The sequence below is a fragment of the Watersipora subatra genome, chromosome 3, assembly GCF_963576615.1.
Source record: "Watersipora subatra chromosome 3, tzWatSuba1.1, whole genome shotgun sequence".
NCBI lineage: Eukaryota > Metazoa > Bryozoa > Gymnolaemata > Cheilostomatida > Watersiporidae > Watersipora > Watersipora subatra.
In genome coordinates this window covers 39,567,954-39,856,311 of record NC_088710.1, presented here as the reverse complement: position 1 = coordinate 39,856,311, position 288,358 = coordinate 39,567,954, and the positions used below count along the sequence as shown (strand labels likewise).

General features: G+C 35.8%; 7 protein-coding genes across 14 annotated transcripts; 4 read left to right on the top strand and 3 right to left on the bottom strand.

Annotated features, from left to right (window-relative positions):
- Positions 1 to 16,302: 16,302 nt before the first annotated feature.
- Positions 16,303 to 85,788, top strand: LOC137390187 (KN motif and ankyrin repeat domain-containing protein 1-like). 4 transcript variants are annotated; one of them, XM_068076472.1, is made up of 31 exons: positions 16,303 to 16,386; positions 16,790 to 17,038; positions 25,285 to 25,481; positions 30,604 to 30,695; positions 31,177 to 31,332; positions 35,828 to 35,976; positions 37,927 to 37,950; positions 40,308 to 40,426; positions 40,913 to 41,047; positions 41,432 to 41,597; positions 41,873 to 42,033; positions 43,541 to 43,645; positions 45,003 to 45,119; positions 45,742 to 45,878; positions 46,529 to 46,685; positions 48,580 to 48,669; positions 50,686 to 50,755; positions 52,821 to 53,335; positions 58,549 to 58,675; positions 59,232 to 59,603; positions 62,972 to 63,106; positions 65,421 to 65,531; positions 66,172 to 66,301; positions 71,021 to 71,194; positions 72,906 to 73,076; positions 73,451 to 73,538; positions 77,475 to 77,624; positions 77,858 to 78,070; positions 82,662 to 82,862; positions 84,193 to 84,362; positions 84,695 to 84,977. In XM_068076472.1, the coding sequence occupies exons 2-31, from the start codon at positions 16,867 to 16,869 to the stop codon at positions 84,759 to 84,761; spliced, it is 4,671 nt and encodes a 1,556-aa protein (XP_067932573.1). In that variant the 5' UTR covers positions 16,303 to 16,386; positions 16,790 to 16,866; the 3' UTR covers positions 84,762 to 84,977. The 4 variants fall into 4 exon arrangements, with proteins under 4 accessions (XP_067932573.1, XP_067932575.1, XP_067932577.1 ...); XM_068076475.1 differs by lacking the exon at positions 84,695 to 84,977 and adding an exon at positions 84,984 to 85,788 and having other exon boundaries at positions 16,306 to 16,386; XM_068076474.1 differs by lacking the exon at positions 37,927 to 37,950.
- Positions 85,789 to 96,239: 10,451 nt separating this feature from the next.
- LOC137390105 (leucine-rich repeat and coiled-coil domain-containing protein 1-like) lies at positions 96,240 to 163,165 on the top strand. Its single transcript, XM_068076357.1, has 22 exons — positions 96,240 to 96,350; positions 104,095 to 104,233; positions 104,990 to 105,145; positions 106,308 to 106,525; positions 109,901 to 109,966; positions 111,173 to 111,399; positions 112,218 to 112,331; positions 112,827 to 112,884; positions 114,440 to 114,591; positions 114,831 to 114,930; positions 116,399 to 116,517; positions 121,906 to 122,040; positions 122,447 to 122,703; positions 124,525 to 124,609; positions 127,465 to 127,578; positions 143,129 to 143,200; positions 143,346 to 143,520; positions 143,657 to 143,880; positions 147,479 to 147,627; positions 157,807 to 157,944; positions 159,270 to 159,405; positions 162,960 to 163,165. Exons 2-22 carry the CDS (start codon positions 104,100 to 104,102, stop codon positions 163,083 to 163,085), a joined length of 2,955 nt encoding a protein of 984 aa, XP_067932458.1. The 5' UTR covers positions 96,240 to 96,350; positions 104,095 to 104,099; the 3' UTR covers positions 163,086 to 163,165.
- Positions 163,132 to 202,879, bottom strand: LOC137390106 (myocyte-specific enhancer factor 2C-like). Of its 3 annotated transcripts, none has more exons than XM_068076358.1 (10): positions 202,755 to 202,879; positions 201,747 to 201,831; positions 200,549 to 200,752; positions 200,098 to 200,265; positions 199,460 to 199,607; positions 192,029 to 192,234; positions 181,717 to 181,822; positions 174,495 to 174,669; positions 174,374 to 174,397; positions 163,132 to 164,133 (listed from the first exon to the last, which is right to left on the bottom strand). In XM_068076358.1, the coding sequence occupies exons 2-10, from the start codon at positions 201,798 to 201,800 to the stop codon at positions 163,890 to 163,892; spliced, it is 1,329 nt and encodes a 442-aa protein (XP_067932459.1). In that variant the 5' UTR covers positions 201,801 to 201,831; positions 202,755 to 202,879; the 3' UTR covers positions 163,132 to 163,889. The 3 variants fall into 3 exon arrangements, with proteins under 3 accessions (XP_067932459.1, XP_067932460.1, XP_067932461.1); XM_068076359.1 differs by lacking the exon at positions 202,755 to 202,879 and adding an exon at positions 202,606 to 202,741; XM_068076360.1 differs by lacking the exon at positions 174,374 to 174,397.
- Positions 202,880 to 203,479: 600 nt separating this feature from the next.
- On the top strand, positions 203,480 to 209,566 carry LOC137391395 (suppressor of cytokine signaling 7-like). Its single transcript, XM_068077855.1, has 5 exons — positions 203,480 to 203,501; positions 204,977 to 205,078; positions 206,533 to 206,570; positions 207,023 to 207,191; positions 209,177 to 209,566. The coding sequence occupies exons 1-5, from the start codon at positions 203,495 to 203,497 to the stop codon at positions 209,563 to 209,565; spliced, it is 705 nt and encodes a 234-aa protein (XP_067933956.1). The 5' UTR covers positions 203,480 to 203,494; the 3' UTR covers position 209,566.
- A 337-nt stretch (positions 209,567 to 209,903) lies between these two features.
- LOC137391396 (NADH-quinone oxidoreductase subunit B-like) lies at positions 209,904 to 220,761 on the bottom strand. Its single transcript, XM_068077857.1, has 5 exons — positions 220,457 to 220,761; positions 220,071 to 220,312; positions 215,277 to 215,456; positions 214,078 to 214,213; positions 209,904 to 210,078 (listed from the first exon to the last, which is right to left on the bottom strand). Exons 1-5 carry the CDS (start codon positions 220,470 to 220,472, stop codon positions 209,981 to 209,983), a joined length of 672 nt encoding a protein of 223 aa, XP_067933958.1. The 5' UTR covers positions 220,473 to 220,761; the 3' UTR covers positions 209,904 to 209,980.
- A 154-nt stretch (positions 220,762 to 220,915) lies between these two features.
- Positions 220,916 to 270,025, top strand: LOC137391393 (E3 SUMO-protein ligase PIAS2-like). 3 transcript variants are annotated; one of them, XM_068077853.1, is made up of 15 exons: positions 220,916 to 220,960; positions 221,596 to 221,753; positions 222,762 to 222,964; positions 229,420 to 229,507; positions 232,922 to 233,069; positions 237,814 to 237,960; positions 243,113 to 243,218; positions 244,093 to 244,163; positions 248,785 to 248,945; positions 252,518 to 252,720; positions 254,311 to 254,604; positions 261,925 to 261,948; positions 265,186 to 265,299; positions 267,839 to 267,894; positions 269,589 to 270,025. In XM_068077853.1, the coding sequence occupies exons 1-15, from the start codon at positions 220,934 to 220,936 to the stop codon at positions 269,742 to 269,744; spliced, it is 1,956 nt and encodes a 651-aa protein (XP_067933954.1). In that variant the 5' UTR covers positions 220,916 to 220,933; the 3' UTR covers positions 269,745 to 270,025. The 3 variants fall into 3 exon arrangements, with proteins under 3 accessions (XP_067933954.1, XP_067933953.1, XP_067933955.1); XM_068077852.1 differs by having other exon boundaries at positions 269,586 to 270,025; XM_068077854.1 differs by lacking the exon at positions 261,925 to 261,948 and having other exon boundaries at positions 269,586 to 270,025.
- Positions 269,944 to 271,841, bottom strand: LOC137391397 (uncharacterized). The gene is made up of 2 exons (XM_068077858.1): positions 271,715 to 271,841; positions 269,944 to 270,862 (listed from the first exon to the last, which is right to left on the bottom strand). Exon 2 carries the CDS (start codon positions 270,860 to 270,862, stop codon positions 270,221 to 270,223), a length of 642 nt encoding a protein of 213 aa, XP_067933959.1. The 5' UTR covers positions 271,715 to 271,841; the 3' UTR covers positions 269,944 to 270,220.
- Positions 271,842 to 288,358: the final 16,517 nt, after the last annotated feature.

Genomic DNA, 288,358 nt, shown 5'->3' with positions numbered 1-288,358 from the left:
ATCACGCCACGCTGTTTTAATCTGTCAAGAAGTTACAGTGCACTTTAAAAACAAGTTTTATACCTGAAAGCAAAACATACATTTTGAACCATTTAATGTGTGTTTGCATAAACGTGTGTGTGCGCGTGTTTTTGTGTGCATGTGTTTATACATGTGTGTATGCATGTGTTTCTATGTGTGTATGTTTCTATGTGTGTGTGTGTGTGTGTGTGTGTGTGTGTGTGTGTGTGTGTGTGCGTGCGTGTGTGCGTGTGTGTGTGTGTCTGTGCATGTGTGTATGCTTGTGTGTATGCATGTGTGTTTGCATGTGTGTATGCACGTGTGTATGCACGTGTGTATGCATGTGTGGCTACGTTTTTGTGTGTGCGCGCGCCTGTACGTGTATGCGTTTTGTTTGTGTGTGTGAACATGTATACATGCGTCTATGCAGGTCTGCGCATCTGTGCTATGTGTATGTGTGTATGTGTGTTCGCAGTTGTTAGCATATTTTTGAATGTGTGTCTGTCTGTGTCTGGGTGACTGTCATCGGAATTATCATCATTTACCTTCAAACTTTGCTCCAAATGTTGCAGGTTTGCCAAGGTTAATTTTGCTCAATCACAACAAGATTTTCAAAGTCTGTCAAGAGGTTACTAAAATCTTCAAGGACGGCTTTTTAACTCGAAATTTGAAGGTACAGTTGGAACTATCAAACTGTCACTATTTGGGACCTCTCTCAAGCTGCTATTGTGAACTCTCAATAGAACATTTGGCGATTGGTAAACAAATCAAATCCGTTGCATTTACTGGTACATACATGTATCCGGTTACATAAGTGTGTTTGTATGTACATGCATGTTGGTGGGAGTTTGGTGTGTGCCAGCGTGTTTGCGCATGACTGCGTGTGCGTTACCGTTTGTGAGTCCGACTATGTGTGTGTGCAATTGTGTGTCTGTTTAATCGCCTAAGTGTGTTTCTGTGTGTGTCTCTGCTTATGAATTTATGTATTTCTGTGCACAGCTGTAACTGTACATCTATGTATGTTTGTGTATTTAAATTTGTGTGTTTGTGCGCGCGTGTGTGTCGCTGTCCGTGTCTGTGTGTATGATTTTACACGTTTATGTCGGTGTCTGTTCTGAGCAAGTATATGAATATATTTGTCCGTCTCTGTGTCTGCGTGACTATTATTAGAGGTACCATCAAAGCTCTGCAAACATTTTTCCAAATGGTGCAATATCGCGAGGTTTAATGTGGGGAACTTTATTCAATCACGCCAAGCTGTTTTAATCTGTCAAGAGGTTACCGTGCACTTTAAAAACAAGTTTTATGCCTGCAAGTAAAAGATACATTTAAAACTATTTAATTTCTGTTTGCATACGCGTTTGTGTGTGTGTGTCTGTGCATGTGTGTATGCACGTGTGTATGTACGTGTGTATGCATGTATGTATACATGTGTGGCTGCGTGTGTGTGTGTGCGCGCCTGTACGTGTATGCGTTTAGTTTGTGTGTGTGAACATGTATACATGCGTCTATGCAGGTCTGCGCATCTGTCCTCGTGATATGTGTATGTGTTTTCGCAGTTGTTAGCATGCTTTTGGATGTGTGTCTGTCCGTGTCTGCGTGACTGTCATCGGAATTATCATCATTTTTCTTCAAACTTTGCTCCAAATGCTGCAGGTATGCCAAGGTGATTTTTGTTCAATAACAACAAGAATTTCAAAGTGTGTCAAGAGGTTACTATAATCTCCAAGGGCGGCTTTTCACTCAAAAGTTGAAGGTACAGTTGGAACTATCAAACTGTCACTATTTGGGACCTCTCTCAAGCTGCTATTGTGAACTCTCAATAGAACATTTGGCGATTGGTAAACGAATCAAATCCGTTGCATTTACTGGTACATACATGTATCCGGTTACATAAGGGTTTTTGTATGTGCATGCATGTTGGTGGTAGTTTTGTGTGCGCAAGCGTGTTTGCACATGACTGCGTGTGCGTTACCGTTTGTGAGTCCGACTATGTGTGTGTGCAAGTGTGTGTCTGTTTAATTGCCTAAGTGTGTTTCTGTGTGTGCCTCTGCTTATGAATTTATGTATTTCTGTGCACAGCTGTATCTGTACATCTATGTATGTTTGTGTATTTAACTTTGTGTGTGCGCGCGTATGTGTGACGCTGTCCGTGTCTGTGTAAATGTCTTTGCGCGATTATGTCTGTGTCTGTTCTGAGCAAGTATATGAATGTATTTGTCCGTCTCAGTGTCTGCGTGACTATTATTAGAATTACCATCAATGTTCTGTAAACATCTTTTCAAATAGGGCAGTATCGCGAGGTTTAATGTGGGGAACTTTATTCAATCACGCCACGCTGTTTTAATCTGCCAAGAAGTTACAGTGCACTTTAAAAACAAGTTTTATACCTGAAAGCAAAACATACATTTAAAACCATTTATTGTGTGTTTGCATAAACGTGTGTGTGCGCGTGTTTGTGTGTGTGCATGTGTTTATACATGTGTGTATGCTTGCGTTTCTATGTGTATGTTTCTATGTGTGTGTGCGTGTGTGTGTGTCTGTGCATGTGTCTATGCTTGTGTGTATGCATGTGTGTTTGCATGTGTGTATGCACGTGTGTATGCACGTGTGTATGCATGTGTGGTTATGTTTTTGTGTGTGTGCGCGCCTGTACGTATATGCGTTTTGTTTGTGTGTGTGTGTGTGAACATGTATACATGTGTCTATGCAGGTCTGTGCATCTGTGCTATGTGTATGTGTGTATGTGTGTTCGCAGTTGTTAGCATATTTTTGAATGTGTGTCTGTCTGTGTCTGGGTGACTGTCATCGGAATTATCATCATTTTTCTTCAAACTTTGCTCCAAATGCTGCAGGTTTGCCGAGGTTAATTTTGTTCATTCACAACAAGATTTTCAAAGACCATCAAGAGGTTACTAAAATCTTCAAGGACGGCTTTTTAACTCGAAATTTGAAGGTACAGTTGGAACTATCAAACTGTCACTATTTAGGACCGCTCTCAAGCTGCTATTGTGAACTCTCAATAGAACATTTGGCGATTGGTAAACGATTCAAATCCGTTGCATTTACTGGTACATACATGTATCTGGTTGCATAAATGCGTGTGTATTTGCATGCATGTTGGTCGGAGTTTGGTGTGTGCAAGTGTGTTTGCGCAAGACTGCGTGTGTGTGACTGTATGTGTGTGCGGCTATGCGTGCGTGCAAGTGTGTCTGTTTGATCGCCTGAGTGTGTTTCTGTGTGGGTCTCTGCGTGTGAGTTTGTGTATTTCTGTGCACAGCTGTGTCTGTACATCTTTGTATGTTTGTGTATCTGAGTTTGGGTGTGTTTGCGCGCGCGTGTGTGTGTGTTGCTGTCCGTGTCTGTGTGTATGCCTTTGCACGTTTATGTCTGTGTCTGTTCTGAGCAAGTATATGAATGTATTTTTCCGTCTCTGTGTCTGCGTGACTATTATTAGAGTTACCATCAAAGCTTTGCAAACATTTTTCCAAATGGTGCAATATCGCGAGATTTAATGTGGGGAACTTTATTCAATCACGCCAAGCTGTTTTAATCCGTCAAGACGTTACCCTGCACTTTAAAAACAAGTTTTATACCTGCAAGTAAAAGATACATTTAAAATTATTTAATGTGTGTTTGAATACCTGTATGTGTGTGTGTGTGCGTGCGTGTATGCATGTGTGTCCACGTGTGTGTGTGTGCGTGCGTGCGTGCGTGCGTGCGTGCGTGCGTGCGTGCGTGTGTGTGTGTGTGTGTGTGTGTGTGTGTGTGTGTGCGTAAGTGCGTGCGTGTATGCATGTGTGTCCATGTGTGTGTTTGCGCGCCTGTATGTGTATGCGTTAATTTGTATGTGTGAACATGCATGTGTGTGTCTATGCAAGTCTGCGCATCTGTCCTCGTGCTATGTGTATGTGTCTTCGCAGTTGTTAGCATGTTTTTGGATGTGTGTCTGTCCGTGTTTGCGTAACTGTCATCGGAATTATCATTATTTTTCTTCAAACTCTGCTTCAAATGTTGCAGGTACGCTAAGGTGAATTTTGTTCATTAACAACAAGAATTTCAAAGTGTGTCAAGAGGTTACTATAATCTTCAAGGACGGCTTCTCACTCGAAAGTTGAAAGTACAGTTGGAACTATCAAACTGTCCCTATTTTGGACCGCTAACAAGCTGCCGCAGTGAACTCTCAAAAGAACATTTGGCGATTGATAAACGAATCAAATCCGTTGCATTTACTGGTACATATTCATGTATCTGGTTACATAAGCGCTTGTGTATGTGCATGCATGTTGGTGGGAGTTTGGTGTGTGCAAGCGTGTTTGCGCATGACTCCGTGTGCGTGACCGTATGTGAGTCCGACTATGTGTGTGTGCAAGTGTGTGTCTGTTTAATCGCCTAAATGTGTTTCTGTGTGTGTCTCTGCGTATGAGTTTATGTCTTTCTGTTCACAGCTGTAACTGTACATCTATGTATGTTTGTGTATTTAAATTTGTGTGTGCGCGCGTGTGTGTGTCGCTGTCCGTGTCTGTGTAAATGTCTTTGCGCGTTTATGTCTGTGTCTGTTTTGAGCAAGTATATGAATGTATTTGTCCGTCTCTGTGTCTGCGTGACTATTATTAGAGTTACCATCAAAGCTCTGCAAACATTTTTCCAAATGGTGCAATATCGCGAGATTTTATGTGGGGAACTTTATTCAATCCCGTGAAGCTGTTTTAATCTGTCAAGAAGTTACAGTGCACTTTAAAAACAAGTTTTATACCTGACAGCAAAACATACATTTAAAACCATTTAATGTGTGTTTGCATACACGTGTGTGTGGGTGTGTGTGTGTGGGTGTGTGCGCGCGTGTGTGTGTGTGAAGGAATGATTTCTCAAGAATTGATTTTAAAGGGTGGAAGTCAGTGTGAATTGTTTAAGCGCTTGACGAAAGTGATCCTTTTCACTACCTACAAGATGTCTCACTCTTTGCGTTACTAATCTGTAACGTGTAACTGCTATACCAGAGCTGTCTGAAGTTTTCTAGCATGCATTGTGCAATTTCAAAAGTATGTTTTATTTTGTTCAGTTACTTTTTCGTTTTATAATTTATAGAACCTTTATTTTACATGAAATTTCTAACGAACAATTTTATAACTGAAAACAGTTTAGTTAGCATTTGCTAGCTTTTGGGTCAATCTTTCTCGTTAGTACTCTTTTCCTTGAGAATTACTGCAACATTTTTATCGACCTTATTTCTCTCTTTACATACAAGATGTCAGATCCTGGCTGTATTTTCACTGCCCTTCTAACTTTTGTTCATCAAATTAGTGTCATGAACAGTGAGTGATGTTATTAAAAGACTTGTTTGTAACTTTATAGTTCACAGTTAGTGTTCTAAGATTAAGGAGTTGTCTTTTCCCTTGACTACTGATGCTCAGTTTTTGACCTCCTTTTGATACAACTGTTTGTTAGTGTCGCTTGTGCTGTTAACCAATCATATTTTAGGGACTCATCACATGTTATAGTGATACTTATTCACTTTGCTTCCTGTTCTCTACCTGGGTGGTGACAATAAAGCTTGCTTAACTACAAATTAGTTCTCAAACTATCAAGTAACTCATTGCGGCTGCTTTTGCTGCCATTGTTATGAAGAACCCTCTAACGAAATCGGAGGAAATGTACCAACTATCAAACTACTAGGATAACATACTTTGCACACACCAAGTATAAATTACTATTGTGTTGTTTTAATTTATACTTGGCGTGTCCAAAGTACGTCATCCTAGTAGTTTGATAGTTGGCACATTTCCTCCCACCTCTTTAGAAGGTCGAGTCTAATCTATTGTGTTGTATATTATTAGTTACAATAGACTATTTTGGATAAAATGGTATTACAACACAATAGATTTTTAGTTACAATCATAGACCTGTTAACTATACTATTAATTAGTACTATGTAATAGTTAATACTATTAACTATACTATTAACTGTATGTTTAGTTAATAGGTCTATGGTCACGATAGACTATTCAAGATGAAATAGTATATTAGCACCAGGTTGTTGAGCAGTCTTTTATGTTCATTCACCAAATTTCAGGTCATTTAAAGCATCTTTTCTCATATTTTATTATGATGGACTAAAAGATACATCCATATTTGGCCATGGCTCAAAAACAGCTTTGGTCGCTACCAATAATTTGATGATTTGGAAAAAGATTATGCATTGTCATACAACTATGTAAAAACTAAGTTATATATAAGAACCAAAATAAACAGAATAATATTAATGCAATAATCTTTTATTTTTCAGAGTTATTTACGGCCATTGCCCTGCGATAAGTGAAAGTTTGCGAAATAAAAACTAACAAACTCGTATCTCATAAAGTCACTTTTTCATTAATTTTACACATTTTCTTGTTTTTCTCATATTTGTTAGACAAATTTGAGCGTCGATGTTGTTTGCACGGCGTGATGTTTGCGCGGCGCGTCACCTCTAATAAAGCGCCACTCTTCGGTAATAAAGAGAAGGGTTGGAAAATAGACCGCCATAGTGTTCAAATAAAGGTTTTACAGTAAAGGACATTCTGGTAGAGCAATAACTGCTTTTTGGTGTCCAAAAAGCAGTTGAGAGGCCAGATTCATTACTTAGCTCCACTAGACAGAACCCATCTTTGGCAACTAATGAAAATGCTTTGGTATACTTTCATATTGGTAGTATGTCTTTCAATATTGGGAAGGTGTAGTGATTCTTCTGAATGGCCTTGTTCAGATCAGTAGCGTCTGAACAAACTTGTACGGAGTCTGAAGGTTTTTCATTGCTAATAGATTGGAGATCCATTGTGTTGGTCTGTTTACTTGAGCACTATTTTTTTCTTTTCTCATAGCAAAAGGAATTCATGTCTGTCCTAAATGGCTGCGACCGATGTTTCAGTTTTTAGTGTGCTATTCATTCGGTAACGTTCCTAGTACAGGAAAATTCGCTTTTGTATTGCTCCAAAGTCCATATGATTGACTCTACTTGCTGTTCTATTTAGTGAACATGTTTGTGGACTGATGTAGGTTTTAGCAACATGCAGGAATGCAATGATCGCAATGACATATTTGTACAATCTCATTCTTTGAATTAAAGAATCACTGGTTCCACATCGCTTCTTACTTAGAGCATACATGCCCAATTACGTTCCCATCACATCATTGTAGTACGTCTTCTGCCTTGGAGAACTTTTTCAGTAGAAGTTTGCCTAATTGTTCGTATACTTTTTAAATAAAAAAATGTTACAGGAGGCGGCAGTATTTAGTTGATTCGTTAGCCACTTTGCCCCGTTTGTCCCATTTTGTGGAATTTTCAATCAGGTGATCAATGTTTTTCTTTCAGACTCTGCATGAATCAACAGTACATCTTCGGTGTCCTTTAACACTCCTTCCCAACACCTGCCTATGACTCTTTTTTGACCTCAAGGTTAGTGAGGTTGACATCAACCTCACTAACCTGATATTACCTTCTCATTTGTTCTTGCATGCCATCGCAAAATAATTCATCAAGCCAGAAGATTAAGAATGTCTGTCATGATGATGTGCGGAGCCTGGAGGTCCACCTTTGAACCAGCAACACCAAAATAGAAGATTTAAAGGCGGGCTGATTTTTGTGTCATTGCAGTATTTTGAGTGTCGTTAGTTTTTTGTCATACTATAAAGTTTAAGATCTGTATGTTGGGGTTTGGCTGGTTTAAGAATGATGGTAGCTGGTTCCAGAGGTACATCTTAACATCTTCATATGTTGCGTGTGGTCTCATACTCATGGAAAAGAGACAGTAGTAGACTTCAAAAACACATGTGAACGTATCCATGTCTCACATAGACTAGTTAAAAATGCTAAGGTTCATTTTTATGAGACAGGGGACAAAACCGTGTTGATACGGTTGATCATTGTCAGTTATTTTTTTAATTTGTTTATATTTGTAAGCCATGGCGCTCAAAGAGTTAGTGTACTCCAAAGCTAATTGTCCTTTTTCGGGTCTTATGTTTCTATTTGCTCATGAAACAATTAGATACCATCGCTGAAACCCTCGGCCTGCAAACTGTGGCAATCCTTTCATGATGTAGAGTTCCACTATAGGAGTAACATGGTCTATATATGTCTTTCTCCTGAATTTGTATTGACTACTAGCATATTAGCAATGTTTTATGTCTGTGGGTTTCAGATTTAAAACCTCAAGTGATAAGTGAAGACCAGCTTTAGCTTTCAAGGTTCTTGTCAGGTTGATCAGAGGATTGTGATATCTCCAAACCTTTGTTCAAAGTTTAGCTGTATATTTTCTAGCTACAGTCAAACCTTTACATACATGTAGGTAGTTAATGCATTATGAAATTTTTTTCACACATAAAATTTATTGTATGTTGAAAAAGATATCTCGATTGTCGTTTGCTAAAATCCATGCGATCGCAGCTCGGAAAACGTAATAGCTTTTCAATAAACTTTGCAGGTCATGTCGTGTAGCATTCATTCAAATAACTACATGTAAATATGTGAAACCACATTATAGCTAAAGACTAAATTACTGAAGCATTATTTACTTGAAAAAAATTTTATTTCTCCCACAATACACATAAATGCTTAAGTTAGCCCAAGTAAGCTCTTTGATCCCGAGATTAAGAGATGTAGGTGGTAATGGAGATGCAGATCATAACTTAATCCAATTTACATATTTGTATTGTATTTGTATTATTTCACAATTTTTGTAAAATGTTTCTGTAAAAATTTACTGCCTTGTCTTGAAACTACTTTGTTTGCGGTGTTGCATATTTGGTCAAATTTTACTTTGTATAGTGAGAAACTCATGAATAAAGATTTTATTGTGTTTGATTCTATTGACGAAATATATTTTTAAGAGAAACCCTCTACATATCGTGTGTCTTGATCATTAAAGTGACACGGTATGTATACAGACATGTAATTTCTACTACCGCTGTCTGACAATGTGAGAAATATCATATTGTTTTCGCAGTAATTAGACAGTCAGCAATGCTTAATTCTATTTACATCTTATTTTCATCAAACTTGTTCAAATATAGCAAAAGCATTACAAGCAAATTCTTAAATTTTCAGCTGCTGTAATAGTTGATTATTTATAGTCGGTAATAAATATGTTGACGATGTTTTAATAACGATACTTGAAAATTCGGCATGTCACAGCCTTTCCTTGAATGAGGCATCTCATTGGACAATTGTTTGTGACATAAATATTATTGACCAAGGTTCTTATGCTAAAATACCATTAAAGATTTTGCCATACATGGTCATTAAAGTTTGCTAGAAATTAGATCTGATGCAATTTAAAAAATCAAGTTTATGGAATACATTATTCGTTGCCGGTGCTAAAGACGACCAGTTTGTGCAAAGAAATAGGTGAAGTGTCACAGGAATAGAAGGAATAGATATGGATGACAATTTGCAGACAATATATGTATATTTTCTCTAATGGAATGTTGGAAACTAAAAATACTGCAACTTTGGTTGTAACGTATTTGTATTTACCGACTAAGAATTTATGCTACTAACTTGTACCCAAATCTGGCATATTTGCTAAGGAGACTACTTCAGCATCCATCAATGCATGGAACGAGGTGTCTTAGGTTGGATTAAAAAAATTCGACCTGTGTCAAGTGTCATAAACCAGTAGGCAAATATTGCAACTTTTTAGCGAGGATCAGGCATTTAGATTGACACAACCATTCGCTCCTGCAGCCTATTGTTTAAGAGCATTGGTGTGCTTAGCCGTAGTAAGTGTTTCCTACTCGTTGGCTATGCATACCATTGCTGTGTGCAGTGACAGCTTTAATAATTCTGATAGGGTTGCTGTTAGCTACGTGTGTCATTTACGAATTACAACTCTGATTTAAAAGGAAGCCGCATAGAGATTTATTAGACTGTAGCAACCAACATGGACGTTCATGTAGCAATACGCTACCATGATAAAAAAAACGTTTAACACACTGCTGTGTGCAAAATAGAAATCTTCTGAAGCGTATCTCGATATTGTAATTATAAGCTCATAGTAAGCATAATATAATCAAATGCTATAGACTGTTGTTTTCTGATTTGTTTAGTCATGCATGCAGTTTAACGATCAAACAATTGTTTGATCTTTAAACCGGAAAAGGTGAAGTAACAATTTATTACAAAGCTAGTATCCCATGCTAGTATCCCATGCCCAACTAATTAGCATCGCTTATGATGACATGTGCTCATTTAGACCAGCGTCAATTATCTAGATTTCCCATAGTGTACAAATCATTCCAGATTCAACTGTAGCGCTGATTTAATTTTTTTGATTATTATTTAATCCCAGGCACTGAGTACACATAAATAATTTCTTGCATAGATTTGCAAGGTTATGCACATGAGAAATCTCAGGTGTTGCTTATATAATATGTATCGATGTTTCTTACAATCCATAGTTGCAAGGCATAAAAACATGGCTATTGAAAATGTATTTAAGAGCTGTTCAAGAGGTCACGCAATACTTTTCATGAGCCAAAAGGCTACTGTGTAAGAGCAAATAACTCCGAAAATACATTTATCACATGAATGTTGTGAACCGCATACATTGTGGAAGAAGTGTGGTAGTCTGGAATGGTTGGGATACTTGGTGGGAGTATGAAAAACCCTAAACATAAAGCTGTTAGGAGTTATGGTTAAGATGGTTGAGATTGGTTGACCATTGCATACATAAAAATGCTCTAAATATGCTTCCACGTATTAATATTGGCATAATTTAACAAAATTGTTTACAATTCAGAATTTCACCATAATACATATGATTATTTATTTTATTGTAACTTTAATGTTAACAATAAAATTAACATTATTGAACAAATTAACTTAACAAAATTCAATTTTTAATTTAGTTTTTAAAAACTATATTTTTCAACAATAAATTGATGTTTAGGAAAATACCTTGCATTATTGTACTGTTTTATGTGTGTCTGGTTTGACGCTTTGTGCGCCTTCTTTAGGAACAGTTACTGGCAGTAGTTTCTCTTGTTTTTTTATAGCTGTAGAAAAATTGTGTTGATCGTCAAAAGTCAACTATGATTCTTGCATAACTGGTCACACAGTTGTGAGGTCACAATGTAAGGAAGTTAGTTGAATTGTCTGTTCTGCCACAAACGATGTGACCAGAATCTTTAAGTTCCGGTTCTGCGTATCTTATTGATTACTAAATAGGTCACTGACAAAACTTTTTACACAAATCTTTTTTAAACCTGTAGCTATTATTTTAGATGTACTGTAAATTGGTTCTATAATTAATTTTAACAGTCATACGAGATACCATAACTTTCTAATGTCATAGACAGCACTGTTATTGTGATTGCGGTCACATGGCATTCAGCGTAAATGATGCAAATGAATGAACCTGGAGAAACTCCAAAATTCACTAATGACATAATAAGGATGCTTCCATTGGTTGGTTTGACTACCATATGATTGACAGGCTTGAGCAAGCTGGCGGCATTGCGACTGACAGACAGCCCTAGGCGGGTCGTTCCCGTGGTTGTATTAACTGCTAGATAGCTATGCGGGCCTTGTGTGGTTAGAAGCGTTTGCATTGTTGGATGGGCCACTTGTAGCTTTTCTTCTTGGTAGGTCTAAATGGAATGTTATTGCTACTTGTTATTATTTGCATAGATCGCTATCACTAGCCAGTCGAGTACTGTTAGCCATTACTGGTGCTCATTTTTTACAGTTTCTTAATTCCTCCTTTTTGCCATCATTTTAAGTTTTACTGCACAGATGATACTCACTGAGTTGGCATTCTGCTAGAGCAATGATGTCCGCATCGCCAAATCTTGTATCGACGCACCATTCAAGTTTCTCTTCGACATCGTCCATTGTACCTAACAGCCAAGCGGCAGCGACTCGACTTGACGATGCCATACATCAGCTTTGTTCACTCAAGGGAGATGAAAGTAAGTATTCATTATGCATTAAAAAACCATCTTAAATAATATATGCAACTACTAGCCGAGCTACTACTATGGCGTTGCACCCTTATTAAAAACAGCTTATAAACAGTGGTAGGTAATGTAGTTGCTATTGGCTAATTTGAGTAAGCTAGTAATGTATTGCCAAACTTATCAATAAGAGCAGTGAGAGCAAGCTCTAGTGACGTTGCGCCTACCGCGGAGTTGCTATGCGTATTTTAACCCAGAAAATGACTCATATACCCAATGAATTGCCTAGTGAACGGGAGGTTTTGAGATCAAACCTTCTACAATACAGAGTTTTCATTGCTAGATTTTAATCGTTTCAGCTGGACAGACACCGAACGACAACAACAGACCATGACAAACTTTGAGAGATATATATATATATATATAGATTAGAAACACTAACTTCTCCACCCAATTGTCTGGAATGTCTAGTTGAATATGTTCCAACATTCATCTGTTTTACACTGCATGAGCTTTTGTTTTTTCTCTCGCTGATAGTAGACTTGTTTGTTTTACTCTGTCCTGGTACATTCCTTTCTTTTTTTGTATGAAGCCCACCCAAAAGTGTATCTCGTTTCTTTTGTTGATCAGTAGTGATGCATGTGCTGATCAAGTCAGCACAGTTTGCATTAATACAAGTGCTGCTTTTTTGTACTATTAATGTTTGATTCTGTTAATTCTTGAGCCGAACTCATTTACCAAATATCCAAGGCAGTTAGAGAAAGCTCTATTACCACATGGCAGTTTAATATAAATACAACTGCATTGGCTCGTCATTGCAGGTAGTACTGGTAATACAAACTAAATATAAAACAGTATTAACTTACTAAAGTTCTCACCAAATGACATGCTATAACATGTCTATTTGAACGCCATGGAGTTCTATTTTTGAAGCCTTTCTCTATAGCAGCGTTTTATTGGAGGTGACGTTCAAATACAGGGTGGCGCTGTATTTTTTGACTAACTCTACAGAAGTTTGAGCAGATAAATTTAACCCCACACGGGCGATGCTCGTGGCAGAGCACTCTCCTTCAGGCAGAGCAACATTAATGCAGTCGGCGTCAGCATTTTAGCTAAACCATTTTATGTACACATCGAAGTATCAGACCGAGTTAAACAAGGAACATACTTTGATTATAAAATGCTAACGAGGTACATCAATTAATTATTTCGATGGTTGGGCTTTCAAAATTTTAAGGAAAAAAACCGCGAAGCTTTGTACTTAGAAATGGACATAACAATTGTAAGTTTTAACCCTCTGAACCCTCGAAAACCCTGCCGGTTTTCCGGCGCTGCTTAGGCTGTGTCAGAATCCCTAATGGCCGGAATTCCGATATTCACATGGCTTTGTTCACAAAAGCTGTTTCTAAGGAACAGCGTAAACTAATCAAATTAATTCTTGCACAGAATGTTAGACCAGAAATTTCACTTCTACTTGTAACAGCTTTCACATATCTTTACATACTTCCTTCGTTTTAATCACAAATTTTATTAGAACGATATCGCAAAAAAAATCGATACGATTCGTTTGTTGATAGGTCATAAATGATTGTGATGCAAATAAAGAATTTTATGATACTAACTATAGTTTTCCAGTATATTTGGAGTCATGAAATGATGATGAACAAGTGTTCAATAGATATGATGCTGCTGTAAATGTTTTTACGAGTTTTTTTTTAAATCGTATGAACTTTTATAATTTTCGCCCAAATAATGGTGAAGTACTGGTTTTCTTAATGACATTTGCTATGGGTTGCCCGACTTTTTTACTAGTGTTCCACAAAATAACATTGTATTATGAGCACGTTTACATATCTTTATTAAAAGTTTTAAAACTTTGGATCGTTGGACAGATTGCCCAGGGTTACTGACACGCATTGACAAAAACGGCCACGATTCAAAGGGTTTAGGACATTTTTTCATGTTTTAAAGTTAAAGTATGCCATAACAATGGCTGCTATTACATCATACAGTGTTCCTGTATTCTGATCGGTCATCCAAATGCTTCAAAGTCTTCATGTAAGATTGTAAACCACATTATGGACTAATCCCAGACAATGGATATGATTTAAACTTTAATGACATCGAATCAGGGTGTGGTTCTGATGATTGTGACGATTGACCTTTTCAGGTACACTGTCACTAAAATCATGTCAACTGCTACAGCAACGATGAAACAAATTATTATTAATAGTATTTTATGGACACTTTTCTACTGATCACTTTCTATTATGGCTTCTTGAGATCGAAGAATGTCAAAGTGGCGGGCAAATAGAGGTGGCATTCAATTAAAGGATGGCATTGTATTTTTCAACAATTCTTCTATAGTGGCGCTCTATTAGAGGTGGCGTTCAAATAGGGGTTGTACAGTAATCACTATTAGTGCTGGTCATCTTCCTACAAATGCTCTATGCTTGTAATAAATGTTATTTACGTTAATCTAAAGCTAGACTAGTTTACCCTCAACTATCCACACCCTCATCACTACTGCCACCTTCTTACTGTTTGTATCATTATGCAGAGGACAGGTAACAACAACAAACCTTTTTCTATTGATTGTCTAACTGCCTGAAGTATTTATTGGCCAGTTTTTGAGCTGTGGAATGAACTAGAATGCGTTACTCCTAAAATTACATCGTTAACTTGATGTTTCAAATATACAAAATAAAAAGTTTTATTTGACAAACAAAGCAGATATTGGATTGAGCTTCTATTTAGTGGTTTGTCCGTATTATTATGAGAAGAGTTAGGAGTTTTTAATTAAGGTAGCCAGGCCTTGAACAGCCTTAAACGGCCTTGAACGTGTTAAATCCGTATACAGAGGTTTGACTGTATCATATCATTGAGATAGAGATAAGATTGACTAAAGTTCTTTCATAGATTTTAACATATTTAACAATTTCTAAAACTTTATTAATGAATCCTGACACTGAATGGCTTGCTCGAAGGCCATTTGTTTCACTTATGCCTCCCTGCACTAGTTCATACAAACATTGCTCTAAAAGGTTCACCTGTCAGTGACTAGAACTATAAGGCACTCCTATCCGCTGTATGTTATCAGCTGGTTTGTGTTTGTTTTTGAAAGGATTTGCAGAATTTTTGATGGTGAATCTCTGGCTGATACTCATTATTTCCATGACACGGTTAATTCTCAAGTTTGCATCGTCCGCAGGATGGAAATGGCACTTGCGAGTGATGCGCAAGAAAATGCTGTACAAGCTATTCCATTTTAAACATTTCCATGCTTTAGTCGTGCTTTAGTCCCGCTATGTCCTCTGGCATAGAGATCCTTCTTTTTTTAACAAAGTGCTAGTGTCCATTGAAGCACTTATCGCGCCGTAATGCAACGAGCGCGCAACTCCAAATCCACTCCCTGGAAACATACTGTATATGTGGCAGACAAGCAGAAATGCAAGTCCATAATCCACACCCTGGAAACATACTGTATATGTGGCAGACAAGCAGAAATGCAAGTCCATAATCCACATCCTGGAAACATACTGTATATGTGGCAGACAAGCAGAAATGCAAGTCCATAATCCACACCCTGGAAACATACTGTATGTGGCAAACAAGCAGAAATGCAAGTCCATAATCCACACCCTGGAAACATACTGTATATGTGGCAGACAAGCAGAAATGCAAGTCCATAATCCACACCCTGGAAACATACTGTATATGTGGCAGACAAGCAGAAATGCAAGTCCATAATCCACACCCTGGAAACATACTGTATATGTGGCAGACAAGCAGAAATGCAAGTCCATAATCCTTTTTGCTTTTAGCTAAAAGCCAATTGCTTATGAGAAAACTGGTCTAGTCTTGAAAGATGTGTCAAAGTGCCAAAGAAATGTTATGAAACAACTTTGTGCAGTTGACGTTTCGACATGCTGTATGTGTGGTCGTTTCCCATATATGAGTCTCTTAATAGGTCTCTTAATTGCCTTACTTGAGATAAAGGTATGAATCGCTAAAAATATAACTCATGAAATATCAAATAGCGAGTGCCTGACTTGGCAGCCGCATGGAGCTTTGTCTGCCTTAATAATTGTGTCAGCAATTGAATTCCATTTGCAATTTCTTTCATTCTTGTAGCACTTGCTTATTCTATAGGCATTCAAGTCAGCGTTGATGTTTACTTGCCCTAACGTAGTCTACTCCCGACTCACCTTTACCTCGCATTGTATGCCTTACGACTAGGCGTCTATTGTATTAAGCGATAGGAGCCAATGTGAATGGAGACGTCCACAATGCTATTATTATGTTCATACAGCGCTGATTGTAAACATTTGATACTATCATTCATCGCAGCATAACAGGCTTGTAGTTGCGTAGGCAGGTGTCGTATAATGTCGCTACAAGTTGACTAGGGGATACGCAACGATCAACTCAGCATCGCTTTTGCTCACCACCCTGGTAAGAGGCATAAGGTCAAACCTTTACTCATGATTGCCTTAGCAAAGCAAATTAATTTAGCGTGCGAAGCCTTGGCTACATCCTAGCAGTAGCTAGTATCAATTCACCTACTCTATACTGCCTACTCCCTGATCTGCCTTTAATGAGCACGTCTTTACTGCTGTATTGAATGAAGGTAAGCTACTAGAGGTTGAGAGGCTGCTCAGTATCGCCATCTCGGAGATAGCATTTGAAGCTCTCTTTCAATTCTCTTCTCTCCGTGTTGATTTTGAAGATCCACCTTTTACCAGTCCACCTTTTACCTCTCAGTTACCTACAAGTGCTTTAATAAGAATTTTTGACAAGACTGTCGTGTGCCAGATGAAGGCTTCTATTAGACATTCAAATGACTCTTCTTTTTTAGACACGAGCGGGTTATACCAGACACACGTGTCTAGCCCGGTCAGGGGGCCTCTACTCTCTCCTCGTAGCTTCACGTCAATGAACTCACAGGTAGTGTACTCGGGGAACCCTCCATTGGATACACACAAAGTAAATAGTATGGACTCTCGGGCTATGTCATATACAAGAAGTATCAGCGCGTCATCAACTCCAAATGGAGAAATGAAAACACCACCTGCGTCCAAGAAGCCTTCCATTCCGGCTCAACTCGGTATTCTTTACAACTTAACCTTGTCATCGCTATACAGTCGTAGCCTATCTTTCTCTCTAAACAATGGGCTATCCTTCTCTTTAAACAGGGGGCTATCTTTCTCTCTAGACAGTGGGCTATCCTTCTCTCTAGACAGCGGGCTATCCTTCTCTCTAGACAGCGACTATCCTTCTCTCTAGACAGCGGGCTATCCTTCTCTCTAGACAGTTGTCTATCCTTCTCTCTAGACAGTTGTCTATCCTTCTCTCTAGACAGCGGGCTATCCTTCTCTCTAGACAGCGACTATCCTTCTCTCTAGACAGCGGGCTATCCTTCTCTCTAGACAGTTGGCTATCCTTCTCTCTAGACAGCGGGCTATCCTTCTCTCTAGACAGCGGGCTATCCTTCTCTCTAGACAGTGGGCTATCCTTCTCTCTAGACAGTGGGCTATCCTTCTCTCTAGACAGTGGGCTATCCTTCTCTCTAGACAGCGGGCTATCCTTCTCTCTAGACAGCGGGCTATCCTTCTCTCTAGACAGCGGGCTATCCTTCTCTCTAGACAATGGGCTATCCTTCTCTTTAGACATCGGGCTATCCTTCTCTCTAGACAGGGGGCTATCCTTCTCTCTAAACAGCAGGCTATCCTTCTCTCTAGACAGCGGGCTATCCTTCTGTCTAGACAGCGGGCTATCCTTCTGTCTAAACAGCGGGCTATCCTTCTCTCTAGACAGGGGGCTATCCTTCTGTCTAAACAGCGGGCTATCCTTTTCTCTAAACGTGGGCTATCCTTCTCTCTAGACAGGAGGCTATCCTTCTCTCTAGACAGCGGGCTATCCTTCTCTCTAGACAGCGGGCTATCCTTCTCTCTCTCTTGAAAGAGAGGAAAGAGAGAAAGAGCAGGCTAGAGCAGCTGCTGGCAGACAGCCAGAGATGAGCCAACTGGTGGTTACTAAAAGGTCACTGTCATATATTTGCTGTCTGTAGCTGAAATTGGGTCAATCCTTTAAAAGATTGATCTCGAATGCCTAACATAGTCAGTCTGTTGGCCTCTGGCGCTGGGCGAAACTGATCCTTTTCATCACCTACATGAATGTCTCACTCTATGCGCTACTAAACTGTGAAGTGTAATGGCTATACTAGAGCTGTCTGAAGTTTCCTAACATTCATTGTGCAATTTCAAAATGTGTCTTTTGATTTTTTTCAGTTACTTTTTCATTTTATAATTTATAGCAACTTTATTTTATTTGAATTTTCTAATGAAAATTTTTATTGCTTAGCAACTCTGTAGTTAGTGTTTAGTAGCTTTTGAGTCAATCTTTCTCTTTAGTACTCTTTTCCTTGAAAAATATTGCAACATTTGTATCGACATAATTTCTATCTATCTTTACATACAAGATGTCAGCTCCTGGATGTATTTTCACTGCCCTTCTAACTTTTGTTCATCATCAGTGTCAAATAAGTGACTCATTGTGGCCACTTTTGCTGCCATTGTTATGAAGAACGCTCTAAAGGGGTGCGAAGAAAATGTATCAATTATCAAATACTAGGTCGGCGTACTTTCTACATGCCAAATATAGGTCATTACAACACAATAGATTATTAGTCACAATAGACTATTTTAGATGAAATGGTATGTTAGCACCAGGTTGTTGAGCAGTCTTTTAAGTTTAATCACCGAATTTCAGGTCACTTAAAGCATCATTTTTTTTATTGTATTATAATTGACTAAATGATACACGCATATTTAGCCATGGCTCAAAAACAGCTTTGGTCTCTACCAATAATTTGATAGTTTGAAAAAAGAATTATGCATTGTCATACAACTATGTAAAAACTAAATTATATAAGAACCAAAATAAACAGGATAAGGATACTACAATCCTTCACTTTTGGCGGTTATTCGGAACCATCGCCTCGCGATAAGTGACACATTTGTGAAATAGAAACTGATAAACTCGTATCTCATAAAGTAACTTCTTCATTAGTCAGAAGCATTTGTCTCTTTTTCTTAGGTTTGTTAGACAAATTTGATCGTCGATGTTGTTTGCGCGGCGGATGAAGTCAGCGTGGTGGCTGCTATCACCATGATATGACACTCAATAGGTCAAAGTATGAGAGATCTTCATGTATCTTATTTGTTTTACTTTGTCATTGCCCTTACTCTTAGTTTCTTATAATTTTTAATGAATATCCTTTACCCGTCGAAGTACTGAACCTTAAAATAATGAGGGATTACAATAATAAAATACAATATTTTATTATTACTGCCTTGTTACTTATAAGTTAGGCCTGGGAGAGTTAGGGTGTAGTCTAGGAGATACAAGGGATGTACGGCAGCTAGGTCAAGGTCATGTTAGACATATGACACTAGTCTGCTTTGGAGTAAGTAAACATAAAAGTAATATAACTTACTTTTTTATATATTTGATACTTTTTTTTATTTTGCCGTTAATATATAGTAATTTATTTGAATTTTACAAAAGCATGGCCCCTTTTCTGTATTCATACTTGCTACCACTTACACTCTCGTCTTTTTAAGATCTATGGTTCTAAGACTGTAAAAGTGAAATAAGAAGCACTGTTCAGTATTATTTGAGCAACGCTGAACTAAATTGAGGACATCTAATGAGAACTGAGTATACTTTCGAGACGCTTAGAACGTTGTATGCTAGAAATTATTTCCTATTTCAGGACCCATTTTTGCTTCAAGTTTCCGTCTCTTGAATGAAAATTTGTGCAGTATATCCTTTTTATTTCAGGGTGCTATGATTTTATTCTTCCCCAAATCGAGTAAAACCACAAATATTAAATACAATTTTGAAGCCTATATATAATATATAGGAAATTGTGCTCTGCTTGTATATTTTATATCTATAAATGTCTGTGTCTGTTGCTCATATGTCCAGTCTAACATTTTAGTAATGAAAGATCCGCTTTCCAGAGGATTTCATCTTGAAACTTCTAGTGCTGAAGGCATTGAGCATATCGATTAGACTAGTGTTCAGCTGAGTATAGTGATCAATAATGATTGAGATATACCTTACATCGGTTACCGATGTTGGTCACGATTACGATTACCAGCTTGCCTCACTAGGTGAATACCTGGTGTTTCAGAGTAATACAAACAGCTTATAAACAGTGGCAGGTTATGTAGTGTAAAGGTAATGTAAAGGGTTATGTAGTTAATGTAATGTTTATAAGCTGTTTTTTATTACCTGTGAAATATAAAGATGCTTCGCAGTAATAATTTAACGGTACTGTGGATGCTTGTTTATTTCACAACGATATATAGTTATGTATAGGTTATACGATATATAGTTATGTATAGGTTATACGATATATAGTTATGTATAGGTTATACGATATATAGTTATGTATAGGTTATACGATATATAGTTATGTATAGGTTATACGATATATAGTTATGTATAGGTTATACGATATATAGTTATGTATAGGTTATACGATATATAGTTATGTATAGGTTATACGATATATAGTTATGTATAGGTTATACGATATATAGTTATGTATAGGTTATACGATATATAGTTATGTATAGGTTATACGATATATAGTTATGTATAGGTTATACGATATATAGTTATGTATAGGTTATACGATATATAGTTATGTATAGGTTATACGATATATAGTTATGTATAGGTTATACGATATATAGTTATGTATAGGTTATACGATATATAGTTATGTATAGGTTATACGATATATAGTTATGTATAGGTTATACGATATATAGTTATGTATAGGTTATACGATATATAGTTATGTATAGGTTATACGATATATAGTTATGTATAGGTTATACGATATATAGTTATGTATAGGTTATACGATATATAGTTATGTATAGGTTATACGATATATAGGCTACTGTATGTATCTGCTTTATTAGAATTATGTAATGTAAATACATTGTAATTTTTTTATTTATGTATTTTAAAAACAAGTAAAATTAGATGACAGTACCTTGTGCTACTGGTGAGGCCTGACTTGGTTATGTTATTCTCTGGTACCTATTTGAGGAATCCGGTTATTGGCAGTGGTTTTCGCTGTATTCTATGGAGTTTTAAGCGTAACTCACAAATATGCTGAGCCACAAATAGCTGAGGTCACACTTCACACTGAATTGATTGTAATTAGAGGTGTGACTGCGAGAATATAGTTTCATTATTTTTTCTATTTTGTTTGACTATTTTGAAATCTAGTCTAAGAACTGCTATTTAGAAACTCAAATAGCCCGCAGTTATTAACAAAGCTGCCTTACAAACTAACAACCAACTTCTAGCAGCACTTTTTCACACGGTCCATGTAACAATAGTACAATAGGGCATTATTGCAGCACTAGTACGGCTGAGCTGACACCTGAGCTCACCGACCGACTTGCTAGCATTCATTTGAAACAAATGACCGGTAGTTAATTTTTGATAGTAATGACATAGTGGCAGGTGTTGGCAGGTGTTGCCATAACGACAAGTGTTGGAAGTTGGATACAATGGCAAGGAGTGATGACCGGACCAATTATCTTTCAGATAACTGCTAATCTAAGCTATGATATTGTTGCCATAGCAGCAACCATTCTTATTCTCTCTATTAGATTGTCATGCATATCGTTGGAACATCGTTGCAAGTACTCCTTTTCAGTAGTATCACCGCTTGTAAGAATTAATGAATATGTTGCGTTAGGCCTGCGAGGCACTTGGTCAACAAATTTCAGGAGCGTACAAACGTGCCATAATAGATATACAAATCAAATACTTTGCATATTCACATGAGCCTAAGGCAGCTAATTGACTAAAGCTAGTCATGACTATTCTCGCTATGCCTTGTCATCTTTCAGCCCTACTTCATATATCGCTCCTTGTAATTGACTGCCTTACTTCATATATGGCTCATTGTTATTGGCTGCCCTACTTCATATATGGCTCATTGTTATTGTCTGACCATCAACCTCACCATCCGAGAGGGTGTTGACTAGCTAACTTATGGGTAATGCGAAAGTTATTGTCAAAAGGGCTGGTCAATCAGTGGTCACAGTTACTACTTTGTCTGGCAGGTTTCGTGTAGATGCTGCCGGCTGCGCTATTCATTGCTGAGTAGATTGCTTCAATCCTATGCTGACTAGATGTAATCTACTAGCTATTGGCCATGACCAAATTTATGTACATATTGTAAACGATCAACCCTGCTAAAATGTAAAATTACCATTTCTGTGATTTGGTTCACAATATTGACTTTTGTTAATGCGCACCATGACTTAACATAACATGACTTAACATAGCTTGACATTGTAGTATCTGGATACGTTTAAGAATCCCCCTTCTTTATAGGAAGTATTGATTCTTTAAAGATTGGGTGATTCTGGCAAATTTCTATCAGATATTCAGCCTATTTCAATTTTACCTATTTTAACATTTCTTACTAACTTCATATCTACTTACAAACATCTATCATTAAGTAATATATTTGCTTCCTCTTACTTCGGTTTTAAAAAAGTGTTCGGTTGCACTGATGTCATTCATAAAATTGTTTGAGAATGACTAAATGGTAAATTGAAAAATAAATTGTTGGCTCTCATATTTTTAAAATTTAGTAAGGCATTTGATGGTGTTAATTTTCATTTACTTATCCAGAAACTTCAAACGATAGATATTGAGCATAATACTTTAAATATTATTTCATTTTCTAGAAAATGGGGCAAAACTGGTAAAAATAAATAACAACATGTTATTAGTGTCTTGAATGAATATTAGTGTACCACAAGGTTCTATAGTCATCAAGTGAAATTCAATTCCTTTAACCAAATACTTTAGTCTGAGGACAGTAGGAAGTAGGTAGCAGGATTGAAATAACTGTGGGATGTTGCTGGCGGTAGACATCTTTAACTGTTGCCATGAACATATTCTGCAATTCATAGAGTTAACTACATTCATATTTCGTACTTGAAAATGACGAGATGCTCGGTTGAACTTGCCCAGCCTTGTAAGCATCAGCCATACGTACTTCAACTCAATATTATGTATGAGTGTGTACTCTCAATGGAAGATACTCTCCTCTATGTAATGAGGCAAGTCTGTTGCATATTTTGCCCATTTAGTCATGCTCATCAAAAGGTATCTCAAATACAGCGTGTTTGGGAAGTTTGCATTGATAAGAGCCTTGGCCATGACATATCCTTTGAGATTAACATCTATCGCTGTACGCTCATGCCTAGGCCTGCCAGCTATGTGATGCCATAATTGCCCTTGCCAAATGGTATTGGTACTGTTACTCAACAGTTACATTCTTTGTATAGCCAATCAAATACGCTAGGCTAGTAAGTTTTGCTCGCAGTCCGAGTCTACTGTACTGTTGTTATACTAAGTAATTACTGACTGGTTACAAGCCTTCACGCTAATCTTCAAGCCAAATCTACTTTATTGTTGCATCTACTAGCAGAGACAACAAACCATCTATCTTCCCTAAGGTTTTGACCAATCAGTTTGAAGTTTTAGATTTATATGTTAGTTTTTTTACTTGTGTCCTGCCTTCCCAGCTGCAAAAAGCTTAGCGAATCACCAGACCAAGTATAAGAAATGTGACTACTAGTAAGCCCGCTTCTATAAGTGTCGAGGTATCATCCGATCATTATATAGTAGTGTCACTCATTACTTACAAAGTAGTTTTACTCATTACTTACAAAGTAGTGCCACTCATTACTTACAAAGTAGTTTTACTCATTACTTACAAAGTAGTGTCACTCATTACTTACAAAGTAATGTCACTCACTACTTACAAAGTAATGTCGCTCACTACTTACAAAGTAGTGTCACTCACTACTTACAAAGTAGTGTCACTCACTACTTACAAAGTGGTGTCACTCACTACTTACAAAGTAATGTCACTCACTACTTACTACAATACAATGTCGGATGGCGGTTGGTTGATGATTGCAAACTGGAAAGATTTGCTTTTCCCTTCATTATCTTTTTATATGATTTACCATATATAAAATATGTCACTTAACCTGTGTTAGTTACAGTCCGTGTCAGTCCTGTGTTAGTTACAGTCCGTGTCCAGAGTTCTGTGTTAGTTACAGTCCGTGTCAGTCCTGTGTTAGTTACAGTCCGTGTCCAGAGTTCTGTGTTAGTTACAGTCCGTGTCAGTCCTGTGTTAGTTACAGTCCGTGTCAGTCCTGTGTTAGTTACAGTCCGTGTCCAGAGTTCTGTTGATAATCTAAGAGGTCGATTAGTGAGTTGTTTATCGAGAACTCACTGAACAATTTTCTTCTATATAATGGTTATTGCCAAACTACTTCTATATAATGGTTATTGCCAAACTACTTCTATATAATGGTTATTGCCAAACTACTTCTATATAATGGTTATTGCCAAACTACTTCTATATAATGGTTATTGCCAAACTACTTCTATATAATGGTTATTGCCAAACTACTTCTATATAATGGTTATTGCCAAACTACTTCTATATAATGGTTATTGCCAAACTACTTCTATATAATGGTTATTGCCAAACTACTTCTATATAATGGTTATTGCCAAACTACTTCTATATAATGGTTATTGCCAAACTACTTCTATATAATGGTTATTGCCAAACTACTTCTATATAATGGTTATTGCCAAACTACTTCTATATAATGGTTATTGCCAAACTACTTCTATATAATGGTTATTGCCAAACTACAATGGCTATGCAAAACTTTTGTCATAATTTCGAAGTTATGTATTTTGGATTTGCTCTTTTAGTTTTTAGCGTAATATAAATTGTAATCTAATATATAAAAACATTTCAGCATGTAAAGTTTCTAATCACAACTTTGATTGCTTTAAATTTGCAAACATCAGATCAATATTTGATGATCAATATATGATGATCAATATATGATGATCAATATATGATGATCAATATATGATGATCAATATATGGTGATCAATATATGATGATCAATGTTTTCTCTACAGAATCAATCCTTGAAATAGTATTAAAACGTTTGCGTTGATCCAATTTTATCAATCTTTGCTGGCACTTTCTTATGTCAGACTATGGATATATCCTCTAAGTTATCCTTTGATCAAATTTGTGTCAGACACATTGACTCTATAATAAACTTGTACATCCTCAAATATTCAGACCAAAGATCATAAGCTCACGGACAAATCACTTTTATCCCACTCAGATTGTTTTGCGTACAGAATGAAAATGTGGAGTGAATCAAGCATGAACTGTCTTATGTACTGTTACAGTACAAAGACGGAACAATTCTTTCTCATCAAGTTCAAGATCTAAACTCTCGCCAACTGGCTCCTCGCATTCCAGTGCTGGTGGTTACCCGGATGCAGGCAGCTGTGCAAAATCTTCAGTCATCTTTGATGCCCAAGGCCATTGTACTTGTTGCCCCTTTGGCTACCATGTCGACATAGATTTTGTCAACTTCTCACAGGTTTGTGAAATCTTTTTTGTTGTCTTCATCTTCTTGTGGTTTTGTATCGCTCTCCGGCCATCCATACAGCAATGATATATTTTAGTGTTTGTGATGGTTTCTTTCTAATTTGTACTGAGCATGGTTCACCAGCAATTGTTCAACGTGAGTCAAGTTTGTGCAACAACTAGTGCATTTGATTCACTAGCAACTAAAGCACTCGATTCACTAGCAACTAGTGCACTCAATTCACTAGCAACTAGTGCACTCAATTCACTAGCAGCTAGTACACTCAATTCACTAGCAACTAGTACACTCAATCCACTAGCAACTAGTGCACTCAATTCACTAGCAACTAGTGCACTCAATTCACTAGCAGCTAGTACACTCAATTCACTAGCAACTAGTGCACTCAATTCACTAGCAACTAGTGCACTCAATTCACTAGCAGCTAGTACACTCAATTCACTAGCAACTAGTACACTCAATTCACTAGCAACTAGTGCACTCAATTCACTAGCAGCTAGTACACTCAATTCACTAGCAACTAGTGCACTCAATTCGCTAGCAACTAGTACACTCAATCCACTAGCAACTAGTACACTCAATCCACTAGCAGCTAGTACACTCAATTCACTAGCAACTAGTACACTCAATCCACTAGCAACTAGTGCACTCAATTCGCTAACTATCTTTATATGCAGTCTAATTCATTGAAAGTGAACGTACAGTCATATATACCTTTAGATATGAGTGCTCCAACTTGAGAAACTCGAGATACGAGCTCACTTTCTAGCAAGTTTCTGTCTTTAGATATGAGTAATCTTTAAGATACGAGCATACGAGCTGGTTCTCGATGGTTACTACACTATATGGCCGAGTATGCGAGAGGCCGCTCCATCAGCATCGCTCCATCTTTCTCTTTAAATCAGTTCTCAAAAATCTTCTAGAAGGTTGGCTAAAAATTACAGCGACTGCGAGGAAAAAAGAGCCTAACCGGGAACGGATACTGAAAAATAGGACTAAAAAATTAAAGTTCAGTAAAAGATTAACACTTTGCTTCAAGTGTGTGTTTATTAAGCTAAATTCATTGAAGGTTTTTATTAGGTCGGGTAACAAAGATTTAGAACGAATGTGTTGCTCTCAAGTCTCTCTTATACAGTTGTGTACATAGTAATGTTGCATTTTATTGCCGATCATAACAATTAAATAGGTATTTGCTACTTTGTTAGCGTAGGTACTGAATTGCAACAATTACAAACCCATTTTTTACCCTGTTTAGGTGGTTTTTCATAATAGGGTAATGGCTCAATTTATACTACTATATAGGAAATAGTGCCTTGAGATACATGTAAATTGACATACCAAGCTCAGTCCCAGAATACATTAAGCTCAATTTGTCAAGGTATGACTGTATGTGGTTAAAATGTTGAGAGTTCATCTTCCAATAGCGCAGACATAACTAACTATTGGTATATTCCCACCTGAATTGCGAAACCTTTAGCAACGCAACAAATAGTCTCCATGGCTCTTTCTGACACACTGCAAAGCTCAGATCAATAGTTTGCTCATTGCTCTCTGAGTAAAGCATTGGTATTTCAGCGATTTAGAGTACATCAGCAAATTGTATGATAATATAATTTGTTATGTACTCTGACTGCTACCCGCTATAGTTGCGGTCTTTTTAAGTTGCCCTGTTGTCGCTGTTCATGCTATAATAGTTCCACCAGGGATCATGCTATAATAGTTTACAAGGAATGCCACTTTTTTGCTGGCATAGAAAATGCGTGGTTAGTGGCTTGAGTCAATACTATTGACCTACATGTAGTTGGGGATATCTTGCGGTAATAATCAGTTTGCGGCTAGTCGCAGCGCTTCATCTCTCCTGATTTCACAGCTGTCACTCATTTCACTCATATTGTCATATGAGAGACACAAAAATGATCAGAATCCTATGTGTAGCGTCAGCTGCTATTATTGTTACCTTATGCATCACTAGTTGAATCAAATTATTTTGCAACTCGATGCTTCAAGTGGACCTTAGAATTTTTAGAATTGAACAAGAGTGATCATACAGTATAGGCTTAGTAATCTAATGTTTTCTTTGCCTTTTCCTGTAGCATCAATCTGCCATAGTGTCAATATATTGATGATGTAAATATACCCATAGTGGGAATATACACTTATTGTTAATATACCTTTCGTGTTAATATAGCCACAGTGTTGATATAACCTCAGTGTTAATATACTCACAGTGTTAATATAGCCCAGTGGCGGATCTAGGAAAAAAGGTTTGTGGTGCAAAATTTGTGTAATATTTCTAGAGTGGGAGTGGGTGCGCAGGCCGATCCCCTCACCTGGCCCCGCGCTAGCGGAACTTTTTGAAATTTAGGCATCTTAGAATGAAGGAGAGGTGTGTTTGAGCCCAAAAAAGTGTAATCATTTATTTGCAGCAAACTACAAGTTTAGAGGTAAAAATTGACATTAAATATGATTAATTAAATTGATGTTTCATAATGTTCCTTATACTATGTATATCATGTCTATGCATAAAAAAAGTTTCGTAGTATTAGCTACATAACGATGCTATTATAAAACAGACATATTAGGGCATACTTTTTTGAATTGTTGTTTTGTCGTCGAAAGAAATGATCCAAAGTTCGTTCTTGACCTTTCTTTGCTTTTAAAATTGCTTGTAGTACTTCTTTCGAAAAAGTTGTGGCTCAATTGGGGATGTTTATTGGGACCTCTCTCATTTGTTTATAAGCTAAAAGAATTCAAGTCAATGTTATTAAAACTGGTTTGTTGCAACGAGCTCTACTAGGCCGTTTTTGTTCATTTCCTCCCAAAGCAAGTTATCAGTGAAATGAATTGTAATTTACTCAATTCTTGATAGATTTCAAATCTTTTTTTTTAATTATTTTGTCATATTTGTGGTGGTGCATTTGCACCATATGCACCACAGTAGATCCGCCCCTGTAGCCATAGTGTCGATATACTCAGTGTTGATATATCCATAGTGTCGATATACCCATAGTACCGATATGCCCATAGTGTAGATGTACCCAATGATGTTTTTCATCGTGTGCCAGTGAGCGATATAAGGTGAAATAAAGCTGTGCGTGAACTAGTGTTGGGCCAGTAAGGAGTTATCCGCTCTTACCGACACCGAGGGATTCTCGGTATCCGGGAAACCAATCATTTTCGGTGACAGTTAGTTATCCGCGGCCGGTTTGATATGATCGGTATTTATCCGTAAAAGCCTATCGGTAAATGGTTATCCGGATAGATTTTTGTATTTGACAGGCTACAGCATTACCAGTGACGCAATGCGCGGGAGAATCTCCGGCACAATGAGCTGATTATGAAAGAGCTCATTTGACGTCTCGCGCACAATCGCCATGTAACCGAATGAGATTACAATCGCGCCGTCAATTGATGTTATGGTTAATTGCAAAAACGCCTCTTTGACAAACACGCTAATCAAAAGGAGTCTCTCCAGCTCACATTGGCTATCACAACTTTTTTCTCAGACATTCTGAAAACACGACACATGCAAATTATATTATAACTCTTTCTTCAACGGACATTTCCATGCTTACCTATAGGTATCTAGTATTATATTACGTCTTACAATGATAGAATGTAAAACATAAATTTACGTTTTTTATTTTATCAAATATAAAACCTATATTACGTTTTATATTTGATAAAACCCTCCATTTGATATTTGATATATTTATACATTTTATATTTGATTTATCCTCACCTGTGTTATATAAAAATAGGCAGTAGGTAAGCTGAAGTTAAACACACACTGAAAACCATATACCGAACTACAATCCCGACAATATCGAACTTTTTTAGTTGGCAAAGGATACCGAGGATACCGACACCGGGAAAGCCGATAAATAAGTGCAAGGATATCCTATTTGGCACTAAATTATATACCGACCCAACACTAGCGTGAACTAGCTGAAAGCTCCGATTGGATGTGAGCTTCTTTGCAAGTCATTTTATAATGGAAGCAATCAATCAGCCAATAATGCGAATGATATGTTTTATTGATGTTATGTTTTTATTTTTTATTATATGATCACTTTCAAAGCATTGATTTAGTTTTATTCAGATGTCAAGGTTGTACAGCTTCATTTAATTGTTTAGCTCTATTCACAACAACACAGTGTTGTTGTGAATAGAGCGATGAGTCACTTTTAGAATGGTGGCTGTCATTAAGAGTTCATTCAGTTTGAGGCACTCTTTTAAATACTTGCTTCAAGTTTTAACCGTATCCATTTATGAGTGATCCATAAATATCCATAAATACTCCGAAGCTGTCCCATGTTAAAGCAGTGAAAAAGTGGCTGATTCTAATGACAGCATCTTAGGCTATGTCTTTCTAAACTTATCATAAATTATAATTATTATTATTAGTAATTCTATTAGGTTTGTATTTTATCCCTCTTTGTGTTCAGTTGAACATAAAAACCAAATGCCTGCCAGTAATGAACAACTGAGTAGAAGAGCAGTAGTTACTGTAATTACATAGCTGAGCTAACCAATCATTTGCAGTTTCATTTCTAATAGTGTTTCGGATATTAATATAACTATTCTCTTAATAAAACAATTTTAATTAAAAAACACTTGTAACTACATTATTTACTGGTGTTTAAAGTTGGAAGAATCGCAATAGTCATATGCACTCACACATATATGGTGAACTTTGCATAAAATTTTAATGATCAAATTACCACAGCTGAATACGTTGGAAGTGGATGTTCTAAAGATCCGATGATCGGAAGTGGATGTTCGAGTCTTTGCTGATTAGTTACCATGAATTTGAGCTACTCGTCGTAGGCTTACCTACCGCCTTCCTTAGCATTTAACCGTTGCTCTTTTGTTAGTAATTTAGTTTTCATGTAACTTGTGATCACTTTTTTTAACCTGAGCAGTTCAAATAAAGACGCAAGTGTGTCTATTTCGAATTTGTCACATTCGACTAGGGCTCATTTTCATTTATTTAAAATGTGTTAGCCCTTCATGTAATCATTGAGCATACTTGTTAAGATCTAGTCACTGGTAATTATGGGTCATGTTCAACTCGCACTCACTGCTCACAGAACAAACCTTGTTTCCCTTGTAGGATGCACAAAGTCCTACTACGAGTATCACTCGTCCGACTTACAAATCGAAAATGAGTTTTGACAGTCAGTCACCTCCTCACACCCATCCTGGGTAAGGATAAAACTTGTCAAACACGGACATGTATATTGTATATAATATAGAGGAGAGAAAGAAATGTATATATAGAGGAGAGATATGTATATATAGTGGAAACAGATATATGTAGGGCTTGTTTTTTAGAGGAGACAGGGATATGTATTTTGAAGAAGTTTTGAGATAGAGGAGTTTTAGAAACGCTTTAGTTTGTGGCTATAGTTCAGCTTGTATACTAGCTATTAATGAAATTTTAATTATAATCATTAACTGATGCTCGACTCTATAGCAACATTGGAATCGGTTAATTTTAATCACATGGTCTAAAACGAGTAAACTTGATGTCAGCGGCATAGAGAAAATAACTCAAAATGATTATACCTGCAATCGACCAGCATTGTGAAAGATTTGGAAATAGGCTTAATTATTGCCTAGAGTAAACTGCGTATGTGTAAGATAGGTAAGGGAGTATAAGACGCAAGATTTTATTGGTTTGTAGCGTGCCTTCTTCATCCAGCCTCTTTCTTGACGACCATGCTACAAGCATTAAGCCTGTAAGTGTTGATGTTACGCAAGCCACCTCTAAGGCAGCATTTGGAAACTATCCAGTTGTAGATTCTCCAATCATGGCTACCAGTGCTGATCTGTATTACGAGTAAGTTGTTTCAGGTTGTAATAGTCTTTTCAGGGTGATACTGCTGACACATTTTACATATTCCGTATTTAACTTAGCAGTTTGTTAATCAGCTGCTAGTCAGCTTGACGTCCATCATCTTTGTTATCTACTATCCATTTTATCATGTGCAGCGAGACGATGCCATACCTAGTAAGCTCTATGTATGCACAGTCTTGGAAAATTAAATCCTGGAGACATTGAATCTTGGAGACATCGACTCTTGGAGACATGTCAAAATTACATCTACACTGTATTTATACCAATATAATCATGATACGGTAGGAGACCATGATACAGTAGGTAAACCGTATCACGGTCTCCTACAACGCAGATAATCCGTTCCAGGAGCTTTTCCGCTATAGGGATTGTACATTATATGAATGATAAAATGCATCTCAACTAATCCCTTTCCAAGATCCATTCTTAATCCATTCCAAAAATTTTCCAAACTCCCCCTTTGGTCAAACAAAAAAAACCAGACTTCACTTTTTAATCTGTGGGCTGTACTATAACTGCAGTATTATTGGTTTGCATTGACAACTCTTGTCCTTTTTCCGATCAACCTCACTAGTTTTATAGACCATGACTGCGGTAATTTTACAATAAGCTGATTGGGCACTCACATCTTCGACGTTCATTTGCAACAATTTTCTTATTTTCTCTAGACAGCAAAGTTTATTCTGCTAAATAAAACCAATAACAAATATTTTATACCTCTACAATAAATCAAAACAAATAATAGTTGTATTATAAAACGACTGGCACTACCTATTCGTCGGCTATTTGTACACTGGCGTCAAGGTTAGCATAAAAGATAACTTTCGACAATACTCTAACTCATGTCATTCAGATTGGTAGACCGATGCTGTAACACCTGCACCAATCGATCGCCTTTAAGTATTTATAAACAATTGCGCAGCTACCTATTCTCTGTTGAGTTGGCGCATCTGACAATCTATCACAATGAACTAGAATGTCATTGAAGTTGTATATATTTATATCTTAATGTTTTTCTGTCTGTCCACCTGTCCAGCTATAGCGATAAAGTTTTAAGAATGGAAAATCCGCTGCGAGCTGGATTTGAACTCACAACCTCTAGGACATCTACATGTATTTATCCAATATACTACACTGTCCTACTTACTATACCATGGAATAAATTGGGCACATACTTGGAATACATGCCAAACTTTTATGGTTAAACACTGTAGCTAGCTTTATGTGCGAAGCCATACCAGAAGAAAAATCTGTTAAGCCTTTACCAAAAGAAAAATGCATGCCCATAAGTGAAGAAAAATGCTTAAACTCATATAGCCAACATGAGTATTGTAATCAGTATAGATCTGTAGTAGGCACTGCAGCCTGTACGGTATGAATTACACAGAAATAAACACAATAAACAGAAATGGCACAGTTTACAGAAATAAACAAACATCTTGATTTAAAAGTTAAAATGGTAAATGTTGATGCACAAAATTAAAAGTAAATTTTCGGTACAAAAACTTTATTTTATTACCCTAGCAATGCTAGGCATCTAGCTAGTAATAGATATAACACTATATGCGTGTCATTTTTTTCTCGCAATTGTGGCTAGATAAGTTACTATTCAAACCAAATTTGAGAACGCCCCTCGATTTGGCACTATACGTTACATGGAATTTTTTACATAACACGAAGCAAAAATTTCACATAAATTCTTTACCTTATCTGGAATTTATGTTATAGGATATATATGTACATTATAGGGGCGTTTACTGTGTTAGATTTTTTAGCAAATATTTCGATATTGGAACAATAAAAAACAGCGTTGGAGGCACAAATGCTCACAATGTACACTGTGACGTAGAGAGGATAGTTTTTTTTGGCAAAATGTTTGTGTGTGATATACGATGCTAGTGTTTACAATTGGCCAATGCGCGAATGTGAGACAAAGGTCCTTCTTTTGGCTACCATTCTCATACATTTTACCCAACAAATTCCACAAGCTCCAAAAAAATCTGTGCCATGTTTATACTTCCGACCTTCTGACATTTTGTGGATTGTGCTAGCAAGAAATTCTTCCTTCACACAAATAGCAAATTAAAAAAATTTGTCCATAAAAATTAGCTTTTCTTCAAATTCATCTGTCAAGCCTATCAACGTTCCGCTTTCGTGAATAAGGATAGTGAAAAGTCAATTTTTAGATAATTTAATTAAATAAATGAGCTATTTTAATGTAATTATGTAGCAACGCAGCTGTCTCTGGTCGATATTTTGCAAAGATCATGAATCTGTCTGTTTTTACGACTTGAAAATCTTCATAAAGCCTGGTATTGTGTCAGAGTTACACAAAAATATAGTTGCATCATCATTCTATAATGTTATCTGTTGCTGTTAATAGACAGCTGAATGCAGTCAAAATTATGTGGTCAGTTAAACCATAACTGTCACGTACAACTTTTATTGTAGTTTCTAGGTAAATCAACCACGCTGATTCCGATTTTGTACTCAAAATAAAGATTGGTCCACTAACCTTCAAAGTCATTTAAGCTTTTTTAAAGCGTTTCAATAACCGTTTCGAAAACAACCTAATCGGTATTACAAGCTCTGCCCATAAATATGTGACGAAACCTAGCTTTTTCAAGAACGGAAGTTAGGAATGTTTAGTCCGATTTAAAAGAATAGAGGATGGGTGTCTTAAAACCCATTATTGTCTAAATCCAGCCTGTAAAATAATCGCAGTCTTTTATGAAAGGTATATAAACTATTTAAAATTGCTCGTAGCTTGTTACATGATGTTTAAATAGGCTGGACGCCGAGAAAAAAGCTAAAAAAGCGCGGTTTTATCACAAGCTGGCGTTGTTATTGCGCTTTTTTAAATATGCAATGTTAAATAGCTAATCTACTTTTCAGAAAAGACTGAGATTATTTTTAAGGCTGAATTTAGATATTAATGGATTTTAAAACACCCATCTCTATTATTCTAAATCGGTCTGAACATCCCTACGTAATTTCTGTTCCTAAAAAGCTAGGTTACATCACGTATTTATGGGCAGAGCTTGTTGTGCCGATCGTGTTGTTTTTGAGGCCAATGTTAAAACGCTGTGAAAAAGCCTTCATTACTCTGAAAGTTAGTGGACTAATCTTTATTTTGAGTACAAAATCGGAATCAGCGTGTCTGACTTACCCAGTAAATACGATAAAAGTTGTACATGACAGTTATGGTTTAACCTTTAATCAGTTCGCCTCGAGGTCACCTAGCTAATTTATAGAGTTGTGCCCACCTAGCTAATTTATAGAGTTGTGCCCACCTAGCTAATTTATAGAGTTGTGCCCACCTAGCTGATTTATAGAGTTGGGCCCACCTAGCTAATTTATAGAGTTGTGCCCACCTAGCTAATTTATAGAGTTGTGCCAATAGTAAAAGAGTTGTACATGAAAATACAGGTAACCATTATCACAGAGAGTTGTATAAATTTATGTGTTCAATAAACAGCTTCAGAAAAGTTCTTCAACCTGTTAGTGTTTGCATGTAAATGTATACCCACGTATGTACATGTATACCTGCGCATGTATATGCATACCTACGTATGTACATGCATACCTACACATGTATATGCCTGTGCATGTACATGTGCAGGTATGCATGTACATGCACAGGTATGCATTTACATGCATACCTGCGTATGTAAAAAGTAGAGTGATATGTTCAATAGATACATAAATAAAATAGTTGTACATTTGTTACAAGTTTTAGAGTTGCAATAGGTACTGGCGCTGTGACAAATACTTTGTTGTTATAGCATGATTTTTATATTAGCAAATACATTCAGATGGTAATCATAGCCCAAAAGGCTGAAGACTGCTCTTAACCACGTTAGTTGATGGAAACTTGGATGTGTCCAAGATATTTCCACCGAGAGAAGTTGAAATCTTATGCTAATGCAAGAAGTCATGACCACCTGTGCCATAAAGAAACATTCGCATAAATTTGTGACCTTATAACTATGCTTTCATAAAGTTATGACCTCACAGCTGTTCTTACATAAAGGTGTGCGCTCATACAGCTATTCTCTTATAACTTTATGCTCTCATAAAGTTGTAATCTCATAGTTGTTCTGTCATAACGTTGCACTCTTATAGAGTTGAGCTCTCATAGAGTTGAGCTCTTATAGAGTTGAGCTCTCATAGAGTTGAGCTCTTATAGAGTTGAGCTCTCATAGAGTTGAGCTCTCATAGAGTTGAGCTTTCATGGAGTTGAGCTCTCATGGAGTTGAGCTCTCATAGAGTGATGCTCTCATAGAGTGATGCTCTCATAGATCTACCCCCTCCTAAAATTTTGCTAATGTAGAGTAGTGCTCTTACGTAGTTGTTCTCCTTTAAGGTAGTCATTCTCTTTGAGTAATAGCTAACTAACTATCTCATGAAGTTGCGCTTTCATGGAGTTTTGGTCTATTAAAAGTTGTGCTCTCATGGACTAGTTTTCACCTGGTAGGAAACAACCAAATGGACAGCCGAGCAGGTTGGAATCAAATGACCCACTCGAATCTATGAGCCTCTACTCTAGCCAGGTGAGGACAACCAGACGATCTGTCACATCTACGCAATTAGCAGAGACAATGGCGACCCACCTTCCGGATCATGGTAAGCACAACATTGTCTCCATCTTTTCACAGTTCAACATTAATTTTCTTTCCAAGATCGATTAAAATTATATGCTGTTTTCCTTGGATAACCATAAACGCCTGCAGCATACATATAGAATGTATTTGAAAGAAGGGTATTTATTAGACCATTCAGCCGCCGAACTTCTCTTCTGTAATTTTAAACTTTTGAGCTAGAGTACTATTATCTTGCGCGTGTTGTAATACAAGATTGGTACACGTCATGAAATATTTTGCAAAGCGCATGAAAAAATTCTGAAATAAATTTAAATAATCATTACAAACTCACAAAAGGAATGCTCTATAAGTAGCGAGTCACATAATAAATCAAGGTTTAACACTCTTTCCGTGTATTTTTAAATAAATAGTACTTTTCATCAACAGTTTTACATTACAAAAATAGAAATAAATAATTTAACACTTTTTTAACACCAACTAAAAACAATTGCAGCCCTTTACATATCATTACCCAGTTGTGTGCTAAAATATCTAGATTTTTCCTATCAAAATCTGTATTTATGAAAACAGCATGCGCTGAACTGTTAGTTTTTAAAATTCCACATTGTGCCGAGGAAGAATTGACTGATAGTGCTGCCCAAAATATAAGATGAACATATGGATTGGTGTGATTATACAGCACGATATATTGGAGGAATAGTGGTAGGCATACACGTGTATGTAGCAGGTGTCTGTATTGTGCCAAAACTGTTTTTCTCACGTCTGGATTGGAAGCTGGCCTTGTGAGTTTTTTGTTTTCAAGTAGGTCTGCTGTCTTGCTGATAGCAAGTTTATTACTTAAAAAAGGTGTGACTGCATTGTAAACAACATTTTCATCCAAAAACATGTGTTAAACACATCAGCGCATAGGCTACATCAAGGCCTGCAATAGCACTAGGCATCAGCCTGTCCAGCTCCGGAAGTGACCTTGTTAAGGAACAGCTGACTTTAGGAGCAGCCTATTTTAGATTCTGCAAGTAGTCACTATGCACCATGACTCGTAGTGGATTTAGGGTGTTGCGATAAAAACCTTGAAACCAGATAAGCGATAATATCGTCATTTCTATAACTTACTTGGTCGAGCTTTCCCTGCACTCAACTTGGGAGTTGTGTTCTTTTCAAACATCCAACCATAAACATAAATGATTCATTGTTACTTGCAGATATCAAGTTGCATTCCACTAGTTACCTGTCATTACAAGGTCATCTTTAGACAACACATTACAAAAATATAATAAATATACAGGTATTGTGGGAAATACTTTTGTTTTAAACTGCTATCCTCGCTGGGGATGCGTTATGGAGTGTTACTTTCACTCATTGAATTCTAACAAAGAAGTTTCACTTGTTAGTCTCACCAGCGTTTTAAGATATGAAATGCATTTTGTTTAGAAATATTCATTAAATATGGGTATGCTATCATCTTTAACCGATGACCATTATTATTCTTTCATTGTGTGGCTGAGCTGTGTCGCTTTTTTATTACCTATACTTTGTCAGTGTTCGTTTAGAAAATGTAGTGATTGTAAAAACTAAATGCGATAATCGACAATAGTTGTACCAAATAGTTTTTTGACTTATCCCTCAGTTCAATCAGTTGTTACTAAAACCTCGTCAGACCCCCTATCTTACCAATTCATTAATCTTACCAGTTCACTACTCATTAATCTTACCAATTCACTACTCATTAATCTTATCAATTCACTACTCATTAATCTTTGTCTAACTCGGTGCTTTGTACCACATTTTTATGGTTAACTCTAACCTTTGCCTAGCGATGGTTTATAGCTACGAGTGAAGCTTGAGTATGGTACAATGATACTCTGCATAGCTCTATGTCATGTCAATCTGTACGGGTCAGTCTGTGACAAACATACATACTCCTACTAACCCTTTAATCGCTTCCTATTTGTGTCCGTATTTGTGTAACCAGCCAAGAGAGTTGCTGCCAGAGCAGGTAAGGGCGGACATGGGACTCTCAAAAAAATTTGGTGTAGTAGCTAGCTGCATCTTCCCCACTCTTAATTCTCTCCGCTCGCATAGGCATGCAGGTCGTTTGCATGTAACTGTTTTTATCACAGTAGGTCTATTTCTATTAGTAACTACAGTCATACTTCAACTTACGAGCTTAATGCGTTCCGAGAATGAGCTCGTATGTCAATTTACTCGCATGTTGGTGCAATTTATTTATATATAAAACAATTAAATATATATTTATTGGTTTCCAAACTCTGAAAAATGCAAATAAAACACTCAAAACAAGATATTGTAACAGAAAGAACATGTTGGTTATTGTCCTAACTTACCACTTGCTTTCAAAAAGCAACAAATAAAAATAATGCAAGGAAATGTGTTAAATTAAAATTTAAAATTAAATACATACAATAGCAGATAACGCTAGCATTTGCCAGAGAGAGATATATAAGTTATCCTTCATTACAACAGTTGACTTTGATAAATTTGGATTTTATCAAAGTCTTAAAAGGCAAACTTGGAAGCAAATCTAAAAGCAAACTTTCATTTTTAACTTGACGTAATTAAAATTTCTTCGGCGTTCATAGTTGAAGTTTCTCGCTAGTTAGCTAATTTTTCCTTTGTTTCGCTTTCACGACTAGCCGACTGTTTTAAGATGAACCTATCTAAGGACGTTTGCCTTTGTCGCCCTTTCCACATGTTGCGATTAGGACGAACCTTTGTGTCGTCACAAAGGTTTAATGCACGATCACTAGCCAACTTGTCCGAATATTTTTATAGTTTTGATAGATAGCAACGGTCTTTTCAAATAGCGTAGTTTCAGTTACGCTGTCACCGGCCAATTGTTTATCTTTTATCCAATGCCTGAGCGGTCTCTCCATCAGCGGTGGTGAAGATCGCTGCGCCGTTTAGAAACTACGGTTAGTCCTTTTGCGAGCTAAATGACCTGAATATAATCCTTCTGTTTGATAATTGTGGATGTATTTCTGTTATATTGCTGAGCTAGCTCAATCATGCATACACATTTCGCATATATCTCAATAATTTTCCGTTTAATATCAATTGTTATAATTTGCCTTTTTTGCATTATTTTTCATTTTACTGGCAAACTTTCGGTCTACGCACAGTACTTTTAATTCACATAATTCTGCACTAAAAAGCGCGCACAAAAACGCGGTACAAAAGTATAACCTGTGCAGTTGAAAAATACAGATTGATGCTGTTGTCATAAAACACCTCCGGCGTACTTGGCAACTGACTCACGTGCTCGTATCTCAAACATGGCTCGTATGTTAGTGCTAAAACTTGCTTAAAAGCTGGCTCATATCTCAAGTTTCTCGTACGTTGGAACACTCGTAAGTTGAAGTATTACTGTATTACTGTATTAGTAATATATACTAGTAAGTCTATCTCTATTAGTAACATATAGTAGTAAGTCTATCTCTATTAGTAACATAGAGTAGTAAGTCTATCTCTATTAGTAACTTATAGTAGTAAGTCTATCTCTATTAGTAACATATAGTAGTAAGTCTATCTCTATTAGTAACATATAGTAGTAAGTCTATCTCTATTAGTAACATAGAGTAGTAAGTCTATCTCTATTAGTAACATAGAGTAGTAAGTCTATCTCTATTAGTAACATATAGTAGTAAGTCTATCTCTATTAGTAACTTAGAGAAGTAAGTCTATCTCTACTAGTAACATCCGGTCTATCACTTCTGGCAGCACCCAATGGAGCATGAGCATGATTCCTCATTCAGAATCACATTGCATTGAAACATCTGCTTGTACAGCCACTACTTCTTCAGTCATTCTAGTGAAGAATTATTTCCAATTATTATGTTGCAGTCTGGAAGTGCTTGTACTCATCTGGCGGTGTCTCTTTAATGTGGCTGGTCATGATTACTAGCTTTAGATCATGGGATTAAAATTGACCATAACTGTTTCGAGGACAGTCTGCTGTGATATAGTCAAGCTTCAACTCTTCGTGTTACTTTATATTTTGTTGAAAAGCGGCGCAGAAGCTGACATATAGTCAAAACTCAAGCTTTGTAGTCGAGCTGAAATGCTGTGATGTTATGATGTTACTATTATTAGCAAAGTTTGTGTCATGTTCAGCATAAAACAATTTATTGGTCAGACATCTGGCCATAGAAACATCAGAACTTAGCATCGAGTATTCAGAGGATGGATAAAGATGTTGGTCGTACACTAGCGTGTTTGCTTTTACTCTCTCATCTCTGCTGCTATTAAATCTGAGCATGAGCTGCTGCATGTTCACACGCAAGTTACCAGGTCGCTATTGCCCGGGATTTATGTCTTTCTTCAATTAACTGGTAGGAGGGGCAGCTCTGACAATCTCGCCAGAGTCTGTTGAGCAAATCAAGAAGCACATGGCTCTCAGTTTACAAAGAATGCAAGAGCTAGAAGAGCAGATTAAAATCATTCCTCTCATGCAGGTGAGCCTCAGCTTCAGATCTGAGCTTCTCGTTCAATGAGATTTCTTGGTAATTTTCTAGTTGTTTTTCTATGAAATGCAATCTGTGTCTTTGTTGCTATTTTAAACAATACTTATGAAGTTGGAGGATGGACTGCAACTTTATGGGTGATATATATAGTAGTTTATGCAGAGGTTCTTCGAATAGAATAGCATGCATTTAGATGAGTACATTGGCTGGGGGTCTTTAGTAAATATGGTCTTGCGCCGCAGTTAAACCGTGATCAGCACGCCAATTTGAGGACAACTTTTTTACTTTCTTATTAGATTGTGTAGCGGTTTAGGAGCAGCGGTTGTAAAAGAGGCTGCGTAGGGATGCGGATGTCTTATGATGCGAGCACTGCTGACTCTAGTTGTGACTCTAGCTGATTGACAACTAGGGGAGTAAAATAAAACAGTTGAGCATTTAGTTAAACACAGAACTGACTAGGTAAAAATTAAACTACAGGAGAGAATCTCCAGGTTAAAGGTAGACAAGAAGGGACTCGCTGATCAGTTGGCCAAGCAGTGTCATGTCAGCAGCATGAGATCAATCGGAGTTGGCAACTATGATGTTGACGAGGAGATGACTAAAATAGAAAAGGTTGGGCATGCAGCGATTATTTTTTATTAACGAATAAAGTCTTTATTTGACTTATCATTGTTTCCACCAGTTGTACTTGCTTTACACTCCTCATCGTTATTATTATTTCTCACTTTTCCATGCTGTCGCTGTAAGTTCAGGTTTATTTTATTGCAGTAGTATTTGCATTAGTCTTGTTTAAATTATGCTTTGCCTCACTCTCAACTCCAATATTAGTCTCTTTCTGATTTTGTTTTCATTAGTCGGTATGGTCAGCCATGCTTTATTTGTATGATGCAAACAATAATAATAAATAAAAGGTTAAGTTTGTATTTTAACTTCAACTTGAAAATCATAATATTATAACAAGTGCTTACAAGTTTCTTACCTTGCCATGTGTTGCAGGTGGTACAAACTGTTGTAAAAGAGGCCCCTCCAAAACCCTCTGCGTCTATAGGGGTAGGAAACTATGATGTAAACATAGAATATCTGACAGAGGATCAAGCGTACTACACTCTCGCTGAAAAATTGCAACGAATCAAGGAGAAGGAGATACAGACATGGATTCAAGGTACCAGGCAGGGTGTAATATAAACTATCTGGCCACTACAACTAAAATACTATTCTAAGCTTTGACCTTCAACATTTCCACGGTATAACATTGTTTCTTACCTCTTTGAATGCCACATTCGTTATGCTCACAATTATAATTTCCTTTCGATGTTTTGCTGACTACTAACTATTTACGTACTACTAAAGCAGATGATGAACTCAAATAAAACTGCCGATGTGAAATGTTTTTGATGCGGCTATGTTTTGAGATTGTTTCACATTTTACAATTACAGAAGCTGAAACTGCCTATGCCGAGAAGAAGGCAGCCATGAGGTCATGCGGTGTTGGTGATGGTGATGTTACGGCTCCTGAAGTTATGAAAGTAAAGGAAACAGAGATTAAAACTGTCTATATTGAGCCTGACAAGCCAGATCAGAGAAATGTCGGACTTCAGGTAGCCAATTAAACGCCGTCCTGCTTGCTAGATTTTACTATTTCATTATTTATCGTAGCCGCTGAATTGGTCAAGGTACTGACCTGTTGACCTGTTGACCTGTTGATTGTGAGTCAGTCTTTGGAAATAACCAGTGTATGTAAGCCCGTTCTCTGCATGGTAGATTTCTTTACTTTCTCTCAATTATCAGGATAACGAGATATCGAAAAATATCTATTCTTAAACGGGGTATGCAGTAAGCGTTCGTTTATTCCTTCGTTGATCCATAAACTTGGAGTTATTCTCTATCTGCCCAAATCAGTGCTACCTGGCTTGGTAATTACTAATTAGTCTATTGATCACTCACAATTCTAATAAAAACATTTGTACTACACACATAATCTATTTGTGAGGCAGTTGCATTTGTACTACACACATAATCTATTTGTTATGAGGCAGTTGTTGTGTTATCACTTACAAAGTGATAACACAACAACTGTTACTTATAACTAGTTACAAAGACTTCTAGCCACAGCTCTCATCCACCGTCAGCAGACCCAACTTGCTACTTCAGCGAAAGCCAATGCTGCCATAATTCTCTTACAATTGAAGCTACATGATTGTAATCTAGACACCTCACATGTACTCACATGTACAAGATCACATATTTGCTGCTAAGGAAACGGTCAGTGCTGGCAACTCTGTTGCATGGTGCTGAGACATGACTGAAAAAATGCAAGTATATGCGATAAAAGAGTTGCGATAGGTCTGGATATCTCACAAATACTGAGTTATTGAAAAGAGGAGGGATGCCATTACTCATAGCCATCCTTAGCCATATAAATGTAAAAGTTGTGAAGATAAAACATGATCAACTTCCCTCAGTACATTTGCTCTACCAGTTGAGGGTGTAATCAAGGGAGGCCTAGATTGAAATTTAAAGATGCCATCAAAAGGAATACGAAGGACGGTGGTGTGGACAGTATAGATTAGTGCTGGGTATGGGTAATAAAACTCAATGAACTCGCGGGTTTATTTTCTCTTGAGTCCTTGGTAATAGAAATTTTGAGTATTTCGATCTTGCGGGTTCGGGTTTTGATACACAAATACGTCGAGTAGAGTAGGCAAAAACTCGGTCTAATGCCCCCCTTCCCCTATGTGCTCTAAGCACTGTTTATCAGCTAGAGATAGTGGATTAGACTGACAGAATTTGATCATATATTTAGGTTTTAAATAATATGTAGTTCTGCTGGATTTTATATAATGCTGTAGTTGTTCTGTTTTTTTTTATAGTTATTTGCCTCAACATATGCCATACGACAGTTTTAAGATACAAAGCAGATTTGATATGACTAATAACAGTATGAAATTTTAAGGACACTTTAATCTTAAAGTTAGGAATACATATGTCAGTCGTTTTGTTTGAAGATTTTTAGTTTATAAAATGATAATCGGTGCCTATTGTTTTGTTTTTCCTGTGCAGTTGGAATCAAACCGACTTTGTGTCTTAAACACTGTGTGATTTTAGGTCAAACCAAGCATGAGAGATGTATGCATTGAGTTTTCTCAATCGGAAGAGAAACCATCTACAAGAACATGTGGATTCAATGTTGATGTAAATGACTTGATGGTGGTAAGGAATAGTCATTGTGGCACATACTGACAAACTAGCCCAGGCTTGGTTACTCGCACAGGAAGACTACCTGACACGCATAATAAGGCTTATGTCCAAACAATTAACTTGGTCTTTATTGGCACGATAGTAGCTCGTCTTTTACTAGCTCGATATACAGAGCCTCAGTTTCCAGCTCAAGCTAATTCCATTTGAATTCGCAGACTCCCCAGTGTTTGTCACTTTTTTCTTTAGATTTTAGTTTGACAGAATAAGGACATCTGCAAATACAACTGTTTAAGGGTGTCACTTTGTTGTAAATGCTCCTGAATGTAAACTGTACTTAATCAGTTACATACAAGCTGCAGCAATAAGATTAATGATGCAAAAAGTGGCTATAGCGTAAGGTTGTAAGGTAATATACACTATTATGCACTGTTGTACATTCTAAATATTTAATCTTGTTACATGCTATTAGCCACAATTATACACATTTCTACGTTGTTGTATACTATTCTACACTGTTATATCCTATTATAGACTGTTATATCCTATCATACACTGTTACATCTTATCATAAACTGTTATATCCTATACTCTATTGCACATTGCTATGCACTGTTATAGAATATTATACACTGTTATAACCTATACTCTATTGCACATTGCTATGCACTGTTATAGAATATTATACACTGTTATATCCTATACTCTATTGCACATTGCTATGCACTGTTATAGAATATTATACACTGTTATATCCTATACTCTATTGCACATTGCTATGCACTGTTATAGAATATCATACACTGTTATATCCTATACTCTATTGCACATTGCTATGCACTGTTATAGAATATCATACACTGTTATATCCTATACTCTATTGCACATTGCTATGCACTGTTATAGAATATCATACACTGTTATATCCTATACTCTATTGCACATTGCTATGCAATGTTATAGAATATCATACACTGTTATATCCTATACTCTATTGCACATTGCTATGCACTGTTATAGAATATTATACACTGTTATATCCTATACTCTATTGCACATTGCTATGCAATGTTATAGAATATCATACACTGTTATATCCTATACTCTATTGCACATTGCTATGCACTGTTATAGAATATTATACACTGTTATATCCTATACTCTATTGCACATTGCTATGCACTGTTATAGAATATTATACACTGTTATATCCTATACTCTATTGCACATTGCTGTGCACTGTTATAGAATATCATACACTGTTATATCCTATACTCTATTGCACATTGCTATGCACTGTTATAGAATATTATACACTGTTATATCCTTTACTCTATTGCACATTGCTCTGCATAATTGGTGCTGTTTTCAGGAAATGCATGCTCAACATGGAGAATTCGAAAGGACCGAATTTGGGGAGCTACAACAAGGAGGCGCTATGAATGCTTGGCAGATGCAGAAACATGTCATACAGAGAAAGTTTATGGATGTATGTGTTGCCATTTAGGGAGGTTTGGGGTAACATTTATGGTGGTTGTGTTCCCCTTGCATGTAGTTTTGTTCCTCTTTATAGTGGTTGTTTTCTTTTTGGTGCTTGTGTCCCTCTTTATGATGGTTGTGTTCCCCTTTATAGTGGTTGCGTACCCCTTTATGGTAGTTGTGTTCCTCTTAATCGTGAGTGTTTTCCTCTTAATGGTGGTTGTGTCCCCCTTTATTGTGGTTGTGTCCTCCTTTTAAGGTGGTTGTGTTCCCCTTTATGGTAGTTGTGTTCTTCTTTATGGCGGTTGTGTTAACCTTTAGAGAGGTATATGTTACCTTTCGTTAGATATTTATAGGTATGTATTGAACCGTTATAGAGATATATGTTTGGCTGTTGCATTTGTTGAGTCACATTTTACTTCATAGTTTATCTGGTTAACGCAAGGAAATTATTACTAATGAAATTAATATCTACGCAAAACGACGTGCCATCATTTGTACATAGCTTGATTGTTTTCCCTTTAAAAGGAATGACATGTTTGTAGAGGATCAGTTTGAAACTTTTGCAATGGTGTTATAGTGTCTCCTATATAATTCTGAACATAAAATCTCACCAATTATCAATTATTCAGGCGATGCACAAGGGCACACAAAAGGACCTCATTCTTTTCATTACCAGCCTTCTCAAGCGCTCTGTTAGAAGTGTTGGCACCACGGTTAAACCTGCTGCTTCAGACTTTGGCATGGCAACTTCATCTCATGGCCTCAGGTTGGCAAATTCTATTTTTTCTTGTCAACTCTAGCTGTATTGAGAATACTAACTACATTGAGAACTCTAGCTACATTGAGTACTTTAGCTACATTGAGAACTATAGCTACATTGAGAGCCACATAGCAAATATATATTTAGCTATGTTGAGTACTCTTGTCTTATTAACTGTTTTAACTAGATTTCTACTTTTTTAGCCAAATCTGGTTAGTCAGCCACTCAGCTGATATAGAGTATGACCGTAAATCAAACAGAAAATTTTCTGTAAGGTCTCTGGCAGAGAGATTGCCTCTAATTAATATAAGATTACTTAGTTAAAAATTAAAATTTTGATATAGAATAGGGGCTTTAATTAGGCATTACTTGGCAATGTATAACCATGTTTCTGGTGCATAACAGCATCACCTTGCTAGCTAGACATACCTTTCTTGCTCTGTAGCATCACCTTGCTAGCTAGCCATACCTCTTTTGCTCTGTAGCATCACCTTGGAGTATATCAACACCTGTTTATGTCATAGCATCAACAAATAAATTTAGAACCTTTCTGGAAATTTTGTTTGCTCGTTGTTAGCAATAGCTTAAGCCAACATGTTAACAGACTTTTCAGTTTATTCATTTGGTATGAATAAGTGATGGGCTGATTATTACAGAGGCACAGATGTTGGAGTTGGAGATGACACTGTTAATGTGACAGTCAAACCTACTGTAAAAACAAGAGAAAGTTTTTGCATGGCAAAACCTGTGACTCACACACAGCCCACCTGGACTGATCTTATCTTGACATGTGACAGTGCCACCAATACACAGGTGCATATTTGATGTATAACCAGCTTGACACCATTTTTGCTGGGTTTTTGCCTGTAGTGTACTATAACTCAGTAATTATTTAATGATGCCATTAGCATGATGCGCAGTACTAGCAGTACTAGTAGTACTAGCAGTACTAGTAGAATGTTGCGTGTGTTTATTTTTATTTTGCTTGTTTTATGCATTCATGTCGCTTTGTCATAAGAGTTTTATGCCTTGGAAACAAGAGTTGTGTAATAGACTGGCACAATGTGGCGGCTATAACCAAAGCATTTATGCTGCTTTGTCATCATGCACAAGCACCAAGCCATTAATTTAATACAGCTTTAAACCCTTCGTTTGCTAGTTGGCATGTAAATCTGTTTTACTATGTTCGTTGCATAGTCGACACTACGCAAAAGATGCATCACTTTTTCTCAAATGGCTTTGCGCTTAAGTTTGTTAGGATGCTTGGCTGCTTCGTAAATTAACATTTTTTCTTATTTTTTCCTACTTTGTAACATAGTATGGCTTTGCTCCTTAACTGTGTAACTGAATACTTCTTTGCTGAGCTAGCTTCACAAAATCATCAAGAAATATTCATTTTTGATCAAATCACAAAGTCTGCAAGGCTTACGATCATGAAGGCTTACGAGGAACTTCAGGGTAAGGAAAATAACAGTTAGGAGAATGTCAGGTTAGAGAAAATATCAGAGTAGGTAGAATATCAGAGTCAGGAGAATATCAGAGTAAGGAGAATATCAGAGTAAGGAGAATATCAGAGTAGGGAGAATATCAGAGTAGGTAGAATATCAGAGTAAGGAGAATATCAGAGTAAGGAGAATATCAGAGTAAGGAGAATGTCAGAGTAGGGAGAATATCAGAGTAGGGAGAATATCAGAGTAGGGAGAATATCAGAGTAAGGAGAGTATCAGAGTAAGGAGAATATCAGAGTAGGGAGAATATCAGAGTAGGGAGAATATCAGAGTAGGTAGAATATCAGAGTAGGTAGAATATCAGAGTAAGGAGAATATCAGAGTAGGTAGAATATCATATATTAAGGAGAATATCAGAGTAGGGAGAATATCAGAGTAAGGAGAATATCAGAGTAAGGAGAATATCAGAGTAAGGAGAATATCAGAGTAGGGAGAATATTAGAGTAAGGAGAATATCAGAGTAGGGAGAATATCAGAGTAGGGAGAATATCAGAGTAGGTAGAATATCAGAGTAGGGAGAATATCAGAGTAAGGAGAATATCAGAGTAGGGAGAATATCAGAGTAAGGAGAATATCAGAGTAAGGAGAATATCAGAGTAGGGAGAATATCAGAGTAGGTAGAATATCAGAGTAGGGAGAATATCAAAGTAAGGAGAATATCAGAGTAGGGAGAATATCAGAGTAGGGAAAGCATTGACAAACACTCGGGTTCGTGAGACCTATCTCAAACTTTAAGGAACAGCCCAAATTATTTAGTCTTTTTGCGGTTTATATGAAAAGAAAATAAAAACTGTTGCCTGACAACCCTTGAACTTGCTGTGTTCATCACGCTGCCTTATAAATTTGGTTTATACTTTGAGGCATCAAATACTGCCTTTTTCAATCAGTGCGCAGCAGTAGTGGGAATATAGATTCTGGTCTGACACGCCAGATGACACTTTGATTTGCCCATTTTTCTGCCATAGTTTTATGTAACATTGTCACTAGCAATAAATGTTTTGGCGTGTGCCCAAAATGATAGGTCTTCTAATAAAATTACTTATTTTCTAAAATCATAAAACCTTTCATAGAATAACTCCGTATTTGACACCCTAGAGCTTTTATAAGAATTAAACTCATTTTTTAAATGTGATCTTAGTGCATCTAATCGATAAGACCAGAGGTTAGGTTGAGAACTGAATATGCTGTTATGTGTTTAGTCGGCAGACACGATAGAAAGGCATTCACCAATGTCATATTTCTCTACCACGCTGGAGCTTAGACCAATCCGGCAATATCTGCTGGTCAAGGTAACTGCATGTGGCCTTTAGTCACTATATTCTTGGCGGGGGCGTATGCTAGCTTTTTAGGAAAGCTCTCTCTCTCATAGTCTTTTACACTCGCTCTAAACATTGCTGATGTTTTCATCACAACTTTTCTAAAATCTTAAATTAGGTATTTAGTTTTTTCTAATAAAATACCTTGAACATGCTTTTAATATGTTGTTTTGTACGCTGAGAGTCAGCTATCTTTCCTGAAAACCATACATGTGGTACAATAATGTATCACATAAACCACGGGAATGACATAATGTTGTCTCATAGAAACAATGGACATGACACAATATTCTCTCCTATATGCCATAAATATGGCACAATATTGTCTCATAAAACCTTGGACATGACACAGTATTATCTCTTATAAACCATGGACATGATGCAATATTGTCTCATATAAACCATGGACTTGATGCGATATTGTCTCATATAAACCATGGACATGATGCAATATTGTCTTATATATACCATGGACATGATGCAATATTGTCTCATATAAACCATGGACTTGATGCAATATTGTCTCATATAAACCATGGACATCATGCAATATTGTCTCATATAAACCATGGACATGATGCAATATTGTCTCATATAAACCATGGACATGATGAAATATTGTCTTATATGTACCATGGACATGATGCAATATTGTCTCATATAAACCATGGGCATATATGACATGTATAGACATAAACACATATATTGTACAAAGACTAATAGCAGCTCATATGTGTAAATGATGAACATAAAATAGCTGCAATCTTGCGGCAATGCACTCAACAGACTGATGAAATTGTCTTTTATGATTCCTAATTTTTTAATTTTCAAAAACATGAGAGGATCACACTAAAGCTAGTGAATTCTACTATGCGCTGCTTTCACATTGGCATGGCAGATTTTAGCTGTATGTATGTATCTTGCCTGAGAGAGACAGCCTTGCTCTAACCCTACTTGTGCACGAATCTATTTTCTGTCTAATCGTAACACCCCTTGGTGGAGGAGGATAATTGGTATTTCTATTCGTGTTGGTTCACAAAACATTCCTTCTTTTACGCTATTAAGTCTAGGTTCTTTCATGAAACATCTTGATGTCTTGCACTCTTTGTCTATGTTGACTAGCTGTTCAGCCTAGGAAGTCCTTCACTTTCCATAATAACTCCGTTTCTTTATTTTACTATTTTAGTTTCTCACATATCATTTAGTTTCTGAAATTTTTGTTTTACATAATTTTATATGTGTATGTTTTAATGTTACATGTATTTAAACAGAATGTAATATATTCCTATATGAATATTTGCCCAAATGTACAAGCGTTGCAACATGTGAAGCAAATACTAGAACAGATCAACTTTGTATTTTGAAATTTTCAGTCCATCAAATTTTGAGTTCATTGATTAGCATAGTAATGATTTAATCATTAAAAAAGTTACACTACTTACTTCTGGGTTGGAAACCAAAGAGGAAGATGTAAGATGGTAGTGTGTGTGTGTGTGTGTGTGTGTGTGTGTGTGTGTGTGTGTGTGTGTGTGTGTGTGTGTGTGTGTGCGTGTGCAAATGCTCAACTCAAATGATGTACCTTTATATTATTGAGACAGCTGATCAATTCGGCAATATCTATCATTTCTCAGCGTAGAAAGCATTGCTAGTTCGTAATTATTTCATATTTGATGACTTTGCATGAAACAGTAACTTAAACAAGCACTTGTAGTGACATGTCGTAGTAGTGTCACTTGTAGTGACAGCATATGATTTGTGTTTAGCACTAACGCAGTACTCAAATGCATACCACACATCTATGTTTGCTCGTAAATGCACTGTTGAGATGAATAAATTACAAATTGTCTCTTACTTTTATTTGCCATCTGATTTTAATCTGCCCACTTCTCCTGTCTGATGATTGTAGTATTTCTTATAGGCTGCTACCAATGGCCTGGATAAATTTTGTAGCTCTTGAACGCAATCCGAACTATAGTTAATCTCTTGTAGGAACTTTACACAGGAAGACAAGATCAACATAATGCCTCTAAAAGCAAGGACTTGAAGTTTTCATCCAGCAGTGAGTTTTCATTCCACTAGATTAAACCCGTCTTGCAAATATGCTACCAGAATTATCCTGATGTGTTTCGCGTGCTGAGGTATTCAACTAACAAAAATTTATCGAATTTTATCAAACATTCATTTTTACCAGTTCGTTTCTTTACCGATTGTTTAAAGATTGTAGGTGTTTTTAGCTAATTGGTTATAGCTGGTAGGATACAGTAACTGAGTGTGACTGTGCAAGGGATGATCACTGATTGTTTACCCACACACAAAGGCCTTCAACGATTTGTAGTGCAAAATAACTCTCTTAATATGGGCATGTGTGAATGCAGCCTTGAATCCTGGCCATAAGCACTTGCTTTGGTTATGATAGCATGGTGGCCTGACATGTTGGGTCGATAACTGCCATAGTTACAGACAAAAAGTATGTAGCCAATACTTATGACAGATACCGTATCACCTCTATTTGAGCGCCACCTCTAATACAACGCCACTATAGGAGAAAATCAATTTAAAAAATAATAGTTTGAAAAATAATAGTTTGAAAAATAATTCAACACCACTTCTATTACTTAGACATTCATTATGCTTGATTTTTACGAACCCATAATAGAAAGTGATCAGTAGAAAATTGTCCACAAAATGGTACTACTAATGACTCGGTTACATCAATAACAATTAATTCATTTACTGGTGCTGTAGTGGTTGCCATGGTTTTAGTAACGGTGTACCTGAGAAGATCAATTGTTACAATCATCAGAACTACACTCTGGTTTGAAGTCACTAAGATCTAAATCATACCCATTGTCTTCAGATTTGTCCATAATGTGGTTTACAACATGAGCTGAAGATTTTAAAACGTTTTGATGAACAATGATAATACTCTTCAGGAACGCCGTATGATGTAACAGCAGCCATTGTTACGGCGTATTGAAGTCCGTTTTGTACTCCAAAAATTTTCTGCTTTTTCCTTAAAACTTTGAAAGCAGCACTTTCAAAATGAACAATAACTGTATGTTGTAATAAAGTAGTTGTAATATGTAATTGTAATGTTCTAATATGTTGTAATCAAAGTAGTTTCTTGCTTAACGAGATCTGATACTTTGACATGTAGGAAAACCATTTAGTAAAAATTTTGAGGTCGACGGCATTCATGTCGCTCTTCCTGAAGGAAAATGCAAATTATAGGCGACATTAGCATCGCTTCACCCTTAAAAGGTTTACATTTTTCTTTCCAAAGTTTTGACCAGCTAGTAAAATAAAATAAAGCGCCATTCTCTATTTGAACGTCACCTCTAATAGAATGACGCTAGGAAGGAAGAGTTAAAAATACAGCACCAGAAATACATACAGTAATACAGACATACATACATACAGCATACAGTAAATAGCGGTAACTACTATGACTACACGCGGCGGCACAGTTCGTCGATGCCTACAGTCACCCATTTATAATATCAGTATCACGACTTTTTACGCAATGAACAGGTTCTAATGTGTCATTGATTCATGCAATCATGGGCCGATAGATCATAGCGTCATCTTATTAAACCTGCGCTGTAGATCATCAGAAATGCATTCAATTGTTGTTAAGTAAGCATGGTTTGGAGTAATCTGCTCACCCCATCATAGTCATCATTTTGAGTTCAGTGCAAGGGCATTATTTGGTGTCGCTTCGTGTGGTGAACAAGTTCATTATTGAGTGTAGTACTAAATCATTAGGAAAACTATAAGTTGACTTTGGTGCAGCCGTATGAATACATCAGTAAAATTGTATGAATACATCAGTACATATGTATGGATACTTCAGTACATATGTATGAATACTTCAGTACATAGGTATGATTACATCAGTACAATTGTATGATTACATCAGTACAATTGTATGAATACTTCAGTACAACTGTATGAATACATCAGTACAACTGTATGAATACATCAGTACAATCGTATGAATACTTCAGTACAACTTCATGAATACATTAGTACAATTGTATTAATACATCAGTACAAAAAAGGAACTGTATATATATTCCTTCAAAATTCTCACGTTTAATTTCAAGATATTTTGCCTTTTCTAGGGACAAGCCCTACCACGTCCTATATTTCTACTACCGAAACAATCATAAGCAAATCAAGTACTGGTGGACCAAGTCAAAGGTCAGTTAGCTCTGGCCTGACTGATGGAGACTCCAACTCTCAATCCGCTCAATACTTTTCAGTCACTGCTCACAACAAAGACCGTTTAACCTTAGGCATGGAAAGTGCTATGCAAGCAAACAGCAATGGGGAAGGACATGTATTCCAAGAACATGTATCTCAAAATGAAATCATGTCTCAAAGAGGCTACTCATCGAGCGATAAAACAGGCACTGATCAGGCAAGAAATGAGAGTCGATCGAGGATGCGAACAGCATATAGCTCTAGAGGCAGTTCGAGCAACTCTCATGAGGCTGGTGGCAGCGCAGTTGAAGACAGCACGGCTGCGGACAGCTCTCAAAGCGGACGCCGTGTTGGCAGCATCAAGCCAGGAGAGATGAGCAAGGAATATGTTCAAGGGTTGCTCTTCCCTTCAGGGTCGACTACAACCACAGTGGTATGCCAGCATAACTTTAAAAAACCCAACTTCATTGGTTCACTCCACTCTCATATCTAAATGATAGTACCTTTTACCTCACATCTCATTATATCATTGAATGAAATTTTGCAGCCACACAATTTTTATTTTAGTGTTTTTTTTTGCAAAATTTAATGGGAAGTAAAACATATTATATATATGTACGTATCATATATAAATATTGGATAGTAAGACATGTACATATCATATATAAATATTGGATAGTAAGACATGTACATATCATATATATATATATATATTGGATAGTAAGACCTGTACATATCATATATAAATATTGGATAGTAAGACATGTACATATCATATATATATATATATATATATATATATATATATATATATATATATATATATATATATATATATATATATATATATATATATATATATATATATATATATATATATATTGGATAGTAAGACCTATACATATCATATATAAATATTGGATAGTAAGACATGTACATATCATATATAAATATTGGATAGTAAGACATGTACATATCATATATAAAAATTGTTTCCTCACCCCGGATACCCCGTATGGGTGGTAAATTCTGCTCTAACTCGGGTCTCCTACCAGAGACCTGGGAGTTTGAGCACTCGTCTCAAGATCTTAGCTGTTCCCAATAGCGCACTTTTCTGCAACTCACCTGAGTTGATTGTTGTTGGTATTTGGGCAAGCCACATTTTATGCGCCGGTGTTATTGCGCCCAGTGCCCCAATCACTACTGGGATTACGGTTGTTCTTACATTCCAGCATTTTTCAATTTCTTCTCCAAGAGGGAGATATTTTTCTACCTTTTCTTTTTCTTTGCTGGCTATATTGTAGTCATTGGGTACTGCTATATCTATTATAGTAGCCCTCTTGTTCTCCTTGTCTACCACCACTATATCTGGTTGGTTTGCTAGGACATGCTTGTCAGTTTGGATGTAGAAGTCCCAGAGGATCTTAGCGCGGTCATTTTCATTGACCTTACCAGGAGCTTCCCACCAGTGTTGTGGTTTATTAAGGCCATACTCATCACATAGACTTCTATACACAATACCTGCGGCATGATTATGCCGCTCAGTGTATGCGTTCCCTGCTAGCTGTCTGCATCCACTGATGATGTGTTGGATGGTCTCAGGTGCATCTTTGCACAGTCTGCATCTAGGATCGTCTCTAGTGTGATAGATTTTCGTTTGGAGTTGCCTTGTTGGGAGCACTTGCTCTTGGGCTGCCATGATTAGCGACTCTGTATTGGCCGTTAGGTTTCCTTTGTTCAGCCACATATATGTCTGTTGAAGATCGCCAACCTTAGATATTTGTTGGTGGTAAGCACCATGAAGAGGTTTCGTATGCCAGTCAATTTCCTCATCATCAGGGCATAGGTCCGTTGTGAGAGCAGCCGATTGAAATTCAGCTAGCAAATTATCTGAGATGGCCATGGAGGCTGCATATGCTTTGATGCTTTGCTCCTCCTCTTTCACTGTCTGCTGTACACTTTTGAGTCCCCTACCGCCATCTTTCCTATCAAGATACAATCTAATAGTATCAGATTTTGGGTGGAGTGCTCCATGCATGGTCAGCAGTTTACGAGTTGCTATATCTGTTTCTTTGATGGCTTCCTCAGTCCACTTTATTATGCCTGATGGATATCTTATTACTGGCAGTGCGTAGGTATTTATTGCCATGATTTGGTTCTTGGCATTGAGCTGGCTCCGTAAGACCTGCCGAAGGCGTTTCTTGTATTCGGAAATGGCTTTGTGACGTACCTCGGCTTCGTGGTTGATGTTGCTTTGCATAATCCCCAAGTACTTGTACCCTTCTTCTATATCTTTGATGGTACCATTCGGTATTCTTAGGCCATCTGTGAGCATAGAATGGCCTTTCTTAAGAATTAGCCTTCCACATTTCTCAATACCGAAGGTCATTCCGATGTCCTTGCTGTATACCTGAGTGAGGTGTATGAGCGAATCAATGTCCCTTTCTTTGTTAGCATACAGCTTGATGTCATCCATGTAGAAGAGGTGGTTTATCTTGGTGCCACTCTTAAACTGGTACCCATATTGAGTCTCCTCCAGCATATTGCTTAGAGGGTTTAGGCATATGCAGAAGAGCAGCGGTGATAAGGAGTCACCTTGATAGATGCCTCGCTTAATTTGTACACTCGCCAGCTTTTTGCCATTAGCCTCCAGTTCCGTCTTCCATTTGGTCATTGACATCTTGATGAATGCCACAAGAGCAGGGTGAACATTGTACATACTGAGGCACTCAAGTATCCAACTATGGGGAATTGAGTCATAGGCCTTTCTGTAGTCAATCCAAGCCATGGCAAGATTGGTTTGCCTTCTCCTGCTGTCTTGACAGACCATCCGATCCACCAGTAACTGATGTTTAGCTCCTCGGGTGTTGCGCCCAATTCCTTTCTGAGCACTGGTCATATAGTGACTCATGTGCTCTTCCAGTTTGTCTGCAACTATTCCTGAGAGCAGTTTCCAAGTGGTGGGCAAGCACGTTATTGGTCGATAGTTTTTGGGAATCGGCCCCTGCTTTGGATCTTTTATCAGAAGCACAGTTCGTCCTTTGGTCAGCCATTCTGGATGGTCACCTTGTTCTATTAGGTATTCTATCTGCTTAGCCATTCTAGTGTGAAGTGATGTCAATTTCTTTAACCAGAAGGCTTGAATCATGTCATGGCCAGGTGCTGCCCAGTTTTTCATACGCTGCACTCTGCACTTAATGTCGTCTTTGCTGATGGTGAGTCCTTGCTGAGCCACAGTGTGTTGTTGGTTCTCTTTAAGCCTCTTCAGCCAATTTGCAGTGGTGTTATGAGTGGTCTCTTTCTCCCAGATGTCCTTCCAGAACTTTGAAGTGCTAGATCGGGGAGGCTCAGACATTGGCCTCTGCAGTTCACCTTTGAACTGGGAATACACTCTAGATGGATTATTGATGAACAGTTTGTTCATTCTCTTGTTATCTCGCTCTTTGGTGTACCGCTTCAGTCGTGCCGAGAGTGCTACTAGCCGCTGTTTGGCAGATTCTAGAGCTTCTATTGTGGCTTCCCTTTTTGGACGCTCCAAACTGTGGTTAGATCTCTCACTGAGCCTACTAACTTTCTTGCGCAAGTCCTTGATCTTATTTTGTAGCCTCAGCTGCCAGGATGGAATGGCTTGAAGCCTTGTTGGCATTGGCTTAATATCCATCTCCTCCAAGATGACGGTTGCTGTACTGTAGATTAAGGCATTAGTCTCACTGATTGATCCAGTTGAGATCGACTCCAGTGCCATGTTAATGTCTTCTAACAGCTTCTTAGGTATGGCCTTGCTAACTCTTCGTAGTGGTACCCTGCTTCCATAATCATTAGCAGCCGACATCTTGTTGATGATATTTTCCGCAAGCTCTTTCACCCTTGGGTCAAGGTCCAAGTGCATGTCCTCTTCAGCCCGTGAGTCAACACATGATCGTGTATCCATGACAGTGTGTGTTGATTTGCACTCCTCGTTGGTTGAGGTTACTTGGGTGAACTTTTCCCTAATTTCATCTACCTCAAGTTGTGATATGACATATATATATATATATATATATATATATATATATATATTGGATAGTAAGACCTGTACATATCATATATAAATATTTGATAGTAAGACATGTACATATCATATATATATATATATTGGATAGTAAGACATGTACATATCATATATATATATATATGTATATATATATATATATATATATATATATATATATATATATATATATATATATATATATTGGATAGTAAGACCTGTACATATCATATATAAATATTGGATAGTAAGACATGTACGTATCATATATAAATATTGGATAGTAAGACGTGTACGTATCATATATGGTATAAATATTGGATAGTAAGACATGTACATATTAGATATAAATATCAGGGTTGGAAAAAACCACGGTTTTTATGAAAAAACCAGGTCTTTTTGGTTTAAATCGGTTTTTATGGTTTAAACCGGTTTTTATGGTTTTTATAATTTTAAGTCGAATTAACATCACTTACTATATCTGCATAATTGAGTATTGAACATACATATGTGGAATCATCTGTTAAAGATGGTACTGTGGGAGTTGTTATGGGAAAAAAAGAGAGAAAACATATGGAAATTTCAGAATGAGTCTTAAATCAAACATGATCGATGAAATACAGAGCAGAAATCTTATCACATAAAGTGAATATTTTACATACAGCTCTATGTATAAGTAGGAACTTTAATCCCAGTGATTAGTCGTGTCGTAGTCTAGAGCAGAGCATAATGCAGATGCATTGCTAGTGTTTGGAGCTGTGGCAGTTGACTCAACTTCTATCGCTTGAATATTAGCATCACTGTCTAAATTGGTGTTTTCAGCTTGACATTTTGCTACGCGAGCTTTAAGCCTATCTGCGTGACCTCACGCTACGACGGCACACCTATTACGTTTTGCCTTAAAACCTTAACCTTTCAAAACTTTTCAAAACACAACAAACTTGATAAACTGAATTGTAACAATCCAACTACTTTGGCTTGTGCGCAATAACTAAAATATTAGTTCGCAAACTTGAAGCTTTTGCCCAAAAGGATTTTATTGTTTTAATTTGAAATTATAAGTAATCCTTTTCACTGGCCAGACTTGAGAAAGTATTCATTCATTATGAGAGACGATGATTGGATTAGTATATTTCACATGGTTTTTATATTTCATCGGTAAAGGGATCATTATATCACTTGATTAAAGCAATTGAAAATAAAATTCACTAATTCATTGTTGTGCTAGGATTTCATGTAGTTTCAACTTGAACATTGCCATCAATTTACTACTGTGTCCTAAATAAATTTCCACAGCTGATAATTACATATAATTGCATTTCTACCGCACATGAACCACTGGGAGCTTAAAATATTATGTTTTTTACAAAAAATAATGAAAAAACCATAAAAACCGGTTTTTTTCGGGCTGGTTTAAACCACTCGGTTTAAACCGAGCCAACCCTGATAAATATTGGATAGTAAGACATGTACATATCATATATAAATAATGGATTGTAAGACGTGTACATATCATATATAAATACTGAATAGTAAGACATGTACATATAATACATAAATATATGTACATGTCATCTGTTAAAGGTATCATCTGTTAGTGGTATCATCTGTTTAAGGTATCAAGCAGCCGTGAGAGAACCAGCTTGCCCGGTGTGGACCTGGAAGGCTTGAGGAAACCTAAACCGGACGTGTCCAAAGATAGTGTTGCCAGAGAAATGGTAGAAAAGGTCTCTCCCATTTCAGGTTGGCTTGTTGGATTCAGTAGTTGTGTGTGTCTTGTCGTTGAGCAGACTGATTGGTGTATTTTATCAATTTTCCTTTGCTATATGTCATATATAACAGTATATGTGTGTATAGTATATATACTCGTATATAATCATATATATACTCAATACACCATAGAAATCTTTGTTTTGTTTTCATATAGGATAATGCTTAGTAGTATGCTGTATTTGACAATGAGTTGAGTTGTTGTCCTCACTTGACAATTGATAGAGGTAAACTTTGAAGTTTTCTATATGAGCATATGTAATGAGGATAGTGTGTTAGGTGTATATCTACGTAATATTGTCAGCAAGAAATCACTCTTCTATCAATACTTCAATAGTCTTTCATTCATCAAAGAATGGTGGCATATCATGCGTTTGTTTGTCAAATAACTCAGAAATATTCCGCTTCACTAACTCAGCCACTTTTAGTTCCCAGGAAGTAACTTTGAGAAACAAGCCTGAAATTAAGCAACTGTCGGGAGCTAAACACGAACATTTTAATTCTTTATCTTTACTAATCTTTTTTACAGTTTCTTCAACCGCGTCTGCTGGCATACATACCACAGCAAACTCTGGAAACAGTTTTGGTGCTGAAGGTGATGCTTTCAGTTCTGGAGGTGGTACGTTCAGTTCTGGAGGTGGTACTTTCAGCTCCGAAGGTGCTACTTTCAGTTCCGGAGGTGGTACTTTCAGTTCTGGAGGCGCTACTTTTAATTCTGAAGGTGATGCTTTCAGTTCCGGAGGCGGTACTTTTAGATCTGGAGATGCTACTTTCAGCTCCGAAGGTGCCACTTTCAGTTCTGGTGGTGGTCCTTTCAGTTCTGGGGGTGGTACTTCCAGTTCTGGGGATGTTACTTCTAGCTCTAGTGGCAGCGCAGTCTATACCGGCGCATCAAGACAAGGTGAGCTGCTAGTGCTATATCTGTTACCCTAGTCATTTGTAGGTAACAGTGTCAAGTAAACCTGCTTGTGTCAGCTTCAATTGGACGTTGCGGTAGAGTGTCTAATACGCTCGGAAATTATTTTTCTCTTCATCTAATTCTCAGTTTACCCAATCTTAAATTCTTTCCAGTTTATATGAATCGCTAGATGAATCCCTGTCATTGCACGAGCAATAAAAACTAGAGTTGCCCCGATTTTAGTATCGGAATCGGTATCGGTGCCGATATGGGTGTCGATATGGGTGTCAAGTATCTAAATCGGTATCGGCCGATCTTTTCTTAAAAAATCTGAAACTTCAGATACTTTTTACTGATCAACTGTTTAGCAGAAAACGGTATTTTAGCCTGCTACACTGATAAAAATCATCAGTTGCAAGTTCCTTATTCTTACCTAATGAATTCCGGGCCTACCACACAATTTATTTCCTGTATATAGCCTGATCAACATAAACACAGCTGAGGAACATTTTTGCTTTAGTCAGGACGTAATCACAAAGTGTGGTATTTCCCAATTAATTCAGCAATAGGATTTGTTGCAGCTAATCACGAACAAGATAACAAAAATGGGAAACAAGAATGCAGTGTAATATTTCTATCTACTAGCATTACGAAAGTAATTTAAGCAGTCGATGCATAAAGTTATCTATCACTCTCTTGATACTGACGATACAATGTATCGTTTGTATCGTACAAAATACGGTAACCTCAATGGCTTATCAGTATTTACCCTGTCCTTCATCATCTGTGGCAAGTGAGTCCCTCTTCAGTACGACTGGCTACATTGATAGGGATAGAAGAAAGAGGCTTCTTACTGAGAGAATTAAATCACTAACGGTAATTAAAAGAAACATTGATTTGCTTTAAACTTGTACAGACGCAGCAGTTTGTTCAGCAATAGAAGAGAAACTTCATTATCACAGAGAGAGCTGTACCACTAACAATAATTACTATTATTAATTACAAATTACAAGATACATGAACTGCTTTGTTACTACATGCAAGGTATGTCAGTATGTGAATAGATATATCTTTTTTTCCATAAATACAAACAAATAAATACATTAATATTTATATTTTCTTTGCATTATATTTATATTTGCATAATAAAATGAACAATTATCTATGCAACAAAAAGATCTGAATCGGATTATTTTTCAATAAGAGTCAGTATATCGGATCGGTATCTGAATCGGCTGGTGAAATAGAATCGGGGCATCTCTAATAAAAACCTTTTTGCACATAAAATCAACACTTATTCATCATTCTAACTTTTAAATGAAGGTGTTTGTTTATTTCTGTGTGTGCTATAAGTTTAATTAAGTTTATGCTGTATCTATACATATATTTATAGCATTTTGGGGAAGTCTAGGCATATACAGTCAAACATGGATAACTCGAACTTCACGGGACCGAGCGAAAGTGTTCGAATTATCAGAGCGTTCAAGTTATCAGAGCACTGTCACAAGTCCATGTATTTACTTATTTATTAGTAGATACATGTACATATACAAACTATAATATAAATCAAAAGCACAAATGGCTTGTTTCAAATTAAATGCTTCTAATGTAAAGTTTAAAACGTTTTTATCAAAAAGTATAGAGATTTTTCTATCACTTGAGATTGGTTTGATGTTTGAGGTGATGTTATTGCCAGGACGTTTTTTAGATTGACATTGGCAAAACTTGATCGTTGTTGAAATGCTCAAAAGAAAAGACATCTTTTTTTTTTAGCGTTTTACCCACGATCAATTTTGCCGATTTTTCTTGAAGATTATGCCAAGATTACCTTACTTTACCTGAGATTCGTTAAGAGCAACACTCCGAGGCAGTTCAATTAAAAGTTTTACGAGGTTTTACGGTACATTGTATATCACTCACGCTTTTTGAATGGATACTTATTGAATGTACACACGTATTCTGTGTTTAGGTCAAACGATGAATAGTTTTTTTAGCTAAGACAACGTATAGGTTTAATTACAACAATTTTTAAGATGTTTTAAACATTCAACATTCCGACGTTGATTCAACACGGAATCAACGTCGGAAAACTATTCATCACGGGCTAGCCAGGTCACGCACTCAAGGATTTTCGCCACGCACATACAAAGCAAAAACAACATGCTGTTTTTGTTTTGTATGTGCGTGGTGAAAATCCTTGCGCGCACTTATAGGCAATTCATCATATAGCAGTATAAATCCAATTTCACCAAACCTTTAGAAAAGTCGTTGACAAAGATATTTTGCCGATGGTGGTAATAACGACGCTTATGAATTACGAAAAGATGAGGTTTACTTCTATGGCTTTGAATAAAGTGATTTTCTAAAGCGATAACAACCGTTTCGGTAGCCGTTGGGCAAAAAAACAGTTCGAATTAACAGTGTTGAGTTCGAGTTATCTATAGCAAATTTATTATTACGTGGGAACGGACCAAAGAAACCGGTCGAATTAACCATGTGTTCGAGCTATCCGTGGGCGAGTTATCCATGTTTGACTGTATTTTTCTTCTAGTAAAATTTTTCTTTTAGTAAATAAGTTGAAGCAAAGGTATTTGAACTAGTAAGCATTAAAGATTGGCATGCGCATAAGTGTGCTCACAATTAGTTCACAATTAATAAATAATAATAGTAAAGCCAGTTGGACACATTGGCTAATGGATAGCATGCTTGTCTGGTGAACTGGAAGTTCCGTGTTCAAATCCAGTGCAAAGCAGATTTTTTTGTTTCTGAAACTTTATTGTCATAACTGGACACACGAACGACAGATCAACAAACACTGAGATTTATATATATATATTCAAGTTATTCACCTTAAACTCAGAATTGACTTCTAAGATGATATACTGTATAATGCTTAGCGAGCAGGTTTCTTTGCACTTAACAATAGTATTGTAATGTTAACATTGCAAAGTAGAGTTGATGTTCGCCAATAATGTTGGTAAATTGCCTTATCGCTTAAAATGATTATTATAATAATAGTAGTAATAATGATGGAGATATATCCTCTTCACCAAGCATGACTGTCTCATCGTGGCTATACAGAGGTGGGCCAAAATAGGACTCCTGATTACGCAAATATTTTACCTGTATACAAAAATCGGTGTGACATGGCATGTAGTGAAGATTCCTATGAAGTATCTCCATCGCTTATGACAGGCCTTGCAGATAAATGGTAATTAGTGGCAGCAAGTTTCTAAAAATGTTCAGTGGCAGCAAGTTTTCAAAGGTGGTTAATGGCAGCAGGTGTAAAGCAGCAGCAGTTCAAATAGGTTTTTGTTGCGTCTATGCATCTGTCAGAAATAGTTTCCACATTTGCTGCTCGACTATTGCAGAGAGAAAAGAACTTGCCAACTCGTCTGTTACGAGTTCGTCTGGGAACTCCACAGTAGGAGTAAGCTCAGTGTCCAGACATGTAACCAGTGGCCATGATGATCATGGTAACTTTATGGAGCTCATTGAGGAGACGGGTAACTATTGTCATCAACCTGATGTTTCTATGGCTCCTTGCAAGCCCGTACATGTCTAAGAAGTCCCTGAATGTAATTGGTAGATAGCACACGATATTAAAAAAACATTTTACAGTAAAGGTTAACTGACAGCAGAAAATTTTATTGCATTACCAGCAACAGATATTATTACAGTTTGGCGTTTTAATAATATTTGTGTGTAATTTTAACCAAACACCAGGTTTTATTAACATTTTCAGGTTGTAAAATGGACAGAAAGATTTGAGACTTTTGCAAAATATTGACCAGAAACATCTGTGACGCTGTATAATTACGTTAAAATCATTCGTTTTTGGAACTACATTTTCTAAAAATTGTTCATTCAGAATTCTTCTTATGCATGAAGGCAGAGCATGGGTCGATGCATGAAGGCAGAGCATGGGTCGATGCATGAAGGCAGAGCATGGGTCGATGCATGAGGGCAGAGCATGGGTCGATGCATGAGGGCAGAGCATGGGTGGATGCATGAAGGCAGAGCATGGGTCGATGCATGAAGGCAGAGCATGGGTCGATGCATGAGGGCAGAGCATGGGTGGATGCATGAAGGCAGAGCATGGGTCGATGCATGAAGGCAGAGCATGGGTCGATAGCTTTTAAATTGATGACTTCAAAGAATAGCTAACTTTCATGGATAATTTTTTTCAATTTCTTATGTATTTGAAAGAAGCATTTCTTGCTAGTGCACTCTACAAGATGCATGCACAAGCCAATTGGTGTATTTTATAACCTCCAATCGAAAGTTAATGTGGGATAGAAAAATAGGCGCAGACTTCTTGGTATTGGTTAAATCTGCTTTGACTTTGCGTTATAATTATTTGCTGTGTTACGTAACCTTAATAATATAGCGTGGCAACTAGATGAGAGAAATGTATTCGAATGAGGGGCAACAGAAGCGCTCATATCTCATATTCACACTAATCCTTGGCATTGTGATTCATAAGTCTGTTTCGCCAAAAAATGACTGTCTTATGTTAGAGTTTGCATCGTGAGTGTTTTTGTTTCCGAACTGGCTTGTTGTTTTTATAACATCAGAATCATTGTTGTCAAATAATGCATCTCAACGTATATACCTTAAGTATGTAGACTTTAACCACTATATTATACTATATTATACTATATTATACATGTATATGCATATTTTTATCTACCACTTTCATAGTAGGGTATAAAATTTTTAACTGAATGATGATAAAGCAATATTCAATGATCATATAATATATTGATTATAGAATATTAGGGTTTTTATTACTGTTATGTTCCATACAACCAAAGCTTTAGTTTTTGCAAGACTTGCTGAAACTCTAGTTCAAAGCAGAAAGCATTCACTCATATTGTTATATCATTAGCGTGCGCAGACTCCGTCTGCATTTAATTTTCTTTGCATTTGTCATCAGTTCCAACTCCAAGCCTGCTATATACACTCACGCCTCGAGCTGGTCCAAACAGTCACAAGCTTTTGTTCTAAAAGATTCACTCAGATTTAAGTTCAAAACATAATGTATTATTGATTTTGTTATAATATTGGCCCTCAAAAATAAACAATCAACTAGTATGTCTAATACTTAAAAGAAAACAAAATATGATATGGCTATTTTAGTATGCATTTATAAACTTTTATTTAATGAATAAAAAAACACTTGAAAACTACTGCACTACATGTATCTAGCTTAGAGATAAGCAAAAGTGTCATGATTATGGAAAATATGTACTGTACTGTTATTAAGATTAAATTTATAAAAAATAATGTAAAATGATATTCGCCAATTACTGTGAATTTTATCATTTTTTCGGGTTTTTACCATTTTTGCTGGCTGGCAAAAATTAATTTTGTCCCGGCTCAAAAACAGCCCTGTTTTCAGATATCCTGAGTCGATAAGAAAGCAGACTTATTGAACCAGCTGGTGTAGTATAGCATCTGGGTTCTCTGTTCAACTAGCTGCTTTTTATGAACGTATAAAACTAGAAAAATGTAACTGCTTAATGACGTGCAAATGAATTAGACTTCCTTCAAAAACTGCCCAATCTTATGGCTACTTAAAATCACTGATGATCTGCGAGAAGGATTTTTAGCCATGAAAAAACAGTCAGTCAGTCCTCTTCAATGATTTCAGTTAAGCTGACCTTATAATCAGATATTTCATCCAATCATATTTAAGTTCAACTTCTAGAGCCAATCATGAGGCGCTTTTAACCTTTTGAATGTTTAAAACAATGTTAATTGTATTAAAATGAAGTCAACTTTCTATCTATTTGAATTTGTGGTATTTCGATGTAGAGTCAGCAGATGGTAGTAATAAAAAGGTTGTAAGGGAAAAGATTTTGACCTCCTTCAGTGGTGATGATGGAAAATCCCAGACTCAATTCCCCAGATTTTCAGACTACTTTGGTAAGTGGATAGCTTCATTGAACTCATTTTAATGCTCATACAAGTACATGTAGTTGTAACTTATACTCATACAAGTACATGTAGTTGTAACTTATACTCATACAAGTACATGTAGTTGTAACTAATACTCATACAAGTAGTTGTAACTTATACTCATACAAGTACATGTAGTTGTAACTAATACTCATACAAGTAGTTGTAACTTATACTCATACAAGTACATGTAGTTATAACTTATACTCATACAAGTACATGTAGTTGTAACTTATGCTTATACAAGTACATGTAGTTATAACTTATACTCATACAAGTACATGTAGTTGTAACTTATGCTTATACAAGTACATGTAGTTGAAACTAATACTCATACAAGTACATGTAGTTATAACTTATACTCATACAAGTACATGTAGTTGTAACTAATACTCATACAAGTACATGTAGTTGTAACTTATACTCATACAAGTACATGTAGTTGTAACTTACACTCATACAAGTAAATGTAGTTGTAACTAATACTCATACAGGTACATGTAGTTGTAACTTATACTCATACAAGTACATGTACTTATAACTTCGGTATTTGATGGTATGCTTTTTGATTTCTTGTTGACCTTCATAAAAATGTTCTGTTTGAAAGCCAAAGGAGAACCACCAAAAGGCCGGAATGCGAGGATGCAAACGTACGAAAACTCGTCCTATCATTCGAGAACTACTGCTGAGGAGGAAAGAAACAAAATTGAGCTTCCAGGAGATCCATTCATTAACAGGTAAGGCTGCCGGTGGTTGTCTGTTCATCATGTTTATTCTACTTGTCTGTTTCTTATACTTCGTGCCTATTATTCTTCTCTAAAATTTGTTTGCCCTTCAAACAGGTTAACTACATTCCTCAGCCAATTTTTGGCTGATAATTTTATGCTCATTTGATACAACATCAATTTTGAGCTAGAAAACTCATGATTTATAGTTTTCATCCGTCGGAAATCGTACATCTGAAGGCATAATTATTTTAGAATGCAAATTATACTCATTGATACTTTGAAGCTCAACCTTGTATACGCAAGCAAATTCGCTGACCCTAGATCGACATAAAACAACTTTTAATCGACTGTGAAAGCATGTAGAATTGCGCAACTTTCTTTTAACTGAATATCATTTGGAAGCACCCAGCTTGTAGAACACAATAAAAAACAACTGAAATATAGTAGTTTTTTCACGCGCTTTCAAAAATGGGATGTTATAGAGGTAATTTCAGAAATATAATGGCTAATGTACAGCGAGCCTGATAGAGTGTGTATATTTGTGATGTACAGCGAGCCTGATAGAGTGTGTATATTTGTTATGTACACTGAGTCTGATAGTGTGTATATTTGTTATGTACACTGAGTCTGATAGAGTGTGTATACTTGTTATGTACACTGAGTCTGATAGAGTGTATATTTGTTATGTACACTGAGCCTGATAGAGTGTGTATATTTGTGATGTACACTGAGTCTGATAGTGTGTATATCTGTTATGTACACTGAGTCTGATAGAGTGTGTATATTTATTATGTACACCGAGTCTGATAGAGTGTATATTTGTTATGTACACTGAGTCTGATAGAGTGTGTATATTTGTTATGTACACTGAGTCTGATAGAGTGTATATTTGTTATGTACACTGAGCCTGATAGAGTGTGTATATTTGTTATTTACACCGAGTCTGATAGTGTGTATATATTTGTTATGTACACTGAGTCTGATAGAGTGTGTATATTTGTTATGTACACTGAGTCTGATAGAGTGTATATTTGTTATGTACACTGAGCCTGATAGAGTGTGTATATTTGTTATGTACACCGAGTCTGATAGAGTGTATACTTGTTATGTACACTGAGTCTGATAGAGTGTGTATATTTGTTATGTACACTGAGTCTGATAGAGTGTATATTTGTTATGTACACTGAGTCTGATAGAGTGTGTATACTTGTTATGTACACTGAGTCTGATACAGTGTGTATATTTGTTATGTACACTGAGTCTGATAGAGTGTGTATTTGTTATGAATCGGAAAACAACTAGTTTTAGTTTAAAGCTCTTGTTGCTGAGAAGAAGAAACTGAACACGTATACCGAACAATGCGACACAACTTTCGTAATCCTATGTAAACCAGAAGTACGGAAAAACAGAGCAAACCACGAAGCTGAGTTTATTATCTTCGAGTTATTTCGGGCCCAGGCTTCATTGTGTTAAAGCTGTCATTGGTTGGGACTAGTCGTCACACTTCTTTGTACAGTATAACAGTTTCAATGTGTTAAAGCTGTCATTGGTTGGGACTAGTCGTCACACTTGTTTGTACAGTATAACAGTTTTAGTGTGTTAAAGCTCTCATTGGTTGGGACTACTCGTCACACTTCTTTGTACAATATAACAGTTTCAATGTGTTAAAGCTGTCATTGGTTGGGACTAGTCGTCACACTTGTTTGTACAGTATAACAGTTTCAATGTGTTAAAGCTCTCATTGGTTGGTACTACTCGTCACACTTATTTGTACAATATAACAGTTTTAGTGTGTTAAAGCTGTCATTGGTTGGTACTAGTCGTCACACTTGTTTGTACAATATAACAGTTTCAATGTGTTAAAGCTCTCATTGGTTGGTACTAGTCGTCACACTTGTTTGTACAATATAACAGTTTCAATGTGTTAAAGCTGTCATTGGTTGGCACTACTCGTCACACTTATTTGTACAATATAACAGTTTTAGTGTGTTAAAGCTGTCATTGGTTGGTACTAGTCGTCACACTTGTTTGTACAATATAACAGTTTCAATGTGTTAAAGCTCTCATTGGTTGGTACTAGTCGTCACACTTGTTTGTACAATATAACAGTTTCAATGTGTTAAAGCTGTCATTGGTTGGCACTAGTCATCACACTTGTTTGTACAGTATAACAGTTTTAGTGTGTTAAAGCTGTCATTGGTTGGTACTAGTCGTCACACTTGTTTGTACAATATAACAGTTTCAATGTGTTAAAGCTGTCATTGGTTGGCACTAGTCATCACACTTGTTTGTACAGTATAACAGTTTTAGTGTGTTAAAGCTGTCATTGGTTGGTACTAGTCGTCACACTTGTTTGTACAATATAACAGTTTCAATGTGTTAAAGCTCTCATTGGTTGGTACTAGTCGTCACACTTGTTTGTACAATATAACAGTTTCAATGTGTTAAAGCTGTCATTGGTTGGCACTAGTCATCACACTTGTTTGTACAGTGTAACAGTTTCAATGTGTTAAAGCTCTCATTGGTTGGTACTAGTCGTCACACTTGTTTGTACAATATAACAGTTTCAATGTGTTAAAGCTCTCATTGGTTGGTACTACTCGTCACACTTATTTGTACAATATAACAGTTTTAGTGTGTTAAAGCTGTCATTGGTTGGTACTAGTCGTCACACTTGTTTGTACAATATAACAGTTTCAATGTGTTAAAGCTCTCATTGGTTGGTACTAGTCGTCACACTTGTTTGTACAATATAACAGTTTCAATGTGTTAAAGCTGTCATTGGTTGGCACTAGTCATCACACTTGTTTGTACAGTATAACAGTTTTAGTGTGTTAAAGCTGTCATTGGTTGGTACTAGTCGTCACACTTGTTTGTACAATATAACAGTTTCAATGTGTTAAAGCTCTCATTGGTTGGTACTAGTCGTCACACTTGTTTGTACAATATAACAGTTTCAATGTGTTAAAGCTGTCATTGGTTGGCACTAGTCATCACACTTGTTTGTACAGTGTAACAGTTTCAATGTGTTAAAGCTCTCATTGGTTGGTACTAGTCGTCACACTTGTTTGTACAATATAACAGTTTCAATGTGTTAAAGCTGTCATTGGTTGGGACTAGTCGTCACACTTGTTTGTACAGTATAACAGTTTCAATGTGTTAAAGCTCTCATTGGTTGGTACTAGTCGTCACACTTGTTTGTACAATATAACAGTTTCAATGTGTTAAAGCTTTCATTGGTTGGTACTAGTCGTCACACTTGTTTGTACAATATAACAGTTTCAATGTGTTAAAGCTCTCATTGGTTGGTACTAGTCGTCACACTTGTTTGTACAATATAACAGTTTCAATGTGTTAAAGCTGTCATTGGTTGGCACTAGTCATCACACTTGTTTGTACAGTATAACAGTTTTAGTGTGTTAAAGCTGTCATTGGTTGGTACTAGTCGTCACACTTGTTTGTACAATATAACAGTTTCAATGTGTTAAAGCTCTCATTGGTTGGTACTAGTCGTCACACTTGTTTGTACAATATAACAGTTTCAATGTGTTAAAGCTGTCATTGGTTGGCACTAGTCATCACACTTGTTTGTACAGTGTAACAGTTTCAATGTGTTAAAGCTCTCATTGGTTGGTACTAGTCGTCACACTTGTTTGTACAATATAACAGTTTCAATGTGTTAAAGCTCTCATTGGTTGGGACTAGTCGTCACACTTGTTTGTACAATATAACAGTTTCAATGTGTTAAAGCTCTCATTGGTTGGTACTAGTCGTCACACTTGTTTGTACAGTATAACAGTTTCAATGTGTTAAAGCTCTCATTGGTTGGTACTAGTCGTCACACTTGTTTGTACAATATAACAGTTTCAATGTGTTAAAGCTCTCATTGGTTGGTACTAGTCGTCACACTTGTTTGTACAGTATAACAGTTTCAATGTGTTAAAGCTCTCATTGGTTGGTACTAGTCGTCACACTTGTTTGTACAGTATAACAGTTTCAATGTGTTAAAGCTCTCATTGGTTGGGACTAGTCGTCACACTTCTTTGTACAGTATAACAGTTTCAATGTGTTAAAGCTCTCATTGGTTGGTACTAGTCGTCACACTTCTTTGTACAGTATAACAGTTTCAATGTGTTAAAGCTCTCATTGGTTGGTACTAGTCGTCACACTTGTTTGTACAATATAACAGTTTTAGTGTGTTAAAGCTCTCATTGGTTGGTACTAGTCGTCACACTTCTTTGTACAGTATAACAGTTTCAATGTGTTAAAGCTCTCATTGGTTGGTACTAGTCGTCACACTTCTTTGTACAGTGTAACAGTTTCAATGTGTTAAAGCTCTCATTGGTTGGTACTAGTCGTCACACTTGTTTGTACAATATAACAGTTTCAATGTGTTAAAGCTGTCATTGGTTGGCACTAGTCATCACACTTGTTTGTACAGTATAACAGTTTTAGTGTGTTAAAGCTGTCATTGGTTGGGACTAATCGTCACACTTGTTTGTACAGTATAACAGTTTCAATTTGTTAAAGCTTTCATTGGTTGGGACTAGTCGTCACACTTATTTGTACAGTATAACAGTTTCAATGTGTTAAAGCTCTCATTGGTTGGTACTACTCGTCACACTTATTTGTACAGTATTACAGTTTCAATGTGTTAAAGCTGTCATTGGTTGGTACTAGTCGTCACACTTGTTTGTACAATATAACAATGTCATCTGACTATTGTAGACACATCGATGGACAAGTTTCACCGCATTTGGTTGTTGAAAGAAGCTCACTGGAATCAGAGGAGGATTTCGGGGCAGGCAGGAGTCCGAGGTCGATTATGAGGAAGGACTCCAGCTCTCAAGGCTACAACCGATCTATTAGCTTTGCTGAAGAAGCTGAAGTGGCTCAAGTTGTGTGAGTCATCCAATTTTATAATGTAAACAATATTATGCACTGTTTCAGTGTTCCACTCATGTTTACTTATCCATTCTGCTTTGGCATTTTCCTTTTTTCCTTCCCAACATCTTTTACCTACGCCAATCTCTCTCACGAATCGATTTATGACAGTTTATTTATGTCAAAGGATATATATATATATATATATATGTATATCCTTTGACAATCTCTCTCATAAATAATCATCCTTTGACAATCCTTTTGACATGCTTTGTCATGATTATCACACGATTGTCACCTTCCTTTGACAATCTCTCGTATATTATTTTCCTTTGACAATCTGTCTCTTGAACAATCTTCTTTATGTAAGCTGTCTCAAAAACCCATTTTGATGTTCATTTTTTTTGCATTTTACATACTTCTATTTTTTTAGTGCATTGCAAAACATCACAGGAGAAACTTAGAGCACATCATTTTTTATCCTCTAAATTCAACTTAGTTGGCAGCAAAACCTATTATCAAATATTGTCTGCACAGCTTAACTTTCGTCCATTTTTATTGTTTCCGTTAAAGGTTGTTTTGCAACACAATTCATATTACAGTTATTTGGTATCAAAAGGTTCACCATGTTTTACTCTGCTGTGTTGAAGGTGCAAAATATGTGGAAGTGTGATTACAAGCTCTTAAAAGCTAAAAAAGCGAACAGTTAATCGCAGCCATCAGGAAAACGCCGTAGTTTGGAATGTCTTTATTTCGATGACGTACTCAAACATTGTGGTTATTGTTTTGACACGTGTTGTTATCATGGGAACTTAAAGGCCAATAAAAGGCTCAATATAAAACGTCTCAAAGCACTAGTTGATGACAAACACTTCAGATTCTACCAGAAAGCCCTTCTCAAATGTAGATGCTCGCTACTTTACAGTTTTGTTTTAGCTTGGTCTAATTGTCTAGTCGTAATCTGATCATGTAACCCATACTTTCTGCCAAATGGCACGAACCATTTCTGCAGCATTTTTTGACTATCACAGGTGACCAACAGGCTCCTCATGTTTATCAGAGGATGATAAGCAGTCCTTCGAGCTAAGGTTAAATAATTAAACCATTTTTACGATAGGTTTTGAGATATCAGTTCTCAAAGTGACAGCATTACAATGATGATGAAATAGACAAATAAGAACAATAGACATGGCTTTATTGAATGCGTGAAGTATATTTGCACAGATATTTCGACGAATGAGGTTGCATGAAAGTGTAAACAGAAGCCATCGTGTTCAACTACGTCCCATTTGAGCCGTTTTGGAAGAGGATTCCAATCCATGGCGTTGTCATGATGATGATGATTAGCTGTTCGTTTTTGAGCTTTTAAGAGCTTGTAATCACATTTCCACATATTTTGCACCTACAACACAGCAGAGTAAAACATGGTGAACCTTTTGATACCAAATAACTGTAATGTGAATTTTGTTGCAAGTCAACCTTTAACTGTCTGCTTTTTCATCAGTTTCTTCATCTTTCATTTTACATTTTATTTCTGCTTTTTCAATGCTTGTCCCTGTTTTCTTCTGACAAAGTGAAGTTTGAAATAGTTTTACTCATTCCGTCATCCACTCACTTACTTCCGAAATTTTGTACCCATCTTTAGTTGAAACCTGTTCCTCCTACTTGTGATCAGCTCTCTGCACATTTTATCTTCTGGTTACCTTTTATGCGTGTTCACCTCTTATAGCGAAGAAGCTGTAGAGGTTGAGTCACCTCAAAGAAGAGAGATAGAAACACTGAGTGATGAAGAAGAGTCAGAAGTTAGTTTTGATGAAGGAACGTATGACGGGAGGCACGGGGACGTATCGTATCATTGCAAGCCTGAAAAAGTTATTTCTAAGGCCAGGAGTCATGAAGAGTGAGTCACTACATGAGCCTGTTTTTATGTTTTCCCGACAAGGCATAGTTTTTAACCCTTAAAATTGAAAACAGGACATTATTTTGAAAACATGCATAATTTTGAAAACATGCAAACATAATTTCTTCCACTAAAGCCATAAATTAAGTTGTGTGTGTTTTAGTGTGTGTTAATTAAGTAATGTTGTGCGCGCATCACTTTGCTAGTTACATTGGATAGTTAGAGTTGTTAGTCACAGTTAGTAGTTAGAGTTGTTAGTCACAGTTAGTAGTTAAAGTTGCTAGTCACAGTTGTTATAGTTGTTAATTACAGTGTGTAAACAGGTTTTACAGTATATGACAACATTTATTAACATTTTTTTGCCTAAATTTTAGGATAGATATAGATGTAGAACTGCAAGCTGCCTGCTCTATTGTTCAACAACATATAGAGAGTGGTGACTCAGCTCCTAACTCGAAGATGGTAAGTCCGTACCACCTTTAAACCGCTTGTCACTCTATTCGGTGCTAGTCAGTCACCTTTCAGTTCTTGTTCACATCTCACCATCTCATAAAATACTTTTCAGTTCTTGTTCATGTCTCACCATCTCACACAATATTTTTCAGTTCTTGTTCATGTCTCACCATCTCATATAATACCTTTTAGTTCTTGTTCATGTCTCACCATCTCACACAATACCTTTCAGTTCTTGTCCATGTCTCACCGTCTCACACAATACCTTTCAGTTCTTGTTCATGTCTCACCATCTCACACAATACCTTTCAGTTCTTGTTCATGTCTCACCATCTCACACAATACCTTTCAGTTCATGTTCATGTCTCACCATCTCATATAATCTCTCTCTCTCTATGCAATCCCTCTCTTTAGAGTAAGATGTCTGCTTGCTTTATTGATGTGTTTGGTGTGTTTTAAGATGGCTCCGTAGTCCGATCATTGCTCTGCATTGACGATTGCAATGTGGACATTGGTAATCATCATTCATCAAAGTATCAGATGAGCTAAGCCACACTTTTCGTGCTGCCCTGAGCTCTTCTCTGTGACGCATTTTTTCATTTTCAAGTATCTTCACCCCTTTATGAGTTAGAGTTCTCCATCCAGTTCTTCTCGTTGCATTCCATTCCCAGGTTTCACATCTGATGTGACGACGCTTCAAGCTATCTTTGAGACAGTTTTTATAGCGCTTTCTTTGTCCCCCTGTGACCTCTTCCCATTTTCTAGTTCTGCATACAGAATCTGTTTTGGTAGTCTGCAGTCTGGCATTCTAACCAAGTGTCCAGCCCAACGAAGTCTGTTCTTAACGATCATACTTTCGAGGCTGGACATCTTAGCTTGTTGATACACACTATTGTTAGTGCGTTTGTCAGACCATTTGATCATTAGTAGTTCTCTTATTTTCCTCATGTGATAGTTCTCCAGAACCTTGACGTCAGTGCTGTAAGTAGCCCACGTTTCTGAGGCATACAGTAGTGTGGGGACAATTACTGCCTTGTACACTTTTAGCTTGGTGTCGACTTGCAAGACTGGATTTTCAAACACTCTTTGTCTCAGTTTGCTGTATGCTATGCTAGCTCCTTGCAGTCTTCTCTCTATCTCCTTCCCTAGGTCGGCCTTGGAGGAGAGATTACTACCCAGGTATACAAAGTCATCTACAGGGTAAAGTGGTTCGCCTCCGGCAACAATGCGTGGAGTGACTGTTTTTTCCAGGTTTCGGCTGGTACAATACTTGAGTTTTCTTTGCATTCAGCTTGAGTCCAAGAGCCCTGTAAGCATTTTCAAAAGCTGCCATGACTTCTTGAAGATGTTCTTCTGTATGAGCCACGAGAGCATTGTCATCAGCATATTGGAGCTCAAGAACACTTTGTTTCGAAGTTAGAGTTTTAGCCCGAAGTCTCTGCAGGTTGAACAGATCGCCTATTTGATAGTTCAATGTGATACCTTCAGAGAGTTCTTGTTTCACAAGGTGCAGTACAGCACACAAGTAGATAGAAAACAGCGTTGGCGCAATCACGCAGCCTTGTTTCACCCCAGTTTTTACTCCAAAAGGATCCGTTTGTTGGCCATCCACCAAAACTGATGTGTTCATCTCATCATGCAGAAGCTGCTCAATAGCCACAAATTTGGGAGGGCAGCCGATTTTCTCAAGTACTTTGTATAGAGATTGTCTGTCAACAGTGTCGAAAGCCTTGGTAAGGTCTATGAAGGCCATGTAAAGGTCTTTGTTCTGTTCTCGGCATTTTTCCTGGATCTGTCTAGCAGCAAATATCATACCTACTGTACCCCTGCCAGGCCTAAAACCACACTGCGTCTCTGGAAGAATTTTTTCCGCAACATTGGAGAGTCTATAGGACAGAATTCTAGCTAGAATCTTCCCCGTTATTGACAAGAGGGATATCCCCCTGTAGTTCCCACACATCGTCCTATCTCCTTTTTTGAAGATGGTAACAATAAGTGCATCACGTAATTCATCAGGTATTTTCTCAGTTGTCCATACAAGTGTAAAAAGGCAGTGCAGTTTCTTGGTAAGTTTAGTTCCACCATGCTTGAAAACTTCTGCAGGTATTCCATCAGCGCCAGCAGCCTTCCCACTCTTCATTGCTCGAATGGCGGATTTCGTCTCGACTAGTGTTGGCTCTTCTCCTAGCTGCAGATGGGTTGGCAGCTGTGGGACTTTCTGCAGGACTGGATCAGCTACAGTGGATGTTTGGTTCAAAAGATTTGAAAAGTGTTCTTTCCAGCAATCTCTGATGGCATCTTTGTCTTTATGGAGCACACCATTCTTGTCTCGAACAGGTACAGAGCCATGTGACAGAGGACCATACAGTTTTCGTGTTTCTGCAAAGAAATTCCTTGTCTTATTCTGATCCGCCAAGCTCTGAAGCTCCTCTGGTTTTTGTGTCTACCATTCATTCTGCATCCTTTGAACTCGTCGCTGCACATCTGTTCGTATGCTGTGGTATGCCTTCTGTTTCTCCTTGTTTCTAAGATCGTTTTGCCAGGCTGCAAATTTAGATCGTTTTTTATTTATAAGTTGTTCTATTTCTAGGTCATTCTCATCAAACCAGTCTTGGTGGTGCCTTTTCTCTTTGCCTAATACCTCCTCGCATATCTCAGTGATACAGCTCTTTAGATTTGTCCAAGTCGAGTTGACATTTTGGTCATAGATTTCAGCTGATAGTCTCTCATTGATTTTTGTTTGAAAGTCTTTTTTCACATCCGGTTTATTGAATAGATTCACGTTGTACTTTGGCCTTGCTGTCCGTTTAGCTCTTCTCTGTTTGGGCTGTAGAGTGAAACTCAGCAGAGTTTTCACCAATCTGTGATCCGTCCAGCAGCTATCTGTTGAGTTGATCGCTTTGGTTACTCTTACATCTGCCAAGTCCCGCTGTTTGGTAATTATATAGTCTATCAAGTGCCATATAATACCTTTCAGTTCTTGTTCATGTCTCAACATCTCACACAAAACCTTTCAGTTCTTGTTCATGTCTCACCATCTCACGCAATATCTTTCAGTTCTTGTTCATGTCTCACCATCTCACACAATACATTTCAGTTCTTGTTCATGTCTCACCATCTCACACAATACCTTTCAGTTCTTGTTCATGTCTCACCATCTCACACAATACCTTTCAGTTCTTGTTCATGTCTCACCATCTCACACAATACCTTTCAGTTCATGTTCATGTCTCACCATCTCACACAATACCTTTCAGTTCTTTTTCATGTCTCACCACTTCATATAATACCTTTCAGTTCTTGTTCATGTCTCACCACCTCATATAATACCTTTCAGTTCTTGTTCTTGTCTCACCATTTCACACAATACCTTTCAGTTCTTGTTCATGTCTCACCATCTCACACAATATCTTTCAGTTCTTGTTCATGCCTCACCATCTCATACAATACCTTTCAGTTCTTGTTCATGCCTCACCATCTCATACAGTACCTTTCAGTTCTTGTTCATGTTTCACCATCTCACACAATACCTTTCAGTTCATGTTCATGTCTCACCATCTCACACAATACCTTTCAGTTCTTGTTTATGTCTCACCATTTCACACAATACTTTTCAGTTCTTGTTCATGTCTCACCATCTCACACAATACCTTTCAGTTCTTGTTCATGTCTCACCATCTCACACAATACCTTTCAGTTCTTGTTCATGTCTCACCGTCTCAGACAATACTTTTCAGTTCTTGTTCATGTCTCACCATCTCACACAATACCTTTCAGTTCTTGTTCATGTCTCACCATCTCATACACTACCTTTCAGCCCTTGTTCATTTCTCAATATCTCATACAATGCACTTCATCGTTCTCATGTACTTTGTTAGTATTTAAAAAACTGTATGAATATCATGTTCCTGTACAGTGTCTAAGAGATGCCTGCGCTTTTTGCAGACATCTGCCCTAAGTGTGATACAACAAGACTGGTTTAAAGTGGCTTCAGGACAGCAGGCTAGTGTGAGAGAGGTTGATGGATACATGGCATGTTTCGAGGATTTCTCTACCGAACTCTTGGAACATATCATCAACATGGCTGATGGAAATGTAGGTTTGAAAATTAGTCAAGTTTCTACTATACGTCATATGCTATCATTAACTTGTTGACTTATTATGTTGGTTAGCTGCTACTACTATGAACTATCTGCTACTAACTGCTACTATAATCTTGTGTCATATGCAGTGCAACCTGCCCTCCCTTCGCGCACCCTTCAGTTGTGTGATAAACAAGACTACCAGTTTATTGCTCAATATCACTCTGTATAATTATGTCATTGTAGGGTAACACAGTGCTTCACTACGCAGTTTCCCATTGCAACTTCCCTATTGTGAGTCTGATAGTTGAGACTGGAGTAGCAGATGTAAACTTGCAGAACAAGGCAGGATATACACCCATAATGCTCGCTGCACTTTCGGAAGTCAATACCGACAGCGATCGTGCTGTCATTCAGCAGTTACTGAGCAAGGGAAATGTTAACCTCACAGCCTCCCAGGTTTCTATGATAAACTTTTTAGCGTGCTTAATTTTTAGTTGTTGCTGTCGGGCTTTGCATTCAGCTCTCTTCACTGAATGTTGATATGGTAGGCGCTCCTACAACATAAATAATCCACTCCAGGAAAGTTTACGTTAGAGGGAATTTACGTTATGCGAATGTTAAAATACATATTAATTGCCTAATCCACTCCAAGATATTTTCAAACTCACTTCTTTGGCCATACAAAAAGAAAAAACTTGATTTAACTATTTCAATTCGTGGGCTGTACCATAACTGCAGTACTATTGGTTTGCATCGACAACTTTTCTCTTCTTTACGATCGATCTCACTGGTCATCGCAACACCGCAATCACTGGTGACCATGATTGCGATGATTTTACAATAAGTTGATGGCGACTGCACATTTTTGACGTACATCTACAGCGATTGGCTTGTTTTTTTAAACCCTAATGTTTATTCTGCTAAGTAAACTAATAACAAGTATTTTATACACCTTGAATAAAGCAAAACAGCAAAATCTTTTTACAATGAAAAGTGGTTCTACCTGTTCGTCGTTGATCTGTATCCAGGGGTCAAGGTTAGGATAAAAAAGAACTTTCGATGATACTCCAACTCGTGACATTCAGATTTGTAGACCGGCGCTGTAACATCTGCACCACTCGATCGCTTTTGTATTTATAAACAATTGCACAGCTATCCTATTCTCAGTTTTGTCAACACATTTGACTATCTGTTACGACGAACTAGAATTGTATCGCAAAAATTGTATATGAAATTGGTATAACGCTATACGCGCGTCATTTTTGCTTCCGCGTTTTCGACGAGATAGACTAACATTAAAATCGAATTAGAGAACTTGCCTGACTTGACACTTTTTTACGTAGTAGAAAGCAAAATTTCACATAAATTTTTTACGTTATCTAGAATTTATCTTATAGGAGGTATACGTTATAAGAGCGTTTACTGTATACTTATTTTGAAATACAGTAAATTTCAGTAAATTATTTTTGGTCAGTTTCAATAAGTAGTTTTTAAAAAATTTTAATGTTCACAGAGAGAAAAGATTTTTAAAAGATTTTTGTGTGCAAATAAATTGTTAGTTTTTGTTTACTTCTAAGACTAAAAATAGTTGACAAAACTTCTTGTTCAACCTTTACATGGCCGCTGACCATGTTAAGGTCAGTTTAAAACATGATGAATGTAAATTCAAATTTTTCAACTAATTATCTTTTTTGTAGCGTTTTTCTATATTTCATGCAGTTCTTTTGGAAAGATAGTTGGTTATTATTAGAATTAACAGATTCTCCACAACTTTCAGTTGCACAACTTTTCAATTACTTAATCATTCTGAGCTGGCTAGCGCTTCTTGAAACTTAAAATTAGCACTTAACTGTCTTAGCAACAAGTTTTTCATTCTATTTCAACAACTCTCAGATACTTAGATACTTGGAACGCCGAAAGAAGTTTGTTCATTAAGACCACCTAGCGTGATGAAACTAAACTGGTGCCTTGGAGCTTACCTTTGTGAAAAAAAAAAAAAAATGAAAGAACAAATGATATATCTAAAGCTTATCGATTTTATTTTGAGCTAAATTGATTGCTTGCTTTCCATGAGAATAGTCGGCTAAAATCTAAATTGCTAATCTTATTGTCTACAAATAGACCTCTTAAAACATTCTCAAGCTAAAACTTTCGTCTTTTTAAGAAAAAATCCTATTAAGATTTGAATAGATGCCGATCTTCTGCGGAAATAATCCACCAAAATGTTAAATTGTAGTTTAATTTAGAAAATGGTTTACGCCGCAGGATGTTGCTGGGTTTGTATGACATCGATTTACCCAATGGAACTCTCCTATATAACACAGTTTTCTTAGCTCTTTTTAATTTGATAATTATTTACTTGAATGTTTAATTGCTTCTGCAATTGCTACACAATCTCACATCAATGTCGGTAGTCATCAATTTCGATTGTTCTATTCATTACAATTAGACTTATCAATGAGCAAACAGCTCGATGTAATTTGGTCAGTTTGTGGACAGTTACAAATCAAACATTGTTACTATTACAAGCAGGAGGAAAAGTACTAAAATTCAGGAGTTTGTTAAAAATAAAGAATGCGAGAGCTCGATATTAGATTGATTCTGTTTATATATTAATAATTTAATACCAATATTATATATCCATATTATCTGCTTCAGAATGCAGCTGTCTTACCTTTCTTCTGTTCACTCGGCATCTCATGCTTGTCATACATTTCTAGTAGTAATTCTCTAGTAGTAATTCTCACTCAATCAGTTGTTCTGCAATTGAAAGTATTAAAGCTTGCTTATAACAAGAATAGAATTTCAAACCACGAATTTAACCACCTAAACTTTCAGCAAGGTTTCATTAATTTTAGCTCCATGTATTTGGTGGAATAGCGATTTCAGTTGTAATGAACTCTTGTTCAGGTGTTATATAATGAATTACATCCTTGCCATTGCCATATATTCCACTACAGTATTTATCTTACATGTTATATCGTATGTTTCCAGTCTGCTTCCACATCAGTACAGGTCAGTTTTTGAAGTGTCGGTTTGTCTGATGAACATCATTGAGCTATTATCCTCGCTATGCGCTATGGACCTGAGTCTAATATGCGCTATGGACCTGAGTCCAATAATATGACTTACACAACATGTTTGTCTTGCTGTGATAAACATTAAACAAAACTTTCTTATTTTTGAAACTGATAAGATTATTGGATTAATTTTTAAGAAAATCTATTTGCTGTCTATATTGTTGCTTTGATTGAGTTTTCTGTCTTCAACTCTCAGTGTCCAACACTAGTTTTAGGTTTCCGTTGAACTATTAAAGGTTGAGCGCTGTGTGTGTAGTGTTGGAGGGAAGCGCTGGTGGGCAAGCTGATGCGTGAGCTTGTCTATTGTATCGGTTCACCCTTGAGCAGAAGAGGCTAGTACCTGAAGTTACTGTGTGAGAGGAAGAGGCTAGTACCTGAAGTTACTGTGTGAGAGGAAGAGCTAGTACCTCAAGCTAATTCGTAAGAGGGAGGGGCAAGTACCTCAGACTAATGCGTAAGAGGGAGGGGCAAGTACCTCAGACTAATGTGTGAGAGGGAGAGCTAGTACCTCAGACTAATGTGTGAGAGGGGCAAGTACCTCAAGTTAATGTGTGAGAGGGAGAGCTAGTACCTCAAGCTAATGCGTAAGAGGGAGGGGCAAGTACCTCAGACTAATGCGTAAGAGGGAGGGGCAAGTACCTCAGACTAATGCGTAAGAGGGAGGGGCAAGTACCTCAGACTAATGTGTGAGAGGGAGAGCTAGTACCTCAGACTAATGTGTGAGAGGGGCAAGTACCTCAAGCTAATGCGTAAGAGGGAGGGGCAAGTACCTCAGACTAATGCGTAAGAGGGAGGGGCAAGTACCTCAGACTAATGCGTAAGAGGGAGGGGCAAGTACCTCAGACTAATGCGTAAGAGGGAGGGGCAAGTACCTCAAGCTAATGCGTAAGAGGGAGAGCTAGTACCTCAGACTAATGTGTGAGAGGGAGAGCTAGTACCTCAGACTAATGTGTGAGAGGGGCAAGTACCTCAAGCTAATGCGTAAGAGGGAGGGGCAAGTACCTCAAGCTAATGCGTAAGAGGGAGAGCTAGTACCTCAGACTAATGTGTGAGAGGGAGGGGCAAGTACCTCAAGTTAATGCGTAAGAGGGAGAGCTAGTACCTCAGACTAATGTGTGAGAGGGAGGGGCAAGTACCTCAAGCTAATTCGTAAGAGGGAGGGGCAAGTACCTCAAGCTAATTCGTAAGAGGGAGGGGCAAGTACCTCAGACTAATGCGTAAGAGGGAGGGGCAAGTACCTCAGACTAATGTGTGAGAGGGAGAGCTAGTACCTCAGACTAATGTGTGAGAGGGGCAAGTACCTCAAGTTAATGTGTGAGAGGGAGAGCTAGTACCTCAAGCTAATGCGTAAGAGGGAGAGCTAGTACCTCAGACTAATGTGTGAGAGGGAGGGGCAAGTACCTCAAGTTAATGTGTGAGAGGGGCAAGTACCTCAAGCTAATGCGTAAGAGGGAGGGGCAAGTACCTCAGACTAATGTGTGAGAGGGAGAGCTAGTACCTCAGACTAATGTGTGAGAGGGGCAAGTACCTCAAGCTAATGCGTAAGAGGGAGGGGCAAGTACCTCAGACTAATGCGTAAGAGGGAGGGGCAAGTACCTCAGACTAATGCGTAAGAGGGAGGGGCAAGTACCTCAGACTAATGCGTAAGAGGGAGGGGCAAGTACCTCAAGCTAATGCGTAAGAGGGAGGGGCAAGTACCTCAAGCTAATGCGTAAGAGGGAGAGCTAGTACCTCAGACTAATGTGTGAGAGGGAGGGGCAAGTACCTCAAGTTAATGCGTAAGAGGGAGAGCTAGTACCTCAGACTAATGCGTAAGAGGGAGGGGCAAGTACCTCAAGTTAATGTGTGAGAGGGAGTGAGAGGCTAGTGGCTGAAGACAACGTGTGAAAGAAATGGCAAGCTTTTGAAGCTATTATGAGATATAGGTAAATGGAACAAGCTCTAGCTGTCGTGGTGCGATATTTTAGGCTGGCCAGACTGCCCTCATGCTCGCTGTCTCACACGCCAGGCTTGAGATGGTCCAGCTGCTGCTCGAGTCTGGTGCTGACATCAACTTGCAAGATGAGGATGGCTCAACCGCACTTATGTGTGCCACCGAGCATGGTCACGTCGACATTGTAAAAACTCTTCTGACACATCCTGACATCGATCTTGATTTTAAAGACAGCGTGAGTTGATTGGCTTGCCACTAATGTTCTGTACTATCTGACAACTATTCTTCGCTCTTGTTCAGTCAGCTCACCGTTATAGAATTCCTCATCATTGCTTTTGCCTCTTGTATAACATTGAAACTACATCTCTATCAGCCGAGTTCCTTCTGCCAGCCTTAAATAATCAATGTCCAACATCTTCATAGTTGGTTGAATCTATATAAATCTCAGAGTTTGTAGTCTGTCTGTTCAGTTATAGAAATAATTATAGCTATTACAATCTTGTAATGAAAAGCTCACTTCTTGCTGGATTTGAACACTCAAAGATTGCAACCATAAATTTGTAAACCAATCATTTAACCACAAGTCTACGAAGTTCTTACGATTCTATTGCTCTTACTATATACTCTTTTCCCGATTTCACACACGAAATAACGTAGTAATTGATACATTGCGCCCATGAGTTACGATGCCCCTGTTATAAAATATTTTTCGCCGAACTCTATGAAACACAATGCTTCTTCGCAAACAGATAAATGATAAAATTTTAGTCTAAAGTTTTGTAAAATACATACTAAAACTGCTCTCAAGTATGTGTTTAGTAAGTTAAATTCATTTAAGTTAAGTCCAGTGTTTATGTTACGCGTCTGTCTCGAAGGTAAGAACTTCCCACCGTAAGTACCGCACATAGTACATTGTAATGTTACAATTTCTTGCAGATCATAACTACTAAATACACTAAAGTTATTGTAGGTAACTATAGCAACTATGGTTAACACATCATTTTGTTACTCAATATTGATGATGATGATTTTTACCTGGAGGTGTTTGCATTAGATAATTAATACGGGTTTCTATACCACTCTATACGATACTTTGGCCGTGTGATGCCAACACTGAAATGAATTAAAATCATATCATCGCATACCAAATAATTTTTCACCATAGTCGTAACAAACCAGACTATATTTAGCCATTACTTGCTAATAATTTCACATTTACATTTAAATACCTTTACAGTTTTATTTCTTTTTACTAATTTATATCAACAAAACACTTCCTTCGTGGTATGAAATTTAAAAGTTGGTTGTTTGAAAAGTTTGAAAACTTTTACAGCTGCTTTATTTTTTCTCTTAATTCATTTGAACTGCACACAAAAAAACACTTTTCTCATGATATGAGGTTTAAAAGATAGAATGGTCAATGTTGTATTTGTTAAATAAAACTAAAATTTTTGTCCAAAGACTGTTTTATTACCCAACCAACACTAGGCATTCATCTAGTTAATTCATAAAGATTTGGACAGCTTTTACCACCGTATATGCATAACTGGAGTAACTTTCTGTAGGATGGTAGCACAGCACTAGAGATTGCACTCGAGAATTCACAGAAGGAGATTGGGATGCTCCTCTATGCTAAAGACCAGACTAACAAGGCGAACTCAATGGCTGTTATTAAAAAACGAACTACTAGAATTCCTGGCTCTTCGAGTAGAGGAGGCCAGAAATCATCTTCTAGGTTTGTTAATCCAAATCTGCATTTTGTCAGTCTCTATACATGCATTCTGATAGTGAATGTATAATTCTGCAATTAATATTGAAGTCAACCCACTGCCAGTCATTCAAGCCACTGCTGATAATTTTTGGCAACATCAGGAATGCTGTCATAAACAGTGTGTGTTCTTTATAAATTATTTTATAGACTGGCATGACATGGCTCCTTTAATGTGAAACATTCACTTCAGTTGGCACTACATTTTGTTTTTAGCAGCGCTTTTGGTGTGAGAACACGTGTTATCGATATTTTTGGATATTTCAGTGTTTGGAGTCACGTGTCACTTTTTATTTTAGCGAGGAACTTGTCAATATGACCGAAGACAAAACAGAGATTTGGAGAAAGTTAGGACTTGTGGGATGAATAGCCTAGCATTTTTATAAATTCAATTTACCTTCTTATTTACTTAACTCTTTGTGATGTAGTAAAATGACCCCAACCATTTTTAACCTATTATTATCAACTGCACACATGAATAACACAGGGTGCTTCACTACTATCTCTGAAGCGCACCTCATTTAACATACTTCGTAGATGTTAAGCTATATTCTTTGGTTTGAGCACCCACCTTTTTTATGATTTTAGAGAGGTCACGGTGACAAGGAGACGGTATTAGTTCAGACACACATTATTTTCGCTGGTTCTTCAGACTGAGAGAAGTCAACTAATCACTTATTTATCTTCAAATATTCGTTCGCTTTCTTTGTTGACAGTAACATATTTTAGTTGCACACTGCCAGAGATGTGAGCTAGTGCACTGGACAGCATTAATTAATTCTAAGTTATTTGATAATGATGGCCACCATTTTCTCCACTAGTAAAGGTGGTAAGTTAAAAAGATGACTGGTATATTCTCATCATGTATTGTAGTTTGCGGCTTGCCAGTTTGAGCAAGGTGTTAGTGAGCAAGCTTTTTTAGCCTCCATGTTAAACAGTAGTTAAGGAGTCATACTCTTCGCTAGTTTTAATATTAGAACTTCAGTCCCTCACTACTGTTATACCAGCTCCTTATTCACTACAGCGCACTTATTTTTATAACACTAATATTTTGTACTTTACTAAATGCTGGCTTATTATTCCTACAACGCTTTATGGTGTAGCTAAAAGGTAAGAGGTTGTATCTCTACATATAATATTTTATGAGTATTGTTGTTGATATTGTTATCTACACACTCCATATTCCATGTCACAGTTCTTGTAATGTTCTTATTTTGTATTCATCAAATAAAGCATTAACTAAAAAGAGACAATATAATAGTATTCTTAAACTAATTTCTATGTACTACGCACTAGCATTGTCTTCTAGTGTGGCTCTTTTGTATGGTGTTTTGGTTTTTTATATATTAATCACAATTACAACTTTATATTTGAATAAATTTGGAAATTTGTATTTGCTAGTTATTCATCAGCCTGTCTTGAAGTAAAAATTGTTTTTAATCTCGCTTAATTCATCACCACATCATTGCTATACTAATTATAGCCATTTTAGTGTAACACACTTAATTCATCACCACATCATTGCTATACTAATTATAGCCATTTTAGTGTAACACACTTAATTCATCACCACATCATTGCTATACTAATTATAGCCATTTTAGTGCGACACACTTAATTCATCACCACATCATTGCTATACTAATTATAGCCATTTTAGTGCGACACACTTAATTCATCACCACATCATTGCTATACTAATTATAGCCATTTTAGTGTAACACACTTAATTCATCACCACATCATTGCTATACTAATTATAGCCATTTTAGTGCGACACACTTAATTCATCACCACATCATTGCTAGGTCAGGTATAATTGCAGTGGCTCACAACCTGGTCAGTTTCTGGGTCGTTTTGTGGAGGTGGAGTTTAATCCGGAAATGCAAATGTTTTGTCGGCACTAAGCGACGAGGTTTTAAGCAAGTGCCAATGTTTAGTCGGTTAGAAATTTAGTCTGTAATCTTTTTATTTTTTGTAACAAAATAAAGCATAAACATCGTTTTAGGCAAATCTTTAATCAAAACTGTGGTGCCAGAGATCGGGTTGATTACGGGCACAAAACTCTACGTTTTGTCGCGTTAAGACGAAATAGTAACATGCTCACGAAACGGAAAAAAATCTCAAAAATACATCATTAATTATTCTGTATTCGTTTATACAGTGCGTATGAAAAATATCTTACATACGTTGTAATATGATTGCACTTGCATGTATGTAACGCGGTATTACATAAGTTATTGAATATTTGTGATTATGTTCTAACCAAATAAAATGCACATTGAAACAATTGTCTACTTTGCTACCATTCTGAGAGCTAAAGAAGATTCTATTTCATTTCAGTGTAACTATTTATGTTAGCGTATCGTAAGACAAAGATTGTAAAAAGGCAACAGAAGACATTAGTCTATCGTATCTTTACTGCAAACACCGACTTCTCCAACAACTAACTTTATTTAGATTTTGAACATGACCGCACTTTGTAGGTATTCCTTTGTCAATTTGCTTATATATTTATTATTTATGTACAGCATTGTGTAACCAAAAAAATTTTCTTGATTTGTTGGGCAAAAAATATTTTCTTACTGTTGGCAAGATGATGTATTTTCTTGCTCCAATATAAATAATGCATGTGGCAATTGTTGTGCATCATTGTTAGCAGCTTTCCCGTTACCTCCACAAGCACAATGTAGCCAATTCTGGAAAATCAGAGGGCAGCACACAAAACCTTTAGCATGATGTATATCTATTGGCATTGCTGTCGTTATACAGCATACATTGTTTGAAAAGTCGATGCGCAATGACAAAATGTCTGATGATGGACCACTGGAACAATCATAGGAAGTAGGTTGTTTCAGTTATCGGACAAATCTATCATGATAAATTGTTAAGTTTAATAATTTTACTTTATTTGATTTAAAAAGAAAATGTTGCACATAACTTAATAACTACCACATCAGCACCAAAGCCATAAAAGGCCTTCAACAAGCACAAATGAGAACAGAATAGCACAGTAGAAAAGGGCCACATATACTACATGTAGATATGTGAAAATAAGTGAATATAAGTCTGGGTTATTTAAAAAAAAATCAGTGATGAAAGTCTTGAATGTTGTATGTATGCAGGTATGTTTTAATTTGATCAATATATTCACTCAAAATTGAGCACCGTTTTTGCAAAGTTTTTGCATATAAAAGTATTCCTATCTAGAACAAGTTTGTTTTCTATGGCTGCAGATGAACTGGCAATGAGGTGGAGGGCACGCCAGATGCCCTCTGGCGTGCCCTCCCTTCATTGCCAGTTCACCCACAGCTATAGGGAACAAACTTGTTCTATGCCTATCTAGATATGGCATGTACATGTATTATAAAGCCTCAGGACTCAGGAAGCATTTTTGCTCTGTCATTTCTTACTCCCTGCAAACTCCTCTTGGAGATCCTTGATCTAAAATAAAAACAATCATAGCATGTGTATTTACATCCCCTTGAACTTGTAAAGTACTGTGAATGCAGTATTTAAGTGGCATTGTTTTGAGGCGATTTTTGACTTTGACAGGAATATTATTTGTTAATTTAATGAAGTAGATTGGAAATTTACATTGGACATTGTGATTAGCTGGAAGGTAATTTGGCGATCTCAAAGAACCGGGCAAATCTGCTTTTGCTAGTTCCTGACTTTATTACTGTTTATACAATAGTTTTATTTCACAATTATTTCCTTGTTTCATATATCTTCTCCGATCCTACACTGCTCAACCGACTTAGCCCATAGAGTTGACTTGTAGAAGACAACAACGACATTAGTTCAAGTACTCAGTCAACGAATCGGATGGTGTTGTGGCACCTTGTTATCAACTTCTCAAAGAGTTGATAACAACTCCAGAAATGCTCCCAAATCCCGATTAGAGATTTGCAAATCACATCAAATCACCAATCATGAGATTGGCATCAAAGCACCATAAAAATGGATTACCCAGCTTGTAAATTAAATCAAATTAAAACCATCAATTACATAGTGGATGATGGTTTTAATTTCATTTTTTTTCAAAGCTGAGTCGTCACCCTTCTAAGTGATTTGATTTGGAGCAAAACGCATGCAAGCGATTTGATATGCTTTAAAAATCTGGAATCAGAGATTTGGGAGCATCGCTGCACAACTCTCTCCAATTCAGACACTGAGCACTTACACTAAAATGACACGAAAGCATCATGCAACAGGGTTCTAATTTTAAAACTGAGATACTGAATATTACTCACCGGACTGTTAGGTATGAAAGTAACATCAGGTGTCTCAGTTACATCTATAATGTTGTCGCTTGTGGCGTTTTATAGATGCTCCCAACATCTATGGAAGCTCGCATAGCCTCTGCTCTTACTCCTACTCGTCCTGAGCAAGCACTGCGTTTCCTCCTTATCTTGAGCTATAATCAGAATGCTTGAGGCATTGAACGTTTGACTGGGTGTGAACAGGCAACTTAACAAATATCGCAGTTGGCAGCAAATAATTTGTTTCTAAAACCTAATCCTGCCTACACAAGGAGTTCTTCTGCATTATCCTACTATAACTTCATGTTTTTTTAGCTACTAATCTAGGGTTATAAAGGGCTTGAAGATCCGCCTACCAATGAAATTCCACATTTAACCATAATTAATATTGCACAATTTGCCTAAAATTTTATTGCTGGTTATGTGAGTGAGTACCTTCGTGTTACTATCAGACGTATGTATTGTCTTGAGGATGCGGTCTCTTTGTTGGATTCTGTGACTGAAAATATAAACAATACGTAAATTAGGTATATCGACACCATGTGACAACATATATGAATTTATGAACATGTATAGCATATTTATATGGCGCCTTACAGTGCCTCGTGTTGCGTGTTCGCAACTCGAGTTGTACAACTCGAGTTGTACAACTCGAGTTGCCGTGTTGTACAACTCAGCCTGGGTTTTTGATGAACTTGAGTTGTGTTACACAAGACTAACACAGGTTCGTAAAAAAACAAAGTTAGTAATTGGGGTGTCTCACTTACAGAAATTTAATAATAATAATTTAAATATGTATACACATTTAAATTATATATATAGGCGATATTTGCGCATATTTGTTTTTATAAATATAACGAGACAAAAACAATTGTGGAATGTAAGAAGCAAACTAAAACACAATCTATGTGGGAGCTGGGCCACTTCTTTTTCAAATGAAAAAAGAGTTATCTCTCTTGAACTTGACAAAAAACTGAATGAACACCGAAAATAAACAAACATAGAAATTATGTCAACGACGTTTACTGGTGCACCAAAAAAATTCCATATAAAAATATACCGTAGCTAGAGAAAATGAAATGGTGAGATGTTCTCAAGCCGAGTTGCTGTTGAAAGAACTCGGCTTGGGTTTTGATGAACTCGAGTTGTACAACTCGAGTTGTGAACGCGCAACGCGAGGCACTGTGAGGCGCCATAATATTTATATTTGTGGGCACAATCTAACTAAATTCAAATTGGCAAAAGAGTCCAAACAAAGGCTTTGTTGCCAGGGCTCTAAAATAAGCATTCATTTCATCTTGCTTTTAATGATTGCTTTTGCAAATTTTAGGTGTGAAATATTAAATGTAAAATAAAATATTACGGCCAAGTTTAACCAAAGGTGTGAACTGCGATATAATACTATCTGGCGCATGTGTGAGGCCTCGGGATGAGAAATTCTCAAGAAAAATGAGACAGATTGCCGTAAACTTCACTGGCTATTGGGTCAAGGATATGGTATCTGAGCATTCCAATCAAGTCTGTGTTTCTTTGCAATTCTACCAAATTTCTATGAGAGTGTAGATGAATTAAAATAAGAAAAAGTGTTTTTGAACTTTGATATACCGTGAGACCGAAAGCAAAGTATCGAATACTGCTTAGACATGTCCAACCCTCACAGTAGTGTAGACTTAGATTTACTGCATTCTCTGATTTCAGGCTTACAATAACATAAATGTGCACGCATGCTTTTGTTACAAGATAGCTATTTCAGAAATAAGACAAATTAAAATCCATATAAGTAATAAATATTATTTATTATCTCTATGTGAAATCCATACTATACTATCTGTGCATTTGCAAAGACATGAAATGATAGCCTTGTCTAAATATGTTGGACATACAATGACCAAGTTTTGCTGTCCAAAATATCTCTTATAATAGCCTGAGTAAAATATTCTTGGTGTGCCGGTAACTTACCCTCCGCTGTTCTTTGTACTTTTCCTTCTGGGTTTGATGTCATTCAAGGCCGTACATGCAGCCATACTCTTTTTCTTCGCCATACATACATAAATAGCCTTGACTGTCATGAATGACCTTCTTTCCTCTCCAAATACCTTCACCTTGCTAAATTAGAGCAGATAAAATTTTAAAATTAAGAAACTTGGTATAGAATTTTTAGATTCATTGGCTGAAGACGTTATAGGTTTTTAACCTTACTTGATTTCTAACACTCAATTGAGAACTAACTGCTGCATGTATATGATGCTTTATACATTCATTGCTTGCTTGATTGTAGTTATCAATATACAATGATTTTTAATGTCATTTCAATTGCATGCCAATGCTTGTACATTGAAGCCCATGTATATCTTCGAATCAAGGCTGCACTATAAGCTTGATTGTAATCCACTGCATGTCTGTATATACATGAATATCCACTTCGTTAAATTAAGCTTAAGAGTTGAGTGTCCATAGCGAGTAATCCTTTATTGCTGAGAGGTAGATGGTGTGTATCCAGTGTGAGTTGCTAGTGAACTGATGAAAATTGTATCAACTCTGCTTCAAGTAGGGCCTGTGACGTCATAGATCACATGGTACAAAAACAAACCAAAAAGGGCCTCATAAAACTGCAGCATAAAAACATATAAGCTACTATTGACATGTACTTCTATTGCACAACAACCTCAAGGTTACACTAAAATGTTCATTTTCAACACAAGATCACAAATTAGGCAGTGGAGAAAAAGTGCTTTAAGGATATGAGATTTCCTTCAAAAAGTCTTTCATGCTTGTTTAATATGCCGCCCTCATGGTATGTGTAAAACTTGTTGCCATATTCGATTTCATGGGCTTTGATGGCTTGCTCAGCCTCTTCTGACAATGAGACAAGAACGAGTGGCATAATGCGTAAATGCACTGCAAAAAATATACTTGGTAGGCCCTCAGGCTCCTCGTAGAAGTTGACTGTCATCAGCAATCATGTCATTCAACTATCGAGCCTTCAATAACCTACCGACACGATTGCCGACTACAGGCACGGGAGGCCTGTAGGTAGGCCTATATAAAAGATAAAATGACAAATACAAAAAGTCAGTTATGAATACATGATGACCCACTGAGGTCTTCTTTTAAGGTTGAAGCAATATGAATGCACACCAAAAAGGGGCGCGGCCTAAACGCTCCTTGTTGGCGACAGAAACGCTCGTGTTGTTATTACTCTAGGGAAAGATAACTCTATAGGTCTTACTCACTGAACGAGCTAACGACACGATAACAGCGAGTCGTGTTTTCCAAAACCTAACAAGGCACCGCGACTCCCCCCCCCCGCGAGAACTGTGTTAGTCCCGAAACCCAGGCTAGCGCAATCCCAACAGAAATTCACTACATTTTGAAATGTAGTGCATTTCAATTAATTTTTTAAGACAAATTGCAAGCAGTAACCGACTCTGATTACTGAGGACTACTGATCACAGGCAGGCTCTCAAGTCCGAAAATATAACTGCCCTGCATTGCAGGAGACTACAAAAATTTGCTTTACCTTGCCTCCTCTCCTACACTTCTTGTGAACCAAACAGATGAGATACAGCCTAGGCCTGGCAGTGCTACTGACAACGCACCATTGTAGTAACAAGTTCAAATAAAATTTGAAATACACAATTAAATGGTTGTTCCTTAGGTAGCTACATACTGTCGTTGTTTCAAAAGGTGCTACAGTTGAAACTTAGTAGTAATACAAAGTTAGTTGTTAAAAAAGTGTGTGCTTGCAGCGGGAAACAGTCCCAACATCGACAAGTCCGAACCTAGACAAGTCCCAATCTCGACAGAGGTTGGTCCGAACATCGACAAAGGCTGATGCAGTTTTACAATAATTTAATCTTCAACAAATAATAAATGTCTTTTTGCAGTTCTATCCTCACTTCAGAAAATAAAAACCAAAGCTACTCACTGAAGTTTAGTCTTCAAATAAAACATTTTGCTAGCATAACAGTCAACCATATTTATGATTGTTACTTGTTTTAGCATTCGTTCTATATTTAGGTTGGGCAAAATATTGTTAGGCCTACATAAGCTGGGGAGTGCTGCATCAAATGGATAACAATATATTTTTGCGCAAATAAATCTTTTACATATAAATCGCTCATTTACTATAAAAATTGTAGACGGTAAAATAGTAAAACTGCTGTCGAGATTAGACCAACCGTTGTCGATATACAAACTCGTCGAGTTTCAAACCAGTCGAGGTTCAGACTATAAACCCTTGCAGCAAATACAGTAAAGATAAGAAACTGATGTCTTCTGTTGTCTTCATTTCTACAATCAATGCCTAACAAGATGCTAATATTAATATTTACAGTGAAATTAAATAGAATCATTTTAGGCTCTCAGAATGGTAACAAAGTGGACAACCGTTTTAATGTGCATTTTATTTGTTCAGAACATGTTGTATTATGGGATTTGTTAGGCTCAGGCTATATTGGTGTCTGAGCTCAAGGCAGTACAGGTGATCTTGGCAATTACGGTGAGTGCATAAAGCAGGATAGAGCTAGTGGGTAAAGCTAGTAGATAAGCTAGTGTAAGGCAGTATAGGGGAGGATATAAGGCAGTGTAACGAAAGACAGAGGCTCTTCTTCATCTTCACATCAGTACATGTGAGTACATTGATTTATACAACTTGGTGCAGTTGACAAAATTCTGATTTTTTTTTGTGTTAGCGAACATTTTTCTGGTTACGAGGTTAATCTTAAACAGTTGATTAGACCCTTTCACGGGCGTGCAGGTGAGGTAACGTGAGGTAGGGTGGTGTTGTGAGGTGTTGTAGCGGTGAAGTAGCGGTGTTGGTGAGTGTATTGGAAGTAATTAATGGGTACAGTTTGAGTTGGCCAAACATAAGAAAACATAGTTAGTATACACGTAGGTAGCGTAGTGTGTATCATATATGTGTCATCGCTACTAATGCATTTTTTGTGTGACCACAAACAGCCAGTTTTTATTATGCCAAGTGGTTGTTTGTTTCTTCCTCAGTTTTTCAGCTGTAACTGAACCAATAAGTCAGCCATTTTTCTAATACCTATCTTAACTTGGATTGCAAAGAATCATAGACAATTATGTAGCATCAAAAGCTGTAAGTACTGAAATAATGTCAAATTCTATCAGTAATTTGTCTTTTTCTTGATAAATGCTTTAGTATACTGTGTAATTGCTCTTTGTATACAATTCTGATAAGATTGCTGTGAAATGTTAGCTCAACTTTCATTACTTTTAATACTTTTATTTTAGAACCTCTTTATTCCAACTGTGTCAGTGGGCACTTGTTTTGTGTAAACACTCCAAAAGACCAGTAATTTTTTGTAAGTAAGATTAATGTTTTAATTTGTGAACTTTTAACTTGAGTCATAAAGTAAAACCATAATTCATTTATTTGCTGCAATCCATAATGTAAAAAGTTTGTTTCCGTTTGTATAACAATTCAATACTGCTTTCTTACAGCACGGTTCTCTTAATAATAAAAGAGGTAGCACACTTTATGAGAGGACCAGTTGATCTATTACTATATGGTTTTCTGGATGTACCAGTACAGTGAGATGTAAATATTTATTACGTGTTTGGAGGTGACAATTACATTAAACTTATTTGATTGGGGTAGAGTAGATTTGTGGCAAGAGATATATTGTGTTGAGTAGGGATGGAGAGTGGTTTTCCGAAGCTGGTGTTCAGTGAGCACGGTGATGGGTCGTCATTTCCATAATTCATTTCCATATTATTTCTATTTCCATAACATTTCCATAATTCATTTCCATTTTATTTCCATTTCCATAACATTTCCCTACTTCATTTCCATATTATTTCCATTTCCATAGCATTTCCATAATTTATATTCATATTATTTCCATTTCCATACCATTTCCATATTTCTAAAATAAAATTTCCATATCCATTTCCCTAAAATTATGGAAATATTTATGTTTATGGAAATGGATATGGAAAAGTAAACATTCCCATAATATGTTTAGCGATCCCTGGTAGGTATTGAATTGCTTTAAATAATAAGCATATATTAGAGTAATAAACTATAATCATCATTTTGTTAATATGAACATTAATTACTATCTTAACTGGAAATGCATGATCCTTGTTTAACCCTTTTCATGGCTGATGTTATTGATCTAGTCAAAACTACGACTGACTAGCACAAAAAAGGGACGTGGCCTAAACGCTCCTTGCTGGCACCGGAAACCCTCGTGTGGTTATGACTCTAGGGGGAGATAACTCTATGGTTGGATCAATGATATAAAACCCTAAAAGGGTAGGCCATGGCTATCATATGGGCGGGGCTTAATGATCGAGCTCTGTTGGGATTGTGCTAGCCTGGATTTCGGGGCTAATGCAATTTCCGCGGGGTGGTCGCGTTGTTTTATTAGGTTTTTTAGTCTAGACTTTTATCACGTATGTGCATCAATCGCTGGATAGTACCTGATTTCCGGTTAGTAGTACAAAACAACAAACCTGTAACTAGCAAACACGTAATTCTCTCTCTCCCTCTTCAATTTCAGCGATATACTAAGATCCATGGAATATAAAACATTTCAACTTCCCTATTTTTACCAATTTTAAGAGTAGTAGGGGTCTTAGTATATGCTTAAAGTTAAATATAATTTCCCCAAAATCACCTGAACAACGGCCTTTTGTTCTTAGTTTTCAATTAATATTTTGCCACCTCTAATACAAAATGACAAAGTCTTTTGTTGTTGTCACATTGTTTGACTTGGCCAATAAGATGGGACAGCAGGCAAAGCTGCACGTTGTAGTTTTTACACTCAAAATCTTACTCTAAAACCAAATTTGGGTCATTTCACAATGGCGACTATTAATATCAAAAAATTGAAAAACAAGAAGTACAATCCATCCCACTAACCAACTGACTACTGAAAATTAAAAGTCAAAGAAATTTAGTATAGCATTGCTTTATATGAGTAAATGAATAGAAACATGTCAAATCTACTGACTCTTATATTATTCTAATTTATGATGTACACCAATTTACAATACATTGTTATAAACACCATATATTATGATGTTTATAAAGGGGTCCATGACTTTTAGATAAGGAGTTCAGGGGGTCCATGGCTCCATGGTAGTTGGGAACCACTGGTTTAATGATCGAACTCTGTTGGGATTGCGCTAGCCTGGGTTTCGGGACTAACACAGTTCTCGCGGGGGGAGAGTCGCGGTGCCTTGTTAGGTTTTGGAAAACACGACTCGCTGTTATCGTGTCGTTAGCTCGTTCAGTGAGTAAGACCTATAGAGTTATCTTTCCCTAGAGTAATAACAACACGAGCGTTTCTGTCGCCAACAAGGAGCGTTTAGGCCGCGCCCCTTTTTGGTGCCACTCAATCGTAGTCCTTGACTAGAGATCCATAACATCAGCCATGAGAATGGTTAAACCCCGCCCTTATAATAGCCGTCGCCTAATCTAGTGGTGATGGTGGGGGAGGGAAAAGGGCGTATAATGTATATCATTTGTATAACTCAGTCGTGAAGCTATTATTGCATAGGCTCATGTAGATTTACTATTATCAGGCCACGCAGTTCAAACTAATGTTGTTAAGCGTCTAGCGTGAACAATTTTAGTGACAAGACTTTTGAACCTACATATCTTTGCCATTTAACCAGAATTGTAATCTTTTCGAAAGGTTGTAATTGTGCATTGGTGAGTAATCACCGATGCCCGAATGTAAAATACATTGCGGTTCTACTAGATATTTGTACTAGATATTTGTCTTGAGCAGTAACTGCTCAAGCTAAGTGGTTGCATTAGCGATGCAACAGCAAACATGTCACAGTGTTATGTGTGGTTGTGGAGAAATTATGTTATGCATAACTAATCCGAATTCACACACAACATGTGTTGAATTTTCTTGTCATATTATTCTATTTTGACTCTGTTTAGTTTGTATACTTTTGCTTAGCTTGTGGGAACTAATTTGATTATTACTGGTTCAGGTACAAGGGAAAATCTTAAGCTATTGTTAGCAATGCTGATATTTACCAGTACAAGTTATTTCTTTATTCTATAAGTCAAACAATTAAAATACACGGCTAACAATAATAATAACACGACTAAAACAATAATATTAATGACAAAACAATTAGAATAGCTAATGAAAGTTACATCCTTATTCGAACGGTCGTCTATGCTTGTTGATCAGTCCTGTACAGCTGTTAGTTTCAACAGTCAAACGAGAGTCGTGAGAGGCCATAGGTAAAGAGTGTCAGCAGTTGAGATAGTGGTGTAGAAGAGGCTCAGCTGATGAAGGAGAAGGAAGCTCCATCGGTAGAGAAGAGAGAGAGGCTTCTCAGCAGGCAGATGGGAAAGCGTCCAAGAAGGCTCTCAGGAAGAGAGAAAGATAGAGCCAGAGCTCAAGCTAGAGTCGGAGATAGAGATGGGATAGAGATGCTGAGCCATTGGAGCTGTTCTCCTTTATAGATGTCTGGCATGTGGGATGGTTAGCCTGTGGGTGTAGGTTGAGTGTTAAGGTTCAATGCTTTCTGTCAGGCGTGTGAAGATATCTTGTTTGCGTAAGTCTTCAGCTGGTGCACGTGATGTTGACATGTAGGGTGGAGCTCGTGACTTACTCCTGGTATCTAGTTCATGTTTGACAGGAGTGGCAGATCTATATGTGACTCATTTGACTCATCTCTAATGTTTCTCTGGTGGCTTTTTGATGATGGTGGTTTGTAGTTTTAATTGCTTCCACTTCCCTTTGGCATATTCTCCATCTGGTGTTGACGCAATTTCTATGATTGATTTCTTCCAAATTTGGAGTTTCTAATTTGCTTTTGACATTTTGTAATTATTGAATCTTTTAATGTCTTTGGGCCTCTTGCTGTACGTATTATATGCTTATCCTGTGGTCTGGCTACATTCCCTGTTGGTATCTTGTTTTCGCAGTATCTCCATACAACAACAGTCCTGCAGTATAATTACATCATTTACTTTTAACCATGCGCAGTGCGCTGTATTCATGCACTAAAACTATTTTCTATACGCAGTAAGCAGTGTTGGTATCATGGTGGTATTGCCTACTGCACCATGTGCAGGGCTGTAAATGCAGTAGGAACTTTTGCATTGGCCTACACTGTAAACACATGCACAGTACGTTTTCATGAAAACTCCATCTCCGAATCAAGTATTAAGTTGACTTGGTTGTCCCCCAACACAAATGCGAGATTAGAATGTTGCTCAAGCTCGCCTATAAGTGGGTAGACAAACTGATCACAACTAGCGTGTTCTATGTGGTTGAAACGAAAAGCTACTTTGGTTTTAATATACAGTATATTGACCATAATACAATACAAAGACCTTAATTTCATTGATCTGAATGGTGATAATGTCGGACTCCCTATATTAAAATGATATGAGAGTTGGAGCAGAAGTTCATGAGCTTGCTGAACATGGTGCCTGACAATTTTGTACAATGTAGTACAAATGTCCAGAAAGTCAGCATAGTCAGTTGATTTATAGTATCAACTTCATACTAATGTGCAGTTGCAGTACACATGCAGTATGCATGTGTACGTGCAGTACACGCTGTGTACATGTTTACATGCAGTATGTGTACATGCAGTATGCATGTGTACTGCGCATTAACTTCCATGACGCGTGTACCTGAAACCCAGAATTGCTATGTTTCAGGTTACGCGTCATGAAAGTAAATGTGCAGTAAATTGCCATGGGCACTTTGCAGTGGGGTTCCAGTAGCAGTAACTGTCTACTGCGCATTAAAAAGTTGTAATGAACCAAAAAATTGCTGCATACTGCACTGCGATGACTCAGTGCAGTTCTAAAGCATCACAACTCTGGCTTCAACTTACGCTTATCCAACAGCTGTGTCTCGGGAATCACTAATTTGAAACATGCATCATTTCTTTGTGTAAAGTTCAGCTAGAATTCTGTGGAAGCTGCGTAGACAAATGTGATGTATTATGGATAATATTGATACTCAAATGGATAATATTGATACTCATATGGATAATATTGATACTCAAATAGATAATATTGATACTCATATAGATAATATTGATACTCAAATGGATAATATTGATACTCAAATGGATAATATTGATACTCATATAGATAATATTGATACTCAAATGGATAATATTGATACTCAAATGGATAATATTGATACTCAAATGGATAATATTGATACTCATATGGATAATATTGATACTCAAATGGATAATATTGATACTCAAATAGATAATATTGATACTCAAATGGATAATATTGATACTCAAATGGATAATATTGATACTCAAATGGATAATATTGATACTCATATGGATAATATTGATACTCATATGGATAATATTGATACTCATATGGATAATATTGATACTCAAATAGATAATATTGATACTCATATAGATAATATTGATACTCAAATGGATAATATTGATACTCAAATGGATAATATTGATACTCATATGGATAATATTGATACTCAAATGGATAATATTGATACTCATATGGATAATATTGATACTCAAATAGATAATATTGATACTCAAATAGATAATATTGATACTCATATGGATAATATTGATACTCATATGGATAATATTGATACTCAAATGGATAATATTGATACTCATATGGATAATATTGATACTCAAATAGATAATATTGATACTCAAATAGATAATATTGATACTCAAATAGATAATATTGATACTCAAATAGATAATATTGATACTCAAATGGATAATATTGATACTCATATGGATAATATTGATACTCAAATAGATAATATTGATACTCAAATAGATAATATTGATACTCAAATGGATAATATTGATACTCATATGGATAATATTGATACTAATATAGATAATATTGATACTCAAATAGATAATATTGATACTCAAATAGATAATATTGATACTCAAATGGATAATATTGATACTCATATGGATAATATTGATACTCAAATAGATAATATTGATACTCAAATAGATAATATTGATACTCAAATAGATAATATTGATACTCAAATGGATAATATTGATACTCATATGGATAATATTGATACTCAAATGGATAATATTGATACTCATATGGATAATATTGATACTCAAATAGATAATATTGATACTCAAATAGAAAATATTGATACTCAAATAGATAATATTGATACTCAAATAGATAATATTGATACTCAAATAGATAATATTGATACTCAAATAGATAATATTGATACTCAAATAGATAATATTGATACTCAAATAGATAATATTGATACTCAAATGGATAATATTGATACTCATATGGATAATATTGATACTCAAATAGATAATATTGATACTCAAATGGATAATATTGATACTCAAATAGATAATATTGATACTCATATGGATAATATTGATACTCATATGGATAATATTGATACTCATATGGATAATATTGATACCTAAATAGATAATATTGATACTCAAATAGATAATATTGATACTCATATGGATAATATTGATACTCAAATAGATAATATTGATACTCATATAGATAATATTGATACTCGTATGGATAATATTGATACTCATATGGATAATATTGATACTCATATGGATAATATTGATACTCATATGGATAATATTGATACTCAAATAGATAATATTGATACTCAAATAGATAATATTGATACTCAAATGGATAATATTGATACTCAAATGGATAATATTGATACTCAAATGGATAATATTGATACTCAAATGGATAATATTGATACTCAAATAGATAATATTGATACTCATATAGATAATATTGATACTCATATGGATAATATTGATACTCATATGGATAATATTGATACTCATATGGATAATATTGATACTCAAATAGATAATATTGATACTCATATGGATAATATTGATACTCAAATAGATAATATTGATACTCAAATAGATAATATTGATACTCAAATGGATAATATTGATACTCATATGGATAATATTGATACTCAAATAGATAATATTGATACTCAAATAGATAATATTGATACTCAAATGGATAATATTGATACTCATATGGATAATATTGATACTCAAATAGATAATATTGATACTCATATGGATAATATTGATACTCATATGGATAATATTGATACTCATATGGATAATATTGATACTCAAATAGATAATATTGATACTCATATGGATAATATTGATACTCAAATAGATAATATTGATACTCAAATAGATAATATTGATACTCATATGGATAATATTGATACTCATATGGATAATATTGATACTCATATAGATAATATTGATACTCATATGGATAATATTGATACTCATATGGATAATATTGATACTCAAATAGATAATATTGATACTCAAATAGATAATATTGATACTCAAATGGATAATATTGATACTCAAATAGATAATATTGATACTCATATGGATAATATTGATACTCATATGGATAATATTGATACTCATATGGATAATATTGATACTCAAATAGATAATATTGATACTCAAATAGATAATATTGATACTCAAATGGATAATATTGATACTCATATGGATAATATTGATACTCAAATAGATAATATTGATACTCATATGGACAATATTGATACTCATATGGATAATATTGATACTCAAATAGATAATATTGATACTCAAATAGATAATATTGATACTCAAATAGATAATATTGATACTCAAATGGATAATATTGATACTCATATGGATAATATTGATACTCATATGGATAATATTGATACTCAAATAGATAATATTGATACTCATATAGACAATATTGATACTCATATGGATAATATTGATACTCAAATAGATAATATTGATACTCAAATAGATAATATTGATACTCAAATAGATAATATTGATACTCAAATGGATAATATTGATACTCATATGGATAATATTGATACTCATATGGATAATATTGATACTCAAATAGATAATATTGATACTCAAATGGATAATATTGATACTCATATGGATAATATTGATACTCATATGGATAATATTGATACTCATATAGATAATATTGATACTCAAATAGATAATATTGATACTCAAATAGATAATATTGATACTCAAATAGATAATATTGATACTCAAATGGATAATATTGATACTCATATGGATAATATTGATACTCATATGGATAATATTGATACTCAAATAGATAATATTGATACTCAAATAGATAATATTGATACTCAAATGGATAATATTGATACTCATATGGATAATATTGATACTCAAATAGATAATATTGATACTCATATGGATAATATTGATACTCAAATAGATAATATTGATACTCAAATGGATAATATTGATACTCATATGGATAATATTGATACTCAAATAGATAATATTGATACTCAAATAGATAATATTGATACTCATATGGATAATATTGATACTCAAATAGATAATATTGATACTCAAATAGATAATATTGATACTCAAATAGATAATATTGATACTCAAATAGATAATATTGATACTCAAATAGATAATATTGATACTCAAATAGATAATATTGATACTCAAATGGATAATATTGATACTCAAATAGATAATATTGATACTCAAATGGATAATATTGATACTCAAATGGATAATATTGATACTCAAATAGATAATATTGATACTCAAATAGATAATATTGATACTCAAATAGATAATATTGATACTCAAATAGATAATATTGATACTCAAATAGATAATATTGATACTCAAATAGATAATATTGATACTCAAATGGATAATATTGATACTCAAATAGATAATATTGATACTCAAATGGATAATATTGATACTCAAATGGATAATATTGATACTCAAATAGATAATATTGATACTCAAATAGATAATATTGATACTCAAATGGATAATATTGATACTCAAATAGATAATATTGATACTCAAATAGATAATATTGATACTCAAATGGATAATATTGATACTCAAATGGATAATATTGATACTCAAATGGATAATATTGATACTCAAATAGATAATATTGATACTCATATAGATAATATTGATACTCATATGGATAATATTGATACTCATATGGATAATATTGATACTCATATGGATAATATTGATACTCATATGGATAATATTGATACTCATATGAACAATATTGATACTCATATGGATAATATTGATACTCAAATAGATAATATTGATACTCAAATAGATAATATTGATACTCAAATAGATAATATTGATACTCAAATAGATAATATTGATACTCAAATGGATAATATTGATACTCATATGGATAATATTGATACTCAAATAGATAATATTGATACTCAAATAGATAATATTGATACTCAAATAGATAATATTGATACTCAAATGGATAATATTGATACTCATATGGATAATATTGATACTCAAATAGATAATATTGATACTCATATGGATAATATTGATACTCAAATAGATAATATTGATACTCAAATGGATAATATTGATACTCAAATAGATAATATTGATACTCAAATGGATAATATTGATACTCAAATAGATAATATTGATACTCATATGGATAATATTGATACTCAAATAGATAATATTGATACTCATATGGATAATATTGATACTCATATGGATAATATTGATACTCAAATAGATAATATTGATACTCAAATAGATAATATTGATACTCAAATAGATAATATTGATACTCATATGGATAATATTGATACTCATATGGATAATATTGATACTCAAATAGATAATATTGATACTCAAATAGAAAATATTGATACTCAAATGGATAATATTGATACTCAAATAGATAATATTGATACTCATATGGATAATATTGATACTCAAATAGATAATATTGATACTCATATGGATAATATTGATACTCATATGGATAATATTGATACTCAAATAGATAATATTGATACTCAAATAGATAATATTGATACTCAAATAGATAATATTGATACTCAAATAGATAATATTGATACTCAAATGGATAATATTGATACTCATATGGATAATATTGATACTCAAATAGAAAATATTGATACTCATATGGATAATATTGATACTCATATGGATAATATTGATACTCAAATGGATAATATTGATACTCATATGGAAAATATTGATACTCATATGGATAATATTGATACTCATATGGATAATATTGATACTCATATGGACAATATTTTTATACATGTGTAATTAATTAATTATTGTCCGCACTGTATCTAGTTTACGAGAAGTTCTATGTTGTGTGTTTTAAAACGGTCATATAGTGAGGACAGCTTTTTCATTATTTGCGAGTTTTAATAACAGCAATGATAATGAACTATTGGTGAAAAGACAATATGTACTCGAATGCATGGTTTTAATTGCAAGTCTCATGTATCTAGTTGTAATGGAGGATAAGCGACTTACAAACGAAGACAATGAATTATTCTTAGTGGACTCAGGAGTGGACTCTCTGTCAAATGTTTATCTTAATCTTCCAAATCTGCGACATCTGAATCTTCATTCCAATTACATTACAAGGTACTGTATTATTATTATTATTATTGTTATTATTATGGTATTATTATTGCTGTTAGTTTAAGGTTTAATAAATTTGTAGACCAAGTGCCTTTTTAATCGATAAACTGCTTTGGCCGATGCTAGTTTGATTGCATTTAGTTATCAACATCATGGTTTTTCATATAAGGACATTTGGTGTGTGCATACATTTAGCAGAATAGAGTCCTGAAATGTAATGTATTGGCTGTGTTTGTTTGTGATAATGTATATACAGATAAATCTCATGGTAAGGAGCTCGTCTGCTGCAATATTTGCTTTGCATATTGAAACGAATATTTGTATACGAGTTTATTGTATTTTTTTAATTTGATCCTCTGCACAACTTGATGAGTAGTTTTTCAAAGTAATTACAGATTACATAAAAAATTGCATTTTATAAAGTTCGTGAAAACGCAAAGTGAATTAACTTAATTGTATGTAAGAAACTAAATAAATAGCTTAATACTTTATAAAATTATTATTTCATTGTCACGTATTCATGCTAAAGTTAGGCAACTTGATGTGCAGCTCTAGGTATTAGACTAAGTATATCCACGTTCATTTACATCAGGTCCACCTTTCTTTGCATCTTTTTTCCTCTCCATTTTAGCCAGCATTGGTAGCTTACTCAGCTACGGTTACTAATTCTCCTGAGATCCATGATTTTAAATATTACTATAGATTGTTACTATAGATTACTGTCTATTTGCTATCAAATGTATTTGCTATATATTTTAGGATAGAAAATTTAACAAGCCTTCCATCCCTTACATTCCTTGATCTCTCATCTAATCAGATTACAAGAATAGAAGGGTTGAAATACCTTCCCAGTCTGAAGCACCTGAACCTTTCTTGCAATATCATCACTATAGTAGAAGGGCTAACAACGCTTAGGTTCGCTAAAATGGTGTAACACGTTGCTAGTTTTTGGGATGTAGCATGTTAACAGTTGTTAAGAGTGATCAACGTCACAGTAGTTTAGCATGTTAACAGTTATCAATGTCAGAATGATGTAGAATGTTAGCAGTAATTGAGATCAATGTGATGTAACATGTTAAAAATTGTTAAAAACAGAGTGAAGTTGCATGTTAATAGTTGGTAAGATTACAGTAATATTGCATGTTAACAGTTGTTCAGATCAGAGTGATATTGCATGTTAACAATTGTTAAGATCAAAGTGATATTGCATGTTAACAATGGTTAAGATCAGAGTGATATTGCATGTTAACAGTTGTTAAGATCAGAGTGATATTGCATGTTAACAGTTGTTAAGATCAGTGATATTGCATGTTAACAGTTGTTAAGATCAGAGTGATATTGCATGTTAACAGTTGTTAAGATCAGAGTGATATTGCATATTAACAGTTGTTAAGATCAGAGTGATATTGCATGTTAACAATTGTTAAGATCAAAGTGATATTGCATGTTAACAATGGTTAAGATCAGAGGGATATTGCATGTTAACAGTTGTTAAGATCAGAGTGATATTGCATGTTAACAGTTGTTAAGATCAGAGTGATATTGCATGTTAACAGTTGTTAAGATCAGAGTGATATTGCATATTAACAGTTGTTAAGATCAGAGTGATATTGCATGTTAACAATTGTTAAGATCAAAGTGATATTGCATGTTAACAATGGTTAAGATCAGAGTGATATTGCATGTTAACAGTTGTTAAGATCAGAGTGATATTGCATGTTAACAGTTGTTAAGATCAGAGTGATATTGCATGTTAACAGTTGTTAAGATCAGAGTGATATTGCATATTAACAGTTGTTAAGATCAGAGTGATATTGCATATTAACAGTTGTTAAGATCAGAGTGATATTGCATGTTAATAGTTGTTGAGATCAAAGTGATATTGCAGGTTAATAGTTGTTGAGATTAGAGTGATGTAGCATGCTGTGTATTTGGTTCATGAAAAAAGGGTGCTTTGTAGAAAGTTCATGACTTGAAGCAATTCGTGGCATCAAGAGCACCAGTTACCTGCATAGCTAGTATCTTGGGCTAGTATCTTGTGCTAACTTAGTAATTTGCTAACTTTTTTTATTTGTAGCTCACTCGTTAGTCTAAATCTTTCATACAACCAAATAGGAAATTTAAGCGGCTTACGGCGCCTGCCCGTTACAAACAGCCTAGCTATCATCCAGTTGCAAGGGAATTATCTGACAGACATAAATCATGTGATAATCTGCACGAGGGGCTGTCAGCATCTCTCCTGTCTTGTGCTTCATGACGGACCATCAGCTACAAACCCTCTCTGCTCCCAACGAGGTATTCATGTAAAGAAAAGGAGGGATAGTTGGCGCGATCGTACTTGTTAGCCCGCTTATGTTCAAGTTTATTTAATGACTAAGGCTAAAAACTATAAATCTCAAAACTGTATGTGACCTGCCCCAAATAGTAGTTTAGTAATCAGTTACTAGATAGGAGGAACTACTAGCTTTATTAACAGCAATTTTTTTAGATTGGCAATTTAATTTTTATTCATTTAGTTAAAACATGGTGATTACGACATACTAGAAACCAAATTCTATCAATAGTGAAACAAAAAGTTGTAAGATTCAACCAAAAGGTTCTTACAATAACTGAGAAGACATCGGAGTGTTTTATGAACTGAGAGTATAAAAACACAGAGGAAAATAGAAGATTACTGGAGTTGAAAACTGCCATCGAGTCGGCGAGATGTATATTTTACTATTCTCTCATTGCATGAGGATCGTTAGAGGGCAAGCAACTTAAATCAATGGCAGTTTTCCATAATATAATTTATAATAAAATGGATTGCTTGCGCACCGGCAGTGACATTGGTCAAGGACAAACTCAACTAACTCAAAGACTTACGTATGCTCTAGTTTGTTGTTTTTCGCTGCTTGAGGTGTTTGGAAATTTTGCTTAAGATAGCGTAATATTCATCAGGAAAACAAACCTTATGAGTAATATAAATATTTTTGCGTTGTTGTTCCACCTAATGCTGCGAATATGCTTGCTAAAGCCGAGCTCGCATCGGTTGTTAAAGCTTGCAGATAATGATAGCGGACATTTCGGGATGAATCTTTTAAAGAAATTTGAGAGCCATCTTGCAGTTCTTGTTAGGAAGACCATGAAAATGACAAGAAACAAAAAAAAGTTGGACATGATAACTATAGATTGTATCAGAAAATATTAAATGTAAAAACATAAATCTGAATAAGCAAATTTAATTTCAATTTCACACAAGCTAAGTTAGTTTAGCTTTGTATCTCTATCACTGCCTCTGCCTACACATCATCTGTATCTCTATCACCACCTCTACCTACACATCATCTGTATCTCTATCACTGCCTCTGCCTACACATCATCTGTATCTCTATCACCACCTCTACCTAAACATCATCTGTATCTCTATCACCACCTCTACCTACACATCATCTGTATCTCTATCATCACCTCTGCCTACACATCATTTGTATCTCTATCACCACCTCTACCTACCTATCATCTGTATCTCTATCACCACCTCTACCTACACATCATCTGTATTTCTATCACCACCTCTACCTACACATCATCTGTATCTCTATCACCACCTCTACCTACACATCATCTGTATCTCTATCACCACCTCTGCCTACACATCATTTGTATCTCTATCACCACCTCTACCTACATATCATCTGTATCTCTATCACCACCTCTACCTACACATCATCTGTATTTCTATCACCACCTCTACCTACACATCATCTGTATCTCTATCATCACCTCTACCTACACATCATCTGTATCTCTATCACCACCTCTGCCTACACATCATCTGTATCTCTATCACCACCTCTACCTACACATCATCTGTATCTCTATCACCACCTCTACCTAGACATCATCTGTATCTCTATCACCACCTCTACCTACACATCATCTGTATCTCTATCACCACCTCTACCTACACATCATCTGTATCTCTATCACCACCTCTACCTACACATCATCTGTATTTCTATCACCACCTCTACCTACACATCATCTGTATCTCTATCACCACCTCTACCTACACATCATCTGTATCTCTATCACCACCTCTGCCTACACATCATCTGTATCTCTATCACCACCTTTACCTAGACATCATCTGTATTTCTATCCCCACCTCTACCTAGACATCATCTGTATCTCTATCACCACCTCTACCTACACATCATCTGTATCTCTATCACCACCTCTACCTATACATCATCTGTATCTCTATCACCACCTCTACCTAGACATCATTTGTATCTCTATCACCATCTCTACCTAGACATCATCTGTATCTCTATCACCACCTCTACCTACACATCATCTGTATCTCTATCACCACCTCTACCTATACATCATCTGTATCTCTATCACCACCTCTACCTAGACATCATTTGTATCTCTATCACCACCTCTACCTATACATCATCTGTATCTCTATCACCACCTCTACCTAGACATCATTTGTATCTCTATCACCACCTCTACCTAGACATCATCTGTATCTCTATCACCACCTCTAGCTAGACATCATCTGTATCTCTATCACCATCTCTACCTAGACATCATCTGTATCTCTATCACCACCTCTACCTACACATCATCTGTATCTCTATCACCACCTCTACCTACACATCATCTGTATCTCTATCACCACCTCTACCTAGACATCATCTGTATCTCTATCACCACCTCTACCTACACATCATCTGTATCTCTATCACCACCTCTACCTACACATCATCTGTATCTCTATCACCACCTCTACCTACACATCATCTGTATCTCTATCACCACCTCTGCCTACACATCATCTGTATCTCTATCACCATCTCTACCTAGACATCATCTGTATCTCTATCACCACCTCTACCTACACATCATCTGTATCTCTATTACCACCTCTACCTACACATCATATGTATCTTTATCACCACCTCTACCTACACATCATTTGTCTCCTGTATTACTAAGGCTACATCCCAGTTTTTTTGTTTTTAACATGAAAACGAAGTGATAATAAAACCTCCTTTCACTGATTATTACTTTATTAATGAATTTCAGAAGTAATTCAATTTTTACACAGTTTCATAGAAGTACCTGAAATATTTGCTGTATCTTTAAATATTTGGGCTGTGGAAGGAGTTGAGCAAAATGCCATGTATTCTTATGCGACTCTTTGCTCCAACATACAGCAGTTTTAACATACAAATAAAATCATAGAACGGATAACTTAAAATGTTGGGATTTCACTGTTTTTTAACTTTCTTTCCTCGCTTTTAGTTATTTTCCACTGTACGCTAAGAGATTCTACTAGGCGAATCCTAAAATAAAAATGGCTGCATCTGGGCATTCGGGGATAATTATGAAACTCTCAATTGACTACATGTACTTACTTTTAGACTAGCGCCTATCTAGTAAAACATCCCGCTTGCTCTAATTTACTCCTATATTTTCTTACATAGCAAGTATTTTTCTTGTTGCGTAAATTAACAACAGTAGTAGCAAAATCTTTCTTTTAATTTATTTTGGTTTTGAGTTTAGTTTAATATTGAATATCAGCCTTTGGCCTTGAAAAACATTGTTTTTATTTTCTATTGGTCTATTTTTAGTAAAATTCAGGTGCAACTTTTTGGTTGTTCTCTTTTTTAGATTATGCGGTTATACTGAGGCAGCAAGTGACACAGTTACAGGCTACAGATAAACCTCCTCCAGATTGTAAGTACCTGCTAGAGTCTCGTTATACCTATGATAGATTGTAAGTACCTGTTAGAGTATGTTAATACCTATGAGAGATTGTAAGTACCTGCTAGAGTCTGGTTATACCTATGATAGATTGTAAGTACCTGTTAGAGTATGTTAATACCTATGAGAGATTGTAAGTACCTGTTAGAGTATGTTAATACCTATGAGAGATTCTAAGTACCTGTTAGAGTCTGGTTATACCTATGATAGATTCTAAGTACCTGTTAGAGTATGTTAATACCTATGAGAGATTGTAAGTATCTGTTAGAGTATGTTAATACCTATGATAGATTGTAAGTACCTGTTAGAGTCTGTTAATACCTATGATAGATTGTAAGTACCTGTTAGAGTCTGTTAATACCTATGAGAGATTGTAAGTACCTGTTAGAGTCTGTTAATACCTATGATAGATTGTAAGTACCTGTTAGAGTCTGTTAATACCTATGATAGATTGTAAGTACCTGTTAGAGTCTGTTAATACCTATGATAGATTGTAAGTACCTGTTAGAGTCTGTTAATACCTATGAGAGATTGTAAGTACCTGTTAGAGTATGTTAATACCTATGAGAGATTGTAAGTACCTGTTAGAGTATGTTAATACCTATGAGAGATTGTAAGTACCTGTTAGAGTATGTTAATACCTATGAGAGATTGTAAGTACCTGTTAGAGTATGTTAATACCTATGAGAGATTTCAAGTACCTGCTAGACTCTGTAATTGCTTGTTCTGTTTATTATTTGGGAAATGATTACTGGCAGTGAGGCATAAACAGCTCCTGTAGATGGCTATCCCATTAAAAAGACAATGCTCATAGTCAAAATGGAGATGGAGCTATTTATAAATTGGTGCTGTATTAGTCACCATTTCCGAGCGTGCATATAAAAAGAAAAATATGGTTTCCGAAAATCTCCAACAGACAGAAAAACATGTCTTTATACTCTCAAACAATTATACTCAAAAGTCACTGTTTGTTTTGTTTAATTACATTTCTTGTCAAGTGTGGGTCAAATATTATTAGCTTCAAGAAGGGTAGCTTATAGAGACAAGCTATCTGTTTATCTGTTTATCATGTAATCCCTGGCTATTTCCACAATTTATAAATGCCCTAATAGAAAGAATGGTTAGATCGCTAATAAATTGTTTTGCTATAGTCTGGAGCAATTGTCTGTTATCTCACAGCTGAGAACAGCTGGTGTCAAGAAGGCAAAGGTGTTAGCATTGGGGCTGACTCAGTTACCTCTGTTCTAAGCACACCTCGAATAGATGCAGTGTTAGACAGTTTCCACAAGGCTCTGGCCAATCATCCCTCATCACCGCTGCCAACTTCTGACAGTACTTCTCTGGATTGTGAGTCAGAAAACTTTATTAGCACTGCTCAAGGATCTGTCGATCATCAGCATGATGAGGTTAGCATAATAGATGTGTTTATACAAAAACATCAACTGTAATATCAACTGTATATTGATATCAATGGTGTATTGATATCAATGGTGTATTGATATCAATGGTGTATTGATATCAATGGTGTATTGATATCAATGGTGTATTGTTATATATGGTGTATCACTATTTTTGGTATGTCAATACCATGAACGTGTACCACGAACGTGTACCACGAACGTGTACCACGAACGTGTACCACGAACGTGTACCACGAACGTGTACCACGAACGTGTACCACGAACGTGTACCACGAACGTGTACCACGAACGTGTACCACGAACGTGTACCACGAACGTGTACCACGAACGTGTACCACGAACGTGTATCACGAACGTGTACCACGAACGTGTACCACGAACGTATGCCACGAACGTATGCCACGAACGTGTACCACGAACGTGTATCACGAACGTGTACCACGAACGTGTATCACGAACGTGTATCACGAACGTGTATCACGAACGTGTATCACGAACGTGTATCACGAACGTGTATCACGAACGTGTATCACGAACGTGTATCACGAACGTGTATCACGAACGTGTATCACGAACGTGTATCACGAACGTGTATCACGAACGTGTATCATGAACATGAAATATGTTTGGTTCAGCAATGCAACAGTTTGTAGTGACTCAGTGTACTCAGTGTTATCTTTTAATAAAATACGGAGACACTCTTCTGATTACAATTAAGTTTTGTAGCTTTCGTAATTTGACATCATAGACCTATCATTTGACCTATCATGTAATGTTTTATAGATTAACTTGTTTTTTTTCAGGAGCACAAGTGTTTGGAAATGCAGCTGGAGCAACTCCGAAAAGAATTATTGAAAAAAAAAATTGAAGCTACAGAGCTGCAACTTGAGGACTTGAAAAAAGCATCTCTTAAGAAGGTCTGCCCACCCTTCCCAATCATACACATGATGATTTACGGGTTATGTTACACACTAGGGTTACATGTCATGTTGTATCCATTGGTATGTTACACACTAAGGTTACATGTCATGTTGTATCCATTGGTATGTTATACACTAGAGTTACATGTCATGTTGTATATATGGTACGTTATTCACTAATGTTATGTCATGTTGTATCCAGTAGTATGTTATACACTAGAGTTACATGTCATGCTTTATTCTTGGTAGGTTATTCACTAGAGTTACATGTCACATTCTATTCTTTGGTATGTTACACACTAGGGTTATATGTCATATTGCATTCCTTAACATGTTACCAACTTGGGTCACATGACATGTTGTATTTCATGCTATGTTACACCCTAGGCTTCAGGTCATGTTGTATTCCTTGGCAAAATGTACATTAGCGTTACACGTCTATTGCTAAATGTGTATGCTCATACATAAATGACTAGTGGTACATTTTGTTAGATATCTGAACCAGAAAAGCTTTCAGCGAATGAAACAGATTTTGCTCATCAAGGTTCAGGTATGTTCTCTGTCATCTTTAGCTGATTACATTCAGCTATGCATGTAATTTCAAGTGAAAACCAATATGCAAACATTTTTTCAATTACAGTCTTTGCAAAAGTAGTTTTGCCTCTTTGTTTTGTGGTAATGGCTGTACTTCCTAGCGTTCAGCGGTAACTACTCACCTTATAGGCTTTCTTTTACTCAACGAATCATTAGGTTTGGTAACAGTGAAATTTATGAAGTTGTTTTTACATTCATGCATTTTGAGTTCATGCAAATTCACTACATACTTTTACACATGACTGTATGATAGATGTTACATACAACATCTCACAAAGTTATCCGTGAGCATAGAAGAGAAGTTGATTACTATATATATATAGTTATATATAGAGATATATATATATATATATATATATAGTAATCAACTTCTCTGCTATGCTCACGGATAACTTTGTGAGATGTTGTATGTAACATCTATCATACAGTCATGTGCAAAACTATGTAGTGAATTTGCATGAACTCAAAATGCGTGAATGTAAAAACAACTGTAATTCCAGTAATCATTGGGGCACTGGGTGCAATAACACTCGCTTGTAAAATGTGGCTCGCCCAGATACCGGCAGCAATCTACTCAAGTGAGTTGCAGAAAAGTGCGCTATTAGAACAGCTAAGATCTTGAGGCTAGTTAGAGTTAGAGCAAGAATTACCACCCATATGGGTTAACCGAGGTGAAGAAACATGTTTTTTTATATGTTAATATAAAAAAAGTTATATATTTACTGTAGAAAGTCTAGCAGTGAACTAATCAGAGACTGGCAAGACGCAAGCATATTAAAGTGCATCCATCTACCGTTAGAAGGCGCCTGATTGCGCCGTTGTTTCTCTGTCACCAGTAGCTTCTTTCTAGCTTTGCAGCTCTTCAACCTGACAGCAATTAGGTGTCACATATATATATATATATATTATGTATATGTATATACGCGTGATGTCATATATATATATATATGATGTCATATATATATATATATATTATATGTCACACCTATCATATGTCAAGTCCATCATGTTTCACATCTTATCATATGTCATATACATTATGCTGTATATCATATGTCATTTCATATGTCGCATCTATCATGTGTCGCATCTATCATATGTCGCATCTATCGTATTCTTATCTATCATATGTCACATGTTGAGCCAATTGCTTTCATAAGCGCGCAACATTTTGTGTAAGACGTTCTCAAGTCCAGCAAGCTATAATACCAGTTGAAATAAATACTGAAGGTAACTACGCACAACTTTACAACAATTCCATTATTTTCATTATATAAATTACTGCTCACAATAGTCTTCTTCAAGTTCACAATTTAGAAACTACAACAGGAAAGTATAAGTCGCAGTTTAATATTATTCAAAACTTTGAAGCCGAACTATTAAAGGTGAATTAGGTAGAAACTGTATGTTGTGTAAACTGTATGCTGCACATTACGTCAAGTGCAGTACGTCAGCTGTTGATATTATCATAAGTCGACGATTGCCTATATCTTGTTGTAAACACACGACAGGCAAACCTATCACTCATAGAAGAGTAAATGTAAACAACAATGCAAGACCTTACAAGGAAAAATCTAGCAGAAACAGTGCATCCGGATCATCAAACCGCTCTCCTAAATATACAGATGCTATGTGCAGAGAGGCTGTCAGCTCTACATATCAGGTGAATAGTAGTAGTCAAGCATGTAGTAGTGAATCTAATGACTACCTGTTAACTGTCTAGTCGTTTCACTTCTCAATTCTCATCATATATATTTTGGATGAGCAAGGTGATAATGTAAGAATATGTATTCACACCTACTGGACACTACTTGTCGTCACAGATACTACAAGTCCTAAGAAGTTTCCAGTTGTTCACTGAATGACTTTAGAGAGATAATGTAACATTTACGTTAATTACAGCAACTGATGAAAGATCTGGATATGGAGAGGATGAGAAGATGCAAAGCTGAGGAGGCAGCAAGACATCTCGCACAGAAGGTAAAGGCCACCGAAACACAGTGTATGTATCTCAGGGCTGGTGCCATAGGTGCCAGGTTTGCTTATAGTGTACTAGGCATTTTATTGAGCATCCGCAAGAAACCATATATCCAGTGTACTCACTTAATGTTGCATTTCTTACCAACTTTTTCTAGTACAGTTGACCCTCGCCATACGATTTTAATTTGTTCCAGTGTTGGCATCGTAAGGCGAAAATGTTGTATAGAGGGGTATAGAAACCCATAGAAATTATCTAATGCAAACAACCCCTATTAAAAATCATCAAAATTTTATATACGTACTGTACATATTAAAAGTTAGTAACAAAATACCGTGTTAACCTTAGTAACTATAGTTACCTACAGTAACTTTAGTGTATTTAGTGGGTATGATCTGCAATAAAATGTAGCATTAGAATGTACTATGTGCAGTACATACCGTAGGGAGTTCTTACCTTTGACACAGACGTATAATATAAATGTTGAATTAACTTTAAGGAATTAAGCTTACTAAACTATAATTGAATCTAAGTTTTAGTATGTATTTTACTAAACTAAACTAAATCGGCTAAAATTTTATCACCGATTTGTTACTGGTTTCGTTTTCACTAGAACTTATAACGAATTCTAAAATGAGAGAGAGTGAGCATCGTATCTTTTCCAAATGTTGTGAGAGAGATTTTGGCGACTAGCATATTGGCATGTTCATTATTTCGATGTTTTCAGCACACTGAACGCCAAATTTTAATTTTGAGAGAAATTTTTATTGATTTCATATGGTGAAAAAAATGTTGTATGGTGGTGACGGAAAAACATCGTGTACGATATCGTAAGGCGAACAAATTGTACAACGGGGACATCATAACCCGAGGGCACATTGTAGTTGCATTTGGTTGTGATTTTTCATTTATTTTATGTAACCTCACATTACTAGGCATTAAACAAGGCTCTTATTTTTTCTGTCACCTGCATTTATTTGATCATTTGCACTCCACTACTAAAACAAAACCTTGTTGAATATTATATATGTTCTACAAGTGAATGGTTCAAAATCCATATACGTGTACATCGGCTTGAATAAGTCATTTGTAGAAAAATAATTTGGAACTCTTGCCTCATACAGAAATGAAATAGGGAATTTTTCTGTTGAAAAATAATGTAGTTTAGTGTAGTATGGTATATTGTGGTTTAGTATGGTATAGTATGGTATATTGTGGTTTAGTATGGTATAGTATGGTATAGTATATTGTGGTTTAGTATGGTATAGTATGGTATATTGTGGTTTAGTATGGTATAGTATATTGTGGTTTAGTATGGTATAGTATGGTATATTGTGGTATGGTATATTGTGGTTTAGTATGGTGTAGTATGGTATATTGTGGTCTAGTATGGTATAGCGTGGTCTAGTATGGTATAGAGTAGTATAGTATGTTACAGTGTTGCATTGTGCCGGTGTGCATATGCGCTCATTAACTAAAGACTGTATTTCAGCGACTGACCATCAGTTAGTACAGAGAAATTGTGATGACGCCATAACAAAGCTGAGAAAGGAACTAATCGATTGTCAGGAGAATCATAGAAAAAAAATGGAGTTGACAGAAAATATGGAGGTGAGCACAATCTCTTTAGGCAGTCTTCGAGTGGCTACCTCAAAAGCTTAAAGTATTTCTGATAGTTGCATTCTAAGGACAAACATTAAGTAATCGCTAAGTGGTACTACAGTAGACACTCCTACAACGGAAACCTTTATGTAAATAATGTAAATTCCACATAGCATAAATAAATTATGTGAAGGTTTGACTTTGTATTATGTAAGAAATTGTGACATGAAGTGTCAAGCATGTGCGAAAACTCAAACTCGATTTGAATAATGGGAGTCCTGTAGTTAGCCTTAAAATAAAAGTGTTTTCTTATGTCACACGTAGGAGAAGAAACAACATATAGGGATATCTCTATTATATATACTAGTACTCTCGCAGCCTCATGTGCCATGAGAGATTGTCAGGTGTTTTGATAAAGCAAAGAGAATAAGCTGTTCAATTATTCTGAAGGACCCAGAGGTGGTCGATCGGTGCAGGTGTTAGAGTGTTGTTTACCAAGCTGAATGTCATGAGTTGGAGTCTTCAAATCAATCTTTTTACCTGACCTCTAAACCCGGGCCTCCAAAAAAATGGACATACAGACAGACACAACCTTATGCTAGTAAATGGACATACAGACATACACCTTCTTATGCTAGTAAGTGGACATACAGACAGACACCTTCTTATGGTAGTAAATGGACATACAGACAGACACCTTCTTATGGTAGTAAATGGACATACAGACAGACACCTTCTTAGGCTAGTAAATGGACATGCAGACAGACACCTTATGGTAGTAAATGGACATGCATACGGACACCTTCTTATGCTAGTAAATGGACATACAGACAGACACATTCTAATGGTAGTAGATTGACATACAGACATCTTCCTATGGTAGTAAATGGACATACAGACAGACACCTTCTTATGGTAGTAAATGGACATGCAGACAGACACCTTCTTATGGTAGTAAATGGACATACAGACAGACACCTTATGGTAGTAAATGAACATGCAGACAGACACCTTCTAATGGTAGTAAATGGACATACAGACAGACACCTTCCTATGGTAGTAAATGGACAGAAAGACATATTCTTCTGGTAGTAAATGGACATACAGACAGACACCTTCTAATGGTAGTAAATGGACATACAGACAGACACCATCTAATGGTAGTAAATGGACATACAGACAGACACCTTCTTATGGTAGTAAATAGACATGCAGACAGACACCTTATGGTAGTAAATGTGTATTTTTGTTTTACCTTATTTTAGACGTACAATATTTCTCTCTTTTTTTTCTGCTGTAGTCCTTGCTGTCTAGAAAAAAGTAAAAACAATCGATTTAAATAGACATTGAAGGTGCGCGCTTCCTTTACCGCAAAATTATCATCATGAGCCCTAAACCAAGTGAAAGTGATAATAAAACAGAGAAAAGTTGTCAATACAAATCAATAATACTACAGTTACTATACGGTCATTAAATTTGAAAGTTAAGTTTAGTTTTTTCTATTTTAAGGGCTAAAGGGGTGAGTTTGGGAAGATCTTGGAATGAATTAGGCAATTTACATGTATTTCAAATATTCTTGGAGTGTCTACTGTATTATGATATACAGTGAAACTCGGATAAATCGTCCTTGGATATAGCGAACACATGGTTAACTCGAATGGATTTGCTTGGTCCGTTCCCACGCAATGATAAATGGCTTTAGTTAACTCGACCGAAACTCCGTTAACTCGAACAGTTTTTTCCAAACGGCTACCGAGACGGTTGTTACTATCGCTTTAGAATATCACTTTATTCTAAGCCATAGAGATAAACATCGACTTTTAGTAGTTCTTAGGCCTCGTTATTACCAACATCGGCAAATATTTTCATTAACGACTTTTCTAAAGGTTTGCAAAAATTAAATTTTACTAAACATCTGCTTAGCGATAAGTCCTCCGAAAGCAAGAAAAGCGAGGTAAAATTTGGATAACTTTAAAGTAATATCGGCAAAATTGATAATGGGTTTTTAATAGTAAAGCAGTTTTGTAATAACTGACTTACTGCGAAATTGATCTTGGTTAAAACACTCGGTAGAAAAATACGTATGTATTTTTTCTGAGCGTTTTAACCGCGATCAAGTTTTGCCAATTTTAATCTGAAAACGTCCTGGCAGTCACATCACCTAAAGCAACAAACAAATCTCAAGTGATAGAAAAATATCTATACTTTCTGATTAAGAATATTTAAAACTTCACACGAGAGACCCTTTAACTTGCAACAAGCAATCTATGCTTTTGATTTATATATAGTTTGTATATGTACATGTATCTACTGATAAATACATGCATTTATGACTGTCCTGATAACTTGAACGCTCTAATAACTCGAACACTTTTGCTCGGTCCCTTGAAGTTTGAGTTATCCGTGTTTCACTGTATTTACACCAGAGTTGTGACCATTACGAATAAATAATGACATTGCGCATTGATAAGTACTCAGTAGTGTCCAGATGTAAAATGCATTAGTTTTGATAAATTTTTCATTGGATATTTATGTAGTTTACATTAGCAGTACAATAGCACTAGTAACCCTGTCACAGCCATGCTGTATTATTGCATTGCATACTTACTGCATATGTAGTTTACATTAGCAGTACAATAGCACTAGTAACCCGGTCACAGCCATGCTGTGTTATTGCATTGCATACTTACTGCATATGTAGTTTACATTAGCAGTACAATAGCACTAGTAACCTTGTCACAGCCATGCTGTATTATTGCATTGCATACTTACTGCATATGTAGTTTACATTAGCAGTACAATAACACTAGTAACCCTGTCACAGCCATGCTGTATAATTGCATTGCATACTTACTGCATATGTAGTTTACATTAGCAGTACAATAGCACTAGTAACCCTGTCACAGCCATGCTGTGTTATTGCATTGCATACTTACTGCATATGTAGTTTACATTAGCAGTACAATAACACTAGTAACCCTGTCACAGCCATGCTGTGTTATTGCATTGCATACTTAACTGCATATGTAGTTTACATTAGCAGTACAATAACACTAGTAACCCTGTCACAGCCATGCTGTATTATTGCATTGCATACTTACTGCATATGTAGTTTACATTAGCAGTACAATAACACTAGTAACCCTGTCACAGCCATGCTGTATAATTGCATTGCATACTTACTGCGTATGTAGTTTACATTAGCAGTACAATAACACTAGTAACCCTGTCACAGCCATGCTGTATAATTGCATTGCATACTTACTGCATATGTAGTTTACATTAGCAGTACAATAGCACTAGTAACCCTGTCACAGCCATGCTGTATAATTGCATTGCATACTTACTGCATATGTAGTTTACATTAGCAGTACAATAACACTAGTAACCCTGTCACAGCCATGCTGTATAATTGCATTGCATACTTACTGCGTATGTAGTTTACATTAGCAGTACAATAACACTAGTAACCCTGTCACAGCCATGCTGTATAATTGCATTGCATACTTACTGCGTATGTAGTTTACATTAGCAGTACAATAACACTAGTAACCCTGTCACAGCCATGCTGTATAATTGCATTGCATACTTACTGCGTATGTAGTTTACATTAGCAGTACAATAACACTAGTAACCTTGTCACAGCCATGCTGTGTTATTGCATTGCATACTTACTGCATATGTAGTTTACATTAGCAGTACAATAACACTAGTAACCTTGTCACAGCCATGCTGTGTTATTGCATTGCATACTTACTGCATATGTAGTTTACATTAGCAGTACAATAACACTAGTAACCCGATCACAGCCATGCTGTGTTATTGCATTGCATACTTACTGCATATGTAGTTTACATTAGCAGTACAATAGCACTAGTAACCCTGTCACAGCCATGCTGTGTTATTGCATTGCATACTTACTGCATATGTAGTTTACATTAGCAGTACAATAGCACTAGTAACCCTGTCACAGCCATGCTGTATAATTGCATTGCATACTTTTACTAATTTATTATTTTTGTCTAAGTATATGCGCCGTACAACTATTTTCTAAAGAACACAGTAAGCTATATTGGTGAAGTGGCGGTGTTATCTACTGCACGGGGTGCAGCAGAAGTGTTGCTAGTGCGCAGTTTGCAATGCTATATGCAGTAGGAACTTTTGCATTACTCTGTACATTCGCAGCACATTTTCATAGAAACTTATCACAGAATCAAATATTGAGTTGGCTTTGATGCAAGCACAATGCAATTGCAAGATGTGACCGCTGCACAAGGTTGAGTACAAGTGGACCAAATAATTGATCACATTAAGCGTATGTGGTTGAAAAGAGAATTTATTATGGTTTTAAGATACAATTTCATCGGAGTGGTGATAACATCTGAAATTCTATTCTAAAATGATATGGAGGTTAGAGCCCAAATTCATGAGCTTGCTGAACATCTGACAGCTTTTTACAATGCAGTACAGACGCTTGAAAAGCTAGCAGTGTCAGTTGATTCACAGTATGTAGTTGTACTTGCAGTACTCGTGCGATTTCAAGTTTTGACGACCGCACTTTCGCAGTGTGGATGAATAGCTGGGTTTCAGGTTATGTGCCCAGGAAGTAAATGCGCAGTGGATCACAATGGGCAATTTGAAGTACAAGCGCAGTTGCAGTAGCAAATGTGTACCGCGGATTAGAAAGTATAATGCATTGCAAAATTACTGCATACTTCACCGCGATGACCCAGTTCAGTTGTAATACTTTGCAACCCTGATTTACGTAGTGGCTTCCTGAATTTCATTTGTACTGTTGTGTACACCATGGCACAGTATTGTACAATAACTGACAGCAGTGTATGATACTACAGGACATAAAACAATGATTATGCGATAATGAGAGCCGTGTCCGTCTGACTGAAGCCATGGGTATAACATTAGGAAGACAGTGCTTTACATGAGAGTCGCTTTACATGAGAGTCGCTTTACGCGAGAGTCGCTTTGCGCGAGAGTCGCTTTACGTGAGAGTTGAACTCAATTATTCAACTTCGTGGACCAACACACGCACTAACTACTGCGCCACTCGGCCACCTTGTCACATTTAGGAATAATTGTACACATCCTTATTACAAATGATTATATCTCAGCGCACACGCAGCTGTCAGCGTACCAGTAAATATAATATCCAGACCAGTGCAAAGCCTGCTTTGTGTAGTTAGTTGTGTATTAGAGGTTGAGTATATCGACAGTTGACAGTTGTGTTGATCACTCGGTGTTGTTACTAATTTCACCTTCACATTTCAACGTTCAGTATTTACTGAAGTTATGAATGGCTCAAATTTGTAGCGTAAATTACAAACTATTGTTATCGAGTGAGATTTTCAGATTAGGCTGAACGGTGAAGCATTTGTTCAGACAGAGTACAAGGAGCTGGAATCAGAGCTGAGGAGATGCAGGAAGACTTGCAGGTCACAAGAGCAAAGTATAAAAAAGTTGGAGGACGTTAATGCAAGACTCGAGCAGTTGAGACTAGAGACAGACAAAAAACAGGTTCTTTCTGTTATGCGGGTATTGGCTGGCTATTTTGATCATGCCCTATTCATTATACCTGCTCTGATAAGCTGTCTGGTTATGAATTTCTGCATTATCTGCTGTCAATCATTCTCAACAACTCCAATTTCTCAGATAAAGTTACATTTGCTGCTACAAATTTTGCAAGCTTTTTGAAGCACGTGGCTTTTAAATGGAATTCATCTGGAGTACTCTTGAGTTAAACTCAACTATGCCCATGTGGTTCTCTGAATCATTCTTTTCGATTTGTGCTTCAATTGCACAAACCTCAATATTACATGTAATGCATTGTGATATTTAATATTACATGTAAGTCATTGTGATATTTAATATTATATATGAATTGTTTGTTGATGAACTTGTCTAACTTTTTCTCTGTACTCAGCGTGAAAGAAGGGAAAAGGATGAGAGGGAGCTGAGTAATAAGATTGAATTATTACGAGCAGCTCAGCTTTCTGTAGCCAGCCAGAAAACTGAACTGGAAGACCTGAAGTCACTTCTTGCTGCCAGGGAGTTTGAGCACAAGCGTGAGATGGAACAACGGTACGCGCTTGACTCTCCCAAACTTGAGCAGCTATTCGAGAGTAAAATAACGAGCCTAGTGAGGGAGCAGACGGCAGAGCGTAATGAGCTTGAACAAAGGTGTGTAGTAATTCGTAGCATCTGTAAAAGTTGACTTGCAACAAAATTCACATTACAGTTATTTGGTATCAAAAGATTCACCATGTCTTACTCTTCTGTATTGTAGGTGCAAAATATGTGGACATTGGATTGTAAGCTTGTAAAAGCTAAAAATCGAACAGTTGATCGCAGCCATCACGAAACCGCCGGAGATTAGAATCTCTTTTCAAAATGGCTCAAATGGGGCGTAGTTGTACAGGATAGTTTTTGTTTACACTTTCATGCAACCTCATGAAAGTGTAAACAAGTGTAAACTTCTTGAAAGTCGAAATATTTTCACAAATATACTTCACAAATATACTTCAAATAAAACTATGTCTATTGTCCTTACGCGTCTATTTCATCATCATTGTAATGCTGTCACTTTGAGCACTGATATCTTATAACCTACCATAAAAATTTGTTTCATTTTTTAACCTCAACTCGAAGGAGTGCATATCATTCTCTGATAAACATGACATCACAAAAACGCTGTAGTGTGGAATCTCTTTATTTTGATGACGCTCTCAACCATTTTGGTTATTGTTTTGACATGTAATCACGTAAATTGAAAGGCCAATAAAAGGCTCAATATAACGCCTGGTAGCACTAGTTTATGACACACTTTGGGTTTTACTGAAAAGCCTGTATGAAATATAAATACTTGCTACTTTACAGTTTCGTTTCGGCTTGGTCTAATCGTTTAGTCGTAATCTGATCATGTGACCATACCTCCTGCCAAACAGCGCAAATAAATTCTGCAGCATTTTCCGATTATCACAGGTGACCAACAGGCTCGTCATGATTATCAGACAATGATATGTACGCTTTCGAGCTAAGGTTAAGAAATTAAACGAATTTTTATGGTAGGTTATAAGATATCAGTGCTAAAGGTGACAGCATTACAATGACAATAAATAGACGAGTAAGCACAATAAACATGGTTTTATTGAATGTGTGAAGTATATTTGCAAAAATATTTCGACAAATGAAATTGTGTGAAAGTGTAAACAGAAGCCATCTCCTACAACTACGTCACATTTGAGCGTTTTGGAAAGAGACTCTAATCTATAGCGGTCTCGTGTGGCTGCGATTAACTGTTCGTTTTTGAGCTTTTAAGAGCTTGTAATCACACACAAACAATTAATTAATGTAATTAAACACACAAACAATTAATTAATGTAATTAAACACACAAACAATTAATTAATGTAATTAAACACACAAACAAACTGCATAGCTCTTTAATCCCCCTACTAATGGATTTTGATTGTTAACCAGATTTTACATGCACTTTAAAAAATATTATATATGATATTATATATACCCATTTATATCATATGTTATTATACAAATTATCTCACGATCTCATAGAGTCGTCTCACAATCTCATAGTCGCCTCACAATCTCATAGAGTCGTCTCACAATCTCATAGAGTCGTCTCACAATCTCATAGAGTCGTCTCACAATCTCATAGAGTCGTCTCACAATCTCATAGAGTCGTCTCACAATCTCATAGTCGCCTCACAATCTCATAGAGTCGTTTTACAACGAACATTGAATACAGTTTCAAAGCGATGAATGGGAAAAGCTTTTTTTTCTGAATCATATGCCATATAGGTATAGAGGTGTAGGTGTTAACATCTGATACAACTGTGTATTTTATCTTCTTTTGTACCTTATAAGTATAAAGAAATAGATAATAACATCTGTTATAACTGTGCATGCAATCTTCCTTTGTACCATATAGGTATAGAGGAATAAATGTTACCATCTGATACAACTGTGTATGTATTCTGTGCAGGCTTGACCAGTGCAGAAACGAATATGCAGAGTTGGAGGACGAGTTTAGAGTTGCTCTTCAGATTGAAGCTGATAGATTTCAATCGGTTAGTTTATTTCCTTGTTTGGTCTGTAAAATTATATACACTCACCTTATCTTTATATTCATCTACAGTACCTTCTCATTATATACACTCGCCTACTCGTTATATTCATCCACCTTCTCTTTATATACACTCGCCTACTCGTTATATTCATCCACCTTCTCATTATATACACTCGCCTACTCGTTATATTCATCCACCTTCTCATTATATACACTCGCCTACTCGTTATATTCATCTACCTTCTCATTATATACACTCGCCTACTCGTTATATTCATCCACCTTCTCATTATATACACTCACCTACTCGTTATATTCATCCACCTTCTCATTATATACACTCGCCTACTCGTTATATTCATCCACCTTCTCATTATATACACTCGCCTACTCGTTATATTCATCCACCTTCTCATTATATACACTCACCTACTCGTTATATTCATCCACCTTCTCATTATATACACTCACCTACTCGTTATATTCATCCACCTTCTCATTATATACACTCGCCTACTCGTTATATTCATCCACCTTCTCATTATATACACTCACCTACTCGTTATATTCATCCACCTTCTCATTATATACACTCACCTACTCGTTATATTCATCTACCTTCTCATTATATACACTCGCCTACTCGTTATATTCATCCACCTTCTCATTATATACACTCACCTACTCGTTATATTCATCTACCTTCTCATTATATACACTCGCCTACTCGTTATATTCATCTACCTTCTCATTATATACACTCGCCTACTCGTTATATTCATCCACCTTCTCATTATATACACTCACCTACTCGTTATATTCATCCACCTTCTCATTATATACACTCACCTACTCGTTATATTCATCTACCTTCTCATTATATACACTCGCCTACTCGTTATATTCATCCACCTTCTCATTATATACACTCGCCTACTCGTTATATTCATCTACCTTCTCATTATATACACTCGCCTACTCGTTATATTCATCTACCTTCTCATTATATACACTCACCTACTCGTTATATTCATCCACCTTCTCATTATATACACTCGCCTACTCGTTATATTCATCTACCTTCTCATTATATACACTCGCCTACTCGTTATATTCATCCACCTTCTCATTATATTCATCCACCTTCTCGTTATATACACTCACCTTCTCATTATATACACTCACCTACTCGTTATATTCATCCACCTTCTCATTATATACACTCGCCTACTCGTTATATTCATCCACCTTCTCATTATATACACTCACCTACTCGTTATATTCATCCACCTTCTCATTATATACACTCGCCTACTCGTTATATTCATCTACCTTCTCATTATATACACTCACCTACTCGTTATATTCATCCACCTTCTCATTATATACACTCGCCTACTCGTTATATTCATCTACCTTCTCATTATATACACTCGCCTACTCGTTATATTCATCCACCTTCTCATTATATACACTCGCCTACTCGTTATATTCATCTACCTTCTCATTATATACACTCACCTACTCGTTATATTCATCTACCTTCTCATTATATACACTCACCTACTCGTTATATTCATCCACCTTCTCATTATATACACTCGCCTACTCGTTATATTCATCTACCTTCTCATTATATACACTCGCCTACTCGTTATATTCATCCACCTTCTCATTATATACACTCACCTACTCGTTATATTCATCTACCTTCTCATTATATACACTCGCCTACTCGTTATATTCATCTACCTTCTCATTATATACACTCACCTACTCGTTATATTCATCCACCTTCTCATTATATACACTCGCCTACTCGTTATATTCATCTACCTTCTCATTATATACACTCGCCTACTCATTATATTCATCTACTTTCTCATTATATACACTCGCCTACTCGTTATATTCATCTACCTTCTCATTATATACACTCGCCTACTCGTTATATTCATCTACCTTCTCATTATATACACTCGCCTACTCGTTATATTCATCCACCTTCTCATTATATACACTCGCCTACTCGTTATATTCATCTACCTTCTCATTATATACACTCGCCTACTCGTTATATTCATCTACCTTCTCATTATATACACTCACCTACTCGTTATATTCATCTACCTTCTCATTATATACACTCGCCTACTCGTTATATTCATCTACCTTCTCATTATATACACTCGCCTACTCGTTATATTCATCCACCTTCTCATTATATACACTCGCCTACTCGTTATATTCATCCACCTTCTCATTATATACACTCGCCTACTCGTTATATTCATCTACCTTCTCATTATATACACTCGCCTACTCGTTATATTCATCCACCTTCTCATTATATACACTCGCCTACTCGTTATATTCATCCACCTTCTCATTATATACACTCGCCTACTCGTTATATTCATCTACCTTCTCATTATATACACTCGCCTACTCGTTATATTCATCCACCTTCTCATTATATACACTCGCCTACTCGTTATATTCATCCACCTTCTCATTATATACACTCGCCTACTCGTTATATTCATCCACCTTCTCATTATATACACTCACCTACTCGTTATATTCATCCACCTTCTCATTATATACACTCGCCTACTCGTTATATTCATCCACCTTCTCATTATATACACTCACCTACTCGTTATATTCATCCACCTTCTCGTTATATACACTCACCTACTCGTTATATTCATCCACCTTCTCATTATATACACTCGCCTACTCGTTATATTCATCCACCTTCTCATTATATACACTCGCCTACTCATTATATTCATCTACCTTCTCATGTTATGTGTTCACCTCTGAGCTATGTGATTGCACCTCTATTGCTAGCTGAAGACAGCATTTGAAGACTTGTCAGGGAACCTTTCAACACAGGAACAAGTTCTAGCCAGTTGCAAAGACAAAGATTCTCGGGCTACTAAGATGATTGGAGACTTAACTCGGGTATATATTTGTATACATACGTAAATTGACTTAATTTTTTTTAGGAATGATTAAATTGATTCAGTATTTTAAAAAATGTTTATTTTTTATGATAACAACACGCTGCGAGTGAAGTATTGGACTGGACATCTTTTCTGGCTGAATGCTTATGTACATATATACATGTATTTACCATCACTATACACAATGTCTATATACCAGTATCACCATGTATATATCATCACTATACACTATGTCTATATACCAGTACCACCATGTATATATCATCACTATACACTATGTCTCTATACCAGCATCACCATGTATATATCACCACTATACACTATGTCTATATACCAGTATCACCATGTATGTATCACCACTATACACTATGTCTATATACAAGTATCACCATGTATATATCATCACTATACACTATGTCTATATACCAGTATCACCATGTATATATCACCACTATACACTATGTCTATATACCAGTATCACCATGTATATATCATCACTATACACTATGTCTCTATACCAGTATCACCATGTATATATCATCACTATACACTATGTCTCTATACCAGTATCACCATGTATATATCATCACTATACACTATGTCTATATACCAGTATCACCATGTATATATCACCACTATACACTATGTCTATATACCAGTATCACCATGTATATATCACCACTATACACTATGTCTATATACCAGTATCACCATGTATATATTATCACTATACACTATGTCTATATACCAGTATCACCATGTATGTATCACCACTATACACTATGTCTATATACCAGTATCACCATGTATATATCACCACTATACACTATGTCTATATACCAGTACCACCATGTATATGTCACCACTATACACTATGTCTATATACCAGTATCACCATGTATATATATCACCACTATACACTATGTCTCTATACCAGTATCACCATGTATGTATCACCACTATACACTATGTCTATATACCAGTATCACCATGTATATATCACCACTATACACTATGTCTATATACCAGTATCACCATGTATATATTATCACTATACACTATGTCTATATACCAGCATCACCATGTATATATCACCACTATACACTATGTCTATATACCAGTATCACCATGTATGTATCACCACTATACACTATGTCTATATACCAGTATCACCATGTATATATCACCACTATACACTATGTCTATATACCAGTATCACCATGTATGTATCACCACTATACACTATGTCTATATACCAGTATCACCATGTATATATTATCACTATACACTATGTCTATATACCAGCATCACCATGTATATATCACCACTATACACTATGTCTATATACCAGTATCACCATGTATGTATCACCACTATACACTATGTCTATATACCAGTATCACCATGTATATATCATCACTATACACTATGTCTATATACCAGTATCACCATGTATGTATCACCACTATACACTATGTCTATATACCAGTATCACCATGTATATATTATCACTATACACTATGTCTATATACCAGTATCACCATGTATATATCATCACTATACACAATGTCTATATACCAGTATCACCATGTATGTATCACCACTATACACTATGTCTATATACCAGTATCACCATGTATATATCACCACTATACACAATGTCTATATACCAGTATCACCATGTATGTATCACCACTATACACTATGTCTATATACCAGTATCACCATGTATATATCACCACTATACACTATGTCTATATACCAGTATCATCATGTATATATTACCACTATACACTATGTCTATATACCAGTATCACCATGTATATATTACCACTATACACTATGTCTCTATACCAGTATCACCCTGTATATATATCACCACTATACACTATGTCTCTATACCAGCATCACCATGTGTCTATATATCACCACTATACACTATGTCTATATACCAGTATCACCATGTATATATTATCACTATACACTATGTCTATATACCAGCATCACCATGTATATATCACCACTATACACTATGTCTATATACCAGTATCACCATGTATGTATCACCACTATACACTATGTCTATATACCAGTATCACCATGTATATATTATCACTATACACTATGTCTATATACCAGTATCATCATGTATGTATCACCACTATACACTATGTCTATATACCAGTATCACCATGTATATATCACCACTATACACTATGTCTATATACCAGTATCACCATGTATGTATCACCACTATACACTATGTCTATATACCAGTATCATCATGTATATATCACCACTATACACTATGTCTATATACCAGTATCACCATGTATGTATCACCACTATACACTATGTCTATATACCAGTATCACCATGTATGTATCACCACTATACACTATGTCTATATACCAGTATCACCATGTATATATTACCACTATACACTATGTCTATATACCAGTATCACCATGTATATATCACCACTATACACTATGTCTATATACCAGTATCACCATGTATATATTATCACTATACACTATGTCTATATACCAGTATCACCATGTATATATATCACCACTATACACTATGTCTCTATACCAGTACCACCATGTATATATCATCACTATACACTATGTCTATATACCAGTACCACCATGTATATATCACCACTATACACTATGTCTATATACCAGTATCACCATGTATATATCATCACTATACACTATGTCTATATACCAGTATCACCATGTATATATCACCACTATACACTATGTCTATATACCAGTATCACCATGTATATATATCACCACTATACACTATGTCTCTATACCAGCATCACCATGTGTCTATATATCACCACTATACACTATGTCTATATACCAGTATCACCATGTATATATCACCACTATACACTATGTCTATATACCAGTATCACCATGTATATATATCACCACTATACACTATGTCTATATACCAGTATCACCATGTATATATTACCACTATACACTATGTCTATATACCAGTATCACCATGTATATATTATCACTATACACTATGTCTATATACCAGTATCACCATGTATATATTATCACTATACACTATGTCTCTATACCAGTATCACCATGTATATATCATCACTATACACTATGTCTATATACCAGTATCACCATGTATATATTATCACTATACACTATGTCTATATACCAGTATCACCATGTATGTATCACCACTATACACTATGTCTATATACCAGTATCACCATGTATATATTATCACTATACACTATGTCTATATACCAGTATCACCATGTATATATCACCACTATACACTATGTCTCTATACCAGTATCACCATGTATATATCATCACTATACACAATGTCTATATACCAGTATCACCATGTATGTATCACCACTATACACTATGTCTATATACCAGTATCACCATGTATATATCACCACTATACACTATGTCTCTATACCAGTATCACCATGTATATATTATCACTATACACAATGTCTATATACCAGTATCACCATGTATGTATCACCACTATACACTATGTCTATATACCAGTATCACCATGTATATATTATCACTATACACTATGTCTATATACCAGCATCACCATGTATATATTACCACTATACACTATGTCTATATACCAGTATCACCATGTATATATATCACCACTATACACTATGTCTATATACCAGTATCACCATGTATATATCATCACTATACACTATGTCTATATACCAGTATCACCATGTATGTATCACCACTATACACTATGTCTATATACCAGTATCACCATGTATATATCACCACTATACACAATGTCTATATACCAGCATCACCATGTATATATCACCACTATACACTATGTCTATATACCAGTATCACCATGTATATATCACCACTATACACTATGTCTATATACCAGTATCACCATGTATGTATCACCACTATACACTATGTCTATATACCAGTATCACCATGTATATATCATCACTATACACTATGTCTATATACCAGTATCACCATGTATATATCATCACTATACACTATGTCTATATACCAGTATCACCATGTATATATCATCACTATACACTATGTCTATATACCAGTATCACCATGTATGTATCATCACCATACACTATGTCTATATACCAGTATCACCATGTATGTATCACCACTATACACTATGTCTATATACCAGTATCACCATGTATATATCACCACTATACACTATGTCTATATACCAGCATCACCATGTATATATATCATCACTATACACTATGTCTATATACCAGTATCACCATGTATATATCATCACTATACACTATGTCTATATACCAGTATCACCATGTATGTATCATCACCATACACTATGTCTATATACCAGTATCACCATGTATGTATCATCACCATACACTATGTCTATATACCAGTATCACCATGTATGTATCACCACTATACACTATGTCTATATACCAGTATCACCATGTATATATCACCACTATACACTATGTCTATATACCAGTATCACCATGTATATATTATCACTATACACTATGTCTATATACCAGTATCACCATGTATATATATCACCACTATACACTATGTCTCTATACCAGCATCACCATGTATATATATCACCACTATACACTATGTCTATATACCAGTATCACCATGTATATATCACCACTATACACTATGTCTATATACCAGTATCACCATGTATATATCACCACTATACACTATGTCTATATACCAGTATCACCATGTATATATTACCACTATACACTATGTCTATATACCAGTATCACCATGTATATATTATCACTATACACTATGTCTATATACCAGCATCACCATGTATATATCACCACTATACACAATGTCTATATACCAGTATCACCATGTATATATCACCACTTTCCACTATGTCTATATACCAGTATCACCATGTATATATCACCACTATACACAATGTCTATATACCAGTATCACCATGTATATATCACCACTATACACAATGTCTATATACCAGTATCACCATGTATATATATCACCACTATACACTATGTCTATATACCAGTATCACCATGTATATATCATCACTATACACTATGTCTCTATACCAGTATCACCATGTATGTATCACCACTATACACTATGTCTATATACCAGTATCACCATGTATATATCACCACTATACACTATGTCTCTATACCAGTATCACCATGTATATATATCACCACTATACACTATGTCTATATACCAGTATCACCATGTGTCTATATATCACCACTATACACTATGTCTATATACCAGTATCACCATGTATATATTATCACTATACACTATGTCTATATACCAGTATCACCATGTATATATCATCACTATACACTATGTCTATATACCAGTATCACCATGTATGTATCACCACTATACACTATGTCTATATAAAAGTATCACCATGTATATATCACCACTATACACTATGTCTCTATACCAGTATCACCATGTATGTATCACCACTATACACTATGTCTATATACCAGTATCACCATGTATATATCACCACTATACACTATGTCTCTATACCAGTATCACCATGTATATATATCACCACTATACACTATGTCTATATACCAGTATCACCATGTGTCTATATATCATCACTATACACTATGTCTATATACCAGTATCACCATGTATGTATCACCACTATACACTATGTCTATATACCAGTATCACCATGTATATATCACCACTATACACTATGTCTCTATACCAGTATCACCATGTATATATATCACCACTATACACTATGTCTATATACCAGTATCACCATGTGTCTATATATCACCACTATACACTATGTCTATATACCAGTATCACCACGTATATATTATCACTATACACTATGTCTATATACCAGCATCACCATGTATATATCACCACTATACACTATGTCTATATACCAGTATCACCATGTATGTATCACCACTATACACTATGTCTATATACCAGTATCACCATGTATGTATCACCACTATACACTATGTCTATATACCAGTATCACCATGTATATATCACCACTATACACTATGTCTATATACCAGTATCACCATGTATATATTATCACTATACACTATGTCTATATACCAGTATCACCATGTATATATCATCACTGTACACTATGTCTATATACCAGTATCACCATGTATATATCATCACTATACACTATGTCTATATACCAGTATCACCATGTATATATTATCACTATACACTATGTCTATATACCAGTATCACCATGTATGTATCACCACTATACACTATGTCTATATACCAGTATCACCATGTATATATTATCACTATACACTATGTCTATATACCAGTATCATCATGTATATATCACCACTATACACTATGTCTATATACCAGTATCACCATGTATATATATCACCACTATACACTATGTCTATATACCAGTATCACCATGTATATATCATCACTATACACTATGTCTATATACCAGTATCACCATGTATATATCATCACTATACACTATGTCTATATACCAGTATCACCATGTATATATCATCACTATACACTATGTCTGTATACCAGTATCACCATGTATATATTATCACTATACACTATGTCTATATACCAGTATCACCATGTATGTATCACCACTATACACTATGTCTATATACCAGTATCACCATGTATATATTATCACTATACTTTATGTCTATATACCAGTATCATCATGTATATATCACCACTATACACTATGTCTATATACCAGTATCACCATGTATATATATCACCACTATACACTATGTCTATATACCAGTATCACCATGTATATATCATCACTATACACTATGTCTATATACCAGTATCACCATGTATATATCATCACTATACACTATGTCTCTATACCAGTATCACCATGTATATATTATCACTATACACTATGTCTATATACCAGCATCACCATGTATATATCACCACTATACACTATGTCTATATACCAGTATCACCATGTAAATATCATCACTATACACTATGTCTATATACCAGTATCACCATGTATATATCACCACTATACACTATGTCTATATACCAGTATCACCATGTATATATCACCACTATACACTATGTCTATATACCAGTATCACCATGTAAATATCATCACTATACACTATGTCTATATACAAGTATCACCATGTATATATCATCACTATACACTATGTCTATATACCAGTATCACCATGTATATATCATCACTATACACTATGTCTCTATACCAGTACCACCATGTATATATCATCACTATACACTATGTCTATATACCAGTACCACCATGTATATATCACCACTATACACTATGTCTATATACCAGTATCACCATGTATATATCACCACTATACACTATGTCTATATACCAGTATCACCATGTGTCTCTATATCACCACTATACACTATGTCTATATACCAGTATCACCATGTATATATCATCACTATACACAATGTCTATATACCAGTATCATCATGTATATATCACCACTATACACTATGTCTATATACAAGTATCACCATGTATATATCATCACTATACACTATGTCTCTATACCAGTATCACCATGTATATATTATCACTATACACTATGTCTATATACCAGCATCACCATGTATATATCACCACTATACACAATGTCTATATACCAGTATCACCATGTATATATCACCACTATACACTATGTCTATATACCAGTATCACCATGTAAATATCATCACTATACACTATGTCTCTATACCAGTATCACCATGTATATATCATCACTATACACTATGTCTATATACAAGTATCACCATGTATATATTATCACTATACACTATGTCTATATACCAGTATCACCATGTATATATCATCACTATACACTATGTCTATATACCAGTATCACCATGTATATATCATCACTATACACTATGTCTATATACCAGTATCACCATGTATATATTATCACTATACACTATGTCTATATACCAGTATCACCATGTATGTATCACCACTATACACTATGTCTATATACCAGTATCACCATGTATATATTATCACTATACACTATGTCTATATACCAGTATCATCATGTATATATCACCACTATACACTATGTCTATATACCAGTATCACCATGTATATATCACCACTATACACTATGTCTATATACCAGTATCACCATGTATATATCATCACTATACACTATGTCTATATACCAGTATCACCATGTATATATCATCACTATACACTATGTCTATATACCAGTATCACCATGTATATATCATCACTATACACTATGTCTATATACCAGTATCACCATGTATATATCACCACTATACACTATGTCTATATACCAGTATCACCATGTATATATCACCACTATACACTATGTCTCTATACCAGTACCACCATGTATGTATCACCACTATACACTATGTCTATATACCAGTATCACCATGTATATATCATCACTATACACTATGTCTATATACCAGTATCACCATGTATATATTATCACTATACACTATGTCTATATACCAGCATCACCATGTATATATCACCACTATACACTATGTCTATATACCAGTATCACCATGTATGTATCACCACTATACACTATGTCTATATACCAGTATCACCATGTATATATCACCACTATACACTATGTCTATATACCAGTATCACCATGTATATATCACCACTATACACAATGTCTATATACCAGTATCACCATGTATATATTATCACTATACACTATGTCTATATACCAGTATCACCATGTATATATATCACCACTATACACTATGTCTCTATACCAGCATCACCATGTATATGTCACCACTATACACTATGTCTATATACCAGTATCATCATGTATATATTACCACTATGCACTATGTCTATATACCAGTATCACCATGTATATATCACCACTATACACTATGTCTATATACCAGTATCACCATGTATATATTACCACTATACACTATGTCTATATACCAGTATCACCATGTATATATCACCACTATACACTATGTCTATATACCAGTATCACCATGTATATATTACCTCTATACACTATGTCTATATACCAGTATCACCATGTATATATCACCACTATACACTATGTCTATATACCAGTATCACCATGTATATATATCACCACTATACACTATGTCTATATACCAGTATCATCATGTATATATTACCACTATACACTATGTCTATATACCAGTATCACCATGTATATATCACCACTATACACTATGTCTATATACCAGTATCACCATGTATATATTACCACTATACACTATGTCTATATACCAGTATCACCATGTATATATCACCACTATACACAATGTCTATATACCAGTATCACCATGTATATATATCACCACTATACACTATGTCTATATACCAGTATCACCATGTATATATTATCACTATACACTATGTCTATATACCAGCATCACCATGTATATATCACCACTATACACAATGTCTATATACCAGTATCACCATGTATATATCACCACTATACACTATGTCTATATACCAGTATCACCATGTAAATATCATCACTATACACTATGTCTCTATACCAGTATCACCATGTATATATCATCACTATACACTATGTCTATATACAAGTATCACCATGTATATATTATCACTATACACTATGTCTATATACCAGCATCACCATGTATATATCACCACTATACACAATGTCTATATACCAGTATCACCATGTATATATTATCACTATACACTATGTCTATATACCAGTATCACCATGTATATATCACCACTATACACTATGTCTTTATACCAGCATCACCATGTATATATCACCACTATACACTATGTCTATATACCAGTATCACCATGTATATATTATCACTATACACAATGTCTATATACCAGTATCACCATGTATATGTCACCACTATACACTATGTCTATATACCAGTATCATCATGTATATATTACCACTATACACTATGTCTATATACCAGTATCACCATGTATATATATCACCACTATACACAATGTCTATATACCAGTATCACCATGTATATATTATCACTATACACTATGTCTATATACCAGTATCACCATGTATATATCACCACTATACACAATGTCTATATACCAGTATCACCATGTATATATCACCACTATACACTATGTCTATATACCAGTATCACCATGTATGTATCACCACTATACACTATGTCTATATACCAGTATCACCATGTATATATCACCACTTTCCACTATGTCTATATACCAGTATCACCATGTATATATCACCACTATACACTATGTCTATATACCAGTATCACCATGTATGTATCACCACTATACACAATGTCTATATACCAGTATCACCATGTATATATCACCACTATACACTATGTCTATATACCAGTATCACCATGTATATATTACCACTATACACTATGTCTATATACCAGTATCACCATGTATATATCACCACTATACACTATGTCTATATACCAGTATCACCATGTATATATCACCACTATACACTATGTCTATATACCAGTATCACCATGTATATATCATCACTATACACTATGTCTATATACCAGTATCACCATGTATGTATCACCACTATACACTATGTCTATATACCAGTATCACCATGTATATATCACCACTTTCCACTATGTCTATATACCAGTATCACCATGTATATATTACCACTATACACTATGTCTATATACCAGTATCACCATGTATATATCACCACTATACACTATGTCTATATACCAGTACCACCATGTATATATATCACCACTATACACTATGTCTATATACCAGTATCATCATGTATATATCACCACTATACACTATGTCTATATACCAGTACCACCATGTATATATCACCACTATACACTATGTCTATATACCAGTATCACCATGTATATATTACCACTATACACTATGTCTATATACCAGTATCACCATGTATATATCACCACTATACACTATGTCTATATACCAGTATCACCATGTATATATATCACCACTATACACTATGTCTATATACCAGTATCACCATGTATATATTATCACTATACACTATGTCTATATACCAGCATCACCATGTATATATCACCACTATACACAATGTCTATATACCAGTATCACCATGTATATATCACCACTATACACTATGTCTATATACCAGTATCACCATGTATATATTATCACTATACACTATGTCTATATACCAGTATCACCATGTATATATTATCACTATACACTATGTCTATATACCAGTATCACCATGTATATATCACCACTATACACTATGTCTATATACCAGTACCACCATGTATATGTCACCACTATACACTATGTCTATATACCAGTATCACCATGTATATATCATCACTATACACTATGTCTATATACCAGTATCACCATGTATATATCACCACTATACACAATGTCTATATACCAGTATCACCATGTATATATCATCACTATACACTATGTCTATATACCAGTATCACCATGTATATATCACCACTATACACTATGTCTATATACCAGTATCACCATGTATATATCACCACTATACACTATGTCTATATACCAGTATCACCATGTATATATCACCACTATACACTATGTCTATATACCAGTATCACCATGTATATATCATCACTATACACTATGTCTATATACCAGTATCACCATGTATATATCACCACTATACACTATGTCTATATACCAGTATCACCATGTATATATCACCACTATACACTATGTCTATATACCAGTATCACCATGTATATATCATCACTATACACTATGTCTATATACCAGTATCACCATGTATGTATCATCACTATACACTATGTCTATATACCAGTATCACCATGTATGTATCACCACTATACACTATGTCTATATACCAGTATCACCATGTATATATATCACCACTATACACTATGTCTATATACCAGTATCACCATGTATATATCATCACTATACACTATGTCTATATACCAGTATCACCATGTATATATCATCACTATACACTATGTCTTTATACCAGTATCACCATGTATGTATCACCACTATACACTATGTCTATATACCAGTATCACCATGTATATATCACCACTATACACTATGTCTATATACCAGTATCACCATGTATGTATCACCACTATACACTATGTCTATATACCAGTATCACCATGTATGTATCATCACCATACACTATGTCTATATACCAGTATCACCATGTATATATCACCACTATACACTATGTCTCTATACCAGCATCACCATGTATATATCACCACTATACACTATGTCTATATACCAGTATCACCATGTATATATCACCACTATACACTATGTCTATATACCAGCATCACCATGTATATATCACCACTATACACTATGTCTATATACCAGTATCACCATGTATGTATCACCACTATACACTATGTCTATATACAAGTATCACCATGTATATATCATCACTATACACTATGTCTATATACCAGTATCACCATGTATATATCACCACTATACACTATGTCTATATACCAGTATCACCATGTATATATCATCACTATACACTATGTCTCTATACCAGTACCACCATGTATATATCACCACTATACACAATGTCTATATACCAGTATCACCATGTATATATCATCACTATACACTATGTCTATATACCAGTATCACCATGTATATATCACCACTATACACTATGTCTATATACCAGTATCACCATGTATATATCACCACTATACACTATGTCTATATACCAGTATCACCATGTATGTATCACCACTATACACTATGTCTATATACCAGTATCACCATGTATATATCATCACTATACACTATGTCTCTATACCAGTACCACCATGTATATATCACCACTATACACTATGTCTATATACCAGTATCACCATGTATATATCACCACTATACACAATGTCTATATACCAGTATCATCATGTATATATCATCACTATACACTATGTCTATATACCAGTATCACCATGTATGTATCACCACTATACACTATGTCTATATACCAGTATCACCATGTATATATCATCACTATACACTATGTCTCTATACCAGTATCACCATGTATATATCACCACTATACACTATGTCTATATACCAGTATCACCATGTATATATCACCACTATACACTATGTCTATATACCAGTATCACCATGTATGTATCACCACTATACACAATGTCTATATACCAGTATCACCATGTATATATCACCACTATACACTATGTCTATATACCAGTATCACCATGTATATATTATCACTATACACTATGTCTATATACCAGTATCATCATGTATATATCATCACTATACACTATGTCTATATACCAGTATCACCATGTATATATCACCACTATACACTATGTCTATATACCAGTATCACCATGTATGTATCACCACTATACACTATGTCTATATACCAGTATCACCATGTATATATCACCACTTTCCACTATGTCTATATACCAGTATCACCATGTATATATCACCACTATACACTGTGTCTATATACCAGTATCACCATGTATATATCATCACTATCCACTATGTCTATATACCAGTATCATCATGTATATATCACCACTATACACTATGTCTATATACCAGTATCATCATTTATCTGTCACACAACATTGAAAAATGTTCCTCAGAAGAGTCATTTATCGCATAGAAATGCATAAAACTATAAAGGCTTGATCCTTCGCTTCTACTGTGACTTTTATTTTTGAAAAACTATGTTCTACAAAGAAATATTTTAACAGAGTCAAGCATTATCCAATTTATATTAGTATCAGTTTGCTATAATAAATTATTAACATATGTTTGATACGTTATTATTGCTTAAACATTTTCCTAACAGTTTTTTGGACGAATAGAGTTGCTGATCTGTAAAGGAAAAATAATATTCAGCTGGAACTGGATGCCAGCTCTCTGATATCCGCCCGACAGTTCGCCTCTTCACGAATCTATTTGGTTTATCTCAATGAATTTTATTTTATAAAATTTAACCCGCTATATACGTTATATTAGTTTACTAAATTAATTACAGGATTTCAACTGTATAAAAAAGTTACCAATATACATAACCATTGAATGTAGACTCACACGCTGGCTACACTCTCTATGCATAACCATTGAATGTAGACTCACACGCTGGCTACACTCTCTATACATAACCATTGAATGTAGACTCACACGCTGGCTACACTCTCTATACATAACCATTGAATGTAGACTCACACGCTGGCTACACTCTCTATACATAACCATTGAATGTAGACTCGCACGCTGGCTACACTCTCTATACATAACCATTGAATGTAGACTCACACGCTGGCTACACTCTCTATACATAACCATTGAATGTAGACTCACACGCTGGCTACACTCTCTATGCATAACCATTGAATGTAGACTCACACGCTGGCTACACTCTCTATACATAACCATTGAATGTAGACTCACACACTGGCTACACTCTCTATGCATAACCATTGAATGTAGACTCACACGCTGGCTACACTCTCTATGCATAACCATTGAATGTAGACTCACACGCTGGCTACACTCTCTATACATAACCATTGAATGTAGACTCACACGCTGGCTACACTCTCTATACATAACCATTGAATGTAGACTCACACGCTGGCTACACTCTCTATACATAACCATTGAATGTAGACTCACACGCTGGCTACACTCTCTATACATAACCATTGAATGTAGACTCACACGCTGGCTACACTCTCTATGCATAACCATTGAATGTAGACTCACACGCTGGCTACACTCTCTATACATAACCATTGAATGTAGACTCACACACTGGCTACACTCTCTATACATAACCATTGAATGTAGACTCACACACTGGCTACACTCTCTATGCATAACCATTGAATGTAGACTCACACGCTGGCTACACTCTCTATGCATAACCATTGAATGTAGACTCACACGCTGGCTACACTCTCTATACATAACCATTGAATGTAGACTCACACGCTGGCTACACTCTCTATACATAACCATTGAATGTAGACTCACACGCTGGCTACACTCTCTATACATAACCATTGAATGTAGACTCACACGCTGGCTACACTCTCTATACATAACCATTGAATGTAGACTCACACGCTGGCTACACTCTCTATGCATAACCATTGAATGTAGACTCACACGCTGGCTACACTCTCTATACATAACCATTGAATGTAGACTCACACGCTGGCTACACTCTCTATGCATAACCATTGAATGTAGACTCACCCGCTGGCTACACTCTCCAGAGGCAAGTGATTTTAGATGTCTAATTTATCAGCGGATAATATCGGCATTAAAATTGTTTTTCTATTCAGTTGGTGAAAGAGCAGAAAGAAAGAGTGGTGCAGCTCTCCAAAGAAAAGCAAGAGATGTCTCAAAATACTCAGGCTAGTATAACCTTCACCTTAGCCACTCTCATAAGCTTACTAGGCTATAGTGTACTCTTTTTAAAATTCAGCGCCGTTTGTTAGCCGTATTCTTGTACTCTTGATGTATAGCATGTATAGCGTGTACATAGTATTGCGATTAAAGGGTGCCAAAGCTAGGCTTGAGCAGGAGGTGCAGAACTTGAAGAATAAACTCAAAGACCAGGAAAGACTGTTAAAGGACAACATCGAGTTGAAAAATCAGGTACAAGGGCAGCATTCTATCATCTCCGGTTTAAGGAAGGAGAGGGAGCTGTGGAGTAAGGAGCTAGTGGAACAAGGTACAAGTGCCGCAAAACACTTTGCTAATATTATGTACTGATGGTGGTCACTGCATCCAGTCTTATATTGTTTCCGAGATTTGTGTGAATAGAGAGTGTGTGAAAATATCTTGATAGAGAATGAATCTGGTTGCAGGTGCATCACTCTCAAATGAAAGAGGTACTCTTGAGGCTAAAATAGAGGCCCTAATGCAAGAGAACAAAACTCTCAAAGCTAATCTTGAAGCGCAAGTTGATACAGTGAGGATAAAAAGCAAGCTAGTGTCAGACCTCACCGATTCAGTGTCAACATTGAAACAGCGGTTTGGCGAACTGGAGAGAGATTGCAAGGACAGGGAGAAGCAACTTCAGTGCATTAAGGTGAGAAGTGTCACAGAATGCTGGCTTCTAGTAACATCAGTGTTGTAGTATACTTCAGTATCCTCTCGGGAACATTTTAATTAAGACTAGTATAATGTGTTGGTCCGAGGGTTTTAGGTGGCTTCCATGGGTCTCACCATTATATTACCTGCATCATTGCAGTAGTTGATGCCATCTCGCCTCAAAATCTCCAAAGTGCTTGGAGATTTTTACTTTGGATATATATCTACCTTGGATATATAGATGGCTATATTGTATACATATGTGGAAATATGTATGCATATGTATATACATGTTCCCTACATATAGGCCCATATGTGCATACCTGTGCGCGCATGTGTGCGTGCGCGTGTGTAGTACCTACTGAGAATACAGTAGCTACTCTCAGAGTTCATGCAATCTAAGTAATGTGCATTGTTTTTGTATTAGTATCTGGTTTACTCACTCAGAAATTTTAGCTATTGCGTATAGATGAAGTTGAGAAGATGGTATTAGAGTTAGTATTGACTTAAAGTACGTACAAAGTTGCCACTGATTATCGAGTAGTAAATTAGTTAGCAAACAATGCTTGCTTTTAATAGCAATAGTTAACTAAGTGTAATGAATGAAATTTTCTAGCATAGTTTCAAATCTCAGTGAACAAAAAGGAAAACCGACCAATGAAATTAGGAAAACCGACCAATTAAATTAGGAAAACAATGCCAAACACATTATACATGCGTTTACCTTAAAGGTTGACTTGCAACAAAAGTCATATTACAGTTATTTGATATTAAAAGATTCACCATGTCTTACTCTGTTGTGTTGTAGGTGCAAAATATGTGGGAATGTGATTACAAGCTCATAAAAGCTCAAAAACGAACAGTTAATCGCAGCTCGCGAGACCGCCGTAGTTTGGATTCTCTTTCCAAAATGGCTCAAATGTGATGTAGCTGTGTTAGATGGTTTGTGTTTACACTTTCATGCAACCTTATTCGTCGAAATATTTCACAAATATTCTTCACGCATTCAATAAAACCATGTCTATTGTTCTTACGCGTCTGTTTTATCGTCATTTTAATGCTGTCACTTTTAGCAGTGATATCTTATAACTTACCATAAAAATTCGTTTAATTTTTTAGCCTTAGCTTGAAGGTGTACATATCGTTGTCTGATAATCATAACGAGCCTGTTGGTCATTTGGGATAATCGAAAAGTGCTGCAGAAATTATTTGCGAAGTATTGGGTCATATGATCAGATTATGACTTGCCGATTAGACCAAACCGAAACAAAACTGTAAAGTAGTGAGCATCTATATTTGATACGGGGTCTTTGGTAAAACCCGAAGTGTTTGTCATAAACCGGTGCTACGATAAGTTTTATATTGAGCTTTTTATTGCCCTTTCAATTCACGGGAGAACATCACGTGACAAGAGACGATAACCAAATTTCATGACTACGTCAGAGAAATAAAGAGATTCCAATCTACGGCGGCTTTTCGTTTTTGAGCTTTTAAGAGCTTGTAATCACATTTCCACATATGTGGCTTTTACAACACAACAGAGTAAGACGTGGTGATTCATTTGATACCAAATAACTGTAATGGGAATTTTGTTGCAAGTCAACCTTTAAGCACTCCGTAAGCTGCTAACAAAAAATTTGGATAAATTCGTTTTAAGATGATAGCGATAGAACTTGCTCACTAACCTAGTCTCGTAACCTAGTCTCGTAACCTAGTCTCGTAACCTCGTCTCGTAACCTCGTCTCGTAACCTCGTCTCGTAACCTCGTCTCGTAACCTCGTCTCGTAACCTCGTCTCGTAACCTCGTCTCGTAACCTCGTCTCGTAACCTCGTCTCGTAACCTCGTCTCGTAACCTCGTCTCGTAACCTCGTCTCGTAACCTGGTGTAGTGTAATGGTGTAGTGTAATGGTGTAGTGTAATGGTGTAGTGTAATGGTGTAGTGTAATGGTGTAGTGTAATGGTGTAGTGTAATGGTGTAGTGTAATGGTGTAGTGTAATGGTGTAGTGTAATGGTGTATTGTAATGGTGTATTGTAATGGTGTATTGTAATGGTGTATTGTAATGGTGTATTGTAATGGTGTATTGTAATGGTGTATTGTAATGGTGTATTGTAATGGTGTATTGTAATGGTGTATTGTAATGGTGTATTGTAATGGTGTATTGTAATGGTGTAGTGTAATGGTGTAGTGTAATGGTGTAGTGTAATGGTGTAGTGTAATGGTGTAGTGTAATGGTGTAGTGTAATGGTGTATTGTAATGGTGTAGTGTAATGGTGTATTGTAATGGTGTATTGTAATGGTGTAGTGTAATGGTGTAGTGTAATGGTGTAGTGTAATGGTGTATTGTAATGGTGTATTGTAATGGTGTATTGTAATAGTGTATTGTAATAGTGTATTGTAATAGTGTATTGTAATAGTGTATTGTAATAGTGTATTGTAATAGTGTATTGTAATAGTGTATTGTAGTAGTGTATTGTAATAGTGTATTGTAGTGGTGTAGTGTAGTAGTGTATTGTAATAGTGTATTGTAGTAATGTATTGTAGTAGTGTATTGTAATGGTGTAGTGTAATAGTGTATTGTAGTAGTGTATTGTAATAGTGTATTGTAATAGTGTATTGTAGTAGTGTAGTGTAATAGTGTAGTGTAATGGTGTATTGTAATGGTGTAGTGTAATAATGAGTATTTTTGCTCGCTTCATAATATCAATTATATCTACTAACTTATAATCTACCTGATCTACAAAATGATCTCTTATCACAATTCACCGCTCGCCTACATTGACATGAAGCGCCTTCTACTTTGAAAATTTATGAACACTTGTTGGGTATTGAGCTTTGGCTAGTTTTATGATTTTTTTGGAGCTAATTATAAAAAACCAAATTATATCGTAGGTACAAATAATGGAGAGGCAGCTTTCATCATTACCTTGATGAAAGCTGCCTCTCCTTGAGACACTCTTCCACTAATCCTTAAACCCTTAGTGTGAACTAATATACAGTTGCTGGTTTTATCTTAAGTAAGTTTGATAGTTCTTACCCATATGGATTTGTATGCATTTGTTTCAATCAACTCCATTTTCATCAAGATTTGTCCCAATACTTTTTTTCGGAGTCCTAACAACCATTTACTTGCTATTTACTTGCTATTTACTTGCCATATACTTATAATAACCTCAATTGTGTTCTGCAAGGCGTAGCATCCTCTCTGCAGCAATCCTCTCTGCAGCAGTTCTCTCTGCAGCAATCCGCTCTGCAGCAATCCTCTCTGCAGCAATCCTTTCTGCAGCAATCCTCTTTGCAGCAATCCTCTCTGCAGCAATCCTCTTGGCTGCAATCCTCTCTGCAGCGATCCTTTCGGCTGCAATCCTTTCGGCTGCAATCCTCTCGGCAGCAATCCTTTCTGCAGCAATCCTCTCGGCAGCAATCCTTTCTGCAGCAATCCTCTCGGCAGCAAACATGCACTTTTTTAGCATTTAAAGCTCAACAATTAAAGCTAAGCTGAGATGGTTAATGTATGTGACTGGCAGTTTGGAAATGAAATAAAATATACTCCATTCTCAGCTGCAAAGGGATCGCACATTTTTCTGTGAATTTAGGATGATCATGAGAAAGAAATGGGAGGTGAACGATCTCGATGTTCAGATCTTGAGCATGAAGTGGATACATTGGTTGCCAGAAAAGAGGAGTTGAAGAGTCAATTGAAGGCAACTGATGAAGAGCTTGTGAAGGTCAAAGATACTTACAGGTAAATATGAGTTTTTTCCTACACATACTATGAAGGTCTAAGTGATACTCACACCCTGATTATACTTAACCATTGTATATAATGGCCTAAGTGATACTCACACCCTGAATATACTTAACCATTGTATATAAAGTTCTAAGGGATACTCACACCCTGATTATACTTAACCATTGTATATAAAGTTCTAAGGGATACTCACACCCTGATTATACCTAACCTGTATATAAAGGCCTAAGTGATACTCACTCCCTGAATATACTTAACCATTGTATATAAAGGTCTAAGGGATACTCACACCCTGATTATACTTAACCATTGTATATAAAGTTCTAAGGGATACTCACACCCTGATTATACCTAACCTGTATATAAAGGCCTAAGTGATACTCACACCCTGAATATACTTAACCATTGTATATAAAGGTCTAAGGGATACTCACACCCTGATTATACTTAACCATTGTATATAAAGTCCTAAGGGATACTCACTCCCTGATTATACCTAACCTGTATATAAAGGCCTAAGTGATACTCACACCCTGAATATACTTAACCATTGTATATAAAGTTCTAAGGGATACTCACACCCTGATTATACTTAACCATTGTATATAAAGGTCTAAGGGATACTCACACCCTGATTATACTTAACCATTGTATATAAAGTTCTAAGGGATACTTACTCCCTGATTATACCTAACCTGTATATAAAGGTCTAAGTGATACTCACTCCCTGAATATACTTAACCATTGTATATAAAGGTCTAAGTGATACTCACACCCTGAATATACTTAACCATTGTATATAAAGGTCTAAGGGATACTCACACCCTGATTATACTTAACCATTGTATATAAAGTCCTAAGGGATACTCACTCCCTGATTATACCTAACCTGTATATAAAGGTCTAAGTGATACTCACACCCTGAATATACCTAACCTGTATATAAAGGTCTAAGTGATACTCACACCCTGAATATACCTAACCTGTATGTAAAGGTCTAAGTAATACTCACTCCCTGATTATACCTAACCTGTATATAAAGGTCTAAGTGATACTCACACCCTGAATATACCTAACCTGTATGTAAAGGTCTAAGTAATACTCACTCCCTGATTATACCTAACCATTGTATATAAAGGTCTAAGTGATACTCACACCCTGAATATACCTAACCTGTATATAAAGGTCTAAGTGATACTCACACCCTGAATATACCTAACCTGTATATAAAGGTCTAAGTGATACTCACACCCTGAATATACCTAACCTGTATATAAAGGCCTAAGTGATACTCACACCCTGAATATACCTAACCTGTATGTAAAGGTCTAAGTAATACTCACACCCTGAATATAACTAACCTGTATGTAAAGGTCTAAGTAATACTCACTCCCTGATTATACCTAACCATTGTATATAAAGGTCTAAGTGATACTCACTCCCTGATTATACCTAACCATTGTATATAAAGTCCTAAGGGATACTCACACCCTGAATATACCTAACCTGTATATAAAGGTCTCAGTAATACTCACACCCTGAATATACCTAACCTGTATATAAAGGTCTAAGTGATACTCACACCCTGAATATACCTAACCTGTATATAAAGGTCTAAGTGATACTCACACCCTGAATATACCTAACCTGTATGTAAAGGTCTAAGTAATACTCACTCCCTGATTATACCTAACCTGTATATAAAGGTCTAAGTGATACTCACACCCTGAATATACCTAACCTGTATGTAAAGGTCTAAGTAATACTCACTCCCTGATTATACCTAACCATTGTATATAAAGGTCTAAGTGATACTCACACCCTGAATATACCTAACCTGTATATAAAGGTCTAAGTGATACTCACACCCTGAATATACCTAACCTGTATATAAAGGTCTAAGTGATACTCACACCCTGAATATACCTAACCTGTATATAAAGGCCTAAGTGATACTCACACCCTGAATATACCTAACCTGTATGTAAAGGTCTAAGTAATACTCACACCCTGAATATACCTAACCTGTATGTAAAGGTCTAAGTAATACTCACACCCTGAATATACCTAACCTGTATATAAAGGTCTAAGTGATACTCACACCCTGAATATACCTAACCTGTATGTAAAGGTCTAAGTAATACTCACACCCTGAATATACCTAACCTGTATATAAAGGTCTAAGTGATACTCACACCCTGAATATACCTAACCTGTATATAAAGGTCTAAGTAATACTCACACCCTGAATATACCTAACCTGTATGTAAAGGTCTAAGGGATACTCACACCCTGAATATACCTAACCTGTATATAAAGGCCTAAGTGATACTCACACCCTGAATATACCTAACCTGTATATAAAGGCCTAAGGGATACTCACTCCCTGAATATACCTAACCTGTATATAAAGGTCTAAGTAATACTCACACCCTGAATATACCTAACCTGTATATAAAGGTCTAAGTAATACTCACACCCTGAATATACCTAACCTGTATGTAAAGGTCTAAGTAATACTCACACCCTGAATATACCTAACCTGTATATAAAGGCCTAAGTGATACACACACCCTGAATATACCTAACCTGTATATAAAGGTCTAAGTAATACTCACACCCTGAATATACCTAACCTGTATGTAAAGGTCTAAGGGATACTCACACCCTGAATATACCTAACCTGTATATAAAGGCCTAAGTGATACTCACACCCTGAATATACCTAACCTGTATATAAAGGCCTAAGGGATACTCACTCCCTGAATATACCTAACCTGTATATAAAGGTCTAAGTAATACTCACACCCTGAATATACCTAACCTGTATATAAAGGTCTAAGTAATACTCACACCCTGAATATACCTAACCTGTATGTAAAGGTCTAAGTAATACTCACACCCTGAATATACCTAACCTGTATGTAAAGGTCTAAGTGATACTCACACCCTGAATATACCTAACCATTGTATATAAAGGTCTAAGTGATACTCACACCCTGAATATACCTAACCTGTATGTAAAGGTCTAAGGGATACTCACACCCTGAATATACCTAACCTGTATATAAAGGTCTAAGTAATACTCACACCCTGATTATACCTAACCTGTATATAAAGGCCTAAGGGATACTCACACCCTGATTATACCTAACCTGTATATAAAGGTCTAAGTGATACTCACACCCTGAATATACCTAACCTGTATGTAAAGGTCTAAGGGATACTCACACCCTGAATATACCTAACCTGTATGTAAAGGTCTAAGTAATACTCACACCCTGAATATACCTAACCTGTATATAAAGGTCTAAGTAATACTCACACCCTGAATATACCTAACCTGTATGTAAAGGTCTAAGTAATACTCACACCCTGAATATACCTAACCTGTATATAAAGGTCTAAGTAATACTCACACCCTGAATATACCTAACCTGTATATAAAGGTCTAAGTAATACTCACACCCTGAATATACCTAACCTGTATGTAAAGGTCTAAGTAATACTCACACCCTGAATATACCTAACCTGTATGTAAAGGTCTAAGTGATACTCACACCCTGAATATACCTAACCATTGTATATAAAGGTCTAAGTGATACTCACACCCTGATTATACCTAACCTGTATGTAAAGGTCTAAGGGATACTCACACCCTGAATATACCTAACCTGTATATAAAGGTCTAAGTAATACTCACACCCTGATTATACCTAACCTGTATATAAAGGCCTAAGGGATACTCACACCCTGATTATACCTAACCTGTATATAAAGGTCTAAGTGATACTCACACCCTGAATATACCTAACCTGTATGTAAAGGTCTAAGGGATACTCACACCCTGAATATACCTAACCTGTATGTAAAGGTCTAAGTAATACTCACACCCTGAATATACCTAACCTGTATATAAAGGTCTAAGTAATACTCACACCCTGAATATACCTAACCTGTATGTAAAGGTCTAAGTAATACTCACACCCTGAATATACCTAACCTGTATATAAAGGTCTAAGTAATACTCACACCCTGAATATACCTAACCTGTATATAAAGGTCTAAGTAATACTCACACCCTGAATATACCTAACCTGTATGTAAAGGTCTAAGTAATACTCACACCCTGAATATACCTAACCTGTATGTAAAGGTCTAAGTGATACTCACACCCTGAATATACCTAACCTGTATATAAAGGTCTAAGTAATACTCACACCCTGAATATACCTAACCTGTATATAAAGGTCTAAGTAATACTCACACCCTGAATATACCTAACCTGTATGTAAAGGTCTAAGTAATACTCACACCCTGAATATACCTAACCTGTATATAAAGGTCTAAGTAATACTCACACCCTGAATATACCTAACCTGTATATAAAGGTCTAAGTAATACTCACACCCTGAATATACCTAACCTGTATGTAAAGGTCTAAGTAATACTCACACCCTGAATATACCTAACCTGTATGTAAAGGCCTAAGTGATACTCACACCCTGAATATACCTAACCTGTATATAAAGGTCTAAGTAATACTCACACCCTGAATATACCTAACCTGTATATAAAGGTCTAAGTAATACTCACACCCTGAATATACCTAACCTGTATGTAAAGGTCTAAGTAATACTCACACCCTGAATATACCTAACCTGTATGTAAAGGTCTAAGTGATACTCACACCCTGAATATACCTAACCTGTATATAAAGGTCTAAGTAATACTCACACCCTGAATATACCTAACCTGTATGTAAAGGTCTAAGTAATACTCACACCCTGAATATACCTAACCTGTATATAAAGGTCTAAGTGATACTCACACCCTGAATATACCTAACCTGTATATAAAGGTCTAAGTAATACTCACACCCTGAATATACCTAACCTGTATATAAAGGTCTAAGTGATACTCACACCCTGATTATACCTAACCTGTATGTAAAGGTCTAAGTGATACTCACACCCTGATTATACCTAACCTGTATGTAAAGGTCTAAGTAATACTCACACCCTGAATATACCTAACCTGTATATAAAGGTCTAAGTGATACTCACACCCTGAATATACCTAACCTGTATATAAAGTTCTAAGTGATACTCACTCCCTGATTATACCTAACCTGTATATAAAGGTCTAAGTAATACTCACACCCTGGATATACCTAACCTGTATATAAAGTTCTAAGGGATACTCACACCCTGAATATACCTAACCTGTATATAAAGGTCTAAGTGATACTCACACCCTGAATATACCTAACCTGTATATAAAGTTCTAAGTGATACTCACTCCCTGATTATACCTAACCTGTATATAAAGGTCTAAGTAATACTCACACCCTGAATATACCTAACCTGTATATAAAGGTCTAAGTGATACTCACACCCTGAATATACCTAACCTGTATATAAAGTTCTAAGTGATACTCACTCCCTGATTATACCTAACCTGTATATAAAGGTCTAAGTAATACTCACACCCTGAATATACCTAACCTGTATATAAAGGTCTAAGGGATACTCACTCCCTGATTATACCTAACCTGTATATAAAGTTCTAAGGGATACTCACACCCTGAATATACCTAACCTGTATATAAAGGTCTAAGTGATACTCACTCCCTGATTATACCTAACCTGTATATAAAGGTCTAAGTAATACTCACACCCTGAATATACCTTACCTGTATATAAAGGTCTAAGGGATACTCACACCCTGATTATACCTAACCTGTATATAAAGGTCTAAGTAATACTCACACCCTGAATATACCTAACCTGTATATAAAGGTCTAAGGGATACTCACACCCTGATTATACCTAACCTGTATATAAAGTTCTAAGGGATACTTACTCCCTGATTATACCTAACCTGTATATAAAGGTCTAAGTGATTCTCACACCCTGAATATACCTAACCTGTATATAAAGGTCTAAGTAATACTCACACCCTGAATATACCTAACCTGTATGTAAAGGTCTAAGGGATACCCACACCCTGAATATACCTAACCTGTATATAAAGGTCTAAGTAATACTCACACCCTGAATATACCTAACCTGTATATAAAGGTCTAAGTAATACTCACACCCTGAATATACCTAACCTGTATGTAAAGGTCTAAGTAATACTCACACCCTGAATATACCTAACCTGTATATAAAGGCCTAAGTGATACACACACCCTGAATATACCTAACCTGTATATAAAGGTCTAAGTAATACTCACACCCTGAATATACCTAACCTGTATGTAAAGGTCTAAGGGATACTCACACCCTGAATATACCTAACCTGTATATAAAGGCCTAAGTGATACTCACACCCTGAATATACCTAACCTGTATATAAAGGCCTAAGGGATACTCACTCCCTGAATATACCTAACCTGTATATAAAGGTCTAAGTAATACTCACACCCTGAATATACCTAACCTGTATATAAAGGTCTAAGTAATACTCACACCCTGAATATACCTAACCTGTATGTAAAGGTCTAAGTAATACTCACACCCTGAATATACCTAACCTGTATGTAAAGGTCTAAGTGATACTCACACCCTGAATATACCTAACCATTGTATATAAAGGTCTAAGTGATACTCACACCCTGAATATACCTAACCTGTATGTAAAGGTCTAAGGGATACTCACACCCTGAATATACCTAACCTGTATATAAAGGTCTAAGTAATACTCACACCCTGATTATACCTAACCTGTATATAAAGGCCTAAGGGATACTCACACCCTGATTATACCTAACCTGTATATAAAGGTCTAAGTGATACTCACACCCTGAATATACCTAACCTGTATGTAAAGGTCTAAGGGATACTCACACCCTGAATATACCTAACCTGTATGTAAAGGTCTAAGTAATACTCACACCCTGAATATACCTAACCTGTATATAAAGGTCTAAGTAATACTCACACCCTGAATATACCTAACCTGTATGTAAAGGTCTAAGTAATACTCACACCCTGAATATACCTAACCTGTATATAAAGGTCTAAGTAATACTCACACCCTGAATATACCTAACCTGTATATAAAGGTCTAAGTAATACTCACACCCTGAATATACCTAACCTGTATGTAAAGGTCTAAGTAATACTCACACCCTGAATATACCTAACCTGTATGTAAAGGTCTAAGTGATACTCACACCCTGAATATACCTAACCATTGTATATAAAGGTCTAAGTGATACTCACACCCTGATTATACCTAACCTGTATGTAAAGGTCTAAGGGATACTCACACCCTGAATATACCTAACCTGTATATAAAGGTCTAAGTAATACTCACACCCTGATTATACCTAACCTGTATATAAAGGCCTAAGGGATACTCACACCCTGATTATACCTAACCTGTATATAAAGGTCTAAGTGATACTCACACCCTGAATATACCTAACCTGTATGTAAAGGTCTAAGGGATACTCACACCCTGAATATACCTAACCTGTATGTAAAGGTCTAAGTAATACTCACACCCTGAATATACCTAACCTGTATATAAAGGTCTAAGTAATACTCACACCCTGAATATACCTAACCTGTATGTAAAGGTCTAAGTAATACTCACACCCTGAATATACCTAACCTGTATATAAAGGTCTAAGTAATACTCACACCCTGAATATACCTAACCTGTATATAAAGGTCTAAGTAATACTCACACCCTGAATATACCTAACCTGTATGTAAAGGTCTAAGTAATACTCACACCCTGAATATACCTAACCTGTATGTAAAGGTCTAAGTGATACTCACACCCTGAATATACCTAACCTGTATATAAAGGTCTAAGTAATACTCACACCCTGAATATACCTAACCTGTATATAAAGGTCTAAGTAATACTCACACCCTGAATATACCTAACCTGTATGTAAAGGTCTAAGTAATACTCACACCCTGAATATACCTAACCTGTATATAAAGGTCTAAGTAATACTCACACCCTGAATATACCTAACCTGTATATAAAGGTCTAAGTAATACTCACACCCTGAATATACCTAACCTGTATGTAAAGGTCTAAGTAATACTCACACCCTGAATATACCTAACCTGTATGTAAAGGCCTAAGTGATACTCACACCCTGAATATACCTAACCTGTATATAAAGGTCTAAGTAATACTCACACCCTGAATATACCTAACCTGTATATAAAGGTCTAAGTAATACTCACACCCTGAATATACCTAACCTGTATGTAAAGGTCTAAGTAATACTCACACCCTGAATATACCTAACCTGTATGTAAAGGTCTAAGTGATACTCACACCCTGAATATACCTAACCTGTATATAAAGGTCTAAGTAATACTCACACCCTGAATATACCTAACCTGTATGTAAAGGTCTAAGTAATACTCACACCCTGAATATACCTAACCTGTATATAAAGGTCTAAGTGATACTCACACCCTGAATATACCTAACCTGTATATAAAGGTCTAAGTAATACTCACACCCTGAATATACCTAACCTGTATATAAAGGTCTAAGTGATACTCACACCCTGATTATACCTAACCTGTATGTAAAGGTCTAAGTGATACTCACACCCTGATTATACCTAACCTGTATGTAAAGGTCTAAGTAATACTCACACCCTGAATATACCTAACCTGTATATAAAGGTCTAAGTGATACTCACACCCTGAATATACCTAACCTGTATATAAAGTTCTAAGTGATACTCACTCCCTGATTATACCTAACCTGTATATAAAGGTCTAAGTAATACTCACACCCTGGATATACCTAACCTGTATATAAAGTTCTAAGGGATACTCACACCCTGAATATACCTAACCTGTATATAAAGGTCTAAGTGATACTCACACCCTGAATATACCTAACCTGTATATAAAGTTCTAAGTGATACTCACTCCCTGATTATACCTAACCTGTATATAAAGGTCTAAGTAATACTCACACCCTGAATATACCTAACCTGTATATAAAGGTCTAAGTGATACTCACACCCTGAATATACCTAACCTGTATATAAAGTTCTAAGTGATACTCACTCCCTGATTATACCTAACCTGTATATAAAGGTCTAAGTAATACTCACACCCTGAATATACCTAACCTGTATATAAAGGTCTAAGGGATACTCACTCCCTGATTATACCTAACCTGTATATAAAGTTCTAAGGGATACTCACACCCTGAATATACCTAACCTGTATATAAAGGTCTAAGTGATACTCACTCCCTGATTATACCTAACCTGTATATAAAGGTCTAAGTAATACTCACACCCTGAATATACCTTACCTGTATATAAAGGTCTAAGGGATACTCACACCCTGATTATACCTAACCTGTATATAAAGGTCTAAGTAATACTCACACCCTGAATATACCTAACCCGTATATAAAGGTCTAAGGGATACTCACACCCTGATTATACCTAACCTGTATATAAAGTTCTAAGGGATACTTACTCCCTGATTATACCTAACCTGTATATAAAGGTCTAAGTGATTCTCACACCCTGAATATACCTAACCTGTATATAAAGTTCTAAGGGATACTTACTCCCTGATTATACCTAACCTGTATATAAAGGTCTAAGTAATACTCACACCCTGAATATACCTAACCTGTATGTAAAGGTCTAAGTGATACTCACACCCTGAATATACCTAACCTGTATATAAAGGTCTAAGTGATACTCACACCCTGAATATACCTAACCTGTATATAAAGGTCTAAGTGATACTCACTCCCTGAATATACCTAACCTGTATGTAAAGGTCTAAGTAATACTCACACCCTGATTATACCTAACCTGTATGTAAAGGTCTAAGGGATACTCACACCCTGATTATACCTAACCTGTATATAAAGTTCTAAGTGATACTCACTCCCTGAATATACCTAACCTGTATGTAAAGGTCGATGTCATAGAGATTTGTTTCTATTGGCTTATTATTAACAACATATTAGCTCCTTTTATTAATTTTGCCATCATAATGCCCAGGATGCGTTCTGACACTGGTTAGCCATGTTATAAACTTTCTTGTTATATTTGTTTTCTTGTTAGTACTCTCCTAAATGTTGCCAATCTAAAATAACACATATGTGCCAACATAGAACCGCTGACAAGCCTATGGATTCGTTTTGCAGGTCTCTCAAGCTCAAATGGCAGGAGAAGTCAAGCTCGGTTGCTGCACTAGAGTCTTCTGTTCAGCAGATGAAAGAAGGGTGGACAAACAAAGAAATTAAGCTGACAGAAGAAAGAGATAAGGCTATAGAGGCAGCTGAGTGAGTTCATTTTTCTCTTAGCCCAAAAAATTGAGCAATTTCTTTTCTTTTATACTTTCTTTTATATTCCCTAATCTGTTCTTTGGATTTATGTGTCCTTGTTGGTTTACGAAGGGGTAATGATACATCGATTGATGATTGCGTAAGAAAGCGTTTACTTTATACAATGACATGTTTATGAGATTTAAATGGTTTAGTACCCTGGTTTTTCTTATTCGGCAATCTGCAAGCAATGCTTTTTTCAAACTCTCCACCTCGGTCGTACTTGTAGCGTTAAGAGCTGTCCATCTGTGCCTTTGTCCACATTGAATAGATTTATATCACACAGATGTGTGGTTTCAACCTTGAAACTAAAATATATACGGTTTCAACTTTGGTGCAGTAACACCTTCACATTTGGGTCATGCCCCAACATACTAGAAAATTGTAGACATATGAGCAAAATTTTGAGCGAGTCACTGCCTTCAAATATAAGAAACCTTTGAGATGCGAGCATTTGAACAGGTTGTCGATTGCCACTAAATGACCAAGTATGCAAGAGGTCGCTTTTGGAAACAGCATCGCTGGGGCTTCCTTATTGAATTGGTTTGGAGAAAGTTTTAATAAGGTCAGCTAAAAGTTATAGTGAGAGCGAACCAAAAAGCGCTAAGTCGGAAACAGTTAGGTAATAAAAAATTAAGCCGATGACAAAATCAAATTCAAGTTTAGTAAAAGATTAAAACTTAGCTTCAAGTGTGTGCATGTGTTTAGTGAGCTAAATTCATTTATGCTAAATTCGAAGTTTATGTTACGTAATGCCACAAAAGTATATTGTAACGAATGTGTTGCTATCAAGTCTCTCTTACACTAAGGATGTCTCGAAAGGTTAGAACTCCATACAGTACGGTATATAGTGATGTTACATTTTATTGCGGATTATAACCACTAATTAGATAATTGTTTTGCTTTGTGAGCGTAAGTACTAAATTTCAACAATTAAAACGTGTTTCCATCGTAATATCCTGTTTGTAGGTGGTTTTGTGTGGGAACGGATTAATTTGTATTTAGTTATTTTATTAAAGAAATATTGCATTGAGATACAAGCGCATTGACATACAGGCTTAGTTCCAGAATGCATTAAGCTCGTATGTCGAGGTATGACTATTGAAATGAGTGTGGTCTCAATCTTGCTACTAAAATATGTGTGGCTTCTACCTTGGAACTAAATTATGGGCAAACTTAATAAAATAACACAAGAAACCTTTGCCTTTGGTTGAGTTTGTCACCACATGCTTCTTCATTGCTCTGGGCTTAATTCAGAATAATCTTACCGTTTTCTTTTCCAGCAAAGCATTGCAGCGGCTTAAGGCAGCAGATGATGGCTTTAGGAAGCAGCTAGAAGTCAAGGAGTTATCATACGAAGAGAGAATTCAGAAAGTTTCCAGACAATATGAGTTGCGGATAGCCAACGAGCAACATAAAGTGAGCTTTGGTGTAGTGCATCTTTTATTGCCTAAACAAAACTAACCATCGTGTGGTGATTTCTTTTCATAGTCCAAACCACTTCTTCACCCAATACTCTTATAGTTATCAATACTCTTATCATTATTAATACTCTCATCATTATCAATACTCTCATCATTATCAATACTCTCATCATTATTAATACTCTTATCATTGTTAATACTCTTATCATTATTAATACTGTCATCATTATTAATACTGTCATCCTTATTAATACTCTCATCATTATCAATTATACTCTTATCATTATTAATACTCTTATCATTATCAATACTCTTATCTTCATCAATACTCTCATCATTGTTAATACTCTTAGCATTATTAATACTGTCATCATTATTAATACTGTCATCATTATTAATACTCTCATCATTATCAATTATACTCTTATCATTATTAATACTCTTATCATTATCAATACTCTCATCATTATTAATACTCTCATCATTATTAATACTCTTATCATTATCAATACTCTCATCATTATTAATACTCTCATCATTATTAATATTCTCATCATTATTAATAACGTATTTAGTCTTCCTTATAGCTGAGGAAGACTAAATACAACGAAACATTGAATTACATGATTATCGCAAAACCTGTATTTGAATGCTACCTTTATTTGAGCGCTACTATGGGAGAAGAGTTAAACGATAGAGCGCCACCCTTTTATTGAACGCCACCTTTATTTGAACACCGCTTCTATTTGACCGCCACTAATTAATATTCTTAATCATCAAGCACCCATAATAGCAAGTAATCAGTTGAAAAGTGTCCATAAAAGTGTGCTAATAATGACTCTATTACATCAACAACAATTAATTCATTCATTGTTTCTATTCGTATCGAAGTTCGTTTTCCAAGTCTAGGCTTTTTATTAAAACCTTTGATTGCAACGCTATAGAAATAACTAGTAACTGTATCAGGCTAATAGTAGTTTCTTGTTTAATGCGGCTTTGAGCAATGCTACAATTACAAGTTAGGATGCTTGCACGACTTTTGCTAAGCAAGCACCCGGCTGAAAGTTTGTCACTATTTCCACGAAAAGTTTTTCAGATCGCAACGCATGAAAGTTTTGTGCTACAAAAATAACGTTTAGATGCTAATACCGACGAGTTCAGCAGTGCAGAAGAAGAGGTCAGATCAGCAGACACTTTGTAAGATATTGAACAGCTAGAAGATGATGAAATGGTTTCACACGAAATACGAAAGCAACAATCGGAACGCAACCTGCCAAGCAGACGATGCTAATATTTGTGTGTCAAAAATGTCAATTTTTGTTTCTGCGTGTATTATAATTATGGTTTGTTTATGTCACCTGTTTTTGAATATATATTTCTAGCATTCGATTGATTATTATAAAACTTATAAGTTTGCAGATCTATAGCGTATTATTTGATAGTATGATTGCAGTAACCTGAACTCAGTTTAAAATGGATCGATTAAAATGGATTGATGCTCATAACTCCTGTTCTACTGCACATAAAAATCCAATTCTGGCTGCAAACTGCAGCAAATGTATCGAAGAGTGCAATAAGATTTGATGCAACATCGTTAAATTAGTTATAAAATGAAAATATTCCTTCAAATTTGAAATGAAATAAAAAACTTTAAAGCTCCCACAAATTGCAACACAGGCTATAAGATCACTGTTTGTTAATTGCAAGCAATAGATATCAAATGGTAGATATCCCATCACATCGATATCAGCTTCCTCGTGCATATTTATTTAGATATCTACAAGGTAAGCTAGCAAATTTCTTGTGTCCTAAAGGGTTCCTGTCACACCACCCAAAGGACAGTGCAAAATGTGGGCGACATTCGATTCGCCCGTGAAAGGGTTGAATTTATCTTCTCAAACTTCTGACAAGGTGTTTGAAAAATGCAACGTCACCCTTTAATTGAACGTCATCTCTAATAAAGTGCCACTCTAAGGGAAGGGTTGAAGAATAGAGTGCCATTGCGTTCAAATAAAGATTTTACGGTAATCATTTTCAATAAGGTTACACACAAGCTAGTCTAATGTAAGCTTTATGTGTGACCTTTAAATTATCATAGCTTATTTATAATTTAAAAAAAAACATAGTACCTTTATTACTTGCAGCTTCTCCACTCTACCTTTATTTTTTGCATCACTTTTACGCTTTTCACCCTGATAGCTACTAGATAACTAGATTGTAGATTTTTTAAAGAACTGATCTGAATAAATTTGCTGTTTTTTATTATATTGCTTGCTGTAACAAGAGCACTGCTACCTTTTACCTTTCATTTTTACTCTTACTACCATGTTTAAGGATTTGTGATTTCCAAACTAATTAATATTATTCAAATAACTTAAAACCAAACAATGTCAAAAAGTACTGATTTACCAAACTGTGACGCTTGTAGAAACTGTGATGTTACTTAGTATGTCAAAACAAACATCTTGCAGTATGTCAAAAATTCAGATGTTGAGATGATAATAAGATTAGTCTGTAATGCTAAGAATGGTTTACATACATGTACATGCACTGCAATGAATCTGTGTAACCACAGAATGCCTTAAAGCAGGCCATAGTGTGATAAATAAGATAACATGAGGAGAAAAGCCGATAGCTACTAGAGACCTTGTCGATGATATAAAAAAGTTGTAAACGAGACTATTGAAAGATGTCGCCACACTAAAATGTGAATCAGAGTTTAGACTGAGTGCCAGTTAGGTGTGGTACTGGGAGATCAAGCATTTGAATTACCATGACTGGTAACCTAAGATTCAGGTGAATTGGTTTTTGGCGCCAGAAATACACTCTCCATACACAAAATATTTATTTTTGGCTGATGGTTGTCAAATACTAGAACTTCTCACAAAATCTCGGAGTAATTGAATTCTTGTCTGAGAAATGACATAACAGGGAGTGATGAACTTAAATAGGGCCATTGATTTTAAACATACATGCTAGGTCAGTGATGAAGCTGAAGGTTTGAAAAAGTTGAAGCGTTGAAGTTTTTTTTCATATTGTTGCCATTGTTGCTGCCAATTGCCCAGCAGTTGTCAGCATCTGATCTAAGTTTGCATGCACAAACTTTAGTACCGACTTGCATTCAAGCCGGTCTTTGCTATGAATACTTTATCAGATACATAATCTTGATAACTAGCAAGTGATTGTTGCACCACCGACTGGTTATTGATATTAAAACAGTCCTACTCTAGAATAGCTCAGCCTGATTCTCGCACATACTAAAGGAGTCCAATTGTATGAACTCATCATACAAAAGAACTCAAAAGAACTTTGTTGATATCTTTGTGCCAAATATTTAGCTTTCAGAAATATTCAGAGAGCGCCAACATTTAAAACTAATTAAAATCGTTGACAAAATTCTGTTTGTCTATCTAGTTATTTGACACCATGTTTCACTGTGGAGCCTGCACATTGCGCAGTCAGAGATGCACAATATTCTTATGCACGGGAGAAACAATTCCTATCGGTGCATTTGGCAGGCTTTATACTCCACTAATTTTCTTTTTTCAGGTCTGTCAGGTCGAGGAAGAGATGAGAGAACTTTTGAACGAAAAGGAGAATTCAAAGACTCAGTTTGACGGTCAGTTAAAAAAACTGAGTGAGGCATTATATGAACTCCAAAATGGTGTTATGTGAAAGTAAGGATCATTTATCTACATGAATCGCCAATCAATAAGTATAGTGCTGTTTGATATGTAGAATATATATATATATATTTGCTATATAGTTTCAATCTTCCTCTATACAGTCAATGCATTTCTGGCACTGGTGAAAAAATAAAATACGGAATAGTATGACACAGGTAGCGTGTCACTAATAGAATTTGTGTCCAATGAAATTAAGCAAACACCCTGAAAATGTACCAATGCGTAAGCCTACACACATGTGTACAAATGGCATATAAAGGAATTGCGCAAACTAACGAGGTAATGCAATTAATAAAAATTTGATTTAGCCAAACTACAAAACAAATATTTTAAACCTTTTAATAAAGTCTAGTTATTACGTAGAAAACATTGCTGAAATATTTTCAGTCGAAAAACATTGCTGAGATTGCAAAATAACTACAGTCACTTGAATAGGGGTATGAATAACAAGGTACAGTAAGTATATGCGGAAATACACAGGAAAATAAAAGGTGGCTTCCTAGGCAAATCATATAATATTATCTGATAGCTAGATGAAAATAAAATTATATCTCAAGCACTTGCAAAGCATCATACATACAACTCTTTGTCCAGTCTAACATTGCGAACAACAGTAATTTAATATCAAAGAACTCCATCCAATAAAAACATGCAAATTGCTAACAAACGCAACAGATCCTTATAAAAAATAGACTATTTACAGGTTGTCACAGTTGGTAAACAGTCACACTGGCTAGTTGTAAGCGTGGCAACAGAACCACTGTCATATTAGAGTTTCATGACAGAACCTACGCTAGACTGGATTCCATGCAGAATCCATCCGAGGTCTCTTATTTGATATGCTACCATCATATTCAGGAGGTACGGGACTAGGCACTGGACTTTGATGACTGTGTATACTGTGGGGTGAGCTGGGTAGACCAGAAGAGGGAGGTCGGAGATGTGATTGGCTAGGTGACATCGGTTCCGATTTCACGCTGCTAGGTCTATGACTGGATGAGTTTACGGTGAGTGACAACGCGCCACTATTCGGTGAGCTATAACAAAAGTAGTAGGGAAATGAGTATTCACAAGGCAATTCATGGACACCGGCCTGCTGCAAGCATCAATTCAAACAGCTAATATCACTGCACTCAAACACTCGGCACTGGATTCTCTGAGGAATGTAGCCTTAAATAGATTAGTGACATTTCCACGCTTGGCATCTGTAGCCTCTGTATCGAAAGACATCCACCTGGGAAAGGTCAGAAGAGGACTCTGTTGAGGTGTATAATAACAGAGAATACAACGATGCTAGCTTTGCGCAATGCCACTGGCAGTGATAAAGATTTGGCAGCAAGCAGAAATTTTAAGCTGCATATGTCAGAATAGTGTGACATGTGTTGTCACATCCTGCATTTTTAAATAAACAAAACTGAGCATAAAAGAGTTCATAAACTTCGACCTATTTAGAATATCCATTTAAAACTATGTTGAAGTAACAAACTTCCCTCAATTGATTTTGTATCGTCCAAAGCTTGCCAAAAGCCCAGCTACGTTAGTCCTTACCTAACTGCAATAGCTGTCATAACATGAATAATTGTATAAGTGAAGGGACACTGGGATTAATAATAATGGCAGATTACTTAGAGAAAAGAAAACAGCTAGACAAGTTAAATATGCAGTGAGAACATTTTGCTACTAGTAGATGTTGAAGCCCATCAACGATTTACAGGCAAATAACCCTGTCCCACTGTTGTTTGGAACTAGTTGTTGACACTAAGGGGTTGTCTTACAGTGATCTTCACGATAAACAATAGTCACTTAACACGTGTGAAAGCATTTTGGATGACTAATCCTATGATATTGGTAAGTCAATTCTTCATATATCCAGATTTGTAGCTTTACAAAATTATAACCATTTAAGAACTAAAAAAAACACTATAACGAACATCTGTTTTAAGCCTTACAAGCAAATGAATTGGTATTCAAAATAGTGCCACAAAAGGTTATTGCACGTGATTGCTACAACATTTGATTGTGCCTGCCTTTCTGACTTACGTAAGATTTCCTAAACATCAACGAGTTGTTATGACTTGTCGACAGTTTTGCCATCTTTAGATGGTTATAGAACCGTGACGCTGTAGCTGCCATGCATTATTTACAACAATACAACTGAGATACATTACCGTAAGAATCAGGTAAGATAATATTTCATATAATACCTGCTATATTAAATATAACTCTGATTAAATAAATCTATTGCTAGAAATAAACTGAACATTCAAAGACAGAGCTGAATTGTTTTTATACAAAAATTGTGAAAAAAGTGGAACCATAACTCTTTGGTCGCTGGAATCACTGGCCAGGGTTTCAAGGCCACAAACTAGTTCTAATACTGCGATCAGCCAGAGTATACAACTGCTTGAATAATGAAATCACGTTAAACTCCTAACCTTAATTTCAACCATGACACACCGACAGTAGGTACAAGCCTGTGATAACTGTACATAAACATCTTAAAAATCCTTTTAAGAATATAACACTTGTCTCGAAAAATAAAAACCTGAAACTGATTTTCATGAAGACTGCTACACGTGGTCGATGTTGAACTTGAGAAACTATTGTTTCTCTCGAAACATATTTCAAACCACATCAAATACGCTTCATAAAATACGAGATATATACTTCTCTTCTAGAAAATGGGATTCTTGGGATAAATGCTTTTTTAACACTGATTAATAACTAGGAAAAAAATGTGATTATAAAGTAGAGCTTTAGGTTTTAATGGTTATTTACGTAAAGAGTGAAGGTCTGAGAATTTCTAAAACCAACTTATTTACATTTGTATCAATAGTGACAAGAAAAGTTACTATTTAAATATTGACTTAAATATTGAGCTTTTTGCTGAACATCAAAATTGGTCATACCAGCAGCAATCAGTGTGCAGTTGCGTTGAAGCAGTTGACAAATTACTTATAATGAAGTTTAACAGCATTTTAAGTGATTATTAAAACAAGCACTTTTACATTAAAAGAGGTTTAATAAAGTATTTTCAAAGGAAAAATATGCTTTCCAACCAGATTGGTAGTATACTTTTCGATTTGAACGATAGGAAACTACAACATGAGATGTTAATAGTTCCAAGCAGTCAATTGATTGCTATTTAACAAAACCAACTGGTGCTTCCTAAACTTTCATAACTTTCTATTATTTCAAAGGGGTGGTGTCGACTAAGTATTAGTAACAGCGAGTCCGATTACAGGATAGACCTTTTTTTTTAAAATGAACTCGATCAATAATTAATTAGCGTATTGCTTAATGCTTTTTTCGCATTAAAAACAATGTCTTGATAATACTGATTATAATGCAATGGGCTCTGTTAATGATCAATCGTTTTTTATGCATATTGCTAAACATTCTAGTTCATTGGGCTTAGTTGTAATAATTGCAAACCATGTCATGCCTGAGCTGCGAGTGAAAATATTTAAGAAGTCAGCAAACCATATAACTGAAAACTTGCTAATCATTTCTAATGAGATATTTAAATGTTACAAGACCCAAAGGTAGAGTTTGCCAACGTTCACTATCGAAAATATGAAAAAAGTGCAAGTTGTCAAATTTTTATTCCATCGACTATATAAACTATGTGTAAGCAAGTTGGTACAAAATTGTTGTTCATCTATCTGTCATTGACTAAAGCCTTGACGACGAAAAGTAAAAAATAGTTCAGTAGTGTCACCCAACTCCAGTTTTAACAGTTTTAACATTGCAGCAGAGATATTTATCATGATGAGACAGTTTATGTATGTTTATGTATGTTTATCTTCTCAACAGTCTTCAAAATATGGTCAAACTAAACCTTCAAAATGCTTGGTTTTGGCTACTTATCTTCATCAAAGCAAAAGATTGTCCAAATTTGATATCGCTGTACTGCATGAATGTCTGTAAATTACAGCCAACCAAAGTTATGAGTCGGTGAAAATTACAGATAGCTTGCTGCGCTCGCTTAGAAGACTTGTGCAAGCAATTTTGTATTCAAAATTTGTACTTTTAATCCATTATGCATTGGATATAAATATTGTGAATTGCGCCATGACTACAGGAAATAGAAAACCAGAGAATTAAGAATCCAGTACGATTCATAACAAACATATGAATGGCTATGTTATGTTTATAAGATTTACTACAGGCCTGATGCAATTGTACCCACATAAAAGTAAATAACTCGCTAACAGTCCGTAGCTAATAACAAGCAAAACTACATTAATATCGTCCTGGCTATGAGATGGTCAATTTAATCATATTGTTTATTCACTATTGGTTAACAAAAGAGACAGTTAACATTAAAAGACTTCACCCATTACGCAACTTTTGACTACACTAATACCTTTAAATGAAATAGATGTTTTTATATTAGAAACCATAAGTTAGTATTAATAACCGGTGACAATACCTGTTCAAAAAACCTTTAAAATGGATCTACTAGACCAGAATTGTTAGCTCATACTGGATCACATATCTCTTCTTTCATGTTAACATATCTGTTGGTACCGAGAGAGGAGTCTTGACGTTGACACTTGAGCATTGTTATTAAATGGTAGACCATATGAAAATATGCAAACATACAATCATGTCTTTTTGTTGTTATTGTCCAGTGATGAACTAGGTTAAAATTGAAATTAGTCAGAGTATTGTTGGTAAAAGGCAAGTTGAAGTGAAAAGGTTTAGTGTATTACATGTTACACTAGTACTAGCTATAAAGTGGGCGTCAGTAATAGTAATACTGTATTACATGTTACAGTAGTACTAGCTATAAATTAGGTGTCAGTAATAGTAATACTGTATTACATGTTACACTAGTATTAGCTGTAAATTAGGTGTCAGTAATAATAATACTGTATTACATGTTACAGTAGTACTAGCTATAAATTAGGTGTCAGTAATAGTAATACTGTATTACATGTTACAGTAGTACTAGCTATAAATTAGGTGTCAGTAATAGTAATACTGTATTACATGTTACACTAGTACTAGCTATAAAGTGGGCGTCAGTAATAGTAATACTGTATTACATGTTACAGTAGTACTAGCTATAAATTAGGTGTCAGTAATAGTAATACTGTATTACATGTTACACTAGTACTAGCTATAAATTAGGTGTCAGTAATAATAATACTGTATTACATGTTACACTAGTACTAGCTATAAATTAGGTGTCAGTAATAGTAATACTGTATTACATGTTACACTAGTACTAGCTATAAAGTGGGCGTCAGTAATAGTAATACTGTATTACATGTTACAGTAGTACTAGCTATAAATTAGGTGTCAGTAATAGTAATACTGTATTACATGTTACACTAGTACTAGCTATAAATTAGGTGTCAGTAATAATAATACTGTATTACATGTAACAGTAGTACTAGCTATAAATTAGGTGTCAGTAATAATAATACTGTATTACATGTTACAGTAGTACTAGCTATAAATTGGGTGTCACTACATCAACTCACACATTTCACCTAACATCAAGGTAATCAACCGATACATCAAGGTAAATCAACTGATACATCAAGGTAAAAATTGAGCTTTAAATGACGCATTATGATTTTCAACTAAATAAATTTTTTACAGACATCTGTGATGAGGAAAATATTTTCAGCCTTAAAAACATAACTATTTGATAACAATTCCAAATCCTTTGAGCACAACTCATTCTACCTTTAAAAGATTTGACAGCCAACAGTCACTATGAATCACGAAAATGTGTGTTTTTCAATACAAAATCAGACCAGTTTTTCAATACACAATCAGACCGGTTTTTCAATACGCAATCAGACCAGTTTTTCAATACACAATCAAACCAGTTCCGTACTGTTGAAAATGCTGTTACCTGTCATTAAAAACCTGAGCTTCAAGGATGTTAAGTATTTACAAAAAATCATTTATGTGAAAACTAGATATTTTAGTTTTATTTTGCAATTACTTCTGAACAGTTCAAGTATTCTGTGCGCCTACGAAACAAATATTGGGGAATCATCAAAACTGCTTTCTCGCTTAACAATGGTTATAAACAATAAATGATGAAGGAAAAAAATGTCTGTAAGTACTGCCACTTATTTTCCTAAACCAGACCTTGTTAAAATGTCTGCAATAACAATTTTGTTTTCTTCAAATAGATTCTAATATATCTGAAATAAAATGAAAAAATTTTGTTGTGGCTTGTTAGCGACATTTTGGATTTTGTTAGCGACAATTTTGTTAGCGACATTTTGGAACATCCTTGATCGGATGAATGCAATTTTTACGCAAACAATTATTACAATGTTTGCTTCGTGTAAAATTGGGAGTCTAGTTACAGTTCACTGATGTATTAAAACAAATAATTAATAACAAATAATGTATTAATAACAAAAAAAATTAAAGCTTTGAAATTCAATGTTGCCGGGTGCAATCACCACTTCTCCTGTCACTTTCGTGAGATGTAAACAGCAAATTACGGAGCTAGCCTAGCTGCCATTGCAATAGTTGCCAGCAATCAGTCTGTCATAAGTTGTCGGTAATAATGACCAATAGCTTACTAGTTCATGGCCTGTGTGATTTCGCTTATCTCACTTATTGGTACATTGTATTGGCAAATATGAATTCAGCTCATGAACATTTTACTTCAGCTCAATTATAAATGTTCTTCAAACTAAAGCATTAGTTTGTATTATCTACTCCATCTACTGGTCTTTCCGTAGTAATCAAGTAAACATTGTAAACAGATGTTATATCTACAAATCACCGCTTTATAGAAGCTGCAGTGCTTTATAGAAGCTGTAGTGCATAGATTTAAGAAAACGTGAACTGTAGTAACTTTTTCATATCATGATTTATACTAATCTAATGTTTGCTTCCCTTAGATCTGTATTTATGCTATACAAGGCATAATCACCAACCAGTCACAACCAGTCACTCTTGATCACCTACAGATTTTGACACACAATTTGTTAAAATCGATACAAAATTTGATCAAATATTAAACAATGTACCCCGAGTTACGACATCCCTGTTTTACAGTTTTCTCGCCTTACGATGTGGAACACGATGTATTTTTATCCAATCATTAAGGCATCTTTTCCGCCATACGACATCAACAAAAATGTTTCTTAAAATTCAAATTTGGCAGTCGGTGTGCTGAATACGTAGGAATAACGAAGATGTCAATATGCTATTCACCGAAATTCCTCCGACAACGCCGAAAAGAGATACGATGCTGGCCCTCTCTTAGCTCAGCGTTCTTCGTGTTTGTAAATGCTTGATATTGTGTGAGTTGAAACGAAAATTAGTGAAAATAAGCAAAAGTGACAATTTATTGCGCATTTCAGGGTTTAATATCACCTTTACAATAAACATTAATTCATTATTCGTATATAACTATATAACTACGTATACAACTTTAATTTGTTAGCCATGGATCCTAAGATTGATTATGACATTAAAGGAAGTAAGAATCATAGCCATTAAATACACTAATGTTACTGTAGGGTAACTATAGTAACTGATTTTAATATACTATTTTGTTATTAGGTTTTACTGTGTACAGTACGTATACAAAATTTTGATGAGTTTACCAGAGAGAGTGTACTTGCTTTAGATAATTATTATGGGTTTTAATACCCCTCTACACTGACAACATTCTCGTCTCACAATGCCAACACCGGAACGAATTAATGCCGTGTAGCGGGGGTCCGCTGTATACATGTAGGTCTATATATTATTTATGATGGACCATAAAAGATTTGTGAAAGTAATGAGATTTGTGCAGGTAATTGTATTGCTATATTTTTCCTCAAGAAACACGAAAATATTACAATCTACGAACAGAGTGATTGCAAACATTTCGTGTTCAGTTTCTAAACATTGCAGTTTTATACGTGAAAACTAAAATGCTAAAGTAAAAAAAATTGAAATATTAAAAAATATATAAAGTTAGGTTAGCTAAAACTTCACTTAGTTTAGTTAATGCCCTGTAACCGTATGACCGTAATGTAACCGTATGACCGCTAGTAACCGTATGCCCTGTAGTAACCGTATGACCGCTAGTAACTGTATGCCCTGTAGTAACCGTATGACCGCTAGTAACTGTATGCCCTGTAGTAACCGTATGACCGCTACCTCTCAACTTATGTATTGTTGTGCCTAGACTACCTTTCGTCTTTATTTAATGTAAAATACCAATAAAAGCAACTTTTTATTATGACCATATCATTTTATTTTAGCATAGCACTATATATATAGGCATACTGTTAGCATACCACTATTTAGAATATAGGCATACTGTTAGCATAGCACTATTTAGAATATAGGCATACTGTTAGCATAGCACTATTTAGAATATAGGCATACTGTTAGCATACCACTATTTAGAATATAAGCATAATGTTAGCATACCACTATTTACAATATAGGCATACTGTTGGCATACCACTATTTAGAATATAGGCATACTGTTAGCATAGCACTATTTAGAATATAGGCATACTGTTAGCATACCACTATTTAGAATATAGGCATACTGTTAGCATACCACTATTTAGAATATAGGCATACTGTTAGCATACCACTATTTAGAATATAGGCATACTGTTAGCATACCACTATTTAGAATATAGGCATACTGTTAGCATACCACTATTTAGAATATAGGCATACTGTTAGCATACCACTATTTAGAATATAGGCATACTGTTAGCATACCACTATTTAGAATATAGGCATACTGTTAGCATACGAATATTTAGCCAAATAAAAATATAAAATTATTTTTCATAAAAGTTTTGCTGAAAGCCATCAAATGGAAAACTTAAGAAGCTAGTGATTTTTTTGAAACCACACTAGAGCAGTATCAAAAGACATTCAAGGAGTAGAAGTATGTTTTCTTTCATAGAGATTACTTTTTGCCAATCTCACTAGAAACACTAAACTCGTTCAGTTTAAACTAAAATTATACAAAATGACAAAACCAATCGATTGTTTATAAAGAGCAAAATTCTGGAAATTTTATTGAGAGAAATTTTTTATATTTTTGTAAACTATTAATGTAATAAGTTGCCATTAAAATTTCAATGCAGTTGCATTTAGTTTCTAAACTAATTACAATGGACATTTTGCAATTTATGTGGTTATTAAAAGTAAAAACGAACCATTTTTTAGTTGAAGCCATTTTGATATAGTGCTGTTGTGCTATTTTGACTTCCATTATGTCAAACTAGATATTTTAGGGTATATATAAGAAGCTAGAACTTAAAATGAAGGCATTTTATAGCAGTGCTTTGTTACTATTTAATAAAACAAACTGCTTCTTTGGAAAGCGCTTTGAATCGACATTCCTGTGGCAATGTGGCAGAAGGAGTGCTGGCCTCATGGTAGCTAGATGGTTAGTCACAATAGTAAAAGCAATATTGCTAGTCATTAAGCATTAAGGATGCATTACAGAAGTGAATAACGCATTCATTACTTCTGCTCAAAGCCTAAAATTATCTTGCAGTGTTATAACACGTATTATTTATACATACATCTAACTGATCACCATAAAATAAATGATACGTTAAAAACATATTCTTCCATTGCGAAGAGTTCGTCAAGAGTCCAACCGAACAACGCATAACAGCTAATACCAAACGTTTCACAGTTCCAATATACACCATTTAGAGGCAGTTTATTCATTGCTAGGTAAGATAGAGAGACTAATCGTATGTCCGAAATGGGGCAAACGAGAGTGTTTATAAAGGTAATATATGTACTTTCACTTTGTCAGGGCAAAAATAACTGGTGTAGGATTTATCATAGGGTAGGATAGGATATAGACATATAGTGCTAGAGCTATAACTGATATAGGATTGAGAGATTCATCATGGTGCAAGAGCTATATTTATAACATTTTATACTGACTAGATGTGTATTACAGTTGTAATACGCATCTAGTCTGTTGTCTACTGTAATAATAATACTGTATTATTATTACAGTAGACGTTCCTACAACGTAAATAGCCCTTTCCGAGAGCATTTGCGTTGCAAGGATTATACGTTTTGCAAACAGACATGATGACACGGTGAATCTTTTGATACCAAATAACTGTAATGTGAATTTTGTTGCAAGTCAACCTTTAAATCGAATTTGACCACTTGCCCCGATTTGACACTTTATATTATATGAGATTTTTTTCATAGTACGCAGCAAAAACTTCACACAGATTATTACATTATGTGGGACTTGCGTTTAGGACGTATACGTTATAGGAGCATCTACTCTATAGAAATGGCTAATAGATAAAATGGCTGCAGCCATTTCTATAGAGTAGATGCTCCTATAACGTATACGTCCTAAACGCAAGTTCCACATAATGTAATAATCTGTGTGAAGTTTTTAGTAAAGTCTTCACTAAATCCACTTTGTTACATATGCAAGCATTTTTGTCAACAGTATTAGATAAAAAGGCTGCACTGTTGACAAAAATGCTTGCATATGTAACAAAGTGGATTTAGTAAAGACTTTGACACAAAAACAGGCTTCCATAAATGTAAATGTTGCTTTGTAAATGATTTATCGATATCTAGTCAAGTTTTGAAACTTAATGGAGTTCAGAATCAGCCAACTTCATCGTTTTACTACATTTAATTAATGAAATTGTAACTTGAGGTCAACTTGAGGTCAACTTGAGGTCAACTTGAGGTCAACAGTATAAGCGCACACACTTTTTTTAGCTAGTTACTGTTGTGAGATGCGAAATTATCCACTTAGTTTTTATTGCTACATTTGATACCAGATGTACGAGTTAGAAAGTGTTTTCATACGGATAAATACACGTTCTCTAACCATGGAAATTATATATTGATATATAATTGATATATAGTTATATATGGAAATTTTTGGCACTTAAAAAATTATACCACTCGATATTTTAACATTGGTCCATATTATGAAGCTAGTAGCAAATAAACAAAGGCTGATAGGGGCACGCAGTTGCTTACGCAATGTGAGCCAACAAGGTACACACTGCTTCTCAAGAAGCGATAGGCGGAGACCCAATGAACTTGTGTTGTGACTAGCGGAAGCATATGGGTGCAACTGAGACCAGACTACCCTGTAGCCTGTGAGCAGAAGACAAGGTTTAGCTTGAGCATGTAAAGCCTAATGATATGACATGCTGATGTTGTTTAGTATTGTTAAGAGGAGTGGGATAGCTCTATGAACAACACTACTTGATGATCTACATGTATCTAGTACAGGTAGCTGGTTAGCAAACCTACCTACGGTGCACATTATTCATGAACCTGCAAAGCAAATCAGTTTAGTTCATGTGATGACAACTCTCTTGACAACTGTGCAAGGTTCATAATTCCTGTCTAGCTGCAACAACGAATGACTTACTGCAGACTTTGTGGTGGAATTCCAGATGCATTGACTGCGGCTGTAAGTGGTCCATGTGCCCCACCACCTCCTGGATGGCCTGAAGGTGACCAACCATTATGCGGTGATCCAGCATAGTTTGCAGCCATGTTTTGTAAGTCAGCAGTCGATAAATTGAAATCTCCTCCACCAGAGCCTATAAGAACCATGTTGGAGCTAAAGATGTCATTAATAAAAATGAATTCGACATAAAAGCACTGTGGTGTTAGAGCAAATCCTCCGATTATGGTGCCTGTATAACATAGAAAAGCAGAAGCCTTTAATATTAGCCCGAGTATAATAGTGATATCTATCCTATTTGCTATGAGACTTACTATAAATGCCCACAAATGTCGGTGCCAACACAAAAGTTTTGTCATACATTTTATGAAGGAATTTCACATTGCTCATGCGCCTGGGTAAACATACTTATGATCACGCCAACATACAAATTTTCATATAATGTAAATTTCGAGCAAATATTTCACTCACAACTTGAAGAAATGTTCAATGTTTGATGTTTTTAAGAATAAATGACACGCTAAAATAGTTTAAACTTAATTTAGTCATTTAGTCCAAGTGTCAGGATAATCACATTGTGTATCTCTGTTCTGCTAGTCCAAGTGTTAGGATAATCACATTGTGTATCTCTGTTCTGCTAGTCTAAGTGTTAGGATAATCACATTGTGTATCTCTGTTCTGCTAGTCCAAGTGTTAGGATAATCACATTGTGTATCTCTGTTCTGCTAGTCTAAGTGTTAGGATAATCACATTGTGTATCTCTGTTCTGCTAGTCTAAGTGTTAGGATAATCACATTGTGTATCTCTGTTCTGCTAGTCTAAGTGTTAGGATAATCACATTGTGTATCTCTGTTCTGCTAGTCTAAGTGTTAGGATAATCACATTGTGTATCTCTGTTCTGCTAGTCCAAGTGTTAGGATAATCACATTGTGTATCTCTGTTCTGCTAGTCTAAGTGTTAGGATAATCACATTGTGTATCTCTGTTCTGCTAGTCCAAGTGTTAGGATAATCACATTGTGTATCTCTGTTCTGCTAGTCTAAGTGTTAGGATAATCACATTGTGAATCTCTGTTCTGCTAGTCTAAGTGTTAGGATAATCACATTGTGTATCTCTGTTCTGCTAGTCCAAGTGTTAGGATAATCACATTGTGTATCTCTGTTCTGCGAGTCCAAGTGTTAGGATAATCACATTGTGTATCTCTGTTCTGCTAGTCCAAGTGTTAGGATAATCACATTGTGTATCTCTGTTCTGCTAGTCCAAGTGTTAGGATAATTCACATTGTGTATCTCTGTTCTGCTAGTCTAAGTGTTAGGATAATTCACATTGTGTATCTCTGTTCTGCTAGTCTAAGTGTTAGGATAATTCACATTGTGTATCTCTGTTCTGCTAGTCCAAGTGTTAGGATAATTCACATTGTGTATCTCTGTTCTGCTAGTCCAAGTGTTAGGATAATTCACATTGTGTATCTCTGTTCTGCTAGTCTAAGTGTTAGGATAATTCACATTGTGTATCTCTGTTCTGCTAGTCTAAGTGTTAGGATAATCACATTGTGTATCTCTGTTCTGCTAGTCTAAGTGTTAGGATAATCACATTGTGTATCTCTGTTCTGCTAGTCCAAGTGTTAGGATAATTCACATTGTGTATCTCTGTTCTGCTAGTCTAAGTGTTAGGATAATTCACATTGTGTATCTCTGTTCTGCTAGTCCAAGTGTTAGGATAATTCACATTGTGTATCTCTGTTCTGCTAGTCCAAGTGTTAGGATAATCACATTGTGTATCTCTGTTCTGCTAGTCCAAGTGTTAGGATAATTCACATTGCGTATCTCTGTTCTGCTAGTCTAAGTGTTAGGATAATTCACATTGTGTATCTCTGTTCTGCTAGTCTAAGTGTTAGGATAATTCACATTGTGTATCTCTGTTCTGCTAGTCCAAGTGTTAGGATAATCACATTGTGTATCTCTGTTCTGCTAGTCCAAGTGTTAGGATAATCACATTGTGTATCTCTGTTCTGCTAGTCTAAGTGTTAGGATAATTCACATTGTGTATCTCTGTTCTGCTAGTCTAAGTGTTAGGATAATCACATTGTGTATCTCTGTTCTGCTAGTCTAAGTGTTAGGATAATCACATTGTGTATCTCTGTTCTGCTAGTCCAAGTGTTAGGATAATTCACATTGTGTATCTCTGTTCTGCTAGTCTAGGTGTTAGGATAATCACATTGTGTATCTCTGTTCTGCTAGTCTAAGTGTTAGGATAATCACATTGTGTATCTCTGTTCTGCTAGTCTAAGTGTTAGGATAATTCACATTGTGTATCTCTGTTCTGCGAGTCCAAGTGTTAGGATAATCACATTGTGTATCTCTGTTCTGCTAGTCTAAGTGTTAGGATAATTCACATTGTGTATCTCTGTTCTGCTAGTCCAAGTGTTAGGATAATCACATTGTGTATCTCTGTTCTGCTAGTCTAAGTGTTAGGATAATCACATTGTGTATCTCTGTTCTGCTAGTCCAAGTGTTAGGATAATCACATTGTGTATCTCTGTTCTGCTAGTCCAAGTGTTAGGATAATCACATTGTGTATCTCTGTTCTGCGAGTCCAAGTGTTAGGATAATCACATTGTGTATCTCTGTTCTGCTAGTCTAAGTGTTAGGATAATCACATTGTGTATCTCTGTTCTGCTAGTCTAAGTGTTAGGATAATTCACATTGTGTATCTCTGTTCTGCTAGTCTAAGTGTTAGGATAATCACATTGTGTATCTCTGTTCTGCTAGTCTAAGTGTTAGGATAATCACATTGTGTATCTCTGTTCTGCTAGTCTAAGTGTTAGGATAATTCACATTGTGTATCTCTGTTCTGCTAGTCTAAGTGTTAGGATAATCACATTGTGTATCTCTGTTCTGCTAGTCTAAGTGTTAGGATAATTCACATTGTGTATCTCTGTTCTGCTAGTCTAAGTGTTAGGATAATCACATTGTGTATCTCTGTTCTGCTAGTCCAAGTGTTAGGATAATCACATTGTGTATCTCTGTTCTGCTAGTCTAAGTGTTAGGATAATCACATTGTGTATCTCTGTTCTGCTAGTCCAAGTGTTAGGATAATCACATTGTGTATCTCTGTTCTGCTAGTCCAAGTGTTAGGATAATCACATTGTGTATCTCTGTTCTGCGAGTCCAAGTGTTAGGATAATCACATTGTGTATCTCTGTTCTGCTAGTCTAAGTGTTAGGATAATCACATTGTGTATCTCTGTTCTGCTAGTCTAAGTGTTAGGATAATTCACATTGTGTATCTCTGTTCTGCTAGTCTAAGTGTTAGGATAATCACATTGTGTATCTCTGTTCTGCTAGTCTAAGTGTTAGGATAATTCACATTGTGTATCTCTGTTCTGCTAGTCTAAGTGTTAGGATAATCACATTGTGTATCTCTGTTCTGCTAGTCTAAGTGTTAGGATAATCACATTGTGTATCTCTGTTCTGCTAGTCTAAGTGTTAGGATAATTCACATTGTGTATCTCTGTTCTGCTAGTCTAAGTGTTAGGATAATCACATTGTGTATCTCTGTTCTGCTAGTCTAAGTGTTAGGATAATTCACATTGTGTATCTCTGTTCTGCTAGTCTAAGTGTTAGGATAATCACATTGTGTATCTCTGTTCTGCTAGTCCAAGTGTTAGGATAATTCACATTGTGTATCTCTGTTCTGCTAGTCTAAGTGTTAGGATAATCACATTGTGTATCTCTGTTCTGCTAGTCCAAGTGTTAGGATAATTCACATTGTGTATCTCTGTTCTGCTAGTCTAAGTGTTAGGATAATCACATTGTGTATCTCTGTTCTGCTAGTCTAAGTGTTAGGATAATTCACATTGTGTATCTCTGTTCTGCTAGTCTAAGTGTTAGGATAATCACATTGTGTATCTCTGTTCTGCTAGTCCAAGTGTTAGGATAATTCACATTGTGTATCTCTGTTCTGCTAGTCTAAGTGTTAGGATAATCACATTGTGTATCTCTGTTCTGCTAGTCCAAGTGTTAGGATAATTCACATTGTGTATCTCTGTTCTGCTAGTCTAAGTGTTAGGATAATCACATTGTGTATCTCTGTTCTGCTAGTCTAAGTGTTAGGATAATTCACATTGTGTATCTCTGTTCTGCTAGTCTAAGTGTTAGGATAATCACATTGTGTATCTCTGTTCTGCTAGTCTAAGTGTTAGGATAATTCACATTGTGTATCTCTGTTCTGCTAGTCTAAGTGTTAGGATAATCACATTGTGTATCTCTGTTCTGCTAGTCTAAGTGTTAGGATAATTCACATTGTGTATCTCTGTTCTGCTAGTCCAAGTGTTAGGATAATCACATTGTGTATCTCTGTTCTGCTAGTCTAAGTGTTAGGATAATCACATTGTGTATCTCTGTTCTGCTAGTCTAAGTGTTAGGATAATTCACATTGTGTATCTCTGTTCTGCTAGTCCAAGTGTTAGGATAATCACATTGTGTATCTCTGTTCTGCTAGTCTAAGTGTTAGGATAATTCACATTGTGTATCTCTGTTCTGCTAGTCCAAGTGTTAGGATAATTCACATTGTGTATCTCTGTTCTGCTAGTCCAAGTGTTAGGATAATCACATTGTGTATCTCTGTTCTGCTAGTCCAAGTGTTAGGATAATCACATTGTGTATCTCTGTTCTGCTAGTCTAAGTGTTAGGATAATCACATTGTGTATCTCTGTTCTGCTAGTCTAAGTGTTAGGATAATTCACATTGTGTATCTCTGTTCTGCTAGTCTAAGTGTTAGGATAATCACATTGTGTATCTCTGTTCTGCTAGTCTACGTGTTAGGATAATTCACATTGTGTATCTCTGTTCTGCTAGTCTAAGTGTTAGGATAATCACATTGTGTATCTCTGTTCTGCTAGTCTAAGTGTTAGGATAATTCACATTGTGTATCTCTGTTCTGCTAGTCCAAGTGTTAGGATAATCACATTGTGTATCTCTGTTCTGCTAGTCTAAGTGTTAGGATAATTCACATTGTGTATCTCTGTTCTGCTAGTCCAAGTGTTAGGATAATCACATTGTGTATCTCTGTTCTGCTAGTCCAAGTGTTAGGATAATCACATTGTGTATCTCTGTTCTGCTAGTCCAAGTGTTAGGATAATCACATTGTGTATCTCTGTTCTGCTAGTCTAAGTGTTAGGATAATCACATTGTGTATCTCTGTTCTGCTAGTCCAAGTGTTAGGATAATCACATTGTGTATCTCTGTTCTGCTAGTCTAAGTGTTAGGATAATCACATTGTGTATCTCTGTTCTGCTAGTCTAAGTGTTAGGATAATTCACATTGTGTATCTCTGTTCTGCTAGTCTAAGTGTTAGGATAATCACATTGTGTATCTCTGTTCTGCTAGTCTAAGTGTTAGGATAATTCACATTGTGTATCTCTGTTCTGCTAGTCTAAGTGTTAGGATAATCACATTGTGTATCTCTGTTCTGCTAGTCTAAGTGTTAGGATAATCACATTGTGTATCTCTGTTCTGCTAGTCCAAGTGTTAGGATAATCACATTGTGTATCTCTGTTCTGCTAGTCTAAGTGTTAGGATAATTCACATTGTGTATCTCTGTTCTGCTAGTCCAAGTGTTAGGATAATCACATTGTGTATCTCTGTTCTGCTAGTCCAAGTGTTAGGATAATCACATTGTGTATCTCTGTTCTGCTAGTCCAAGTGTTAGGATAATCACATTGTGTATCTCTGTTCTGCTAGTCTAAGTGTTAGGATAATTCACATTGTGTATCTCTGTTCTGCTAGTCCAAGTGTTAGGATAATCACATTGTGTATCTCTGTTCTGCGAGTCTAAGTGTTAGGATAATCACATTGTGTATCTCTGTTCTGCGAGTCTAAGTGTTAGGATAATCACATTGTGTATCTCTGTTCTGCTAGTCTAGGTGTTAGGATAATTCACATTGTGTATCTCTGTTCTGCTTGGCACTCCCCCGTTACCTGAGGCCTATGCTTCTGTTCACATGCAGCTAATAACAAAAAACCTCTTTTTAGTAATTATTAATTCCTGATTTTATTTTGCACATTTCTGTGTAATAATGAATTGGTTTTGTTTCTATAAATATTTGCAGTATTAATTTGGAGTTAACATAAATTTGGGGCTGTGAAAAGAATTACTCGAATTGCAGTGAATTCTTAAAAAGAATGTTTGATGGGGTTCAACATATGAAATTGGTACTAAAATTAACTAAATTATAATGCTGAGGATTAGTTGTATAAATATTACGCAGCCACATCAAAGGCATAGACATAAAAAAGTTGATGAATACAAACTAGTTTTAACAAAACTATAACCTAGATATAAGATGGCAATTTAAACAACCCATCTGTATGTGAAAAATATATTCTACTATGCAAGAGAGGGAGAGAGTAGTATGACTTTTACTCAGGGTTATATCGGTATAGAGTGAATACAAGTGATGATACAGCGATGATGCAGCGTAACATGCAGTAATAAGACTAACCATCTAGCCGTTAAAGTTGGTTAGAGTTGGCCGCTAATGAGCTCCACAATGGCAATAGATATGAAAGATATGTGCACGTGTGAAACAACACACAGATGGCTGCTCATCATAATAATCATAATACAAGAAAGATATGTAGACCAGTTAGGAGTATGCCAATGGTCAATTAATAGAAGAAACCAATGATTTCTAGTAGTGCTTATTGTTAGTGTAGCTGACGGCTTACAACAATTCCCCTTAACAAGTGATTTGCACCGCAATTGCTCTCGATGCATTTCACATATTCCTATGCGAATGCCTAGTCTCTGCGGTTTAACCTTTACACGCAAGCCTCACAAAGGCTATTTGCGTCATAGTCTGACAAGAGTGATCTAATAGCCTTCCTCCAACGACAAGCTGATTCTCTGCATGGCCTTTTCAATAAGCCTGCCTACTATTGGGAACAAGCCTAACTCTTCTCCTGCGTACAACTACTTCTACTAACACGCTCGTTTCTTTAATTCCCTCAGGTCTGTACAGAATAGCAAACTATTGTTAAGCACCAAACCGACTGCGCTTTGTCAAACCAATCATAGGTACTAACGGTTGAATTTAGACACACAAGTTTTAGGCTATGCTAGGAAGAAATAAGTGTATAGATGTGTACTATTCAACCTGGGCTATGCTAAACACATACTTACCCTGAAAAGAACTTGGGAGCCCTGTAGGGAAGGCAATGGGCACATTCGGGGTTGTCATAGCAACAATTGGTGTGGCTAAATTGCCGATGCGTGACTGCATCTGAGCCTGAAGTGGAAGTGAATAAAATAAAAATACAATGCAATACTCAGTAGCCATTGGACCTGCTGGACTTGAGGCAGCTATCGTACTGTCCTGGTAGTAGTCATGAAAAATTCGATGATGCGGTTAAACCTAGAGGCAAGGACAGCAAACAGTGACGAGTCACATTACCGTGTGACAAAGAGGAAAGGACTAATCAAAGCATCGCTAATCATATTACATTTCATCTAACTAATTCTGAACAAGCGCTAACTGAATCACTACATAATGACTGTGTGAACAAATGCGTGTGCAGGCTGTATAATTGTTGCCGTCAGGATAGCAGAGCATGTCTCAAAAAACTCTCCTTTAGACCATCCGAAAGTGTAAGGAAAGAGGTGAATAGAGCCAAGTCACAAGTACCTTCAATGATATATGTATATACATATACTAAGTCAATACCCGGCGTTGCTCTGTTAATAAAAGTCTTTGCACAGAAAGTTTATTTTTATTTAACATATAACAACAGTTACCATTTTAACTTTCAAACTTCATATCATGAGAAAAGTGTATCGTGCAATTTGAATGAATTGAGAGAAAAAATAAAACAATTGTAAAAGTGTTTATCCTGAATATCCTGAATATGTTGAATTAATAATAACAATTCGTGCATAGAAGAGTGTGTATAAAAAAGGTTACTGTTCCAGCAAAAGCCATCCCTCAAATCTTTAAATATGACGATACTGATACCTCTTGATACTGGTACAAATGTAAAAATGAGATATCGTACCGTCTTTGCCCGAACGAAGAGAGAATATAGAGGCTATTCCTACTCGAAATAATGCAATTGTCCGCGTGAAAATAAATGACCTTGACCGCGATTTCGCAATTGAACCTTACAAAAATCGGAAATAGAAGTTGACGAAAACACAAAAAAGCATCATGTTTTATAGAGTTAAAAGGGCGTATAGGTTATATAGTAAGAGATATGAATTATAAGCCCTTTCGTAATCTCATGGTTGGAGGATTGGATTGCAAACCCGTTGCAATCTTAGTGAGTTCAAGGCCACCAGAATGCAAAACTAATTCTAAAATTTTAATAGCTATAGGTGACCATACCAAAGGACAGACGACAGACTTTGAAAAAAGAAAATATATATATACCGTCTATGTACTTTAAAGCAAAGTTGACACATTTCATGAAAATTGTAATTTTTATAAAGCGCAAATTTCACCCATATAACAATTGATAACGATTTAGCCCATTTGAGTACAAGCAGGAACCCAAGTCAGTGACATGCGGAAACTTTGTCATTTATTTATATACAGCTGTAGCTGACTACCTACTGGACTAGCTAGGAGGTTTAATGCTTTATTAACGCTTTTAGTTACTTATTTGTTTAAAGTAGCCCAATATTCATTACAAAACCAAATTTTATAATTAATACAATAATGTAAAAAATTGACCGCGATAAAAACGCTCAAGCCAAAAAAATATGCCCAGGCTTACCCAAAATGATGTAACGAGTGATACAACCTGTCTCTATCTCTCGTATTCACATCGGCTATTGCAATAAAAGTCTAGTCCTACGCGACTCTATTGGCATATTTTATTTTGTATTTGCTCATGTTGGCTAGAATAAAATTTTAAATCCAGCCACAGATGCATTATTTTGAATGTTTCAAACGCCTCAAAAAAGAGAAATTAAAAACTTGTCATATTAGCTTCGTCTAAATGCTGTGTAAATGCTGTGTATATTGCATCTCCAAAAGCAATATTTAACATTTCAACTGTCTGAGTACTTGTTTTCCTTAATTTCACACAAAATCTAATGCAAATGCGCAGTTCCGATTGATTAGACACGAGCAGGGTTGGAAAAAACCACAGTTTTTATGAAAAAACCTGGTTTTTTTGTTTAAACCGGTTTTTATGGTTTATATAATTTACCAATGTTTTTGAAATTTTAAGTCTAATTAACATCACTTACTATAGCTGCTTGATTGAGTATTGAACATACATATGTGGAATCATCTGTTAAAGATGGTACTGTGGGAGTTGTTAAGAGAAAAGAGGAAACATATGAAATTTTGGAATGAGTCTTTAATCAAACATTATTGATGAAACACAGAGCAGAAATCTTATCACATGAAGTGAATATTTTACATACAGCTCCATGTATAAGTAGGAATTTGAATCCAAGTGATTAGTCGTGTGGTAGTGTAGAGCAGAGCATAATGCAGATGCATTGCTAGTGTTTGCAGCAGTGGCAGATGACTCAACCTCTATCACCTGAATGCTAGCATCACTGTCTAAATTGGTGTTTTCAGCTTGACATTTTGCTACGTGAGCTTTAAGCCTATCTGCGTGACCTCGCATTACGACAGCACACCTATTACGTTTTGCCTTAAAACCTTTGTTTTCTGCAGTTCGAGTGAAAAACTGCCAAACGGGATCCTGTATGCGAGACATGTTGGAAATTTGAGGCACAACTTTAACTTTTCGAAACACAAAACTTGATAAACTGAATTCTAACAACTCAACTACTTTGGCTTGTGTTCAATAAATGAAATATTAGTTTGCAAACTTAAAGCTTTTGCCCAAAAGGATTTTATTGTTTTAATTTCTAATTATAAGTAATCCTTTCTCACTGGCCAGACTTGAGAAAGTATTCATTCATTATTAGAGACGATGATTGGATTAGTATATTTCGCAGGGTTTCCATATTTCATCATGAAAGAGATCATTATATCACTTGATAAAAGCAATTGAAAATGAAATTCACTAATTCATTGTTGTGCTAGGATTTTATGTAGTTTCAACTTGAGCTTTGCCATCAATTTACTACTGTGTCCTAAATAAACTTCCACAGCTGATAATTACATATAATTGCATTTCTACCACACATGAACCACTTGGAGCTTAAAATATTGTTTTCACAAAAAATAATGAAAAAATCGAAAAACCATAAAAACCATTTTTTTTGACTGGTTTAAACCAATGATATACAGCCCAAAAGGATAGCCGACGGCTATCATATGGGCGTGGTTTAATTATGGAGCTCTATTAGGATTGTGCTAGCCTGGGTTTCAAAGCAAACACAACTCTCGCGGGGCGGTCGCGTTGCCTTGTTAGGTTTTAGAAAACACGAATCGCTGTTATCGTTTCATTAGATTATTCAGCCAGTAGACCCCGCGGGTCACAATAGCAAACATTGAATTTCTGCAATGTAGGGGTAATACCTAACCAAAATAATGTATCTAATCAAAATAAAACATTTCAAATTACCTATTTTTAGTAAATTTAAAATTAGTAAAGGTCGTAGTATATGCCTAAAGTTAAATATAATTACCCTAACAACGGCATTTTTTTTCTAGTTTTTGATTAATATTTTGCCACCCCTAATATAAAATGACCAAGTCTTTCATCGGTTTCACATTGTTTTACCTTGCCAATAAGATGGGACAGCAGGCAAAGCTGTGCAGTGTAGTTTTCATACTCAAAATCTAAATGCAAAACCGAATTTGAGCTATTTTACGATTGTGACTATTAATATCACGAATGCTTGTGAATGGCAACTGACTGATCATAACGGTGACAATATTGGGATACTATATTTATTTGACAACAAAATGAATTCAACAGATAAGTAAAATAACCACTATAGTTCATAATATTCGTAAATTTACAAGGTGCTTTATTCAGCATATTTGTTTGTTCGGGTGCCGTGTCCGGGTTAATCCCAACAGAGCTTCATAATTAAACCCCGCCCATATGAGCGCCGTCGGCTATCCTTTGGGGCTGTATATCATTGTTTAAACTGAGCCAACCCTGGAGACAACAATAAATTTGTTAAAAATCGCCGAAAGCACCTGACAGACCTTGACATATCATCGGCTCACGTGAAAACGCATTGTCATAGCAACCTGAAACTTTATGACAACACTCTGGAGGTGTTTCCCGGCAAACGGTGCAATGGGTTTTTCCATCATGCAAATATGCAAGTGTATACAACTCCATTCCGGGAACTTTTGGATCAGACCTCGTACTTTGAGAAATATGCGAAAGGTTTTATCATTCTCAATATAAATGAGGCATTTTATATAGTGCACAATGGGCTCTCAAAATGAAAATTGTGAATGCGGCGTAGACTTTTGTGAAGCCAAGTCATTTTCGACATTCATGAAAATGTAAAGTTTGTAGCGAGCGGTTTCCATGACCTTCCTAAACTTGAACAACTAGTACTGTTTAAAATCCAATCCTTCATCTGCAAAGACAAAATGTCTCAGTTTTAGTGTTGACCATATTAACCATCACCATCTTCAATAAAAAGCTATATCCAAGATTAAATTGCTTCTATTTCAATTCCGAAAAGAGTTTAGAAAAGCTAAGAAAGTTTTCTATTACATAGGGCAAAAAACAATTTGTGATCTGACCTCATTTGTATTCAAAATATGACCTGTCACACATATATATAGAAAAGTGTACTACTCAGCCTCATTTCGCACAAAGGGCATAGCTAGGGAAATGAATCTAAAAGTAATATTGGCATAAATTCAAACACGAAAAAATTGTTGCAGTATAAAGTCAAAAATCCTCCCTCAGACCTTTAATCTTAGATAAGTGCCTAAGGTTAGGAATTAGGTTTTCAGATGACCATTTTTGATGGTGCCTGTTTACAAGCTACACGTAAGAATCACACAATATGCTTATACTTAATGCTTGTGAGCTGCTCCATATAAAATTGTTCAACACATGTAGTCACTTGACCACTTTTTGTAATTACAACTACAAATATTTAGTAATATTTAGTATTTTTCCTTGGACCTCGGCTCTCCTATCAAATGGATGAGAATCTATTACAGTTTGTGATAAATACTCTCTTACAAATGAGTAAAGCAGTAAAATTAAAAGCAGGTACTATCATCTGCGTTGCCGAGTTCATTTTAAAACCTGTTACGAAACTCAGAATAAAACTCATCAGAATCCGAGCCTCCCTAAATTTCACTTTCATTAAACTTTAAACAAACGTGAATGTACATTTATATATATAGTTCTCAAAGTTTGTCGCCTGCCTGTCGGTATGTCCAGCAATAGCTATTAAAATTTTGGAATTAAAATTTCACATTTGGTTGGACTTGAACTCACGAAGATTGCAACCACAGGTTTGCAATACAATTTTTTAACCATGAGACATGAGACTACGAAAACTCTTACAATTCATCAATCTTACTATATAACGTATACACCCTTTTCCGTTTTCACACCCAAAATGACGTATTAATTGAAACTATATAAACTTTTTTAGCTCTATGAAACGGGATGCTTTTTCGTGAATCTCTATTTCCGGTTCTTCGTAAAGTTCATTTGTTAAATCACGGTCAAGGCCGATTCTGTTCACGCGGGCAATTGTATTATCTCGAGTAGGAATATCCTCAACATTCTGATTCCATTCGGTCAGACAAAGACAGTACGATACCTCATTTTTACTGGTATTGAGAGGTACCGGAATCGTCGTATTCAGTTTTGATGGATAGTTTCTATGCACGAATTGTTATTATTAATTCAAAATATTCAAGATTTTTATTTTGTTAGAATGGTAACTGTTGTTATATGTTAAATAAAAATAAATTTTCTTTGCAAAAACTTTTATTGGCCAGGCATTCATCTAGGTTTTTATCTAAAACAAGATCTACACACCAACTTATGAAGCTCTGCAGCGATCACATTTTTGAAAAGAAAATTATTGTTGTCTGTCACTACATAAGATCTCAACTTGCAACACTTTATTAGCATTTATGAAAAAAATTAAAGATTGACTAAATCTGATCCCATAATCTGAACCTATACTTGCGAAGTTAGAAATCAGATGACTCGAGTGTTATTGTCTGATAGAGATGTTTCTGCAGATTTTCACAGTAACAAACAGAATTTGTGTTTCAAAAGATTTCATTTAATTACCTAATAGAATTACCTGAAAACCTCTAATTGAATGCCATGGCGCTCTATTTTTCAACCTTTCCTCTATAGTGGCGGTCAATTGGAGGCGGCATTCAAATAGAGGCTGACGGTCTATTTTTCAAATGGCTTGTCAGAATTTTCGGAAGACAAATTTAAACCTATTACGGGCGAAGAGAACGCCGCCTATATTTTGCCTTCTTTTTCCGGTAGAGCAATATTAAACCTTTTGGATGCAATAAATCTGCTAACTTCTAACTTATCAAAGATCTCTCAATAAAGATGCATGGAAAAACAGAAATATATCTACCAGTTGATATTTATTGCTTGCAATTGACCTGCGATGATATTATAGCCTGTGTCCTTCTTTGCAATTTGTTGGCATTTTCAATTTTTATTTCATTCTAAACTTGAAGACGTATTTTTAATTTATACCTATATTTAACATTGTTGAATATAGGTATAAATTTATTTACTTGCTCATTGCACTCACTGATATGTTTGCAACCAAAACTAGCTTTTTAAGTGCAATAGAAGTGGAGTTATGAGCATTGATCCATTGCAAGCCGTGTTAAAATAGCTGTAAGGATGCTATTAAATAGCATGCTATAAATCTGCATATTTATAATTTATACAATAATAATCTAACAGATGATACAAACATGTATTCATGAGCAAGTGACATAAACGAACCATACTTATATTACATGGAGAAACCAAACTAACATTTTTAAAACAAAGATACTTCCTTTGTTTGCTCAGATAGCTGCGCTCTGATTGTGGCTTTCAATGGAACAAACATCTTCTCGTTGTCCAATACCTTCTACAATACAGTGCACCCTCAAGATGCGATTACCCTGATATACGAGTTTTTCACCTTACGAAGTCGAACATTGTGAGATTTTCACCTAGTTATACGAATTTTATTTCACCAAACGATTTTGAGAAAAGTTTCGCCCGAGTTAAAATTTGGCGGTCGGTGTGCTCATAACGCACGTCGAAATAAAAAAAGACACCGAAATATAGTTTGCCGAAAACACTTTCAGAACGTTTAGAAGAGACATGATGATTGACTTCTCTCATGTCAGCATTCCGCACGGAAAAATTCGTGTAAAATACACAAGCGAAAGCAAATATTCATTTGTAGCGTTATAATATATTTTACTATAAACTTTCAAGTCAGCATACGTATATAACGACAAGTATCTACATTTAATTCGTTAGCTATGGAATCTGAGACCGATACAAATGTTACAAAACGAAGGAAAAATGATTTCTATGTCAACAAGGTTGGATGTTGTAAATAAGAAGAAGGCACCCGTGTTATTAACATTGTCAAGGAATATGATCGCAACTAATCAGCATTTGCAATTATTATTATTAAAATAAGAACTCCATTAAAGCAAGCACAAGGAGCTTACGACTGAATATTTGAAGGAGTTAGAAGGCCATGCACGCAATCAGCATTCAAAAGGAGCAACCATTTAGTAAGGGCGAGGACGTAGAAGATACAGAAAACCCCACATTGGCAGAATTATTTCAAGGTGGGCTTGCAGGTGGGCTTGTTATCTCCTACGTGAATACAATTTATCGTATGTATGTAGCTCATAGAACTAGCTACTCAAGAAAGTTGATGCATTCACATTACTTTCTGAAACTTGTTAAAACCCTGTCTTCAAGGGTATAAATACGTACAAACTTTGTACGTATGGTTACATTGATTCTTGTGCACATTTCATACAAGAAAAACTACTGTAGTACCTCCTCTGGATCCTTCTACAAGCATTAGGTAGCTAGCAGTTTTCTGCATTGCACCAGCATTTTTTTCTTTTAAACTAGAAGAAAAATTGGACAGGACTAGACAACTTTCTTTAGCCTGCTAAAATTCCTTTTCATTACGTATTAAATTAATCTTCAAGTGTACCACAACATAAGTAGCATTGATACGTTTTTGCCCACTTTTTGCTTTATTCGCTACATGTACCAGCTAAAGTCACGTTACTCCAAAGGTATGTACGTCCTGTATAATAGTAAATAAAATTTCATTTTTCTTTTCGGTGCCATTAAATGGTCAGGTGTGTGAGAGGCCGCTTTTGATAACTGCATCGCTCGGCCTTTCTTATTGAATTCTAGTTGAAAAAGGTTTCAACCAGACAAGCTAAATTTTATAATGAAAGTCAAGCCAGAAACTTATGAAAGATAAAATTTAATGATAAAAAGTTGAAATTCATTAAAATAGTTCAAAATACATACTAAAACTTAGTTTTAAGGATGAGTTTGGCAAGCTAAACTTATTTGAAGTGAAATCAAAGTTTATGCTATGCGTACCTTTTGAAGGTAAGAACATCTTACCGTACAATCTGCATTTGGTACACAGATTACAATTTTACAGTATTGCAGAATATAATCACTAGGTGCACTTAATACAATGCAGCTACTGTAGGTAACTATAGTTACTAAAGTTAACATACTATTTTGTTACTAATTTTCAATATGTACAGCATTTTTATAAAATTTTGGACAATTTTTACCAAATTTTTTTAATTGTATAATTACAATGGTTTCTATACACGGACATACGATTTTTTCGCCATTTGATGTCAGCCTTGGAACAGATCAACGTCGTATCTTGAGGGTACACTGTATATTCTGGCTTCAACCCTTCTTCTGCACTGCTTAACTAGTCGATACTAGCGTCTGAACAATTTTCCGGCACAGCAAAACTTACACGCGCTGCATTTAGCACCGATGCAACACGTAAAAGTTTGCTCGCTAACGTAACCTTTGGTTCAAAACTTGCAATCCATTCTTTACACGCATGTCCTTCAAAGTATTGGGACTGCGTTAAACAAGGAACTACTATTAGCCTGAGACAATCAGTAGATATTTCTATGGCGTTGCTTTCAGAGTTCCATCTCCTATCGTAGTTAGAACCATTTTTATGTAGGTACATGTACTTCGAATTATCACGACCGTGTTAAACAAGGAACCATTATTAACCTGAGACAGTAATTATTTCTAGAGCGTTGCTTTGAAAGTTCATCTACCATCATAAATTTAAACTGTTTTCCTTTGTATAGATCTGTAGGCTACATCGAAGTAAAAAGACCGCGTTAAACAGAGAACTCTTACTAGCCTGAGACCTTTATTGATTATTTCTATGGTGTTGCTTTCAAAGTTTTAATGTAGAAAAAAGAAAAGTTTTGCAATTGGACAACGAAAGAATTAATTGTTATTGATATAAACGATTTATTAATAATACGATTTTGTGGACACTTTTCTCCTGATCAGTTGATATTATGGGTTCGTAAAGATAATGGCAAAGTGGTGGCCAAATGGAATTGGCGCTCAATTGGAAGTGGCATTCAATTAGAGGTGACGTTCAATTAGAGGTTTCACATAAAGATTTATAGACAGTTGGAATTTACACCAGTCCTTTCACATATCTGTTACAAACAAACTATAAAACACATAAAGTGGTTAGTGTGAAGTCCTGTTGTCGTGTCGTCATGTCATACACAAGCAAACCTCAAAAGAGATCAATGCTGGGAATTTATAAACTAGAATTACAATATTTGCTAGAAAGCATAAAACTGTTTTGGCCAAACACAGATGTATCAGTTCAGTCGCTACCGACCTGCCGGTGCTCCGGCTATGCACACAAACCATTTGATCGGTGGGTGATGGTGCGTTTGTAGTTACCCCTTTAAACTCAATTGTACCAGCGAACACAAAAAATGCTGATTTTATAGCCATTTAAAGATCATTTCTGTGATTCTAAATTGATATTTCCCTTATCAACAGCCCTACTCCGAGAACCGGCCAACATTAACATTAACAGGCCAACATTAATAGTCCAACATATTTTATAGAAAATTCATAAAAAGACGAAAAGCGCTGTTTCAAAGTGAGACCAGTGAAACCTTAAAGATTATTTGTCATGGTTCTCTACAAACCAAGTTGATAGGAAGCTTACTAGCGCTATAACCAAAAACTAAGACATTTAGCCTTAGGAACATGAAGTCCAAGAGATAAACCTACAATTTTTAATAGCACAACAATGAATATTCAATGAATAGGAGAAATATTTAGGCGCCCTAAGACAAACTCTCTAAGACACCCAGGGTCATCAATGGCATGTTCACAATGGCTACTGCATAAAAAAAACTTCACAGCTACTTCAAGCAACCAAACAACACTAATTTACAACTTTTTTGGCCAGAAAAGGCAGCCTTGCTTATGAAACAAACTCCTGCACAGGAAATGAAGGAACTCACCAGGTGGTCAGCGCTAGAGGGCATTTCACCACGACTGTTAGGTATGACAACAGTTAGATTGGGATGCCCACGCGAGGGTGGGGGGATCCTTGACTGGGGTGATCTTGGGGGCTGAGGAATGTGGCCACTAGGAGACACATTAGATGGTGAAGTTATATTGCCTCTGTTGAAATCCCCTGTATGTCCCACATCTAGCATATGCCCAGCTAAAATCATAGTGAATACAAATTTAAAAAGCAAATATTTAACAATTTGAGTTCCGTTAGATATCTTGCAGGTCCATGTTCAGGTGAAATAGTCCACTGTCATTTAAGCAGAATCACCATATTTAAGCCATTTCAAGTCATGTCAAGCATCAGTTTCCCTGGAACTGGCTAACATGTACATGCGTAATTGAACAACTATAATTGAACACAGCTTAAAATACAACTTGGGTCTCGCCCAGTCATTTGATTGATGCTGTAAAGATGGAATTGCGAGCTACAAGAAAACCGATGCATTACATTTCCCAGAATTGGATGATTCTACAACAAAAACTACATTTTGGTATAAATTTAAACATGAAGATGTTGTTATGCAGTATAAAGTTGAAACTCTTCAATCATACCTTCTGTCTTAGACAGGAGCCTAGAGTTCCCAGATTATTCCACCTAAAATCGGGCCCAACTGGACCTTAAAATGACAAATGGAAATAAAAGTAAATGGAATAAATATAACGAGTTACTGACCAGGAATAAAACAAAAACGTGCATAAATTAACTAATTGTAAAACATAACATACAAGGAGCTGCAAGATGACCACACAACCATTACTAAAATAAAAGCGATCTAAAAATGGATACAGTGAAGCGGAAGGTCTCAAGTATTTAAATAAAAGACGTTTGATTTGGTAAAGTTAACACAAAAACTAACCCATGCCCTGAGATGATTTGATATCGCTACATTACTAATAATAAAGAAATAAGAAGACTTTGCTAAAGCTGTAAATCATTAATAATAATTACTACAAATTCTCACGTGTAAGCTGCCAACATGTATAAACCACAACCCAAACTTTGAAGGTAGGTTTTTGAGTTACAGGTATGCAGCGTGTATAATCAGCACCCCTTATTTTTCCATTCATTTAAAGCATTCAATTTAACCTAGCCACGCGCGTAATTTGCCAAGTCTACTGTCTGTTTGTCTTCACCAAGAGGCATTGGCTGACAAGGTGGAAATTGACCAATCAGTGTCCTCACCTTTGCGGAAGACGCATTATGCTTTCAGCAAATTACTTGTAGTAAACAATGAATCAGTGAACACATTTTGTAACACACGTCACCGAGAAGGCCAAAATACGACACCGCGGTCAAATTTAAAGTTGTGAATGTAGCTTTGGAAACTACCAACCGAAATGCTACCGCAGTTTTTGAATTAGCGAAAAACAAACCAATGAGTGGAATCATGTGCTGAAAATGTCACACAACAGTGACCACGGCTAATGACCTTAGTCGTGGTCAGTAGTACTTGGCAGTACAAGTACTGTATCTTTCCTAGCGTCTTAATGTTGAATAAATTATTTTTAGTCTTTTCGCATTTCCACAGTTAATTCTAACTGTACTAATGATTATTATTAAATGATATTTAAATTTATTAATATCTTATAAAATTTGTTTATATAGCTACATTTATATATTTTCATTATGTGTAATGTTAATTTTCTCTCGTGACAGTACCTTAACCCTGAACATAGTAAGAAGTTAACAGATATAATTTTTAGACTGCGTGTATAAGCCACACCCCAAACTTTTAAACAAAATTTCAGGTTCACAAGTGCAGCTTATACAAAGATTTGTGGTAGTGCTGGTCACGAGTACTTCTTGGCCAGCGAGTTTAGACTCGTCTACTTCTGTTCGAGTTTTTCGAGTATCGGGTAGCTGGTAGTGCTTGGCACGAGTAATTCGTGGCCAACAGGTTTTTCGGTTATCGGGTTTGCTGATATGGTTTTTATGTCTAAAAATTTTAAACATCAGATATATCTTAAAATTTATAATGCAATTATAATTCTATTCAAGTTATTTATTATTTTTTACTATTTTCTATTGACTGATATTCGTGCTCGTAGCCTTAGCAGGCGGGTTGTTAAACAGTGCTCAGCGCGCAATAGACCAGGTTCTTGTCCACTCAACTCGACAGATTCGTGTAGCAAAACCCAAACCCGCAAAATCGAATTATTCAAAACTTCTATTACCCGAGACTCGAAAGAAGATAAACCCGCAAGTTCACCGAGTTTTAATACTTGTGCCCAGCACTAATTTACGGTAATTGCAACTTTATAAGTGATTTCAAAAGCCACTGAAAACGACCAAGGTTAGAAATGTTCAATGAAGACATATCCAGAGGCTTTTGCAGTAAGTTTTCTACTTTTATTAAATGTACAGTAGCTACAACGATTCCATCTCACTGGTACATTCAATGGATAGTGTGATCATTGCTACCACTTGCGGTAGGTAATAGTTTACACAACTGCGCAAGGCTAGCTTTCACAGTCCTATTATATAGCAAAACTCGGACATGTAGTAATATCAATGAGTCGGTTACGGCTTGGTTTTCTGTCCTTACAGCAATTTGTGCTATGTTGTTTGTTTGTGCTATACTAGACAAAGGAATAAATCCAAATATTTGGACAGGGTCAAGGAATTGTCTCTCATACAAGTTTTTAAAGGTAAAACTTTAGCATATCACTTTGGGTACAAGCATTCCTTTAGAGCCAGTGTAGGAGGAAAGGATGATGTAACCAAGCACTGCGAGTCAGCCAAGTCAAAGCTAATGGAAAGGCTGTGCAGATATTGTTACCACAGTTTTTTATAAGGAAATGGCAAAATTGATAAGGTAGGATATACATTTGAGACTTAGTTTGTTAGAATTGGTTTGGTTTTTGTTGAAATATGTGCAGGTTAAATGAGTCTTTTTGTCAATTATTGTTATGATTATTAATCGTGCCTACTACTACAAAGTTTTGCCTAGGAAACATCTTTAGACCAATAACATATTGACATAGATTATAAAGTGCCGTAAAACCTCTATTTGAACGCCACTACGAGAGAAAGATTGAAAAATAGAGCGCCACCCTCTATTTGAACGCCACCTCCATTTGACCACCACTTTGACTATCTTTGATCTTTATGAACCCATAATATCAAGTGATCAGTAGAAAAGTTTCCACAAAGTTGTATTAATAATGAATCATTTACATTAATAACAATCAATTCTCTCGGCCAACTCCCCAGCTTTTTGCTTATTCCGTTAAAACTTTGAAAGAAACACCATAGAGATGGTCTCAGGCTAATAGTAGTTCCTTGTTTAATGCAGTCTTGGTACTTCGAAGTACATGTACCTATTTAAAACGTGGTTCATTTACATTGGTAAATGCACTTTGAAAGCAACACCATAGAAATAATTAATATCTGTTTCGGGCTAATAGTAGTTCCTTGTTTAACGCGGTTTTTCTACTTCGAAATAACCTACATATATAAAAACAGATTAAATTTACAATAGTAGATGAACTTTGAAAGCAACGCCATAGAAATAATTACTAATTGTCTCAGGCTAATAATAGTTATTTGTTTAACGTGGTCTTAATACTTCGAAGAATATGCATATAAAAAACGGTTTGCAAGTTGTGGACCAAAGGTTACATTCAGCGAACAAACCTTTGTGTTAAATGCAGAGCATAAAAGTTTTGCTCTGCCAAAAATTGTTTGGCTACTAATATCAAATAGCTCAGCAGTGCAAAAGAAGAGTTGAGGCCAGAAGATATTGGACAACTAAAAGATGTTCGTTCCAACGAAAGCAACAATCAGAACGCAGCTATCTGAGCAAACAATGAGAACACTTTTGTTTGAAAAATGCTAACTTTTGTTTCTGCGTGTAATATAAGTATGGTTCATTTATGTCACTTGTTCATGAATATACATTTGTATCATTTGATAGATTATCATTATACAACTTATGAATATGCAGATTTATAGCATGTTATTTAATAGCATCTTTGCGGCTATCTCAATACGGCTTAAGATGGATCGATGATCATAACTCCACTTCCATTGCACATAAAAAGCTAGTTTCAGATGCAAACTGTAGCAAACATATTAATGAGTACATTGAACTTTTATGCAACATTGTTAAATATAGATAAAATACAAATATGTCTTCAAATTTAGAATGAAATAAAAATTGAAAATGCCAACAAATTGCAAAGAAGGACACATACTAATATCATCGCAGGTCAATTACAAACAATAGATATCAACTGGTAGAGATATTTCTGTTTCTCAATGCAAATTTATTAAGAGATTGTTGACAAATTGGAGGTAAGTTAGTAGATTTATTGCATCCAAAAGGTTTAATATCGCTTTTCCGAAAAAAGAGCAAAATATAGGCGACATTCGCTGTGCCCGTAATAGGGTTAAATTTATCTTCTGAAAAATCTGACGAGCCATTTGAAAAATACATCGCCAGTCTCTATTTGAACTCTGCCTCCCATTGACCGCTACTACAAAAGGGTTGAAACATAGAGCTCCACGGGGTTCAATTAGAGGTTTTATAGTATATATTAATATACAAATGTATGACTTCATTTAGCAGACAAAGAATTTCTACCATGAATGGCTAGTTTCCGCGAATGTATCGGAGTTACATCTCATAGAAAGCAAAAAGGATTTGAAAGCATGAATGCTTACTCACAAATAAGCTTGGGTTTACTTATTAAGTAGTATTAATTGAAATAACTGAAGATAATTTTGTTAACTTCTTGTAAGTGATATTTCAAACAAGTTTTTTACCCTTTCATTACAGATCCTGAAAATTTTCGAGATCAGATAGACCTTTGTAAAATCCTTTAAATAGTTACATATTCTTATTTTAGAAACCGATTTTAGCTTAGATAAGTAATAAATTGCCTGTGCTACTATTACAAAGCCATTTATTGTGCTTAGCACACATGTGCAAGCAGTGCTCATCTGTAAAAGTACATCTTCCATTCCGAGAAACTATTCATAATGGCTCGGCGTAAAAATACTAGCTGTGCTAAAAAAAGTCCTTTTATTCCTGATACTGGCTGGTTCAGCAGTGGATAGGGAGATTTTAGGTTAGAAGATGGTGAATATGCATGCAACTTGTGTGGTTAGGAGAAATGGTGAGGTGAGTGAAAGAGACAGTGAGACAAATTGGTAGCGGTATCTCAGAAGCTAACCATGCCTATCAAAGGGGAGTGGATTTAGGACCAAAGGCCTTGTCAAGAGCATCAAATGCAGGCTTGAGAAAAAGAAATATAGCTATTGCGAGAGCTGCTTTGTATACCCGCAACTCCAACCTATTTCGCCACATTTGAAAGAGACAAAAGATAGCGTATAGCGTTATACCTATTATACATAAAACTTTCGCGACAATCTAGTTCGTCGTAATAGATCATCAGTAGTGTCTATAAAACAGACAATACGCTAGCTGCGCGATTGTTCATAGGCGTTTCAGCATCAGCCTACCAATATGCATGTCACGAGTTATCTCATAGAGTTATCTTTTATTTTAATCTTGACCATTTTAGATGCAGATACATGACGAACAGGTAGTACCATCTTTTTCCAGTAAAAAAGTATTTTTGTTTTTCTTTATTGTAATGTATAAAATATTTGTGAATAGTTTTACTTTGAATAATAGACTTTGCTGCGTAGAAAAACGGAGCAAATTGTAGTAAATAAACGTCAAAAATATGCGCTCTCCATCAACTTATTGCAAAATTACCGCAATCCTGGTCTATAAAACTAGTAAGATGGATCATAAAAAATAGACAAGTTGTCGATCCAAACCAATAATACTGCAGTTACGGTACAGCACACAAATTAAAAGGGTTGAGTCGAGTTTTTCCTTTTTGCATGGCCAAAGGGGTGAATTTAGAAAGATCTTGGAACGGATTAGGCAATTTACACGTATTTTACTGTTCGTATATATAATATAAATTCCCTATAACGTAACTGCCCCTAAAACGAATTATTTACATTGTAGGAGCGCCCACTGTAACAAATATTTTATACGTCTACAATAAGGCAAACCAAAAAATATTTTTGTGGTCGGCTACTACTTGTAATCATCAATCTGTATCCAGGGGTCAAGGTTAGGCTAAAAAATAACTTTCGACTATACTCCAAGTCATGACATTCAAATTGGTAGACCAACGCTGTAACATCTGCACCAATCAATCGCTTCTAAGTATTTATGAGCGATTGCGCAGCTACCTATTCTCTGTTTTGTCGACACATCTGACGATCTATCACAACGAACTAGAATGTCATTGAAGTTGTATACACAATAGATATAATACTATACGCGCATCATTTTTTGTCTCTCGTTCACAAGTGCGGCGAGATAGATTATCATTCAAATCGAATTTGAGAACTTGCCCGACGACACTACATTATAGCCTACGGAATTTTTTATGTAGCACGAAGCAAAAACTTCACTTAGATTCTTTAGGTTATAGAGAATTTATATAGGTTGTGGAAGGTATACATTATAGGAGTGTCTACTGTATAATAAATTTGCTCAAGTGGCGAAAGAGATAAATACGTGCCAGTTTTGCATTAGAAACAGTAAAAAACTAACAACTAAACAAACACTTGCATAAGGCATGTGCTAAATGGATTAAAAATTTAGTTTATGTGATGATAGCCAATGCAACATATATCTTTCTTAGTTACATTTTGTGCATATATTGGCTTGATCTACTCATTCCATCGACTCTGCAGTAATACAAAAAGTTCAATCAATATGAGCAGACTATCATACCTGTGACTGATTACAGGCATCCTGGCAATCAACTGATAGCTCAATAGAAGATGAATCAATGAGAGAAGCTATAAAATTTCACAGAAGAGTTGCTTGGCAGGCCTTAACACGATTGAAATATAGCTAGGGTACAGTAACCTGGTGACAGGTTTATGTGTAAAAGTAAGCTCATAAAATTAAATAGAATGAATGCTTGGTTATTCTGTGTGCAGCAATCTATGCGGTTCATTAGTGAGCTAAAGAATAAAGATGCAAATTGTAATAGATACGTATGAACTACATAAGATCAACTAGTTGCTACTATTAAAGGAATGCAGATAACACAGAGCAGATAATCCCGGCAGCATCAGCTACCAAACAATGAAACCCAAACAGTCTCGAATGAGAATGAGCAATGAACATGGAAACAAGTGCTTACTTATCCCTTCAACCTGTAGATATAAAAGAATATTACAGTCTCTCAGGAATGGGACAAGCATTCCTGAGAGACCGTGTCCAACAGCCAGATAGAACCAATCACAATTAGGTCGTGAGTGTATGAGAATAAGCTGGCATGGTGTCAAACTTTACACAAGGGTAACCTCCAGTTCACATAGCTAGCTGACTCACATGAGGTAGAGGAGGGACGTGGACTGAGAGAAGGGGGTGCCGAGGAAAGGTTGTGATGCGGACTCCTTGGCGGTTGAAAGGAGCTCGGGCTATGCACCGGCTGTATGCCTTGCAAACCTGGATACTGAGGACCAGCTCCAGGTGACAGCTAAAAAAAGATTCCATTATGGAAGCAACCCTGTTTTCCAACTTTAATCTCAGTTTAAACATACGTGGTCAGATCAACAAAAAGATTAGCATTGCTGAACCCACGTCAGAAAGGCAACCATGCGTGGCCACTCGCGTATGTAGTTGGAAGAACTTCAGCATCACAAACAGAGGTTGGCTAGAGCTAAATTGCCATTTCCTACTTGCCTGCCTAAGAATAGCCGCATATATTTAGACTGGACATAATGACATGCACAAATCAGGATGTGCAGTCAAGCAAAATGACTGACGGAAAGCTTTTACCATGCAGCTGCAACCTAAGTGAACTAACTGGTTACTTCATTAGAACTAAAGAGCTGACCAAAAAGCTCCCACCAGATCCATTATCCGCATGAGGTAAAAATCTGGTCAGTTAGCTCTTACAACAAAGTAGAATATGGTGGAGAAATGACATACAAAAGGGTTTAAAAGCAGCCCTGCAAACTACTCACTCGATCAAGGCCAGAGCCAGGCCTAGTAGACCCCATATGCATCGCGCTTGCAAACTCCTTGTTAATCTGTTCGTATCTCTGCTGAGTGCGGGGTGTTAATGCATAACCTTCATTTGAATCATCAGGGCTGTCTACATCTTTCCCTGTAGCTTCCTTCTTATTTAGCGCCTGCAATGACCAGTTACTCCAGAGTGGATCCATCCGAAACACTTCAGATTATGTGTGTAATTTGCAAGTCGAGTCATTATTAATGCGGAGGGAGTATTCATGAGCCAACAAGCTGCTGTACGACCACGCTAGAAACATACTTGAGTTTTAACACAAACGGCTTGTAAATGCCAAATCAACAGCAAATTATTGAGTGTATGGTTTCATCGACCAACCAAACAAAAAACCTTGAGGGCTCAATACAAAAGCAACAACAATGATAGCGTTATTTAAACTAGAGTACCTCGATTATGTCTTTATTAGTACGGCTCTCATGAGGCTCGTTATACTCCGTGTATTTGAGCAGCACCTTGTCCATGTCAGTGCTGGCATACTGAAAGAGCTTGTTGGCGCTGTTGAATATGATCAGAGCTATCTCACAGTCGCACAGGACGCTAAGCTCATAGGCCTTTTTCATCAGCCCAAACTTTCGCTTCGTAAATGTCACCTGAAATGTATAAGTTCAAAACAGAAGGTTCAGTTTCGTAACATTTATGGTGACATGCCTATGGTGACACAAGCTATGTAAACCTTCATGTACTTTCAGCCGAGTTTGCTTGTTTACTTTCCAAACACCAAACAGAAGTTTTATGGCTTTAGGATGGATGTGAAACCACCAACCACAAACAAAGCCACCATTTTTTGTGTGTTTGCTGGCTCTAACAAGTATGTGGCAAGAAACACTTGATCGAAATTTGCTCGTTGTCAAAGCCAACACCACAAACCTGCTGTATCAATCAGCTCAGTAGATTAACTGGAGAATACTGCCCCAGCTCTCTTGTTACCAATATTCATATCATTTCACTTATAATAATTGCGATTCTCAATTTTTTCACCAGCTTGCATTGAAACTAGTTGCTAATCCAAATAGTGAATAAACTATCTCAGGATACTGTCACGAGATTAGCAGTTTCTTTAAAGCAAATCATGGAGAATATCTTACTCGAGTGCTGAAGTAATACAAGTGAAAGCTAAAATATAATTAATATGCAAGAAGCTTTGTAGAGAGTGCATTAAGCACACTTCATATAAAATTACAAAATACATAATGCATGTAGACTGAAAACACATAAACAGGATATTGGTATGATGACTTCTCCACTGTAATAGATGGAAATGCTCACCGAGATGACACTAAGCATATAAGATTTGCAACATCATGTCTAGCAGAGTATAATTAAAGCCGTCTTCAACGGGTTGTTTGTAAGTATTCCTTAATTGATGCTACGTCAAGTTAGCGTTACAATCCTATGTTGTTGAACTTCAAGCATTCTAATACATTAGTGTGAGTTTCCAATAAATTCAGTATTTTGTATTCAAGGAGCCACCAGTATACACCGTATCACAGAAAATTTTGGGCACAAATAATAAATCTTTCTCAGATTAGTTTGATATTGAAATTGAGCTAATCTCTGCGAGTTAAGCTAATCATAAATACATACCTGTCTATTTCTTTCATCACCGATTCTAGAAATTTGAATCTTTTTCCGTCCCATGACGAACAACTATCAATTAACAATTTGCAGTCTACAATAAAAAACATTAGAGAATACCCAATGTAAATGTTTCTGAACAATGCTCATAAGAAACTTCACAATGTTAGTTAATTAAGGCACCGTGATGTAAGCAGTTCAATATGTCAAAAGGGGTTGTATTTGAGCCAAAGCAAAACTAGATAAACTATTTACTAATTGTTGGTTTTACGATTACAATATTTTAGGCTATCATTATGCAAAGAGCTTTAAAAAAGCATAAAACACTTTCATCAAATATGCTACTGTGATTCTGTGGTGGTCAATAAAACTATCTAATGCTCATACCGTTGCATTGAAGTAGTTTTCTCCAGATTTCTATATATATATATGTATGTATGTATGTATGTATATATCTAAACTAGTGAAAGGTCTCCTTCAATAAGATATTTCGGCTCATTTTGAATTGGACATATTTCCCTTTTGCTTCCTATACGCAAGATTACCACGAACAATAACTTAATAAGGGCCGAGTAACAAATCAAAATATTTATTATCCAGTAAATTACGTATACACAACATATCTGTTTATTTTGAATCACACGTGACCTCAGTCATTAGCTGATAAAACTCTTGTAATATACAATAACTGCGTCGATGAAATAGGTGTATCAACGTAAATTAACTCAGTCAATAAAAACAGGTAATTACCTAGGAAGATTTATAAACAAATCCAAAACAATAACCAACCAAAAATTGGCTCAACTGGGCAAGATCAAACAGTTAAAATATAGTAATTCGAATCAAAAACACACAAACTAATACTTACAAAATTTTGCACAAAAAACCACTAATTTAATAACGCCGATGCATTCACTACGCAATGATAATTCCTGCACCTCTATCCGAACATTCATATTAGTGATTAAATTAAATTGCGTCGACAATGCAGCCTTGCCTTCACCATTTCCTCCCTACCTTAATATCCGGAGAATCAAACAACAATACTGACTTGCGTTCTATTTTTACTGACCAGTAAAATAGGACTAGCTAAAAATTTCCACGACTGATCTATTTTTGGAGCAAAGAACTAAAATAAATGTTGCAGCAGTACATCGCCATCGTCTATATCCGGTTAACCTTTCCTAGCAGAATAGGTTGCTCTATTGATGCGTGTGCGTTGCATTAACTATGGCCAATAGCGTCTTTACGTCTAGTGTCCTTTAATTCGTAAACGCAATTTCGCAGCTATATAACGCCGCTGGAAGAAATATTCCAAAACAAACTTGCTTAATAGCATGGCTAATAACATCAATCCCAACAAAAGTTAAAGTAAATTATTTTTGATTATCATTTTCAATTATGTGCTCAACTCGAATTTTGAAATGAACACACTTTTTGATTTTTTTAGGTCACATTCATTTTATAGGAACCTGGCGATTCTTAGCGATCAGATATATTACCTTGTTAGCTTATGTGTTCGTCGCTTATAGTGTAGTCTGGCGATATAAATTTGCTCGGAGAAACTTACTAGCGATAATTACCCATCGTTAATGCGAACAGGCTTGTATGTAGTTTCATGCACAAAAGAGTTAAAAATACATATAGATATATTCAAGTAATGCAATCGAAAAATACAAAAGGTTGCAATATTTTGTTATAACATTTTGATGCTTTGTAAACAACTACGAAGCATCTGGCTTGTTCAGTTTAATAAAATGCTAGGTAAAGATAGAACTTTCCGTGCAAACATCAGCTTTTTGACTAATGAGTTGGTCCAATGAACATTTTACATAGTAGTGATTAATAGGCTATGGATATATAGATTGCCTCATGTTATCCCCGTGTTAGTAATGTGATTACTGACAAACATACCGCAATAATTATGTTGTCAGAAACGATATTGAAGATTAATGCCGCTGAGATCCACCTACTACAACTTTTGAAAAGCAAAATCAACATAGCTGCCAACATATTTAAAAACTAAGAAATTTTCAACGCTATACTAGTTAAATCAGATTATCGGGCATGTACCAGAAGTTGAGTGTAACATTGTTCTCATTTGCTGTTTTTGATTGAAATTCGCTGAAGATCAATATATATCATTAAGATACATGAATGCGAAGTTTTCCTGTATTTGCATTACCAGCGTTCAAGTGGTGCAATGCAATTTCTTAGTCGTAACTTAATATTGATTAGAGTAGTTTCTGATTTTATTTTGAGTTTGAAGTGTTGGATGCATGTCAACAGGGAATGATTAAAAAAGAGAAAACGCCAACAGTACTTTAAAAGCTTTTAAGCAGTTTTACAATTTTAAAAGTCACATGAGAATATTACAATGTATCTTTGACTTGAGGCGAATTGTAGTCTAGAAGTACTAACCTGTAACTACCTAGTTTTCTTGAACAACACAGAATCAGAGTAGCATATTTGAGGAAAATGTTACACTTGATATATTAAAAGGAACATATTTGTTGAGCAAAGACAACATAACTTGTTAAAGGACAGAGATTATGTGACTGGAAACGTGAAGCTATTTAGTAAAATTCATGTGTTGCCTTGCCATGTACATGGAGTTAATTTTAACATGTCCGGTGTGAATCGGTCCAGATAAAACGTGTGCTTCTAAAATGCAACATACTTTTATGTAGTTGTAAAACAAGTATAGAATGTCTAACAGCCTAACCGAAAATTGGGTTTCTGTGAAAAGTTTTGTGCAAACTCTTTGATAACCTTCCATTTGTTCGACGATAAATGAAGTAAAAAATAAACATAGCTGAATATATAACATATATGCCTACATATATGTTATATATGCTTACATATATGTTATTGCAGCTATGTTTATAACATATATGCCTGCATCAGGAAATAGAGCAGTTATGATAACAAAAGCTCAAACTAGTGCAGGACTTAGATTAGGCTGAGATTTTAACGTTGCACTTTTCAGACATCACTCTAAAAATCTTGCTCACCATAAATAGTTGAGTAAAAGTAATGAGTAGATAGGTAATGAATCTTATAGGTTGCTCCATAGAAGCCTTTGATCACCAATTGATTAAATTTTTAATTATCATGACAGATAATACATAGCAAGAAACAAGAACAAGATTTAAAACACCCTCCAATGTAGTTGTTTTTCCTAATAGGTCTTAAAACTGATGACCATTTTTATGAACTCTTATGTATTTGTTGTTTAGCAGAAATCCAACAGTTTCGCCAGATTGATGTTGACTTGATGCATATAATGGTGCAAATGCCTCCACCGTTACCTCATCGCAGACTCGTTAAGAATAGGGCAGGTACATCTTTCTTTGGCCTGTCTAATTTTCTCTCACTTCCCCTTTGTACAGTCAGCATGATTTTCATATCATATATGTAATATTTGTGTCACATTGAATTTTCATATCATATATGTAATATTTGTGTCGCATTGAATTTTCATATCATATATGTAATATTTGTGTCACATTGAATTTTCATATCATATATGTAATATTTGTGTCACATTGAATTTTCATATCATATACAGTAAAACATGGATAACTCGCCCTCGGATATAGCGAACACATGGTTAACTCGACTGGATTTGCTTGGTCCGTTCCCACGCAATGATAAATGGCTCTATATAACTCGAACTCAACACTGTTATAACAAACTGTTTTTTGCCCAATGGCTTCCGAAACAGTTGCTATCGCTTTAGAAAATCACTTTATTCCAAGCCATAGAGGTAAACTTCAACTTTTCGTAATTCATAAGCGTCGTTATTACCTCCATCGGCAAAATATTTTTGTCAACGACTGTTCTAAAGGTTTGGTGAAATTTGATTTATACTGCTATACGATGAATAGCACGGGCTAGCCGGGTCACGGGCGCAAGGATTTTCGCCACGCACATACAAAACAAAAACAGCATGTTGTTTTTGTTTTGTATTTGCGTGGCGAAAATCCTTGAGTGCGTGACCCGGCTAGCCCGTGATGAATAGTTTTCCGACGTTGATTCCGTGTTGAATTAACGTCGGAATGTTGAATGTTTAAAACGTCTTAAAAATTGTTGTAATCAAACGTATACGTTGTCTTAGCTAAAAAAACTATTCATCGTTTGACCTAAACACAAAATACGTGTGTACATTCAATAAGTATCCATTCAAAAAGCGTGAGTGATATACAATGTACCGTAAAACCTCGTAAAACTTTTAATTGAACTGCCTCGGAGTGTTGCTCTTAACGAATTCCAGGTAAAGTAAGGTAATCTTTGCATAAACTTCAAGAATGATCGGCAAAATTGATCGTGGGTAAAACGCTCAAAAGAAAAAGATGTCTTTTCTTTGAGCATTTCAGCAACGATCAAGTTTTGCCAATGTCAATCTAAAAAACGTCCTGGCAATAACATCACCTCAAACAACAAACCAATCTTAAGTGATAAAAAAATCTCTATACTTTTTGATAAAAACGTTTTAAACTTTACATTAGAAGCATTTAATTTGAAACAAGCCATTTGTGCTTTTGATTTATATTATAGTTTGTATATGTTCATGTATCTACTAATAAATAAGTAAATACATGGACTTGTGACAGTGCTCTGATAACTTGAACGCTCTGATAATTCGAACACTTTTGCTCGGTCCCTTGAAGTTTGAGTTATCCGAGTTTCACTGTACATGTATGTAATATTTGTGTCACATTGAATTTTCATATCATATATGTAATATTTGTGTCACATTGAATTTTCATATTGACAAATTAATGTTTTGTAGATCATGACCTTTACACAAGCCTACGACAATTACGTGATGTAAGTATACCTATATAACAAGCATTTTTTAATCAGTCCATGCTAAGCATATTCCTATCTGTTATAATTTTGTTATATCTGCCACTGAGTGACCAGTCATATAAATACATTCTTGTAATTTGAATCAATCACTAAATTGTTTATTTATGACTAGTGGCGCCCTGATTCAAAATTCAACAGCCAATTCAAATGCAACTCCAATCCACTGATCCTCATTAAAGACCCAACATTAATATCAAAAATTTTGTGTTGTTTGGTCGATTATCTTTTTACCCTAAAAGCAAATTTTAATAGAAAAAAAGGCAGGTTTGATTTAATTTTGTAATTGTAGTAAATAAAAGTGTTAAACTGCATTCCTATTTTTTGATAGTTGTAATAATTCCCAATGCTCAAAATTTTGACATATTATTTGTTTACTGTTTCTGGTGCATGACATGAAATGTATTTTACAGTGCAAGTACTACTGGGGCCCATTGAGCAAGGACAGTGCATGTGACAAATTGGCGAATCAACCAGATGGCGTTTTTCTACTTCGTGATAGCTCCGATGAACATCATTTTTTTGCTTTGAGTTTTCGAATGTACTCGAGGACACACCATGTCCGGATCTCTTTTAGTGGAGGTAAAAATGTCATAATTAATTTGGATAACTAAAGTAAGGCGTTGTAGGATTATTGATTGCCTGAGAAAGCACAAATGTTTGAATTGCTTGTCGATTGTCGCAAGAATGCTAGTACAATTCTCTGTTGTCTGCAATACTCACTGCACATACACATGAAAATAGATTTAATTAGCTTTGCAGCGAAACCTTTGGAAATCTTGTTAAATCATGTCAACCCGTAAAAGGAGTTGTCTGCTCATAGCGAGTCATACTGCCTCCTCTGCTAACAGACAGTCAAACACCAACTATTACCATAAATTTTATTTTGTTGGTTGCATTATAGTACTCAGTGCATGAAAAGGCAGGCCTCTTAAAGTGTAATATACCATATTACACTTCAATTGAATGTCATGACGCTTTATTCTTCAATCCTTTATTTAGAGTGGCCGTCAATTGGAGGTGGCATTCAAATAGAGGCTGGCATTGTATTTTTCAATTGGCTCATTAAACCTTTGGAAAAATAAATTTAGCCCTTTTACAGGCAAAGCTAATATCACCTATATTTTGCCTTCTCTTTGCGGCGGAGCAATATTGAACGTTATGGATGCAATAAATCTGCTAACTTATCTTCAACTTGCCAAAGATCTTTTCATAAATATGCATTGAGAAACCGAGAAATATCTCTACCTCTACCAATTGGTATCTATAATTGCTTGCAATTAAACCGCAATGATATTATAGTCTGTGTCCTGCTTGCCAAATTTGTAGAAGCTTTCAATTTTTATTTCATGCTAAATTTGAAGACATATTTTTATTTTATATCTATATTTAATAATACTGTTGCATAAAAGCTCATTGTATTCATTAGTATTTTTGCTAGTTTGCAGCCAAAACTAGCTTTTTACATGCAATAGAAGAGGAGTTACGAGCATCGATCAATTGTAAGATCGGATTACCGCAATGATGCTATAAATCTGCCAATTTACAAGTTGTATAATGATCTATCGAATGCTACAAATATACATGTATATATATATATTCGAAGACAAGTTACAAACAAACCATACTTATATTACACGCAGAAACAAACATTCACGTTTTTGAAACAAAAATATTTGCATCATTTGCTCGGATAGCTGCGTTCCGATTGTTGCTTTCGATGGAACAAACATCTTCTGGTTGTCCAACATGTTCCACAATGTCTTTCTTCTGACCTTCAACTCTTCTTCTGTACTGCTGAGCTAGTCAATATTAGCGTCCAAACAATTTTGTGGCAGAGCAATACTTTTGCGCGTTGCATTTAGCACAAATGCAATGTGTAAAAGTTTTTCTCACTAAATGTAACCTTTGGCCTAAAACTAGTCGTTCATCTACTATCGTAAATGTAAGCCGCTTTTTTAAATACATGTACTTCAAAATATCAAGACCGCATTAAACAAGAAACTACTATCAGTCTGAGACAGTTATTAATTATTTACCATGTTGTTGCTTTCAAAGTTTTACCGAAAAAAAGAAACGCCATGGAGTTGGACGAGAGAATTGATTGTTACTGATGTAAACAATTCATTATTAGTACGATTTTGTGGACACTTTTGTATTGATCAAATGATATTACGGGTTCATAAAGATCAAAAATTATCAAAGTGGCGGTCAAGTAGAGATGGCATTCAAATAGAGGTGGTGTCCAAATAGAGGTGGCATTCAATTAGAGGTTTTACGGTAACAGGCAAATGGACAGCTAAATATTGAAATTTAGGACTCGTAGCTTATAGGTTGTTGGTTATATTCTAGCCATCACCTATGGTAGAGCAAACTTGAATTGAACTGTTTGTTTTTCTGTTGTTAGATTCAAACAGTGAAACTTGTCTCGTCTGGAAGGGGCGCAAGTTACACAAATTTTATAAGTTTTTTTACGAATTTATGTTCTCAACTATATATTTATCATCTTATATTTGAGTTAGCTCATATGCAGTAAGTTTGTTTTGCCTTTAGCCATTTGTTTGTAGGTGTATTCAGTTTTGACTATGTGGACAGCCAATTCATGAAATCTAGTTCAATAATGGAGCTGATACATCAGACAATGGTCAATTCTAGAAATCGGAATGTGCAATATTTTATACGCTCTCGGCAGCCACATGAACCACCCATTCCAGTAAATATTCTATATCCAATCTCGCGTGATAACGTTGTCAACAGCTTAATGCATAATGCAAGACTGGTTATTCGCAAGCATACAAGGTTTGACCATATTGACCAGCTACTTATACCGACATCTCTCAAAGACTATCTACGCGATGCTCAATATTACTATGAGGAAAGTGACACACCCCCACCTATATGTGATGTTACTAGAGACCCGCTACCTCCTCCCCTTCCTCCTGGGAGAAGACAATAGCCGCCAATTAGTGTTTTATTGTGTTGTGACAATTTGCAGGTCACTTATCACAGTGTATAAACATGATCCTAGCATTTTGAAAATTGAGACCATTAGTTGTGATGATAAATGTACATTTATTAGGAACTCATTGCTGTTCAAAAACCAATCTCAGCAGCAGGTTATTTCGATCTTTGACTGATCCTATGCATGGCTTCTCCATTACTATTCAACGCATGATTTAGACAAAGCTTTTTAGGTTTTGCTGTCTCATAGAATTGCTAATAACGATTTATTGCAAGTCAATCACATACGCAATGCTGCATGTTTTAACACGTGTTTGATGAGATATAATAGTATACTAATATTAAATTTTTTTTATTTTTTTCACAAACAACCATCCCAACAGAATAAATAGTAATGCTTAGAACAATAGTTACTTTCTGTACCACATCTGTGCACGGTCACTTCTTTTTATCTTCTTCTGCAACTGCAGCACCCCATACAACAAAGCTTCAGCAGTTGGAGGACAACCTGAAACAGACGCACTCGTGGTGTCAAGTGTACTTAAACCATAACTGCCACGAACAGCTTTCATTGTTTGTTCATAGGTAAATCAGACACTCCGATTTTGTACTCAAAATAAAGATTAGTCCACTAACTTTCAAAGTCATTTTTGTTTTAGAAGGCTCTTTCACAGCGATTCAATATCGGTGTCGCAATCAACACAACAAGTCCGCCAATAAACATGTGACGTAACATAGCTCTTTAGGAATGGAAGTTGGGGATGTTTAGTCTGATCTAGAATTATAGAGATGGGTGTCTTAAAACCCATTGTTCTCTAAATTCAGCCTTCAAAATAATCTGTCTTTTCTGAAAGGTACATAAGCTATTTGACATTGCTTGTAGCTTTTTACAAGATGTTTAATAGATGAACGCCGAGAAAAATGAGATCAAAAAGCACAATAACAACGCTAGCTTGTTATAAAATCGTGCTTTTTTGAGCTCATTTTTGACACCAATATTGAATCACGGTGAATCACTAACTTTGAAAGTGAGTGGACCAATCTTTATTTTGAGTACAAAATCGGAATCAGTGCGTCTGAGTTACCTATGAACAAACAATGAAAGCTGTTCGTGGCAGTTATGATTTAAAGGTGTACTTAAATGAATACTCAACTGAGTCCTCGAGTGCACTTTAATGTTGAAGAAGTAGTGTTTAAATTTAGTGTTGGTCTAAATGTGAAGCACCAGATATTTGCATGAAACGGTTTTGACTTGTCAAACAAGCCTTTTATCCTTATGAAGATAACATGTATCTTCAACACTGAGTTGAATAAGTAGTGATGGTAGACTACTACTGTTGCACCATTTTTCAATTTAGATGCAGTACAGGTTATTATTTTTGGTATTACTAATTTTATATTGTTGTTTATTTAATGACAGCCTAGCACCTTTGATAGAACCCTTATAACAATTTTAGTTCAACTGCTATCAACATAATTCAAGTGAATATCTTAGAGTGGCTAAAGAAGATCTTTTGTTCAACTACTACCTACAATCAACATTGCATATTAACTTTTCCACAAACACCGTGATAGCAGAGCAAATATTTGTTAATGTTGTTAAGTAACTTCCACTAAGTGTCTGAAACTTCTTGTGACAATTGTTGATGGCCACTATAATATGGCCAAGTATGCGAGAGGCTATTTTCGAAAACAGCATCGCTTGGCCTTTCTCCTCGAATCAGTTCGAAAAAAGTCTTTAAAAAGTAGGCTAATAGTTAGAGTGAAGTGGAGGTGGAACGAGACACGAGACGTCTCGAGTATCGACCTGTCTCGTATCGGTCTCGTCTCGACTTAACTATTGCCAAACTCGAGACAGGAAATAGAACTAAAGCGCCTGCGCACGGTTGTTAAAACATGGCTTCTTGCGGTAGCAACAACTCCATATATTGTAATTGATTGCGGGCAACTGCCTTTAAAGTTATACCCGGTCCGTTACTACCTGTTGCTATTGATTATGTTGGCCACTGAGTCTAATCATGTAGTCCGGACAACGGCCCTGTTATATTTTAGTTCGGTTCTGCGTCCTTAAAACAGATACCGGGTCGTATCTAATTACTCTTCGGATAATGCAATTTAATAAATAAGACTTTTGCGGGTAAAATGTCTGTATTTTATCGTATCGTGTCTAAACACCAACTGCCCTTCCTAACATTCGGGCCTCTTTTACGTATATGCTACCAATCGCGGGTAAAACCTGCCAGGACACAGAAAAACAAACGAAGGGCCGTGTCGACCATAGTCCGCGTTTGGTTAACAATGACGTTTCGTTAGCTCAATATAAGAATATAAATGTGCATGGATACAGTAATTAATATAATTTCATGAGTACAATTTAAATATAATTCACATACTACAGTTAATACACAAACAAAACTTAACATTAATGAAACGATAAGAATGAAAGTGTTATCGTGTGTTCTTTTAGTTGCGGTATTTCTTTGTAGAGCGAAGGATATCGGTTTCATTACATATTACATTAAAAAGTAAGAACTATTCAATAGATGGTAAAAATATACATGTACAAAGCAATATGTTTATAATAATTATGATCAATCAAGCTCAAAATTCTTAGAATATATAACTTCGGCATTTTAGAGCTGTTTGTGTCACTTTTGTTTACAAAAACTACATCCATATGACTATTAAAATGTATGTAAATCATTTACACCAGGTAAAAATTCAATTTAAAAATAGTTTTATTAATTTATATATACCAAGTAGCTAGTACTTGTGTAGTAAAATCATCACCAAATGCTCATTATTTTACTGTCTCGTGTCTCGAATTTTTACAAGACAGTGTCTCGAGTCTCGTCTCGAACTTAAAAAACCTGTCCCGTTCCACTTCTAGAGTGAAGCAAAACATGGCTAACCCGCAACATACTCACGAATATTACGACAAAATTAAAGTAATTTTAGTGAAAGATTAAAACCAAGCAAGTGTGTGTTTAGTAAGCAAAATCCATTTAAGTTAAATTTAAAGTTTCTTTCACGTAGAGTCACCAAAGTTTAGTGTACTAAACAGTGTACCAACTTAGTGTGCTCTCAAGTCTCTCTCAGACGGCCGCTATGCACAAAGTCTGTCTTGAAGGAAAAACTCCAAAAAGTAGTGTAGGCCTACATAGTGTTGTTACACTTTATTGCATATCGTAACAACTAAATAAGTAACTGTTACTTTTTTAGCTAATGTACTACATTACAACAATTAAAAACATGTTTTTCCACCGTAATATCCAGTTTAGGTGCTTTTCATAGTATGCTGATCAATTTGAGTTTAGATATTTTATATAGAAAATAGTGCCTTGAGATGTCGGTAAATTGACATATGAGCTCAGTCCCAGCATTAAATTCGTACATCGAGGTAAGACTCATTAAAAAGCGTAAAGTATTGTTGGATGTAAAACCTGAAGTTGCGCGTAATGCTACTTGAGCTTAAACTGAAACTCTTAGCGCATACAACAGAGCATACAGAGCTGTTGTAATATTGAAAATGGTACAATAATGAAATTGTGTTTGTTAATCGTTGGTAGAAGTTAATGGAGCGCAAGCATCAGGCAGCTGCAATAGTAAGTACATTAAAATGTAAGTGTTGCAGTCATTCGACAAAAGTACATTACGACAATGAAAAAACCTGTGACTACAAGGAAACCTGTGACTACAAGGAAACCTGTGACTACAAGGAAACCTGTGACTACAAGGAAACCTGTGACTGCAAGGAAACCTGTGACTACAAGGAAACCTGTGACTACAAGGAAACCTGTGACTACAAGGAAACCTGTGACTACAAGGAAACCTGTGACTACAAGGAAACCTGTGACTACAAGGAAACCTGTGACTACAAGAAAACCTGTGACTACAAGGAAACCTGTGACTACAAGGAAACCTGTGACTACAAGGAAACCTGTGACTATAAGGAAACCTGTGACTACAAGGAAACCTGTGACTACAAGGAAACCTGTGACTACAAGGAAACCTGTGACTACAAGGAAACCTGTGACTACAAGGAAACAAGTTTCTCAAAGGCAGAATAGAGATACACAAAACGCAACTCGAAAAAAACAAACAAAAAATAGCGAAGAACTTCTTGATGGTTAGTTGGCTGATGAACACTACTAAAGTAACATAGGTCTTAGTTTAATTGACTAACTAGCAAATAAGGATACAAATATATATTCATTTAATGCACACTCTATGTAATTCATATGTAAATTAATACTAGTAATTATTAATGCTAGTAATCCTTAGAAGCTTTTATTGCACTGAAGCTGCGAAATTGAAAAACAGAGATTTACCACTCCACAGCCTAGCCTTCCCTTTGTTTTAATAGATTATCTACATTTCCACATTTATTGATCTATCATAACATTTAGCTGTCCGAAACTATAAATTAGTACCTGTTTAATAAGCGCTAGACAACAACAGTATGTTTTAAAATTAAATCCAAAAATGAAGTTAATCAAAATGGTACCTGGCACATAAATATCCACAGGAACTATTCTGTCACAGCCTCTGACCACGCTGTAGGAATAATGGTAATAGCCACCGCCATTCGCACAGCTTCCCATGCTTATCACCCAACGAGGTTCCCCCATCTGATCATAAATCTGCAAATAGAAAGGATAACTTCAAGAAAGTCACATATAGCAGTTTTCATGCATATCAGAGAGGAATGTTTGGCTCACTCATAGCAACTACAGCTAAAGAAAATTTTGTACATAAACCATGGATGTTAGTAACCTATGTTTTGGAGAAACCATCAACGAAAATCAATGTATACATAACGAAAACAATAATATTCTTTAAATTTATAAAAAGGGGCCAGCCATTGTCAAAAAGATACCATGGAACCATATTCTTCTTATAACTGCTGTCTATAACATGGGTTACATCAAACTTATGAATAATTCGTCTTTCTAAGCATCGATGAGTAGTCGGTCAAGTACTAATGCTCATGAGCATGCAGCATTGTGTAGATTGCAATATTCCAATTATTTGTGGTTAAATTTTGTTAGTTTATTCTTAGTTTTTATCCTTCATAAAAGAATTTAATTATGTTACCACAATTGTCTAGCGCTACATCTAGCGTTTTTGCGCTGTAAGAGCCAACCTTTTTGTAGGAATTTTTTCTAAGATTCAATCATAAATTGTATTGCAACAATATTATCGACTAAACCTATATTTAATTCTTTATGTTGGCGCAATGTAGTTAATGGCTACACTTTTAACAACTTTTTAATGCATCAAGTTTTTTGAGATAAAATCTAAGTCACTCACAATAGTCACTCATAAAAAGCTATTTAGTCTCACAAAACTAAACTCAGGAACAATGAATAACACAGCACATATAACATTCACATCTTCATCGATGCCTCCATCGGACGATGGCCACTAGCACAAAATGTTGTCTTTAGTTTTCAAAAAGATAAAAAATATCAAATGGGCACTTTGCAGATTTTTAGTGAAGTTAAAAATTAGAGATCCTGCATACACTGATACTGCAACACTAAAAAGAATTTACTTTAAAATTAAATGAACTTAAGTTGACAATCAAAACGTCGCAATAGAGATATAACAATACACATGACACAAAATAGAGATATAATTATGCTCCTAAGGATAGACCCGGCACCAAATCGAGATATAGCAGCATAACATCCATACACATACCTTTCTGAAAGCTGGCGCCATCTTATTTGTCAAAGTTCCAGCAACTATGATGCAGTCAGCTTGCCGAGGGCTAGCTCTAAATGTTACACCAAATCTGTCCATATCATATCTCGGGGCAGCGAAATGCATCATCTCCACAGCACAGCATGCCAAACCGAAAGTCATTGGCCATAGTGAACTCTATGTGACAAACAAGCGAAACAAAACCAGTAATTTGTGTTGGTGTTGAATAGTGTGCAGTTGGTAAGCTCATTCCGCTTGCAATAATTTACCTATAACTTACCTACAGATATATGATAGGCCTATCTGTTCGACAGCTTTGAAAGTATTCGTTTTGCGGCAGCCTCTATGGCAGTAGGTTTGCGATGCATTAAATGACAAGTTCATCATGTGCATGAATGTTCGATGAAGATACAAAAGAGTGTAAAGAATTATGTTCATAACAGCCCTAGGATTAGCTTGAAAACCACTTTTATACTAACAGATTTTATGATAATCAGGATATTAGGATGTATTAGAAGCCTTAAAATTAAAAAATCGCAAGAACAAATGTTTATTATAGCCTGACAAAAGTGGACAGAAAGTAGATTATTGTCAATGATGCTTTTATGCAGAACTCATTTATTTCCATTTTTCCATAATTACTAGTGAGTATATGGATGCTATAAAAGTTCTTTCGGACTCCCTACCCATAAAATGTATGTGATTAAGGTTAATAAGGTATACCTGAGTGCAGTATAGCAAATATTTATAACAGGCTGTACTGATTTAACAGTAGAAATGTAGCAACTATTTATAAAAGACTACTGATTAAACAGTAGAAATATAGTAACTATTTACAACAGACTACTGATTCAACAGTAGAAATATAGTAACTATTTATAACAGACTACTGATTCAACAGTAGAAATATAGTAACTATTTATAACAGACTACTGATTCAACAGTAGAAATATAGTAACTATTTATAACAGACTGTATTTTTTCTACAGTAAAAATATAGTAACTATTTATAACAGACTTTACTGATTGAACAGTAGAAATATAGTAACTATTTATAACAGACTGTACTGATTCAACAGTAGAAATATAGTAACTATTTATAACAGACTGTACTGATTCAACAGTAGAAATATAGTAACTATTTATAACAGACTACTGATTCAACAGTAGAAATATAGTAACTATTTATAACAGACTGTACTTTTTCTACAGTAAAAATATAGTAACTATTTATAACAGACTTTACTGATTCAACAGTAGAAATATAGTAACTATTTATAACATACTGTACTGATTCAACAGTAGAAATGTAGTAACTATTTATAACAGACTACTGATTCAACAGTAGAAATGTAGTAACTATTTACAACAGACTACTGATTCAACAGTAGAAATATAGTAACTATTTATAACAGGCTGTACTGATTCAACAGTAGAAATATAGTAACTATTTATAACAGACTGTACTGATTCAACAGTAGAAATATAGCAACTATTTATAACAGACTTTACTGAATCAACAGTAGAAATATAGTAACTATTTATAACAGGCTGTACTGATTCAACAGTAGAAATATAGCAACTATTTATAACATACTGAACTGATTCAACAGTAGAAATATAGTAACTATTTATAACATACTGTACTGATTCAACAGTAGAAATGTAGTAACTATTAATAACAGGCTGTACTGATTTAACAGTAGAAATATAGTAACTATTTATAACAGACTGTACTGATTCAACAGTAGAAATATAGTAACTATTTATAACAGGCTGTACTGATTCAACAGTAGAAATATAGTAACTATTTATAACAGACTTTACTGATTCAACAGTAGAAATATAGTAACTATTTATAACAGACTGTACTGATTTAACAGTAGAAATATAGTAACTATTTATAACAGACTTTACTGAATCAACAGTAGAAATATAGTAACTATTTATAACAGACTGTACTGATTCAACAGTAGAAATATAGCAACTATTTATAACATACTGAACTGATTCAACAGTAGAAATATAGTAACTATTTATAACATACTGTACTGATTTAACAGTAGAAATATAGTAACTATTTATAACAGACTGTACTGATTCAACAGTAGAAATGTAGTAACTATTAATAACAGGCTGTACTGATTTAACAGTAGAAATATAGTAACTATTTATAACAGACTGTACTGATTCAACAGTAGAAATATAGTAACTATTTATAACAGGCTGTACTGATTCAACAGTAGAAATATAGTAACTATTTATAACAGACTTTACTGATTCAACAGTAGAAATATAGTAACTATTTATAACATACTGTACTGATTTAACAGTAGAAATATAGTAACTTTTTATAACAGACTGTACTGATTCAACAGTAGAAATATAGAACTAAACAATGTGATGCATAACTCTGTATATATGTAGTAAACTGTAAAACTGCAATGCCTCAGGAATTATTGTATGTTGATATTACTCCACATGGAGAGTAAAATATTGCTTAAATCTTCCTTTGAATATTGAAAAATTGCTTGGTCCTATGTTACCAAACCTGTACCTCGTTTGTATGTGGTTAACATGAAAAGGAAGTTACACTGAAAACCTGTTTGGACAACAATGCATGGACTTTACCTAGTTAGCAATCAGATGCAAACAATACAATACAACTGCCAACATATTGTGTATCCCAGAAAAAAAACTGTTTAAATGGGCAAGATTTTATGACGTTCCACAGCACAATACAGGAAAAAATGCCTCTATATGCTTGAAAGAATATTTTGAAGATGGTTATTACATATTCTGCATTCGGGCTCAACGCTTGACATGTGCTATAGTGAAACATATAAAGCTATCTCATAAAAATAGGAATGCGATAAAATCTAGATCAAACAGGGGAGAGTTGGGCACATTGCAACGCAAAGCACGCTCAAGCATTCCTCAGATTTCTTGCTTGTTTATATCATTTTAAATTCTTACTTCACTTATTAAAGAGCTTTCTAGGTCATCTTATGAGATATCCTAGTTGCGTGAAATAAAAAGAACAGCAATTTAGATGAGCCATGATTTTGTGAAACTTAATAGTCATTTTTTGCATTTTTATTATTTTATCCAAATTTAGAGAATTGTATATCTTCTCCGTACACCATCATATGTTAACATAAGTCAGTGGAGGCAACTATAATAGACATGCTATCTTCACAACGCACCCACCAACTTCATGATGTTACATCATCCTGAGTTGGGATGAACATTTTGGTTACTCAGCGTCAAGTGGGGCACGTTGAAACACAAAGGGTATGAGGCAAGTTGCAACATGGGCAAGTTGCAAAATGTCGCAACTTGCCCCCATATTCTTATATAGGGCACAGGTCGAGTAGCAGTGAAACTGCTGTCCGATACAAACTCTGATGACATTGCCATTTGCCATTCTAACTTTCAAACTGCATATTATGAGAAAAGTACTTTGTGTAGTTGAAATAAATTAAGAGAGAAAATCCTAGCAACTGTGAAGGCTTTCAGACTTTGTCAAACAACTGTGTCTTTCAAACTTCATATCATGAGGAAAATGTCTGGTGCAAGGCAAATACACTAAAAAAGTAAAACAACAATAAAAGGGTTAAAATTTAAATGTAAAATAATTAGCATGTAATAGCTAAATTAAGTCTGTTTTGCTATGATTACAATAAAAGATGATTCGGTAATGATACAAATAATACGAACTGAGAAAACAAAATAAAAACTCTGAATACGGTGAAATAATAAAGATAATTCGTGCATAGAAGTGTGCGTATAAAAAAGGTTACTGTTCCAGCAGAAGCTATCCATCAAAACTTGGAATACAACGATACTGGTACTTCTCGATACTAGTACAAATATAAAAATGAAATATCGTACTCTCTTTGTCTGACCGAACAGAGAAAGAATGTCGAGGCTCTTCCTACGGAGATAATGATTGTCCGTGTGAAAAGAATTGGCATTGACTGATTTTTAGCAGTTGAAGCTTACGAAAAGCCGAAAAGTTCAAGAAAACACGACAAAGCATCGTGTTTCAAAGAGTTAATAGAATTCATGGAGTTTTAAATAATACGCCATTTAGCATGTGTATACGGTATACGATTGTGTCTTTGGTCAACACGCTTTGCTAGCTCAGTGGTAGAGCGCTTGAATTTAAAACTGGTGGTTGCAATCTCCGTGAGTTCAAATCCATTAGAATGCAGAATTTTAAATTCAAAGATTTTAATAGCTATAACTGGACATACACAAACACACAGAGACAAACTTTGCGAGATATATAGATGTATATAGGTTTTGTTTTACTGTGGAAGTTTGTTCATTGTGATTGTTGAGCACGGTGTTTTGAATTTCATATCAAACTCTTTTCAAGTTTTTCTTGCTCAGATAATTTGTGAAAATTTGAATTGTTTGGCTGAAAAAAAATTTAAGAAAACACAACTCTAAAACTAAAATTTACTAGAAAAATCAAAGACATTTCAACATGCCCCATAGGGGGCCCCACGTGGCCCCCTACCGGGGCACTTTGACAACAATTATGCAAATTTAGTACTTTTGTGATATTATCCAAAGTAGGCCTATACAACCAGCAGAATTGGCATTTGGCATACAAATGGAAAACATATTTCTGCATCTTTTGGGATTATCTACATTGTATTCCAATATTTTTTTGGAAAACGTTATACCCAAAAATGCATTTTTAGTTGCAACGTGCCCACCCTCCCCTATGCTCGTAGACTTGTAACAACATTTAAAAGTCAGATACATTCTTGCACCAACCTTTCTTGCCCAATTGACCAAATCATCGACTCTTGCAAGTGCAAATTCTGCTTTGTTGTTTGTGGTAGGTTGAAAAGGCGAATATGGTTCCCTGGGTTTTGCTGCAGTGTCAGAGCTGTTTTTTCTATACGGCACTGTCTGCTTCGTTAATCGCTCTTGCCGATCGCTCAGCGTTGCAAAACTGGGCCAGCCAAAGATAGGGTGTAGCTGTTTTAAGCAAAATGGTCGCAAGATCTTTGCTCCTACAAACCAACAAGTCCGCTAAACTGACAATAAGGTTATACAAGTTTGGTATCACGCACGGTTATACCTCTATACGTTACTTGAATGATAGTTACTTTCTTAGCGTCATATTGAATTGTTTTACAGAATGTTTAATAATTTACCTTGCACAAAACTCATGATGGGATTCTTCGAAAATCTGATTTATAAGTTTAACTTTGCCAAATAAGATTACACCGACAGCGGTAATGAGTGTGTCTTCCAATCAAGGGCGTAAGACTTAGGTGAATTTTGACGTAGTTGAATCCAGTTTTTCGATACAATTACGTCTTTAAGCGTTTACTTTAAAACACTGTTTCTAATACCCAGAAGCATGCCAACATTCCAAGCCTGTTAAAACTCAAGGGCAGTAGCGTTATTAGAGGCCTAGTGTTACTCTTGCAATTTGGTTTTTACCGAATGGTCGGCAAATTATAGCATTTACAGCATTGACTGCAAAATATTATCGCGTTCCGTAATACTATGGGAGACATTAAGGAAACAATATCAGTGTTCTGTATTCGCGTGCGTTTAGATGCTGTAGTCGGACTATTCTCGTTTCAACTCTCGCCATTTTCGTAGTAATTTTGTAGCGCTCAACGATGGCTGAAATCGAAGTCGATCTACGAGTAAGATATTAATTTTCTAATATTAATGTTATGATTAAGGCAAAAGATCGTTTTCTTATTTTTAATTTTATATGTTTAGTAGTTTTGAGCATATTTGTGGTTTTTCAAATATAATTGCCAACAGTGACGTTGGCTTTGGCTTACTTTTCTAATCGTACCTAAACCCGAGCCATCGAAAAGAAGAAAGTGTAATATTGAAAATATGGCCTGTTCTAGTAAGTTACAAAATTTTCTTTAATGTAACTGTTATAGTTGTGCCGATGAAAGTGTATGTTAAAGTGTTGGAATACTTATTTTTATGTGTCATACTAATATTAAGAGTAAGAGGGTAAGGCTATTTTATTTTTAACTCGTTAGGACCTCTAAAGGCTACTCATTAGTTGTGCTTCCATTTCCAAACTTTATGTTTAAATGTTGGACTGACAACTTGACAACTGGGGATTGGATAGGTGTAAGCTATCGTTTGAGAGTTCACCAGAAAGCAGCAACACATTTCAAATGTGACAGTAGCAAAGCAACCAAATTATTTCCATTGCGCATACCTCGTCATTTAGTACGACCATTATGGTTTTATTTTGAGCCCTTTTATCAATAGTTAGGCGTTTAATATATACCGGCAACATTTATTCTTTTAGCGGATGGTTCAAGCTTTCCGCATAACAGAGCTGCAGGTTTTACTTGGATATTCTGGCAAACAGAAAACTGGTAAAAAGCAGGAATTGATGGAACGAGCAATGGCATTGTTGAGAAATCCTTCTTATTCTCTGGTATCCAAAATTAAAGAGCTACACTCGTGAGTTTTTGTATGGAATAAGCCAAAAATTCATATTAGAGCTGGATTGAAGTAATCTGTTATTCGCCAAATGTTTTGGTAGTGCATATAAAATGTTTTGTTTTATTGTAACAGAGATAACATTAACATGAAGTTTTGCAATATAAGAAATCATCATAAAGGTTTGGATCATTAGAAGGTACAGTCTGTGAATTACTAGTTCTTAAGTTCTTTTTTGAAAAAAGAATGCAATTGGTGTAACCATATACCGTATTTTCCGGACTAATAGCCGCTCCCTTATATAAGCCGCATCTGCTCTTTAAAAAAAAACGATACTAAAACAATACATAGGCCGCACCTTTTGTATAGGCTGCAAAACTCATAACAGTGCTGTTTAACGCGGCAGCACCTTTCAAAGCCTTTGCTACCTCTCAAAGCTTTCCTTGACTTTCGGCATCGCTTGGGCTCTTCTCGCTGTCCCCTCCAGCGTCTCATCATACATTCATTGATGTTAAGATTGCATGCAGCAACGCGGTTTCCTTCCTGGATAGCAAGATCGATGGCCTTCAGCTTATAACTTGCTTCACACGAACTTCTTCGTTTGGGTTCCATAATGATGGGGTAAGAATTTGAAAATAATTAATAGTTGGTAATTTGTCATCTGTGTTCTATTTGCTAACTTTTATTTAGTTTTGATTCTAATTCTGGTTAGTGCACCCCTAGCGGCGAAAGAAAAAACCACAGAATAGTCACAGCCTCTAAATAAGCCGCATGACTCAAAACATCTGAAAAAAGTAGCGGCTAATAGTCCTGAAAATACGGTAGATGTTTTGTTGTTGGGTGTTGCATCATTTGGTTTTCTGTATGTTGATACGAACTGTATCGATCAAGTTTTGAACAGTGAATACTTATGTTGCTGTAAAATTGATAGTGTAGTAGTATATGCATGCTTTTGTTAGTTCAGTCATGCTGGGTCATTTGTGAGTAGTCTATATGTGTAATATTTTGCAATTTCACCTTTGTTTTCAGACAACGAACTCACAGACCCAATGGGAATCATAATAGCTATCGTCCAGCACCACCTATGTCAACATACCACAAACCACCTGACCCAATCCTTTCTCACAAAAGTGTGAAGTTACCAGAAGAGGACAGGTTTCATAGCGATATTTCCTTAATAACATTACCATTTTATGATCACATATCACAGATCCTGCCTCCCACCTGTTTAAGTGAGTAGATTGAAGTCAGGCCTATTTTCATTATAGTGAATACATTCTATATTGTAGATATGGGTTGTTTATCTGTACACAAATCATAGGAAAGGCTATATATGTGTGTGTGTGTATGCACGCATTATGAGTAGGATGTAAGTAGAGTAAAGGCAACATTCTCCTTAGGATTAAAATAGATAGGTAATGCTTGCCTTAGGATTAAAGTAAGAAGGTAATGCTTTCCTTATGATTAAAGTAAGAAGGTTATGCTTGCTTTAAGATTAAAGTAAGAAGGTAATGCTTTCCTTATGATTAAAGTAAGAAGGTAATGCTTTCCTTAGGATTAAAGTAAGAAGGTAATGCTTTCCTTATGATTAAAGTAAGAAGGTAATGCTTTCCCTAGGATTAAAGTAAGAAGGTAATGCTTTCCTTATGATTAAAGTAAGAAGGTAATGCTTTCCCTAGGATTAAAGTAAGAAGGTAATGTTTTCCCTAGGATTAAAGTAAGAAGGTAATGTTTTCCCTAGGATTAAAGTAAGAAGGTAATGCTTTCCTTAGGATTAAAGTAAGAAGGTAATGCTTTCCTTAGGATTAAAGTAAGAAGGTAATGTTTTCCTTAGGATTAAAGTAAGAAGGTATTGCTTTCCCTAGGATTAAAGTAAGAAGGTAATGCTTTCCTTAGGATTAAAGTAAGAAGGTAATGCTTTCCTTAGGATTAAAGTAAGAAGGTAATGCTTTCCCTAGGATTAAAGTAAGAAGGTATTGCTTTCCTTAGGATTAAAGTAAGAAGGTATTGCTTTCCCTAGGATTAAAGTAAGAAGGTAATGCTTTCCTTATGATTAAAGTAAGAAGGTAATGCTTTCCTTAGGATTAAAGTAAGAAGGTAATGTTTTCTCTAGGATTAAAGTAAGAAGGTAATGCTTTCCTTATGATTAAAGTAAGAAGGTAATGCTTTGCTTAGGATTAAAGTAAGAAGGTAATGTTTTCCTTAGGATTAAAGTAAGAAGGTAATGCTTTCCCTAGGATTAAAGTAAGAAGGTAATGCTTTCCCTAGGATTAAAGTAAGAAGGTAATGCTTTCCCTAGGATTAAAGTAAGAAGGTAATGCTTTGCTTAGGATTAAAGTAAGAAGGTAATGCTTTCCTTAGGATTAAAGTAAGAAGGTAATGCTTTCCCTAGGATTAAAGTAAGAAGGTAATGTTTTCTCTAGGATTAAAGTAAGAAGGTAATGCTTTCCCTAGGATTAAAGTAAGAAGGTAATGCTTTCCTTAGGATTAAAGTAAGAAGGTAATGCTTTCCCTAGGATTAAAGTAAGAAGGTAATGCTTTCCCTAGGATTAAAGTAAGAAGGTAATGTTTTCCCTAGGATTAAAGTAAGAAGGTAATGCTTTCCTTAGGATTAAAGTAAGAAGGTAATGCTTTCCCTAGGATTAAAGTAAGAAGGTAATGTTTTCCCTAGGATTAAAGTAAGAAGGTAATGCTTTCCCTAGGATTAAAGTAAGAAGGTAATGTTTTCCTTAGGATTAAAGTAAGAAGGTAATGTTTTCTCTAGGATTAAAGTAAGAAGGTAATGCTTTCCTTAGGATTAAAGTAAGAAGGTAATGCTTTCCCTAGGATTAAAGTAAGAAGGTAATGTTTTCCCTAGGATTAAAGTAAGAAGGTAATGCTTTCCCTAGGATTAAAGTAAGAAGGTAATGCTTTCCTTAGGATTAAAGTAAGAAGGTAATGCTTTCCCTAGGATTAAAGTAAGAAGGTATTGCTTTCCTTAGGATTAAAGTAAGAAGGTATTGCTTTCCCTAGGATTAAAGTAAGAAGGTAATGCTTTCCTTATGATTAAAGTAAGAAGGTAATGCTTTCCTTAGGATTAAAGTAAGAAGGTAATGCTTTCCTTAGGATTAAAGTAAGAAGGTAATGCTTTCCTTATGATTAAAGTAAGAAGGTAATGCTTTCCTTAGGATTAAAGTAAGAAGGTAATGTTTTCCCTAGGATTAAAGTAAGAAGGTAATGCTTTCCTTATGATTAAAGTAAGAAGGTAATGCTTTGCTTAGGATTAAAGTAAGAAGGTAATGCTTTCCCTAGGATTAAAGTAAGAAGGTAATGTTTTCCTTAGGATTAAAGTAAGAAGGTAATGTTTTCCCTAGGATTAAAGTAAGAAGGTAATGCTTTCCTTAGGATTAAAGTAAGAAGGTAATGCTTTCCTTAGGATTAAAGTAAGAAGGTAATGTTTTCCCTAGGATTAAAGTAAGAAGGTAATGCTTTCCTTATGATTAAAGTAAGAAGGTAATGCTTTGCTTAGGATTAAAGTAAGAAGGTAATGCTTTGCTTAGGATTAAAGTAAGAAGGTAATGTTTTCCCTAGGATTAAAGTAAGAAGGTAATGTTTTCTCTAGGATTAAAGTAAGAAGGTAATGCTTTCCTTAGGATTAAAGTAAGAAGGTAATGCTTTCCTTAGGATTAAAGTAAGAAGGTAATGCTTTCCCTAGGATTAAAGTAAGAAGGTAATGTTTTCCTTAGGATTAAAGTAAGAAGGTAATGCTTTCCTTAGGATTAAAGTAAGAAGGTAATGCTTTCCTTAAGATTAAAGTAAGAAGGTAATGCTTTCCCTAGGATTAAAGTAAGAAGGTAATGCTTTCCTTAGGATTAAAGTAAGAAGGTAATGCTTTCCTTAGGATTAAAGTAAGAAGGTAATGCTTTCCTTAGGATTAAAGTAAGAAGGTAATGCTTTCCCTAGGATTAAAGTAAGAAGGTAATGCTTTCCCTAGGATTAAAGTAAGAAGGTAATGTTTTCCCTAGGATTAAAGTAAGAAGGTAATGCTTTCCCTAGGATTAAAGTAAGAAGGTAATGTTTTCCTTAGGATTAAAGTAAGAAGGTAATGCTTTCCTTAGGATTAAAGTAAGAAGGTAATGTTTTCCTTAGGATTAAAGTAAGAAGGTAATGCTTTCCCTAGGATTAAAGTAAGAAGGTAATGCTTTCCCTAGGATTAAAGTAAGAAGGTAATGTTTTCCTTAGGATTAAAGTAAGAAGGTTATGCTTTGCTTAGGATTAAAGAAAACGTTTTTATAATTTGCAGATCAATTCTTTGAAAATTCTCTGAAGCCATCTAGTAGTTACTGTGATGAAGTAAGTGAATGTATTGCTAAAAAAAATAGCCTGAAATAATTGATAATGAAGATATGGGTGGTGATCATTTCAGGTGGAGATAACATATCAAGTAGGCGATACCAAATGTTAAAAGCTCGAACATGACTATTATATTAATAACATGTTTTAATATATCATATAAAACCTTTATTTGACCGCCATGGCGCTATATTTTTCATCCCTTTCCTAAAAGTGGTGCTTTATTAGAGGTGACATACAAATGAAGGGAAGACGTTGTATTTTTAAACGGATTGTCAGAATGTTGAGAAGATGATTTAACCATTTCACGGGCGAATCAAATGTCACTCGTATTTTTCGCATTCTTTTGGGCGGTGCGGCATTTAGCCTTTTGGATGCAAGAACCTTGCTAACTTACCTCCGACTAGTCATTCTTCAACTCTAAATAAATATGCACGAGCAAGCTGATATGTGTGCATGTCTCTACTGGTTGATATCTATTGCTTGCAATTAACCTACAATGATCTTATAGCCTGCGTGAAAAGTGAAACACTGAAAGGTATTGGACAACCAGAAGATATTCGTTCCATTGAAAGCAACAATCAGAACACAGCTATTCAAGCAAACGATGCAAATATTTTTGTTTTAGCAACGTTAATTTTTGTTTCTGCATTTAATATAAGTATGGTTCGTTTATGTCACTTCATGAATATATGGGCATGTCCATGAATAATAGTTTAATATTCCGAGTTATTTGATGCCACTACACATGCACATTTGCTCCCATTATAAAATTCTTTCAATTAATTGATGCAGTCTTTTCTTGCCTTTCAGATAATATAAAATTTGCTGCTTTCAAAATAGTAGTTCCAGAGCTATGAAGTGCAATATGCGTAAATTATGGAACATCAAAAAATGTCCCATCATTTACGCAAGAACATTTATTTTTAGTTAACATTTTTGGTAGACCATCCGAAGGTGTAAGAAAAGAGGTGAATTGAGCTAAATCACAAGTAACTTCAATGATATATGTGTATACATATACTAAGAAAATACCCGGCGTTGCCCTGTTAATAAATGTCTTTGCACAGAAAATTTATTTTTATTTAACATATAACAACAGTTACCATTTTAACTTTCAAACTTCATATCCTGAGAAAAGTGTTTTGTGCAGTTTGAATGAATTAAGAGAAAAAATAAAACAATTGTAAAGGCTTTTAAACTTTGTTGAACAACTGTAACTTTCAAACTTCATATCTTGGGGAAAATGTTTTGTGCAGTTCAAATAAATTAAGAGACAAGATAAAACAACTATAAAAGTGTTTAAATATAAATGTGAAATATTTAGCAAGTAATAACTAAATTAAGTCTATTTGGCTACGATAACAATGAAAGATGATTTGGTAATGATGCAATTAATACAAACTGAAAAAAAACAAAAATGAAAATCCGGAATATGTTAAATTAGTTATAACAATTTGTGCATAGAAGTGTGTGTATAAAGAAAATTACTGTTCCAGTTGAAGCCATCCATCCAAAGTTAGAATATGACGAAACTAGTACCTCTAGATACTGGTACAAATGTAAAAATAAAAAATTGGGCTGTTTGTGTCCGATCAAACGAAGAGAGAATGTTGAGGCTATTTCTACTTGAGATAATACAATTGTCTGTCTGAAAAGTATTGGCCTTTACCGATTTGACAATTGAAACTTATGAAAAACCAGAATTAGAAGTTCTCGAAAAAGCATCGTGTTTCATAGAGTTTCAACTAACATGTCATTTAGCGCGTGAAAACGGGGAAAGGGTTTATACAGTATATAGCAAGAGCTATGAATCGTAAAATCCTTTGTAGACTCGTGGTTAGACATTTGGATTACAAATCTACAGTTGCAATCTTCGGGAGTTCAAATTTAGCAGGATGCGAAATTTTAATTCCAAGATTTTAATAGCTATTGCTGGAAATACCGAAGACAGACTAACTTTGAAATATATATACAGTCAAACATGGATAACTCGAACTTCACGTGACCGAGCGAAAGTGTTCGAATTATCAGCGCGTTCAAGTTATCAGAGCACTGTCACAAGTCCATGTATTTACTTATTTATTAGTAGATACATGTACATATACAAACTATAATATAAATCAAAAGCACAAATGGCTTGTTTCAAATTAAATGCTTCTAATGTAAAGTTTAAAACGTTTTTATCAAAAAGTATAGAGATTTTTCTATCACTTGAGATTGGTTTGTTGTTTGAGGTGATGTTATTGCCAGGACGTTTTTTAGATTGACATTGGCAAAACTTGATCGTTGTTGAAATGCTCAAAAGAAAAGACATCTTTTTCTTTAGAGCGTTTTACCCACGATCAATTTTGCCGATTTTTCTTGAAGTTTATGCAAAGATTACCTCACTTTACCTGGGATTCGTTAAGAGCAACACTCCGAGGCAGTTCAATTAGAAGTTTTACGAGGTCTTACGGTACATTGTATATCACTCACGCTTTTTGAATGGATACTTATTGAATGTACACACGTATTCTGTGTTTAGGTCAAAAGAAGTTTTTTTTAGCTAAGACAACGTATACGTTTGATTACAACAATTTTTAAGACGTTTTAAACATTCAACATTCCGACGTTGATTCAACACGGAATCAACGTTGGAAAACTAATCATCATTTGACCTAAACACAGAATACATGTACGTTCAATAAGTATCCATTCAAAAAGCGTGAGTGAAAGAGTGATATACAATGTACCGTAAAACTTCTAATTGAACTGCCTCAGAGTGTTGCTCTTAACGAATACCACTTTTTCCTTGCTTCCGAAGGGCGATCGCTAAGCGGATGTTTGGTATAAATCAAATTTCACCAAACCTTTAGAAAAGTCGTTGACAAAAATGTTTTGCCGATGGTGGTAATAACAACGCTTATAAATTACGAAAAGTTGAGGTTTACCTCTATGGCTTGGAATAAAGTGATTTTCTAAAGCGATAACAACCGTTTCGGTAGTCGTTGGGCAAAAAACAGTTAGAGTTAACAGTGTTGAGTTCGAGTTATCTATAGCAATTTATCATTACGTGGGAACGGACCAAAGAAACCGTTCGAGTTAACCATGTGTTCGAGCTATCCGTGGGCTAGTTATCCATGTTTGACTGTATATAGATTTCATATACACAATGGCTAGGATGGGTTTTCTTGATGTAGCGTTGAGGCATATGATGGCTGTTTGAAGACATTGCCTGGGATAGTTGTTGCTTTTTATTTTTCTTCAAGTATGGTATGTCAGAGGTTAGTACATTAGTTTTCATAACATATGGATTTTCTTAAGCACAAGCCCTTGAATGTGTATAGCGTGAATAGTCGTCTTGCTGTTTCAGAACAAACGAGCTTTGGGAACAGATACCAGGAAGACCTCGTTCCATTTTCACTCAGTCCGCAGCATGCTAGAGAAATAACTAGTAACAGGTGGGTCATCTTTTGCAGGCCTAAGTTTGGGAAGTTATGAAAGGTTGTCAACTAGATGAATGCCTGGCGTTGCCCGGGTAATAAAAGAGTCTTTGAACAAAAATTTTCTTTTTATTTAACATATAAAACCTTTACCATTCTAACTTTTGAACTTCATATCATGAAAAAAGTATTTTTGGGCAGCTCAAATGAATTGAGATAAAACAACCGAAGGTTCTCAAACTTTTTCAAACTACTGTAAGTTTTAAATTTCATAACTTGAAAGAAGTGTTTCGTTGAAATAGTTTAGGATTAAAAATAAACATGTAAGGGTGTTTAAATGTAAATATGAAATCATTAGCTAGTAATGGCTAAATATAGTCTGTTCTGCTATGATTACAATGAAAAATATTTTGGTATACAATAACATGATTTTAGTTCGTTTCAGTGTTGCCATGCGAAAATGTCGTAGGCTACATAGAGGGGTATAGAAATCCATAGTACTTATCTAATGCAATCACCTCCTGGTAAAAATCATCATCATTGAAAATAGTAACAAAATAATATGTTAACCTTAGTAACGATAGGTACCTACAATGACTTTGGTGCGTTTTGTGGTTATGATCTGCAAGATAATATAACCTTACAATGTACTACGGGGAGAGTTCTTACCTTCGAGACATACGTGTAACATAAATGCTGAATCTAACTTTAATGAATTTACTAAACACACACTTGAAGGAAGTTTTCCTACATATTTTAGTAAACTTCAAACATAGAACTAAAGTTTTCTCATTCTTCCGCTTGTGAATCAGTTTTTACCATAACAGATACAGCTCAACTCGCCATGCCGAGCACCGTATATCTCTTGATAAGGTATATAATCAGTACACAAATTGCCAAATTTTAATTTCAAGGGAAATTATTGCCGACATTAGCCGAAAAATTAGCCTTGACGAAAAAATAACAAAAAAGCATGGTGTTTCCTAGAGTTAGGCCAAAAATATTTTATAATAGCGGCATCGCAACGCGTGGATGCAATGCTCAAATAATACATCATTGATACGTCATATCATACACATATGATAGTGTCGTTGATCAATACACTTTGTATAGCTCGGTGATAGAGCGCGTGGATATAAAACTTGCGGCTGCAATCTCCGTGAGTTCAAATCTATCGGAATGCAAACTTTTAGTTCCAAGAACTTTATAGCTGTAGCTGGACAGACACAGACGGACACACAAACTTTGAGACATATATAGATTATTATTATGATATATTAAGTTATAATAGGTTGTTATTAATATATAATTCATTACATTATAATAGATAAATCTATATGTTGTCATCAATATAATAAATTATAATAGATAACGTTTTATAGCTTCATATAATTATTATAACAGATTATACTGATAACAACCTATTGTAAGCTGAGAAATATACATCATTTAATATCTATTGTTTGCAATTAACTTGCGATGATCTTACAGTCTGTGTTGAAATTTTTTATTTCATTCTCAACTTGAAGTTTTATTTTATAACTTTTTAATGATGTTGCATTAAAGCTCATTGCACTCATTGATATGTTTGCTACAGTTTGCAGCCAAAACTGGCTTTTTATGTGCAATAGATGAGGAGTTATGAATATCAATCCATTGTAAGCTTAGTTTATATAGCCGCCATAATGCTAGAAACCTATGCTAAATAATGCTAAGTTATATAATCATAACCTTTCAAATGCTACAATTATATATTCAAGAACAAGTGACATAAGCAAACCGTAATTGTAATACATGCAGAAATAAAAATTAATATTTTTGAAACAAAATTATTTGCATTGTTTTCTCAGCAGGTTGCGTTTTGATTGTTGCTTTTCGTATGGAACTATTTCTTTTTCTTCTGGCTGTTCAATACCTTCCAGAGTGTCTGACGACTTCAACTCTTTTTCTGCACTGCTGAACTAGTCGATATTAGCATCCAAACAATTTTTTTAGTCCAGCAAAACTTTTAAGCGTTGCTATTTGAAAGACTTTTTGCGAAAATAATGCAAAACTTTTAACCACCTGTGCGCTGCATAAGTTATAATCCAAAAATAGTAGCACAGATTCCATCGTAATTGTAAACCATTTTTCATATACCTCGAAGTATTAAAACCGCGTTAAACAAGGAACTACCATTAGCCTGATACAGTTGGAGTTGAAAAACTGGCTTCGATACGAACAGCAACCATGAAATAATTAATCGTGAATGATTATATATATGTTTTACCGAGTCATTATTAGCACTTTCTGAAGACGTTCTTACTAATCCCTGCTTTTATCGGTCAAAAAAACATTAAAGATAAAGGAATGTCAAAGTGGCCATCAAATAGCAGTCGTGTTCAAGTAAAGGTGACGTTCAAATAGAGGTTTTTCGGTATGTTATCATTATGATGAGTTATAATATATAAAGTTATAGTAATTATGTTGTTATCATTAGAGTAGACGCTCCTACAATGTAAATAATCTGTTCCGGGAAGGTTTACGTTAGAGGGATTTTACGTTATGCGAACAGTAAAATACATGTAAATTGCCCAATCTGTAAAGATCTTCCAAATTCACTCCTTTGGCCTTTGTAAAAGGAAAAACTAAACATAACTTTTTTAATTTAACGGCTATACAATAACTGTAGTATAAATGGTTTGCATCGACAAGTTTCTCTACTTTTTCTTATCAGTTGCACTCAATTTATGGTTCATGAATACAGTAATTTTACAATAAGTTAAGAGGAGCGCTCGCCTTCAATATCAATTTAGATCATATCTTCTTATTTTTTCTAGCCAGCAAGATCTATTCTGCAAAGGAAAAACATTGCAACATACTTTATATGTCTAAAATAAAGTAAAACAAAACTATATCATTACTATACGTATTAAGAGATATTGTCTATTTGACCGGCCGTCTATCCATCCGTCAACAGTGTTCGGGTTTGGGATAAAAAATAGATTTCAACGAGACTAAAACTCGAGATCTTCGGCTTGCTATATTGACACTCCGTCTGCACCAATAGATCGCCTTCAACTATTTCTGAATTATTGTGCTAGTTATTTTCTGCGCTTTGTCGACACACCTGACGATCGCTAATGGTGAACTAGATTGCCAGGGTATATATAATAGAGAGTTCTATGGGTTATTTTTTCTGCTAAGTGCGTCAAGTGAGAAAGTGATATTTTTGAGGCTAGCCACCAGATTCTCATTATTGAAATTGAATTTGAGAGTTTGCACTGACTTGACACTTTATGTTATATGGAATTATTTACGTTCTTCGAAGTAAAAACTTTACATCAATTATTTACGTTATTTGAAATTTACGATATAGAAGGTATACATTGTAGGAGCGTCTACTGTATAATCAGTTAACTGGAACTACTGTTTACGATGTTTGTTATGCAGAAGTGTAGGGCCTGGCGGAGTCTTCTCATCGGACGTTCAGGTGCAGCTCAGATTTGCGCCTTTAGAAAAAAATAAACTGCGTGACATAAGAGATATGTATCCTCCTTGTCTGGTGCTGAGGCTGAATGGCAAAATGATACAACTTCCTGTAAGTACTGTTGCTTTGCCGGTACTTAGCAAAACAGAATGCGAGACACCTGCTGTAGCGGTAACAGCACTTTTGTAGCCAAATCTTGAAAAACAAGCTTGTAAGTCACATTGACCAAATTCTACTTGATTACACTATTGTACTAGCGTAATCAATCAATTATGCGTAGCTTAAAGGTTGACTCGCAACAAAATTCACATTTCAGTTGTTTGGTATCAAAAGATTCACCATGTTTTACTCAGTTGTGTTGTAGGTGCAAAATATGTGGAAATGTGATTACAATCTTTTAAAAGCTCAAAAACGAACAGTTAATCGTCGCCATCATGAAACCGCCGTAGATGGGAATCAGTTTATTTCTCTGAAGTAGTTCATCTATTCGGTTATTGTTATGACAAGTGATGTTCTCACGTGAAATGAAAGGCTCAATATAAAACTTCTCGTAGCACTAGTTTATGACAAACACTTTGGGTTTTACCGAAGAGCCTGTATCAAATATAGATACTCGCTATTTTACAGTTCTGTTTCGGCTTGGTCTAATCGTCTAGTCGTAATCTGATCATGTGATCCATACTTCCTGCCAAACAGCGCGAATAATTTCTGCAGCATTTTTAAACTATCACAGGTGACCAACTGGCTCGTCATGTTTAGCAGAGAATGATATGCACTCCTTCGGGCTAAGATTAAAAAATTAAACGAATTTTTACGGTAGGTTTTGAGATATCAGTGCTCAAAGTGACAGCATTACAATGATGCTGAAACAGACGCATAAGGACAATAAACATGGTTTTATTGAATGCGTGAAGTATATTTGTAAAAATATTTCGACGAATGAGGTTGCATGAAAGTGTAAACAAGAGCCATCTTTTTCAATTTTGTCCCATTTGAGCTATTTTGGAAAGTTATTCTAATCCATGGCAGTTTCGTGATGGGGGCGATTAACTGTTCGTTTTTGAGCTTTTAAGAGCTTGTATCACGTTTCCGCATATTTTGCACCCACAACATAGCAGAGTAAGACATGGTGATTCTTTTGATACCAAATAACTGTAATGTGAATTTTGTTGCGAGTCAATCTTTAACTGGTACAAGATTTGTCTGGCCAATTGGAGGCTTCGAGATCAAATCCAGCATGAAACAGATATGTCATTCCTGAATTTTAATAGCTATAGCTGAACACACAGAATCACAAACAAATTTGGAGATTTATATATATATATATATATATATATACATGTATATAGATAGATTGTCATTATATAGTCTTATATGATTTATATGTAGATAGATTGTCATTATATAGTCTTATATGATTTATATATAGATAGATTGTCATTATATAGTCTCATATGATTCCTTTGCTTTAATGCCAAGCGTAATTACTTATCATGATTTTTGGACACAAAAACAAGTTAACGATTTACAATGTATTTTTATAAAATTTTTGCTCCAATATATGACAGTTTTGATATTCAGTCTGCGTTTTTAAGTCCTCCATGAATAGAACTTTTGTGTCTAGGTCAGAGATTATTTATTTGTTGTCAGAGATCCCTGGCAAAGTTTTTATCAATAAAACCCTTTCCAGTAATTAGCATGATTACTCTCTGTATTTGGCTCTGCAGTATTTTGGGAAAGAAAATGCATTGTAGTTGCACTTATATACGATTAAAGCTTTGTAATTTTAATGTAAAAAATGGTTTCAGTGCTTAGGTCAAGGTATCTCCGATTGCTGCCAGAGACCCTGGCAAGCACAGCTGTCAAGCCTCGATATACGAGCTTAAAGATGTAGTTGCGTCAAAATTTAAGTTGATCTTAAAAGAAAGCATTTTTTTTTCTCTATCAGTTGATATGTTGTTTGTTGTGTTACGCGATCGCATTGCCAAGATATTTGAAGATTAAAACCGAAAAAATCTGATCACCGTAAAAACGCTCAGGCCACAAAAACGTGCCCAGCCTCGCCAAAAATGATGTCACGCGTTTGGCAACCTCTCTCTATCTCTCGTATTCACATCGGCTATTTGCGATAAAAGTCTAGTCTTACGCGGCTCTATTGGCATATATCTTATTTTGTATTTGCTCGTGTTGGCTAAAATAAAATTTTAAATCCTGCTACAGATGCATTATTATGAATGTTTAAAAGGCCTCAAATAACGAAAATTGAAAGTTTGTTCTACTCACTTTCTCCAAATGTTGTGTAAACATTTGGGTACCGACTACCAATTCTACCGGTCTACGGTAATTCTGTCTAGTCACTTTATGTAGAATGCGGTCTTTGTATCAGCACAGTTCTGCAGCTACCCATATAAACGATATACAGCCTCCCATAAGCCCCGCCCGCATTATGTCGCCTATTACCTATTGCCTACGTACTAGTTTCTTACTAGTATTCTTACCGAATGCTAAATAATTGAAATAAGCAAGCCACCTCTTTGAAAAGAATATAGACAGGGATAGAGTTTTAAGGATGAGAAGTCTGCTGCAAACTGGATTTGAAACTCACATTCTCCAGTTCTGCGGGCACCCATATACCATATCCGATTCACTACAATATTCTGCAAATCATGTTTTGCATTATCTTCAACAATATTATTTTATTATATAATTTTTACAAGCAAAAATATTTTCATCTCGGCATAAAGCTTTTATTAAAAATATTCATCAAGTCGTGGCCACTCACATAGTATTAGCTGATACAATAAGACAAATTCATCTACTGCAACAAACTCAAACAAAACATCATCCAGCACGCATTCAAGTCTCGCTTTCTCCTTTATGGCAGTTTCCACACAATGACAAAGCTTCTTCGGCTGACGGGACGACATAAACATTCTGTAATCAGTATAACAAGTAAATGTAAACAAAGTAGATGCATTATATATGTCATTCATAGATATGTCATTCTAAAGTGTATCTATTGACAGCTTCCAAATTGGGAGTTAAATAGATTGCGAGTGTAATTTTAAAAACGAATAAACATTTAATAAAGGCACAAGTACGCCAAGCCAACGATTCGAAGCTTTGGTTCTGGAAATTAAAGATTTGCAATGATCAATCGATTTTACCCACTTCCTACGAGTGAAAATAATTTGTAATCATGACTCTAATTTACCAAAGAAAATTCGAAAAAAATATTATAGCTAGGTAAAACGGCAGATAAGCTATGAAACGATGATTGGAGATAGCAAAGAATTATCATTTTATTAATTAGTATATGTATTTATGACTATAAAAAATATTACATTTACTAAAGTATAGAAGACTCTAAGTTAATTTACCTCCATTCTGTCTTCTTCTGCAGCAAAACGCTGCTGACGCCTGTCAGCTTTGGCCATAGGCTGTCTACTCTAATCTTTTACTAAAAGTTGCTCAGATAACTCTGAGTAGCGGTCGCTCGAACTTGAAGCCATTTTAAAACTATGTATAACTTAGTAATTGTTGAAACGCGTTGAATCAGTAACGATGAGAATGAATTCTCTAGCGATGAGAATCTTCGAGATCACAGACAACGCGTTTTACGAGTGATAACATTTATTACGGCCTATATAAAAATTTCGCGCTCGTGATTGGCTAACGAAGCGACCTCATATTTATCGCTTGTGGTTTCGTTTCAGATAACAAGCTTGTGACGTCACGAAATAGCCACCCGCTGGAACGTGAGCTTTTTAAAAGAGGGCCTCATTCAAACGCATATATCTCTGGACAGGGTTGGTCTACAAAGACAAAAATGGCATCAAATTGTAGCTGATGTTTTAGCCTTTTATGGGTCCTAATTTCATTTTTGACGCAACTACATCTTTAATGCGTTTCATAACTGATTTCGTATGTCAATTTTGTTATATCGCAAAGCAATATTTCTTATATAAATTAACTAAGTACAAATTAATCTGTTCTCATCTAAAAACCCAAAAGAAAAACAAGATATTATGATGGAAAACGTGTTTTTTATAAGGTATTTCACTATCTATACTCACACAGTAAGGAATACTTTTCCAATGTTATGACCTGCAATAAAATGTAACATTACTATGTACTAATACAGTATAGAGTTCTTACCTCTAAGACAGATATTGTGGCTAACGGCGGTGTGAGAGATTTGATGGCAACATGTTTGATACGCTACCTTTTTGTGACACTTTGTAACATAACATAAACTTCATATTTAATTGAATGATTCTAGCTTATTACACACACACACTTGAAGATAAGTTTTAATTTCACACTAAAGTTGATTCTAATCTTGTTTCCGTTTTATTATCGTTGTTCAACTTGGCACTTTCTGTCTCACTTTCACTATGACTTAGCCGACCTTTTTGAATTTTTCTGAAACTGATCTGACGAGAAAGACGGAGGGACGTTGTTCTTGAAAGCGACCTAGCGCCTTTTTGGCCTTTCCACCTAGCGGGCACATCAAGAACCGGCTCATATCTTAAATTTGTTTCGCCATCTCAAAGCAAAAACTTGCTCAAAGTTCTGCTCGTATCTCGAATTTCCATGTTGGGTCTCTTGTGTGTTAAGGTATGACTGTACTTCACATTTCACATAGTTGTAGAGCGTTTGTCACACATCATGTACTGTTGTAGAGCGTTTGTCACACATCATGTACTGTTGTAGAGCGTTTGTCACACATCATGTACTGTTGTAGAGCGTTTGTCACATACCACATGTGCTATTGTAGAGTGTTAGTAGTGTTTGTCACATACCATATGCTAATTGCTGAACTTTCTGTGCAATGTCTGCTTTACTGCTGCAGAATCCTATCCCAACAAATAAGCAAAATGCAGATCCGAAGAGGCCACCACGACCCCTAGACCTAACCTGGTCGTGTAGACTCACTCCAATGGTGCAGAACTCATTGCTCATATGTTGGGCCATGCCCAATGAACCTGAACTACCTAAGGTTCGTAAAACCGAGAATAAATCAATATTTTATTGATTCATGATTTCTGAAATTTGTGCTGTATATTTCCATTGGATGCATCATGTCAGATTGGTAAGGTAATAACTGGTGCTAAAAACTTCAGCAAATTCAGTCTTGACGTACAGACAAGTCACTTATACATTTGTGTTACTTGAATTTGTATTACTGTTACTTGCCCCTCTAAATGTTTTATGTGTGTCCCTAATGTTGAGATATCCGAATTCAATTTGTGTTACTTGCCCCTCTAAATGTTTTTATATGTGTCCCTAATGTTGAGATATCCGAATTCAATTTGTGTTACTTGCCCCTCTAAATGTTTTCATATGTGTCCCTAGTGTTGAGATATCCGAATTCAATTTGTGTTACTTACCCCTCTAAATGTTTTTATATGTGTCCCTAATGTTGAGATATCAGAATTCAATTTGTGTTACTTGCCCCTCTAAATGTTTTTATATGTGTCCCTAATGTTGAGATATCCGAATTCAATTTGTGTTACTTGCCCCTCTAAATGTTTTTATATGTGTCCCTAATGTTGAGATATCCGAATTCAATTTGTGTTATTTGCCCCTCTAAATGTTTTTATATGTGTCCCTAATGTTGAGATATCCGAATTCAATTTGTGTTACTTGCCCTTCTAAGTGTTTTTATGTATGTCCCTAATGTTGAGATATCCGAATTCAATTTGTGTTACTTGCTCCTCTAAATGTTTTTATGTGTGTCCCTAATGTTCAGATATCCGAATTCAATTTGTGTTACTTGCTCCTCTAAATGTTTTTATGTGTCCCTAATGTTGAGATATCCGAATTCAATTTGTGTTACTTGCTCCTCTAAATGTTTTATGTGTTTCCCTAATGTTGAGATATCCGAATTCAATTTGTGTTACTTGCCCCTCTAAATGTTTTTATATGTGTCCCTAATGTTGAGATATCCGAATTCAATTTGTGTTACTTGCCCCTCTAAATGTTTTTATATGTGTCCCTAGTGTTGAGATATCCGAATTCAATTTGTGTTACTTGCTCCTCTAAATGTTTTTGTGTGTCCCTAGTGTTGAGATATCCGAATTCAATTTGTGTTACTTACCCCTCTAAATGTTTTTATATGTGTCCCTAATGTTGAGATATCCGAATTCAATTTGTGTTACTTGCCCCTCTAAATGTTTTTATGTGTCCCTAATGTTGAGATATCCGAATTCAATTTGTGTTACTTACCCCTCTAAATGTTTTTATATGTGTCCCTAATGTTGAGATATCCGAATTCAATTTGTGTTACTTGCCCCTCTAAATGTTTTTATATGTGTCCCTAATGTTGAGATATCCGAATTCAATTTGTGTTACTTGCCCTTCTAAGTGTTTTTATGTGTGTCCCTAATGTTGAGATATCCGAATTCAATTTGTGTTACTTGCTCCTCTAAATGTTTTTATGTGTGTCCCTAATGTTCAGATATCCGAATTCAATTTGTGTTACTTGCTCCTCTAAATGTTTTTATGTGTCCCTAATGTTGAGATATCCGAATTCAATTTGTGTTACTTGCTCCTCTAAATGTTTTTATGTGTGTCCCTAATGTTGAGATATCCGAATTCAATTTGTGTTACTTGCTCCTCTAAATGTTTTTATGTGTGTCCCTAATGTTGAGATATCCGAATTCAATTTGTGTTACTTGCTCCTCTAAATGTTTTTATATGTGTCCCTAATGTTGAGATATCCGAATTCAATTTGTGTTACTTGCCCCTCTAAATGTTTTTATATGTGTCCCTAATGTTGAGATATCCGAATTCAATTTGTGTTACTTACCCCTCTAAATGTTTTTATATGTGTCCCTAATGTTGAGATATCCGAATTCAATTTGTGTTACTTGCCCCTCTAAATGTTTTTATATGTGTCCTTAATGTTGAGATATCCGAATTCAATTTGTGTTATTTGCCCCTCTAAATGTTTTTATATGTGTCCCTAATGTTGAGATATCCGAATTCAATTTGTGTTACTTGCCCCTCTAAATGTTTTTATATGTGTCCCTAATGTTGAGATATCCGAATTCAATTTGTGTTACTTGCCCCTCTAAATGTTTTTATATGTGTCCCTAATGTTGAGATATCCGAATTCAATTTGTGTTACTTACCCCTCTAAATGTTTTTATATGTGTCCCTAATGTTGAGATATCCGAATTCAATTTGTGTTACTTGCCCCTCTAAATGTTTTTATATGTGTCCCTAATGTTGAGATATCCGAATTCAATTTGTGTTACTTGCTCCTCTAAATGTTTTTGTGTGTCCCTAGTGTTGAGATATCCGAATTCAATTTGTGTTACTTACCCCTCTAAATGTTTTTATATGTGTCCCTAATGTTGAGATATCCGAATTCAATTTGTGTTACTTGCCCCTCTAAATGTTTTTATGTGTCCCTAATGTTGAGATATCCGAATTCAATTTGTGTTACTTACCCCTCTAAATGTTTTTATATGTGTCCCTAATGTTGAGATATCCGAATTCAATTTGTGTTACTTGCCCCTCTAAATGTTTTTATATGTGTCCCTAATGTTGAGATATCCGAATTCAATTTGTGTTACTTGCCCTTCTAAGTGTTTTTATGTGTGTCCCTAATGTTGAGATATCCGAATTCAATTTGTGTTACTTGCTCCTCTAAATGTTTTTATGTGTGTCCCTAATGTTCAGATATCCGAATTCAATTTGTGTTACTTGCTCCTCTAAATGTTTTTATGTGTCCCTAATGTTGAGATATCCGAATTCAATTTGTGTTACTTGCTCCTCTAAATGTTTTTATGTGTGTCCCTAATGTTGAGATATCCGAATTCAATTTGTGTTACTTGCTCCTCTAAATGTTTTTATGTGTGTCCCTAATGTTGAGATATCCGAATTCAATTTGTGTTACTTGCCCCTCTAAATGTTTTTATATGTGTCCCTAATGTTGAGATATCCGAATTCAATTTGTGTTACTTACCCCTCTAAATGTTTTTATATGTGTCCCTAATGTTGAGATATCCGAATTCAATTTGTGTTACTTGCCCTTCTAAGTGTTTTTATGTATGTCCCTAATGTTGAGATATCCGAATTCAATTTGTGTTACTTGCTCCTCTAAATGTTTTTGTGTGTCCCTAGTGTTGAGATATCCGAATTCAATTTGTGTTACTTGCCCCTCTAAATGTTTTTATATGTGTCCCTAATGTTGAGATATCCGAATTCAATTTGTGTTACTTGCCCTTCTAAGTGTTTTTATGTGTGTCCCTAGTGTTGAGATATCCAAATTCAATTTGTGTTACTTGCCCCTCTAAATGTTTTTATATGTGTCCCTAGTGTTGAGATATCCGAATTCAATTTGTGTTACTTGCTCCTCTAAATGTTTTCATGTGTGTCCCTAGTGTTGAGATATCCGAATTCAATTTGTGTTACTTGCCCCTCTAAATGTTTTTATGTGTGTCCCTAATGTTGAGATATCCGAATTCAATTTGTGTTACTTGCCCCTCTAAATGTTTTTATGTGTGTCCCTAATGTTGAGATATCCGAATTCAATTTGTGTTACTTGCTCCTCTAAATGATTTTATATGTGTCCCTAATGTTGAGATATCCGAATTCAATTTGTGTTACTTGCTCCTCTAAATGTTTTTATATGTGTCCCTAATGTTGAGATATCCGAATTCAATTTGTGTTACTTGCCCCTCTAAATGTTTTTATGTGTGTCCCTAATGTTGAGATATCCGAATTCAATTTGTGTTACTTACCCCTCTAAATGTTTTTATGTGTGTCCCTAATGTTGAGATATCCGAATTCAATTTTGGCAAACAGCGATTAAGTAGTTCAATTAGAAGTTGCGAAACACGATCCTGGTACATCGACCACATATCCATGCCTTTTAAATTCATCTCTGATATAGTCATTACAACAAGAATGTTTGCCAGTCTTCCAAACATCCATACAAAATAAAATTTAAAACTTGTTTTCTTTTGACAACATTTTTCAGTAGCTTTTGGTTGTTTCTAACAACTATAGTTAAATTATTATAAAATACTATAAATTCTCAATCGAGGTTAACATAATTGAGGTTTTAATAATATTTTTGTGTTTTGATCAAATACTAGGCATCTTCAACATGTTTATGTCACAAAATTGTTAGAAAAGATGCCCCATCAATGGGAAATAGTTGCGCTATATAATTACATAAGATAGTTAAGTTGCAGCGCTATATAATTACATAAGATAGTTAAGTTGCAGCGCGATATAATTACATAAGATAGTTAAGTTGCAGCGCTATATAATTACATAAGATAGTTAAGCTGCAGCGCTATATAATTACATAAGATAGTTAAGATAAGAATTGTTTGATGATAATCCTTATTCATGGAAGCCAAGCATACACCGATAAGTTTTTAAAAAACAGCTTTTAAAATTAGCATATTGAGCATTTTTTAATTTCATTGTGTAAAGGAAGAATCTACTGGTGACGCATCCCAGTAAAAACAATACTTTTTGAAGGGGATTTTTGTGATTTGTAGTTTTTACTCGGAAATTATTGCTGACATACATGTATTAATAGGATAGGCTCTTTGCTGGTAATTTTAATGGCTATGTTATTTTTGGGAGATGGAGTAGCAGTGTGTTCGATGGAGTTATAAAATTGATGCACTAAGCAGACTTCAACTAACAAATATTTTGTTTCTACACTATATTTATTCCACTATGCCTTACTCCAACCAATTTGTATGGTTTCTATAACACTATGACTTACTCCAACCGATTTATATGGTTTCTATAACACTATGACTTACTCCAACCAATTTATATGGTTACTATAATACTATGACTTACTCCAACCAATTTATATGGTTACTATAATACTATGCCTTACTCCAACCAATTTATATGGTTTCTATAACACTGACTTACTCCAACCAATTTATATGGTTTCTATAACACTATGACTCACTCCAACCAATTTATATGGTTACTATAATACTATGACTTACTCCAACCAGTTTATATGATTTCTATAGCACAATGACTTACTCCAACCAATTTATATGGTTTCTATAACACTATGCCTTACTCCAACCAATTTATATGGTTTCTATAACACTTCTGGTAATCGTCTTGATTTGTACATGAGACTTGTCTCTTTTTAGGATTATTGCTATACCATAAATTTAGTCCGAAAAAGATCTTCAGAATTTCTCACACAGAAGGTTGCATCTCGAGGCGTCAAGCCCAGAAAAGACACGGAATCACTAAGTATGTTCTCTTTGTGGGCTGGATGTTCTCTAGTTTGAATAGGCGCTGAACCGGACCCATAGAAACTAGCTTTCCATTTCTTCCTGGCGATCTGGTACATGTTTGTACATATTCATAAGATTGTCAGTTCTTGCGATATTCAACACTTTCGCGAGCCACATACTGCTGTTTTCACAATAGAAGCTCATCCTGTGTTCATTTATCCTAATACCAAAGACGGTGACGATCGTGGCTTGTCAGTTGTGAATCTGAACATCTAAGCAAAACTCTAACGTGTGTTCACTGTTAAAGCACAGTTATTAAATTTGACGATCTGCTCATATAGCCAAATCAATAGTGCCACATGACCAAGTCAATAGTGCCACATGACCAAGTCAATAGTGCCACATGACCTAGTCAATAGTGCCACATGACCTAGTCAATAGTGCCACATAACCTAGTCAATAGTGCCACATAACCTAGTCAATAATGCCACATAACCAAGTCAATAGAACCACATGACCTAGTCAATAGTGCCACATAACCAAGTCAATAGAACCACATGACCTAGTCAATAGTGCCACATGACCGAGTCAATAGAACCACATGACCAAGTCAATAGTGCCACATAACCAAGTCAATAAAACCACATGACCAAGTCAATAAAACCACATGACCAAGTCAATAGAACCACATGACAAAGTGGTAATACTTAATAGCCAAATTGATGGTGCCACACTCGCGTTTAGGATTTTGGCAGCCGACTATCTCACCGCTAAACGTTGCATTAAATCCCGCCCTTGCACATTTAGCTTGAATTTTATCTTCGCCACATTCTGTAGGCTAGATTTTTCTGTGATCTGATCTAACATGCCATCTGCCGATTTTGTTACAGTAAAGTCGAAGCTCTCCAACTCTGAAGATGATATCGCGCTAACAAGTCTCAAGGTCTCACTATTATGTCCGGTTAGTACCCTTGATAGGTATTACTCCTATTTCTTTGCTGGCAGCATGATTATTGCTCTCTGCTTAAAGGTTGACTTGCAACAAAATTCACATTACAGTTATTTGATATCAAAAGATTCACCATGTCTTACTCTGTTGTGTTGTAAGTGCCAAATATGTGGAAATGTGATTACAAGCTCTTAAAAGCCCAAAAACGAAAAGCGGTCGTAGATTGGAATCTCTTTATTTCAATGACGTAGCCACGAAATTTGGTTATCGTCTTGTCACGTATGTTCTCGCGTGAATTGAAAGGCCAATACAAAGCTCAATATAAAACTTATCGTAGTACGAGTTTATAACAAACACTTTGGGTTTTACTGAAGACCCCGTATCAAATATAGATGCTCGCTACTTTACAGTTTTGTTTCGGCATTGTTCAATCGTCAAGTCGTTCTCTGATCATGTGACCCAATACTTCGCAAATATTTTTTGCAGCACTTTTCGATTATCACAGGCGACCAACAGGCTCGTCGTGATTGTCAGACAATAATATGTACGCCTTCGAGCTAAGGTTAAAAAGTTTAACGATTTTTTACGGTAAGTTATAAGATATCAGTGCTAAAAGTGACAGCATTAAAATGATGATAAAATAGACTCGTAAGAACAATAGACATGGTTTTATTGAATGCGTGAAGTATATTTGTGAAAATATTTCGACGAATAAGGTTGTATGAAAGTGTAAACAGAAACCATCTCCCACAACTACGTCACATTGGAGTCGTGTTGGAAAGAGAATCCAAACTACGGCGGTCTCGTGTGGCTGCAATTAACTGTTCGTTTGTGAGCTTTTAAGAGCATGTAATCACATTTCCACATATTTTGCACCTACAACACAGCTGAGTAAGACATGGTGAATCTTATGATACCAAATAACTGTAATGTGAATTTTGTTGCAAGTCAACCTTTAAGGTATGAGATTTTCATTATTGAAACCGAGTTTGAGAATGTGCACCGATTCGACACTTTATGATATATGGAATTATTTACGTTGTAAGAAGCAAACTCATGGGGAGTTAAAAACTCCCCATGACGTAAGTCATGGGGAATTTTAGTGTATAGGAGCTGTATAATCTACTGTATATGATTTTTCGTTCGATTCAGTCTCAGTGATAAATATTTCAGGTGTATTACATACATTTAAACAGGTGTATTATATGCATTTAAACAGGTGTATTATATGCATTTAAACAGGTGTATTATATGCATTTAAACAGGTGTATTATATACATTTAAACAGGTGTTTTATATGCATTTAAACAGGTGTATTATATGCATTAATAACAGGTGTATTATATGCATTTGAACAGGTGTATTATATGCATTTAAACAGGTGTATTATATGCATTTAAACAGGTGTATTATATGCATTTAAACAGGTGTATTATATGCATTTAAACAGGTGTATTATATGCATTTAAACAGGTGTATTATATGCATTTGAACAGGTGTATTATATGCATTTAAACAGGTGTATTATATGCATTAATAACAGGTGTATTATATGCATTTAAACAGGTGTATTATATGCATTTAAACAGGTGTATTATATGCATTTAAACAGGTGTATTATATGCATTTAAACAGGTGTATTTTATACATTTGAACAGGTGTATTATATTCATTTAAACAGGTTTATTATATGCATTTAAACAGGTGTATTATATGCATTTAAACAGGTGTATTATATAAATTTGAACAGGTGTATTATATTCATTTAAACAGGTTTATTATATGCATTTAAACAGGTGTATTATATGCATTTAAACAGGTGTATTATATGCATTTAAACAGGTGTATTATATGCATTTGAACAGGTGTATTATATGCATTTAAACAGGTGTATTATATGCATTAATAACAGGTGTATTATATGCATTTAAACAGGTGTATTATATGCATTTAAACAGGTGTATTATATGCATTTAAACAGGTGTATTATATGCATTAATAACAGGTGTATTATATGCATTTAAACAGGTGCATTATATGCATTTAAACAGGTGTATTATATGCATTTAAACAGGTGTATTATATGCATTAATAACAGGTGTATTATATGCATTTAAACAGGTGTATTATATGCATTTAAACAGGTGTATTATATACATTTAAACAGGTGTATTATATGCATTTAAACAGGTGTATTATATACATTTGAACAGGTGTATTATATGCATTTGAACAGGTGTATTATATGCATTTAAACAGCTGTATTATATGCATTTAAACAGGTGTATTATATGCATTTAAACAGCTGTATTATATGCATTTAAACAGGTGTATTATATGCATTTAAACAGGTGTATTATATACATTTGAACAGGTGTATTATATTCATTTAAACAGGTTTATTATATGCATTTAAACAGATGTATTATATGCATTTAAACAGGTGTATTATATACATTTAAACAGGAGTATTATATACATTTGAACAGGTATTTTATTCATTTAAACAGGTGTATTATATGCATTTAAACAGGTGTATTATATGCATTTGAACAGGTGTATTATATACATTTGAACAGGTGTATTATATGCATTTAACAAGATTGTAAAAAAGCATGTATAAGATATGGACATAGTCTAGTTTCTGCAGTGTAGTCTGGCAGTACGGGAGGGTTAGGATGTTAGGTGTTGATAAAGATATGGACATAGTCTAGTTTCTGCAGTGTAGTCTGGCAGTTTGGGAGGGTTAGGATGATGGGTCTTGATAAAGATATGGACATAGTCTAGTTTCTGCAGTGTAGTCTGGCAGTACGGGAGGGGTAGGATGATAGGTCTTGATAAAGATATGGACATAGTCTAGTTTCTGCAGTGTAGTCTGGCAGTACGGGAGGGTTAGGATGATAGGTGTTGATAAAGATATGGACATAGTCTAGTTTCTGCAGTGTAGTCTGGCAGTACGGGAGGGTTAGGATGATAGGTGTTGATAAAGATATGGACATAGTCTAGTTTCTGCAGTGTAGTCTGGCAGTACGGGAGGGGTAGGATGATAGGTGTTGATAAAGATATGGACATAGTCTAGTTTCTGCAGTGTAGTCTGGCAGTACGGGAGGGTTAGGATGATAGGTGTTGATAAAGATATGGACATAGTCTAGTTTCTGCAGTGTAGTCTGGCAGTACGGGAGGGTTAGGATGATAGGTGTTGATAAAGATATGGACATAGTCTAGTTTCTGCAGTGTAGTCTGGCAGTTTGGGAGGGTTAGGATGATGGGTCTTGATAAAGATATGGACATAGTCTAGTTTCTGCAGTGTAGTCTGGCAGTACGGGAGGGGTAGGATGATAGGTCTTGATAAAGATATGGACATAGTCTAGTTTCTGCAGTGTAGTCTGGCAGTACGGGAGGGTTAGGATGATAGGTGTTGATAAAGATATGGACATAGTCTAGTTTCTGCAGTGTAGTCTGGCAGTACGGGAGGGTTAGGATGATAGGTGTTGATAAAGATATGGACATAGTCTAGTTTCTGCAGTGTAGTCTGGCAGTACGGGAGGGGTAGGATGATAGGTCTTGATAAAGATATGGACATAGTCTAGTTTCTGCAGTGTAGTCTGGCAGTACGGGAGGGTTAGGATGATAGGTGTTGATAAAGATATGGACATAGTCTAGTTTCTGCAGTGTAGTCTGGCAGTACGGGAGGGTTAGGATGATAGGTGTTGATAAAGATATGGACATAGTCTAGTTTCTGCAGTGTAGTCTGGCAGTACGGGAGGGTTAGGATGATAGGTGTTGATAAAGATATGGACATGGTCTAGTTTCTATTTGTATTCATTGTTCTGTGTTGATATGATTTGTTTTTCAAGATGGCTGCCTATGCCATTTCTAATTATAAAAATAAATATTCTCGATAATAAATATTTGTTATGATTTTATCCAAGGGTTTATTTGTGTAAAGAAAAAAATACATGTAAAAGCAAGGTAGCAGTCAGCTGTTTACTATGGTCGCAAATGAATGTAGCTAATAGAGATGGAGGTGGCTGAGGTGAAGGATTTTCCTCATTTTGGTGGTAAACAAACAGAAAACTGTATCTGCAGAAAAAAACAAAAGAATTGTCAACCTTTAACTTGCCATTATTATTTAATGATCAGTATGTAGAAGTTGTCAAAGTATTTTGATTGTACTGTTTGACGAGGTCAGTAACTCATTCAACAAGCTAACATTTTTGAAATGACATACAATTATATATAGCATTATGGCATACAAAAAGTTATTTGAATGTGGTATTGTGGTAGATAAAAATCAAGCATGGGAAATGCATGATGTACCATAGCTCTTCTCTGCCGTGGGTGCCAGCCATATAGGATGTGGCCGAGTCCCTAGAATAAACAAATTTTTCTTTACTCAAATGAAATTCTTGTATATTAAGTTGCTCAAAAATCCAGGTTTTTTTTCTGTACTTCAGTCATTTTGCTGCTGCTGTAATTATATATGTGTGTTTTTGTGATTGAAGTTGTTTTGAAATTACTTACAGTACTTAGTTCAGCGTAAGAGTCCTCTTTTGTTAGCATCACGTTTTTTTACATTTTCTTGATGTATTACGCTCTTTATTATTATTATTATGGTTTGTGTTACCTACAGCTGGGCAAGATGAGGATGACGCTGCCGTGCTGTCCTACAACCTGTGATCATATTCAATGCTTCGACGCACGTCTCTACATCATGATGAATGAAAAAAAGCCGACATGGAACTGTCCTGTTTGCGATGCACCTGCCCGATTTTCTGATCTCCTTGTAGATGAGTAAGTCGTACCAATTATATAAACTAGTGCTGGGCATGGGTAATAAAACTTGTTGGACTTGTGGGTTTATCTTCTCTCGAGTATCGGGTAATAGAGATTTTGAGCATTTTGGTCTTGCGGGTTCGGGTTTTGACTTTCGAGTTCGGGTTTTGGTAGACGGATCCGTCGAGTAGAGTGGACAAAAACTCGGGTCTATTGCGCCCTGCTCTCTAAACACCGTTTAACCATAACCCGCCTGTTAACTCTTTGAACACTGGCCTCGTCATTGCATGTCAGTAACCCTGGGCAATCTGTCCAACGATCCGAAGTTTTTAAACTTTTATTATACATATCTGAACGTGCTCATAATACAATGCTATTAGGTAAAACACTAGTAAAAAAGTCGGGCAACCCACAGCAAATGCCATCAAACAGAAAAAACAGTACTTTATCATCATTCGACCTCAAACTATACAAATTTTTATGATTTTAAAAAACTCGTAAAAGCATTTACAGTAGCATCATATCCATTGAGCACATATTCATCATTATTTTATGACTCAAAATATACTGGAAAATTGTAATCAGTATTATAGTTCTTTATTTGCATCACAATCATTCATGACCTACCAACAAAGGAGTTGCGTCAGTTTTTTCGCGATATCGTTCAAATAAAGTTAGTTATTAAAACGAAGGAAGTAGGTGAAAATATTTGAAAACTGTTTCAAATGGGAGTAAAATTTCTGGTCTAATTTCTTGTGCAAAAATTAATTTGATTGATTTGCGCTGGTACTTAGAAACGGCTTTTGTAAACAAAGCCGTGTGAATGCTGGAATTCTGGCCGATAGAAATTCTGACACACCCTACGCCATGCCTGAAAACTGACAGTTGGTGTTTAAACTTCCAAGGGTTAAGGCTGCGAGCACGAATGTTGGTCATTAGAAAATAGTTAAAAGCAATAATTTAATTGAATCGAATTATAATTGCATTGTAAATTTTAAAATATGTCTGATGTTAAGGAAATTTTAGACATAAAACCCGTATCAACAAACCTGATACCTGAAAAACTCGTTGGCCAAGAAGTAGTCGTGCCAAGCACTACCATCTACTCGATAGTCGAAAAACTCGAACAGAAGGGGATGGAGTCTAAACTCGTTTGCCAAGAAGTACTCGTGCCCAGCACTAATATAAACCCCCCACAAGAATAGGCGATGGCTATCATATGGGCGGAGTTTAATGATCGAGCTCTGTTGGGATTGTGCTAGCCTGGGTTTCGGGGCTAACACAGTTCTCGCGGGGCGGTTGCGTTGCCTGGTAAGGTTTCGGAAAACACGACTCGCTGTTATCGTCTCATTAGCTTATTCAGTCAGTAAACCCCGCGGTTCACAATAGCAAACCTTGAATTTCTACAACGTAGGGGTAATACCTAACCAAAATAATGGATCCATGCAAAATAAAACATTTCAAATTACCTACTTTTACTAACTTTAAAATTGGTAAAGGTCGTAGTATATGCTTAAAGTTGAATATAATTTACACAAAATTACCCGAACAATGGCCTTTTTTTCCTAAATATAAAATCGAATTTGGGCTATTTTACGATTGCGACTATTAATATTGCCAATGCTTGTGAATGGCAACTGACTGATCATAACAGTGACAATATTGGGCAACTATATTTATTTGACAACAAAATGAAACCAACAGATCAGTAAAATATCTACTATTGTTCATAATATTTTTAAACTTACAAGGTGCTTTATTCAGCGTATTTCTTTGTTCTGGTGCTTTGTTCGGGTTAATCCCAACAGAGCCCATATTATAGCCATCACCTATCCTTGTGGGGGGGTTATATCATTGGTCATACGATGGTCTTTACTTTGCTCGTGTCCATGGAGAAGACATCGTCCTTTTTACCTGAGCCTCTAAGTAACTGGCCTCTGTCTTCTCCATATGTCGCAAGCTGAAAGTTCAATGATATTGCTGGCTTTTACTCGGTACAGTTTTTAGTCAATCAATGGTGATTTTGGATTCTCCCTGAGTCGGCGGCATGCATTTGGAATACAGATTGTATTCCACAAAATGTAGTGCATAGGTGATTACTTTCTTTGAAATACACTCTGTATGTATGTATGCATGTATGTACCGTAAGTCCTTATGCTCAAGCCGCGAGCGGCTTGTCGTTGGGCGCGGCTTCTGGTTCAAGGTCATAGGCCACGGCTAAAGCCCAGTTTTTAAAACTTACGTGGGCTCAGGGCGGCTTCTCAATAAATGCGGTCTCTGCTCAGTTTCGCGCTATAACCATAGAATCGCAGTCATGATACACTTTTATGTACGGGGTTTTGGCGACCTACTCGTTTATTTTCAAGGTCATGTTTATGTAATACTTTAGACTGAAGAAGAATTTATCGCTCATGTTTAACTCACCACAGTCATAGGTTATTAACACCTTTTCATTCTTGACCGGCATCTTTTCATAAACGTGAAGCCCTCTAACAGTGCAATAAACATCTAGCTGAGACATGGCAAGTAAGTTTTTGATGCAAGGGTTTAGGAATTTTAATTCGAACTTGGAAGTAAAAAAAAATTCTTTCTATGTGTACCGATGTAGCCTGTTTTCTTATTCAAGAGGATGGGGGTATAGCGAAACCCGTATCAACACTCTCGCTCCCGAAGGGGGTCAAGGACGACAAAACCTCAGTCATTAGCCGCGGTCTGTGGGCATATGCGGCTTGTTGGAGGATTATTTTTTCTTCCGTGAGTAATATGTTTTTGAACACAAGCCACGCGGCTTGAGCATGAGTACTTACGGTATGTATTCCGGATGCATTGTAAACTTGGAGTAAATTTTGATTGACCCACGGCACTATCCAATAAAGCATTTCTACACAGACCGAACACATTTATTATAAAGCAAGTGTTCTGTGTTGGCCGAAAAACATGAAAATACTCATTAAAATTGAAACAAAATGTATTTTGTGATGATTAAAAAAGTTTTATACAAGAAAACAGGATAAAATTGACATGGAGTTGAGAAAAATTAAATTTTAGACTTGTAATTTCTGATCGTAACCGGAGACCGACAGTTGACTGGCCTATTAAATTGGATCATTAACACACAGTGTCCCTATTTGCATTGCTATAATTGGCTCAAGTTCATGGCTAGCATTGCTGTAATTGGCTCAAGTTCATGGCTGGCATTGCTGTAATTGGCTCAAGTTCATGGCTGGCATTGTTGTAATTGGCTCAAGTTCATGGCTGGCATTGCTGTAATTGGCTCAAGTTCATGGCTGGCATTGCTATAATTGGCTCAAGTTCATGGCTGGCATTGCTGTAATTGGCTCAAGTTCATGGCATCAATTCAACTATAGGAAAAAGGATTTCAACATGTTTAATTACCGAAGAAAATTATCTGAAATCCTTTTCAAACACTTTCAATTTATACTAGTGGTTTGGGTATACAGTGTTACAAGTGGGAGTATCATTGTCTAAATATTAATAGTTTGTGTGAAACCCTGCTCTCTTGTTGTTGTTAGAAAGCCAATCGTGGGCGAGTCTAAATCGTTAATTTGGTCGAGCATTTTTTGTTGCAGACTCTTCACAGAAATCTGTAAGATAGCGGGAGATTGTGATGAGATTCTATTCAGCCCAGATGGAAGCTGGGCACCACTCGGCCCCCCTGGCAAAGATGCAGCACAGACATTGGGTGCAAAGACTAATGGCCAAGCAGCCTGTACTACTTCTTCTTTCAAAAGCTCAACTGGCAATGCCTCTCCACAAAAAAATAAAACAACTGGTTTGTGTTTGGGCTATTTTAATAGTGACCTTTTTCGTGTTATCAGTGTTACTGAGGGTGAATATTGGTTCCAGTATTTCCACTTCTATGACATATGCGTAGAAAGAGATGAATACGAAAAGTCGTGTAACCAGTTGCGATGTTCGCTTTTTCTTTTCTGCGACGTAAGACGAAGCTTGAATGCTGAAGATTCGGAGTCTGGATTATGCAAAGGTTTTACATATCTGTTACCAGCATTGCCCTTATATCAACATGCTGAATTTGTTGTGTCATCCATCCTATTAATAGCTGAGGTTCAAACAAACACTCCTAGCTCAATCTTTTGCATCTCGGATACATGAGTGGGCAGGAGGCAGGTGTGTTTGTAGATAATGGAGTTTCATTTTATGCCTATTTTAAAAGCCACTGTGAATTTGATCAATCCTCTAAGCTTTTGATGAATCAATACGTGGTTTTCATAGGGGAATGTCAGGTGGATAGTAGAGACAGTAGGTAGTAGTCTAGTGGGTAGAAGAGACAGTAGATAGTAGTAGAAGAGACAGTAGATAGTAGTCAGGTGGGTAGTAGAGACAGTAGGTAGTAGTCAGGTTGGTAGTAGAGACAGTAGGTAGTCAGATGGGTAGTAGAGATAGTAGTCAGGTGGGTAGTAGAGACAGTAGATAGTAGTCAGTTGGGTAGTAGAGACAGTAGATAGTAGTCTAGTGGGTAGTAGAGACAGTAGATAGTAGTCAGGTGGGTAGTGGAGTTAGTAGTCATGTGGGTAGTAGAGACAGTAGTTAGTAGTCAGGTGGGTAGTGGAGACAGTAGGTAGTAGTCAGGTGGGTAGTAGAGACAGTAGGTAGTAGTCAGGTGGGTAGTAGAGACAGTAGGTAGTAGTCAGGTAGGTAGTAGAGACAGTAGGTAGTAGTCAGGTAGGTAGTGGAGACAGTAGGTAGTAGTCAGGTTGGTAGGAGAGAGTAGGTAGTCAGATGGGTAGTAGAGATAGTAGTCTGGTGGGTAGAAGAGACAGTAGATAGTAGTCAGGTAGGTAGTAGAGACAGTAGGTAGTAGTCAGGTAGGTAGTAGAGATAGTAGTCAGGTGAGTAGTAGAGACAGTAGGTAGTAGTCAAGTGGGTAGTGGAGACAGTAGGTAGCAGTCAGGTAGGAATAGAACAGGAGTTACTAGTGTCGACCCATTGTAAGCTGAGTTTGTATTACTGCAAATATGCTATAAAATAGCATCATTGCGGTAATATGAACATATAAATCAAAAAGATTTATAGCCATACTAAGATCTATACAAACCCAATGTATCACTCAGGAGTCATCAAACCACATTATTTTGGATTTCTTCCATACCCAACCAGGCGATAGGTAAAATAGCCAAAAATATGTGCAGTTCTATGCACTGGTTCATCTTCCCACCTGTCACATGCGCATGTCACATGCATCTGTCACATGCATCTGTCACATGCATCTGTCACATGCATCTGTCACATGCATCCATTGACATCTAAATTTGTTTGTAGAGAATCATTAACTTCCTTTCTTTGTTTTCCTAGTAAAAAGGTAGGTGTTGGCAGTGGCATATGTTCTCATCCTGCCTTGCAGAAGACTCTAACAAAGAGAAAACTGCGGACATTGATCTGATCGTCTTGAGTGACAGCGATGAAGAGCAGGATGTGTCAGACAATGGCAGCAGCATTCAGCCAGTCAGGGCACACAAACGGCCTGTTTCGGCGATCAGTTCTGATTCATCACTGGAAATACACAGCGGCTCCTCCTCAGTCAGTGGGCTGCCTTTTATGCCTCCCACGTCTCACAGCCAAACTCTGCACAATCAACATCATCAACATCGCATGCCATCTAGCATGCCATCCAATCCCTCGTTATATGGTCACCAAGGTGCGTGTTCAGGCTTTATTAACTCATTGTTACCAGACCTTTACAATTCTATAGACAGTTCTTAAAATATTTCTGTTCGATGACTTATAATATACTTTTTTACTGCCAGGGAATTACCTATCGTCGCTTGGCTGTCATAGCAAACTTGCTGCCGATGCTTTAATGAGGCATCAGTTTGTTCGAGTTGATGGCTGACAGATTTTTGCTGCCATAAATGTTAACTTATCCATGGAAAAACCCTCACCATCACATAAACCATACAGTTCACTTAAGATTCAACAACGAAACCCTCACCATCACATAAACCATAGTTCACTTAAGATTCAACTAGGAAACCCTCACCATCACATAAACCATACAGTCCACTTAAGATTCAACTAGGAAACCCTCACCATCACATAAACCATACAGTCCACTTAAGATTCAACTAGGAAACCCTCACCATCACATAAACCATACAGTCCACTTAAAGGTTGACTTGCAACGAAATTCACATTACAGTTGTTTGGTATCAAAAGATTCACCATGTCTTACTCTGTTGTGTTGTAGGTGCAAAATACGTGGAAATGTGAATACAAGCTCTTAAAAGCCCAAAAACGAAAAGCCGCAATAGATTGGAATCTGTTTATTTATTTGGCGTAGTCATTACAGTTTGGTTATCGTCTTGTCACGTGATGTTCTCACGTGAATTGAAAGGCCAATAAAAAGCTCAATATAAAACTTGTCGTAGCACTAGTTTATGACAAACGCTTCGGGTTTTACCGAAGATCCCGTATCAAATATAGATGCTCGCTACTTTACAGTTTTGTTGCGGCATTATTCAAACAAGTCGTAATCTGATCACGTGACCCAATACTTCGCAAGTAATTTTTGCAGCACTCTTCGATTATCACAGGTAACCAACAGGCTCGTCATGATTATCAGACAATGATATGTACTCCTTCGAGCTAAGGTTAAAACGTTTAACGATTTTTTACGGTAAGTTATAAGATATCAGTGCTAAAAGTGACAGCATTACAATGACGACAAAATAAATGCGTAAGAACAATAGACATGGTTTTATTGAATGCGTGAAGTATATTTATGAAAATATTTCGACGAATAAGGTTGCTTGAAAGTGTAAACAGAAACCATCCTGTAACAGCTACGTCCCATTTGAGCCATTTAGGAAAGCGAATCCAAACTACGGCGGTCTCGTGTGGCTGCGATTAACTGTTCATTTTTAGCTTTTAAGAGCTTGTAATTACATTCCCATATATTTTGCACCTACAACACAACAGAGTAAGACATGGTGAATCTTATGATACCAAATAACTGTAATGTGAATTTTGTTTCAAGTCAACCTTTAAGATTCAACTAGGAAACCCTCACCATCACATAAACCATACAGTCCACTTAAGATTCAACTAGGAAACCCTCACCATCACATAAACTATACAGTTCACTTAAGATTCAACTAGGAAACCTACTTTATATTGCCATTGCAAGAAATATTTTGAAATGGCTGAATGTTAGTTATTGCCTCCCTTGTTAATGCATTATAAATCGTCTGAAGATGTTAAATCATGATTGTTATTGTTACTCGCTATTGCAAATGTACGGTGTAACAGTCTTAACCTTCATGAATTCTCAAGACTTAGCATGAAGCTTATGTTAAGTTCTTGACATTGTTCTCAATAAAGCATGTGAAGAGCAACAGCCTTGCTAGGAAATAAATAGTATTGCAAATCAGCAAGAACCCAGGAAAAGGGGTTGCATACCTTGAATGGTGAAATTGAAGTTTTTTTAATATTCAATCCATTTGTTTGCTTATACTTCCTTAGCAGATCATATGTAAATAATTTGGTATGGTAATAATGCAAACATTGTATTGTATCTAATTGTATTGGAGCATTATTTGCTTTCTTGATTATTATATTAGGCAATGTTAAATGCGTTAAAATATTTATGTAGTATTGCTCGTATTTATGCCAACACCACGTCAGATTTGTTTCTCATGGTCTGTCTTAAGCACAATTGACTGGGCGACACGCTCTCTACTTACTATGCATTGTAATTAAAGATGTGGTTGCATCAAATTTGAGTTGATTTTAAAAGAAAGTATTTTTCTTTGTCTATCAGTTGATGTTGTTTATTGTGTTAGGTGATCTCAATGTCAAGATGTTTTAAGATTAAAATCGAAAAAATTTGATTGCGGTAAAAACGCTCAGGCCAAAAGAACATGCCCAGGCTTGCCCAAAGTGATGTAACGCGTAATACAACCTGTCTCTATCTCTCGTAATCACATCGGCTATTGCGATAAAAGTCTAGTCCTACGCGGCTCTATTGGCGTATATTTTATCTTGTATTTGCTCGTGTTGGCTAGAATAAAATTTTAAATCCAGCTACAGATACATTATTTCCAATGTCTCAAACTCCTCAAACAAGGAAAATTAAAAGCTTGTCATATTAGCTTCTTTTAAATGCTGTGTAAACATCTTAGTACCGACTACCAATTCTACCGGTCTACGGTAATTCTGTCAAGCAAACTATGTAGAAAAGGGTCTTAATATCGGCACAGTTCCGTTGCTACCCGCATTAATGATATACATACAACCCACCAAAAGCGCCGCCCACATGATGCCCGTCGCCTGTCCTGGGGGAGGGGGCTGTATATCATTGCCGACACCGAAAACTAGTTTCTTACTAAGTAAAATAAGTAGAGCTGCACAACGATTATAAAAATTAATCGCGATTAATAACTGGTATGAACCAATTAATCTTCGATTAATCTTAGAATTAATCTAGTAAAAACCTGCATATTCAAAAACAAATAATACATGTACATATAAATTAATTATATTTGAGACAATTGTTAGCAGGAGTACATGTTATATACAACGTACATATAATAAGTTACGATGTAATAATTATTATAAGTGTGAAAACAGTCTATGAAAGTCTATAATTAAGTCAGGCAAGAGTTGAGGCAGCACAGTTTATTCACATTATCCGAATAAAGAGATACCCTCTTCCTACGTACAATATTGCCAGCTTTAGAGAATAGCCACTCGCAGGGGACAGTAGTAGTAAATATTGTCTGCGACAGCTGGTGATGATTTCTGCGCGGTAGGATGAGAATTAGTTACATTATCTTTTAAAGATGATGTGCTGTGGTAGTAGGAAAATTCTTTCTGGCATGTAGTGCTCTTCGCTTTCTTGTTTACACTTCCAACAACGTAAGGAAATAGCTAGCTAGTATGGAAGACATTTTTTCTGCTTTCATGTTCCAATAAAGTGTCAATCTTATATCACTTATATTCTAAAACTGAAATATGATTGTGATTTTTTGAAAAATGAAAATACATGTGGAATTTACTTTAAAAAAATCTTTCTAAAATAAACAAAAAATAGACTGTGAGATACATGTATTAAATAATACTGAAATCGCTTTTCTTGCTATTACCTAGAAACATGTTGAACGGTTAAACTACTTGGCCGCTTACGGCTGGATCGGCACGGTGCTTGTGCATTGTATAAACAAGTTTAATGTTAAACTCACTTTGTGATTTCATAGTTGAGTGCAAAATAATTGTGGTTGTATATAATTGATAAGAAAGTGCTGCTTGTCATAATACTTATTTGTTCGTAAATTAAATGGTGGTAACCTGCTATGTTAGTGCTATATATTGAACAATACAAAGGCACCACATCATGATCACCACCTCGGTTGTATTTTAATTGAAGATTAATTGGCTCAACTCAGTTAATCGTGTATTTGTAATGACCGCGTTAATCGTTTAATTAACGCAATCATTGTGCAGCTCTAAAAATAAGCAAGCTGCGTCTTTGAAAAGAATATGTGGCAAAACAAACTACATCCCTAAAAGTCATGTACATTGTATAGTCGACTGTCAATGCTATCGAGTCATTATTGGTATCAATTTCTAGAAACAAATTCATTGGTCACATTTGATTAGTTGATTCAAGTACTAAACCAATGGTCGAGCTATGCAAAAAAAGCTTGTCCATGCAGCTCTGATTGCGCTTCATAAGTTCATCTATCAGACAAGATTTAGGCACGGGTGTCAACGGGGCTATGATGTATTCAGTGTTCTGCAAATCATGTTTTGCATTATCTTCAAATATATTATTTTATTATATAATTTTTACAAGCAAGAAAATTTTCATCTCAAAGCTTTTATTAAAAACATCCATCCAAGTCGTGCCACTCACATAGTTTCAGCTCATACAAAAGGGCAAGTTCTTCTACTGCAGCAGCAAACTCAAACAAAACATATCATGGTTTATGCAGCACACATTCAAGTCTCTCTTTCCCATTTATGGCAGTTTCCACACTGACAAAGCTGCTTCGGCTGGTGGGACCACATAAACATCCTGTAATCAATAAAACAAATGCAATAAATATATGTCATTCATAGATATTTCATTCTAACACGTATCTACTGAAAGCTTTTAAATTGGGAGTTAGATAGATTGCGAGTGTAATTTTAAAAATGAATAAATCTTTAACAAAAGCATAAGTATGTCTAGCTGACTATTCGAAACTTTGGTTCTGAAAGTTGAAGATTTACATTGATCAATTGATTTTCTTCACTTTCTACAAGTGAGAAGTAAATGTCTAAAGTCAAATCATAAATCTAATTTACTAGCTAAAACTAGAAAAGAAAATTTGAAGGAAATATAGCTAGGTGAAACTATAAATTAAGTAAAAAGTTATTATTCTATTAATTAGTACCGTTAAATGTATTCGTGAGTACTAAAATTATTACCTTTAGTATATTCATCAATCTAAGCCATTGTATTGCTAGATGCTATGGATTAAAAAGAAGCCGTCAAGAACTCACTGTGCGTCCTTTTCTCGCACGCTTGCACAGAAAATTACATGACAACCTCAAACAGGGAAATATAATCTGAATGTAAACAACAGTATATCTATAGGAGACTCAAAGTAAAAGATAAATTAACCTCCATTTTCCTATTTTCCTCTAGCACTTTAACCACCTGCTGCTCAGAAAACCCAGACTCACCTTCGCAGTAGCTTTACCATAATTTTTACAATTCTGTTGTTCGTCAATAAAATGTGTCGATCGAGTAATTCATTAAAGTACCGATGTTAATTAATTTAGTAAATATCGATGTCCATGCAATTTAATAATAGAGTAAAATCCCTAAACTTGAGATCACAGACAACGCGTTTTATGAGTGATAACATTTATTACGACCTATATAAAAATTTCGTGCTGATGATTGGCTAATGAAGCAATATTACATTTATCGTTCGTTGACTCTTTTCAGATGTATCACTAGTTACGTCACGAATGAAGCACCCTCCGGAATGTGAGCTTTTTAAAAGATGACCTCATTCAAACGCAGATATCTCTGGACTGGGTTAGTCTACAAAGACAAAAATGACACCAAATTGTAGCTGATGTTTTAGACTTTTATTGGTCTTAATTTCATTAAATCGACCTTTTTGACGCAACCACATCTTTAATGACTATACAATAATTCACATTAGCGTATCTAGTGAAGCAGGAAAATTTAATCGTTTTCACACTGTCAGTACAGTTAAACATGCGGAAGTTTGCATGTGCTCTTATAGTATTATTTAAATAAGTTTGAAAGGAATAAATAAAAGGTAAACTAACATTAAATTTTGCTGACATTGGATCTATTTCAAAAGCAGTATTTCAATCACTCATATTGATAGACAGTGGCATGCAGTACATCTAAAGTCCTTAGTAATACATAGCTGAAGAAGTAGGTAGAATAATATCCTATTTTCTATATTAATATTCTTGGTTGTTGTCCATCCATTTGTTTTTTGCGGTCACAAAGAATCTTTATTCTCTGATTGGTACAATTATTCTGAGGCTTTGAAATCTAGCTAAATGGCTAAGTTGGTTAGAGTTAGAGTGCCAGTGAAGTGAGTTGAATGTCGTGGTTCAAGCCTCATACCATCCAATGTTTTAGGGTCTCAACGTTAACATGTACCGAATTTTGTGATTGTTTGAAAATTTAAACATTTAAAACGTCTGTAATTGTAAGACAAAAATAAGAGGCGTTGCTATCTATACTTCAGTTTATCATTTCTGACTATTCAACATTCATTCAAAAGTCACATTAAGTTAACAACGAATCTGCGAGTTTTTTAAATGAATCTCAAAAGAAGCTGATATCAAATAAAAGGGATTATGACAAAAATTGTAATCTGCGTAACGACCATAGGTAATACAAAGTACTAAATAATCCTTTGTTTTGATTTTAGTTATAAATGAGCTAAATAATAGCAATAGCTACATGTACCATCACCTTTAACCTGCGCTGCTGACCTTTAATCTGCGCTACTGACCTTAAACCTGCGCTACTGGTTGTAAACCTGCGCTACTGACCTTAAACCTGCGCTACTGCCCTTGAACCTGCGCTACTGACCTTAAACCTGCGCTACTGACCTTAAACCTGTGCTACTGACCTTAAACCTGCGCTGCTGACCTTAAACCTGCACTACTGACCTTTAACCTGTGCTACTGGTCGTAAACCTGCACTGCTGACCTTTAACCTGCACTACTGACCTTTAACCTGCGCTACTGGCCTTAAACCTGCGCTACTGACCTTTAACCTGCGCTACTGGTCTTTAACCTGTGCTACTGATATTTAACCTGCGCTAATGATCTTTAACCTGCGCTCCTGACCTTTAACCTGCGCTCCTGACCTTTAACCTGCGCTACTGACCTTTAACCTGCGCTACTGACCTTAAACCTGTGCTACTGACCTTTAACCTGCGCTAATGGTCCTAAACCTGCGCTACTGACCTTAAACCTGCACTACTGGTTGTAAACCTGCGCTACTGGTTGTAAACCTGCACTGCTGTACTTTTTTAACCTGCGCTACTGACGTTAAACCTGCGCTACTAACCTTAAACCTGCGCTACTGGTCTTTAACCTGCGCTACTGATATTTAACCTGCGCTAATGATCTTCAACTTTCGTAACTGACCTTTAACCTGCGTTGATCTTGCAAAACTCTTGCAAAATTATAAATTTGTTCATGATGAAATTACTCTTGATTAAAGTAAAGGTGTCTGCCCATGTAATTATGTTTGTATAATGTGTAGATTTGCCACTGTCATACGTTTTTAAGTAAGGTTATGTATAGAATTTGTAGATACAACATTGAGCAGTGATGCAGCCACAATTATCTGGCCATTTCTTCGACTGATACAATGGAGGACCCATATTGTTTCCAACTATCAATAGCAACATGTTTTATTCCATTTGTTTGTCTGCTAGCAAATATCTTGTTTCCACATAATTTGTAGGGTTTGACAGCAAGTCTTTTTTCAGTAAGTTCCACTATATGAATAAATGGCTTCCCTTGTGCATGCACGTAGCAATAGTTTGTCATGGGTGTCACCCGCTTGCCGCTTGCATGGCCTTTGTTTTAGAGGAAGTATGACAAAATGAATTGCTGTTTTTAAAAACCACTACTTCTTCACCTCGTGATTTTAACCAAACTTTATTTCTGGTTCTCTTTCCGTGGATGTCATTTAATCTTCACCGCCTTAATACCGCTCTATCCTATATATGACTGCTCCTGCCCAAGAGGTGTGGCCCAATAATTCTGAAACTAAAAGCTGTAGTAACTTCCATATTTCACTCTACTCCCTGATCAAATTTAATTATTGTGTCCTTGTGTATATGATATATGTAGTGTATATATGATTACCGCTGTCTATTATTATTATTATTATTATGGTTTTATTATAAGAGCTGTCTGTGTGTAGTTAATGTTAATAGCAATGTTAATAGCGCTGGTCAGTTTTCACCATTAACCTGTGATTCTGTGAGGGCAGTATGTTTGCTTACTAATAACTTGATCTAGATGAAGTTTATGCTGCCTAAGCCGACATAACATATTCAGTATTTTCACATTTGTTTATTCATTTGAAAATTCTCACTTTTGCTTATGAAGCTGTAAGTGTTTCAAGAAGTTTCAACTGTCAAAAAATATTGAAAATTATACCTAGTATGGAGTCAAATATATACTCAAGTTTTACGTCGTATGTTAAAACAGTTGCATTTACTCCAAGGCTTGGCATTACAGTTAGACCACCCAATTCTTCAGCTTTTCACCCATTCTAGAAGGCTGTTTGAAAAGGGATTTGTTCGAATTCCAAAATGGTTTTGTTCCATTATAAATATTGCAAATATTAACTGTTATAAATATTACATATAATAAAGTTTAATTCGTTCCAAGGCTGTAAAACTATTTTGGCTGAGCATTTTTGCGTTATGCCACACCATAAGCTGAATATTAAAATATATGGTAATATATAAAGTCATATTAATTTCTGATAGATACTCTAGTCATAGGGCTAGGGAATATATTGCTACATCATTAGCCCCGTTTCCTCATACTTATTTGTAAATTGAAAGTGTGTAGAAATAGCTTTTGTATATTATTTTTATTCTTACCAATTGTAAGATGAGAAATATTAAATATCATATCGAGAAAGAGGGAGAAAGCATCAGTTTGCAACCAAGCCACACCATTAGGTTTTCTCAGCTTTTCGTTGAGGATGTTCAAGTTCCAATTCATTATTCAGCATCTGTAGCACCAAATGTTTTGAAGTTTCGTTCAAAACCTGAGACATTTATTCCATTACTAGGTGAATCCCTGGCGTTGCACGGGTAATAGAATAATTGCCCAATGAATTTGAGTAATTTACCTCGAGCTAGTAAAGTTATTGAAACAAATGCCTGTTTGCAGACAGCTCAATAATCATTCGCTGTTAGTTAATGACTCCAAGCTCTTAACACTTAACTTATTGTGAGCATTTTAACCGATGTAATGAAGATCATAACAATCATTTATTGCTTGGATATCGTAGACTAATGGTCGAGCTCACCACCTAGAGATCCACAGACCTAGAGACCCACACACCTAGAGGTTTCTTGATTTTTCATTGCTAGATGTTTATCGCTATAACTGAACACAGGTTTGACCAAAAAAAGACAAACGCTGAGATTTATATCGATAGTTTGGTTTGAGTGGTTTGTGCAAATTCTGTAAATTTCTATTCCACAGCTTTGTTTCCGTCTCATGCAGACATAATTTCAAACTGCTAGCTATCAGCATTGCTGACTTTAGAAATGTAAGGATGGAGTATCTTTCAGCATGTTTATATGATGCGCATGACCGGCATTTGGCACATTTAGATTTGTGCACAAGTTGAGTTAAGCTTGGTTCCCATATTGATTGCGAGACTCTGGCGGTAGCATGCGCAGCAAAACTCTTGCGACGCTCATCTGTTCACATAAAAGCTGCATCGCTAAACATAATCGCGTAATCAAATAAAATGTTCGCTCGCCATGCCGTTTCTATAATAGTGACCTTCACTCGGATGCCGATAACTTGCAGATTTATGTCATTTCCATGATGTGGATAACTTGCAGATTTATGTCATTTCCATGATGCGGATATTTTGCAGATTTATGTCATTTCCATGATGCGGATAACTTGTAGATTTATGCAGATTTCCATAATGCATGACGTCATGGAAACGTCGTGTTTGAGTTGCGGCAATGACCTATAAAATCGCTGACTATGGACCTCAACTCTTTGGCAGTACGCAGAGCATAAGCATTTTGATCACTGTCAAAAGCTTTTTACTTTGCCAATATTTATCACTCCCAGACAAGGCGAGCAATTGACAGCAAATTAATCCTGAAATCTTTGAGCATACATAAGCTTCACAATTTCATACCTCCTTTTAACTTGATCTCTTTTCTGTAGTATTTCTCGTGAAATTTGCAATGCAATATAGGTTTCAGGTATTGGTCTACTATTTTGTATTTACATGGACATATCATAGGTGTTCCGTGTTAAAAAGTGTGTCATTTTATTTGAAAGTGTGTTGTGATGTTACCAAACATGGTGCTACTTATTATTTTTTGCAGTGCTATTAGTTACTCTACCTTTTATAATACTGCTAGTTACTCTGCACAATACTGCTAGTTACTCTGTACAATACTGCTAGTTACTCTGTACAATACTGCTAGTTACGCTGCACAATACTGCTAGTTACTTTGTACAATACTGCTAGTTACTCTGTACAATACTTCTAGTTACTCTTTACAGTACTGCTAGTTACTCTGCACGGTACTGCTAGTTATTCTGTACAATACTGCTAGTTACTCTGCACAATACTGCTAGTTATTCTGTACAATACTGCTAGTTACTCTGTACAATACTTCTAGTTACTCTGTACAGTACTGCTAGTTACTCTGTACAGTACTGCTAGTTACTCTGTACAATACTGCTAGTTACTCTGTACAATACTGCTAGTTATTCTGTACAGTACTGCTAGTTACTCAATACACTACTTCTAGTTACTCTGTACAGTACTGCTAGTTACTCTGTACACTACTGCTAGTTAGTCTGTACACTACTGCTAGTTACTCTGTACAATACTTTTAGTTACTCTGTACAGTACCGCTAGTTACTCTGCACAATTCTGCTAGTTGCTCTAACAGTACTGCTAATGAATGCTGCTGGTACTGCCTGACTATCTTTGTAGGCCAGTCCATGACAACTGATTTAAGCACATTCAGAAATACAATTGAAGCGAGCTCCAATTCTTCACACACATCCTCAAATCCTTTTACTCCCTATCCTCTTTTGTTACCAACAAGTAAGTTGACTTACGCTTTACTCGCTGTACTGTATTCATCAATTGTACTCACTGTTGGCAACTGAATGTATGCATGCAGTTCCTCATCCTGAATAAATTTAACATTACGGTAAAAACCTCAGGGAAAGTTTTGGTTTGAGATACAATTGCACTGTTATCATATGACTGCGTACAGTACAGGAGTGTTGACCAACTGCGGTACAGGAGCACAAAAACTATCTTGTAATTGCAGGATGCGACTTTAATGCGTAAAAGTAACTTGTGTATCAGGTAATTTACTAAAAACTAACTAATAAATATCTTCAATTTTGTGATAGTTTTGAAACATCTGCATTAACCCTTTTGTCGCAATTTTAATTTCTAAGGAATTATTTTTAACCTGACTAAAATTATTGTATATCTGTTAAGAAAATTGTATAAATTTAACAGGTTTGTTTGCAAATATCTTAATCTTTCATAATAAGCTACACTACTACCTGATGCCAGAAGCTATAAATTTATAAAGCATACTGCGTTTTGGTAAATCCTACAAAGCTAAGTTGGCATTTCTCGAACTCATTTTTAACTAAATGACTAATTTCATTCACATCAAAACACTAATCTTGCAAACGCTGCAAAATGCAATGTTTAAAATTCTGTTTATTCACTCCAAATTGTGATTCAATATGGTATTGTTATTGTTACGCTTTCCTTTCCCAAAAGATGGTCAGATAATAAGTTTATTCGCGTGTTTCTCGTCTACTAAAGTTTGACGTGCGAGTTGTCTAAGCATGTATTATATCTCGCAAGGCAACTGGCATGCTAACTGCTCTTATGGCTTTAGCAACATTCATTTTATTGGTCATCGCTGAAACTTGATATTGAAAATTACTCATTCAGCTAAATGAGTTTTATGTCATCTTTCATACAGATCCTTCATCGGGCTCCTTAAATTTTAAACGTGTCGCAATATTGTCAAATAGTACCTCCCTAATGATTGGTTATTAAACACGACATTTTTATGCTGAATTTCGGTGACTTTTTAGGCATCGTACCATTAAAATAGAGTGACAACACCCACTTTTTACAACACCCACTTATAACGTTTTACCATGTTCAGAATTGTTACTCTGATAAGTCGCTGCGATCTAACCAGGACATTTTTTCTGTATTGCTGGCCTGTTCGCAGTCGCACATCAATATAAAGTTATAAACCAATACATTATTTGTACTACGCAGAAGATTTTGCTGTATTATATTTCTGTCGATATTGACCGTTGGCAGTGAGCCGGTTTCTCTTCATTAAACATCAAAAAGTTTTCTACATTAACTATCTGTCCTGTTCTTAGGTATCATGCTACCGAAAAAGAGGGTAGTCTTTGTTTAATGAAACAAACCATTTTTTATTTTCTGTATTTCAAGTTACAAAACGCTTTATTAAAAAGTATCTTAAAAGAACCCTCCAGTTTCCTGATAACCACATCTAGTAATATTTCTCAGTTTTAATGTTTTACTGCTGATTAATTTAGTTTTGAACACCACTTCAAATCTAATTCATGAATGTACTTATTATACTAGCATTCTCTCTGTATAATCGAGTCTATTCGTATATTTCCATGTATCAGAAACACCAGCTTGTCAAGCAGTAACATCTAGTGAAATTTGCACTTAACTTTTGTCTGGATGTCCTGAAAGTGAGCACAAGGTTTGAGTAATTGGTCACTAGTAGCCAATAGCTCAATTGGGAGTTGTTCTCTTTGAATACTAATTAACTTTGATACATTTAGCCGATATTGTATGCAACCATAATTGTGAGTTGTCTTTTCCGTATATTTTTATTTATTATGCAGCATTTTTGGCCTTTGGGTTCTTTTAGACTGAAAAGAATCACTGATGCTGTCAACTAGGGTCTAAAATTACCATGTACTTCTAGAAATATGACAGTTTGACAAATTCTCATCATTTTAATGTATGCAGCCATTAAAATTACTTTACCATTTTAGTACACTACGACGAGTAATACAGCTAGTGTATATAAGAGAGAATACGTATGTGACGGTTAACACAGCTAGTGTATATAAGAGAGAATACGTATGTCTTAAAGCTTCATAAAACTCGCTTGGTATGTTTCTGCAGTTATTTCAAGGAGAATGTCAGTGTTTAACAGTTTCTTGCAGTGGAACCTTCAAAAAGTATTTTTAGTTGTTAGTTATTGAATGCGTAGTCAATATACGTAGTCAATATACGTAGTCAATATACGTAGTCAATATACGTAGTCAATATACGTAGTCAATATACGTAGTCAATATACGTAGTCAATATACGTAGTCATTCAAAATCAGACGGAGGAGGTGATTAGTTCCTAGATTATGATTGAATGAAGATAAGACTTGACTGTGATAGTTAATTTTATTTGTTACCGTTGTTTACCTCTGGACCATAATGGCTGCCTGTTGCGCAGAGCAGACTAATCCAGATGTTACTGTTAATAAACCTGTTAAGATATGACGTGATCAAGTTAACTGCATGTATATTCTTTTGCCTATTTTTATTTCTATAGATCATATGTTTGACTACAATTCGAGCAGCACTTTCAACTCTCACCTGAGCATGTTGGTAAGCACTAACTCTCTGCTGTATATAACTCTCTGCTGTATAATCTTCCATATTTTTCATTAATTCTCCGTAATTTTGTATGACATATATACATGACATGATATACAACATGTACATCAATGTGTATTGTTTAAGTTGAGTATATGTATTGTATCCAACACGTACAAAAATGTGTTATTTTTATGTTGAGTATATATATTGTATACACAATATGTATCCTGAAAAGTGTATATACCTTAGGACACATGTATTCGCGTCATCTAACTTTCGCGTCTTTGCGGAGTCATCCTCTCGTGAAAGTTTCATGAGCAAAACTAAACTATCATAACAATTGAGCGAAAATGCGAAATTAAATAGCTTTGTTCATTGATATCCACAATAAAATCGTCATATTAGAATTGCAGGTAATTTTCGGGTGTGGTTAGATCATTGGGAAATTTCTGGTAAACTCGTTATAGCTAATACCGAATGAGCAGCATGGCAAAGCAAATTAAGATGAACAAGTTTTTTTTTGGAAAAGCCAAGACAAATGAAGAAGATGATGATATCAGTTTAGTCACCGAATTTGTAAATGATGAAGATGAAAGTCTGGTAGGTGAAGTCATAAAATTGAATAATAATTATTGTAGTGATGAAAATTTCATTACCAACCACAAACAATAACAACCTTCACCAGGTCCAACCATGTTATACAGTTCTGGTTGTGAAGTTGGTTGTTATCAATTTTCTTCTTTTTGGGACTTGAGTGTGAAAGACATGTGAAAGACATGTGAAAGTCATGGCAGGAGGGACCTAGACCTCATTGATAGTCCAAGAAACAAATGGCAGCAAGCTATCAAATTGAATTATCGATCTCACCCACGCATTTCTACCTGCGGTTTACAAATACAAACTAGTCCCAAATTGGAAGTTTGTTTTTTACTAGCGAACTGGACCTGAAGAATCTAATCTGTTTGTTCCACTGCATTTATTTTCACATCTCTATATTTTCGCACTCATCAGAGCCGCGAAATTTTACTCTGTGCTACTCACGAAACTAAATACTAGCGAAATAAAAGTGTCCTAGGGTATATATATTTTGAGTATATATATTTTTGAGTATACAATACACTTGTTGTATTGTGTTAGTCGAGTGAATGTATGATATACAATGTATATGTGCAACAAACTATAGTGTTGAGGCTTACCTTCTCTAGGTTGGTAAAGAGTTTGGAGTTGTAGAGTGTGGCATCCAGCAAGAATTAGACAGCGTCTATCATGGCATCTGCCAAGCTGAATTATCTCCCCGTTCATCTGATTCAGATGTTGAGTTTGTCAGCATGGTTTCTGGTGTCCGATTGAAATAAAATTGCTAACCGTATCCTAATGATAGCTTGTCATTTGAATGTTTTGCCAATTAACTTTTTCATCTCGCTTGTCTTTTCTTTTTAAATATAAATTGTCATTCATAAAAATATACATTTTGCTTTCATTATCTTTTAGCCATCATCATCTTTTAGCCATCATCTTCTCTATAGTTAAAAGAGCTAGTCGAAGATTAATTGTGAGCATTATCTAAATAATCATAAAAACTACATTATGGTCATAACCATTAAAACCCACATTAAATGGCCCCTTGTTTGCATTAATGCTCTAGTTGTCTCCAGTGTATGCTCTTGTATAATATTCAGTAGGCTAAATTTGTTTTTCAGCAGCAATCAGCTCCACAGGACCTCTCAAGTCGATCACTTGGAATGCATGTTCCATCGCATGCAATAAGTATAACAGATCCAGCAATCATTGACTTCTCCTCTTCAGGTTTCACTGATGAACCTCTATTAGACGATTCTGATATTATACCTTTAGACTAATGAGTTGGTTCATTAGCTTTTTAGGATAACGAATACGTTTTATGGTGTGCCAAGATAAATGGATTCATTCCATTACAAAGCATGTCATTTGCCTGCTTGTGAGATGTTCTTGGTAGGTGTACTATAATAGCTATGGAGCATTTTGTAGATACTGATAGAGATTATTTTTATATTTAATGCCCAACTTTTCTTATATGGATGTTATGTACACCAGTATGTTATCTTCTATTTTAAAATTTCTACAAAAGTGCATATAAATTAATAAAATGTTTTTTTGGTTATGATGTTGCTAAACATGACGCATGATCTCAGTTTCGGTGATACAAATGTGAATATCAATTGCTTTCCAGCATGACTTCCACATGCGGATTGCATGTTTTTTCATAATTGTTCCTCATAAAAAACAATAAAATAAATGATTCGCTATCACTTGACTATAAATAGTAGAAAAATATTAAAACATGCTTATAACAAAATCAAACCAATTCAGCCCGACTGCCGTATAACTCATACTGGTGATAGTGTTCATAAGATGGTGGTTCCCCAAGTTTTTCTGTATCACAGTTATTGGAGATCACAGTTGGTTTACAGCTATCAGATGTAAGATTTAATGTATCGTCTATTGAGCAATTGTCCAAGGTTAAAGGCGGTCCGGCTACCGCAGGTTTGTAGTCAGGTATGCTGTGTACAGCTGATTCTTCAGCTTCGATGGTGAACACTTGTTGGTGCATTTCTGGAGAGGGAGGCAATCCAACTTCACGTATGGGTGGAATTATGATGTGGTTATTTGAAATTATCTCCTCATATTTTGGTGGTACATATTTATTCCTTTCACACATCGACTCTAGTCTTTGTTCAGTTTGTCGGGAGCTTGACGGCTTTTTTCGACGTAGATGATCTAATATGCAAAAGAGCGAACCAAGAAGAATTGGAATTATCAGTCCAAGAATGACCCAATACCATTCGACGTAGACTGTTTTAGTAAAGGCATTGTTTGTACTTGGGCTTAGTGCGTCTGTTGTAGGCCTTTGGACATGCCATGTAGAAGTGAGATGGATATCAAAGTATTTTGGGTTCAGTATGTAGTTTCTATCGCTGTCCATTTCTGGATGGTTCATCTAAAAGCAGAAATGAATAATGAAATTAGTGGACAATGTTGCATTTCCGTGTCAAACATTACAATGTTGAACTATTGTTGCACTATCAGCTTGCATATATATTGGATACGCATATGTATCCAAGAGTTAGTATGATACTAGCATGTAGTTCGAGTGGGTTGTTTTACAGCGGAGGAGCCAGCTAATTCAGTCACAAGAAGAGAGTCCAGTACCATCCTGAGACACTATATTAATCCAGCTCAATTCTAATAGCGCAGCGGGCTAAGCTAAGGATTATCATAGAAGCTAATTGTTGGTCTCAACAGTTTGGCTTTGTGTTTAACATTCTGCTTACGCACAAGGAAATGAACAGATTTATTACATTAGCAGGAACCTTTCTGTCATGGATTATGCAATTGCATGAGGAAATACTTCATTTACTGGCAAACACTGTGCTCTTGTCAACCAGATCAACAACAAACAAGACCAAGTCTCTTTTACAATACGTACATGTACCCATGTAAACCATAAAGTACAACACTGTCTTCCTATTCTACTAACTTAACAGATCTGGTTTCCAACCATTCATTGAGGCAACGCATATCAGAATTGATTTTTTGTTTTTTCAATTTTACAAGTTATGGAATGGTGATGTCCCTTGCCATGTGTCAGAGGATTTACAAGAACACACTCTTCCCTCCACATCAGACAACATAAGCTAAGAGATAACAGTTAACTTTTTGAATAGCAACACACATGTGATTTACAATGCAAACAAAGCAAATATTAGCCAGACACTGAAATCTCTAAGATTGTCAAAGAGTGATTACAATAAATTTGGCTTGGAAGTGTAAATAGATCACAATGACTCACTGTGAGTATCCTTGCTTTAATATCCTGCTAGGAAATTGCAAATAGTGTAAACCTTTCTTTGCTGAAGACTTGGGATAAAATGATCCTGGTTTGGCACTATCGGCTATATTAGTAATCCTTTTGGCTTTTCCATCAAACCTTAGCTCCTGATTGGTCAATCAAAAGTAAGGCCATTGGTTGGTGTAAAGTGCGAGAGGTCGATAGCTACCAGCTATAGCAAGCTTTGTAATAGGTAGGACATTATCTTGGGCAGTATAATAGAACAATTACGTATTATATTTACCTTAACGAAATAAGACTATCATTGTCATAGCACTAAACTTTTTCAATGTTAGCGCTTTATGACCACAAAGGAACTAGTAACCATAGAAATTAACATGGTGTACTAGTCAATAGCGGCCAATAGGCCTGCACAATAGAGTGGCAAACAGACAAAATGCACCTAAACACATAGTTACACTTGAAACATCTGAAAGCTCTGTTACTGAACAGATGATGCTAATAAATTTAGACTATAACTCTGTATAATATTTGTTCCTAGAAACATTGACTGCAATTATATATATCACTATGGCAATACCTACTTCCTAAAAAGTAAGATCTCCGTATCATTAAAAGTGTCATTTATTCGGGTAGTCAATAAGACAAATACAAATCTAATACATACTAAAAGGCATAATTGAAAGAATCGCTCAAGAGAGGGTACATAGGCATCATAACTGGCACAATGTAAAACTGCATTTTCATTACAAGAGTGTTTCTACAATTTTATTTCAATATCATATTACTAGCACTAAAACTACTGTTGTTACTATTTAACTGCTGTTACTACTATTACTATAACTAGCACTAATACTACTGCTGTTAATACTACTGCTGTTACTACTAGTACTATTACTAGCACTAATACTACTGCTGTTATTACTATTGCTGTTACTACTAGTATTATTACTAGCACTAATACTACTGCTGTTATTAATACTGCTGTTACTACTAGTACTATTACTAGCACCAATACTACTGCTGTTATTACTATTGCTGTTACTACTAGTACTATAACTAGCGCTAATACTACTGCTGTTAATACTACTGCTGTTACTACTAGTACTATTACTAGCACCAATACTACTGCTGTTATTACTATTGCTGTTACTACTAGTATTATTACTAGCACTAATACTACTGCTGTTACTACTAGTACTATTACTAGCACTAATACTACTGCTGTTATTATTACTGCTGTTACTACTAGTACTATTATTACTATTACTACCACTGTTGTTACTACTAATAATACTACTTACACAATTTGCTTACTGAGTTTTCATCAGATAATTGTAGTGGAATATTTCAGTTTTCTGTCTTCTACTTGTGATAAATAAAATCATCTGATTATCCAACTTTAATTGTGAGCTTTGATCCACTCAATTAGTTTTCAAGACACCACTTGACTTGACAAGGAAAAAAGCAATGGCTAGGCACCTGACACCCGTCTGCTGTATTCAGTGTTTTTGGTTCAGTTTCATGATGTCTTTGATCCACAGTCCTCTGGTCCACAGTACTCTGGTCCATGGTACTCTGGTCCTGGGTTCACAAGGTTTATGCCCCTGTGATGACTCAATGCCACCTGTTGCAGATGCTATACACACTCCCCAACACATACACCAGTGCAATATTTCTTTCTCTGATACAAGAAATTAATTAATCAACAAATCTGCAACAATTCGCTACAATGATGTTTAATAAAAATTGTGCCAGAATTTTGCCAGGTGATGCTGCTCTTCAATTTCATGCAACGCTCAAAATGCCAAAACTTCTAAAAGCTAGAAGTTTTTGCTACTTAAGAGGCATTCAAGCACCACAACTCACTACTAAATGTATTTTATAAATGTATACCTTAGCTCTTGAAATACTTTTTGTATTATGGCTAGCGGAATGTCCGGCATTGCACGGGTATTAAAAAACAGCTTATAAAACAGCGGCAGTTAGTGTAGTTGCCTGCCACTTGCCATTAGCCTGGCACATTGCCAATGGCTAGTTTGAGCAAGCTAGTAATTTAAACTTACCAATAAGACCTAGCATAAAATAAGCATAAATTTGAGACAAGCCTGGTTCCCATATCTGCTGTGAGACACACCCCCCTCGGCAGTCATCTCACACAGCATATTATTTGCGATGCTAGGCTCAGCGGTTTATGTTCACATAAAGCTGCGTCGCTGATGATCGCATAAAAATGGCCACTCGTCATGCTGTTTCGAAAGTGCTGACGTTCACATGTACAGTGCATTTCGGTAAGGCTTTGCCTGCAACTCCTTGCGAAAGTTGAGAAGCGTTGAACTTTTGCGTTGACCGCGAGCAACTACCAGCGGTACTCGGCGCGAAAGTTCTCAATTCACCGCAGATAGCCCTGCGATCCTGTCACCGGTGTTGCGCGTATATGGGAACCAGGCTTAAGAGAATTATGGCTATCAAGCCTCATGAGCACACTCTAACAACTTGACCTTGTTTACCCTGCGCGGTCCACTTTGTCATCCTCATATATTTAACAAACAAACAAGCAAATTAACCAGTTATTTCCCAGTAGACTCAGAGCACAGGCACAAAGCACAATTACTATTGTCAGAGCACTGGCTAGGGTAGAAGGTTCCATGTATCTATCATATGCTGATAAGGAGTCTATCGTGTTTTCACAAGCGATTACAGGCACTGAGCATGCAGAAAAACATGTAGAATGAGAGGCAAAAACACTAAGCCGTCTTGCTGACCTTCATGCTGACCCGCCAAGAAAAGACACCGGAGTAAGCCCATTGTAAACATATCATTGCCAAACTATATCACAGCTATATAATCAAATGTACATTACCAGCTATATAGAATGCTTGTTGAGTTTCATGAACGGTTTTGACCAATTTCGATTTTTTTGGCATAAAATAGGATTGCTGCCAACAATGTCAGTGATGCTTACTGTTTACGACGCAATATTCTTTGGTTTTTGTTCACTAATTGTAAGTAAATAAGTGCAAAGATAAAAACAACATAAAATTGTCAGAATGCACCAAAAACTGCAGCTTTGATCACAACCGAAGAGTGTCCATGGGTAATGTTTCTTGTAGCTGCTAATTCTGTCATTATGTTTCACATATCTGCTAATTCTGTCATTATACTCTATGCACTACAGACTATGAATTATGCATTCCGCACTAAGCACTACGCACTACATTTGCTTAGAGTCCCGTTGCTATACGCGCGCAAGACTTATAAAAAGAAATAATGAGTCAAAGAGGCCAAAGATAGTAGGCCTACATAAGAACAAAACTATGTTACACTGCGCATATATATGCCCATAGGCTGCCTGATGGCATATATGATAGCTACCCAATTGGGTATATACAGCATACATATATATCTGATAACAGATGGCAGCAATGCACTATGACTAGCATCCCATATAAAGGTTTTACAACTAGTATAACGCACAGTAGGCCTACTCTACTATTCTACACGCTATGCAAGCGCTATGCGAGCGAGGTGTACTGGTGTCAGGGTGTAACAGAAAGAATTATGCAACCCAAAACATTCAACAATCACATTCAGTCTTACTTGTGTTAGAAGTAATATTAAGATTAGACTGATATTATTGTTTTAAAATGTCTCACTATGTCTCATGTGATATTATTTTTGTGAATCTAATAGGCTGATTGAGTAAAGCGAGTGATGAGATTCCGTATACAGATCATGTTCACCATGCATCGACCATCCCTCCCTTTTATGTATGCTACCCTAGTTCAAGAAATTCTAGGTTGATAGACCATTCCCTGGCATATCTGCTCATCATATATTCAAGATGTTTGGCTCAATATCAACTCATGGGAGCATTTGGCACTGACAAATAACTGACTGACTTACAACAGCTAAAAGTAGCCAATTGCACATATTTTATTCGTATGTTTGAAAGCTTCAAGAGATCAGTTGAAAAATGTTGGAATTTGGATGTAACTTCATTAATCACAACATCTGCAGTTTTCTTGAATCAGAATATAGGAGCAATATTTAGCTTATTTGCTAACAAGGAGACGGCAGCCCAACTGATCCAGCAAACTTATCATTAAAATACAAGCATTAATCTAAATTAACACAGTTTTAAAGGTAAGTGAAGGTAAGTAAAGGTAAGTGAAGGTAAGTAAAGGTAAGTAAAGGTAAGTGAAGGAAATTAAGGTAAGTGAAGGGAGTTACGGTAAGTGAAGGGAGTTAAGGTAAGTGAAGGTAAGTAAATGTAAGTAAAGGTAAGTGAAAAGAGAAAAGGTAAGTAAAGGTAAGTGAAGAGACAGAATGCTGAATAACAGAAGTGATTGACTCTTGGTTCAAAACAAATTAAAGGTAAGGGAAGGTAAGTAAAGGTAAGTGAAGGAAATTAAGGTAAGTGAAGGGAGTTAAGGTAAGTGAAGGGAGTTAAGGTAAGTGAAGGGAGTTAAGGTAAGTGAAGGTAGTAAGTAAATGTAAGTAAAGGTAAGTGAAAGGAGAAAAGGTAAGTAAAGGTACGTGAAGAGACAGAATGCTGAATAACAGAAGTGATTGACTCTTGGTTCAAAACAAATTTCAGCTTGCACTTTGATATTTTGCTTCCTTATAGACTCCTTTATGTAAATACCAAGACTTAGGGCAGGAAGTAAGTGATGCGATGATGCGTATGTTACATCGCCCATGTTCAGTTCTCATGCTATTACACGCTCAACTTAATAAGTAAGGCCAACGGGCTTCAGTAGTGACAATATATAGACTTGCAATAAATGGCTGCGAGTTGTACGATTGAAATAAGATGGTTGCCCCAAGTAAAATATACAAATAACTTATGTAATAAACCTAGACCAACTTGCAAAAGATGTAATCTGATACCGCCATACAATCAGTAAATACTCTAATCCACCAATTGTTAAGGTTGTATAAGATAACTATAATCCTATCAGGTACCAAGGCAACATTTTATGCCGATGTACCAATCAATACCTGTCCTGTTTAGGCAATAGCGTTTCACATATTTCAACCCTTTGTCTCTCTAAGTCTACTCTCTTCCCAATGACTGGCCAGACAAACCCAATAAATCAGAGTTGTTGAAAATGTTGTATAGTAAGCTGTTTCTGCCTATTGTTCCTGCCATTGTTACCAGGGTTACTGACTGTTGCCACAATCTCACCAGCCTTTGTTAGGGATTATACAAGCCGCTCCGTGCTTTTTTGTGCAGCTATTAAAGAACCACCATACGATGACAGATGAAGAAATCGTAACTGTTTAGTTTTCAATTTTTATGTAGCTGGCAGATGCTCCTGAGCCCATTTGAAGTTTTCAAATTGTAGTCGAGTAGGCAAAGTAGCATAGCAAGGAATCGGTTTAAATTACAACTCCAAAGCGTAGAACAGGCAAAATGTTTCTGAAGGCTAGGTGGTAGAATGTCTTACCAGTTGGTCAATTTATATGTACATACTAGCTGTGCTATCCGGCGTTTCCCCGGGTAATAAAAATCAGCTTATAAGCAATGAGAAGTAATGAGAGTACTGCCCCATGTTGGTAAAACTAGTTATCAGACGAAATTTTAGTTTTTTCGCTCGCCACCCTAGAGTTTTTAATCAACTGAGCTAATTTTTACAACAGACATGTATTACAAGACAAAGAATGTTCCTATTTATTTTGAATAATCAAAGTAAAACCTAATCCTCAATAATCCCATTAAACTAGTTATGCAAGCAGAATGTTGAGTGATTAGGGCTGGTATTATGCTGGAATAACTAGCTAGCAAGATTTACAGGCTTATGAATGCAGTTATGCAATGCATGCAGCCATGGCATCTGCTGGTAAAACTAGTTAAAAGGTTTGCAAAAGTTTTTATTATCTAAAAACTAAAAAAGTTTTTGCATAAGTTTTTGTAGATGAAATTGTTTTCAGCAGGCAAAACTAGTTTCTGGCTAACTTAAACAATGTTTGTGCGTTATTGCTATCAATTTGCGCTTGAGAAAGAGTCACACTAGTACTAATTTTCATAAACATTGAAATAATATTTGTGGTGGTTGTACTCACTAGCCAAATGTACATATTCATAAGAAAGTGATCTACTTCATTAAATGACAAGATTGGTAATATATTTTGAGAATAATGTAAAAGGTAGTATCATAAAAATTAATAACAGATGATGATATTAACCAAGTACATATTATAATTACTTGGTTTGCAAATGCATGCTTCCCACATGTGATGATATTTATAATTTTAACATGGCATAACACATTTAGTTTAACAAACTTGCTATGAGGTTCACCTGTACTATCACTCAAGTGGTAGGTGCAATAAACCTACAATAAGAATATACAATCTGCGTGTACATGTTGCAAATATTATATGCATTAAAAATAATAAAAAGCTGTTGAATGTCATCAAAATTTCCATTGACATGTAGTATTATTGCAACAGTTGGTTTGTCTTAGGCTGGATTGAATTGTGTTACAAAAATTCATTGTTGGCTAATCGATGTGCATCTATATTGTAAGCGCCAATCGAGTATTGTCAAATTTTTTGATGTTACGTGTTAAACAGCTACAAAATAATGACCGCACCGATTGCAAAAGTTGTTGCCTAGGAAAGTGTGCAGACTTGAGTAATGCTGTTGTAATAAAATATTGTAGAACAGAGTTATACTTGCCACTTGTACCCTGCCACTTGCTATTAGTCTGGCACATGGCCAATGGAAGACTGAGTACGCTTAATAATGAGAGCCAACAGCTTCTCGTGACGTTATGCTATGACCCTGCGTAGTATGCAAAGCCATTGGGTATGTGCTATCATATAGTGACTTATATCGGCAAGCTACCAACTCATCTGTAGCCTAATGGGTAGGGCGTTGGACTAGTGAAAGGTAGAGTCAGAGTTCAAATTATCATCTGTATGGATTTTAATAGCTATGGTCGGAATGCATGCATACAGGCACACTATGAGAAATATATATATTCGTAGATGTGACATGTTCAAACTAAATAAACCATAAGGAGGCGATTGTATATTTTGAGCTATCAACAGCGTCTGGAAATGTTTTGAGAGCTTATAAACGAGGGAATATGATCATCATGGGTGTAAAGGGTGAGGGTAGAAGGAGAGCGGAGTGTGTTGGCTAGATATGTAACCTTAAAATAACCTTATTTGCACGACATAACAAGAAGGCTACAAGTCAAGTTATATGACATTTTCATCTGGATTATCAGTGTTTATCCATTGTTGGCAACAGAGTTCATTATCAAAAGCAAGTGTGATGCCTAATTTGGGAGGAAGTGACCTTGCTCGATGCACTCTGCGCCTTTATCTGCCCCTGCTATGACTCATTCAGTTAATGACAAAAAAATAGACTGAATGATTAACTAGCGTATTCATATACTGATGTGGCTCAGTCATTAGATATACAAGCTTATGGCATCTCTGGCCGTGGCAGATGGGCAGCAGACGCTAGCATTCGCTTCCTCAGATCTAAGACAAAGGACATGACAAGGGGGCCAGAGATGCGGTTTAGATAACGAAAGCGGTCCTTGACAATTGAGTACCTTTGCTTATAATGAACAAAGTATAATATACAGGCATTTGAATGGCCTATGGGGAGATGAGAGCCTGACTTCTTTGTCTGGTTTGTTTACAGTTTTCGGGTCATTTGCTTGAACTTTGTATATCAAGGGTATATCGAGCGTGCTATCTCATTTTACTTTAAATTAGGGCTATGTTATAATCTCTCCATTATCCAGTAGTTTGGCAACAATATTAACAGATAACCAAAGACAGTTAAAGGTTGACTTACAACAAAATTCACATTACAGTTATTTGATATGAAAAGATTCACCATGTCTTACTCTGTTGTGTTGTAAGTGCCAAATATGTGGAAATGTGATTACAAGCTCTTAAAAGCTAAAAAACGAACAGAAAATCGCAGCCACATGAGACCGCTGTAGTTTGGATTCCTTTCCAAAACGGCTGAAATGTGATGTAGTTGTGAGGGATGGTTTCTGTTTACACTTTCTTGCAATCTTATTTGTCGAAATATTTTCACAAATATACTTCACGCATTCAATAAAACTATGTCTATTGTTCTTACGCGTCTGTTTTATCGTCATTGTAATGCTGTCACTTTTAGCAATGATATCTTATAACTTACCGTAAAAAAATCGTTAAACTTTTTAACCTTAGCTGGAAGGAGTACATATCATTGTCTGCTAATCATGAGGAGCCTGTTGGTCACTTGAGATAATCGAAAAGTGCTGCAAAAATTATTTGCGAAGTATTGTATCACATGATCAGATTACGACTTGACGATTGAATAATGCCGAATCAAAACTGTGAAGTAGCGGGCATCTATATTTGATACGGGTCTTCGGTAAAACCCGAAATGTTTGTCATAAACTAGTACTACGATAAGTTTTATATTGAGCTTTGTATTGGCCTTTCAATTCATGTGAGAACATACGTGACAAGACGATAACCAAATTCCGTGGTTACGTCATCGAAATAAAGAGATTCCAATCTACGGCGGCTTTTTGTTTTTGAGCTTTTAAGAGCTTGTAATCACATTTCCACATATTTGGCACTTACAACAAAACAGAGTAAGACATGGTGAATCTTTTGATACCAAATAACTGTAATGTGAATTTTGTTGCAAGTCAACCTTTAACAATATTCCACAGCTGACTAAAGGCGGTTAACAATCTTCCATTACCTTTAGACATACAACAGTCCTTAGAATGTTGCAGCAGCTCTGGTTGGCCGACATTGTACAGTCCTATCTGAACTAATTATTTGCCCAAATTCATCAAAATAGCGGCAAATCTCATTCGTCAAACTACGGAGAATAGAGTTCAAAAATTTCCATGCTTTGCATAAAGTGAGGCTGTATTAAGAAACTGCCAATCTAGAGAAATGTATGCTAATTCACAGAAAGAGGCATATGCCAGCTCGTGTCTGCCGAGTGGAACTCCTACATTCGCTGAATAATTGGCTATGTCACCTACCAAAGAGTTGCCATGGAGCCTTCCAAGTGCAACTGTTAATCACCACTTTAGCTATTAATTAAATTATTCTTACCTAGTGCCTGTTGTCAGTGATTGGACACGACGCTGGAACTTCTAGGTGATTAAGACTGTCAGATAGAGGTCGAACTGGAATGCTATAGTTCAGACAGAGTCTATGCCTGGTTCAGACGGATGTATGTGTACGCTGGCAACTGCTATGCAAGCTTATGCAGGTGTTTGATTGATGTGAACCAGATAGCTATGGAAACACAGGATGACACAACTTAATCCTGTGCCACACCAAGAAAGCCTTGTCTTGCGGGTCGCAGGTTTATTCAAAAATATTGGTCTGAATCAGGCATAACTAGCCAATTTAGTCTAGTAAAGACTCCTTGTCTAGTTGATAAGGGCGTTTTCAGATTCCCTACAAGTTGGAGCAATACAAAGAGGTAGACACAGGCTGTTAATGAGCAGTTGAATTGGTTTGCAGGTCAACGATAGAATACTTATAATTACTGTTGTAGGTCGTAATTTTTCAAAGTATCACATGGAGGATAACTCCAAGTTGGTGGATAAGGGTTAGAATAAATGAATTCTTATCCGTACGCCATTAAGTCATGGATGCTTTTCCATGCTTTGTCACACGCTTTCCTCAGGGCCCATAGGGACTTTGAAAGCTCCCTAAAACCCTTGATCAAATGAGGAATTTATGTGCAAAACATTAAGAGGTGTTTCAGAAACAAACAAACGCAAGTTCAAGTGACTAATAGATAAAATTAACCTTTTAACAGGCAAGTTTTTTGGGCTATTGGAGACCGCCTAGGTAAATTAATTTTTCACAAATCGATTGAACAAAAATCCTCGATACACTCTTATTTATGATATTGTACACGTGTATTATTTGTTTCTGATACAGGTAAATACCAATAAACATGTTTCAAGTCAATTATTCATATAACTGTTTCTCTAGCTATGATACTTCTGGAAGCGGCAGAGGCAGATGACAGTTTTGACAGTATGTGCTTACTCTTGTTCTTCTATAGACTTGCCTTTGCCTAGAGCCTTTGAAGGACGCCATGACAGTAAAAGGAAGTTGTTGCACTCTGGAAAAACCTTCAGAAAGCAGAAACAAAAGCATAAACAAGCTACAAACAAAATTCCCAATTTTATTTGAATACGTTTTTATTTCGGATTTTTCGTTCGTTCAGTATTGCAAAACGGCTTATTTTTTGGTTACTTAGCTGAGACCAATCTGTTGTAGTTTACTATCGGTAAAAAATTAAGCAAAAAAGGCAATAAGCCAACCCAGAAATCAATTTATAAAAAATGTTCGTGTGGCGACATAATAGTCGCTCTAGCCATTATCGTCGGTCTCGCAAAACAACAATAATGTCGCTATGCCCGCAAAAGGGTTAAGCTATCTTTCTATCCAAGTCCATAGGATATATATGTACAAACATGAGAACATATGAATACAAGAACATATGAATACAAGAACATATGAATACAAGAACATATGAATACAAGAACATATGAATACAAGAACATATGAATACAAGAACATATGAATACAAGAACATAATTATGAATACAAGAACGTATGAATACAAGAACGTATGAATACAAGAACGTATGAATACAAGAACGTATGAATACAAGAACGTATGAATACAAGAACGTATGAATACAAGAACGTATGAATACAAGAATATATGAATACAAGAATATATGAATACAATAACATATGAATACAAGAACATATGAATATCAGAGCATGTGCATACTAGAGAATATGCAGAGAAAAAGAATGCAACAGAATTATTTTTTAAATTTATTATTTAAGAAAAGGGCAGTTGTCGGTGTTATTTTTTTATCAGTAATACACGTAGTTGTTCTAGAACCCTACATTTAGGCAGCCAGAGAGACCAACAGGAGATCAGCTGATTGCCCTCTAGTATACACGCAGCCAAGAATGAATATAGGCAGATATAATAGCCATGCTTATAATGGGTTGTGAAATGCTTTCACAGCAGTCAATAACATTGAGGCAAACATTAGGAATGTTATAGTTACAACTATCTTGTTATTATTCCGTCTATTATGTAACTAAACCCACACACTGCTGCAAAGCGAGGAATTCTTTAATCCGGATCTCAAAAAAATTCGTTTAATAGCCATTTAGCAGCTTCAGTTTTTATATTTGTGTCGAGTTCTGGCACCCTACTATGTTTACTCAGTTGATGTATATATACAAGACTGTATCTAGCCAACAAACTTTTTTGCAGTGATCTTTGGAAGGGCTGTTGTGATAACTCTATTGCCAATAACTACACTCCTTTCACTCTTTCCGTATTTTGACTTCACATACTCAAGGCTTATGTTGTCACAATATAACAAAACGTCACGCTTGTTGTGATGAAGTAAAATATCAGAAGATGTCATGTCCCCTGCGATCAAGTACGACATTTTGACCAATCATGACTGTTGGAAACGGGATGACATCATGTCTTGAGAGTAATGGACCAGTATTTAATATACCAGCTACAATCACTATGTTTCCATGACTCACATGATACGCATTTGGGGCTGCAAGCAAGTTGAGTTACTTTACAACCGAGCGTCTCAATGAACATCTGCATGATGCGCATTTAACGCCAGCGCTTGACATTATAGGTCAAGTATTAAAATAATTAATGACTCCATAAATAACTACGGGTCTTGTCACGCTAAGCTTAGCAGCAATCGTTCGGAACATTGGCGCATTGAGACTGCAAACAAATTGGAATAAAAATGACTGAAGCGTGAAAATGTTTAAAATGGAATAGTCAGCGCTATTTTATTGTGCATGATTCGCAAGTGCCGTTTTCATCATTCGCAAGCACGATGGATTCAATAAAAATTTGCGAATCGCGAAATTCGCTTAGCTTGCAGATTTATGTCATTGCTATGATGCGGTTAACTTGTGGATTGTCGCAAATTTGCTCATCATACGCACCATGGAAACATAGTGATAAACAGTAGTATAAGCAGTAGTAGTAGTAGTATAGTCTACACAGGAGAATCTAGCGAGAAGCCAACATAAGGTAGCTATGAGGAGAGGTGTTGATCCATTCCTAAAACTGTGGAACCTGCTAAATATGACATTAGGCGTTAGGTGTTAGCATTGTAAGGCGAAAATGTCGTATAGGGCGGTATAGAAACGCATAGTAGTTATCTAATGCAAAGACCCCTGGTAAAAACAGCAAAATTTTATATATGTACTGCATATATTAAAAGTTGATAACAAAATAGTATATTAACTTTAGTAACTATGTTACCTTATAGTTAACCTAGTAACTCTAGCTTCATTGCACAGGAATCATTTTCTTACTTCTTCCTTTAACGTCATTATTAATCCTAAAACCTATGGCTAACCACAGATGTAAATAGCAACTGGCACGGAGATTTGCGATCAAGCATAGTCATTGATTGGTAAACTAACGAGAGAAATGTATTATTATTTCAATGACAGTATAAGTTGTCCCTCATGAATAGTAAGAAAAATGCAGAGTTCACAGCATGCTTAGAACAGTTCCGATTGGAATTGTGCTCTCTGGTTGCAATGTATGGCTTCAGGTATACTGAAATACGCCAAGACGCGTTTGTCCAGTACTCAGGCAATTGAGACTTCCCACCAGGTAGTGGCGGTAATCACAGTATCGTAGGAATCGTAGTATCGCATCACTCCATCAAGTAAAACGGTCAGTGGGCACTAAAATTAAAATGTTTCTATTCTCGATAGTAGGCAGCGATCTGCACAGGCCAATGGTTAAGAGTTGACAAGGATGGCCTGTGTATAAACAGTTGTCCGCTCTGTTCCGCGTTTGACTGGTTCCTTTGGCACACTGACAATCTTTGCATAATCGAACCCACCGACTGACCGGGCTATAACCTTGTTGGCACCAACATGCGCCTCCTGATGAGTAGACTCTATCAATGACTTGGGTTGATTATCTGGACAACTTATCCTCCATTGTTTACCAGCTCCTATGATCTGTAGTTCCTCAAGGGCTTTGAGGCTTAAATGCGTTCTCAGTCGCCAGAGCAAAGCAGTTTTGAATCATGACTCTGGTGTCTAGTCCCTCTTGTTTCTGAATTACTTGTATTATCAGTCTCAAATTAGGGTCCTCGAGTTGTCGCTGGCCGAGGTTTGACCTTCTAGGTACTCGCTCTTGGCGAACGAGTTTTTTTTCTGTCGAGGTACTCAGAAGCGAATGACTCACTCTAAGTTCAACACTCTAAAGCTACGTTCGGAATTTGCGCTTTGTTCCAATTCGCATCGCCTTCAGTGTGCTGCCGAGCAGAGTATTTTTCGGCAGTAAAAGGTGGTTTGGTAGATTTAGAACAAAAAGCTAGATCTCTCCGAGAATGTTGGCTCTGTTGCCAGGGTATGAAAAGTGTGGGCAGCTTAGAGGAACAGTGCCATACTTGGGACCAAACGATCTTGGTCTCTGACACCATGATTTCCCGATGTCGAGGTTTCTAAATAGGCTTCCCACAATGTTCAGGGTACAAGTTCGTGTGGCAAATCTGCTACGGTGTGCGGTATGATTTCTTGGGAGAAGCTTCGGGTTGATTGACGTCTTCCATACAATGATCTGTGTAAGCAATGCGGGCGCATTGGCGGCAGTCCTTGCACACTTGTCAGCTGAGCCCGTCAACGTTGTTATGAACTCTCTCTGTTTTGGTATTCAATCTTTTTCGGTAACAACTCTCTCTTTTCGGTATTCAATCGAGAAATAATAAGGAGCCAAAATCGCCATCTACCTAGCCAGTTGACCTTGAAAGTAGGCTATTCGCAGCAACGGGGCAAAAAGTGTGTGGTCTATTTGAACCACAAAATGTTGTCCGTACAACTGAGGTTTAATGTGTAGCATGCCTTAATTATCGCCAATAATTCTTGCCGGGTGATGCAATAATTACGTTCTTTTGCATACATCATCTTGGAGAAGTACGCCAAAACGCCCTCTTTCCCCTTGTTGTTGGGACAATATAACTCCAAGGCCGACCGCACTGGCGTCGGTGTCCTGTATGAATGTGTTTGTATAATCTGGATAAGCCAGAATTGATGCAGTTTTTGTCTGAGGGTCAAATGCCGACTAACATTCCTCATTCTAGCCAAATGGCTTGTTTTTAGAACTCATCTACATCAGTGGTGGGACAATCTCAGAATATCCTTGAATAAACCGTTGGTATAACAGGTGCCAAAGAATGAACCAGAGACCCTGCTTACGTTCGGGCGAGACCAGCTGTTTATGGCGGTGATTTTATCGTCGACAGTTTTTGCCCTCTTGCCACTCACCGTGTGTCTCAAGAATTTGACTCGGTTTGTGAATAGGGCACATTTTTCGAGCTTCAATTTTCGATGAGCCGCCCTTAACCATGAGAAGACTTCTTCCAATAATTGTTTGTGAGTGTAAATGTCTGGAGCAAAAACATTGATGTTGTTTAGATAGATTAATACGGTCTGCCAGTGCAGGCCTCTGAGGATTGTTTTTATCAGCCTCCCGAATGTAGGAGCCGAAGTTAAGCCAAAGAGTAACACTTCCCATTTGTAGAGCTCAGAGCAAATCATGATAGTAGCCTTCTCTTTGGTGGCCTTGCCCAGCTCAACTTGCCAGTAGCCATTAGCAAGGTCCAGGGTACTGAAGATAGTGCTGTGGCGCAGTGTATCGAGGCTGTCATCTATCCTTGGCGATGGGTAAGCATCTTTCTAAGTCACCTCGTTGAGTTTTCTATAGCCTACACAGAAGCGCCAGCTATCGCCTTTTTCCTGTACTAACACCACTGGCAAGCTATATGCTCCCTTTCCTTCAGTAATTAGGCCCTGTTGCTTAAGCTCCTTTACTTGTCACTCAATCTCTTCTTCTTGCGCCAGCCCATGTCTGTATGGGCGCTTTTCAATGGGTTGTGCCCCTCGACAAATCGTATAGCGTGACTGTCATGTTATTCTCACTTAGGTCAAATTTTGAGGAGCCGAACATGTCTTGGTGACGTGTCAGCATCTGCCGGGCTTTGTACTGGTCTTTCTTTCCCTTTTAATCCACTTTTCCGGACTACCTTTTTCCACCACTCTTCCAGGGTGGTGGGTAGTTTTTTGTTAGTTTCTTTGGACGTGACTGGTTCTATTGCTCTTAGCCTGCTAGCGTGTGGCGATAGCTTTACCATGAGTATTTCAATGATATTAACTGCTAAATTACATACCCGAACCCAGAGTTGCCCATTTTGTGGCGGGGTACAGATGAGGCTATCCTGAGTTGTGGGTTGGTGTCCTTGTCTTCGATAAGAGTTAGTTTTCCGTTACACCCTTGGTTCAGGTGTCCCGGAATCATTATTTTTGAGAATAGGGGTATTTCATTTATATCCAATGTCTGGACCCCGACCTGTAATGAACTCCCATACTGGTCGCAACATTTCATTGTTTCACTGTTTATGTACAGCTGAGCTTTCTTAAAGTCAATGTGACACCCTTGATCAGTGAGGAAGTATATGTTTAATAGAATATTTTTTTCTAAATTTGGAACGAAAAATTGGTGTGCAAATGATTGTTGGCCTAGTCTGTTGGTCACATAGGGTTCTCCTTCCAGAGGGAGTGTGCTGCCATCAGCTAGGACACCTTGGTATCGTACAGACTTGAGCGAGATTATGTGTTTACTTCTGACTTGGTTAAATAATTTGTACTAGGTTGGTGATATGGACTTTGAGCAATCGCTATCTAATAGAATGGCAGTTTCTAGCAGGCCCGAGTGTTTGATGCTTGGTTGATTCCCAGACGCAATTGTTGCTTTCCAGAGTTTCTTGGACTTAACTTTGGGTGTATTCTGTTTCCGGCCTCTGGTTTGGCTTATGGTATGATGGTGGGGTGGCAGGTAGCAATATCTCGCCAGATGCTCAACTCAGTTGCACTGCCAACAATGCCTTACTTCCCTCCTCGGTTTTCCCGTTCTTATTGCTTCCGAATTTCCTGACTTTTGGTGGAGCTGATTCACCATTGACACCACCTACTTTAGCGCCCCTCTGGTTTGTAACTGGGTTTGCATAAATTCTTCATACATGTACATTACTTGTGGTGATGTTTCTTTCCTGTGCTTTGGGGTTGTCTTCCTTCGCAATGTCAATGTGCAGAATCTCGGACTGCTCTGGTTGAACATCTTTAGTTTATCATGTATCTCCTATATGCTTTTTGGTGGTTCCATGGTCATCACCAATGTAACAGGTTGGTTGGATGGTAGTAAACCAAAAACTCTTTTATCGACAATACTTCATTTTCCTATTCATTCAACGTCAGGTGGGCACTTCTTATGACTTTCTGAAGTTGGCTGGTGAATGCATACAGTAAAACCAGTAAAACCACTTTTACTTGAACGCCATTATAGGAGAAGGGTTCAAAATAGAGCGCCACCCTTTGATTGAACGCCAACTTCATTTGACAGCCATTTAGACGTTCTTTGATTTTTATGAACCCATAATAGCAAGTGATCAGTAGAAACATGCTCACACAATTGTACTAATAATGAGCTGGTTATATCAATAACAACAGATTATTTTGTTGTTTCTGTTCATATCAAAGTCGATT

Excerpts from the sequence above, each read along its gene's own strand:
- LOC137390187 (XM_068076472.1), top strand. The coding sequence starts at position 16,867 with ATGAACTCACAGGTAGTGTACTCGGGGAACCCTCCATTGGATACACAC. Across the intron at positions 25,482-30,603 it reads ATTTTGTCAACTTCTCACAG|GATGCACAAAGTCCTACTAC; the intron begins GTTTGTGAAATC and ends TTTCCCTTGTAG. Across the intron at positions 82,863-84,192 it reads ATCTTGATTTTAAAGACAGC|GATGGTAGCACAGCACTAGA; the intron begins GTGAGTTGATTG and ends AACTTTCTGTAG.
- LOC137390105 (XM_068076357.1), top strand. The coding sequence starts at position 104,100 with ATGGAGGATAAGCGACTTACAAACGAAGACAATGAATTATTCTTAGTG. Across the intron at positions 122,704-124,524 it reads CGTAATGAGCTTGAACAAAG|GCTTGACCAGTGCAGAAACG; the intron begins GTGTGTAGTAAT and ends TATTCTGTGCAG. Across the intron at positions 143,201-143,345 it reads AGATGTCTCAAAATACTCAG|GGTGCCAAAGCTAGGCTTGA; the intron begins GCTAGTATAACC and ends TTGCGATTAAAG.
- LOC137390106 (XM_068076358.1), bottom strand. The coding sequence starts at position 201,800 with ATGGGACGGAAAAAGATTCAAATTTCTAGAATCGGTGATGAAAGAAAT. Across the intron at positions 200,753-201,746 it reads GTGATGAAAGAAATAGACAG|GTGACATTTACGAAGCGAAA; the intron begins GTATGTATTTAT and ends TATACATTTCAG. Across the intron at positions 192,235-199,459 it reads ACGTCCCTCCTCTACCTCAT|CTGGGCATATGCTAGATGTG; the intron begins GTGAGTCAGCTA and ends CTATGATTTTAG.
- LOC137391395 (XM_068077855.1), top strand. Across the intron at positions 205,079-206,532 it reads ACTCGTTAAGAATAGGGCAG|ATCATGACCTTTACACAAGC; the intron begins GTACATCTTTCT and ends AATGTTTTGTAG. Across the intron at positions 207,192-209,176 it reads CCGGATCTCTTTTAGTGGAG|GTGTATTCAGTTTTGACTAT; the intron begins GTAAAAATGTCA and ends ATTTGTTTGTAG.
- LOC137391396 (XM_068077857.1), bottom strand. Across the intron at positions 215,457-220,070 it reads TGGTCAATTGGGCAAGAAAG|AGTTCACTATGGCCAATGAC; the intron begins GTTGGTGCAAGA and ends TTTGTCACATAG. Across the intron at positions 214,214-215,276 it reads TGGCGCCAGCTTTCAGAAAG|ATTTATGATCAGATGGGGGA; the intron begins GTATGTGTATGG and ends TTCTATTTGCAG.
- LOC137391393 (XM_068077852.1), top strand. The coding sequence starts at position 220,934 with ATGGCTGAAATCGAAGTCGATCTACGA. Across the intron at positions 237,961-243,112 it reads ATGAACCTGAACTACCTAAG|GATTATTGCTATACCATAAA; the intron begins GTTCGTAAAACC and ends GTCTCTTTTTAG. Across the intron at positions 261,949-265,185 it reads TGACAGCAAGTCTTTTTTCA|GCCAGTCCATGACAACTGAT; the intron begins GTAAGTTCCACT and ends CTATCTTTGTAG.
- LOC137391397 (XM_068077858.1), bottom strand. The coding sequence starts at position 270,862 with ATGAACCATCCAGAAATGGACAGCGATAGAAACTACATACTGAACCCA.